Raw genomic sequence first — 262,500 nt, 5'->3', positions numbered from 1 at the left:
CCTACCTACCTACCTAACTATCTCCCTCTCTACCTATCTACCTATCTATCTATCTATCTACCTACCTACCTACCTACCTATCTCTCTCTACCTACCTACCTACCTAACTATCTCCCTCTCTACCTATCTACCTATCTATCTATCTATCTACCTACCTACCTACCTACCTACCTATCTCTCTCTACCTACCTACCTATCTATCTATCTCTCTATCTACCTACCTACCTACCTACCTACCTAACTATCTAACTATCTCCCTCTCTACCTATCTATCTACCTACCTACCTACCTACCTACCTATCTATCTATCTCTCTCTACCTACCTACCTACCTACCTATCTATCTCTCTATCTACCTACCTAACTCCCTCTCTACCTATCTACCTAACTCCCTCTCTACCTATCTACCTATCTATCTATCTACCTATCTACCTATCTATCTACCCACCTACCTACCTACCTACCTACCTACTTACCTATCTCTCTCTACCTATCTATCTATCTATCTCTCTCTACCTACCTACCTACCTATCTCTCTCTACCTATCTATCTATCTATCTATCTATCTATCTATATATCTCCCTCTCTACCTACCTACCTATCTATCTATCTCTCTATCTATCTATCTACCTACCTACCTACCTCCCTCTCTACCTATCTAACTACCTATCTATCTCCCTCTCTACCTACCTACCTACCTACCTACCTACCTACCTACCTACCTATCTATCTATCTACCTATCTATCTCTCTATCTATCTCTCTATCTACCTACCTACCTACTTATCTATCTCCCTCTCTACCTACCTACCTACCTATCTATCTATCTACCTACCTACCTACCTACCTATCTATCTATCTATCTCTCTATCTAGCTACCTACCTACCTATCTCCCTCTCTACCTACCTACCTATCTATCTATCTACCTACCTACCTATCTATCTCCCTCTCTACCTACCTACCTACCTATCTATCTATCTATCTATCTATCTATCTATCTATCTATCTATCTATCTATCTATCTATCTATCTACCTACCTACCTATCTATCTATCTATCTATCTACCTACCTACCTACCTATCTATCTATCTATCTATCTGGTGATAGTTGTTGTAGGAGCAACATGATGAAAATCATTTTTGTATTTGAACTGGACAGTTTTTGTATTACTCCTGGTTTGCATTGTTCTGTTTGAAGTCTGGACTCATGCAACAATATTCTGGATAAGTGCCTTTCAGAGGGGACACGGTCACCATAGTGACAGCAACAGATGCCGACTGTGTTTCCTCAGAGACTGTTTCCACACTGTCGCCATGATAACTGCATGTCCATTACTGAACCCTTTGAAAACAGTTCCTCATACAAAGCTCTCTTCTCTCAGATGATGGTGATTTTTATACTGACTGCACAACATTAATGGTGAAAGATGACGGAGCAGTGTACTCCGCCCATCACTACAACACAATGAAAGCCAATCCACCACCTAACATCACTGAGGTAAATGAATGGGAGCCGTCAGCGCTGATCACTACTTTACTATGCCCCACTAATTCTGTTGAGTAATGAACCTTACATAAGCTGCAGTGCTGTGCCATCTGACTGATGCCTGATGTGACACTACTACGTCCCAGCTAATCATCAGGAGAATGCTCCCATTCATTGCAGTTCAGAATGAAGTGCCCACACCTGTGTTTTCACAGGGCTCTGGAGGCCGGCAGAAAGCTTTCTAAATCAGGGGGGAAACAGTAGTTCTGTAGCCTAGCCATGCTGCTGCTCACTGGGGCTTTTATCGCAGGGTAATCCCCTACAACAAACAGAATGGCCGGCATGTGCATTCGCAGCTGTCGCAGTCTTAGTGCAAGTGGTGTCATGTTAAATCACAGGAATGGACTGAGCCCCTGAGCCATCCGTTGCCCTTCCCTTCACTGGCATCCCACTCACTGCGAGGCTCCAGCTCACATTGACAAACACATACACATATTCATACCTATGTACATAACCCAATTCCCAGTAACATACTTTGCAGCACATAGCCCTGAAGTTATTCACTGTAAATAACCTGCGCTTAACAAACAAACAACAGATTATTTACATGAAATATATTCCAATACTGGCACAGGTTGTATGATAACTCAAAATAGGCATCACAGGCCAGAAAACAAACAGCATTTTTCATTTTTGAGACTGCCAGTTTTACTTGAGTCAATCAGAAAGGTATCTGACAGGCTAAAGCCAGGCTCTCATAAAAATCTATCCAGTTTAATTAGAAGGCAATTTACACCTTGATGTTGCCCAAGTGTAAACCACAATCTGCATAGCTCCCCTAGGAGACATGGCTGTATCCTGTCTGAGGCCAGAGATGTGTATACGACTGCAGTGTTGTGAGATCTGAGTGGATAGCTATGCGGAAAACTATGCGCTGGACCCAGTCAGTCCAGCTTCCATATATCATCTTCCATATCAGACCTCCTGCTGTGAGTACAAGGAAACACCCGCTCTATTACGTTTCTCCTATAATCTCTGTCACATCTCTAACACTTATTTCTACTCGTATTGTTTTTATTCTCTCTATCTTTATTGCTTTTCCTGTATCTCCGGCTCCACTGACCTTCTCCCATGTCAGCAGTGGGACGAATTTAGCGTCCTGGTTTCTGGAGCGACCAAATAGTCGGTAACAACAGAGAGAAAGTGTGGGTGGTGTGTGTGTGTGTGCGTGTGTCTGCATGGAGGTGAGAGAAAGGTCCTGTCCACATAGATACAGATAGAGACATCCAGACACACAACCAGAAGAAAGCAAAGGAGGGTGAACAGGAGGTATGCAGACGAAGGACACGGGAAGAGGGTGACGCAGAAATACTACGTGCATTTATAAAGGGGCTTTAAAAGTACCAGAAAGCCAGTAAGAGCAATAAAATGATAAGAAAAAGGGGCAAAAGTATGGGAGCAATGCTCAACAGAGAGCTTCCATCCTAGCTATTTTCCCTCTAGGAAGTATTGCATATGCCAAAGGGGATAAAGTGAGAATGTGTTAAGATATTCTGGGATTTTTACTGTCGCCATGGAAACATGCAGAGCCTTTACCACTCCTTGGGCCATGCCATTCTAGAGCTGCCAGGCTCCGGGTGCCATGTCACCATGCAGGGGTGTGATGCCATTCTTTGTCTCTACGCTCTGTGACGTTCGGACAACGCAGTATGCCATTCTGGAATTAGATGCGAGGGAAAGAATTTTAGTATGACTGTCACGAGCATTAAATACTGTAGGGGAAATCACAGGGAAGACAGCAACGCCTACATCCTTACGATGTGACGTTTGCCAGTGGTGGAATGTAACTAATTATTTTATGTAGGTTATTATGTTTAAAATGTTTTACTTGAGTATCTACTTAATACTTTTTCTCCACTACAATTATTGAAGTTTTACCTCACAGATTAACATTTTTACATTAGAATATATGAAGATATTATACAATATGATGCATTGCTGTACATTAAACAGCCCAACAGTATGTTAAATTAGAGTTGAAAGGATTAGTTAATTTATTGATTAGTCGATCAAATTTATGCAACTATTTTCTTATAAAGGATTATTTTTTCAAATATGCCAGTTCCAACTTCTCAAATGTGAAAAAGTTATCCTTTCCTCCAGATAAATTAGTAAACAGAATTACTTTGAGTATTTGTCTTCAATGGTCCTCGGAGTTACTTGCAGTCGCAAAATTATTATATTTTATATTTTTTCAAAATGTAAATGTTTGAAAATATACATTACCGTAACATGAATCCAACATATAAGCAAAAATAAATCCACGAATCTTCATGCAAACACGTTAGGTATAGCTAGACTGTGCTAAATCAAATGTTTCTGCATTAAGTACATTAACCTTTAATCTGCATGTACTTTTTTCTGATTATACTCAAGTACTTTTACTTAGCTAAGATTTTCAATGCAGGACCATGGGGGGGGGGGGGGGGGGGGAGTATTGATACTTTTACCCAAGTAACAGGTCTGAATGCTTCCTCCACCATTGCCGTTTGCTAGTTCTTAGAATCATGTCCCCTGTAAAGCACTTTACTCCAGCTTCAAAAAATAATTGTCTTAAACTTGTATATGAAATTACTCAAAATTCACTGAAGTCTCTACAAGCCGTTTCTGTAGCTTTCGTGAACCCTTGTGTGACTTCTGATGGCGGAGAGCTTCACAGGGGGCTTTCTCCACACTCAGGGAACATTCCCTAATGGGTCATTATTATCTATATATCACCCTGGGGTGACATAGCTGCAGTATTCATGCACAAGTTAGAAAGCAGAAGTGTTACAGCAACATACAATGCAGACTAGGGATAGGGTGTCTGTCCCAAAAATAAGGAAGCAGGACAGTGAGTAAGCAGAGGAGAGTTGCAGGTGCTGGACTCCAGTCAAGGAGAGGACACATGACAGCTGGCCTGTCAAACAATGACTTATTCTTCACACACACACACACACACACACACAAAATGACTCAACTCTTTATTGCTTTACAAAACTTATTTTATTCCATGACCGGTAGATTAAAAAAAACAACTATATTAGCTGTACTATGTTAAAGCATATTACTCTTAAAGTCAAGAACTGCAACAAATCTGTCATTTTGAACCAGTATCAACGGCATAATACGTGCTTAGCTATTTTTATGAGGTCTGTATCTAGAGGAAGTTTCCCCCCCCCCCTCGATGCACAATTATGTCGATAAATACAACAGGTTACATTAATCTTTAATAGCTTTTATATATCCCATATAGCTCGCACACCAGCTCAGTGCTGGCTGTAGTCACGACGACAGGCATGCTCTATATATGCTTTACATGTTATTACTGGTGCTGTACAGCTTCTGTAGGCACCAGATACAATAATGAGACTTCTCCCCACCTGCTGGCAGAAAGATTAAACGCAAGTAAAGAGCAAAGCAGAGTCAAGAATAAAACGCTTACTGTCACTGGACATCTTACATGTGAGCGTTTTAGAGCATACTGTATTTGTAGACAGCTCACACACTGATACAATTTTCAAATAATGCTGAGCCATCAAAATAAAATATATAATACACAAATTAAAGTTCAGAGTCATTACGTGGCAGTGTAACGCTGAAAATCAAACCTCCAACTCTAAGTTTACCAACTCATTTTTACCAAGGGTACATTTAGTAACTTAGCCTGTTTCCTTAAAGACTTTCCAAATATCTTTCAGAAAAAAAGATTTTGCTGTCAAATTACATATTAGAGCTCTGTAACAAGTGCAGCCCTTTTCTGCTTCATTAGAGGTGGTGGCCATCTAAACAATTAAAACTGAATGATAAATAAATTAAATACTAAATATACAGAAAATGTTCATTGATAGATGTTAAGAACCCTTTCTGAAAGATAACATTTAAACTGTAACCAACAATGATATGACATAACTTACTGCAGGCATAACTGTCATCAGAGGCTTGGCAATTGCAAATACGGTATTGAATACATATTAACATCAAATTACTAGCCCGGGAGAAGATTACAGTAAATACTTCAGCTGTGTATTCTCAAGCAGGTTAAATTCAATTCTACATTTTAAAATACTATGTTGAGAAACAGGACTTAAGCCACCACATTTGTATTGTACATTCAAGTATGCTGAAAGAAAAGAAAAGCTTAAGGATATTTTCACAGAGCTGCAGCTGTTGACAACAAATTCATGGTTTTAGGACTCTTTCCTTCAATCCTGTATTCGTAACTCAAATCTCAGAGCTGCAATACCCAAGAGGACATAAAGGGTTTAAAAAGAGAACAAACTGGCCTAGAAGATGCTTAAAGAAATATTATTGTAGTTAAATACCTGCACTGATCTTTCCATGTTTGTCCAGATGATGTGATGTGGATCTATGGGGAAAGAAAATCAAACAAAACTAACAGAACTATGGCAAGAAATAGTTTTAAATGGCACCATTCAATACAATGCAAAAAAAACAATGAGAAAATTCACAGCCTGAAAAAAACAAGCCTTCATCAAATCAAATAATATCTCACACAAACTGTACACTCCTAGGTGATATTCTAATAAATAAATACTTCTGCCTTTCTATGTCCCTTATTTAAAATGTGGCACCAAAACAAACATTTGGTTTGACAAATTCTTGTGTCCAAGGTTTCATCTAACAATACTTCAGAGGCAGTGTGATGCAGAAAAAACCATGCAACCAAGAGCAAGCTTCACCAAGTGCTATAATTATTATTTTAAGGGTAAGGTGCATAGTGTGTGTGACTGTGTGTGTGTGACTGTGTGTGACTGTGTGACTGTGTGTGTGTGTACCAGAGTGCATGCATCTGTATGGTTGAATGTGTTGAATTTTTTTGTTTTTGAGGTCCCAAGTGCCTGACTTTATCTTTTAGAGAATGAATATCTTAATAACTTTTTGAATGATCTTCCCACATCCTGGACAAGGCGCTTGGAACTTGTGTAGCCTCCTTGCACATGGGAAACAGGTTAGCAGGTGAGCCGTACGTCCGTGTATTATATTTCCGTTGCGTGGTCGAACTCGACACAGCTTGCAAGGCTCCAGCAGTGCCTCGGGTCTAACTTCTTCAATCTCCATGCCCAGATTTTCCTGACTCTCCCCTCCTGAGAGCTGCTCATCCTTGTGGAAGCTGGACGGCCAAGGCCCCTTGCCTTTCCCTGTAATCATAGTGGGCAGTGGTCGGTCAGCTGTGGAGTGGGAGGGCAGGATGACAGGGTCAGAGACTGTCCTGCTGCAGTCTGGAACGTCAATGCCTGCGTCACTGTCATCTTCCTCATCATGGGTGGTGAGAGAGCTGCATGCTGGGATGTCAGGAACGGAAAGGGAATGGGCGAGTCTGGGGACATCTTTGTACCAGTTCTTACGTAGAGCCCAGCAGCGGACACAGTACCTCTGGAAAGGCGTGTTATACTTCTTGCACTCTGTGCACTGCCACGCATCCTAAAGGAATAAGGTAGATTCATGATAACACATCTGCATAGTTTTAATCTACAGCTAATCAAAACCTAAAACTACAACATACAGTGAGAAAACAAACAAACCTGTGTAGAGATCTCTGTATCAGTGTCATCGCTCAGACACTGCGAGTCTTCATCTGGCTCCTCCTGCATCTGGATAAATATACATTAATCAAACATCTCACAACATTATCCTCACACCCAACAGTAAATACATTTATTTCCCTTATCAAAGAAATGATATGTGGTATGAGCCTGACCAATGAAGACAAAGTCCGAAACTTTTACCTCTCGATCTGCTTTCTCCTCCTTCCCTCCTCCATCATCATCCTCAGGTAGAGCCTCGCCTTCTCCTGCGCTCCCTTCCTCCAGTGCAGCCTCTTTCATCTCCACGCTCACCTGTTCACTCCCGCCCTCGGTCAGGAACCAGAGGTCGTCGGTGGTGTCCGACACAATGGCTGTGTCCTCATCCTGTGCAGGAGACAGCTGGCACATCAGTCAGACCACCACTGTTACACTCCAATTTGTGCCATTTGCCAACAAGTAAATATGTCTGTTAGGTGTTTAATCAATTTAAGCTTGAATTCTCCCAACTTAACCCTGAACCAGCTGTTACTAATCTTATTAGATGAAATTTCTAACAACACATGAGGTTTCTTACTTGGTTTGTGTGGATGTCAGTGGAGCCATTACTCCTGCGGCTGTAGTTACTACGGAGATTACCCAGAAACCACCAGGGCAGGCCAGATAAGTCCCACTCGTCCAAAGTAACATCCAGTTTGGGTCTTTTGCAGGCTGACCGTGGCAGGCCTTCAAGGGAGTCTGGAGAGGTTTTGAATGGTTAAATTCAGAATTGTGAGCAGGTCTTTGCTAGTAAATTGTTGAGTATATGAAAAGAATGTTTGCTCACCATCGTCTGGCTCCCGAGGTCGTCGTTGGGAGGGGGTCTGCAGGAGAGGCCCATCTATGACAGCCTCTAGCCCTGCCTTGACCACACCTCCACAAATCTAGGGAGGACGTGTGAAGGACAAAAATTAGAACACAGAGCCATAACTGAGTACATGGAGGACTCGCAGCTCCTTTTCAAGATGGCCTCTGGGTATGGGGTTGAAGTACAGGGAACAAGGGGCTGGGCAACAAGGGTACGGGCCAGTGGGGAGGGAATTCAAACCTAATTTAGAAGATAATAAGGGCACCAAAACCATGTGAACAGTAACAAAAACCGAGACGGATAGAGAAAGGGAAGGTAGGAAAGCCAGTGTACTAATTAACACAGTGAAGAAACTAGTGAGTCAAAGTTAAAAATAACTCAACAGTTTCAGTCCAGTAAACACTGTTTTATTATGTTGTATGTGCAAACTAAATCATAGGATTTAAGTGACTTATACTGTTCAAGATAATATCTAAGGAAAATAGATCACAATCAGAAAATATGATGTAATTAAATAAGAAAGCAGAAATTATTAAGAGTGCATCTCATGTCTACCATTGATAACTATCAATCATTAATTAAATATGGACTTTTGAAAAACATATCGGAAGTATGATCAGATCTTAAATTTGTAACAACCTTTAAGTGGATCCAACACATGTGTACAGTAATTGGAAATACAGTAAGTGATTTGATTCATAAATCCAGTGAGGTCAGACCAACACTTGTCTGTAGCTCAATAAGGGTTAGACAAAATCTTAGAGATAAGTAGGTGCTTTAAGGTGGATTTGGAAAAGGGGCGGAAAGAAAGGTGTAGGAATACGGGGTGGGGTGGGATTATTGTTAGGCTGTGGCTGGATCAGGAGCTGCGATCCTCCAGTTTCGGAGCAGAGAATTGAACTCTGAGACAGACAGAGAGGGTAACTCTGCCCCCCATCCACTGGGTGGTGCTGGTGGATAGCAAAAAAGTGCTGAAAATACCACCAGACCAAACCAAGGATGGGGTTGTACAGAGACGGTGCCACTCTGTACAAATGCACAGCAACGAAGACAGCTGCCCTAACCTCCCCTCCTCATTACACACAAGCAGACCGCTAAATTTATAGTCTACATGATTTGGTGCTACCAGCACTGTGATCAGTGCATGTTAGGACAAAGAAATGATTTATTAGCATCTTTGACTGCCAGTTATGTCCTTTTTGTATTCACAAGTAATGCATGTAGCGAGGTGAGAAAGGTTGGGGGTCTCCGCTTCTCCTGAGCACCATGTTTCGGTTTTACCTGACCACGATCCTCCACTCCGCCCTCTACACATTCACGGCCCACAGAAAGATTCTCTGCAGCATCTGCATTTCAGATGAGACACAGTAACAGAAAAAGGACATCCCCACCCTTTAATTATGGCATAACACACTTTCTCAATGAGGCCTTCCTCTGCAGCTTTATAGGACAAGCTGGACAATGGTGTAGTTCTGGTCCCCGCATCCCCAAGAGATGCACAAATTATCACAAGCACTCACACAATAAGCAAAAAGAGAGCTGATATATGTATAAGTAATCACCATATAACCAGGGCTCTTCGCATCAAAACATATCATGTTAAAGATGCAAAAAATGAAATATCGTAGCAGGAAAAGACACAATTGCATTTTAAGTTATCACAAATGTACTATACTAACTATACAATTTTTTTTTTACATATATTGCCTGTTCTTTGATTATGCCCCACAACAGAAACTTTTTCACATAACAAATGTATAGAGCATAAAATGAATGTGTCACTTACCAGAACCACCAAGCACAACTAAGTATTTCTTGAGCATTTCATACACGGGGCTGAAAAATGAAAATATGAGAGATTAGAATGAACCTCCTTATTTTAGATTTACAAAATTTGATGTATAGTCAGAGTGTTGACCAGAAGTTAAATTTTTAGTGCAGATGATTACCTCGGGTTTTTGACAGAGAAGCTCTCCACCTCCAGCAGCTCTCCCAAAGGGTCATCCTGGCAGTGCACTATGTGCTGCCTCTGTTTGTCATACAGTTGCTTCCCCATTATGTACTGACCCAAGTAGTGCATCACCTATACAAAAAAACAATGTACATCAGATATCACAAGGCACCTACAGGGTACAGCTTTACCTATTGGAAGCCAGCACTGTAGCCTGGAATAACCACTCAGATAACACTTTGTTATGAGCCACTAAAACAGGCTGAACACTAACAAACATACTTGACATTTTCCCCTGGCAGCTCACCTCTTTGAGTGTAAAGACTTCTTCCTGGGCTCCAGCAACACGCAGAATCTGCAGGAGAGGGGCTTTTGGTTGTACCTGGGGCGGGAAGAGCAGTAGCACCAGCACCATTTAGCATTAAATATGGACTACATATGTAATAACGGCAACAACAACAAAAAAGCTGTGGCCATTTTTTTCTATTACCTGATTTCCCTCTCCGGGTAGTGTCCTGCATGATGAGCTTGATGCCGGCGGCTCGGCAGATAGGGAGCTCATAGTAACCGAACAACGTCTGAAAAACAGAATTATAACATGTAAGAGAAACCAGCCTTCAAATTCCCGATCATCATCTATATAATCTCACAACACTAGTATCTTACCCAACACATAATACTAACGCCCACGAGACCAAAAATGGACTTATTGTCAAATGATTGTAAGATTTATTTTGTTATTTTATAACGGCAAATTGAATGGCCAAAACATTTTAGCAAATGCCGTTGGTCTTATTTGTTTGAAGCTAGACAGACTGCACCAAAATGAGCTAGCTTACCAGACAGCTGCAGGATGGAGCGTTACACCACTGACTTCACCATTACTTTTTCTTTTGCGTTAGTTACTGTATTCAAATAGCAAGGCCGAGCTCGCGTAACGTTGGATAAACTGATGAAATGTCAGGACAAACAAAGCAGAATTGCAACCATAACTAGCTACTGGCATGTGGACCGGGACATCTGTGTAACATCGGCAGGTGACAAACCTCACTATCGTTATTAGGAAGCGTGTAAGATAGCTAACGTACGACAGGGCTAACATTAGCTAACTTAGCTGGCGAGCTAACTTACTTCCTGAACAATACGTTCGTTGAAAATTATCTCACCGAGATGAGTTGACATTACTTCACAGCTGCTAGCAACATTGTTCCACTCGCATTGTTGCCTTAACAACTCGCCGATATCTAGTAAATATACATATAGTTAATACATTTGGTGTTTACAACTGTAGCTCACTCTAACTCACAACAGACTGTTAGCATACAGATTCAAAACGATGAATATGGATGCACAACTTCCGGCTGGCTGCACGGCCACACGGACCAAGAGTGTAGCGCCCCCTACTGTTTTATAAATAGAATCATTAAACAATAACAATGTCTATCCATATTGATAGCATAAATGCAAGTTATCAAATAGTTCCTAGAGCAGGGGTATTCAACTTAAATGAAAAGAGGTCCAGTTAGAGAACATTTCCTCAAGCAAAGGTCCGAAACATCATAATGTCTAACTTGCGTTATGAATTAGTGTGGTATATATTGAAGTAGCCTAGCAGCTGTATCTATATAAACTTAAGAAGACTTCACATCAGTCATAATTTTGTTTTTTAATGATAACTCAACTCCTGGCATTTGCTCCTGGTGTTCTTCCCCACTGTTTTCTAAGAAGGACATAACCGGTGTATTGGCCAACCAGCTTTAAAAGTGACATATTTGGAAAAGAAACCGATAAATATTTAAAGAAACTTTAAAGTGTTACATTTAAAAGCGGAATTTGGTGTGGTGATGGGGAAACACTGAAGACCATACCAATAACTTCACACATTTTAGCCCATTTACAACAAAAACATTTACTTTACAGACATGTAAAGTAAACATGGTGTTGTAACTGTAGAGCAGTAACAGGTGGGATGTACCTGGGGACAGTTATAGGTAGGTAAGTAATGCAAACTATAGCTTAGTAATCATATATATTGTTTTATATCTATGTTAGTAGTTCTAGTTTTAATATTTCCACTTCATGAAATTCAGTGATGGAATGTAACTAAGTAAGCTACAGTTACTCATTACTGTAATTCAGTACACAATTAAGGTACTTGTACTGTACTTTTCTTTTCATGCCAATTTATACATAATATAATATATTTCTACATTTCAGAGGGAAATATTATACTACATATAAAGAGCTTTTAAAATACAATTGGTTTCTTATAAATTAAACTACCCAACAGTTTATACAAAATGTTAGTGGACAGAAAATATAAACTATTTGATTGATGTCGTTTTTCATGCAAAAACATTTCATAGTTCCAGTTTCACAATCACAAATGTAAAGATGTTCTGATATTCCTTTAAATAATTTTAATTTGATTGTATTAATTGGGAATTTTAGACTATCGGTTTGACAAAGCATTATGAAGGTGTTACTTTGGGCTAGGAGAACTTTTGGTTGTTATTTTTTAGTATTTTCAGAATTTTTAAACAAAGCAAACAAACAAACTATAAATGGAGAAAATAATCATCAGATTAATCCATAATAAAAAGAATCATCGGTTAATAGTTCAACATTAGAATAGAGTAATAATAATCTAATGATATAATATGTCACTGATTCTTGAGAATTTGGATAAAACAGGTGAAAAAATGAAATATAGAACAATCCTCCATGACAGCCAAAGTCAGCCTTGGGAGTCCCGCAGGGTTCTGTACTTGGACCGATTCTATTCACCTTATATATGCTTCCTTTGGGCAATATTATAAGGAACCACTCTATAAACTTTGATTGTTATGCGGATGATACCCAATTATATCTATCAATTAAACCAGACGAAACCAATCAATTGGCTAAACTTCAAGCATGCCTAAAGGACATAAAAACTTGGATGTCTAGCAACTTTTTGATGGTAAACACAGACAAAACTGAAGTTATTATACTTGGCCCTAAACGCCTCTGAAACACATTTTCTAATGATATAGAACAGGGGTGTCAAACTCATTTTAGTTCAGGGGCCACATGCAGCACAATTTGATCTCAAGTGGGCCGGACCAGTAAAATCAGAGCATAATAACCTGTAAATAACGACAACTCCAAATGTTTCCCTTCGTTTTAGTGCAAAAAAGTAACAGTACATACTTAAAATGTTCAAATGTAATGAGCTATCTTTTTACAACCTGAAATTTCTTAAGAAAAGAAGGTGCAATTTCAACAATATTATGCCTCAGTTTATCATTTACACATGTGCATTACAACTTATAGATCACAGTGTATCTACAAAGGCACACACACTTTTGTCACAGGTATCTGGAACAGTATTTTACTTTATGATCAAAACAAATAATTTTTACACTTTGCAAAGTCATCCCGCGGGCCGGATTGGACCCCCATGTTTGACACCCATGACATAGAAGCTCTGGATGGCATTAATTTGGCCTCCAGCACCACCCTAAGGAATCTTGGCGTCATCTATGATCAGGATCTGTCTTTTAACTCCCACATAAAACAAATCTCAAGGACTGCCTTCTTTCATCTACGTAACATTGCAAAAATAAGACGCATCCTGTCTCAAAATGATGCAGAAAAACTAGTCCATGCATTTGTTACTTCAAGGCTGGATTACTGCAACTCATTGTTATCAGGTTGTCCCAAAAAGTCGCTTAAGACTCTTCAGTTGATGCAGCGGCACGTGTATTGACAAGAACAAGGAAACGGGATCATATTACTCCTGTATTAGCTGCTCTGCACTGGCTCCCGGTAAAATACAGAATAGAATTCAAAATCCTTCTCCTGACTTACAAAGCAATTAATGGTCAGGCTCCAGCATATCTTAAAGATCTCATAGTACCTTATAAACCAACTAGAGCATTACGCTCTCAGACTGCAGGGTTACTTGTGGTTCCTAGAGTCTCTAAGAGTACAATGGGAGCCAGAGCCTTCAGCCATCAAGCTCCTCTCCAGTGGAACCAGCTTCCAGTTTGTGTTCGGGAGGCAGACACCCTCTCCACATTTAAGAGCAGGAGTGCAGTTCATCATGTGGTCGCCTGATTTTATTGCTTTTTTATAAATATTTGACGGTGTTGACAAAAACCTTGGACACATTAAACACCATAAAATAAAGTGAATATATTTGAACATTCATTGCTTTTAGTTTTAAAGAAATATTGGACTCTACTCTTTCATTTGGTATATATATTATACATTTTGAATGAGTTGTTCACAATTTATTATCGAATTGAAATGACAATCTCTTGTCTGGGGACAACTGACTTTCTGTGTATTGGGTGATCATATAATCATATAATTTATAAAATTAAAGACAAACATATGAACAAATGTTACATTTGTGCAAAAGATCCTCAGATGATCAACATTGATTATTTTAAATGAGAAAATGTGATTGCTTTTCAACAGAATTAACACTTTCCTTAGTGGGACATGTTTTATCCAAATTCTTAAGAATCAGTGATATATATATATATATATATATATATATATATATATATATATATAGTACAGTCACAGCGGACATTTTTATATTTTAACTACATTTTTCCTGATTACACTTAAACACTTTTACTTAAATAACATTTTCAATGCAGGACCTTTACTTATAACAAGAGTATTTGTAGTGTGGTATTAGTACTTTTACTAAAGTTAAGGATCTGAAAACTTCGTCCACAAATATTGTAACTAACTCCATAAGAGATATTTTGGGATACTTTTTACTTACATTTAAGATGTAGCTCTGGCTAGCGTAATCTATTTTGCTGAATCATTTTTAATGTTACATTTTACATTGAATATGATGTTCTGTTAGAACTGAAACATGAGTTATGAATGTCCATGCCACTTTCTAATAAGGCACTCCTAAAAATGTTTTTAAATAGTAAATAACTTTATTTTTGGTTGATAAATCGGTAACTAGTACGTAATAGATTACTTATAAGCAATTAATAAGAAAAACATTTTCTTTGCCAGGTTGTGAAAAATCCCTCAATGGTGCAACTAATGCAACTATTTAAATCTGCCTGCTTTTAATTCATAGTGAGATTGTTCCATCATTGTTTATTACCTCGATGTAGCTCAATAATTGTGTTGTAAGTGCAAAGGAGGGCATTGCACTTTATGGTACCCATTCAAGGTTACAATAACACTAGCAGTATATCGAATAGAAAGGCCAATTGAAATACTTCTCACCTATTAATGCAATAACAATAAATCAGTTAAAGATCACATCTTCGCAATGGCTATTTGTACTTTTTACATTGTAGGCTGTACTATGAACATACTTAACATGTTTTTATTGACTTGACTCAAGTATTATTTCATTTATAGAAAGTGTGCATTAACAAAACCCGAACACGACTGAACGGATCATGTGATTTCATTCAATAAATGCCAACGTTGTTATAAAACATTTGTGCTACAGAATAGTTTTATTCAGAGATACTCATCTCTGATATTCTAGCCAACAGTTAGGAAAACAAGAGGGAATGAAGATCACAACTCATGGCCCGAATACCTAACAAAAATGAGATGAACAAGGAGGCACAAATGCAACTTTTTCACAGATCTGTAGATACAGTGCAAAAATAACTCATTGAATTCAGTAAATATCTGGGCTTGTTCTTACTGACAGTTGTGTAAATAAAGAAGCATCAAGCATTTGAATTTGCTTTCATATCTGACAAAGTGCACCCAACAGTCCTTGAGAATATGCCTCTATATTAGGCCAGCTTATTACAATAGCTTATTCGCTGGGATATTATTGACTCTGCTGGAGAACACAAGCATTAGCCATAAGCCCTGCACGTGTCAAAAGTTACAGTTCTTACATATTATCTCAACAACTCGTAAAACAAGATGCAACTCAATTAACTTAATAACCTTTATGCTTTTTATGGCCACCAGACACATTCATTTGATAAATTAGTTCTGTTATTGTTTATATTTAGCAAAATCTGTGGAATAATTAAGTTGGGATGCACCAATATATGAGAAGACTGGCTAATAATAGCTTTAAAAAAGCAGTATCAGTATAAGTCTGGAAATGTTTGTACTGCTAATATCAATTTTCTGCTGTAATATTAGTAACAGAAACATGGTTTCTAATAACAATTGATTATCTTGATGATTATACCTGCACCTGCATTAAGATGGTTGGACAAATGCATATTGGTATTGGCTGATGAAGGGAAAATATCAGCCAAATAAAAAAACAAACAAAGAAATATTTAAAACACAACAACAGCAACATATTGGTGCACCCTGTTAAGCATAACAATCAAAAAGTTCAAGTAAAGGGCTTGGGATTAGCATTACCTTCATACTTTAGGACAATAATGCTGGGCTAAGGTTAGGTTTCACCTCTACAACCTCACCTCTACAATTAGAAAACTAAACAATAAAAGTGCTTTGGCAATAATTCAAGTCTTTTAACCACACATACAGGGGAGTAGAAAATATTGCTTGTATAAAGCTGCACTATAAAAAGAAAATGAGTTTGCATTTTTATGTCTTCACAACAATAGCAGGCCCTTTTAACATTTATTCCAATTCCAAAAGTTTCACAAGGCACTCAAAGACTCGGATTGACTTCTTTTATTGTTCCTCTTGTTATTATCATTACAAGTTCTTCTAAAATAAGCACTAGCCACTAATTTGTCTTTTACTATCTAAAAAAAGTATTTGCTCTTGTATGTTCTGCTTACTATTACATTATAGTCTGACTCGTCTACCAATATAAAACTATTTCATAATAATTAAAACTGTGAAGTGGTATAAAATAAGAGGCAACAGTCTCTATTAAAACGTTATTGCTGTCATAAAAAAAAACTATGATAGTGTACTGAAAGGTTTGTATCTAAAGTGCATGACTTGATTAAAATAACAGCACGAGTCAGACAATAGTGACCAGCAACATTAAAGGAGGCACTACTGCGCTCAGAAGCAGCTACAGTATTCAAATGAAAAGTGCTCATTTCTAAAGAACTCGTGACTATTAGTAACTCATAGTGAGTAGTCTAGCCTAATTTTAGTGACTGGTGAAGCTGACAAAATTAATGTTAAAATGGCCGCCATGCACAACAGGACTGGATCTTGCAAGTTTTAAGTTTACAAAAGTGTACAAAAACTACTTAACTGACAGCAGACTAAACTACTGATTATTATTTTCTGTATTTTGTTGCTTGGCTGTTTCCTAACGCTTATTTTGTAAAATGTTCAGCAAGCCTCTATATCTAGCCTCTGTATTGTGCTTCTGCAGTGCATCACGATATGAAAGGCCATCTTTTCTCAGGTCAGTATGAAACTCCGTGGTCTTAGCAGAACTCTTTGTGACAGAAACAACAAAAGCTCTCCAGGGACCCCCGGCTTTCTTCTGTTTTGTGCTGGGGTTGTCTCCCCTCCCCAAAACCACCGGTTCGACCTTTTTGTTGGAGCCTGGTACAAGAAAGCAATGTGAGTTGCTGCCGAGTCCTCCAGCCACCAGGGGATAGCAAGAAGTGGGAAAAAAAAAGATGGTAATCGGCATGTGGGAGCAACAGGAGTACCCAGGCATCATGAAAGACTGCGTTAAATTTAGCCTTGAAGAGCCTTTGAGAGGAGAGAAATGTCCACCTTATTCTAAGAGGTCCTGTGGAGAGACACAAACACACATTAGTTAAAAGATTATCACTAAGTTTAACTAAAAAAAAAGGGCCTTTTACACAGAACCAGATACCTGATCTGAGTCTTCGTTGTACTGTGCTTTTCCTGTTTCCATGTAGTGAGGGTCAATATCATCCACTCCTTCTATTTTATCAGCCTCAACATGCTCCCTCATAACTGAATATCGGTGCACGAGGAACCTGATGAGGACATGAGAAACAAACAGAGATGAAATACAGTATTTACAGTGTTTATTTCTGTGTGGAAAGATGAAACACAGGTTACTGACCGGCCTCCGCAGACGTATTTCTTAACCAGCCAAACCCCTGCAACAGCACTCGTCAGAAGCATCGCTATGACAACCATCACTATGACAGCGGTGTTCGGTGAACTGATTTCAGTCTGTTAGAGATAAAGAATCAGAAAAGTCTCAAACGTGTGAAGAATTTACATCCCGAAAACAACCTTGGAAAATCATCACAGGACCAAACATTTAGCAGACTTTATGTCTGCCGCTTGTAAACGCGCTCACGTTGGATGAATTGGAAAAATATGCAGTAACTGAGATTATCTGGCTGAGATTTGCACAAAATTTGTTTGGAATCTTAGTCCATGTCACACCACAAATAGATAACCCACGCATGCTTCAGTGTTGACCGTGCCGAAGATCAGAGGTTCCCCTATTGATTTTCAGTGCATCCCAATATACAGTACCAGTCAAAAGTTTGGACACACCTTCTCATTCACATTGAATGAGAACATTATCTAAAGTTCACTAGATACATAATGTTCTACTAGCCCATCTAGTCTCATTTTTAGAATGAGCAGAACTGACCAGAGAATTTGGATGAAGGGCGTTGCTGGTGCACATCCTCCTCAGGTCTGTCTCCTTCCTTTCTGGCTGGAAACCTCCCTTACACAGGTCTCCTGGAATCTTCCGGTATCTTAAATGTAAGGAGAGGCAGAGAGACATGCGAGGCAAGATAAAACTCAATGACAAGGACACAGGGAAGGACAATAAAGCTGGGAGATTGAAGATAAGACTCATACCACTAATGCAGGGAGATGTAGAGGCAGAAATGGAAACATACTAACCTGGTGTATGAATTAGACTCAATTATTGTTGGCTTGTTTGCTTTTCCTATTACCCACAACCTTTTACCATACAGTGGTAAGACTTGTAACTTTGTCATTCTTATGTATACATTTTCTATATTTAGTTTCCTCATTTCTAAAATACATCTGAGGAAGGAGAGCAAAGATAAAAACAGGCCTTCTCACCCGCTGGTCTGTAGCTGTTCGGTGGTCCCATTTAAACAAAACTCCAGAGGTTGACCCTTCATCTCCTCCTGCTCCACACACTCTGAGCTGTTCTCTGGCCGGTAATATCCAAAGTCACTGAAAGACAAAGCAGAAGCTCACATGGCATTCTTACAAACTGTGTAAATCTGTGTAATATACTTGATCTATTTTGGTATTTCCCAAAAACATACCAGTGATAATCGTCCATTGTACATGAACAGGGTGACAGCTTCTTTGTGACGGCATAGTCCCTCCCGTTCCAGCAGACAGAGTCTTTCCTCAGGCGTAAGAAGGTCTCTTTATAGCCCAGCACACAGCCATCATTAGATCCACTGGGGTCTGCAGAGTGAGCCAGCCACTGTACGTAGTCCCCCTCAGTACCTGTGCGCACACACACACACACACACACACACACACACACACACACACACACACACACACACACACACACACACACACACACACACACACACACACACACACACACACACACACACACAGAGTAAATCAAAAAGGGGAAACTCTTCCCATTACACCCACATTCTCTCACATACTCACAGTCTCTGGTGAGGAGCTTCCTGAAGTCTATGGTGATCACCACCCATTTACTGAAGTCGTTCCTGTAGCCCCACAGGCTGACGTTCATGGAGCGAGAGCCCGGCTCACTGTCCATACCGCTGAAGTGAAGCGGGTCGCTGGTGAAGTTATACGTATGCCAACACTGCCCCTCGTCTGTAGAAAACCTGAGGATGTTGGGGAAAAAATAATGGAGGGGGGGGGGGGGGGGGGGGAGAAGCCCATAAAGCAAAAACATTTACACATTTACAAGTGACAAATCAATTAGAAAACAACAATAAAAAGAATAGGAAGACCACTTATAGTGACTTAAAACCATCTTGTAATGCATTATATCTGCCTATACCTCATATAGTTAATGCATAATAAAATGATTATAATGTATTACAACTATGGGAATTATAACACTATTAAAACAATCTGTCAGTGAGTGACCAGAAATGATGAAGTTTGATACAAATGATACTTTGTCATTATACAATGCATTATAATAATGTGTTATGATTATTGTTATATTTAGATAATTATACAGTGCTAATATAATAACACATTAGAAGTATGTTTATAGTGCATTACAGACATGGGTGTCAAAGAAAGTGATACTAAACAATAATGAAATAAAGAAAACGTGTAGTAAACTCCGTTATATTCACTTGATCTGATTGACAGGTGAGTTGGTGTGCTCTACAGCCACCAGCAGCCCTCCAGAGTCCATTATAGCATAATGGTGGGGGGCCCTGAGAGCTAACAGCCACGAGTAGCCCCCGTCATCAGACACGTACACATCAGGGGAGAGAGCAGACTCTGCTTCTCCAACGCTGCCTGAAGAAATGGAGGACAGCGATGTTATGAGACATTTCATCATGCAGTGAAATGATTCGGGGTAAAGACATCTTTTTTACCATGGGCCAGAATGAGGCCCACAGCACTGGGCTGTGAGAGAGGCAGCATGGGGACGTTCATCTTCATGGTGGTGCTGTAGGAGGCGTGGATATGAAGTCTGCACTGTAAACACACGATGATTAAGGTAATGTTGGTACCAAGTCAACACGCTCACAGCAGACACTCAGAACAGAACAGATTTAATAAAATTACAAAAACTAAAAGCTCTTTGCACAAATAAAACACTCCAGAAATAATGAAAGATATTTGTACATCAAGATAAAAATGTATGCATTTAAATATACTGAAATTATACATGTATGTTTGCCTCACTTTGTTAGGCCTGTTGGTGGAGGTCTCAGTGTCACAGTGGCTGTTCTGTGGTCTGCGCAGCGTCTGCCATTTTGCTCCTTGGTCAAAAGTGATCACTGTCTCCATTGCACCATCTGCAGTAAATAACATTCACTTTACTTACTATCAGGATCTATACAGACATGTTGTGCATGTTTAGCCCATAATACAAACTTTACACTCCTCTTAACAATTTAAAAAAACATTTTCCTGAGTCAGCAATTGCTCTTGGATTATATCACTGTGGAAAGAAAATCAACCAAATCAATCAATTTGATATTATCTTGAGGTTATAAATGGCAGTGGACATTTAGTCCGCTGTAACTTTAGTTAAAGTTATAGGGCTTATTTTCTGTATACGACTTTACATAAAAGATTAAAGGAAGAATTTTCTGTTTACATGTAACACATTGCTCCTCAGATAAATTGACTGTATATACAAATGTGCCGATCCTTTTTCTGTGTACTACGTTTTCTGTTCAGTACCTTTATCAGTAAACGTTTGCCTACTGTTAAAATGGGAATTTGAAAAGCTCGGTGTGATACTCAAAAGCGTTCAGAGAGACAAAACTGACATTCCTGCATTGTTCATTGAGCAGTCAGCGTCAACTAAAAAAGTAGAACGAAACAGAGATTTAAGTATAAGAAACATTTCCAGGGTTGACTGCCATGTTGAAAAATGAAAGTTTAGAGAATGTTACGACTGTTTCAGATTTAAAATGTTGACAAAGAATAACAGAAGATTCCTTTTTAAATATGTAAGTACATACATGTACATGTAAGTACAGTGTGCTGACCCACCCTCTGTGAGTACGCTGGTCATGTAGACGCCCCTGAGTGAAGTAATGGCAGTGAAGTCGGTGTCGCTTCCTGTGGTCGTGTAAAGATGGCGCTCCAGAGACTTAGAGAACACGGCTCCTCTGTCATCTGACACATAGATGGTTCCAACACCAGAGTCTGGTTACACACACACACACACACACACACACACACACACACACACAGATTAAACACGGTGTGACGGCCCCAAGGCTTCTGCTTATCAGACATTCTGTATCACCAACATTATCCACATCAATCATCACTATCAGCATCCTCACTGGTTCTGACCTCCAGGGTCGTCCACATGCATGAATATCATGTCCTGATTGGCTGCCAGGATGGAGTAGAACTGCTCGTGGTTGACTGTAGGAAGTTGAGCCATGTTCCACACCTCACCTCCGTTCACTGACACGTGGATCATACGCTCTGTACCCTAAAACACACACACACACACACACACACACACACACACACACACACACGTTGTGACAACTGCTCCTTTACAGCTTTATAATGTTGACAGAAGTATTGAATGTTAAGCCATGTTAAAAGGGCCAGTACACCCACATCCCAAAGAACAAACAACATTCCTTTCACCTGCATGATAATGGGGTGGTTGCAGAAGTTTAAATGGGATATATTATGAAAAACTAACTTTGTCAGTGCTTTTGCACACACATTTGGGTATCTGGAGAGCCTACCAACACACAAACTGTGAAATAAACAAACCCAGACACTTTTTGTCGGCTGCCTCAGGTCAGAGAACATGGGATTCAACAAACCAATAACATTTGGCTATGTCACATGCCGGCTCATTAGAATATATTGCTCCTCCTCTGAGTATCTCCAACCAAAGCTTCAGAACTGTTTTATTTTTGAATATCTTTCTTAAATCCTTTGCATTTACTTCCTGGTATTATTAGCGTTTCATTTACTCTGTTTTACATGCATTGTGATCAGCTCTGAATAATATGCAAATTAGTTAATTAGATCTGGTGGTCAACAATCATGGCTCATCCTACGTCAAAGAAAGCAATGCCATGGACAATGTTCATTCATGCTTAGTCACTTTGTCAGCGACTAAATGGAACTTTAGCCTTGCATCTTCAGCCAGAATCAAGAGACAGAATTAGGTGATTTTGTGCAGATGGTCTTCTTCAGAATGTGGTCACGCTGTACGGATTGTATTTATACCTGGCTGAGAACTGATCACAATATGAGCCAAAACACCTCCAGATGTCGCCTGGCTGATCCGATCACAATGCCTTATGCGCTCATTTACACCCTGCATTAACACAAGTTTCTCTTAATCCAGATACAGTCTGCATGTGAACACAAGGTGAACAAAAAAATGTTTTTTTTTGTAATATGGGTTAACTGGCCCTTTGAGTGTTTACCTCGTAAAATGTGCAAAGGGAGGTAACGTACAAAAATGTTACCATTTATGTCAACAAAGAAACAGTACACATACTGCTCTTCGATTCAATAAATGTACAGAAGCAAACACACACACACGCACACACACTTACATACATACATACATACATACCGTGCCAGTCATGATGGAGGCAAAAACGAAGCGCCCTCCCAGTACAAAGGAGAAAACTCTTGTTGCGATGGTCTGGAAACTTCGACCATAGTCTGCTGTCTTCCTTAACTCTAACATTCCTTTTTCATCTAACAGAAAGAAAGTGGAGTTACTTCATGTATTGCAAGATTTTAAATATACGATGTGACTATACTGTTTTCACTTACTGCATGATCCATTGTAGTTTGTTGTAAAGTAGATGCTGTTTTTTGGACCCCTGTATGTGAGAAAATTAAGAAACAGTTAAGGAAGGAATCTGAAGAAAGGAATGATCTAATTGTACTCATCTCTTTTTAACATCTGAAAGTGCTCAGAATTCAAATGGAATTTGTAGAGATCATAGATTATGGTTGTGGTTTCCTCTAAGTGCCCCCCCCCCCCCCCCCCCGGGCCGTGCTCCAAGCCCTCTCTGGCTTTGTTTGCTGCCAAAGGGGACAAAGGTTTTCACACTGCAAAGATTCTGCCAGTTCAAGGACTGTGGGCTGAATAAGAATGCCTTTGCTGACTCATGATTCACTTGACAGCAGCCTCTGCTCCCTCTCGCTGCCGTCAATTTAGGTTGGGGCCTAAATAACAGCTGTGGTCAGAGCTATCACAACGTTCCCACAATGCTAACAACCACAGGCTGACGCCACAGCCTCATGTGAACCTGAGGTGACCAAATGAAAGCCGAGTCAGGAGAGTGATGCAAACTGTGGTGAGAAAAACAGCTGGAATAACACACACACACACACACCCCTGTTCTGGCAGAAACAAAGATGCACATGGAGGCTGTGTGGGAACAAATATGGACAAAGCTGTTTCACACCCTGCCAGTGTTTTTATATATATATATATATATATATAATATAATATATATATATATATATATATATATATATATATATATATATATATATATATATTCACAACTCACTTTTCACATTGAACAGGTGCTCTTTTATTAAATAAACTAAACGCTTATGTCATTTATGTCATTTATGTGCACGTTTCAGTTGCTTTGCGTATTTACATTCTCTCCTGTCAAATCAAATCAAATTTATTTGTATAGCCCAATATCACAAATTATACATTCGTCTCAGTGTGCTTTACAGACTGTACAGGTTACAACATCCTCTGTCCTTAGACCCTCGCATCGCACAAGGAAAAACTTCCTAAAAGAAACCCCAAAATTAAAGGGGGAAAAATGGAAGAAACCTCAGGGAGAGCAACTGAGGAGGGATCCCTCTCCCAGGACGGACAGACGTGCAATAGATGTCGTGTGTACAGGATAAACAACATAGTACAAATACAACATTTGACAGAAATGATGTTGTGTTGAAAAAAGAGAAAGTTTGGATGAATCCAAGAAAATGTCAAAAAGGCTTCCCGGTGTCCAGCAGGACCAGGGCAGCAGGGGCTGTCACGATTCATGATCCTGACGTAAACTTTATCAGTGGCAACCTGCCACATGAGAGACAGACACTCCGGGGATGATACCCCGGATGATGTGTTAGTAACAACATTTACATAAATGCATACAGATAGAGAGGGAGAAGAAGAGAGGGAGGGGAGGAGAGAGGAAGAGAAGGAAGAGAGCAGGGAGGTGTCCCCCGGCAGTCTAAGCCTATAGCAGCATAACTAGGGGCTGATCCAGGGCAAACCTGAGCCAGCCCTAACTATAAGCTTTATCAAGCTTTATCTCCTCTGCTTTGCTTCGTGAAGGGCGGAGCTCCGCTTCCGAACTCGCGCTCGAGCGCACACACTTACAGTCAGAGACCGAGCGGAGGAAAGGTGAGGAGAGAACTTAAAATATCTGCGCCACGCACGGACCTGATCCAGCCCAGGCAGCACCCCCCAGAGCAGTAAACCTAGGGGAAACACTGAAGTAAATAACCCATTTGGGAACCACTGATGTAGAGGACAACTCTTACCATCTGACCAAACAAACACTGTCATGGATCTTCCTCCAGGTGGCACCAAAGTCCTCAGACAGCCACAGGTCCAACTGCAGGGAAAAGGCTCAGTCAGTTCAAAAGTGTTCATAGACTTTGGAGTATTCAGTAATGCCTAATCAAGGATTAAGTGGATTGGTTTGGTTTGGTCTAAAGTATGAAAGCTGCTACCATGATGCTGAGCGTCACAAGTGCATTGCAGTCTCCAGGGTTGTACATCATCTGAATGAGGGGCTCAAACGGCAGGTTGGTTGGAACAAAGGTCATGCCAAAGTCCTGTGAGCGAAAGAGTTTAAACCCCCCGATGTCTGATACATCTCCAGTGAGCATCACCTGAAAACAAACAGACAGGAGCTTTAAGGAAAGATCCTTCGTGTGCTACAACAGTAGACTGTAGCTTTATGATTTTTCTGTGTTATTATGAGGCAAAGGTATGTACTTTTATATAGATCAACCGCAACAACACACAAATCCCCATATGGAGGTATAAGCAGGGGTCCTCAGCACTGAAACAATGAAGAATAACTGGCTTTGGCTCACCTTGCCAGAGTGGTCGGGACTAATGGCGATGCCGAACTCGCTCTGGATGAAGGTGTGGTTGATCAGGTGAGTCACATCTTTGAACGTCTTCCCATAGTCTTCACTGACACAGTGACAAAGTTGCAGTTAGACCCTCTGGCCCTAGCTATGACAAATTATTTACTGGTCCATATAGTGCACCACCACCAGGCATTTCTCACCTCCTGTAGAGGTTAGACTGGCCGAAACGCATCATGAACAACGGCACCTGAAATGTAGTCAACACCAGCAGCACCTGGGAGAAAAGAGCCGGGTTTACACAACCATCTCTAATCTCGTCTCTTTTTAGTCATATATTTTGTATCATGTAAACAAACTCACCCCCGAACCATCTCCCACCCAGGCCAGCGACAGTGAACCCATGGTCCTCACTTTGAAGGTGAACTGGAATGGAAGAAAATAAGAGAAAAGAGAAAAAACATTTTAGAAAACAATCAATGACTCAATATTGTGAAATGTTTCTTGACTCAAATTATTTGAAATATTTTTGAGTCTCATGTGATTTGCTTATAATGTGTCTCAACTGAAAAACACACACACCCCAAAAAGTCCACATTTTATTCTGAAATATACAAAACTCAAGAGAGAGTGTGTGTGTGTGTGTGTGTGTGTGTGTGTGTGTGTGTGTGTGTGTGTGTGTGTGTGACTGGCTGAACGAGAGGACAGAATGAATTGTTCTTACTGTCCAAAGTAACTCGGCCATTTGGATGCACTCTGCGTGTGTGACCTACATTCCCGCCTAAATGACAAAGCCGAGGCCAGAGAACAGAACAATTACCCATGTCCCGAGCACAGCAAGAACACACAGACACAGACACACACACACAATTGTGAGAGTAAACAAAATACAAAAATCTTATTTTAAGATGAATATATTTATGCCTTAAGGATTCGCAGGAACCCTGTGCGAAAGATTGAAAGTTCAACATAAAATCTAAAAACAAAACCTCAATGATACATAATATTAGAGGCAATTTGTAGAAAGAGTTTGGACCTGAAGGGCACTGACTTCCAGATTCCAGTCTATTCATCCAGAGGGACGTTCAAGTGTTTGGTCATTTAAGCAACGTATTTAGCGACCAAAGTTTTCTCCCCTCCTGTCTTTCTCTTGCAGGGCAGAGAGGTTTACAAGGTGAGCACAGCCCCAGAGAGTCTGCATACAGCTCTATAAAGCCACAGGAGACGGCCAGGTCTGGCTGCTGGAAACTCCTTGTAAACAGGTCCAGTGGAAACTGGCCGTCCCCGGCTGTCCAAGTGTGTGAACACAACTTTCCATCTCTCCTCTACATAAATCATTTAATCACACCCCTCGCCTGAATCCAACTATTCTTTTATCTCAATAAGTTGATTGCTTGACAACTTAACCTCCCCTCCTTTGCAGTCATTCTGTTAATCTGTTAAAGAATGTAAAGAATTACGTGTCCTGTCCTCCCAAAGTGTCTCATCTCATTAAACCAGTGTTTTGCTTCAAGTCTGTCAGGGAACATTGTTACATGTCAGTTTCTCCCTTTCCGTGTAGTAATAAGCATAATTGTGAAATAAAAAAAGTATTTAAAAAGTAAAACATTGTTGTGGCTTGTGGCTATGTGTTGAATGTCACTGCTGTGGTCATTCTTGAGGTTTAAGCAGGACTTGGTTCTGGATTCACAAAAATCCTATAGCCATGATAGCAGCATTGGGAGCCCTGTACTCTGTACACTTTATGCTAAATGCTAACGTCAACATGCTAAAATACAACATGCTGAATTTTGAGCAGGTATAATGTTTGCCTTGTTCACTATTGTATTGTAGCATGTTAGCATGCTAACATTAGCTCATTAGGATGTTGATGTAAATGTATTTATGTTAATAAACCGATATATCATAATCTGATTTTTAAAACTCAAACCTTGACATCAAAAATCTGCCGTACCAACATTGTGTTAACCCTACACAATGAACAGATGAAACGCATTAAGTCTGGATGTAATCAGAATGCAAACAATGTCAATAAACAGGAAGGAAAACAGAAAAAGCTATCTAGACTAAAAAAGAAAGTTCAACCACACAAGATGCACACCGGCCACTTTCAGAGACATACAGAAGCATAGCATAGCCACCAAGGTCACTGCAGGTCAACAGGTTTCATGTTGTGTATTGTTTTAGGATCAGGCCTTTGCTAATGTTTCTGCCAGTTGCTTGTACACCTGTGTTGAATCTAACTGGCGGGATGTGTTCCACATCTGGTCCTCTGAAACCCCTGATTTGACAAATGCTGACTTGACCGGCTACAGTTTCACTGAGACTGAAACTCAAACAATCAACAATTACATGATAAAGCAGATCAGCTGAAGCAAAGGCTGAGAAAGCTGTGTCTGAGTGAAAACTGCTGTTTTGTCTAACTGTAGAAGGGTAAAGGAGGATGGGAAAGGGAGTAAATGTAAAGCTTAATAATCACTCTGTCCTGTTCAGTGATGGGGAAAACAGAAGCGCAGAAGGAGACAGTGAAGAGAAGAAAAGATGCAAAAGTTATTAGTCAGCGAATTATGAGATGAATGTCTGACCCGGCTGGAACCAGACATGACCTCATGCTGAATCACGTGTTGAATTTAAGGGTTAGCTCTGAAAAAGGCTTGTCTAAGCTCCTTCTGCACAATAGCTCACGACACTCAAGGTGTGTCAGTACAAACAACTTTCAAAGATGAACAACGGTGATGCAAAAGTGAGTATCGCACACTCTGCTGTACATGAACACACGCACATATATGTCCATGCAGACGCAGTAATACACACTGTTGGTGGGTGGGAGCAGAGCAAAGTCCTCTCTCAGAAGTCAGACGCCAACACAATGAGCTCCTTATTCCCTCTGCTCTGGGTTTTAACCTTTCTGCTTCAGCCGTGTTTACACACAGAACACTTCAGAGGAGGTCAAACTCTCTTGGCTCTGATCTAGACACATGAAGCACACCAAGCCTCTGATGCTGCGCTTAGTTGGGCAAACTGGGTCGCATTAATGTCTATTCGATTATTGTTGTTCAAGATAACCAGGTGACCATGCTGATCAACTGTTTAGTCTATACAGTGTCAGAAAAAAACAGAAAATATGTCCATCGCAATTTGAATCTAGTACTAGAATGATTGCTTGTTTAAATCGATCGACAGAGTTATTTAGATTAAATTGCTTAGCTTGTTTTAAGAAACGTAATGAGGTTCTGTTCTATCTACTCTGTGCTAATTAGTAAATGCTAAAATGCTAACACTCTACCTAAGATGGTGAACATGCTAATCATTACACCTGCTAAATATTAGCATTGTCTCTGTGAGTTTGTTAGCATGCTAACGTCAGCATTTAGCTCAAAGTACCACTGTAGCCGCTAGCATGTCTGTTGACTAAGTCTTGTTCACTGTTTGATATTTTATAGATCAAACAATTCATTGATAAATCAAGAAAGTAATTGCCTGTACATTAATGTCAGCCAAAATTCAATCTACGTTGATGCAGAACAAAGAAAAGCAGCATATCCTCACATTTTAGAAGCTGGAATGAAAGTGTCGACATTTTGCTGGATAGATGACTGAGACGTTTGACCTTACAAACATGTTTGTTGATTCATTTTTGGTAAGCGTATCGACTTCTAGCACTTGTACAGTGTGGATGCAATTAAATGCTTTCTATGACCTTTTCAAGTAAAGGTCCACTTCTGAGTCTAGAAATGTTTCTCTATTTTCAACAGTTTGTTGCTCTCTATGGACGTCTCTTTGTATATCAACAGACCCATACTTTCCATAACTCTCTCTATCTTTCACCCACCATGTGGAACTTCAACTCTGCTGCTTTTCTTGGTGCTCCAACAGCTGGCTGCGACCCAGTTACACTTCACCCTGAAAACAGAACATGTTTTTTCCCTACGTTCTTTCGGCCAGAGGGGATAGAGGACGGGATGGAGTGAGGAGAAAAAAAGGAAAAAGTAACAGCATGCTAGTTTGTAAACCAGACTGAGTCAGCTAAATGAACCTTACACAAACATAAAAAAGAGAAAAGCTTGGGCTGGCTAACAAAAACACATCGTGTGTAGTCTATCAGGGCCTAATATAGCATACAAAGAAGCGTAGGAGTAGGTTAGACTTGTCTGATCTAGCCCTACAGCTCTGATAACAGAAAATTAAAGTCGACATTGGCGCTGAGATCAAGTCCAGCAGAAAGAACGTGGGGAATGTTTGTGAGGGAAGAAAGGCCCAGAGGAGGCGTCTCTTCTCACGCCGGATCGTTTTCATGCTCAAAAGCTAGCCCAGGTGTCTGAGGCCACAGAAGTTATGTAACGTCCACTTCGTCCATCACTCTCCTCTCTCTCTCTCTCACACTCACACTCACACACACACACACACACACACAACAGGAAGACTGTCCTGTGGAGCTCTGAAGCTTTGGACCAAGCTGTTATTCTTGAACATTCCTCCGGACATCTGGGTTGTTCTTGTTGTGCTTCCTATTACAACATGTCCAGTACAAACATAACAGAAGCTGTCCTTTGGTGTATTATAATGTGGGATCAAAGTTGAGATGAGAAAGAGTTCAAGACTAGAAGAAGAAAGAAAGGCAAGAAAACAACAGAAGATGCTGATATTGATAATTGCGGTTACATCAGTTTTGGATGTGCAATCGGTTCTTAACATCCAGCTAATGGTATATACATTTGTTTATTTTCTGACATTTTATAGACCAAAACAAAATGTATTGACATAATCGACCTTAATCTCCATACACCCTTCACCATTAATCAGAATGGCCTAATGGATTTGATCAATTAAAAAGGAGCGTAACAGGCAGAAACAAGAAGTTAATCGTCAGAAAATAAACTATGTTGACAATAGATTACTTAAGCAATTCTTCAATCAAAACAACCGCCAGTTCTACCTTCTCCAATATATGCTAATGTTATCTGCCTTCTATCATTTCACACTTTGTGTTTGACAAACTGTCCACGATCCAAATATAGTAACTTTACTGTAGACAAGGAGAAGCAAAAAGTAGGTAAATGCTTGGAAATCGACAAATGTTCTGTCCCTGTCGATTAATCGTTTCTTCTCTTCGTCATACAGATGGCGTCACTGCAGGATTCACTTCTCTCTTCATTCAAGTCACAGAGCTGTCACAAAATATCTACAGAACCATTCATCTTGCTGCATTGGAAAAGCTCATGTTACATAATCTCTGCTATCTGTTTGATGGTGTGATTTGTAAATGTTTGTGGACACTATGAGCAGCACCATGTGACCACAGACGCATTGAAGTACTCTTCAGAGATGTAATGATGGGTTTAAAAGTAAGCTGAACAAGTCACTTACAGAGTGGGTGCTGTTCTGCAGGGTTGACTCCACTCCATGCAGAGCTGTACATGTCTGTTCATTCAGTCCAGCGCTGCGTTTCGAGAGCTCCGACTTCTCTGAACTATGTCGCTCCTCATCACTACCGAACTCCGTCTGCAGCCTCCTCAAATCTGACACGTTTTCTCCCTCGTGGAAGTCTGTGCCCAGCGCAGACGAAAACAACCCGAGCGCCAAAATGCAAGATACGGATATCATGTTTACAAGAAGACTGCCCAACTTTGGACTCAGCGAGAAGCTTTTCTGTCCCAACAGTTGGCTCCACATGCCCCCCTCATCACCAAATGCATCTTCATAACGGCCCATCCACCGTGGCAGAAGATTGGTCAGGATCAGAATAACCTGCACTCTCATTGGACGACAGGAGTCTTCCTCAGCCGAGATATCAAGGGTTTCCTGGTGTTACTCTGCCCCCTGCTGGAAAGACCGCGCACAGGCCAGGAACACTTGTTTTTTGATGGAGAATTTGAATTCCAAGAAACGGAAGCAAAGCAGAACAGCAAGTCTGAATTATAGCCCCCCCTCCCCCACACACACACACATAATAGGATTAGTTTACTTTTGAAAAACTTATATATGAAATATCTTATACTATTCTAGCAGTTCCTAAATATGAAGTCCTATAGAAACTGACATACACAAAAATATAACTGATAACCTCAAAGATAAATAACAGTTAAGTGCTCAAAATTGTGTAAAAAGAAATATGCTTTTTAATTTTAACCTCCAACCGCTTTTTCTTTTACAATCAACCCGTTGATTTAATACATTTTAAATGAATTTAGTTTACTCTTCTATTTCTAAAGAAATGGAAAATGTGGTGAGAACATTTTGAGTGAAACTAGACAAATGAATTAGTGTATGCCAAGACCCCCGAAACACATTAAAAAAAAAGATAAGAAAATTAAGGGGCGAGTGAAAGACTGTTTAACGGTTGTAGAACAAAATATATAAAAAGGTTTGCAAGTGCCAGTGGTAATAAAACACTTTTAAATTATTATTTAGGAGCACCTTTTGCCTTCATTAGATAGTGATAGGAAACAAATATGTGGGGTGACAAACAGTCAGCTACTCAAACCCATAACTCTAAATAATGTTTTTGTTTCTAATAAATGGTTCAATTAAAATCTTTTTTTGTAGTGGACAAACTTTCAGACCCCACTGTTGCAACAAAACAATCCTTTTATCACTCTGTGATGTATAAGTGTTACAAAGCACAATGCTTAATCGAGTGTAACCATCATACTGAAAACAGTAAGAACACAAGAAATACACAGAGTCAGACCTCTTGCGGAATACAACAGTTTAATTGTACTAATTCGTAACAAAAAAATACCCCCCCACCCCCCCTACTGTTTTCCTGCCGCTCAGTTGTAAGCGCTGGTCAGACTGCTGTACAGAGTTGTTCAGATACTGAGAGACAAGTAGTTATTAAGCACAATACAAAGAGAAACCTCTTATGCAATCCAGAAAAATTCTGAATGCAGCGAGAAGAATGTGCTGATGGGAAGTTGTGGTTGTGTTGTGACATTCAGCTCAGGTGTACTTCCATGTCCTCTCCTCTCCTTCCCAGAACTCAAACCAAGACTTCCAAGTATTTTCCTGCTCTAGATATCCTTGATTACATCCTCCAGCTCCTCTTTGGAATACATGTGGAAAGTTTTCCCGGGCTCTACCGTTGCGAGCTACAGAAGGGACACAGACAAACAAAGCCAGAATGAAACCTGAGGATTTAAACTGTGGCATTGTTGTGCAAACTTTTTTCAAACAATAAATAATTGCATTTGTTTCTGATTTGGTTTCAACTACACATTGGGTGAGAAAATGAGGAACGAACCTCAATGTTGGTGGAGTTGAGCTTCTCCTCCATCACTTGCTTCAGAATGGTGAGAGACGACTTGATGGCGTCTTTTAATGTCATGGACTGTCAGTTGTCCATTGAGTGAGAGAAAAACAGAAAAGATACAACTCATCAACCCTGGTCATTTTCATGTCTTTCCTTTATTTTTCAATGACTTGTATATTAAAAAATGATTTATTAAGTCCCTCACAAGATAGCAGTTTATTAACATTATAATTTGCTTAACTGTTGCGGTTTAAACATAAACATGCAGTGGTCGGTACCTTGTGGTAGACCTCTTGCAGAGAGCTCTGTGCTCCCTCAGACGCTGAGCCGATGGCCCGAGCATCACACTGCACAAAGGTTCCTGATGGGTCCATGTGGTACCTTCATTCATAAACAAATAACAGTGATGTCTCTGTGTAGTCAGATTTAAAAGTGAACACGTTTCAGTTTTAAAGGCTAAGTATGAAAAGTGCACAAATAGAAATCTTTACGTACAGCTGGGGTCCTTTTTCATCAACTCCCCCGAACAGAAGTGCTACACCGAATGGTCGACTCTGTGTAGACGGCAGCGAGGAACAGAGCAGAGAGAAGAATACAAGTTTACTCTAAAAATATCAAACATTAAGCCTTTGAAAAAAACAAAACAAGCATTGGCTCAAGGTTTGAAAATACGAGTATTTCAGTATGAAAATAAGTCTAGTTTTTTGTTCATGAGTAATATTTATTATGCGGTGCTATGCTTTCTATATAAAAAGGTATATTTTTATGTTTTCTTCCATGATTTGTAAATGTGTGACTGACCATGGCACCGGGATCAGCGTCCTCCTCACCAAACTGCAGCGCTAGGTTGGACACAGCCTGAGTCACACTCTCCACTGTCATCGTCTCATTGTAAGTGAACCAGTGGTTCTGGGGGGGAAGAGATACATAAAGGTTAATCATAGGTAAAACACAAAGGGACTCATAAACTGCTTATATTACAGTGTGCTCAGCAGTCATACCTGTGTTTCCACTCTTGCTTTGTCAATAAGAGTCTTGGCATCAGCTATCAAGCCACTCATGGCGCAACCTTTTAGGGAAACAGAAAGAAAATAAAGAAACTGCTGGTCTTCTACATGCTATAAAGCAACTATCAGCATTGTCAAACTGCCAGAAATGTAATGTCCTTCCATGTTATCTGAGGGAACAATATTATGCAAGATTATGGGTGTTATCATTGCCACTGATCAAACTTTGAAGTCACATGTAAAGGTCACATGACTGAACCAGCATCCTCTCAATTAAACATCACGAATGTGCGTTTTACTGGAAAAGAAATCCCAAAGCTCTCAAAATATTTAAGCAGGTACTCTATCAATATCCACCATTTAGAATTGCTAATACTTTCATTGCTACTTTTTTTTTTAATTTTGTTATCATGTATTCCTTTATTTTTGAAGATAAACAGGTTTTAGGGTAACCACATCCAAAATAGTTTTACAGGTGCAGGACGGAAAAAGGCAAGAATCAAACAAAAGACGAGCACACTGTATTAAACACTCACATCAATTTCAATTTTGCCCCCTTGGATCTAACAGACATCTTTGCCCAGGCAGACAAAGATTGATACAAGTTTATAATACAGTGTGCAGTTGTCTTGATCGAGTCCTTCCTTGATTTTAGACAATTCAAATGTTACCCTAATTTTCAACCTTTCTTTCAGAGTGAAATGCGTTGCATTTAAAATGTGCAAAACATGCAATACAAAAACAGTTTCATTGAGCAACTGATTGTTTCCCCAATCTTACTGGTTGTCTACTTTATGATTACAGCACCCAGCAAATGTATTAACATTATAATAGAATTACAATTCAGTCTCATGTTAACATACACTACCTACACTCAAGCACTTCAGTCGACATCCAAGTTTGTAGTTCAGTAAATAAGTGTCTGACTGTCTTGTCACCTACCGATGTGAGTGTCAATCTCAACGATCTTTTCAATGCTGTTGGGCTCCATCAGCGGAGAGGTGATCCTCTTCTCCACAGCCAGACACACACCCTCTGATGTCTGGATACCGATGGCTGTAGAGCCCAACTGGGAAAGCCAAACCAAACAAAACTCATGAGCTTTGAGGTTCATTTTCCAGTTAAGTATATAATAATATCAAACAGAAGAAGGATATTAGTAAACTGAAGTGATTCAGAATGTAATACTCACTTTTATGGCCTCTATGGCATATTCAACCTGGAACAATCTTCCTTCAGGAGAGAATGTGTTCACTCCTCTGAAAGATGTGAATAATTATTAATGAAAGGTTATCAGTTCAACATAGGTGGAAAACAAGTTGTGCTGCCAACAAATAATGTAACGGTATTGGGTTTGTGTTTAAGGTCACCACTCATAAGATAGTCTTTTAGCTATCTATCTTGAGTAGAACACTATTGAACACAACATTTTAATCTAAATTGAGTTTTCGTGCTTAATTAAAAAGGTATTTAAAAATAGCGATAACGAAAGTGAAAGCAAACTAACTTGTTGCAAAGTGACTAGCTAGCTGCTAGCTAACTACTTGCTACAAACAACTACCAAGTTACAACAAAGGTTGGAAACAAAAGTATTTCCAGATTTCATGGGGCATTCAAAATCATAAATTTTAAACTGTACTCTCTTGAGTTTGCTCGTTCACACTGAGAAGCGTTCAATAAATGACAAAGCAGTTTGTGTTGCACTTACCTGTCATATTCCGATCTTGTCAAAAACATCTTTCAACGTTAAACACAGGACCTGCAAAAAGAGGAGATTGTTCTATGTAAGACTCCTGTTCTATAAAGATTAGATAAAGCAATTATAACAATTCGTTGCTTCGAGTTTGCCGTGACACAGGGTGATTAGCTAGCCAACGTTAGCTGCGATACCGAGCAAGCATGCTAGCTAACTGACGCAGCTAATCACTGAAACTGTACGGAAAATGTTCATAAAAGTCTAACATTAATATTTTGACATTATATTAACATTTAAAATAACATATATCATCAATTCGGCGACAGTCTTCTAAATAATTGTACTTGATAGACTCATTTACCTCCAGTAACAAACCCTTGAATGAGTTCGCTTGTTTCAGGGGAAGCGTCTGAGGTGTAACATCTAAACGCGCCGGTTGTCAACAAATCAGAAAACGAAAGTTCCGCGTGTGCTGACCTCTTCCTGAGCATCCATGGACAACAGCACAACATGCATCCAGCACAATATTTTAAATATCTGTTTGTAAGCAACGAGGACAAGTTATACTGCCTGATTTACAATATTTGGATATTCTGATCAAATGAAATATATCAAATTCACATGTTAGATAATAGGGCAGGATATTGTGATAAAGTCCACAATAAAAGACCATAATAAAAAGCAGATCTTATATTATTGATATTGTCGTTATTGAAATATAGATATTGTCAGTAATCATATTGTACAATGCTGCACTATTTATTTAGTGATAACGATAAATCATTTAATTTCTCAGAAGGCCTTAATAAGCGCATCGGTCCCATATGGTCTAGCGGTTAGGATTCCTGGTTTTCACCCAGGCGGCCCGGGTTCGACTCCCGGTATGGGAACTAACTTTTAAGGCAACGACAAATAGAAATGTAAATTCATGTGGTCTTATCAGATGGAAGAGAAGAAGTTCCGATGTAAATATTTAGAGCTTGTGCTGCTGTTGCTACCGCAAGATCCTTCGTGATCACCCGAATACACGCTGCAGAACTACGTCTTGCAATATTGTTACAAGGACAGTCTTTGGTGATTATACAGTATCTGTGTCGTCATTGTCTAAAATCAGCCACTAAGGGTCGTCTTTGAGCTGGATAAGAAGAGGTATCAGGAGGAGCAGTGGAAACATGCTGATACTGAGCTACTTTACTGGATCAATAGGCTTTATATTGTAATATACAGTAAATGTGAGGTACTTTAAAATGGCTTACATGTACTTACATGAGTGGAGGATTAATCAAAAGTTTGATATGACCGCCCTTTGTCCTGCTCTATCAATATTATTACCAGTCTATGTAGTATGCTGAGATCAAGCAGTGGTGAAAAACCTATTTAGATACTTTTATACCAACTCAAATCTTGTACCTATAGTAGCCTAAGTAGCCTACAGAAGTGGCCTATTGTAGCCTATCAATAAAGTATCCATAGTAAAAGTTCTCAACGATGTCTTCTGTCTATTAATTTCTATTAATCAATCTTTTAAAAAGTGTGTTTAAAAGTTAAAACGTTTGTTGAGCGATTAAAAAAAGAACTGTGCAATATAAATAAATGTCCCTTTCATAAATAAGCTTTTATTGGATTGTTATTATTATTATTATTATTATTATTATTATTATTATTATTATTATTATTATTATTATTATGCTCTGTACAAGCAGCATTTTTGTCTTCTGGCTTAAGGTGGAGTCAATAGTATTACTTTGTATACTATTGGGTAGAGTAATCTATAAGAATGCATATAAAAGTATCATATTAGAATACAACATTTTATCTGAAAAGTAAATAGCAAACGTAGCTGTCATACAAATCAAGTCGAGTAAAGTGCAGTATTTGCCTTTTGAAGTATTTATACTTCTACTTTAATTTATGTTATCTTATAAGATAACATAAAATAGGCTATACGTTGACAGTATTCGCAGATTTAGCTCACAAATCCCTCTTTAGGGATGTTGTAGGTACTGTTATAAGTTAAGTTTAGTGAGGAGAGGCCGGTGGTGTCGGGTGTCATTTCCCGGGTGGGATCAGTTTGGTTCGGTCCTGTTTTGGTTCAGTGTTGAAGCCCTAACGTGGCGCTGCGTGTTACTTCTTCAAACTCTGAAATCTGACCAAATCAAGTGCTGCTGCTGCTGCAGATGGATACACATTCCGTGTTTTCTTACCCGTATGATCGTGTGCCAGGTGTACAGCCTTGACAAGTCTCCAGCTATACATCCATGGTCTCCGAACTATTACAATTGTCGACATGAAGCCCGAGAGGGAGGACATCATTTTTCATGCTCTCCTCTTGATCCACAGTAAGTAGGCTGGAGTTTGGTAAGTGTAGCATTGTTTTGCAAACATATCCAGTGCGTGCAGAGTATGCAAACATAAGTTATCATAATATATTTAAAACTGTAGCCTGTTAAGGCCAAAAATCTGCAGCACTACTGGCATAAATTAGATTCAATTATAACGTGTTTTTAATTATTTTTCTCCTAATTACCTCATTTTCTTTGAATAGATTAAGCTCCATATTTAAAAACTTTAAAATGTATTTAAAGTCTTAAAATTAAATTAATACTAAAGCCAGACCTGACCTGATGCTTTTCTTCTGTCCGCTTCATGCTTCAGAGACACACAATTATGTCAGATGAGTTTAACTGCACATTTTGAATATTAGCATCAAGACTGTTGTTTTCAAGGCATATTTAGTTTTTAGTATAACAGTAAATTGGCTGCTAACCTTGAATCATTTTATTAATTGAACCAACTTCAGCATTAGTTTAAGAGGAATTTAGAGAGCCTTGCAACATGCAGTATTTATACATTTTAACACACATGCAGTGGCAGTCTGACAACGTCTGCTTAAGTGATTAATCTGTTCACTCCCCCCCCCCCTGTTTCTATTTCAGTCCCTGTGGCCTGCCTCTTCACTGCAGGTATGTTTCTCTTTGTGTGAATGTGCAGTTGTGATTCATATTTATGCATTTCTATGCAGGGATGTATTAGACGCTGAATGTCTCAGTGTGTAAACCCTACCCCCTCTCTGTCCTTCAGTGTCAGGGCAGTCTGACAGCAGCAGCAGTGTAGGTGGTGGCAGGGTACAATGTGACCGCCCCCGCTGGGTCCAGCGTAGTGCTTCAGTGTGTGAGCGGCCGCATGGTGTGGACCAGAGACAGGGTGAGGGACAGGCAGAGGGTGGTGCACTGGGACATGTACCGGGCTCGTCCAGACTACGCCATGGAGAGGGTGCTGGACATGTATTCTGAAGGGGGCCAGAGGATCTACAACTCCTACAACCAGGACAGGGTCGGCCTCAGTCCAAGAGCCTTCAGGGATGGAAACTTCTCCCTGGTCATCAAAGGTCACACTCACTGTCTTTCATTGTCTGTAGCTGTTGCTGAATTGTTCTCATTATGACTGACATTAGTTTGTCGGTCTGATTCATTACAGCTCTGCTTTTGTGTCATTTTCACAAGTGATCTTTTTAGAAGGACCAACTTGCTTATACTTGTACATAACCTTAGATTTAAGATCAATCTCTTATCCCTCCTGCCAGCCATCAGTTCCGGTTTGTACCAGTACGGAATCAAAGTCAAAAAAGAGTTACAAAAAATAGTTGAGACATCAGTGACCATAACGATGGCTTAATTTATTTATTTGTTTGTTGAAGTTGTAATATTGCCACAGTAATTCAGCTGTCAGTTGAGGACTTCCCCCAGGATGTTTGAAGTAGACGTTGTAAATCAAATCTTAATGCGTCCCATCTCAGGAGAATTATAGTTAGGTCACTTTTAAATACTAATCTTTTCATGTTTTATTTCATAAAGAGTTATTTATGTTTATGTGAGGAGCAGAGGAGGTCTTTGTCTTGTAAATCATGTGGTAAAACCTGCTCTTGCATTCAAGTGCCTGTGGGAAACTTGCAACATCCACACAAAGATACAATTGAGAGTTGACTCCAAAGCCCTTAATGATTATTTTCTTAACATCTGTGCTTTCTTGTTGCATGTCTGCCATTATTTATGTTTCCAACAGCTGGCATAAAAAATGCCAGTAATGAGAAGTTACAATATTTATGATATATAAACAACAGAACATTGTTGTAGTTTATTGTAGTAATTTACAATAAGTGAATAGATAACAACGATTTTCCCCAGCATAATCAGCATGTTTGCATATTGTGTGTTTCCGCATGTGATCACAGACGTGACAATGAATGACAGAGGTCTGTACTCTTGTAACCTCCACCATCTCTACTGCCACCTGTACGAGACAGTCAGAGTGCAGCTCAACGTCACTAAATCACGTAAGTATCGCACAGTACCGACTATCAGCTTCAATCTTAACTCATAGCAACTTTAAAGCTGACTCGGTTTGTCTTTTTCTTTTGCACATAAAGGTCGTAAAGAGCAGCGCTATTGGGATGGACACAAGGCGGTGTACGTGGTGCTGCTTGGCAATACCGTGGTGCTGCCATGTATCAACCGACGTAACGTGTGGACAGACTGGAGCGAGGAGGAGGAGGACCAGCAGGTGAGTGAAGTGCATGAGCTTGTTTGTATCAGTCTCAGACTAGATTTACTTTTAATTTAGAGGGATCATGTGGTATTTACTGAAACATGTAACTCCCTCCCTACCTTGGTGGCCTCCAGGTGGTCCACTGGGACCGTCAGTCCCAAGGAGTTCGCCATGACCGCGCTGACCGGCTGGTGGACTTGTACGCCTCTGGGGAGCAGCGTAGCAACGGACCCCTATTCCTCCAGAGGAAGATGAACATCAGCAGCCAAGCTTTCTCAGAGGGAGACTTTTCACTTTCCATATCTGATCTGCAGGTGTGTGTGTGTGTGTGTGTGTGTGTGTGTGTGTGTGTGTGTGTGTGTGTGTGTGTGTGTGTGTGTGTGTGTGTGTGTAAAAGGAGAGTAATTTAACAGAAAACACAGGAGCTTTCAGTACACATGGTAAATATATACTGCTATGACAAGAGGTACACTTGACACTGGAGTCAGTGTTACTGTGTGTGTGCATGTAAACAGTGTTTCCAGGACACATTGAACGTCCATAAGTAATGCAGCTCTATATCGCTCCGTAGGGAAAATGAGGTTGGCAGTCACATCAATAACAATAGTAACATAACAAACAATACAATATCTATCCAAAATAACTTCCCACCAGTCCCCTTTGTGCCATTTGAAGTGATGGCAAACAGAGAGAAGTTTACAGTCACATTTTAGGAATCTCGGGAACTTGGTGTTTTTGGATTTTGCTCATAAATCAAAACATAGGTTTAATACAGGCTCAGCGTGCTCAGCACTGTGAAACGGGGCTAGCTTTCCAGTCAGTCACAGGCAACATTCAGCTGAACGTTACACACTGATCTAATATACAAACTGTGTAAACATTACCTTCAAAACATCAGCATGGTTTAATAGTCATTATGAGCCAATGCTCATGTTCCGTGCTAAATGGGGGTAAGAGAAGTTATCATGGATGCAAATATTTCAGCTTAGGTGATATAGTTGCCAGGTTACTACTGTTGTTACTTATGCTTTACTAAGATGGTGAACATAGTAAACAGTATAGAGAAACAGCAGCATGTTAGCATGTACATATATAACACTGCACAGCATAGTAGAGTCCTAAAAGAAACCCCATAATTAAAGGGGGAAAAATGGAAGAAACCTCAGGGAGAGCAACTGAGGAGGGATCCCTCTCCCAGGACGGACAGACGTGCAATAGATGTCGTGTGTACAGGATAAACAACATAGTACAAATACAACATTTGACAGAAATTATGTTGTGTTGAAAAAAGAGAAAGTTTGGATGAATCCAGGAAAATGTCAAAAAGGCTTCCCGGTGTCCAGCAGGACCAGGGCAGCAGGCGCAGCCACGATTCCTGATCCTGACGTAAACTTTATCAGAGGCAACCTGCCACATGAGACACAGAAACTCCGGGGATGATACCCCGGATGATGTGTTAGTAACATACATTTAGACTGACATATTCTTCATGTCTCAGCCAGGTTTCAGTGAGACAAAATAAATCAATCTTATTGTCTGATATTAAATCATTTACCAATCCAGCTTTCGTTGATAAAGATCTGATGTTTAGGAGCCCACATTTAATTTTTCGATTTAGTTGCACTTTTGCAGCGGTGGTGTTTATTTTAATTAGGTTTTCATGTATAACTCCTCTTCTGTTAACCATAGACTATTAATTATCGTGAGGGGAACTATCAAACTGTCAAAAATAGTCTGTTTGTTTTGGTTAAAGGGTTAAATTACTGATGTAAACTGATATAAACACTTCTCTAACAGTACCAGAAACCTTTAATAACCTATACTTAGCTAGTCTTCCATGTCTATTCTGGTGTTTTTGAATTTCAGCTTCTTTTTGTTGTTGTTGGTTACATTTGATCACAGACCTTTTTCTTCTGAATGCACATACAGTATAATGTGTGTTTGTCTGTATTCAACATACAGCCCGCAGACCAGGGGATGTATTCCTGCCACCTCCACCACCATTACTGTGGTCTGCATGAGAGAAGAGAGTTTCAGGTCACAGTGCAAGCACCAGTGATTCAGACCACCCTGCCAGCCAAAGCCCTACCGAGTGAAGACAAAGGTAACACACACACACACACACACACACACACACACACACACACACACACACACACATGAGTGCCTTAGCAGAGTGGATGTTCTATGACTTAGTAGACCTGAACTATCATGTGTACAATTAGGATAAAAAAAACAACACACATCTGTTCTTTCCCTCACTCTTCCCCTCTGCGCCTTCTCGTTTTGTCCTCATTCATCCTTGCCATGTTTCGTCTCGGCCTTAGACTCTCCACGGAGCAAAGTAACATTAGAGGAAGAAGAGAGGAGAGGAGGAGGGGAAGAAAAGCCCTGAACTCTACTGTTTGTTTCATGAGAGATTTCCTTCTTGCACTGTCAGCTTGCCTGATGCCAGACCCCTGAAACCACACACACTCCCTCATCGCCTCACACCTTTTTCTCACCCACTGCTCACTATTATTTCATCCTTGTGCCACTACTCAACAGACTTTTGTTCTTGTTGTTTTGGGGGTGGTCTGTTTTTGTTTAGTGCATAATCCATTTTCTTTTCTGCTCGTTCATCTGTTTCTCCTCTCTCAATTGTTTAGTTCACATTTCTTTGTGCTTTGACCGGCCTGAATTTTTTTTCTTCTCTAAGTGTATATTAAAAAGAGGGAAAGAGAAGAAGAGAGGATTGGCACATTGGCATGCAGGCTGCCTACCTCAAATTCCTGGAGAATGAGAACGTTTTTTGGTGCATGCGTCTGTATTTCCAGTAGGTAACTGAAGCAAAGCTGATGATGGCAGAGATACATCAATGTGGGAAAATCATTTAGAGCGGTTTAGAAATGAAATGAGAAATGCCTGTGGTCAAGTCCATGTGTGTGTGTGTGTGTGCGTGCGTGAGAGAGAGAGAGAAAGAGCACGCCAACTGCGATCTCATTTCGGTGGAATCTCTCGGATACAGTCTTTAGTCTGTATCCAACGCTCTGCCCACACAATTAATCCTTCACTCTCCGAGCTGTAATAATACAGAAGGATTGCACCATGAGAATTGTATTGGTTAGGAACAAGATGCATACATAATATATCTCCAGCGCAGGAGTGAGTTTGCAGTTTCTTCCTCTGTGCTCTCAGACATTAGAAGCCCACTGTAGTATTTGATCCTCTTATCGGCTCCTGTTTTGCCCTCTCTGTCTGCTTTCCTGTTGACTTTGGCTCTCTCCTGGTGGAGACGTTTTACTCGTCCCTCTGTCCAGCCTTCTTTCTGTGTTTCCCCCTTTGAGGATCCCTCATTCTTAGGTTTGTTTATTTTCATCACGCTTATTCCTCTTGCTCTTTTCCATTGTTTTTCTCACTTTCTTTTTGCCTTTCCTTATGAAGAAAGAGAAGGGTTTTCAGTGGTTTATGGACAAGATCAGGAAGTTTGCTTCATCTGTGCGGCAGCTGGCAACACAGACAGACTGAGACAGAGAGGGATGAGGTTTTTGAAATAGAGGGAGATACATAAAGGAAGACTGAGGGACGGGGACGAGGAATATGTTTATGAAATAGGGGAGAGGAGATATAGGTCACCCCTCCCTCCTTCCCTCCTTCCCTCCCATCACAGTTATTTGTCAGTGCAGTGTGAGCAAGGAGAGTACGGGGCAACCAGTCTAAACACAAACACACATGTTCTCGTATGAGCGCTAGTATATAATATCTTTAAACTAAACAAAAGGATCAGAGAGGATTTGTAATGTTAATGAACATGTTTTCATGTACTCTGCAGAATGTGAATAATGTGAATAATGCACGTTAAGTTTGTGTTTGGGATCAAGGTCTTTTCTAGCTTCATTTTGAGAGGCAAAACTCTGGAGAAACATCTCACCGTCCCCTTCCTCTCCCTTGGCTCCCCTCCTCTGTTCCACCCTGCTCTGACCTTCCTTCACTCCTCTTCCTCGCTTTGCTTTTCTGTGTTTTACTGCCAGGAAAAGTAAATCACAGCATGACATTCTGTCTGGATCTCATTTTGGCTCAAATATGTTGAGTCTGAGGTCCACAGCTGCTTCTTGCCTTGCACCTTTTTTACAAGGCAAAATGAAACCAGGCTTTCCCTCCCCCTCTGCCTCTCAACTCTCAGCAGTACACATAACACATAACACTTAATACTTAATTATTCCTCACTTCCCTGGAAATGTGTTATGCATTTTTCTTACAGCCAGGAAATGTCATCGCATGTAAAAAGAAAAAGAAAAAAAGATTTGCAAGGTGTCAGAGCTTTCGTGGCATCACACACACTCACACTCGTGCACACGCACACGCCGCCATATACACACACTGAACAAATGATTACCATTGGGCTTCGAGTCTCAGTCACAGAATGCCCGTTAACAAAGTCAAGATTAATTTGAGCAGAAAGGAAGTTCAAAAGTCCAGTCTTTTATTGAGTTCAGTGTCCAAAACAAATTGGTAGCAAAAATGAGGTTATGAAAGTGACCTTGTGGACCTTTGGCGATTACAAAACAGATATTTAATTCATACATTGAAAAAGAGAATAATTTCCTTCATTAAATTATTTCCTAGATTAAGAGTTTACCAAAGTTATTACAGTTCATCCGAAGGGGGATATGAATATGTCTCAATTTGTATGACAACCCATCAAAAAGGTTGTTGAGACATTTCACTCAAACTTACAAATGGCAACCTCATGGCGGCTCTTGAGGAAAAGGATACCAATGAGAAATGTCTCATCAGTGAATCATGAATGTCTGGACCAAAGTTTGGGTCGTGTCTAGATGCTAACCCTCATTATGCAAAACTTTGCGAAAACTCACAAGACTTGCTGCCCAACGATCTATGCTAACTATAACCATTCAAGGTCAATACCTTACCTCAACTATGTTGCAAGAGTTTCGCAAATCGAGTGTCACCATCTCTACACGACCCAAATTTGTGCCAATCCAACGAGGAGATGTTGCGATATTTCACAAAATAGTTGAAAACATTGGCCTGTTGGTGGCGCTAGAAGAAAAAGTCAGAGTATCAGTAAAGTCGTATTGATTCTTTAGGTACCATGAATATCTGCGCCCAAGGGCATTGTGATCCATCTAATAGTTGTTGAGATATTTCAGTATGCACTAATGTGGTGGACGGACCTGTAGGAACTACCCTACAAATAAAGTTAAATGGCAGTTCTGTATTACTCATGAGGTGTGTAGTCTGTTCTTGTTTATTACATTTGTAAACCTCAAGATGACACATTGGTCTGTTTGTGAGAGAAAATATGAAGAACAGAGGAGCACTAAATGCTGACTGTTGTGCTCTCCTCACTACTCAGACACCGCCAAGGCTGAATCACCGCGAGTCATCAATGTTATTCTACCCGACCAGAGACACCACTTTCTCCTGCCGCTGGGCTACGTCCTCACCACCTTCCTGCTCCTGGCATTCATTATCCTCATCATCATCCTCATCACACGCAGGCGTAGCACCAAAGGTCTGACCTGCAGTACCTCAGTCTGACTTTAGATTTACATTCAATTTACATCTCTGAATCTCATCTAATTTTCTGGTGTTTTCAGAGTTTTACCCGCAGCCATCCATGAGGTGAGAATACACACACAAAAAAACACACACACACACACTCACTGTGTTACCTTTAAACACACTCAGACGTCTATTGATAGGTCCAGCAGAAGTCAAAGCAGCTCGGAAGAGTTTGAGATGGACGTTACTGAAGTGAATGTGAGCAGTCTGGACGAGAAAGGATTTGGTGAGTCGGAAGAAAGAGAAAGAAAGTGGCTTTTATTCTCGACTGTATGTGTGTTTTGACTTTCTCCTGTGTGACTTTAGACTACAAGAACAACCTGCTGAAAGAGATGGTCCACGTGAACACTCAGCCTAAAGTCATTGATCTTGACAAAGGTAACGCACACACACACACACACACAGTCAGCTATCATGTATGGGCTCATTTTCATTCTCATTATTCCTAGTTATAAGGGTAGCCATAATTAAACAAATTACAAGGAATTGGTTTAAATATGATTACTTAAAAAACTCCAAATGGAAGGATTCTGTAAATATAAATAACCAATTAAAAATCTATCAATTCATATCTTTGAATAAAGATGGGAAAAATGGGTGAGGTATACAATGCTAATGCTAATGCTTTTTTCCCGCCTGTTTCTTTGAATATTATCATGACTTTTTTTCTCTTTAATCTGTAACTATATAATTTCTTAAAATGCAATTTAAAAAAAGAATACTAAATTATTTTATATTTATATTTAACCTCAATTTTGTCTTTGCTTATTTGCAGAAATGCAGAAATTTTCTAAGTGAGGAAAAGACGAATAAAAAATGAAACTGGAGTCACTGGCTGGTCCAGAGGCTGCGCTCCAAACTGAACACCTCCACACTGCCTAATGTTCAGGCACGAGAGACAGCAAGAGACTAAATGCAGAAAACCGGTTTAAAAAAAAGCTCACATTGAGGCCTTGTGTTTTCAAATTGTCAGTATTAGGGACCAAGAAAATTGTATTTTGTTTTCCTCAATTGTACTTCAAACAGAAAACTAAAAAGATTGGACTTGGACCAATGGCGCCACCCAGAGGGGAGTCTAAACACCGCCTTGTCTGTTAAATAATAGAGCAATGTCTGCATATGTTGAATAAAGTTGTGATTGAGTGAATTTGAACTCAGTTGTTACTGCTTCGATCATTATTCCTCAAGTGTAAAAATAAGATTTTCACTTCGTTCTTTTCTGTCTTACTCACTAATCATCTTGGCTTAACTGACTGGACTGAAGCACCACTGAAGCGCTACAATCAGTGTGTAGTTACTGCTTCCTGTAGGCTATGATAACTGTATGCTAACTGACCAATGAAGCAGTGTATGTAAAACATGTTTTATTTTGATGCTTAGACTGTATTTGTTGTGGAATGTGTACTTTTTTACATGTATTAAAATTCAACGTGTGACACTGATTTTTAACTGAAGTTGGTTATTCGTAATTGGTTTGAAGAGATAACGTTGTCTCTTTGTATTCAAATGACGGACATGTTTATGTTTATTGATTTTTCCCAAATAAACCAGGTTCATAGACCTTTTCCACAACAGATATTTTCACTTCACGCAGGAAAACACAGGTTGAACAAATAAGATTAACAATTCGATTTGACTTTCAACTTTAAGGTCACAATTCGATTCAAACTATTTTATTTTAACTGTCATTTAGATATTTTTTTTAGTGTAGGCCGTATAGTCACATTTAAATATGTTATTTATGTTATTTATTTATATGTAATAATGTCTTTTCTGGGGATAAACTTTATGCTACACATGAACAAAAAGAGCCACTAGACGACAGAAGGGTACAGCTTGAGTTTACCTGCAAAAAGCCAGCAGATCTTGGACCATAGAGTTTCTGTCAATAACACGTTTACTGTGAGATCCAGATAAACTGCACTCTGTTGTCTTTCAGATGCAAGATCCAAGTAAACTTTGCTGTGTTGACTTTTAGCTGCCAGCTCCCAGTAAACTGCGTTGTATTGTCTTTGAGCTTCAGGCTTAGGTAAACTGCGTTTTTCTTCTGACGCGCACATGTAGGTGGAGGTTGGAGAGAGAAAGAATACTGGGAGAATCGCTGATCCGATTTTTGATTCCAATGATTGAAATTGAAAGCTTATTTTGATAGATTTTTTGATGACATTGTTGTGAGCAGTTTCATGTAGGAACTACTTTCTTTCTACCAAACTACACCCGCCAACGAGTGAGCATGTGCCTCTTGCACGCTTCCTTCTGCGTGGTTATACGGTGGGCCAGCCACTGGTAGCACTGATGAGTATATAAGCTGTACAACTTCATCCATGATAGACGGTATCAGCATAGCTATTACTTTTGTGTATCGTTTTTAACAGATGGTCACACCCAAGTACATGTTACGTACATAGTTTTATTTATTCATTCCTTTGTGTCACAAACAAACAGTCCCTGAATTCAAGACCAATGGCTTTTTATACACTTTGTAAAGTTTGTTTTGTGTACTTTATATAAAATACATGGTACTGTAATATTTTTATTTGTACAGGTAAAATCTGATTGAGACACAGGGTCTCATTCTCAAGAGAGACCTGATCAAATGGTAACAGTACCATACAAGTTACAGACTTACAGGACACTAAACACAGAGGCAACAGTCAAATAAAACATCATAATATACTTTCAATCTAAAAATGGTGGTAAACCCTGGTCTATCTTGCACTGCTGGACAACTGTCCATCGGTCAGTACACACACACGCACACGCACTTTACAATTAAAAGGTAAGTACAGGTACTATAGGTGATGGTACAGGAAGTTTTGGACATCGGGTTGGACTACACTCCATTTGACTTGATCAACATGTTTGCTTTTGTTTGAGAGTCAGAGTAACATACAACTGAATTTCTAGACAAGAGGAAACCATCGTATTGAATAGAGAATAAACTCCAATAAAAAACTTACAAGACTAGAATATGAACATTAGAAACAGAGCAGAAAATGTGTCTTTGTCATCACATCCATCAAAAAAAATATATACCATGTGTCAACCAAGGTAAGTTAATATGCAGTGTGGTACACGTACTGTACAGCCTGCACTGCATGTTTCTGGAGAAGAGTCTGGCGTGTGTTCCGATACTCAAACAGGGCCAGTACCGTCTTTGTCTTTGTCACACTCATCCGACAGACTGAGTGTGTGTGTGTGTGTGTGTGTGTGTGTGTGTGTGTGTGTGTGTGTGTGTGTGTGTGTGTGTGTGTGTGTGTGTGTGTATACTGCTCATGTAGAGGGGCAGCAACCATGGGACCATCTTCCTTTATTGAGTGACAAGAAGTTTGTGGTCTCAATTACTGTTCAGTATTAAGTACAAACTAAACCTCTACAGGGATCTATGAACACAAGGAGAGAGGTATAATATGTATGGAGAGAAAATGCCTGTCTCTTTTGTGTCCTCCGTTCCTCAGAGCCTGGTCCCGCATATACTCTGCATCAGTCACTTCACCCTGCTGGTAAGTGAAACTGTAGCTCTTCTGTCTTGCATTATCCTAAATGGCATTGTTTCACCGATTTGTGCCCGTAACTGAATTTATGAATATCCTTTGGTGGAAGTGTTCTCTGGGTTTTCTTCAAAATCGGTCACAAAATGTGGCTAAAGAGTGAGGTTTTCTTATCATACTATATTTAGTTGTAGGGCTACTGTTTATTAGATATATGTCTTTATATTTTAGGATATAAATAGGAATATCAACAATATGCACACTTATGCAGTGTAAAACAATATTTCATAAGGAAGACATTTAATAAACACAATGTTCTTTTCTAATTTTTCAAAAATCCTGCCTTTGAATACTGGTAAAAGTGTGATTTTTCACGTGATCTTAAAATGTCAAAGTTGAACGGTTAGAGCAGTGGTTCTCAACTTTTTTGGGCCCCTATCCATTATCCAGGTCCCTTACCCCCCCCCCCCCCCCCCCATCAAATAAAATGTACGCTTCCTGTTTGTCTCCCCTGAATTCTAATGTTGATTATTATTCTGTTAGTATTATTTTAATTATTATTCTTAGTATTTATAATTTATATTACATATTGATTATATTAATTTAGTATTTAAATTCTTATAATATTTTTCTTATTAGGCTGCTATATTATGTTATTATAAAAACTCAAATTCTCTGAGATTGAAGTTACATAATAAAATTTCAAAATAATAATAAATATTATATTATTGAACAAATGTTTTGTTGTTTTTACCTTCAATTGCCCTGATACACCATGTACCCAGGGAGCAAACAAATACATTTTATTCAGGAGTGTTAAACAAATGCAACGGTAAGAAGATTCAAACTTTAATCTGTGCCATAGACTGCAGCCAATCAGAGACGGGTCAGACATTCAAACTGTAACCGGTGTTAAACACAGCAGCCTCAGAAATGTGAAACAATCTGCACTCTCGATAAACGAGCACAAAGGAACAAGTCTGAGGCGCTGCGCTGAGTATGTATGACACACTGACCTGGTTGGCATGTTTCTGAAACGGATCCACCTAGAGTGGTTGCATGGCCAGCAGGCTGCAGAATTAGTTTGATCGAAGGTGCCGAAGTGTCCCTTTAAAAAAGATGACATTCAGTTGATCCCCAACATGTTGCTAGTCACATTTATAAGTAGTGCATACCTGGGTGGTGGGAGTGAGCCATGGAGCTGTTGTCAAGCTGCAGATAGGAACTGTATGGGCTCAGGAGGAATCGATCAACATACTCTTGTTCCTCCTTTTGGGTGTGAGCTGACAGCACCTCCTTGGTAGGATCGATTAACATTGGTTCCTCTGTGGCGGGGCTCGGGGCGGGACGGTACTAGGCCAGGCGCAGCATCGGCAGGCTCACTGCCCATCGGGGCGTCCTCCAGTGCTGTGGCCTCTGAGAGAAGAACATTGAGGAAAAAACATGTTCAAGACAGTTTACAGGCCTTCCCCCAGCATTTTAAATAAAGATGTGTGCTAATGTACCTGATTCAGCCTGTGGCACGTGGACGATGGTGCAGCTGTACGAGCACTGGCTGGTGACAGAGACTACACTCATGGCCTTCGTGGACATTGTGATGTCTGTCAGAGGCGCTCTAATGACTGCCACTGACGCCACGCTGTCCAAAACCACTGGAAAGTGAAGAGAAACAAGTTACACAGTACAAAATATCCCCCAAATGATAAGAGAGTAGTAAACTGTGTGGTGTACGTGGCATGTTTCTACCATCTGAGCGGTGTCAGTGGCTTCAGCAGGCTTGTCGTCTTCTGAGGTAGAGGATGAGGAAGAGGACGGGGCTAGGGAATGAGAGTCACTCTTCCGCTTGAGGGCTGGGCCTGTACAGCTCTCCAAATATCTGAAACACACAAACATACACAATTAATAGTGTGACATGAATTATTATTGTTCATATTATTTATTTAAGATGTAAACAAATGGCTTATTGAGAACCAACAATGTCAACGCTGAAGCTTTTTATCCACCTTTAACATCACTGGACTCTGGAGCACACTTGTGTTTGGAATTTGTCCGCTCATGTTGTTTAACTGTACTGTATATGCTTTTTACCACAATGTAGTATGTTTTTAACTATTGTACATATTGTATTATTCCTAATATTCTAGGATGCCTAACAACATCAGGCAAATGGACTGCCGATTAAAACTAGCCTGTCAGCTAACTCGGGCACATTTGTTTCAATGTTGATTAAAGTACATTGTCCTTTGTCAAGAAAATGCACTAGCACGTAATAAACTGAAACGATCCAAGACTGGCATGAGGATGCTACCACCACACACCTCATGATGTTGTCCACACAGTTGATCTGCTGATAGGAGAGAATGTGTGTTTGCTTCCTGCCTTCTCCATGGTCGCTGACTTCAGGGTTGGAGACTGCAGGGGGCAAACGTGCTGGGGGGATAAAGGATCATTTTAACCAATATTAAAATATTTGCACATTTTAATACAGTATATTTATGTTATGAATTTGTACTTGGGGCTGCATTACCTGTGGCTGGTTTGCCAAGAAGAGCAATTGTGTGGTTGTAACCCAGATAAGCCTGGTGGCCCCAACTCTTCACCCGATTCACATCAGCACAGATCTGCTGCAAAGTCATCTGAAATAACACACATACAATGTATCAGCGTGATTAACCACGGCAGCAGCATTACCACTGGCTTCCTGGCTTGTGATGTCTCACCGGTTCCCGATGCGAGTCCTCCCACAGGTTACCATTGCTGTCACTCGAAGAAGCCACGCTGATGTAGTGCTCATGAGAGCCGTTACTCCCCAAACTGCCGTAACCACTGGAACCATTGTTACGGACTGGCTGTGAAGAAAAGACACAAAGAAGTGAAGGTACTGAAGAAACTCTGACACACATACAGAAAGAAAAACAAAAGATAAAATAAGACCTGTGTGTGTGCTAAGGAGAGGCTTACATGTAGTCATTTCATGTTGTGCTAAATGCTAATGTCGTTTAAAGTCATTTTGTACATCTATGGGCATGTGTGTGTTCTAGCACTGCAACGTGCTCACGTTATGCATTAATATATCAACTATATAGTTAGGTAATAAAAGAATGTTGAAAAAGGCCAATAACGGGAATCAAATTAATTATTGTCAAAGGATAAACTATGATACATATTAGACTACCTGCAGGAAAAGCTTATAGATCTTTGCTTGCAGATCTTTAATTTCCTCATGGGTGACCGGGACATCCTCCTTAGTCGGAGCAGCAAACACATCCTCATTCAGCGGACTCCTGGAGACAAAGACAACACAGTGATGTCATTTCATTTAACAATGCTCTTAGCAACAGTGCTGCTACAGCACTTTCCCTTTAAACAGGTGGATTACAGGTCGGACTGTGTATAACCTCCAAGCATTGAGACTTTATCTGTGAGTATAACACTTTAAAGTGTTTCATTTCAAATGGAAAGGTAACTAAATAAATATCTAGTGGTACAAATACCTGTAGATTTATTGGCCATCTATGACAATCCTATTCCTATAACAGCTGATATTAAAAATCTGGGTATCGTTCATTCTTTAGTTTTTCTGTTTCAAAAACAAATCATTGTTGTTTTGTTTTCTGTTTTTAAAATGAAAATGGACAAACAGAGAAACAAAGGAGGAGTGGTTCATTTTCACAGCTTGGATTGAAACAAGGCGAGATTCTGCTGTTAGTGAGACGATATTGTGATGACTATGCGTACAGTAAGAAGGAATTTTATATCAATATCAGCAGAATTAAGCCAAGTTGTGAAAACAAACTGATGCTGTTTTTCTGTTGTGTTTTTCTCTGTGTTGGTTTTAAAACAACAGAACAACTATTATTTGTGTCTTTCCAATTCGGTTTTGAAAGGGAAAAACCAAGAAACCATACACGGATTATTAAAGCAGACCAGAATGCTTGGTCATTACTAGGGATGAAATTGTACAATCTATAGATGCTATAAAGATGAATATATTACCCAGGCTGTTTTTCCTTTTTCAGTCACTGCCTGTTGAAGTTCAATTCAATGAATGGAACAGAATGATTTCAACTTTTATTTGGGGAAAGCAAAAACCAAGAATTAGATTTCAAACATTACAACTACAAGGACAAAGGTGCTTTGACCTGCTTGGAAGATTAGTATAGAGCAGACCAGTTCACTTTCTGGTTTGTTGGTGTGATCCTAAGTGTGATTTATTCTTTATACTATTTTAAAACGCATAGAGAGAAGCCTGCACAATGTCATTATACACAAGTATAATGACAATAAAGATATTCTGATTCAAAATGGAAGGACTCGTTTTCATATTTCTTGGGAGTGTCGTAATATTTCTTCTTACTGGGTAGACGTGGTAACAGAGATCAGATCAATAATCAGCTCAGAGCTTGATTTTAATTTCAGTTTATATATTAGGGGAAACGTGCCAACTGGGCTGAATAAGCAGGACAGATATCAATTGCAAATACTACCAGCAGGTAGTAAAATAAACCATAAACAGGGAGTGGCTGTATGAAGAGTCTCCAACAATCCCTGAATGGATAGAAATAGTTGATAAAAATGTAGGTTATTGAACAATTGACTTTTTCTCTGAGACATGCCACTAAAAAAAATGCAAGAAAGAATTGAAATATTATTTGAATTTGAAATGATTTCTTCTCTATAAATGTATTCTGTTTAGAGAACTTTGTTTAATTTTCTTGTGTACTGTGTATGTGTGTGCCTACAAAATGGACTTGAGCTCATGAACTAGTGGCTTTGCATGAATCAAAGCCGTGGATCATGAGAAGCTCTGCGATACCCTGATGACCCTGTCTGTTGTCCCCTGGTCTGTCTGTTCTGTTGTTGTCACCCCTCCCCACCCTAAACAAAATGGTTTAGCTTTGTGCTGTTGCTACTTACGTCCTGACTTTGTGTCGTCCGATGATGAAGGCCACCTTGCGGCTCCATGCGGGTTGATGAAGCTGGACCAGCTGGTATCCAAGGTGATGTGGTCTCCATTCTGACAGCGCAGACGCACCGGAGAGTGCTCGAGCGGAGACTGGCCCGCATACTTCAACACCACATATGGCACAAGGAGTTTGAGTTAAACAAAAACAACTCTTCCATAAATCAATGTCAAAATCAATATACTATTGAAGCTCTATTTTAAACGTCCTCCTTGAAGCCTAACCTTTCCGGTGCATGGACAGCATGAGGGGGCGGTCGTCTGGGTGAATGCAAGTCAGCAACGACGTGCCGATCAGATCCTGGGGAAGGTATCCTAGCAACGGCACAGCTCTGTGGATTATGACCATCAAATTAGCTTCAACACATCGCCAATTTAAACTCTGAATGTACACGTTTGTGTGTGTACTGACCTGTCATCTACTTCCAGGAACACACAGCCAGGGAATGTGTGGTAGTGAAGATGCGCTTGTCAATGGGTATCCGAGGTGCTGCATGAGCGAATAAGATCAACGTCAGAGATATGTTAAGAGGAAAATAATTGGGAAAGGCTGTTAGAGTTGTGCTCAGGTGGTGCTGCTAATAATTGTACCCTCATATCCAGAGATGATGCGTTCAGCCAGCGCCAGGCAGCACGGCTCCTCCTCTTCCCCACTGCTTCCCGTTCCCTGCACCGTCAGCAGGTACGGTTTTACCCGAAACGGGTTGTAACGCATCTCACCCTCACGGTCCTTCCCGCCTCTTAAACATGACTTGAAATTGTAATTTCAACTGTGATTTATGATGTAAACATCAGTCATTTTACTCAACTAATATAAAACACTGAATAAAATGTGCTCAACTGGAGAACATTTCAACAACTGTACAGCCATCACTAAATGTTTCTTCTACAACATAAATCTATTAAAACAATGTATAAAACTCGTTCCATCTTTTACTGTACAAAGTCCTGTGAGGTTGGCAGGATGTATGAGACACAAGGAAGTGAAGGCAGGATGTATGAGACACAAGGAAGTGAAGGCAGGATGTACGCTTTAAAAAGTGACTTTCAGATGTGCTTTGCTAAAATCTTTTCAAGATTGGTGATTGTGGGTCATTTGGGATAATGTTCTGAAAGGAACTTTGGGATTCATATTTTCTGAACACATCCGATTGTATTATTGTGAAATCACGGATTTATGGGAGGCGTCGCAAAGAAAATCCTCAACAGAATGAAGATATTGACCTGATTCTGCAGAAGAAAGACTTGACCTGGGCACAGTCAAACAGAACCCCGCTGCAGAGACAGAGTACAGAGAAAAGTTAGTTATCTGCAATAATTCAAAACTTTGTACAAACAAATTCAAATTAAGACAAAAAACATCTATTACAAATATAACCAGGATCAAATCTAAAATATAACTAACCACTTTTTCCTTACTTGTGTTTAAAAAAATTAAAAAATACAATGCAATCCACTTTCATCCACCAAACAAAGTGTTATAAGTAAAGAGAACAAACAAAAAGCTAAAAGGAAAATAAAAATAAAAACGAGAAAAAATGAAAACCTATTCAAAATAATAATGAATGTGGTTACAAACACACCTGTGTGTGAGTTGCTCCAGGGTGGCAGATGAGGCTGAGCTGTGTGCAAGTAGAAGACATTAACATCCTGGTGGAAGAGCAACTCCACAAACTTGGCCGACTCCAAGGAACTTCCTCTTGCAGCAAAGGATGCTGGGAGCCTGCTCCGACGCGTAGAGCACGCGGCCTGCTCGACAGTGAGAAAACCACCATGAAGGAATCCTACACACAGACACAGAGATGTACGCATGGACATGTTGAAATACAAAGACACACGCAGAAGCAGTAAACACCTACACTCACACTCACACACGCTCAGGTGTGAGGCAAATAAACATGTGCACAAATGTATCCAAGTGTAAGGGCGTTTCCACACTTATAGTTTGTTATAATTTATTTGGAATAAAAAGGTGTGAAAACACCCTAAGTGTGTGTGTGTGTTCATACTGTGTTTTTAAGGGTGTGTTCAGATGTGACTCTCTCCAACTCTTCCAGGGTGCAAACAGTAGCATAGACACCCATACTTCCTGTCCACCACCTCCTGTGGCTGACTGTAACATAGGCTCCTCCCCATCTGGACCGCTGTCACCTCCAGGCATCGTGGCGCTTTGGTCACACATCAATAACAATCTGTCAAATTACAGTGTTCAGTAGGGGTCTTCATATGTTCAACTCCTGTGACTAAAAACCCCCCAAATCTAAATAGTGTGTTTTAAATATACTTATTTTTTCTGGCATGAACACGTCACATCAGTATGTTGAATGAGACACAGCTGTGATACAGAAGTATCATTTGTTTCATAACAGGAAAAGCAGAGGTGTAATTAATAACATTGATGATTGCTGCAGTCTATGTGTGCCAGTTTCCAGCATGGCTTGAACTGCAGCATTAAATGAAACAGAGCCATCATTTAACCTAATTAGCTAAACTGGTGACACATGTGTCAACATGTCTGCCATGAAATATGTCTATTAAGGCAGGGAAAAATACAAATAAAATGCCAATATCTGGTGTGGCTAAAACTCCAAACGTAAAAGCAACACACAATATAGAACCAAATATAAATATACTGTGCAAAAACCTTCGGCATTTCTCAAATTTGAACTGACAATATTTGCCTTGTTATTACGGATACCAGAAATGTAGTCGTCGGTACCAATACGAGTGAAATTCTGCGATTTTAGATACCAATTCAATACAAAAAAATACAAAACAAAATCCTGTGTAGACCTACTTCATACACTCATTTGAAAACATCTCCTTCGAACAAAACTTGAATAGGTTTCTCGTCAAAAAACGACATTTTACTGTGTGTGTGGTGGAGCGAAAGAGCGAGAGAGGAGGATGCGCAGGCAGGAAACACTTGTCAGGGAGCGAGGCAGCAGAGGAGGAAACACGGCCAGACTCGTGCGCTTTAGGAACCGATAAGCAGAAACTATGTTCAAATTCAGACACAGTTTTTATATTTCCAAATAATATTTATGATGTATTTTTCAATATAACAAAACATTACTTTTCCATTCAACTGCCTTTTGCCAGCTTTTTACAGCCATCATGATATTAGTTTTTTCTTTTCTTTTTTTAAACTGCAGCTACCACCTCATTAACACTTCAGATAAGTTAAGTGAGACACAGACACAGAGGGGGAGACACACTGCGAGCGAAATCAGGAGGCAGTGAAAATAACCTGCGTCGATAAACAGGTTGTCACTGCAGGAATTATATAACCATTTCTCAATTTGGAGCGTATAAACCATCCTCCTATTACTTCAGACAGTATATCTGGAGTGATTACTGTGGTGTACGGATAATGCTATAGCCTTGCCTTCATTTTACAGCACACAAACGGACCTGATAAGACCTGTGTCAAGGTGCTGAGGCAGATATCATTTGTACTTCTCTCCTCCACTTTGAAGCAATCAAAAGTGTGAGTTTGAATTCTCATTCAAAGTTTAGTCACACCACTAAAATTGGTGATTGGAACATAGGCTACTATCAAAAGTATTGACCAGTCATTTAATATGAGTATTATCACACGAAAGAAAACTGAAGTTATTCATGTTTTTACACCGTTAATGATTTGTATACATCAGTAACAGTACATGCAATAAAGCTTATTCTGATTCTGAAAATGCCATACTAAAAATGAGCTGACTGACTTCTGACAACAAGTTCAATATTTATGAGTTGAGGTACACACAGTCAGAAGTACTATGATACGCTTGTAAGTGCATCTATGTCACATCAACAACCAAGATTAGCACTACAATTAAGTAAACATACACAAATACAACGGATATGAAAGAGGATTTGAAGTCATTGCTGGTTCCTGTTTTCCATGCTTACATCCACTAAAAGAAAAACGTTTCTAACTTCAACAACAACCCTTGACCTGTTTCCACTCAAAACAAACCTGACTCATGTCTCAGTTCACAGTCGTCTTCACATGAACCCAGTAACTTCAAGAAACCCAGTGACCACCACTAACGTGTCATCATTTACATTTTAAGGCTTAAGGCAGCCAATATTCCACAGAAAATCTAAAGCACAACCACCAAAATTACATTATTGTGTATATTACCATACATCTGGCCACTTACAAATTACATTTAGTGACAAATAATAATATAAATATAGAATGTGAACATTGTAAATCCTGGCACTAGTAAGACTGTAAGTAAGCTTCATTTACTGCTGTGTAATGTCAAGTGTTTAATGTGTTAATTGCACTTGTTATTCATGCAATGTAATCGTGTCAAAGCAACAACAGCAACAACTTGTTTCTAATTTGTTAAGCGCCTCTGCAGCACCCTGACCTGCAGCATAGGCTACATGTCATTAAGTTAACACACTAGCACTGCACACTGTGTTTAAGCAATGCACATTACTGAGCACAGCAAAGTCGTACTGTACTGTTCAAAGTAACTAAAACTACACCATGCACAACCACAAGAGTATACGGGGACTAAAGAATACAAGACAACGACTTCATTTGTTTACATCCTCTGTCCTGATGGTGGGCTACCATACACTGTTTAGCCAATTAGCAAACAGCACCTCATATCTTCGGTCTTTTGATTGAATATTTACCTTTTCGACTCCACGTGTCACCACTTCAATATCCGAGAAACCAAATTATATTAAATTGCTGGGCCGCATTATAAGTATTTTTTATTTTTTATTAAGTCCCACTCACATACGTTAGCTAAATCGTCATTCGTTCAGTGGCGCTTGACGCAGCACTATTTGACTCCGCCCACTTCACGACGATTGGACAGAATCTGAGAGTGGGCGTGTCTAACACAGCGGTCTGTCGAATCTTGCTGGAGGTTCACGTGGACCTCAACTTTACACAATTTAAGGACAACAATCTTCTGCTGAATGAATGAACAGAGCCGCGTCATGGTCCAGCTAAAGCTCTTCACACATGAAATGTTGACTTTGATTTAACCTCTTGAATTGTTGTCAGTTATTTAACATCAGCTATTTTCCTGACATTAACAATATGTTTTAGTTTAGTTTAATCAAATCAAATCACAATTATGGATTTGATATGATTCATTCATTCATGTGGATATTTGCTAGTTAGCCTTGGCCTGTAATAGGTATTAGTTTTGGGTTTTGGAGCAATGGTCAAACAAAAAACAAATAAAAAATGCCATCTTCAGAAATTCTGATGGACATGTTTCACTATTTTTGGACATTTTATAAATAAAACTTAGTTGATTGCTTGAAAACTATAATTTGTTGCAGCCTCTCATGGTGCTGGCTAATAAATAGGCCACAGTCTCACAGGGGAAAGCTACTGAGGTAAATATGATGCCAGTAATAATATGCCACAATCACTTTTACTATGGTTTTAAAGTTAGCACCTGTTACATAACATTAGATGACAATTGTTTTTCTTAGTCCTTCTAGGGGCAGTGACAGTCAGCTGACAGCCAGTGAGTTGCTCCATGTGGATGAACCACTGGATCTTTGAATTAGTGAGAAAGTATGGCTATATCTGTCTCCAACAGAGGAATTAAGTATGATATAGCTATCTATAAATCTGAAAAGAGTTCAGAAACAAAAAAAACAGATGAGGCTTTGTGATTAAGTTAAATCAGTTTTATTCAAGCAAAAGGCATTTGGGGCCCAAGAGTAGGATTGCACTCATTTTCAAATGCATTCCCAGTGGGTAGACATAAGCGAGGGTTGGAAGTTACAGGGCCTGAAATTTCAGGTGTAGACAGGAGACGATGAAAAAAATCCATACAACTGTGATAAAAAAACAAGTCTGCTAAAGTATTTTGAGTGACCTTTGAAAATATTTTACAATTTCTTAGACGGCTACATCAAACTCTATTCTATCATGTTTGCACTGTGAAGGCCAAATAACCGCTAATGTCTTTAAAACTACAGAGAAATGCAACATCAACAGTACTTTTATTCCATTAAAATACATTTATTTTAATAGAATGGAAGCAACAGCAGAGAATAAAATCATCCAGTGTTGATATAAAACACCGTCATTGCCCAACAAAGTTTTTCTCTACACTCAAACACGCATGGTGCTTAGACGCAGTAAGCCCCTAGTCGAAAACAAAATACAGTCTCCTTAAGTTTAGTTCTACATATAACAGATTGCAAAAAAAAGCTATTGTTAGAGGCATAATAAAACTAAAATATCACACGAGAGAAGTACTTTGCCTTGATCAGGTGGGATAAATGCCAGTGTGAAAAGGTTAATAAGCTCAGCTGAAAAAGTAAGCAGCACGTTTGGACAGTTGGAGCATTCAGAAGGCACGACTCTTTTACTGCCTGGTATACATGATCAATACGGCGTGGCTGTATTTTGGCTGTTCTCCATTGGAGAAACCTATTAAGGCATCTGTCCAACACTACATGTTGTTACTTTTCTGTGCTTGAATATATCACAAAGGCAAACTTTATGGCACGTCCTTGAGAGAACCTGGTTGAGACAATTTGCCACTTTTAACCAAGTGTAGCAGTGTGAGGCTGTCTTAACATATAGGCACTTATCTAAATACAAGCTTATACTGGTTTTTACTGTAGCTAAATTCTACCTGAAAGGAAGATGGACAAGTGTGATCAGGTGGTTCAAACAGTGTGTTTCAGGTTAGCTTATTTGTTGTTGGGTGACCAATGAAATTCATCTTTATTCAATCCAAAATCAAATGTCTTACACGGAGAAATGTATTAACAGTAAACCATGTGCATAAATAAAATAAGGCATACTCGTCCCATCATTCCCCGGCCGACTATGACCATGTAACTAAAATGGAAGGAGTCTCTGTCTGTCTGTATGCATGTCCGTCAACAACCGTTCATCCGATCAACTTCACACTTGGCAGTTGTATTTCTAAGGACCAACGGAAGTGTAATGTCGAATGAGAGCTCTTGAGATCTACGGGACATATTTATGAGTAGTGCTTTATGTACACACTGTAGTGTATTTGAGCGGGGACCCCTAATAACTGTTACACCGCCGGACAGCATGCTGGATACAGCTAGCTTAGTCAGTAGATATTTGTGTGAGCTTTGCAGCCAAATAAATGTGTGTACTCTGTGAGGATGCAACTATGTCATAGCAGATGTATTGCTCCGGACGCAAGAAAGCGCAGTGTCGAGTGTGAAATTGTTTGGATGAGCGGTTCTCGAGAAAGATGCAAACAGCAATATAGGAGGCCAAGCAGTCGGCCCGTTCTGAACAGGCACTGCATTAGTTCAATTTTTTTATATGAGAAAAACCAAATGTGTACGTGTTGGAAAGGGGAAAATATTCAATGATATGCAGGGTTACTGTTATAATCTAAACTAACACAGAACAGCAGATCCTCAAAGGCACTTCTCTTAGCCTGGCACACAAAATCAATGGCTATTAATAAAACATAAAAAAGTAAATATAAGTTGAGGAGAGTTTACAACAGCATTCTTCACTTCTAGTCCTGAGGTTGGAGTATGTGTGTGTGCGCTTTGTGATACATTTGAAGAGGATTAATTTATATAAAAACATTTTTCATACGTTTTGGTTTCTGGATTTTGAGTTCCATTAATTATTGACCTGATTCTGTATGCATGTCCCTGTTCTCTTTGGCAAGTGGCATGGTACTCCAATACAGGTTTAAACATGTCTGATATGGTGTAATAATGCAGGGTAAAACTCTGGTATCGTGACATTCCTTTACTCAGGCACATTTGCAAACACACCCACACACACACAAAATCACACTCGCACACACATTAAGGGCAAACCAGGACAAGGAATGAAGACCTCCTGCCAGGAGAAAAAATGTGTGGCGCTCAGTAGCCAGTAATCACGTCAAGTCTTCCTCCGAGAGATTATTTATGTACGTTGCTCCTCTCCTCTTCTTCATTCTTCCCTCCACTCCTCCTCCTGTTGTTGTTATTGTTGTGGTTTTAGGAGTAATTCCAAACTGTGAATGAAGTAATTAGAAACTTTATAGATGAAAGACTTACATGAAAAGAAGTTAAAACCAAGGAATGTAAATGTAATAACACAAGTATCTCTTAAATAAATATAATATATATCAACATACTCTAAATAGATAAACATTAAAACCCAGATCAAACTGAAATATTAGTAAAGTAATAAACTTTATATTATTATTTGGATCTTCTGAAGTAACTGCAACAATACTGTCAACACTGCCGATGAGAAGCGTCTGTCACCACAGGTTTGATACTCACTTATAATGATGATGATGATGATCACAATGACAGCTATCAGGATGGCCCACATCTGCAAGGGAGAATGGTACAGCAAATTCAGTGCCACACACATGAGCTGGGAATAAGATGTATATTTATTGAGAGAAAAGTCTAGTCATCATTTCTAAGACCTTTTGTTTACCAATATCATTTTAACTTTAAATCCACTGTATTATATCCTGGGGTGTATACCGCGAGGTATAGTCAGTCTGGGGGGATAACTTGTATTTCTTAAGAGTATTATTGTTAATTGCAAGGAAAATTATCATTGTTTCTTGGTTTCAAACTCAACCCCCTGCAGTGGAAGGATGTAAGAGACTGAGACAGGTGTACATAATGGAAGAAATTATTGTATTATTATTAAATAATTGTATTATTGTATACATATTATTATATGCCAATGAAAAAGGATATTTTTTGTTGCAAAGATGTACACCTGTTAAACTTTATCTGGCTGAATAAGAAAATATTAAAATTGGATTTATTCTCTTTTTTTCCTTCTACTTGTACTATTTTCTTGAAATAAAGTTTTTTCACTCTTAAGAACTTTGATTGGTAATTGAAAATGTTGGATGAGCTTTGCTGCCAAGGAACGTTCGAGATTGTATGTGATGAATGTACTAGCTTGATACTAAATAAAAAAGTAAAGAATATTTTTTATTCTTTGTTTCACTTCAATTCACTATCATAAGCGGTACATAATGTATGTCGTGTAGTCAAATTAAACTATTCATTGGGTGAACATGACATAATAATTAAGGGCGATTTCATTTTAGATCAGTTACTTATTATCATTTACACACATTTGGGAAAAGGTGTGTTTTTTCTTTGTTTGGAACAAACTGTGTTACGGCACCTTGCAGTTCTTCCACCAGTACTTCCTTTTCAGCTTAGCAGCGCTGGTTTCAAACTGGGAGGCTCCAGCCTGCAGTGCGTCTGCTCGGTCGTCCAGTTCAGACAGCTTCTGGTCACGTTCCAGCACTTTGTCCACATTAACACGCATAATATCCACCACCTACACACACACACACACACACACCCAAATTTTAAAAGTACTGACATTAAACTGTCCCTTGGTTTGTGTACTGAATCTGGATGTTGGGTAATCCTAAATAGACCTCAATTGAAGATCAGCCAAACGCCATCTTAAATAGTTATTTTAGAATGAATAGAATCAATTGGAAATGGATCCATATACTATACAGAATGATGTCATCAATGCTGTAAGTGTTAAGTCACCTCTAACAATGTTACCTAACAAAACCACCAATCAAGAGAGAAAAACAGAAACACACACACACACTTCTGCTTAATGACGGGGTTCATCTAAAACCAGACCGGCAATAATGTGCACACACACAGTATCGCAGACTACACATAAGCCATATGTTCCACTGATCCACAAACCTCACAACTGCCCCTTCTCTCAGACAGAGCGGCAGGGTGGAGAAAAGTGTGTAGGGCCATGCAGGTGTTACATAACCACGGGAGGCAGAATGATTATATAAACCTCTGGCAGTCAATCGGAGGCTTTGGATGACATACTAAAGTTAAAGCACTGCGGAGGAGGGCCGAAAATTAAGAGGGCCGCAACTGAGAAAGAACTGTAAATAAGATTAACAACGAAACCAGAGGAGGAGTGAGATTTAGCAGCCATGTTTTCTTTACTTGGTGGCCTCACAGACATGGTTTTGAATAAAAAATGTCTCTGGCATGTGAGAGGACATGTGGAGCATCAGAGAGCAGAAGGGAGTTACATAGTGGCTGAAGATAATAATAAGAGTGGGCTAGATGAGAGAAATGATGCCCAGTGGGAAAGGTAGACTCGGTAGAATTGCCTCTGAATTTGTCCCCTGACCTCAGAAATAGCTTGATTGAATCTGACATAAGAGGAATCTTGTGTATAAATGTATTTAATTGGATGATTATCAATATCAACCAGTGTGAAAATATAAATTATGTATCATACCTCATCCACCTGGGCCTGGGTCTGCTGCAAGCGCCTGTTGCCTGACCCTGCGCCAGCACCTTCTGGACCGGCTGCTGACCTGATGAAATGATGACAATTGAAAGTGTAGATATTAGTCTTCTGTGAGATTTTACAAAAATATATATATATTTCGCAAACCATGTCAATCAGTCTGCACATACACTGATCAGACACGCAGGACGAATAACAACTGATGGTAGGTGGGGGCAAACAGCCTAACCACAGTTGCAATTGCAGTTGAAATCCAGTCTAATTAAACATAGCCTCTGGTCTATATGTGGCACGCACACACACACACACACACACACACACACACACACACACACACACACACACACACACACACACACACACACACACACACACACACACACACACACACACACACACACACACACACACACACACACACACACACACACACACACACACTACAGCTTATATAATTCTTGAATCCTGAGTCAAAGTATTAAAAATATTGTAAAATTGTAAATTAATGAACTGATGATTACACACCTTTGACTTCACCAGTAAATGTAAAGAAACAGTGGAGCTCAAAATACAGTCTAATATTCAACCTACTGTGATGGAGGTAAATGTCTGCTACACAGCACAACCTCCATTGCAGGGGCCTCGTGGGGAGGCCCCTGCAATAACATGATGATCACAAGCTAAAAGAGTAAGTGCATTCAACCTACCTAAAGAATGGCTGGTCATATATCGAACAATTACATGTATATAACTGAGATGACCTATTCCTGCAGGGAATAATTACCTGTTAAATGTTGGTAGGGGATGAGCCGTGTGTTTTATGTGAATATTGATATATCATGCTCTATTTTGTCCCGCTGCCAGTAACTGTAATCATTAAGAACACTTTACTTAAAATGAAATGTTAATCATGTCTGGAGGCTGAAGTGTGATTTAAAAATAATAATGTGAGAACTGAGGGTGGATAATATGAGAATGGAGGTAAATTTGTGAAGCAAGAATATACTGAATGGTGATAGGCTATACCTTAATAATAAAGGGATGCCCTAAGAGTCGCAGCAGGATGAATGCTTCATAACAGCAAATAATTGACAATCGATAGATGGGTGAAATGCATGGTGAATTTTCTTTTACTATTACAGGTCATTTAGCAGATGCTCTGATCCAGATAGACTTACAGTGAACTAACTACAGGGACAGTCCCCCTCGAGCAACTCAGGGTCAAGTGCCTTGCTCGGGGGCACAATGGTGGCAGCCCTGGTATTGAACTCACAAACAACCTGGTGTTCTATTTGGTTGTTTCTTAACAAGGATAAACATATAAACCATGGAAACTGGAAAAAGTAAATCATACTGTTTAATTTAATAATTTAGATTTTTTTTAGATGCATCATTGTCCCTACAGGTTTTTTGCTTTTTCCAGTGGTTAGCTACTGCCACCCTCTGACATGAGTCAGCATTACTCTGCAAAGACAACACTTTTCTTATGAAAGACGATAGGGAACTGAAAGAGGGAGGCTGAGTTGAAGGTGTTTAAACCAAACTGTAGGGCTTATACAGATGTATTCTTGACTCGGTAAAAAGAGACCAGTGTGGCAGTTTACACAACATGCTCAGACTCAGTCAACATTAAGACAGCTGTAGATGGATCAATCCTTTACCTGCAAAACTGTTATTGCACAGTGAGCAGGCACACCCATGCATACTGAAATACAAACACAAAACCCTCAACACATTTACTATGTTCAAAACATTCTTTATCATCCCTTGTGGCAAACAAAGCTATAAATGACATTACTTCATCCTTAGACCAGGAAAGGCACTGGCTTTATTATGTCTTTTTGATAATCATATGCTTATCAAATAAAAATATCCGATTCATATTTAATCAAGTCATCAAAGACAACATTTAAAAATGGGCAAAAAACCTGATGGTGAGTGGTACAAATGTATCTATGATTAAACCAATACATATGTATGCTTATTAGGGAGCAGAGTGCAGCAATAACTTTTATTTCCTAACTTTCCTTTCTTAATTTACCAATCCAAGTCTTACTTTAGTTAGAGCAAGCATACTCTCAGCAGTCATTAATACACAAGTAGACTGCTACATAACAAAGTCAGTAAATAAACCTGCACAGCCTGGCTGTTACTTGCCACAGAGCAGATTGACAGAGAGATTGTAAACATCACAGATCACTTCCAAATAGAATCCTGGAAGGTTGTCAGTTCAATACCAGGGCTGCCACCATTGTGCCTCTGAGCAAGGCACTTAACCCGAGTTGCTCCAGGGGGACTGTCCCTGTAGTTAGTTAACTGTAAGTCTATCTGGATAAGAGAGTCTGCTAAATGACATGCAATGTAATAACTTAGAGTGCATAAACATTTGTCAGCATTTCAGAGACAATACTGATGCCCTGATAACAACATCACAACTCAATGGAAACTGCACTGACTTATAACATACGTCATTTCCTGAAGAAAAACAATCCGTAACAAAACATAACACTTTCCAAATAATTGTTCCAAACCAAACAATGGTGAATAGGTGGGTCGAATGTAAACGTTGAATATCATACATCTAGTCATTTGTGCTGCAAACAACAATTATTTTCATTATCGATTAATCTTCAGATCATTTTCTCAACTACTTATTTGGTCAGTAAATAGGGAGACGTCTCATAATGTCTTGATTTTTCCTCAAAGAAAAAAAACAACACATTTTAGGAGCTGAAACATGTGAATAAACTGTTTATCGATTCTCAAAATAGAAAATACACTTTCTGTGGCTCGACTATTTTGTTGGGAAATACTTCATTTTTGCTGCATTGTCACCCGATGTAACGCTGTAACTTGTACATTTTCTACAAAATTTCGAATATTAACTTATGTCCATATCTTCTTTTGACTTTTTACTAATCTAACATTCAGACTTCTTATACCACAAAAGGCACAGGAGTATTTAACATGAATGATGACCACATTGCATTTAAGTGCCGGTCTGCAATGTAAAAGGCCTGTTGCCACTTTGGTTCCAGTCATGGTTGTTAGTGGATTCTTGTGACTCTCTGCCATCACTCATGAACCTAGAGGTTTACGATGTGTTTTCCTAGACGTAAAACTAACAGTCCAAAGTTCTAGCAATTGCATGAGAAATTGTTTTATAGGACTTGGTTTCACTTTGATGTTTTACAGTTTATTTTCTCATAATTCATCGCTTTATGCTTACCCCATGTCATACACCCATTCCCTACACACCCATGACATCCAAACTGTGACTAAAAAAACCTAGTTTAGTATTAATAGTAGAAGTCAAAAAATACTGTGTGGCTTACAATTTAAGTGGTTAAGATCATGTGTCATGTATCTGTGTAGTGCTGCAACTGTAATGTGCATCATACTGAACCGTGAAGCTGAGCAATGTCAAACACTTGATTAAATAGTTCATGCAATCCTGTCATCATAAAAGCATGTTCAATGCAGATAACACTTTCCATTATTGATTTAAATAAATAAAAAAATCCTTAGCCTATCACTAAAACATTGGGTACAATGCAAGTGCAAGTACTATTATTAAAATATGGATATATTTAATAAAGGCTGCAAAATACCATGAAACAGATGTACATTTTGAACTAACGTTACATTCATATTATTTAGACATTCTTGTTTAGGGAGGTCGCTAGGGCTAGGGTAGGAGTGGATAGGGGTATGAGGGAGGTTAATGGAAACAAGGGATTTTGATTCGGCTTGCTCTGTATTTCTATTATAACATGACTCAAGTTCAATAAACAGTTAATGATAAAAATAAGACATCACTAAGTCCTTGTTCCACCACTTTAAATACCCTATGTTCTATATAGGTGACTAACGTTACTAACACAAGGTTAAGTTAGCCATTTCCTTTTTAAAATTGACGTCAACATTAACACTAACGTTACTTGTACTTTGCTTAAATTGTAGTGATTCCCAATTAAAGTTGCAATATTTACAACTTAGCTCTAAAATGTTTTCAGCATGTTTGTAACTGAATGTAAACACGTAGCTAGCGCAAACAAACAGCCCGAAGACGGAGGAACGGCTAAACTAGCATAAAGCTCACTGTCCAACTTTTAAATTGAACGACACGCAACTGTGGACGTTATACAAGCCTGTCATTTATGTGTTCCCTAATTGTCTAACGTTACTTAACTAGCAAAAGGACGTTGGAAGTTAGTGTTAGGCAAAGTTACCACATTATAATGTAACGCTGTGATTGCTAGCTTAGCTAAAACTACCGTCATAGCACTTGTTGCTGCTAGTTGCAAAGTTTTGGGCGTTGCTTTTTTTTTTTCTGTGATCCTGTTTCACCAAACTACCCGGAAGGCCAGTGTGTTACGCAGGTTTGACCGAGTAACATTTAATTTTTAAAACCTTTTGTTAAAAAGAGGATAAACTTACATTGTGAAATGAAATCTCTTTAAACGACACCGGCGCTGTTTCTTGTCTGTAGGCTAACGCTAAAGTGTCAAGCCGTAACAGTTACTGTCGTCAGTTGTTATGCTGCCTTCCCGTGCTATCGGAAATGGGGGAAGTGATACGTATGTAAACGACAAATAATAAATGTACTAAATAAAACCAGCAAAGGGGTAATTTTCTTATTTTCTCCCCAGAACTATGATGTAATGGCAATTCAAATTAAAGAAAAATATAGTCTATAGAACACTCTTTTAACACAATTAATATGCACCACCCAAATTAAAAAGCCAATTTCTCTGTTTGTGTTATTCCTTATTCACTTTTGTTCATGCACAAAGTAATTATATACTTCTTGATTTCCCAAATAATATGATCCATGTAAGGGCTCATATTAACTGGTACATTGTGTTATAAATTTAGAAAGTACCAGTATTTACTGCTTGAAGTGTAAAAGAGTGAGCTAACAATGAGAACTTGAAGGCAGCATTAAAGAGGCAGTAGTCTGTCGCACTCTGTGTATAGCTAAAACTATTAACGCATAACATTATATTATAACAGTAAAGGGAGCTTGTACTTGACAATGTTGCAAAATCGAAGATTATTCATTAAAATAGCACAGTTACTCCTTAAATACGTCTATTTACACCCTCCATTCAGTATTGGTCAACTGTCCAGTAGAGAGCCTATGCGAGGACAAAATGACCATCAGAGCCCGTGATCAGCATGTGACATCCTATGGGAATTAAATAAGAGTATCCCTCGAGACGCATTTCACACATGCAATAGGAAAAAAACGGACAGAACTAATCTTTGTATATTTTGTTCTTCAAATGGGAAATACTCGGAGCAAGAAAAGAAAACAGTTTGACCATCTTTTCTTGAGTGTGTGCATTCCTCTGCTTTATAAATAGAAACTACACAGAGACAATGATATTTATTGTTTCCGAGAAAATCCAGAGTTCACAAATGTTAATTAAATGCTACAGGCTACAGGTCAGCACACGAGCTGTGCCATTTTTCCTGGCAGAGTGTGAATAGTTAAGGGGATTAATCAGGAGGTAAATTCTAATCCCCTGGATTGTTTTAACCAGTAAAATAAAAAAGAATACCAACACAACAAACTATAAGAAAGCATAGAAGACCAACAGGTCCAAATTGCAGAAGAGAGGACTACACACAAGTTTGTCGAAAAAATCCTAAACTCCCAAGAGCTAATTGATTAATTGTGTACACCCTGTGACAACATTAGCAAGTTATTAAGGCCCTTCATGTTACAACCTTTAATAAAAATAATAATAATAAAAGCAAACATGCATATAATATACATTTAATTTATTAAAATGTTCATATAAAGCTTCCTGCTGAGAAAGGTACATTTGCACTTAACATGCACATAAGCTTCATGGTTGGTCAAATACATTTAAATGTTAGTTATAATACTCTACCAAACTATGATATTGTATGTTTATTGAAACAGTGTTTACACAATATTCTCAATTCAAATTTCTAACATACTGGATACCTACTTTTTTGTATTTCCAACTCAGCTCACTCAAGACACATACTGAGCTGTAACAAGTAACAGTATCGTACTAAAACAGTAACAACTGGAGGTAACAAATAAAAAATGTTCTTATCACCATTATTTTAACTTAAACAAAAGTAAATTAAGCATGCAAATTAATCCTTGAAACAAATCATGTTCATTTTATAAACCTTTTGTTCAAAGGTTTGAGTAAGTGATTAAACTTTATATTTTATATTTATAGTGTATAGCTAGTTATGATGTTTCTGACTGATATACAATCAAAGTTGCCCTTTGTATCAGGATGCTTTTGGGAAAGCTGAACTTCCCTCGACCCAACAACAACACAGCCGTGTTGCGCTCTTCCTCTTGGCTACATCCCAGATCCTTCATCCGCCACAGCTCCCCCTCCAGGGCTCTGCTGCAAGACAAAAGTGCTTTTAGGCTTAGTTGTAATGCCTTTATTCATAAACGTCTTATGTAATATAACTTTTATTTATCTATTAAAAACAGCATAATGAAGTTAAAACTGAAAATCAAACTTACATAGTTTATTCCTTCCTGAGCGGCACCTCCATTATACAGCAGGCTGGAATTCTCCTCCTATAAAAAGGTTGTTATACTTTATTTCAAGTGTAGAACATAATACACCAGGCTGTGTCTCTCTTTAAAGAAATGTTTTATGGCATGTACCTAAATGTCCTACAATATGACAGAAATCCTAGTCGATCACATTCCACCTCTCTGCTGGCTTTCATGCTGGTCACTTGATATTTGCAGCAGGTGCACTAAGTAACAAAGTCGATGTTAATGGCATGCCTTCACTCTGTCTTCTCATTGCAAGCCTGGTAAGTAGGAATATAGCAATGGCGAACGCCTCAGTGACTTGCTTGATTGAGTTACACATTATCCCGGTCGAACAGAGGAGTGCTTCTCAACCCTTGAGTCCAGGTTCTGGACACACATGGTCTTATTCATAGTTTCATGTGCATAATCTCCCTCTGTGCACATACTCAGCAACCCAAACAGAGTGATGGCCCACTTTAATTGAAACATTTCTGTTGACATCGTCTATAGTTACTGACATCTACACTTGTTTTGAAAAATGAGAACTTGTAGAGAGTAATTCTGTGTGAATATGTTCAGTCTGAATACATATTTAAAACATGTTTTAACTTTGTTTTAGTTAAAGGCTTGACTTGAATTAGTTTGAAAGGGAACATTGAGAAGATTAAAATTCGTAGATAATGTAAGGAATTACATTAGTGAGACGTAATGATTGTGTTTCTCCCAAACCTAAAAACAAATCATGCCTAATTTGATGCTGATGAGGCTTCCTTCTCTACAAACCTGACACAAAATAATGATAATATCTATTGTTATTGTAGCAATTACATGACTAAACGCTGGTTTATGAGCTAGGCCTATGCATCCACACAACAGCTGGATGAGGGATGTAAAAACAAGCAAAAAAACATTTGCAAAACTTTCAGGCGCATGTTTGCTATGTGGAATCCTCTATTGGCATCAAATGTGAAATAAAGTGCAAATGACAGAGAACTTACATATCCTACATCTTCTGTTTCCATCAGTTCACTCTCGCTGGCCTCTGTGCTGCAGCCTCCAGGAAAACACTCAGATTCACGCTTCACTCTTGTTTTTTGAAGGAAGTCCATCGCTGTTGATTTTCTCAGCAGCGCTATCACATAAACAGGCGACACAGATGCATTCATTTCTCAGATAATAGTCGCAAGGTTGCCCTTTCGCTATCAGTCATGCTGTCAAAAAAACATCTCACCTCCGTCGCAGATGTAGGGGATCATAAGCATTACAGCCAGCAGTGTTGCAGCCATGTCCTCATGCAGACTCTTCATCTCTCACACACTTGAGTGTTGAGCCCCCTTGCAGCTCCTGGCACTTTGTGTTTGTCACCTGAGAAATCCCCACGCCCACCACTCTCCCAGGCATCGGATGAATTTGTACTTAGAAGTGGGGAGTGTGTGTGTACACATCATAACTGTCTGCACTGTGTTTTGAAGGCCTTGTGAGAGTGATGAGAACATTTTCCGTGTGTCTGTTTGACTTTGGAGAGTGCAAAGTCCTAAGAATATATTTTGGTTTAAAAAGAATTTAACATTTTGAAGGTCAATTTAAAATGTGGAAACTATGGAGTCTACATGCAGACAGACATACAGAGGGTTGGTTCATAATAGATAAAAAAATTATTCAATTCAAATGACAAATCTTCCTATCTTTGATAATTCATCTTGAACTGAGGGATCCTCTCCCAGCATGTTTATCAGCACAATGATAGTGAACGATTATCTCCTCCTCGCTAAATCCAAATGCTGCAACTTCCTTAAAGACTGCATCCTAAATTGACAACAGGTATCTCTCAACATTTTTGTTGCAATGTGTCGTGACTGTTTTTCTTTTTTTTTGTGTCTCTTTCTGCTTCTTAATTGCCTTATTCACTTGGTAAAAACTCTGAAATGCATCCTGAAAGGAAAGAGATATGATAGGAGAAGAAATGCAGGAATGCTCGTGCAAGATATTTTGTACAGTCACACATATTACCCATATATAATCTGTGCTGTGTCATCATTTTTATTGTATTGTATTTACATTCTATAATGTTATAGGCTAAATCTCGTATGGGCTCTTTGTTGCTCTGCAAAAATATCGAAAAAAGCCGAGCCAGCCAGGAGTCGAACCTAGAATCTTCTGATCCGTAGTCAGACGCGTTATCCATTGCGCCACTGGCCCATGAAAAATACGCGTATTATATCTTTATCTGATCCATTTAGGTGTTTGATTATTCGGTCGGCAACATGTGATGTTAATTTCAGGTTATATTTAATAACCTGTGGCCTATAAATGAACATAACAAAAAAGATGTATCAAGGTTTATTATAGTATATGGGTCAAAGCCCAACTACATAATGTTGTATGTATTTCATTATAATCTGAACCGTGGTCCGACATGTTATCCAAAGCGAATAAACTTAGATACAACAAAATTTCAATGACTAAAACATATGTCCGAAAATTGTTTGTTGCAGCGCTCAGAGAATTTAACATTTATTTCTGGGGGCGGATTTCACCCTATTCTTAGCTGTTCTATGTAGTGGGCGGCATCCCAATTGTCAAATCTTGGTATGATGTTAGGTAGTGATAGGCAACGTGATTGGCTCTGACATGATGGATTTGGTTTACAAGACTGGCCCTCAGAGATCTCTATTCCCTGTGTCCGCACTCTCAGATGTCCATCTTCTAAGGTTCATACATCGGTTTGATCGCAGACTGCCTGGTTTCTATCGTAGTCAGTTAATCAACATATCGGCCTACCTTACCTGAGCAACAGATGAACATAATGGGACAGTAGGCCTGCGCATTTTTTTTTCAAATTCATTACATATTTCCTTATAGAGCCAGGCTAACTTCAGCGTCCAATCGGAAAACGTTGAAGAAATTAACAGTGAAATTGTCATGACAAAAATCGTTAAAGAAAAGTAAACTCCACCACCAACCATGTGTCCATATTGTCACTAGAGGGCGCCACTGATTCATACTAAATTTAGTCTTTCATTGTTTGCTGTAGAGACTTAAAAACGGTTCTTTGTTGCATTAAAGACCATCTAATCTCACAACCTTGGAGCTGGAGGATTTGTTGTACATTTTTAGAAGGTTTTAAAATTTCAGATCTGAATGCACACTCTTTATTTGCTCCTCTTGGGGTCATTTCAAAGGTCAGAGGCACATTTCTTTGCAGTGGATGCTGGTGTAAATGGGCTGATCCACTGATCGCAGGTATTGTGGCTGGAGGAGGGCCGCAGAGAGCAGAGAAGTTACCAACTGTCCGGGACTGTTTTGTTGAGTAAAACCTTTGTTTACTTACTGTGATTTACTGCGAATATCAGTTGTGTCAACATTGGTGGAAGTATGTGCATGGAGTGAACGCACTGCAGTTTTCTTTTCGTGATTTCATCCATCAGCAGCATCGTGCGCGTCGGTGCGCCTCACTGACCCACAGTCGTCTCATCTCTGTCGGATCATGTGGATTATTCTGGCGTTTATCCTGGCAGCGGCGGGTGCTGATGGGAGATTGGGATGTCAGCTGCCCCGCGACTGGAGACCACAGACAGAAGCGTGCCGTGCCGAGTTGGCACAGATCATAGTCTTTGCCAAGGTATTGGCACTGCACAGGGAGTTTTACAATGTGTATGATAACTACCTACCGTCCGAGAATGAGCATCTTTTCTCCGCCGAGATTGAGCTGCTGTGCGACCAGGCGTGGGGCAGCATGCTGGAGGTCCCCGCTGGCTCCAGGTTCAATGTCACTGGCCTGGGCTACTTCACCTGCTTCTCCTACAGTGTCACCAAAAACAACAACTACTACTTCTTTCTAAGGTGAGAAACCCGGATATTCCTTATTGATCTAATCAATCATGATAATGATTTCTTGTCTCAGATGAATGAGTGGAGAGACTTTATGCATCAGTCAAAGGAGTTATATATAAAAGCTAAACTTGTTTGATGATTCATTTCCAACAAAAGATATGCTCTGTCAGATAAGCTTCATCCCATAGATGTATGTCCTGTTATAAATGTACTTTACCCCATCAGGGTAAGGCTCAAGAATATGTATATAATTTTGTTATAGACTGACATTTTTAAAAGTCTGTTTATGTAACAGTTTCCTTGAGACGACATGACATAGACTTGTACCCTCTTTTCCAACTGTGTTTGTGTCTTTACTATCCAGATTTTCTGTTTAGGAAAAAATCTAAAGCTTGGAAATGTTGCAGAAATGTATCTGGATGCTTAATAATCAGGCATCAGCTTTGTTAAGTTTTGTGAAGACAGTTTATAAACTCAGCCAGCAAAGATGACAGTATCAAAATGTTGGCAAAAAGCTAATGATTTGATAATAACCGACTGTGAAAGGAAACTACATAGCCTGCTATAGTTCAGTCTCGATAAACATGGGAAACAATTGGGTACGGAATTTAAGGCTCATGATATTGAATTGTCCTTGGCAAAACTAAATGATGATTTCACGTATAAATGGTCCACCATCAGTCCCTCATGCACACTTGAGATATCCAGTATATTGATTCAACTTATGCATCCTCACCTCCTCCTGGCCCTTCTCTCCAATGAAAACCAAAAACTCTTCAGACCTGTGCTGACAACTATTAAAACAAGGAAGTAAAAGGATTCTCGGAGGATTCAATCAATCATCGGCCAGTAAGGAAATATTTAGCAGTCAAAAGCAGAGGATTGGCACCATCCTCACATATTCTCTTTTAATCAGCAGCTGTCCGTGTGATACCAAATTGATTTCAGGTTAATAATATATTTAATAACCTGCCCAACGTTCCACTCAGATTTCAATAAAGTGTGTGTGAGGTTAATTCTTAAATGTCTGTGTTGGACAGAAACAACACTGTTACTCAGGAAACGTCTATTGCATTCCAGCCAGTGTAATTACAGAGCCAGACATTTCCCAAAAAGCTTGAAGGTAAACCCAGTTGGTATAGGAGCACCTATTGTCCTGCTCGAACATACCAGTTTGCCGCCCGATGAAGGGAACGTGTGCTGACAGGCCTTAACTGATATTTCTGCTTTCTCTCTAAAACAGATGAAGAGTTAGATATTCACAGGGGGGCACTAAAAAGCATTCCTGAAGTTTAATGTTGGGCTGTCCCACATGAGGGTCTGCAGCAGCAGGGCCAACTACAATAGTATTCTTTACATTGTGTGACCGTGTATGATGACGGCCCACAAAGCATGTAGACCCATGGAAAGCAAAGCATAGCTCAGATGGGGTAAATTTGTCGTTTTTAAACTCCAGTTTTTGTACGGATTAAACAAATGAGATATAACGTGCTCATGCTAAGTTGTGAACTTTAGAGGTGCTGGTAGGCCTATCGAACTTCTCATCTAAGTCTCAGCAATAAAGTAAATAAGAATATTTCTAAAAATATCGGAACTATTCCTTTAATTTTCCGTTGACCTTCTGGTATTGAACCTCGTAGAGATGCATCGCTATTCAGTTTAAATGTCAACTTTCATGAAAATTGAAAGAAATATGATATAGCTAAGGAAATTGTCTTCGCATGTGCAGCTCTGTGGCATTCTCTCTTACGTGAGACTCCACCTCAAACTGTAAACCTAAAACAGATCAGTGTAGAGTTTCAAAGGGGTGTTGTTGTGGCAGCTCCAAAACAGAGTCCCAGACTCTCTATGTGCAAGCCAAACTGAAAAGTTCACATCGCAGTCTCCAGTGGACATCTACTTCCTGTTACAAAAGCCTGAACAACACTTATCTCAGACCAAAATAGTCTTTCCAATCAATCATGAGTATAAACTCCCAGGACAGGACAAATCTGAGTCCAGCTTGGAGAAAAACGCAACTCAGGATCTCCCTTAGGACCCTTAAATGAAACAGGCTGACTGTTCTGCTTGAGCCATACATTTGCTGTAAAAACATACGCCTATATCCCCCTTACGCAAAATGTCACACTCACAATCTAGTATTTGTAATATGTTGAGGTGTGCATGTGCTTCATATGTGGTAAACATGTATGTCATTTTTACGATACACTGTAAAAAATATTTTTCTCACTTTGTGTAGTTATGTTTCCATCATCGTAGAGTTCAGAAAAATGTTCCTCTGGATCCACAATTCCTTCTGACCTCCTGGTCACTCTGCTTACACCTGACCTTTGACCTCTTCTGTTAAAGGAAAACATCAGCTTTCCTTTGAGCTCTTTCAACACACACACACACACACACACACACACACACACACACACACACACACACACACACACACACACACACACACTGTCTCTGATAGGGACAACCAATCTTTTGATGTCCCTTGAGGGATGCAAGATGGAATCCAGATGTATGGAAACACGCTGTTTCAAGACTTCCTCCCTCACACACTTCACATCCTAGGAGAAGATATGAAACATGCACAGTAAATCCAGTTGGCTTGTAGTTTGCTGGCATTACTCATTCACATAATGCTTACATTTGCATATAAAATAGACCAGGGTCTGCAAACAATTCTGCATAGATGTTTATTTGTCAACTAATATATATGGATGAATTGGTAAAAACCTGTCTGTTGGCTTTACTTTGAAATCCTGATGACATGAAGATTATTTATGTATGTACATATTCTTACAAATTCTTGTTGCTCACAACTTCTGTTTGTGTGCTTCTGCATCTGCTTCTGTTTTTTAGAGCTGCAATGATTAGTTTGACTAATCAAATAGTCCATCGGTTAATTAACCGATTTATCATTAAAGTAGTTTTTCATGCAAAAATGTCAGAAAATGCTGTTTACCAGCCTCTCAAATATTGAGATTTCCTGCTTTTCTCTGTTTTAGATCATATTAAACTGAATATCTTTAGGTTGTGGATTGACAAAACAAGACATTTAAAGATATCATCTTGGACTTTAAGAAAATGGGAGGGACATTTTCCCACTATTTTATCAAGACTATTAATTGATTAATCAAGAAAATAATCGACAGATTAATCGATATGAACATAATCGTTAGTTGCCACCTCACTGTTTAACTAATGCACAACTTTTTACCACATTATTAACATACTACATTTCTGCCTTTGTTCAATACAATATTTTCCTTTTCTGCCCTGCAGGATGGATGAGAACTACAACATTATCCCTCATGGAGTAAACTTCCAGGACCCCATCTTCCCCGACACTGCCGAGAACCACCGCATGTTTGCCAGCCTTTTCCAGTTTTCCAACTGCACGTCTGGTACTCTGGTCCACAGCTACACCCCAGAGTGGGAGGCTCAGGAGGACAGCCGGGTATGTAGCCCATCAGAACCACCACCATAAACTGCTTCCTTCCTAGTGTTGTTTGCCTCTTTTATCTACGGGATTCAGTAGATGCTTTATTTATTGTGGCTACGCAAATGGTTTGAGAAAAAAAGTGGAGGGCGCCACAATTGCCCAAAGCACTGTGTTGCACTCATAAAAGGATTCAATATTACACCCTGTTGTTTTCAAATGAATATTATGAAGAAGCTAGGATGTAAAATATGTTCTTAACGCATGGGAAACCAAACACACATTTCCTGAGGTTTTGGTTACACACATAACTCACTATGTTTAAAGGAGATCTACTTTAAACAACTTTGTTTTTGCCAGCCCTTTGGCAAACCATTTTGTTGTTAAATGGAGAATATTGCCCAAAGACGACATCTCTAACGTCGAAGCACGTGACAACATGTGGAGACATGTTCAGTGCAACTACAATGTTCTTTGATAACTCACAAAAAACTAAGGTTTGGGTGTCAGTCCATCAAAATCAAATACCAAGTGCTATTTTACATGGAATTTCAAGTGTAGCCACAAGATATCATGTATATTGTGTAAAGAGGATTACTTAGATCACTTTTTTTGGGACTGGAAAAAACAGCTCTCCACCTTTTTATATAACCAATACAACATGATTTCATGTCCATCCTCAGGAGAATACTTTAAATAACTTATCGAAATCTAACTAAAGCAAAACCAGAGAGAGTGGATACCACGTAAAAGTAAATTAATCACAAAATACTTTCTGGAGGATTACATAGGACAATGCAGATTGATGGCAGTGTGAGAGACTCTAAAGGACACTACTAATACTGTTGACAAAATGACCTAAGTCAATAAGCTTCAGTTCCCCTGTTTTATTGATGAAAGCTCATTTTACCTAAACACCATTGGCAATCACTAACACCTGGTGCTCCTTGACTGTAACTTTCCTGCCTCTCGTCCCAGACTCCATGTGTCAGTATATAAATGGCTTCCAGGCACTTGCCACTGCTTTATCCCCTTTAATGAATCTAAACCTTTTGCCTAATCCTCCTGATTTAGGTCAGTCTTCTTCTGTCTGTTTCCAATCATTTGCTGACTATGCTCATAAAAGCAAAAATCCTTCATGGGTAAAGAGAATGAAAACATGGTTTGTATTTCCATTAACAGCAAACCTTTGGGTCAGGCCTGTGATTATAATTAGAGAGCAACATTTAGATATCAATGCTGCTTTCTCATTCTCATGATTAGATTTCCTCCCAGCTAAAATAAAAACAGACTTTGTTTTTACTGGTACTGTGCAACCGTTGTTTGGACAACCGACCTAAACTCACATCAGAACAGATAATGCAATCGGCATCACATAGTCCAGCCAACAAAGTTAATCACATGGCATGTTGCAACACCAAATAGTATCAGCAATAAAAACATTCTTTTTATTTTAAGCATTTTCCCACAGTTTTATGGTCCCAACACTAATATTAGCAGAAATATTTTCTTTAAAGGGCTCCAAACACTGTCCTGACTTGATGGCTGGATATAAAGGCAAAACTGATTGCTGCTCACAAGATCTCAGCTTCAGTTAACGTGGCCATTCACCACACCTGGCCTCACCAGGTGGGAAATGACACTTAGAGAAGGCTTCAGTTTTGAATAAAAAATAAAGCACCCGTCCATGTTGTAGTTGAGTTTGATTGACATAAGAGTGGATACAATCTTGCTGGGTGCCGAGGGTGTGCCACATGGATCCATTTTGGGGCCTTTCAAAAACTGGGGATCATAAGTTTAAAAGACGTGGGCATTTACCAGGCGAGGAGGGTCTAACGCTATGTAACAAAGTTGCATTGTGGGAAATGTAGGACTCAGTGATTGGGAGCTTTAACCATACTCTTGTGTGTTTGTTTCACAAATGTGTCTCTATGCCAGCGGTACGATTTCTAATTCTATCCAATCAGTTATTAAATTCTCTTTTTATACACTGCATTTAACGACAATGAGATTAGTAGTGTGGATGCATGTCTCCTTTCACAATCTTTAATATTGAGAGAAAACAAGTATCTTGACATCTGGCTTGATGGTGAATTTATCACATAGCAAATCTTGTTGGTAAACTGTGATAGAAGTTAGATTCTTTGTACAGAAAGAAAACAATGCTTCCCCATGAGTTGTTGGAACCATTATGGAGATATGATTCATGGATATGCGATAGTGTCCATTCATTAGCCCTTAGACCCTTAGATTAATTAGAAACTTTTACTCCTAAGCTTATGACGAGTTAATTTAAATACTCACTGCTGCATTTTTATATGATAAATAAGAGCACTTTGAGAGGCGAAATAACCAATGGTCTATATTTATATACAAAACCCTGCTGCCCTGGAACTCTTGCCCATACTTAACCTGCCCAGATGATTGATAAATGAAACAATAAATCAGAACTAATGTAGGAAATCTTTTTCCTGTTAGTGCAGTAGTCAAGCCTGTATCTTCTTTATCGTCTGATATTCTGTCCTGTTTAGGACTCTGTATGTTGTTATCATTCTATTTCTCAATGTAACTGAAATTAGATTTTTCATCAAGCTCTTTCCCAGACGTGAGATACAAGGTAAGATTTATTATTACCCTTACATTCCTCTTGTGAAAAATATACCTGGGTGCACAGCATGACAGTGACGTGCCAATCTCTCACTTTACATAACTTGATTGTTCTGCTCCTGAACTTCATCTTTTGCATTATAAAGTTTAATACCCCTTTGAAATCCCTTATGGGACATAAGTAAGAGCATATGGGAAAGATCCAAAGCTAATATTACTGTGAGTAATGCACTAACCAGTGATGTGGGCCGGCAGCCAGCAGCACATTTTTAACATTTCCTCAAACCCTTGGCGGTTGTTATCTGATGGCAGGGAATATACATCAGTGTTTCACGCTGGCCCCATGTGGAAGCATTAGGATCTGTGGAGGAAATCCACACTCAGGCAGACAGGCATGCAGTCAGAGGCAGCTGGAGCTCATTTTTTCACCTCTAGGAAAAGGTCTGGGCCTTTGGATCGTCTATCGCAGGTTCGCAGGCATGTTGGGTTTCATCTCACCGTGGTGTCTCGCTGAAACAAACGGAGCATTTTGTTTAACCGTTTTACCTCAGAGTTATCTTGATCCCTACCTGGTGCCACAATGTGTGTTGTCCTCTTATAGATTGGCTAGTACATAGATATCAGTACACAGAAACTTCTATATATTTCCGTTAATTGTCCCACAGCAGGAAAGACATAATCTCAAACATACATAATAATACATTTATTGATTTCTTCCTCTTCCCTTCTCTTTCATTTTAGGCTACCAACTGCCAACAAAAAGTAACTGTCTTTGACTCTCTCATATACAAACAGTGGAATATGCTGAAAGGCTTACGAGCTGTTGGCACTGGTTGTCAGCCCAAAGAGCATGCCAGATGTATTCTCCCATATGAGTTATCCAAATGCAATCCAGCATCAAAAACAGCAGATCTGTCACATGCTATATGTCATAAATGTAACAAAAACATACTAAATCTGAAAGTATTTAGTATGAGCCGTTATTGGATACAACTCTGTATGATTTCATTCAAAAGGCAGAGCCAGATGAAAATCGATTGAAAATCTAGCAGAATATAGGTAGACCAAGGTAGAGGGGTCATCCAATCGGTACGTCGGCAGCTCGATCCCCGGCCCCTGCGGTCAACATGCCGATGTGTCCTTGGGATACTGAACACCAAATTGCTCCCAATGTTATAGCCAATGGTGTGTGAGTGCGTGTGAATGTCTATCTCTCCTGATGAGCAGGTGGCTATAGAAATGCAGTCCATTTACCATTTCGGTCTTCTTTGAGCAAGTAAACTAATCGTAATTGACAATAGATTAATAAACAATAATTAGACGGTTCAGTGTTTAAATGGGACACAGTTAAAGATGCGATATGTAAGAAAAGACCAGAATCTTCGTTAGAAACGTTAAAACAATGCACTAACATTATCAACAGACTGTGAAGAGGTACCAGTGTTGACGTAATGTGTTGTGTTGCAGAGATATCTACTGAAATTACTATACTAAGCTAAGACTAGCCCCGGCCCGTCCTGTCTTGTAATACCACTTGTTCCTCTAGAGGCAATAGTGAGTCACTGTAGCGCCAGTCTGCCCTCCGTACAGAGGGAGAAGAAGTATCGCTGCACCGAAGGATTGTAAATCATGTTGAAGCTACAGGGTCTGTGTTCATATTGTTTGTTGGATTGGGTTCGGGTGACGGAGGCAACAGGGGAACTTGTGTTTTCGTTCCGTTCTACCCGCCATGAGGACAGCGGGCGCAGCTCGGTTAGCAACTCTAATTCGGCTGGGGGTTTGATCCCTGCCGTTACACAGGTTAGACCCAGCGGCAAAAGCCCGCTGTGACTCCCGGCACCGGGGTTTTTGCAGGCTGGCTGGATTGGAGTTGGTGTAGCTGCTAACTGAAAGTCTGTTTCCAGGCGCTGCACCCGCTCTCCTCCCAGTGGAATGGTCTCCTGGTGGTTTAGAGGACGGGACGAGGATACGGGTTGTTTTCTTGTTTCTGCCACTTTGGATTAATTCCAATAAACAAACTATACACAGACCATACAGCCCAAACACAAACACACAGTAGCAGAAGCACACAGTTGGCCAACATACTTAGCATATTCTTGCCTTGGTGCTTTGTACTTTTTCATTTCTTTTTTATAACTGATGACTGTAAACTTAGATTGTTTGGATCCTGTAGTAGAGGTGAAACTGTTCCTCTTGTTTGTGTTGCGCATGTGGCCAGGCATTACACATTGCATCTTTAAACACATTTTTGCCTGAACTGAATCAAATGCATCTCTCCCTTTTCCTGATATTTCAAATGTATTTACTGTAGACTTTGTAACATACAAACTTTTATTCTCTTTTCTTCACAGTTGTTGTGCTCCGCGGTGCAGAAGGCTCTGTTTGAGGAGGAGGAGAGGGCCTGGACTCTCTCCCAGAAGGTGCGCTCGTTGGAGAAAGCCAACGACCATCTGAGGGAAAAGGTGAAGACCATGAAACGTCTGCTACGCCAGGCCCAACGAGGAACATCCAAGGGGCAGCAGACCCTCAGCCTCAAACAGCTCTACGAGTCAAAGACGCCCCAAGCTCACCCCGACCAGGACACTGCTCAGGACCAGAGGGACCAGCCACTAGAAAAGGTCCTCTCCACTAAAAAACTGTACAATTGAGTACAATTAACAGTGATGATCAATCAATTAATTTTATTACATTATCTATGTCTTCAACCTAAATAATGTGTTTATACCCAAATTCAAGAAAGTTCACCTGAACAACCAAATTAGGTTGGTCCCGTTTTATTTCCTGGTAAAATTGACCTGCACCATTGAGTCACCTACAAAGAGAACATTCATGCCTATTTATCCGTTTACTTCAGTGTGTGTGTGTGTGTGTGTGTGTGTGTGTGTGTGTGTGTGTGTGTGTGTGTGTGTGTGTGTGTGTGTGAGAGACCTATTTTAAGATTAGGATTTGAGATTAATTGCCTCTGAGATAAAGGATTTAAATTGTTTCACCCCATTAGTCCAAGATGATGGTTCTCTTTGAATAACTGCAAGCCCCGCAACTTTTACCTTATGTTTTTTGTTAGTAGTTCAAAACATCGGACAGAGCTCTCAGCTGGCAGATGCACTGTTGAACAATACTGTATGTGGACAATCTTAAAGCATTGAACATTTATTAACTTGTTTCTTTCTGTGCTGGACACATTATGCATTGTATAAATATTAGAATGAATCTCTTACTTTAGAAACACTATCATCTAAATGCTCCAAATCAACCTCTGTCCTTTGACTTGGACAAGGTGATCTGAACATGCTTCATCGTTCTCATAATGCTCTGACTGTGTATATGAGTTACAGAGGAGCAGCTGTGCCAAAGTTTAAAAATCTGCAAGACCTGACATTGTGTGGCACCAAGAGTGCTTTCCCCCCAAGCTCTTCCTTTATGCAAGTCTATTCATACACATTGTACTGATTTAGAGAGTAATTTTTCTATATGAAAACAGGGTGCTGAGCACTCATTAAGTCCAGCCAGTGAGCCTGGCATGGTACAGGATTGGCTTTTTCTGTGTCAGAAATGAACGTTTTTGCATTTATTACACTTTCTGTATTTGCTCTTATTATTATTTTTGCTCATCTTAACTACAACCATATGGTTTGCTTTGCTAATAGCATACTTGTGTTACAGTTATTGTAGTTTTTTGTTTAATTAAATAAATGAACTTTTACAAAGCTTCGTATGTGGCTGTATTTAGTTGTCACAGTTGATGTTGTCTTCATAACATTCATATGCGCTGAATATTTCTTTTTGGGTGGAGTTTGAATTCAATTGTAATATAAATTGTAATACATCCACAGATTAGAGCCTGCTTGAGTCACATTCATCACATCTAATTCTACAAAGCTTTCAACATGAATTAAACTTCGGTTTTTAAGCTAGTATCTTTTGCCTCGTTGACTTTTTCAGACCTGTTCAATCAGCTACAGTTTCATGTAACAATTTGAAACAACAGTGTAACTTTGTTTTCTCTTTTAATCTGACATATTTTGCAATAAGTGAGTCTAGACAAACACCAGAACAAAGTGGTAAAAGTTTCTGACCTCAGTTGTAACTTTTCCTGCTTTCGATGTTTTCCAGTCAGAAATAATAAATGCTTTTTGGCATGCACAAAATGTTTAGTGAGATTCAGTGCTAATAAATCTATTTTCAAAGAACTGGTGCAAGTTTAAAAGATGAATTGGCCCTATTTTGACCTCTTCTTTTCAAGCTTTTGTCCAGTTTTACGTCCGGTGCACTTTCAGAGAGAACACAGAAACATCTTAGACGCAAAATCATCTTGGCAGATTACATTTCAACACAATTTCCAGGAGAACCAAATTTCTTCCATATGGTGTCCCATAAAAGCGAGGGGAATGAGAGGCAGGGTTTGCATGGCAAGAGGAGAGACAAAAAAGAAATAGACACATTTCAAACCTGTTTTATGTCAGGATTATTCTGCTATAAAGCTGGATACTTAGCAGACATTTACAAGATTTCATCTTGCGCATCATTTGACCTCTTGAGCAAAGCGGGTAAGTGTTGCAAAGAACAGCTTCTCGTCTTGTCTCCTTGTTAGAACTTTCTTCTCTGCGTGAAACCTTTGCATCAGACAACCTTGCCTGCAGCCAACTGTCAAAATCCCATGGACCCGGGCCAAAGATGATATACACACACTGCTTTCTCAACATAAACCACTGTGCACAGCCAAGCTGCAAAACAGATGTCAGGCACTACGACGGCACAGTGGTGGTCCCTTCCAGAGGAATGGCTATATGTGGACACGGTTTATTTATCCAGCCTTGTTTTATGTTTTCAAATGCTGTTACTTTCTCTGGCTGCTCTGGTTACGTTTTCATTTTTGCATTGATAATCCCAGAGCGTCTGATTGCTTAATACAGTATATATTTTTTCCTTTTTTTTAACACCACTTTTTGTTCATGTTTTCTCAAGCAGCTACACTTAAGTCTTTCACTCCGTCTGTCATTCATCGCTCCGCATGAGGAAATCCACCGTAGAGGTTTCTAACTTTGAGCTCTCTAACCTGCCATTGGCTCCATTGTTTCTGTAGTTAATAAGCCTACTTGCACTGCACTTGGAGAGCTGGTGTTTCCTTTTAAGAAAAGAAGACCAGCTCTTTACGTTTTCAAATCGTCACCCCTGTTACATAAAACAAATACTAAGACTCTTTCAGCTAAATACTAACGTAGCATAGAGTTCCACATCTTTCTTTCTACCGATTATCAATGTTAAATATTTTTTTGCCACTCAAGAGCAAAAATAAAATGGTAAATAACATATCAGTATGTTATTTACCATTTTATTTTTGTTCTTGTTTATAATGTTAATTTTTCCACTTGGACTGGTCTGTGGTCTGTCAATTATTTTATTGTGCAGTTTATTAGTAATTTGTTGAGCACCCCAACATATCGGTGACTTTGCAAACCTGATTAGCTTGATTAAAAATCTCTGCGCTGTAACTTGATAACCTGCAGTTAGCAAAATTATTTATTTATTTTCTTTTTTTGTTTTAGTATTTATTTTCAGGAGATTGTTACCTCAAAGTTGGCTGTGGGAGACTTAATATTGTTCTGTTATTACCAGAATAAACGGTTTGTGGGAGCCAAAACTAAACTAAACATGTCACCTTTTGCCAACTTTGAAACCCTGAAACTCTTTAGTTTTTTTAACCCGAAAAATACATACATCAACAAACTCATTAATGTTGAATAAATTAAGAATGTGTCAGATTTGAAAGCAATCTATCTAATACTTATTTTAGTCTGGACCAAAGTGATGGACAAAAAAAGGGAGGCAAGCATGAAATAACACCAGAATCTGCAATTCATATCAAACATTCTAAGAAATGTGATATAATTTCTGCACCCAAGTCAGTTTTCAACCTTCCTCACAGCTCTGTCATTAAGCCTTCTGCTTCGCAAAGTGAACATTATCCTGCACCTCCGTAAACACGGATTTGATTTGAGTGGAAACGCTTCCTCATCATTTCTTCATACTTGACCAACCGTACTCTGGCGAGGAGGAGGTGATTTTTCATTGTTGCCCGTCCACGTCTGTTTCAATCAGGATGACTGATGTGTGTGTTTGCCCTCGGAGACCTCAGCTGTTCCACTCACACTAAAATCCCAATAGCGATCTTTTAGCCTCACCCCTGTACTGTAAACCCAATCTTGAGAGCCCAGAGAGGGAAATGCAGGATTTTGTGGAGCTAATAAGAGTAAACTTAGCATTTCACTTTAAGGCTACAATAATGACCATAACCCCGGATTCAATCCCTCAGCCCAGTTATGGATCACAAAAAAAGGCTGTGGTTCACACTTGAGAATTTCATTGTGGGAAACAATTAGTCTTGTGCACAGTTCCTGGCTAAAGTGGCACGCAAACTCTATTTATGGCTGGAAATCACCCATGAGTAAGTTAGCTCAGTTCTTCTGTCATAGAGGTAAAAATTGTTTTTAGCTTCACAAACAATCTTCTTCTTCCCCTCCCCCCCTTTCTTTCTCCCTCCATCCTTCACTTGTAATTATTCCTTTCTTCGTCTGGGTTGCTGACAAAGACTACCAGACAAGCATGAGGAATTTGACTTCATGTGTTTGTAGTTAGCGCTGCCAAGCTGTTTTTATATCTAATGCCTTGACTCAGGGATGTTAGGCTTATGTTGCTGTATTTTCCACTCAGAATGTTGACAGCAATTTTCAGTGAGTGTGCAGGATTTAAGGCTTTTTTGCAGAGTTTTCAGAGAAGAAGGTCATGCTGTGGGGTGTTAAGTTAAAAATCTTAAAGGTAGTTGCTGTCCAGGGGGATGAAGCAACAAAATGCACAAACACAATATTGTGTTATTTGTCAATCAATTGTTTTATAGATCTTTAATGAGTGAACGCCTGGCATCTTTCCAAATAAGCCCCTTACAATGAGCTACATACAGCCTTATAAAGTAGAACAAAGAAAACCATAAAAATATATCTGTGCCATATAACACATCCCCGTACCAGGTGCTCCCCTTAGAAGCAGGAAAGCTCGTCATCCTTCACGGTAGGGAATCTAACACATGTTTGACCCGACAACCTGAGGTCATATGTTGTGCTTGGACAACCAGATGATAAAAAGTACAGGTTTTTAGCTTTAAAAAAAACCTTCCATTACATTACATTTTAAAAACTTGACCAACAACCACAAAAAACCACACCTCAATTTAGTGCAGTGTTACTCATTGCACGGCTCGCGAGCCTCCCGCGGCTCGCCAAGCTTTAATTGGTGGCAGTGGGCTAAATAAAGGGGTGATAGATATGATTATGGAGTCAATACAGATATTTCATAAAAACAAGCAGGGCTATTACATACAACCCATTAAAACACTGAAAGTGTCTGCTCTATTAGCCTACAAATAATAGATAATAATAATTGATATTAACAAGATATTTAAACTTGCTCGGCCGGAACACTGACTGTTTTGGCGGTCTATCAGTGCTACATGGCGAATGTGCTCTTGGACGGGTAGATACGTGGTGGACTAGTATAGAAATAAATACATAAACTTAATCTCATTCAAAATATGTTAATTTAAGCATGTTTATGAATATGGACATTTGCTAAAAAATAATTTATATCGCTAAATTCGAACATTTAAATTGAAGGATACTATGACCAACCTGGCACTTCATACCTGCGTTAGCTTGGCTCCGGTCGACTCGTTTCACCATTACATGCTAATTAGCACGTGTTTCTACAGACGTAAAATGGATAAATTTCTTATTAAATAGTGCACACCAGGTGAACAGAAACAAAGCGTGACAAACGAGCAAAATTAAGATTTGTCTTTGGAGCATCAAACCACAGCGGAGTCGAGCGGAAGATGCTGGAGATGTGGTTTGTGGACAGACAACAGCTGCTCCCGTTAAAAAAAGAAAGGTACGAGCCGTACAAGACGAGTAAAGGAAATTTCAAGAAAAGTGGACAGAGGAATTTGTATGTGTCCTCCAGGAGTTGAACCCTTTGTGCTTAATGTGCTAACAAACCCGCTCTGGTTTCAAGAGAAGTCATTTGGAGCCGCATTTCCAAACAACGCATCAAAAATTCAACGAAATTTACACACCTGGAAGAGAAATTAGTAAAAAATTAAAATAGAGCAGCTTTCTTCTCTTTCTGGACAACAAAGGCTCGTACACAGGACAACTAATACAGCTGAACGATTAACTGAGACATCTTTTGAGATCGAGATCGAGAAAGAGAAAGAACGAGATCACGGGTACAAGCGGCCGAAATGTGTTTTCTCAGACGGGTGGCTGGCGTCTCACCTTAGAGATAGGGTGAGAAGCTCAGCCATCCGTGAGAGACTCGGAGTAGAGCCGCTGCTCCTTTGCGTTGAAAGGAGCCAGTTGAGGTGGTTCGGGCATCTAGTAAGGATGCCACCTGGCGCCTCCCTAGGGAGGTGTTCCAGGCACGTCCAGCTGGGAGGAGACCTCGGGGAAGACCCAGGACTCGGTGAAGAGATTATATCTCCTCACTGGCCTGGGAACGCCTCAGGATCCTCCAGTCGGAGCTGGAGGATGTGGCCCGGAGAAGGGAAGATTGGGGTTCCTTACTGAAGCTGATGCCCCCGCGACCCGATCCCGGATAAGCGGTAGACGATGGATGGATGGATCTTTTGAGATCGCATGGATTTTGGCTCGGGCAAAAAAACTTCTCAGACTCAAAAACTGTGTTTTGGCTTCAGCAGAAATATTGTTTGCAGAGTTTGACAACATCATCCCAGTATTAAGATAATCCTGCTTTTATTGAATGCATTGGTTGGCTGCATTGCATATTGTATGTTCTGGGTGGGATGACAGATTAATAAACAGACGTGCTTTTCATACTTTGCGGTAAAAGTGGCTCTCCTATTGACTTTGTCCTATCAATGTGGCTCTCACGTAAAAAATAGTGAAGACCACTGATTTAATTTTTTAATTACGGTTGCTAAAGAGCTTATCCCAGCATATATTGGGCGAGAGGCAGGGTACATTCATATCTACGGACAATCTAGAGAAAACCAGAGTACCCAAAGGAAATTATTTGTAATATTTTATTTTATTTATTTTGATGAAATTTAAAAAATGACTTCCTGGGAAAAGGATTCAAAAAGCACAGCCTGCACATGCACAGTGTGTGAGTGTGTGTGTTTTGGTAGATGGGGCTTCTGTAAATCGAATTTAACAATGTTAGTGGTGTTATATCTCAGGCTGGTTTTGTTGAGAGTGAGATGGACAAACCTGGAGCTGAATTTGTTCAGGGGTAAAGCTGAAAGATCTGTTCTTATTTATACATCACAGTTTGAATAAAAGGTTAAGGGGCCAATATGTTAAGAAGGGGCAATTTCAAGCTTTCAGCATGTAAACAAGAACATAATCAATGGAAATGTGAACAGAAACAGAAATACTCCTGAAGTAGCTGCTGGACTCGTGACCTGATCAGGTTGAATGAACGAACGAATGAATGAAACCGGGTTATCAGGAAGTCGTAAACATTGGACACATATTTCACAAGTCTCTCAAACCCCCAATGCGACCTCAGACGACCCAGAATTCCCCTCTGCATCCTGTCTGATGTCTGCTTTGATCCATTGTCCCCACAAAAATCAATCAAAGGTGTTGGTCTTTCATGATTTCCCTGCTCTTTTCATGTGTTCTTCCTGACAGTGTGGTTCGGGTAGTCGGGTAAACTCCCAGAATAGTCCAGTATCAGATGTATTACTAATGCAAGTAACATGGATGTCAAGTTTCTGCCGATGTTTGACCCTAATTGCAGGCTGAATTTTCCTAAAAGTGGAAAATTAGTGGCTCTCCTCATACTGCCAGATACTCTCCATCCTGCTCTGCATCCTGTTTGTTATTACCAACTGTGGTTTGCACAGTCATGCAGGACTTTGAGGGTCTGCAACTTTTCATAAACTGCGGTGCTTTGGCTTCAGGAGCTGCTGCTGCATTGATGCTCCGGGAAGGGTCAGAGTTCAGGCCATGGTTTTCAGAAAGAGATCTCTGAACATCTTTTTAGATTTGAACAAACTTTTAAGAACTGGCCTTTGAAACTGTAGCAAAACACTTTCACATCATCTCTCCCACTCAGATCTGCTAGAATGAGTCATTCACAACGAGTGAATTGTTCCCAAACTGCACGTCACTCATCTCTGAGGCACAAAGAGGAGGGTGATCTCACTGTGTAGTTAAGTCTCCCCCTCCGCTGTGTTCCAGCACCTCAGGGGACTTTGACTTGCTCAAACTCAAACAACCTGGTTTTACTCCTAAAACAATGTGAGGCCAAAGGACTGAGGAGAAATGGAACTGGAAAATCTTTTTACAATAATGGTTTTTGTCTGTTTTTCCGTGTTTTGGTCCAAAGAAAATATTTGGCCAAGATGCTCGGAGCTATCTGATGCTGCATCCAAAACAAATGCACAACTGACTGAGAAAGAAGGGAAAGATCTCAGTGATTAAGCGTAGAGGGAAATGTGTGTGTGTGTGTGTGTGTGTGTGTGTGTGTGTGTGTGTGTGTGTGTGTGTGTGTGTGTGTGTGTGTGTGTGTGTTTATTTAGTATTTTGTTCATAAAGCCACTTTTAATCTATCCACTGAACTATTTGGTACTAAAGCTCTCAGGCTGCATGCCCTAGTGTGTGTGTGTGTGTGTGTGTGTGTGTGTGTGTGTGTGTGTGTGTGTGTGTGTGTGTGTGTGTAAGATGTTTTTGTTTGTGTGTGAGAGAGTTTAGAAGCTGGATTACTTTATTAAACTTATTCATTTATTATTATAATTATTAGCTCCTGTAAAACCTCAACAACTTCATTTTTCTTTACCTACATTGCCAACATGTTAAATGGCATTATACAGTGTTTGTGCAGTGTCAGCATGATGAGATTAAGAGATGTCCTCCTGTCATATGAAAATAAACAACACATTAGACGTGGCATGTCATTGAGTAGATTTTGATGGAGATGCTGAATGGTTAAGTAAAATAATACTCCAATGTGATCAGTCTAGAGATTCACCATATATTTACTTTAAACATAGAAAAGAGTGAAAAGCTCTAACAACAACTTGTGAAATCTCTCCACACCTACGACAGCACAAATGTTGAAGGACAACATCGATATAATAGGCACATAAACCTCCTGAGAGCACTGACAGACAGACGCACAATAGCTTCCTGCTGACAGACAGGAGGGCAGTGTGTGTGCTCTTTCACTGTGCACACAACACATTTCATTTCAAACCTCAACTCAACACTTTGACATAAGGTGAAACAGGAAACCTTGAATAATGAAGGGTTATAAAGATATTTTTGATTTGAGAAGCACTTTTCCCCAAAAGATGCCATTATAAACTCACATACAGCTTGACCTACAATATCTTATCAGGTATCTTTATCTTTATTATTCAAGTATACATTTACGCCAGGTACAGTAGGTCACCTTGGATGCGAGTGACACAGATTTATGGACCTCAGAAACTCACTGAGGCCAACAGTGCTTTGGCTTTTTAGCATTGACAGCAGGAATGTCGATGTTGGCCTGTTGGTCGGTCGATACTAAAATGTCTTAACACTGATTGGAGGGATTGACATTGAATTGTGTTAAGACATGTATATTACCAAGAAGATGAATCCTACCGGCTTTGGTGATTCTCTGAGTTTTCCTCAAGCTCCACCATGAAGTTGACATTGAGGTTTTAAGTGACTTGACAACTGCTGGATGGATGTCCCCAATCAGGATGAATTTGGTAATCCCGGATATTTCATCTGGCACTATCATCAACAGGTCAAATCTCAATGTGTTTATGCAAAACTATAATGACATGCCCGTCAGCTTCAGCTATACTTTGTGTTTAGTGCTAATTCTAAATATCTTAGCATGCTATCACACCAAACCAGGGGTGCCCAAAAGGTCGGTCGATCGTGAGGGTAGTGCGGGTAGATCACGCACCGTTAAAAATATATATATATATTCCCCCAACGGAAATTCAAGTTTTTTGTTTTTTTCTTGCCTTGCGCATTCACATTCCCTCCTCCGCTCTGTTTTGCTCCCACACACACACACACACACACACACACACACACACACACACACACACACACACACACACACACACACACACACACACTGTGGGCAACCCTGCACTAAACTAAGATGGTGAACATGGTAAACATTATACCTAGCATCGGCAAGTAAGCATCGGCATTGTAAGCAAGTTAGCATGTTAACATGTTGATGTTAGCATTTAGTTTCAAGCACCAAATGGCTGATTGAATAAACCAAAAGGTGCCAGTTATAAAGAACTGAAATGTGTAAGCAACTGTCTTTGACAACTGTTTTCTCTAAACCCGCTCAGATTTGTACATTCGGCATTCATATTAAGTGTCGGCTATGCCAGAGATTTTGTGCCTTGTTTATTTAAAAAAGCAGCCAATTTCTATTTTTGGCACACTAGGAATTTGCATACGGTGCTCGTTAGAAGAAGGCTTGAATTGCTGATCCCGGTGAAATAAATCAACTATGCAAATGATGAAGTTGTGAGTCAGTCATACCAGTAAGCCTGGTGTTCACTTTTGATTTGTTTCTTTATCGAGTCTATATTTCACATTCCATGAAAGCATGGGCACAGAGCTCCATGATGGCAGGAGGATGTGAAGTAAGCACAATCTTCATCAATGTGCTCTTGCATTAATATTGAGGAAATTAAATCCAGGCTTAAAGATGTGTCTTTTAGCTTTAAAAATGTCTTCTGGTCCCATCCTTGATTTGATGTTCTGCATGGTGCCAAGTTTCACTCATTTTTTCCGCTCTTCCACATTTAAACACCACATCTCTCTACCTTCTGATCCATGCAATTTCTTTCCCATTATTTTGAATCAGTCCCTTGTTTTTGGTTTGACCGCATCATTTTTATTCTGTCTACTGTCTCCTGAAAGAGGTCGACCACCAGACTCACGCTCTCGCTTTGCTCTCTGGTCTCCTCCAGCGCAAACGCCCCAGAGCGCCAAACCACAAGCTTCAATTACCCAGCATTCCATGGAGAGGACGAGAGAGGCCTCATGTAGCAGACTATGAAATTAACATTCATGACAAACCTCTCAAGCCACAAAACTATTTCATGAGAGCAACATTTGCAGAATTTTACCATTGAGAAAAAAAATTTCTTTTGTATTATTAACTTTTCTTGCTGGTTTCTTGTTTCTGACAAAGGAGAAGAGTAAAAAGAACTCTGATACAATTTTTTTTTATCATATACGTAAATGGTTTTAAGCCATATACAGTATATCTCAAAAGTGAGTACACCCTTTAGATTTTTGCAAATATTCTGTTATATCCTTTCAGGGGATAACATTATCCTACTGAAACTTTGATATAACTTAAAGTAGTCAGTGTGCTGCTTGAATAACAGTATAGATTTATTGTCCTTTGAAAATTACTCAGTACACAGCTGTTAATGTCTAAACAGCTGGCAACAAAAGTGAGTACACCCCATAGTGAACATGTCTAAATTGTGCCCAAAGTGTCAATATTTTGTGTGACCACCATTGTTATCTAGCACTGCTTTAACCCTCCTGGGCATGGAATTCACCAGAGCTGCACAGGTTGCTTCTGGAATCTTCTTCCACTCCTCCACGACGACATCACGGAGCGCACGGATGTTGGACACCTTGCACTCCTCCACCTTCCTCTTGAGGATGCCCCACATGTGCTCAATTGGGTTTAGGTCTGGAGACATACTTGGCCAGTCCATCACCTTAACCTTCAGCTTCTTCAGCAAGGCCGTTGTCATCTTGGAGGTGTGTTTAGGGTCATTATCATGTTGGAAAACTGCCCTACGGCCCAGTTTCCGAAGAGAGGGGATCATGCTCTGCTGCAGGATGTCACAGTATATATTGGAATTCATGTGTCCCTCAATGAAATGCAGCTCCCCAGTGCCGGCAGCACTCATGCAGCCCCAGACCATGATGCTGCCACCACCATGCTTGACTGTAGGCAAAACACATTTGTCTTGGTACTCCTCACCAGGGTGCCGCCACACACGCCGGACACCATCTGACCCAAACAGGTTTATTTTGGTCTCATCAGACCACAGGACATGGTTCCAGTAACTCATGTTCTTGGATTCATTGTCTTCAGCAAACTGTTTGCGGGCTTTCTTATGCATCGGTTTCAGAAGGGGCTTCTGTCTGGGGCGACGGCCATACAAACCGATTTGATGCAGTGTGCGGCGTATGGTCTGGGCACTGACAGGCTGACATCCCACTTCTGCAACCTCTGCAGCAATGCTGGAAGCACTCGCACGTCTATTTTTGGAAACCAACCTCTGGATATGACGCTGAGCACGTGGACTCAACTTCTTTGGTCGACCCTGGCGAGGCCTGTTCCGAGTGGAACCTGTCCTGGAAAACCGCTGTATGATCTTAGCCACTGTGCTGCAACTCATTTTCATGGTGTTGGCAATCTTCTTATAGCCAAGGCCATCTTTGTGAAGCGCAATAATCCTTTTTTTTCAGCCGCTCAGAGAGTTCCTTGCCATGAGGTGCCATGTTGTCCAGCATTCAGAGAGAATTGTGCCCAAAACACCAAATTTAACAGCCCTGCTTATCATTTACACCTGAATCCTTGTAACACTAACGAGTCACATGACACCAGGGCGGGAAAACAACATCATTGGGCACAATTAGGACATGTTCACTATGGGGTGTACTCACTTTTGTTGCCAGCTGTTTAGACATTAACAGCTGTGTACTGAGTAATTTTCAAAGGACAATAAATCTATACTGTTATTCAAGCAGCACACTGACTACTTTAAGTTATATCAAAGTTTCAGTAGGATAATGTTATCCCCTGAAAGGATATAACAGAATATTTGCAAAAATCTAAAGGGTGTACTCACTTTTGAGATATACTGTAAATATACAATTTCAAAGAAAACAGCCTGTTAAATGTGCAGTTAAAACGGTCAACTCCACAGCTTAGCAAGCTCAAGCTAGATAGCCTACAGCTAGCATTGATTAAAGCTTCCCCCTCTAGACGTCTCCTGTACCTGAGATATATACATTTTGGTGAACTAACTTCAAAATACTTTTTATTATTTTTTCTTCCATCCCACATCCAACCCAGTCATGGAGAATATAAACAGCTAAATTAGTCCTGCTAACAAGCTAACTAAGGTAGCTAGCTTAGCAGATCAGCAAGAAAGCTGTCATCTCAGTTTTTGAATCTCGTGGCATTCACCATTTGGTTTTGTAAACTTTGAAATCCTATGTTAGAAATTGCACATGTATTAATTTGTTTGCTCATTTATTATGTTTAAGGTTAGCCCATATACACTCCATGGGGTAACATAGGCCTACTAATTTATGGTAAATGGAAAGATGAAAGGACACATTATGTTGATACTGCGTGTTCCCCTTATATGTTTTTTCTAGGTCTATGTCAATTACTTTTTGTGGTAAAATAATACATAAATAAGATATTAAGACATAAACACAGGGCATCCTATATATCTGTCAGGGTAGTGGTTGCATATAATTGTTTTCCAGAATTAAGAAGCCCTATGGTTTTATGTTTTGTTATAGTGTTACACATGTATGTGACATGAATATGAGCTCACAAAATGTTTCTTTTAAAAATGGACTCAGACAGATTTATAATGCATAGACAGGGATTTTAATGTATTTTTCACTTACAAATCTGTTTTAAGCACAAGTCGATGGCTCTCACACTGAGCAGCAGTCACTTTTCAACAACCCATGATGCATTGCATCTGTGTATAGTACAGTAGGTACTGTAGCCCGAAACATAATTTCTTAAAAGGCAACATATTTATGGTACAAATACTCATTTGTATACAACAAATCTTATCACACATTGGTCATTCTCTACAGGAGAAACCTTCACACAAGTTAACTCTTTCCTTCAGTCGGATGCACTGTAAAATCCACAAATAAAATGAATGCATGTCATATCACTCCTGCTGTTTTCCTACCAAGGTGGCTGAGTGGTGAGGTCATGGGATACAATTTGGTTAACTTGTTTCATTGCACTGGAATGTAAAAACCTTTTTCCGCTTCCAGGTTCTTTGCCTCAGCAAAAGTGTTTTTTTGTTAGGTTAGTTTGTTCAATCCTCACTCACAGCGCTCAAGTATAACAAACTATTCTCTTACAATATATCTCTAGATATTTCCTTGAAATGTATTTTTCATTTAGGGTTTGTGGGAAACATTGTAATTTGAGTACTTTTGGGATTGAGTGTGCTGAAACAAAAGGATCTGGAGTATGTAAAAGAACGTTGTATATTAATAAAATGAATAATCACCAGTAGGCAAATTACAGGAGCTAAATCAGACTGCAGGAGATTAATGACAGTGTGTGTGGCTATATGTGCTATGTGTCAAATTAGCAGAGTTGTTTTTATGATCCGACGATAAATTGTGATATTGTCAGTCGGCCAACATTAACAAAACTGCCGACTCCATGCCTCAGCTTTCCTTTTGTTTGGGTCTTCCCCTGTCACAGTAATTCATGAAGTACAATTCACACTGAAAATCCCTTTAACTACGCTTTACAGTTTGGAGTCACCAATAACATTACTGTCCAAATACACTACAACACCTATCCAATAGGAATGCAGAATAAAGCTCAAACATTTTGAAGCAGCACATCGAACTTGCTTTGTTGAGACGTTAATACAACTTGTGTTGCTCTTTAATCATCTGCATGGCAAACTTTGGAAGAGAATTTTGAACTTGTTGAGTAAAACTCTCCCTCTCTCTTTTCACAAGCGATCATCTCATGGCAACTGTTACATTATCACACATAGTGTACACACTATTCATTGTTGTTAATGGGATTGACAAATTTCAAGCCACATTACGCAAATCACATCAGTTCCAAATGTCTACACTGTTGAATCAGAGAGAATGAAACTTTTAAAATTAAAATTAAAAAGAAACTGTGATATGAGTGCTCAGAGGAAGGATGAAGCTCATGTCGGTGGAAGATATCAGCATCATTTTTACTGCCTAGTGGAGATCTGTCAGTCATCTAAGACTCAGTTCCTGACTGGCCCCAAATTAAACAATTTACATTGTAAAAGAGCCAACAGTGCATGCATGTTTTTAAAAAGAGTTGGATGAATGAAAAATGAATACAAAGTAATTACTCTTCATGCACACACAAACATAAAAAGCACAGATGGATGTACAGTAAAGATGAAGTGAGTCAATCTCCAGGCTTTAAACAGGCTGCATGTGGAGGAAATGCGCCCGTAAAAGAATGTAAGAAGTAAAGGATTGTAATGTCGGTACAGTACATGGTGACGGATGCATATCAAATTTTGGTTGCAGTTTTTGTTGTTTTTTTGCATTAAAGCAACCTTCTTAATCCTACCCTTGAGTACGGCTAAGCACACTGATCAATGCTTTTCAGGTTTACAAATACAAGATTTTTGCACAAAATTTGACCTACGATTTGTAAAGAACTACATGAACTCCATTCTTCAATATTGTCATTGTCATCTGGCAAATAATATTAACATTATTTGAAGGATTTTTTTTTTTTTTAAATAAAGGAGGCTCCTGGTGAAGATCAAGAGAACAACATTATTGTTCCATATTGTTACGTTATTTTCATTTAGACTCTAATGGCAGTGTACAGTATGTACGCAGGCCTCCCTTTTGAGCGTGCTGCACTTAACTTCGAGACAAAAAGCATCCAACTGCATCTTAAAGCATTAAATGTGATACATAAAAATATGAAGTTACTGAAAGATTCTGTGCTGCAAGAAACACACAAAACATTTCAGAAGCTACTCGAAAACAAACTCATCATACTGTATATCCTAAAGGCACGTTAGACAAAGATATATCCCTGTGCTCGAGTGGTTAAAGAGGTTTGGGATTGAAAAAAAGAGATGGGAGAAGCCCTTTCCTCTCAAAAAGCCTAACCGCTGAATGGAAACAATATATCGCCACAAGAAAGGCTACATAGTAGATAGATGGAGTTTTCATTGCATAAACTATTCTGTAACTGATTGTCTAAAAGCACAACTTAAAGACATATAATGCAGATCTGTAAATTACAAGATTTGACTCAATTTCATTTGAAATACCGGAACATATCAAAATGCCTTTCCACCATGAACGACTTTGCACATAACACTCCTTCGTTTGCATCGTACTGCATTTCTGCAACAGGGTATATTTCTAAAACATGCATGTGAGGGAACTCTCTCCTGAGCATGCAGATATTGTCTCTGGATTTATACTCCACAGTAGGTTAGAAAGACAACACAAAAATATATAAAACAATAAAACAAACAAAGAGACAGGTTGAACCAAAAATCATGAGTAAAAACAGTGTCCAACAAGCTCTGTCCTGCCTCGGCAAAAACAATCCCCCCTGACATGCTGGTGGAGGAGGTTATCTCCCCCTCCCTTCTTTGTATCTTCTCCCCCCTTTTCAACACATCCCAAACTACCAGCCCAGTCTGTAAAAGTAATCCTCCAGTGCATCATCATCATCAAGTCTCCCTACTCCTCCTTTCATTTTAGGTCTTCCTTCTCAGGCTGGACAGGCCTGCTCCCCCTGCAGGCGAGAGGTTGGAATGACGCTGTATTCCTAACCAGATAAGGGGGGAGATGTTGCCTCCGGTTCCACCGAGGGGGATTAAAATTGGAAAGTCACTGGGATTGATTAGGCAAGAAAGTGGAGCGGGCGCTGGGATCACACCCTGCTGGTCGGGTGGCAGCGGTAGGTGCAGTTGGACAGATGGTCAGCCTCACCATCCACGTTCTGGGAGCACCCTCCCTCGCAACAAGCCTCTGGGAGAGAAAGAGGACATATACGATCAGCACTGTCTCCGTTTGTTATTCAACAGTTGCAGTCGACACATTTTCCTATGCGAGTGACTGAATTGTTGGTTATATACAGTGTGTGTGTGTGTGTGTGTGTGTGTGTGTGTGTGTGTGTGTGTGTGTGTGTGTGTGTGTGTGTGTGTGTGTGTGTGTGTGTGTGTGTGATAAACAAATAACTCAGAGGGACTCCAGCAACACAAGAAACTAAACTGCAGCTCGTACCTGGCAGGGTGGGGTTGGGTCCCTCGTGACTGGTGCCCAGCTGGAGACGCCTCATGTGACGGACCACTGCTGTAGCGTTGAATGCTTGCTGCAGAGGAAAAGACACAAATGTAAAATAACTGTTGAATCTATAGAATCTTATTTATCTGAAACTGAAAGTTGACAAACTCAGACAGCAGTCTAAAACAATGGTTCCCGAATTTTTTTTGTACAAAGCAATACTTCACAACAGGGTGCACGTCTGAGAGTTGTGAGCAGTTCATTTAGTAGTTTTCAGAGGTTCCAAAAGTCCGGCTGTACAGTATTTCGCTAGTAGTAGTGTAGCAAACTTTCGTTTTTTTCGTATTTCCCACACTAGTAATCATTTTGTGACCTCATGGATTCATCTTGCAACCCTCGAGGGGGTCCCGATCCTAAGGTTTGACACCACTGGTCTAAAGATTTGTGGCATTCCTAAATGATTAACTTTTCTAGCAATTCAAACACGATCCGATTCCAAAAGGTAAAATTCAAAACTGTACTTTAGAGTGATTACTGAAGTTCAGACCAAGACCGGACTTTTTATTGTAGCGTAACTGTCTCCATGTAAACTAAAAATGGCACAAGTCACTCAGAGGAAAATCAAAGTGCATCCAGGATAAACTGGATCTCTGAATTACCTTCCACTTGCTCTTAGCAAAATTCTTCTTGATCTGAGCGCTGACAGACTCGTGGATGTTCTTCTCCAGAGCAGTATCCCCAGCAATCCTGACAAACAGAGGGGCAACAAAACATGAGAGTGTGTGTGCCATGGATATAAGTCACATGTACAGTCTACAATCAGACGACAGAATGAGTGCATCATAATAAGAGGAGTTATAGGTCACTCAGTACCAGGGGTGCTGCAGAGCCTGATCACAGGTTGAACGTACGTTGGAGTCTTTCTCCATCAAGTGGACTATAAAGTCTTTAGCTATAGTAAAAGAGAAAGGTTAAAACATGTCAATATTACAAAAGTCACCAGTTGCATTGATGTAATAATATTTCAGTGGTATAAACAAGAGAAAACAAATCTTGAGGTAATTAATATGCCAGAAATGTGGCCACTGCATCAATTGTATAATTTGTTGGAGAGATCCTCGCCCAGAGCAGGGAAACGGGGATCAAGTCTAAGAGCCAGGACTGGGGGGGGGGGGATCCACACAGGATCACTACCTTAGCTTGTGGGCTCGCCACCTGTCAGTTGAAAGGTAGGGATTGGATAATTCACTATCTCTTTATGAGAAAGAGCTCAACTGTCTCTGGAAACACACTCGTAAGAGGTGGTCTGTCTTGTACTCAGGACTTGCTTTAGGTGAGGAGTGTCAGGTGGGTGAGTGGATAAGTACTGACTGCCTACAGAGGGTCTGTTTGTTGCCAAGAGACTCAGTGGTTGTTTGCACATCAATGTGCCAAACAGCTGTTCAGAATATTAAATCTTCTTAAAGGAGAAAGTGCAGGAGAGGACTTTGTTTAAAATGTTTTAGATGAATAGTTTTCACTCTTATTATTTTTTATCATGGCAATATTTTATAACTTTGGCAAAGATAATTGTACTAGAAAAGTACATATTGATAGATGCACATTTATCAATATGTACATTTGGGCATTCACACATCTGAAGAAACATTTACATGTTTGCTGTGTCTCTCTGAACAATCTACATAATGCCTTTATAAGAGGACTGAAGAAAAAATGGCTTGAATACCTGAATCAGAGATATCGTCCCAGTAAGGAGAATCAAACTCGTATTCTGCCTTCAGGATCTGTTCAAACAGCTTGGCGTCATTCTCATCGTAAAACGGAGGGTAACCGCACAACCTGAGACACACAGGAGAGCACACGTGTCATGTGTTTCTACTGGGAGCATCCCGGGAGGTTAAAATGACAATCACTGAAGTTATAACAGCAGTCAGCATGCAAAACAAGGAGATAGTTAAGACTGCATGACTATAATAATAAATGTATTCATCGGGTCACGTCTTAAAAAGTGCACTCACAGAATATAGGCTATCACACCAATAGACCAGCAGTCCACTGCTTTACTGTAGGGTTTCTGAGCCAACACTTCAGGGGCTGAAAGAAAAAGATAGATGTTCAAAGACGTTTGGCACATGTTCAGTACTATTAGTATGTTAACTGTAAAAATCTAAAGTTATTCATTTTGTAGTTGAGCATGTGAGTAAAATTAAGAGTATGGCCGTGGTTGCAAAAGTAATTTACAAATTAAACTGGATTGTTTTTTTAATGGTCTGAAATGATTCATGACTTTGAATATCTCTCTGAGCTTCCAATTATTAGTAGATGGTGATCAATGACAGATTTTGCATCACAGTACCAGTTGTATATTGGCATTGTGCTAATATTGCACAACACAGAGTAATCCCCGCCATGTAAAACTAGATCATTCTAAGCAAATGTCTCGGACGTCTTTACCAACATATCCAGGTGTTCCACACGCTGTCGACATCACGCTGCCAGAGCCCTCGATTTTAGACAGACCAAAGTCACTGATCATGATCTTGGAGTCTTCCTCCATGCTGTAGTACAGCAGATTCTCTGGCTGCGACGAGGAGGGGCAAAACCAGAAATATTGATTGAGTACCATCACACAAATCATGCATTCCTGAACACAAATACACACACACTTTTTGCAAGAGTTAAAAATTGTCAGTGACATATGCATCTCGGACTGACCTTGAGGTCACGGTGCACAATGCCCATGTCGTGGAGGTATTTGACGGCATCCAGAATCTGCTGAATGAGCTTACTGGCATCTTTCTCCGTGTAGAAGCCCTTCTCTATGATACGATCAAAGAGTTCCCCGCCAGACACCCTGGACAAAGACGGAGAGATGTATTCCTTAAAGCGAAGTGAAGCTTGTGGAATGTATCGTACAGAAGAGAGAAAACAACTACAAATCAGACTGGACTGGAAATAATGGAAGGAGCCCAATGATTGGCCGATACAGCTGACGGTTTTACTTGTTGATGGTTGTAAAGGAGAATAAGATAAAGTATGAAAGTATGAAAAGGCATGGTGTCAACATATTATTTTGAAAACATTTGTGTACAAAACAAACTGTCAGATGAAAATATTTATTGTGGGAGTCAAAAAGGTTAACTGTGATGTGAATGAAGCCACAAAGAGTGTGATGTCTGCTTTGTACCATATGGAGTGTTGTTAGTGGCATGCAAAAAGGCTTTAACCAGAAAATGGCTAAAGAAAGACAAACAAACCATAAATGAGTGGATTGACTAAATTTAAAATATACACACAATGGAGAGAATTACATTTAAACTAAAAACTCAAATTGATATCTTTGATATTGGTCAAAATGGCATAATTCAACTATAAAACCTGATTATGTAACGCAGTCATTTTTGTTAAGGGCAAAACTTCCAATTTAACATAACTTTTTTTTCTGTAAATTCTTCCCATTCATCGGCAATAAGTTTCTGTTTTCCTCATAATCGTTATTGTGTGTCAATATGTTTTGTGTTCCTTCTGAATGTGGCACACTCTTTCATGTAACACCCAGTGCTTCATTATAGTAATGGATCTGCGTATTAAATTGTATATACCTTGGTCCTACAACTTCAACCGTTTGCAAGGAGAACCGCATAAACAATGTAAATGTGACTTCTCCTTCATTTGTTGTTTTTCTTCTTCATATTCCCATCTTTTGTGTGTGTGTGTGTGTGTGTGTGTGTGTGTGTGTGTGTGTGTGTGTGTGTGTGTGTGTGTGTGTGTGTGCGTGTATTCCAGTAATTAGCCTTGGTGCAAAACATCTGTTTCCTACAAACAAAACCTTAGGCTGCGTTCATGTAATATGGAATAGATTGAAGAGACGGGCCAGATTTGTGTGTGTGTGTGTGTGTGTGTGTGTGTGTGTGTGTGTGTGTGTGTGTGTGTGTGTGTGTGTGTGTGTGTGTGTGTGTGTGAGAATGTGTATATGTGTATGTGTGTCACTTATGTTTATCTGTGTCCTTTAAAAGAAAACATAATAATAAATATATAACAAAAAATACTTTTTAAAAGAAGCCACTAGATGGAGACTTCACTCTATCTACATATAATCTGAAGCAGTGTGTTTGAGAGCGCACACACACACACACACACACACACACACACACACACACACACACACACACACACAAAAGATGGGAATATGAAGAAGAAAAACAACAAATGAAGGAGAAGTCACATTTACATTGTTTATGCGGTTCTCCTTGCAAACGGTTGAAGTTGTAGGACCAAGGTATATACAATTTAATACGCAGATCCATTACTATAATGAAGCACTGGGTGTTACATGAAAGAGTGTGCCACATTCAGAAGGAACACAAAACATATTGCGCGGACACACAATAACGATTATGAGGAAAACAGAAACATATTGCCGATGAATGGGAAGAATTTACAGTAAGAAAATTATTTCTTCCTTGATAAATGTGCACCCTCCCTCTCTGCCTCTGTTGTTTATGTCTCCGATTTACCATGGACTGTGATTAATGCATAAAGGATTTATATTTTCTAGAGCCTCACAGTTAACAGTGCTTCTGATCCTGGTCTGTCCTTTCTCTCGTTCTCTGTCTTGTTCTCTCCCTGACATTGCAGTCGTTGAGGTGGGTGGGAGGCTGACAGGCTGCAGGTGTGAGGGCGAACTCCCCACTGGTGCTCATGAGTAGGCATAGTACAGTACTGTGTGTGTGTGTGTGTGTGTGTGCGTGTGTGCGTGTGTGTGTGTGTTACAGAGTGCAATTAATGGCATGTGACGTGCAGTGTGTGGGAGAGAGTTTGAAACACACAATCACACAAAAAGAATCCCACAAACCCACACATGTGAATACTCACAGCTGCATGACAAGGTAGAGGTGTGATTTACTTTCAAATATCTCTTCCAGAGTGACAATGTTGGTGTGTTTAAGCCTGTGAATGAGAAGAGAAGAGAAATAAGGCAAGACATTCTAGTCATTTTCATTTAGCCATTAGTATTTCACAAGATTTCGTAGGTAGGCTTCAGACAGTCGGTGTACCGTGCTAACAACAGTCATATGTGCGGAGGCTTCACTGTGTGGTGGCATTCAGCTTTCTAATTGGCTGAACTCTGTGCTCTGCTGCCCCTTGAGAGCCATGGGTGCGGTGACAGGGGTGCAAAGATGACTCACCAGATTGAGATTGGTATGGTAACAGTGTGTATCAAACCTGTATTACACTCAGTGGCCACTTTATAAGGCACACCTGTACACTAATTCAAAACAACAGCTCTGCCATGAATTCTACCTGCTGGAAAAAACTGAGCATGATAGTAAATCATGGCTTCATGACTCAGTAACACATATCGCATGTTTCCGTATAGTATGTATAACAAACCTGCTCAACGGTCGCATAATATTATAATTCAATATTGAACATCATTGCAAACATTTTCTGTCTATTAACCGTTCAGTTTTTAACTTAGATGGACTGTGGTGCTTAATGAGACGTGTGTTCTGAGGTTTGCTCTTCACAAGAGGACTTTGTTTATTGTAAACTATGGTGACACAAATGTCTGTTTGCACCAGGAAACACAACAAGTTTATGATATGTCTTCTCCTTTAAAAAATAATAATATGGGTATTAAATGATTGTTTCACCTTCTGCCATGATACAGTAAATGTAGGGTTGGGTTTTAAACCTCAATACTTTTTATCAGGTACTTCGGGTGCCACTTTTAGACTATCTTATTTATACTAATTTATTGTAATGCTGCTTGTGCTTATTAAGTTAAAAACATGTTTATATTTCTATTGCTTTATGGTAAAACAGAATTGTTTTGTTTTTCGTACCATAACGTGTGAGTGTTATCATCTCATTACAACCTTGAGGAAACTTTAACAGTCTCAATTTAAAAGGTGTCCTGTGGAGTTTTCTTGTAAAAAAAAAAACTAAAGTTACAAGTTATAATATTTGTTTGTGTGTAGCCCATTCATTTAATTTAGGTCAGTATCTGGACGATGAATGTGTGCTTCAGGGTTATTGAGTTGGCTCGAGGGTAGGAGGACAAACACAACACAAAGCCATGAGCGGTATTGGATTACGGCAATTAATCTTATCCAGATTGTACCAATACATGTACACCTTCATTCATCTGCTCTGTGGAAGGAGATGGAACATTGACGGATGAGCGATGGATTAAACCTGCAGAGTGAGCAGACACGTGGGAAGTGTGTGAGCTCAAGCATGCACTTTCCCACACAACTACAAGGTAATATGCATGCAGTAAATTAAGTAAGTAAGTTAATTAATTACATTTCTGTGCAGGTGCGTTATATTAAAGACGTCTATGTATTGTGTAGAGATATCTACTGAAGTTAGCATGCTAACTGACTAGCCTCGCTCCGTCCAGTCTCGTAATACCACTTGTTCCTCTAGAGGTGATAGTGAGTCACTCTAGCTCCAGTCTGCCCTCACTACAGAGGGAGAAGAAGTACAGCTGCCTGACTTGAGCAGACTCCGGGCTGCACGTTTTGATTTTTTTTTGTGATTAAATCCAAAGTGGCAGAAGCGAGGAAACGACTCACACCCTCGCCTCGTCCTCACTGTTCTCCTCAGACGGACGGATCTTCCGTTAGCAGTCATCAGATAGCACTAATTTAGCCGACTCCCCATCGGATGGTCAAACTCTCTGTTGGTGTCATTACACAGGTTAGACCCTGCGCTCCATCAGCCCGCTGTTACTACCCGTGCTGGGATATACGCCGGCCGAATCCAACCTGCTGGAGCACCAGCAGGCTTTACTATTTCATCGGAGGACAAAGCAAAAACACGAGTCGTTACCTCGTCTCCACTGCCCAGACCCAAACTATCAAAACATAACGTTACACGGAACGTACAACCACCAGGGCCACAGTAACACACAGATAGCTAAGCTCCACATGAAGAGGATAAGATAGCAGAGACCGGCTCTCAGAGTTTCAGCAGTTTGACTGACTGACTTACACAGGAGTAAAGAATAGAGATATATCTAGCTGTAGAATACAATACACAATATAAAGAATGACCTACGACTTATAATACAATAAATATGCCAAACTACTACAACTAAAATATAAACAGGTTAACACACTCTAGTTGTTTTTTTAATAACTGATGATTTTGATGATTGATGACACTTGCTTCAGGCATGGTATACAGCCATGTTCATAAGTCTTTTCAGAGTTTCAACAGAGCCTCCACAGCAACTTCACAGCAACTCCTCTGATTGGCACGGCTACAAATGACAGTGAGATTAGTCACTGTGTTTGCACACGTCTGTGTTTGAGTAAATATTTGGTCTAAAATGGGAAGAGGAGTAACAGCCAACAAACCAATGTGATGATATCAGATAGCTACATTAGCTGTATATCAAACTACCATTAGGTCAGGTGGCCATTTAACAAACAGCAATCTGAACAGAGATGAATTGACTGATCTGGTTGTACATCTGCGCCAACACATACCGGGACAGAATCCTGTCACAAGTGCTTTACACAGGTTGAATAAACACCAATAAGTTACAGCGGGAGACCTAACAAGAGTCATGAAAGAAAAGTCAAGCAACAGGTTTAGCTCATCACAGGAAGTTCTGCAACCCTTTCAGTCTCAACATGTTTATTACTTAAACACATGTTTGTGTGGCAACAGACTCCCGTGGTAAACAAGAACTAGAGGTTTACTTCCCTGTAAATCTTCAGTGTGGTGGGGAGTAGACAGTGAATTCCATTATATGTGATCGTACATTGTTTAGTGTTGTACTTTGGACTGATGGTCAGTTGTCTTTAGCTGTTGTATTCAAACAACCTGCTGAGATTACACCTTTAAATGGACTGAACAAGGAAATATATTTTCAATTTCATGATTTCATGACCTTGCAAACCAAAGAAAATGTTAAGATATTAAACTCGTTATGTTTACAATTACACCTACTCAAAGAATCAGAAAATATCTCAACTTCTAAATGCTGCTGGAAATAAGAACGATGGGAGCGGTGAGGGAATCTAAACAGCAACATGGCAAAGCACACAACCGCATCGATGATCTGAAAGACTGCAGCGCTGAGGGTGACTGATACACCTCTGTGGGTTCATCACTATGAGTCACGCCTTTCACATTACATGTAGTCATTTCATCCATTGTTAATATAAAAAATATTCATTAATGGAGCTTTAAAGAAGTACTACTCAGTCAGACCCGTCCCCATGCTCTGAGTACCGAGGGGGAGGTGAGGATGACGTGTTAAAATGAGTAATGAAGCCTCTGTATGAGTCCACACAAACTTCAGACAAAAGCAAGTCAACCATGATTTTGAGGCCAAGTTCACCTCAGTTTACTGCCATTTGTCAAAATTATAGCTGCTTACTAACTCCCACCACTCTCATTCCTCCAGCTCACCTCAGGAGGGATCATCGCTGTATATTGGCGAGAGTTGTGTCTCCTGTAACCCAGGCAACAAGAGCTCTAAAAATAACTTGGGACCCGATGTAGATCAGCCATTTTCACCATGGCCTGTAATTCCCCACATCTGAAGAGGAGTGCGTTTGGACAGCACCACTTTGTCTTTAGAAATAAAAAACAGTACAGTTTATCTCGTGCGCAGGCAGAGAGAAAACATGTGCAGAGCTGCGTGAAGAGGAATCATGTGTGGTGCTTTTTGTAGGTGTTAGCGCACCTGGGCATATGACTCTGTATTACAAAAAAACACTTCTATTTGCAACACGATGAATCTAGAAAAAAAGAAAGAATAAATAAAACAATTGCACTGTGATCTTAAAGGTAATTATACTAAATCAGTTGCCCGTATTGTTTTTATTGTGGGCTTAAGTTAAACGGACGTTTCACCCAAATTACGAAAAACTTCAACATTTTGTCCCTCCAATACAATGGAGGTGAACAATATTGTTTTAAACATAATGATGGTCACAGCTTTGAAAAATTCCACATAAAAAAAACATCTCCAGTATCTTTGATCAAACTGCTGGTCAGGTTAAACCACATGTTTGAACAGGAAATAACTAGTTCCAATGAATAAGCACTTCACACTGTGGTTTTTCCAGATTAACCAGGATATACAAGCTGTTGCTGAATGTTCTACTTTATTACATTACAGGTTATTTAGCAGACATTGGAAACTGGAGCAACTCATGGTTAAGGGCCTTGCTCAATGGCAGCCCTGGTATTGAACTCACAACCATCTGGTGTTGTATTTGGAAGCTGTACCACTAGACCACTAGGCCATCACCACCCCTAACATATGGAACCAAGTTTTACAGAGATCGAAAGTTCAATATGCTACAGCATATATCATATAAAACATAGTATATGATATCTAGTAATGTGATACAGCTTACATGACGCAGTAATGGAGATACAATGATGACGAATTTACCATCTTTAACTGTGTGGCTCGTATTTCAGATGCAGGCTAATGCGGCACATTGCTAAAGGTTTGTGTTTTATAAACATATAAACACATATACACATCATACAACCTGTTGTATTTATTAATAAAGAAACATAGGGGCTATTATTGCTATTTCTTCAAAGTCCACTTACTTGTGCAGGACTGCTATCTCATTCTCGATGCTGTTTTCCTTCCCCTCTAAAGCCTTCTTGGGGATACACTTGATAGCCACCAATTTCTGAGTCCTCTTCTCTTCAGCCAGGACCACCTCAGAGAAAGCTCCCCTGAAACACAAACACACATGTCAGCTTGTCCGACCTCAGTCCATTCATCTTCCGGTGTTTAGGTCAAGCTCTTCACATGCATCTGTGACATTGTGGAGTAAAAGAAAAAAGGAAACTCCTGCTTTGATGTTAAATTGTCCAAACGTTCGTGATAACTTGGCCACTTACATCTAAGTGCTGGTAGAAATTCTAGCCTGCTGATGCCAGATTGTGTTTATTTTTAACTTCAGCCTCATTCTAAAGTCTTTGGGTTTCTGATGAGTCAAGTTTTGGAGAGGGGACAACTTGGTGGGATGATTTGGAAACACCAATAACAAACACTGACGTTTGTCGTGGTGACAACTGCTAAAAATGTTTTTAATTTAAAGCTTCACTCATGTGATGCCCATCAATCAATGTGATGGCCATGATATCATTCAGTGGAACATGCTGTATGGTCACTAGGGCTGCTTTTCGTCATCGATTAATCTGCCCATTATTTTATTGATTAATCGTTTGGTATAAAAAAAATGTCCGGAAATGGTTAAAAAATGTCCATCCCAGTTTCTCAAAGTCAAAGGTGATGTCTTTAAATGTCTTGCTTTGCCAGTCCAAACCCCAAAGATATTCCATTTAATACGACAAGATCAGGAAATCTCCAGATTTTCTGCAGTTTCGGCATAAAAAATTACTTCAACCATTAATTGAGAATCAAAATAGTTGCAGATTATTTTCAATTGACTAATCGATTAGTTGACTAATGGGTTGCAGCTCTGTAGGTATCAGGTATCTTTCTTTCTTTCATTTTCATTCAACATGCTTTACTGATAAAGTTATAATAATAATAATAATAATAATAATAATAATAATAATAATAATAATAATAATAATAAGATATACTGCACATATTTTTCATTACATTCTGTACATTCTTTTTTCTATATTTATATTTCTTGTACACAATTTTTATTTTATAAAAGTTTTTAATAACATTTAAAGTGTTAAAATTCTGTATTTGCTCTTATTTTTAATTTCTCCTACTGCGTTTATGTTTGCACCATTACACACCAAAGCAAATTCCTTGTCTGTGAAAACCTGCAGGGCAATAAACCAAATTCTGATTCTGAAGACGTGTCGGTTTAGTTCAGTGCTTTATATGAAGTGTGTGTGGATCACCGCTGCGAGGTTCAGACAAAATAACCATAAGATAACAAAGCAGCTAACTCCATTCATTGTGTAATTTCAGCGTAAAGCTGTCACTTCGCAGGCATTTTAACGTGTATTTAAACATCTAGTACTGTGTGTTGTCACTTGTGTAAAGATATGGGTTGTGACATGCTGAAGTATGCGCAGCCACCAGGTCGGCCCTGACGCCTTCTACTATAAACAACTACATTTCTTTCTCCTTTTCTCTACATGTGTCTCCATGCCAACTAAAATCAATAATGGAAAACAAAGTAAAGCACCAGACCTCAAACTAGCATTCATTTTTATTTTCAAACACAATGTTTTTGTGTGACGAACATATTTCTCCATGCAATTAATTTTATGTTAAATAAGTTCTGCAGTGGGAGTAGTCTCAGATTTATGACGTGTATAAAGTACCGGGGGGAATAGATGACATCGTGTCTGCAGTGTGCTGGTTATAATAACACACAATCACTTCAGATGGTCTTGTGATGACTTGTGATAAGTGCTGCAACTAACGATTATTTTCATTATCTATTAATATGCAGATTATTTTCTTGATTCATCAAAGTCCAAGGTGATGTCTTTATTATTGATGCAAAACCCAAAGATTTTCAGTTTAATATGATATTAAACAGAGAAAAGCAGGAACAGTTTTGCATGGAACATTCCTTTAATGATTAATCCATTATCAAAATAGTAGGCAGTTCTTTTTCTGTCAATCAATTTATCCATTAGATGACTAATCGTTGCAGATTACTGAAAATGTTGATTTTCTGTAGTTACGATCGTCTATGTGGTACATTAATGGATACTAAACATTTTAAATGTTACTTCAATAATTAAAGAGGAAGAGCACATGGGATCCGCATACTCAGAGAATAGGGAACACGCAGGTGTGTGTGTGTCTAAATCTAAACAGTCCACGCAAGAAGGTCTGAAAGGATGGGGGTGTGTGTGTGTGTGTGTGTGTGTGTGTGTGTGTGTGTGTGTGTGATATATATATATATATATATGCATTCCAGTAATTAGTCTTGGTGCAAAACATCTGTGTGTCCTACAAACAAAGACCTTATGCTGCGTTCACGTAATATGGGAAGGATTGTACAGTAGAGACGGGACAGATTCTCACGTGCGCCTTGCAGGCGTTCACATCACCAGAAAACTCAAAGACTGTTTGATTGCAGAGTTGGCCACGTCAAATCTTTTTGACTTTATTGATTCACAGTTAAGCCTTGTGAAATGAATGTGCTGCACTTTGTAGATACATGTAAAGAACTGAGGTGTTGTTACATCCCTGGCTATGATGCAAAGTGTACTAAATAACTGCGCTCTTTGTCACTATTTAACTGCTAAAAAATAGCCGAAGTGTCAGGCAATAGCGTAGACCAGTCAAACCTCATCTGAAGAAAGCAACATCAGGTCTTACACATACTGTACTTCTTCTTATATTTTCATTCCCCAGTCGTTCTAGCTAAATCTACTTATGGTGGACAAATATGTGTTTGTTTTGAAACAGGTTATTATCTAATCAGTATACTATCTGTGCTGCCAAAATGTGTGTGTGCGAATGTCAGCTGTCTTACAGTATCTCTTTGGCCACATATGTGTGGGCAGAGAGGAACCATAATCATTCGGTCACTAAGTTTGTAGATACTTTATTGGCTTTAAAAACAAGGAAGGACTGTGTGGTTCTTCCATGCCACTGTGAAAGTGCATGACCTACAGTATATACCACAACTTCTCTATAACTCATGTTTATAATTACATTTTCAAAATGAAAAACAAAGAAGAATCTCCTCAACATGAACTGGTCCCTTCTCCTCAGGCAGACAACATGGGTGCTTTAACAGGAAATAAGTTATATTTTTACATTTAGCAGACGCTCTTATCCAGAACGACTTACAGTGACTACAGGGACAGTCCTCCTGTGGCAGCCTTGGTATTGAACTCACAACCATTTGGAAGTCAAACCACTAGACCACGAGGCTGTCACCACCCATAAGTGTTTATTTTCTAAGTACACAGCATTCGCTTTCTGACTTATTTACCACTGTATTTACATTGATCATTGAACCTTATAACTGAGGGGGATTTTGGTGATTCTATTTTCAATGTGCATACATTTAGACTTTAATTTTGTAATTTCTTGCTCTATTGAATCATTGTGGGGTTCTCAAAGGTTTCTCGTACTGCAGCCGCATATCAAGAGATCCCACAAGGGGTCCCAACTCCAAGATTGAAAACTCAAGCCAAGTGTAAATAGGAAATAAAGGAAAACACGTACAAAGTATGAAATATATAGCAAAAGGTACACTAGTAGTACACAAGTAGTAATTACTACTAGTATGTAATTAACTACTACATCTAATTTACCGTTTATATTTAATCTCTGGTTCCTTAACATACTTTATCCAGAGTGACTCACATACAACTTCTGCAGTGTTATTAACCTCAACGCTAACAGAACAATGAACCCATTTCCTGATCAAAGTAACAATTATCCTGGGAGTGAAGCCTTGTGGTCATATCTCAACAAGAATGTAAAACTGCCACAGCAAGGCCATTAGCTTTGGCATAAATCCAGCTGTGTGGAAGAGGTTGTCAGAGCTGCACATTCCTCTGTAGCATCTGGAGGATTTAGTTGACATTCTCCATACTCCCACCGAGGGGCTCTGGGGACGTGTCACACAATGGTTCACACAAACATTGGGAACACTAATGCGTCTTTGGACTATGGATCGTCCCATTGACTGGTTGTTTGCATGCAAACCCTTTCCAGTTTTGTGAAGTACTGGCACACTGCAGCATGTTTTCCCTTTTCAATTACAGTATTACTTAAAGAATTGTTTTTTATTTTCATTTTATTAATTAATTAAGATAAAAATCTCTTTTTCAATGATGACCTGACCGAGAAGGCAGCAAAGTTCCACATTGAGTAGAACTCGATTTCATACAAACAATAAAATACAAAACAATACGGTACAGATGGTACAGAGTAAAACAAATACTTCCTTCTTTGTGAATGTCAGTGAACTGCAGGGTAACATTGTCATTGTGTTGGCTGGGCAACGATCTCTAACACAAAAACGTTCAAAAGAAGTGAATTCTGCATATTGTGGACCGAGCGGCACATTTCATAAAACAAGGCATTTTCTGCCAATGATGGCGTTTAGTCTGGGCAAGATAGCAATAATTATATATAGCTATTGGCTGGCTGTGGTCTGGTGAGTTCTACTGCCAATACCACTTGCTTACAATAACAACTCACTGTTGTATAATCCAAGTTATTAATGCTGAGATTAGAAAGATTTTCATTAGCACTGATGAAGAGGAGGGAGATGAGCAGGAGGAGAATAGAATCATGCTCAGGTTTTATGTTTGATAGAAATGCTGAGATGTTACAACAAAGACACTGTTGAAAAGTTTACATGAGGGAAAAACACTCCACACTTAAGCCCTGTCCTGTCTCTAATTGGCTCTCTCATCCAAGTACCTTTCTACAGACTATAATGTGGAGAGCCACAAAGGGGAGCAGTATAAAATATCTGTGTCCAGCTGTGGGGCAGACATTACACTCACCTTCGATAATTAGGGCAAAAAAGACCTTCTGCTTCTAGTAGTCAGTTAAAAGCTTAAAAGTCCGTTTTTACCCTGCCACTGACGCAGTGCAGGCCCAGAAAATATGAACGGCAATATTTGTGATGAATATTTGATGGGTGCTGAGTAGAGTGGTTAGTTTGCTGAGAGCTTAATCTTGGCGGAGGTTTCAACTAGATTATAAAGTAAACAACTGTGTTTACTGAGCTGTTCCTGTTCCTAACAGGACATTCTTATCACCACCATGAGACCACACACACACACACACACACACACACACACACACACACACACACACACACACACACACACACACACACACCTATTAGCCACTAAACCCTTGATAAAGACACGCTTACTGCCACTATCCAAACAGTAGGGCGTGTTCTCTGAAACTCACTGCGCAAATACGTTACACAAGAGTTTAAATATAGACGGGCAGCAACAAAATGTACATTTCTGGAGCCTCAAACAGAGTAAATATTTACATTATTGTGCACAAATCCTGTATGTATCCTGCACAAACAGTGGACAAGAAGCAGCCTTTTTAGTCAAAATTCTCAAATATTAGCATAGTTAATTCACTCAGCTTTTTTTTAAGCTGCTTGCTTAAAATACAGACGTGCCGTTGCTTAGTTTTGGTCGCTACAAGAAAACCTTTTTAAGTGTGGGTATCCCACGATGCCTCACTCGGTGCCTCAAAAGAATTAAAAACCAAGGAATTAGGATCTCACATGCCATCATGCACGCAGTTGAGCTCACTCTTATAGAACAAACACACAGGCTCATAACATGAGATGCAAACATGTCACTAGCAGACCATTACAAGAGGCAGTGGTTACGTCCACAGAGAAAACCAGACGAGCTCTGAGGATTTCCATAGATAACATCAACAAAGACTATTACTGACAAATCTTTACATGCAATCAAGACAAACACAATCTGCATTGTCTTTCTGCCAAGCAAGACTCTGTTTGCTGTTACTATCATTTTCTCAGTCTCTTCTCTTTTTAAGAAAACGCTTTTGTTACCATCTGCTGTGTTACATAGGTGTCTGTGCAGATATATAAAACAAACAAGGAAGCTTTCCTCGTATACTTTGCTGTTTTGAGAATACGGAGCTTCCTTGACGATCTGCCATGTTTCTTTTTGTTATATAAACCGCATTTCTCTAACTCCAATCAATTGTGCCATCTGTCTTGCTGAGAAGTTGGTCAAGAAGGTATGCAGCAGATGACAAAACGGTAACGGAGGAAAGGTCAGAGAGACATAGGGAAGGACCATCTGGTCCAATCAGATCGAAAAGAAACCCAACTGTGATTCTGGCCCTGAAACGTAAAAAGACCATATTTGCTCTGTGGGCTGTCAAAGCACAAAGATCTACAACCAAACTACAATCGCTCTTCTTATCTGAGAATTAACACAATGTATAACAACTTAGTGTTGCACTATGAACTAGATTTAATATATATAGAGACATTTCAATTCTAGATAGATTACTGAAAAATATGGAAGGGTGATTTTAAGAGCAAAAACAATAATCAGCTAATGCATCTAACCAAACACTTTTCTACTGTGCATCTACTCATTGTAACTGTTTATCATTTAGTCTAATTATTAATACATATCCTGTGATTTGGGGGTCATGGTTAGGTATTTTTATTAGCACAGTGCGGGACACAAGAAATGTTATTTATTTTTAATTTATTGAGAAAAATATAACACTGAACACTGAACAGTGCCTGGTGGGCCATAATTATCATGCCAAAACTCCAGCCACTGGTAGGGAAGCACTTCCCTCTGTGTAAAGTCACACGTGTGCTGGTGATCATTGCTTTGGTTGTGTGATGAACTGAAAATGTTTCTGGATGAATACTTGTACCCCCAAATATCGCAATTGTGATAAAAAAAAATTGAGGATATATTTAGTCTACTTTGTACTGATACAAATATAATCTGCTGGTACCGTTGTGTTTTGCTTACTTTCATTTTAATAATCCCTTAATATGAGTGTTGCCATGGTGCTGGGATGTTTGACTCACTGCCAGTAACTGTGGCCTTTGGCTGAAGGCCTCAGTGCACTGCACACTATGGCTCACCAAGAGAAAATATCAAGACCATATTCAGAAATATAAATATTGTGTACTTTCATAAGTTCCAGTGACGAGTATGTCGATGGCGACAGTGACACTGGTTGTCCACTATTCCTCAGACTCTTCCCAACCAACCCCTGAATCTGAATGTGAGCATGACTAACAATTTACATCTGGTGTGTTCATCAGATACCATGCACCAATAACAACACACATGTTCACGTTATAGTGTTTCACATTTGTAAATATGTAAAATTCAAAATGTTAATCTTGATATACATAACAATGTATAATGGCCCGTGTCTGACGTACACTTTAGTGTGACAGGATCTTATACATTGCTAAATCACATTTGCAGTATCCTGATCACTCAGGAAAGTTCCCAGAACTTGTGTTGAACAGTTTTAGTAGTAACTACAGAAGCTCTCGCACACAGATAATTATAATCCCGACATAATAATCTCTCCACAGATTTACCTCATTAATGTTGGCTTTATGGACTGTGCATTTACTAGTTCAGTCTCAAAGCTCTCAACAATACAGTTTCCAGCAGCAGACACTCTTTTAAGCAAAACAGCTCTGATCTGACACCAAAGACAGACCAATTTAGCAAGTAGCTGCTAAAGAATGATGAATATCTAGCGCGCTAAACACAAATATTTTGCTTAGGAGACTAAAATGGAGCTAAAATTAGAGCAAATGTCAGACTTTAAATCTGTCAGGCAGCCAGAAACTCGACTCAGACGGGTGGATAATGTTGCTCTGTGGTGGATGCAGGCAATTGTGTGCTCACACATTAGCCATTTAGTGGCTCAATACAGGCAACTTCCAAGTGCTTTATTCTTCATGTACGAGAAGAATAGATCCAACTTTCCACTGTTTGAAGTCCACTTACTGGAAAGAATTGCTTTGAAACACAGACATGAAAAAAAAAAGATATCCCTATCCGAATGGTATATTGGATTGTAATTAAGCCGCAAAGCCAAGAACTTGTTTCCCTAAGGATTTCTAGGACCAGAGATAAAAAGCACAAGGAAAGACTTCTCAAGGCAGTTTGCTGATATGTGGACAGTTTGTAATGAGGAGAATATGGGCAATAAGGGATTATACCAACTGCAAAAGACTGTGGGAAGATGTACATGACAAGTCTGCAAGAGTACTTCAAATTGTTAGAGGGATATATTGCTGTGAGCAGATGGAGATGTATAAGTGGGCCAGACAGTGTGCATAAATGCATGTGTGTTTGTGTGCGTGTATTCCAGGAACTGCAGGCTATGCCATGCTGAGCTGTGCCGTGCTGAGACGCAGGCTTCTGTTCGAATTAGGTCAGGGCAGGGCTGAAGGGCTGATGGTGCCATAAGCAGGGATGGATTTTCAGGATTGGGTTAGGAATTGTTCCAAGTTGTCATTTGTCAGAATAAAGGTTAAACTGTTATTGCTATGAAGAGTGTCAGAATGAATGTGATACAGTCTCAGAAAGAATCAGTGGCCAACTTGATTTTATGTTCTTGTAATGTATCTTTCTATGGTTGATAACTTAGGTGACCAGGAGCACAAATAATGTCTGAGTACTGAATCAAAAAAGATGAGACAGAGGAGAGGAGAAGACAGATTAAGTGAGAGCATGCCACAAGCTTTACTCATACCTCCTATATGGCGGCTGAGACAGAATTACAAGGGCAGATACAGAAACATATTGTCCTGCATGTGCTTCGAGGTCCAGTTCAGGAGCAGGGCACTGTGTTTGCCTCCTCCCCTTTGATGAAGGAAGGTCTTAGCTCTATCTCATCCTACAGCTTAGACACAATCAAACCTTTTAACAAAAGAGAAGCTAAGCAAGGAAAAGAAAAGTAATTCCCTCTTTTCTAGAAAGGCCATTGGTGTGCATGTGTGATACCCTTGTAGAGAAACATGATTAAGGGAAGACGAGTGAAATTGTGCTAAGACGGGAATACAATGGGATAAATATGAAACATATATATATATATATATATATATAATATAAATTATATAAATTATGGAAAAGGGAAGAGTTAAGACGGCCAGAAAAAGCAAAGCATGGAGAGAGACAGTGATGAAAAATAGATGAAGTGGGACAGCTCTCATGCTGGGAGACTCATCTGCTCTAGAAAGGTGGCCGTTTCCTTTTGTTGGAGATACTACTTTGTTAATCGTCATTTGGTTTCATTTGATTCTGACCCACAAACGCTGAATAATAAAGGAGAAACAAAAATAGTACACAGTAAAAGTTGGTCTGGGCTAAAAATCCCTCAAGCCTCATTTCTGGGCTCCTCGTCTTGTCTGCACCTCAACGCTGACATTAGAGTCTGGTGACAGATGGACGGGTGCTCACAGGCTTCTTTGCCTACTCTCTATCTGGAAATCAGGAAGATAAGACATCAGAGCAATGAAGCAATTAAGTTTAATAATAGCGATTCAGAGTCATTGTGTAAAGTAACATTCAGGTATATCTTATTGGTATCAGGCAATAGATACAGTAATATGTTGCAATATGTTATTGGTGTGATTGAAGAATGCACAACACAATGTACATTTTTCTTTGTGGGTGATTTGTCTGTAAATATCAAATACCATTTTGGTCTGCTTCTGTTTAAATATGGCATAACTAAGTTCTGAAAGGACAATATTCATACTGTATGAATAGTCAAATCGCAGGATGTGCAATTTTAAGCAAGGCAACGCATCTCATTTTCCATGACTAATGTACAAGAAGAGATTGTTGCTAGTAAGTGGCATTCAGGCTCTGCATGCACAGCAATTATTGTTGTTTAATTTATCAAATAACCAGAGCAGGCCCCGCTACAGTCGTCATCCACAACCTATAAATAAGCGAGAAACAGGAGAAAAACACAGAAAAGAGAAGATTTAATTGACAATTTGGCTACAAAAAGCATGATGTTGACCACAAACAGGTCGTCATCTGGTGAAAATACCTGTTTTTTCATATCGCAATATATATTGCAGAATAAAATAATAATCGATAATCAATAAAATATCTGTTTTTCCCAATATTGTGCAGCCCTAGTATATAATGTCCTCTACCTTTGGGTTGACGTGGCCCCCTGACTAAAATGAGTCAGATACAGAAGTCTCTTGTTTATTAATGGTAACATCTCTCACCTGGCTGTTTGTGCAGTATTTCATGAAACATCAGCTTCATAGACATAAATACTCAGACCTCTCTGTATTAAGGAACCAATGTGTGCGTTGAATATTTCCAACAAATAAATGAATAAACTTTTGGTACATTACATACAGAAGCTGCATTATTTTTTAATGTCATAATTTAATTAAAGTGCGTTTGACATTAAGGAAGAGTCAAAGCCTCACCTCTTGTCACACAATTTAGAGTCTTTCACAAATGCACACACCAAACACTTGTGCATGCAGACACACACACAAACACACACACACAACACACACACACCCTAATGAGTGTCGAGTTATTGAACCTTTCCACTCAGAAGCAGAGAGCCCTCAGCCCGAGTGGTAAATGAGCGTTAAAACCTGTGTAATGTAGCCGAGAGGCACGAGTGTGACCGGGCACAACTGGAGCAAAAGGTTCCTCTTTCGACTACCAGATTATGTCCCAGCCCAACAATAATTTGTGAATCACAAAACAACAAAACTGTGAGTGGATTCTGGATGGAAGATTGTAAACATCAGCAAACGTGTCGAATGAAACTATGAAGCACTAAAGGAAAGAAACAAAATGACAAAGAACAGCTCACTCACAAAAAATGCCTGAGAAAGGTTTTAATGAGAGATTTTCTGTCCGCTTGTGGGCAAGAGGGCTCCCTGTTTGGTAGAAAGAGAAAATGTGTGATGGACGGGTGCTAAGTGTTCATTTAGAGAGCTGGAGGCAAAGGTCATCAAGAAGACAGGAAAGACTTCCAGAACAACTACAAACCATCAATTACAAACATATGCGCAAAGACAAACAACTAGAACTAAAAGTGTTGTCTCTCCCTCACCCACACGTTCACACACGACTCTTCCCAAATCAATTGTGGCCAGCGAGGGCTGGGGACGACTGGGTCACCGTTCGACATGAGTGACAGAAACAGGCGAGGGCCAATCCATCAGCCCTAACGATTTTTAGATGATTACATCATGCTCCCCTACCCTCCACTTCCTCCCAAACCCAGTGCGTCCATTTGCAATGTATTCTGGGCTGAAAATGCCAAGAATTTCCCCTCGCCGCTCTCGGCATTCATTCAAATGTCAGAAAAGGCAACAGTTTGTCATCAGTAGAGAAACTGCGAAAGCTGGAGGCTGAGTGTGGGAACGTTGAAATAAAAAGAAATAAAAAAACAACAAAACACAGAGCTGCTGTATTGAATTTAGCAATCTTTATAATAATGTATTCTACAGTATATCAATATTACAGGACACACAGATTCAGAATCATATTTATTCCTAATGACTACATCTGTCATAGACCTGTGAGCTGGTTGTCAGAGATGGAAATGAAAGTAGAATTGGTGCACTGCTAAAAGATTGTTTTTGATTTCATATAATGGAGTTGCAGAAAAAAATCTATTTTAATTTTCCAAATACGTGACCTGTGAATCTATAAGTTGTCAGGTTTGAATGATGACATACTGAACAACATGACGTATGCCTGAGAGTGCAGGGTTAGTCAATATTTGAAATAAAGCCAAGGGAATCAATGTCAACTTTCAACTTATATTTGTCCCTGAGGAGCAACTGGTTTTAGAAGCAAGACATAGATGAGACGATACAAATACTAAAAGCTTACATAGGAATAGGAATCTAAACAGTCCAAGCAAGAAGGTCTGAAAGGATGGGTGTGTGTGTGTGTGTGTGTGTGTGTGTGTGTGTGTGTGTGTGTGTGTGTGTGTGTGTGTGTGTGTCATGATATAAAAAGGTGTTTCACAGTTTTTAGTTTTATGAACAATAATTTAAGTGTAGATTGTTATTTGACTGAACTATAGCAATATTGACAATAACTCTGGAAAGGATCAATGTTTTGGGATTATGCGTGTCCTGATCCCTGTATAATGAAAGCTTTAATTTCAGCTGAAAATCAAAGGGAGGCAGGTCACAATGGGATCCCTGTTCCACAGCGAACACAGTGTGAAACCAGGAAACAGCTAGAGAGCAGGTGACAGGGATGGAAAGCCAAAATGGAGCTGGGTTTGTGACAGCAGGGATGTGGGTTTGGGCTTGGTTGAACAGAGATAGACACAAACAGAAAGAGAGAGGGGGAGGGGGGGATAGATTAACATTAAGTAAGAGAAATTAGAAAAGAAGGAAGGCAAAAGAGGATTTGAGTTGATTGCAGTGACAGCGTGTGCATTATTAATTCCCATCTGTTTTGATTACAAAAACATGTGGCAGCAGCTGGGGAGTCACACGATAAACCCGTATCTGGTTTAAAGTGCCCGTTTCATTACTACTTGTGTCACAAAAGACATTTGAAAGAAATAATCAAATGCGACAGCAATTTACTTGTGATTGTGTCACATGAAAATGTATGTATTACATCTCAACATAGAAACAAGATAATCAATGTTATACTTTATAGGTGACAAGTAATAGAAAGCATTTCATATGCTCACTCTTTCTTTATAATGTTTACTGATTTGCAATAAAGAATACCTTTTAAAGTATACATAATACTGTTTTTAAATATATTGTAAGTTATTATATACAGATACGTCGATGGGCTTTTATGTCTGAGACATGATGAACAGTGATGAGGAGACTTGTAGCACCTACAACATACTGTATCTCCTTCATGGTCAAAATATCAGGGAGGGAGGCTGCAGAAACACGAGCACATCTTTAGAGAAATGTCATTTCTTCTGTGTTTTCCTGTAAAAGAGAGAGCGAGTTCATCTCTTGCACAATGCACACATATGCACCCGTTAGAGGATTATTAATAGCAAATCAAAAACTTTGTTTCCATAGTGACTGTTTGAGTCCATTATGGAAAGTGTCTCCTGTTGTTACCAAGACAACAATTCAGCAACGGCAAATGAATGTGGCGCACAGCTGAGTGATGCGGTGAGCTGCTGATCTCTCCATAAACAAGCTCACCACAAAACTGGGGGCAGGTGGAGGACTGGAAAACATTTTCACGTATGCACCCATCAGTTGTGCCTGTACAACGGTTTGTATATATTTACCTGTATACAGTATATGTACACTGACATTGGGGGCTAGCAAAACAATCTAAACATTTCATGTATCAAACTTTCTCTTGGAACATTGTCAGTCTACATTTCAATTATCCTTATTAAGTTCTTTGAACTGAGGCCCACTGTCACTGTTTCTAATGCAGTGTTTATGTACCCTGTCACAAATTGTGTCTGTTCCTTTAAATCTTAAAAAACTAGAATGGCTTGCAGAGTGCAGAACTCTGCCAAGGCCAATGGTGCATTCATGTGTTGCTCGGATGGTCCCATTTCCCGATATGAGAAACCGCTCTTCCGACTTTGGTGTGTTCATGAGTTTTAGGTGGTAATGTGGAAACAACATGGACGACACAATGAACATATGTTGTGTCTTATTGCTCAGAGTCTTTAAACAACATGTTGATATCGGTTAGCGAATTGTTGTTCCAACTTGAGGGGGCAGTTCACGCAAATTTACCCAGTTGAGAACTCTTTTTTAAGATTATTCCGACACCACATGAATGCAACACAAATGTCCTACATCTCACTGTTAACCAAAGTGAAAAATCTGCTCATGACTCGGATCCGTTTTAGACAGGAAAGACCGCAAGTTCCTCTGACAGACCTTTTTAGCAATGTAACTGTGGTAAAATTACTTCAGTCCTTTTAATGAGATGCTTACAATATTTGATCTACCCTCTGTACATCAGTGACTAAATATACTACGGTTGGCATCATAAACTCCCAAAGCACACTTAGATTTAATCTTGGATTGAGTTTGTGTTCACACAACGTAATCCTGGACTAACAAGGATATGGGTGTATGTACTGTAAATGGTGCATCAAGTGAGACACCTTGGATAAACATCCTGTCTTATGACACTCAGCACCCATGATTAATGAGTGATAAAACAAAGAGCAGTAGTATTTAAAGTAACACTTGCACTCTCAGAGCAATTTGTTCTTCGAGAGCAAACTAAGGTCCAAATTTCATCTGCCAATTTAGGAAATACTGGGCAAACGCTTCCCTGTGGGATGGATAGCAGGACCATTTAGACAGGAGGACTAAGTCAACCCCAGGAGGGATCAAGAGGACAGAAATGGTCCTGTCTTGGTTATGGAATTTGCTCTATTGTTGTGAGTGTCAAATTACCTTTGGGTTTGTACAGTTGTACTGTATAGCTACAAGAATTATGTTCCTGCTATCTTGCATAAATATAGAAAAGACAGCCATATAAGTAGGGCTTGAGAAATGCAGCAAATGAGCTTCGGCTCTACCAATGACAAGCGGTAGCCATGCCATCATGCACTCCAAAAACCAAGCGAGAAAAGCAGAATAGAAGAGACCCATCCAACAGAAATATACCCCCACAGTACTCCACAGTATAATGCCCCTCTCTGAAAACTGCTGATGTGGGCTTTAAACCTGCCAGTGTCTTACAACAAGTCTGTCATACACTAAGGCATTGTCATCCTGTTTTACATTTTCAGGGCAATCGGAAAGAAATACTGATGCCTGAAGAAGAAGAACAAACATTAATAAAAAAATACACCTTGTTTATGGCTCTACTGTAGAACAAATGTGGGCCAGCGGCACGGCTCTTCCCAGCCAGAATCTCAGGTTGGAACGGATGTCAAGTAAAACACATCACTGCAAATATCTGTATATTTCTACATGTAGTTAAAATGCCACTCCAGCTTTATAAATTATCGTTGATTAGTTCGGTCCAGCTTTATTATGTCTTTGTAAAGTTTTTAAGTACACCTGTACAGTCTAATGTACTCTAATACAGCAGCCCAGCAATATAACTCTTATCTTTGTAAAGTCGTTGATACAGTGTCAGAGGTGTTGACTCGTCTCTGGTAATCTATCACGCTGTGTATTTAGTCGTGTTGTTTCACTGTGAACTGTATTTCCTTAAGAGGTGTTTCGAATGTTCTGTCTACAAGTCTAATTTACATGCGGGGAGCTGAAAATTAACCTCTAAATGTAATGCTTTGTTGCTGGTTTGTGGACACTGTGTCGGAGAGGTAAGTCAACAAGGTGCCTCTGATTACACAGTGTCAAGAAAGGTTTAGCACGACAAGCTTCCTAAATATACACAACAGTGCTATTCTCCTGATGAAAATCTACTGCAGAGTAACTGTTTTCATTAGCATTAGACTGTATACACTGACCGCTCCCAAATAATCCTGTCTACCCAAATACAAATGTCACATGATCTGTCATGGTGCTCTCTACTGTACTGTAATCATGTCACTACATAAATGTGGAATCTCATGGAAATAGTTAACCAGCATGTATAGACTTTCTCAATGTCTTTGACTATTGCATTTTTAATTGTTATAGAGGTTTAAAGATTTCAGCATTGATTTATTTTATTGATTTATTTCTCAATATGTCCAATTAAGCATCAAGCTGTTTATCTCTATGGACACTGACAGGAGCAGCCCATCATAAATATACTTTGAGCAGCGACTGCAAAACCTCGTCAGCAGGCTACACTGTAATAAACACGTGTCTCTCCAGTAATTACACAGCAATAATCAAACACTTGCATGTTCATTTATAAAATTCTGTCCATACAAAAGGTGTTGGGATCAGAAACAAAACAAATGCAAATGTTGCGTCTTTCGTTGATCTGAGAGAACAGATACGCATTAAATGTGTCATTAATCCCTGGCAATGTTTCCCAGGGTGTGAAAAAGCCATCATACAAAACTGAAACGCAAGGTTTTTTTTGCCCCTGGCACTGACACACTTACGTTCCCAGGATCTCTTTGAAGTCATACTGATCCTTCACATCTGTGGTCTTCTTTTTCCAGGCATGGCAATCGTCATCCAGTGGCATCTTCTTGTTGTGACGGTCAGAAACAATACTAGTGAAGAAAAAGAGAAGGAGAAGCTCATTAATACCAAAAGTTTAACTGCTTCCACCCCCCCCCCCCCCCCCCCCCATTAGTTAGTGTATTTCTCAGAGTGTTCGCCACTTGTGATGACACACTAATAGTATGCAACACATGATGTCATGTTGGGAAATACTGACATATGATCTGTGCATCTTTCAAACAGTAGTAGTACTCTACAGCAGCCACTAGTTAGCAGCAGGTCCCATTGCTGTTAGAGCATTATTATGTTGTGTAGCGAACATTTCCATTTTTGAGTTGGATGGCTGAGGTTTACTTTAGTGTGTTCTAGAAAAGCACTTCCTGCAGCTAAAAGTCACACAAATAAGAGAAGACTCCTTAGTTGGTCAGCACAATCACATGTCATGATGCCAAAAGGATCAAAGGCAAAGAACGAGCCGAAACGTACTAATTACAATAACATTTGACTATTACAAAATGTGGACGCTCTGTTACATGTAGGTAATTGCATGCGTCTCAGGTGACTTAAGACTGCAGTAAATCCTGCTTCCTCTCGAACACAATTTTCACACAAAACATATCGTATGACACTGGATATTGAACACCACAGGCTCAGGCTGCCTTTCACCCATTTTACAGAAATACTTGTCTCAGGTCATTGTTGTTTGTGCGAGTCCTGCAACTTTAGGGTCGTTTGTGTTTCAGCATTATTCAAGGTGGTTACTGCAATGTTGGCAGCATGACAAAGGATCTGGTCTAAATGTGTGTGATTTATCTTCTTTATTCTTAAATGTTATGAAACATTATTCCCTGCAGTCAAGTATCTTTATGAGCTATAAAAAGTGGAGTGGAATTTATGGCGGAGAAGGCTAAAAGTCATGGTCAATATCTACTAGGTTAATAAGTAAACTAGAAACAAGTTTAAGTATACAGTGCTTCACCTTTTTATACCACAACCAAGCAGTGTCAGAGCTGCATAAAACCCTGGTGCTTTTTATATAACAATGGTATTGTCAAACTTAAAAGGACGGAAACTTTAAGATGAGCTTCTGTCAGAAGAGGCACACTGTTGTAAAAGAGCCAAGCTTATCAGCCTATAGAAAGTCATCTTATCTGTAATGTGTGTGACTTTACTGATCTTGTGTAACGCTCAAGTTTAAGAGAGGTGATACAAATTAGCTTCACAAACTGGGTCAAATCCAAAGATGTTGCCAACGTGTAAAGCATAAAAACACTCCTACCTCTAAGAGTTAGAGAAAGACACAAAGAACGTTAATTCTACTTTTGTCTACCTTGCTCTTATTTTTCAGAGGAAGTTAACATTCAGATGTTTGTGCTCAGCACACTCAAGAGGGGGAGTGATCACTGCTGTCACAGCTATCATCATCTAAACCCAGAAAGTGCCTTTAACTCAAGACCTGAAGGACTAAAATAGCCCTGTTCATATCAGCGTACCTCTCTCCTCATCTGCAGCCTGCCTGGCAACTTCACAGTCTGTCTACAGCAGATGATGTAACGTATTGTTCTGGATTGTATAAGAGCCATTTAGTTAAAGACTACATAATAGTACAATTAATAGTTTCCCTATTAGTTCTGAGGTAGCTCATTTTAATGCTGAATTGTGTTTATGAGTGGCATTAAGCGATAGACAGGGGTGTGCTGCTGTTATCTCAGAATAAATGTTAAAGGACATGGCCTCTTCTAGCTGCATTGAGGTGCAGTGACTGATTGACACACACACGCACACACACATACACACACACACACACACACACAGGCCCTCTTGCGCCTTCACTAATGTCAGAAGTCGGCTTTATACGTGTCGTCATGGAAACCCAAAGCTACTGCTGAGAGTCGGCATTGCTTTAGTGTCTAAGCTAAAGGGAAATCATTCTGGTCCTTGTGTTCTTTAATTTAATTCTTTTTTTTAAACACAAAAGCATCCGTGTGTTGTTGTTGGATATGGATTAGAAGAAGATTTCACACACAAGAAGCAGTGACATTGAAACAACCTGATCAGGTACACCCGACACAGCACCTGATATGAACTCACTGAACAATGTAACCAAAAACACCGGGAACTCAGCGTACATTTTATTACAATTCAATTTATATCATTTCCTCCACTGCATTTTGCATGCGATTTAAAGCAACTTAAGTAAAAAGGAAGTATCTATAAACTTGGCATGATAAAGCCACATGGAAAGTAGTGTGCTTAGGGGAAGCAGAAAGAGGAAGTCCATTCCAGTCCAATGTGTAGTAATTGTTTGCCGGTAAATCTACCGTATTAGGGCCTCTTTGTTCCCGGAGGGACAAACAAACAATACATAGTCGACTGTAACTCTAGTCATCAGTACATCTTCAACCGGACTCTTTCTTTGAGAATTGAGGAACTAATACCGAACATGATTTATTTTCCGAATGTTGGTCAATGTGTACGAATCAACGTCTGCAAATACAAGAAAACACACATGTTTTAAGGCTTTCTGGTTTCAAAGGAGAGGACTGTTGAGTCTGTAGTGTTGAAACCAACTGACAAAGTGGCCAATACAGAAATATTGATATAGATATATATATATATATATATATATATATATATATATATATATATATATATATATATATATATATATATATATATATATATATATATATATATCGAATAGTGATAATTATGCAAATATTCATTGATTACTTAAAAATATCAATAATTTGCTGATTACAGCCTCTTAAATGGGAAGATTTGCTTTTCTTTATTTCAAATCTTCAAACTCAAAACTCTTTTTGACTACCACATAAAAAAGGCTCTTAGGCTTTGGTAAACTTTAATAAAGATTTGGCCGCATTTTTGGCATTTTATTAATATCTAGAAACACATATCTGCACTCTGCCGGCAATAGGACAAGATTTTGTTATTGGATCTGGTTTCCGTTTGTAGTCCAAGTAGTATCGACCAATCACGTTTGAGCGGGCTTTGGTTGAATACAGGTAAACTGTCTGAACTGGATAACAAAAGAGGTGGAACATAATTGCCAAAATGCAATCTCTGAGCCCATCGGCTATCGTCAAGAAGGATTCATTGAAAATAAAAAGAATATTTGCAGCTCTAACCTTATCTACTAACCAACATGATTTAAGCAGAGCATCACACCCCACCTGTTTACAGAGTAGGCCTCGTAACCTTCTGGTTAGAAATAACTGCAGACAAACTGAAGCCAGACAAACAGTAGAAACATCTCTCACATAATGCTTGTTTGTAGCATCCTACCTTGCTCATATGGAGATTCATGTTAATTCATGCACTGAGAATGGGGCATCAAAGTCATTTAAACATCAAAGTCATGTAAAATCTATGAATGTATCCACCCTTGCTCGTAACTAGTTGTGTTCATTTTAGAAATCTACAGAGAATACCAAACATGTACCTAAATCTCCTTCATAACACTTTCGATTTCACTTTAATGGCACAACCATCTGGATATGTTTTACATTAGGCAACTTCATATTACATTTCATACAACACATTTCAAGCAATTGGAGCTTTAAGGACGACGTTGGGTAAGAGGGTCTGTATTTCAAACAGGTAAAAGTTATAAAAAGTAGAATAAGGTTCAGGTTCAAGACACGCAGGGGCAGATAGGGGCAGATAGGGACAGATAGGAGCATGTTTAAAAATGTGGGAGAGGAGAGGAGAGAGACACATGCAGGTATCGTATGAGCATGTAGAAGGCCAAAAACAGCCCCTCCATGTCCACTGATGACATGACGTTTGGCCAACGGGTGAAGATGAGCTGCTCAAAACCCAAGAAGCAGAAGGATTGAAGAGGCTGGAGGAGATGCATGGTACCATAATCACATTCCCTGACTATTATGTAACATGCAGCATTCATCCTTGTTTAAGGTTTACACAAAAGAGTCGCTGTACTCACTGGTTTCCCATTCCTGTGATGTGCAGTGGACAGAAGAAACACACATGTACACACAACCACAGTTAAACGCGACGAAATGACTTGTGGTTATGGTATTAGGGCGTGAAGTTTTATTTGCAACGGTGTTAACCATTTTAGCAACACTACACGTACACAAAGAATCAAACATACAAACTTATGGAGTTGATTTTAAAATGAGATGTCTAAAAGTTCAATTAAAACTTTACCCAACTGAGCTCTTGAACACTTCTCCAGACTGGATGGCTCATGTCTCGACAAAAGTGCCGCTAACAAACAAACACACTTACAAGTGTGTTCTCTTTTGTCTTAACTCTCTGTCAAATATTGATTTTGGCTAGTGTTTACTATTTTTACTTCATATCTCAGCAGCCAATCTACTGCACAGTTTAAAACAGGGGATTTTCTTTTTTCTGCTGCCAAGTTATGAACAAAGACTCAATGTGTCAACATGTCATGTCAACGGTGGCATTCCTGTTAAATCAGATTGCCATGATTTTATTTAACTGCTTCTTTTCAGGGGTTCGTTAGGTCAGGCACAGAGCTACATCTGTGATCTTTTAATGCTTTCAGAGCTGCAGAAAGCAGGACCTCGTAATCAATCTAAACCGGCCTGAAGACCAAAGCTGTGCATTCTTTTTCACAGCCAGCTGCACAGGTTTTGAATCACATTTCATACATTATAATGACTTTTTGAAGGACAGTAATCCTATTTTCCAACTCCCAACATGTGTTTGTTTTTACCTTAATGGCTTTATTGTCTCTTAGGAGATCTGGAGATAAACACATCGACCACAGTGAAATGCATGCAGCTCAGAGACGCTGGAGCCAGCACGACAAAGCTCCATTCACACATTTAGTACAACAAATAATAATGACTCATTGAGTCAAAGGGTTGAACTGACAAGGATCCCAGGTCTGTGGTGGGCGAGCGTTTTTTCCTGCGAGCCAAGAGCAACATGTCTAAAAGCATGGCCACAGAGAGAGAGAGCAGTGGATAGGCAGTTTGTGATTCCCTGTTAAATAACTTGTTCACTTCATTAACTATTGATTAACTATATTGCCGATTCAAAACTGCACGGCCCTCGATCCATGAACCCTATGCGTCCACTGGCTTACTGGCAATCACAGAGATTTAAAAACAGCAGTCTGATTGGTCAGCTGGTGTTAATGACGCACATTAAATCTCCTCTCAAAGTGAGCTTATTAATTGATAAGCAGACTTATCCTTACAAGATCCCACAGACAGACAGAAGAGGGGAGGAGGTGTGTGTGTGAGAGAGAGAGAGAGAGAGAGAGAGAGAGAGAGAGAGAGAGAGAGAGAGAGAGAGAGAGAGAGAGAGAGAGAGAGAGAGAGAGAGAGGGTAAGAGAAACAGAAAAAGGAAAGAAGAAATGAGAAATGAGTGAAGGGGTAAAAGCTAAAAATACACATCCTGTCATGTTTACTGAGAAAAAACCTTCACACCATTTCAGCTGAAGAGATTAATAATAACACCATCAAGGCTCTCTCAAGACATATAGTTATTTATATCTGGTCATGCTATAAACTTGACTTTATTGCATCATATCTATTCAGAGAACAGTTTAGTTATACTGGTTTGTATGGAAGATGACAAGTATCACATAGTATGTCAGAATGTGATCTTCGAAACTGCAGCTTCAGTAACATCAGGTCCTGTCCATGTGAATGACGGGACATAACGAGACTGACAATTAACTTCAGCAGCCTCCCCTGAAGTAACGCTAAAACGACGGATAGTTTTAAAGTAATTAAATCTCCCTCAAAGAGTTGTAAAACGTTCCTCTAAACGAAAAGGAGTGGACGTAAAGACATGGTGAGCTAACGTTAGTGATAGATGTTGCTAGAAAACGAGCTGCCAAAAGCCCCTGGCAAGAAACCACGCTCCAACCTCCATTAACCTTTGAGAAAGAGTCAGAATTAAAGTTTGTGTCATGGCAGAGTAGCAGCAGTCGTTCCTACCTGAAATGTAAGAGTCTGTAAGGTCCAACAGCCGTGTGTCTGGTGTCCGTCCGTCTGTCCGTCTCTCTAACTCGGAGCGCTCTCACACGGAATCTGTACTAACCTCACGAGCAGCGCTCATTCTGACGTCACCTCAGGGCAGGACGGCCCACGGACCAATCAGCGACCGAGCTGTGGGGCACAGGTAAACAGTTCTGCGACGCTATTGGTCACCGCCTTCCTCCCGGTACTTACAATAGGAGGTGAGTGGGTCGGTGTGCTGCCTTAATGGTTATAACTAATGACCCCTGCTGTAAACCATGACATGCATGCTACTATCAATAATTTCCTAATTCACCTGTGCAATAATCTGTGCAATAATAAGTAAACTGTGCAATACTCTGTTCCACTGCAATACTCTGTTCAGTAATAACTCAACTGAGCAATACTCTGGCATGTATTAGTATTTGCTTTTGTCTTTGATTGCCTTTTATTTTTTATGTTTCCTTGTTTTGTTAGTTATGTCTTTTTTACTGCATTGTTTAATATTTCTGCACTATGAACAGGTTGAGTTTCTCTCAATGTATGTTTTAGCCTACTTGACTTGACTCTATATTGATACTTGAAAAGTAACTATCTGCATATTTGTGTGTTGTTGAAAATCCAATAAACAAATTTAGAGGAAAGAAATACCGCAATTATTTATTTATAGTGTATTTTTCAACTAATATCCTTATTTATATTTATCTTACATTTTAACACACTTAATCATAGATCCCATTTTTCAGGACATTATTATTTACACAATTTGTATATATTGTATTATACATATTTAAAATTTCCACCCGGGGATCAATTAAGTATTTCTGATTTGGATTCTATCAAACATGGTGGTGATGGAAATCATTAGATTGTAGCAAAGTAGTAATGGCATGAGTAGTCATAGTGATAATGGCCTTGCCGTTGTAGGGATTGTCTTTGTTTTTATCCTGTGTCATGTTTCAATTTCATACACAACATCTTGTCTTTAATGCATGCTATGAATCGTTAATGGTTTCGTTCTTTAATTTCATTCAATTTACTTTGTTTTATTGCATTTGTTTGTCAATTGAATCTGTATTTTTAACATGGTTATCCTAAACTGACTTCTCCTTGTCCATTCACCCTGCCAGGAGGGAGCAGACTTGGGTATACTGAATTTGTGCAGTCTCTGCTTGAGGTGGTCTCATGCTCCATCTAGTGGATTGCATAGCCCCAAGCAGACATGTCTATCGGCCTGAAAGTAGTAGTATCTGTAAAGACATAGCCAAGTGTGCTGCGTATCAATTTGGGTGCGCATTTAGGCCAAGTAAACATTTCGGTCATTTTTAAATGTTAAAATACTTGTGTTATGCTACACTAGCATTTGTTTTTAAAGAAGAAATTTCTAAACAATCGAGTCCGTGGCAGTTAATGTTTAGAGTGACCATTTGCCATTTTTTGCAGACATTAGGCAAGGCACTGCACGGCAAGGCAAGTTTATTTATAGCACATTTCAGAAACAAGGCAAATCAAAGTGCTTTACATAAAGCATCAGAAGCATTGAGACAAAGTGCAAAATACATTAATTAAAGACGCAACATAAAATACAATTAAAACAAGCCTAAAAGAAATAAGACTACAGTACAGTGTAAGAAATGTACTCTCTCTGACATGTCATGGCAGAAGGAGTGCAGGTGTTGCATCTGCTTTACATGTAGGCCTACCAATTCCAAGGCTTTGTATTGTGTGTGTGCAGGCTAAATAAAACGGAGCATGATTTAAATGATTGATTACACCTGTGTTATTACAACACCCACACCTCCCACTTTCCCACCTTTAAAACAATGTGGCTGTGTATAATTCTAGGTAATGAAAGGTAAACACACACTAAAATAAAGTGAAACTTTGCTTCAGGAGTCTATCAAAAATGCAGCAAATTGTTTTGATTACATTTTATACTTGTATATATATTTGTAAATAAATTATTTCTCAGTAAAAGCAGAGCCTATAGTAAGGCTGCTTCAGTGGCTACCTGCAGCCGCTGGGTGGCGCTGTGGTGCACACAGCGCTGTTTTCTGCCACAGTTGGACCCTCTCACCATTGTCGTCAGCGAGCTGACAGTTGCCTAGTGACGAAAAACTATCGACTGCTACTGATTTCCTGCGTTTTCAAAATCTCAACGCTGGCGCTGTGAGCTACTGCGAAGTTTTCCAAACAGATTTCATAGGTTTATTTCGTCTTTGCAGCTGGAGTATGGGACTGATATGAAACCGTTATTGTTGCCGGAAATGTCCTGTAACGTTTTCAGTGTTTTCAGGTCGCGTTATGAAGCGTTTTTTGAAGAACGATGAGTAATTATATTTTCATCAGGGTCGTCGGCAAGGGGAGCTATGGGGAGGTGAACTTGGTGAAACACAAAACAGACCGAAAACAGGTGAGAAACGAAAAGTGTGTGGGGAATTCAATACAGCCCAAAATAATTTAAATAAGCAGCGTATAGCTTTAACAATTGTAGTCGCTTGAAATGTTATAATCACCAGGCATGACGCTACAAAGACCCAGCTAATCTTCAACTAGCTTAAAGTTAGCTAAAGTCGGCTAAAACCTCATAGATTTGTTTACGATCTTTTACATTATGTTTGAGATTTAGGGAGCAAACACAATAATGTTAACATCTGGAAGACATGATGAAACAAATATGTTAGTAAAGATAAGGTATGTTGTTATTTATACAATAACATTCAATTTGACAGCTGTTTCCGGTCTGCATTGTCCATTAAACGATTAAAAGATTCCTTGAAGGGTTTGAGACAACAGGGAACATTTATTGTAACCCATTTTAACTCAATCAACGTTAAGAAACTAGAAATTGTAGCTGGATAATTAATACTTCTGACCATCATGATGACTGTTAAACCCCTTCTGTAAAGTAAGTTTTGTAGTTAGAACTTAATCCATGAAACCATAACAAAAAATAGTTTAGGTGCAGAGCTTCTCTCTCCTCATATGTAGGATCACTACCATTGACAGGGTTTGTGAATCCCTTGTCTACATCAGTCAATCATTTTGATACAATTATGTATTTATTTAAATGTGAACTAAAGCTTCATTGCAATCTGGTTGGAAATGTTTCAGTTTTCCACCTTATGATGACTTCTCATGTTTTATTCCAAGCGTTTTGATTTCTGAACTTGTTTATTTTCACAAATATATTATGAAAAATACAAATGTTTTGCTTAGTTTCCATCTCAGGGAGAGTGATTGTGCAATGTTCTTCTTTTTCCAGTATGTTATTAAGAAGCTGAATTTAACCACCTCCTCCAAGCGGGAGCGGCGTGCTGCAGAGCAGGAGGCTCAGCTTCTGTCCCAGCTACGGCATCCTAACATTGTGACATACAGGGAGTCTTGGGAAGGAAATGACTGCCAGCTGTACATTGTGATGGGTTTCTGTGAAGGCGGTGACCTTTACCATCGACTCAAACAGCAAAAGGGCGAACTCTTACATGAGAGGCAGGTGGTGGAATGGTTTGTCCAGATAGCCATGGCACTCCAGGTATTGATTGAATGTGAAGGCCATGCAAGCTCATCATCATTTATTTTCTTTTTACGAGTACGGGACATCTGAAGTGACTGTTTTGATTTTGCTTTGCAGTATCTGCATGAGAGGAACATTCTTCACCGGGACCTTAAAACGCAGAACATCTTCCTGACCAAGACCAACATCATCAAAGTTGGGGACCTTGGCATCGCACGAGTATTGGAGAACCAGAATGATATGGCCAGCACACTCATAGGGACCCCTTACTACATGAGTCCAGAGCTCTTCTCGAATAAACCCTATAACCACAAGGTAATTTGGTTGTCTGTTCTTTCTCTGTGTAGTCTTTTTGTGAATTGTCATAGAAACTACTTTACAAATAGATGTTATTTGTTTCTAGTCAGATGTTTGGGCCCTGGGCTGCTGTGTATATGAAATGGCCACGCTGAAACATGCCTTCAATGCCAAGGACATGAACTCGCTGGTTTATCGCATTGTAGAAGGAAAGGTGGGTTTCATCTTTTCACATATATTTTATAAGATATTGTGTTAAGGTTAAGTTTGAATGGTTTTATTGTGGATGCTGTATTACTGCTTTTCCAGGTGACAGCAGTTTTCTTTTTGCAAACAGATATATTATTTAGTTTTTGATAGCAGTCTGAAGTTTGTTTGTCATTTCCTGAGAGTGTCAGAAGAGTTCAGGGACATTGTTTTAGCTCCATGAAGAGACGGGAGTTGGGAAGAGTCTTGTTCTTGTCCTAAGTATCTGCAGATGAAAAAGTTGTGGGTTTATCCATTGCTGACTTTGGCCATATTGTTTAGGAGTTTAATAATTGCTTCTCTTTTAGTTAATACAGCACATTATCTTTCAGAAGCCTCATAATCTAGAAATATAACTTATGGCATTTTTCTTTGGTTTTTCATCAGCTGCCACAGATGCCCAGTAGATATGATCCCCAGCTGGGAGAACTAATCAAGAGCATGCTGTGTAAGAGACCTGAAGACAGACCTGATGTCAAACTTATCCTCCGGCAGCCCTACATCAAACGACAAATTGCCATGTTCCTCGAGGCCACTAAAGAGTAAGTGGCACTGACAGCAGACTGCTTTGTTGTTATGTCTAATTTCTTTAAAGCTGTTTATTGTATTCACATGTCGCTACACTTCAACTGGAATCATTTTCTACAGTCCGATATTTGTTTGTTTCCCCTGCCACAGTGAGCTGCTAGCATTAAACAGAATGATACATCTTTTCTTACATCTTTATGTTTGATTTGGTTCTTTCCAGAAAGACTGCCAAGTCAAGAAAGAAGGCTGTGGGTGGCAGTGATGATTGTAGGGCCAACAGTGGACAGTCTGCGGTGACATCTCAGCCAAAACCTGAGAGAAGTCCCCAGCCTGAACCTGTAGCCCGGGTGAAACGGGTGAGTGACTGCAGAATTGCAAGGCTGGTTTAACACAGACAACTCTATTAGAAGATTATATTATTTTAGAATATTCCCACAGTTTTCAGTCACTCAGTGTTGACTTACTGTGTTGTTACTTATTCAAATGTATCCCATGATTTTCTTTTATCTTCTACATCTTATAATAGATTAATAGTAACATGCAGGTATTTTCTGTTATACACAACAATGACAATTCAGTATGAGGAGGAACTTTTTGATTAGAATATTCATGTCCTTGACCATGCTTTAATGCATTTTATTTTGCCAACTTAGTCATGCTAGTCATTGAAATGAAATGCTCCTTCATGTAAACTCTTTGTTTGCCGCGTGGTTATGGCTGCCATGGACTGTAATGCAGTGGCTAAGCTTGAATGTCGGTTATAATTAACGCTAACATTGGTCTGCTCTGCTTGTCAAATAGCCAGCAATAAGGACAACTGCTATTCGTTTGTTTAACCTTAAAGTATCTGATTGGGACATTTATACAGAAGTAATATAAAATGTATAATGTTCTTGCTGCGTTATCTTTAGGTTTATAGCATATATGATATAGCATCCAGGTATTCCAAATCAATCAATTCAGTCCTGAATAAGTTCAATTATTGTATATAAATGGTCAATATGTGTGTGTAGATTTCTCCTGGTTGTCAATGTAGTAAGATGTCCCACAGAGTCCACTGGATTGATCTAATTACTAAAGCTTTTTCACTTCCGATGTCATGCAGAGAATCGTCAATGTTTATCATGTTTCTTTTTTTTTTTTCTCTTCTCAGAAAGACGAGAAATCACAACAGGATAAGGTTTGGAACGGCGTCGCAGACTTCGCTCCAGTCCAAACACCTCGACCACCGAAACCTTCTTCACCTGAGGCTCTCAAAGCCAGCATTGCATCCCTGGCGACCATCAGCAACATCAATATCGATGTCCAACTGCAGCAGGACGAGGACGTGATGAAGAGGCAGGTGCAGGGGCCCCAGTCAGTTGTGTCACACCACCGTGCAGGTAATGAACCTGAGACTCACAGCGTGAACAAAGACAGCAAGGGACGAGGGAAACCAGATCCATCTCCCCCTCCTTCCCCTGTTAAGCCCCCTCCGAAGTCTGTATCAGGTGTTGGCAGTCAGGGAACAGATGAGAGGAGGGCCCCCAATGGATTGTTAGACATTCATCCACAGGCCACGCCAAACCCTGGGGATACATTTTCTGTCCGTGGGGAGAAACAGATGTCAGATGTGGACGGTAACGATGATACCATGGAGTTACTTAAAGAGGCTGACAGGCAGAACCCAAAGCTGGAAGTGGAGAGAGAGGATGCTTTTTCTAAGCGTGAGAGGAGATCTGCACACAAATCCAATATAGAGAATATCAAAGTAGATGTGGAAGTGAGTATGGACGATAAAAGCGACACCGTTACCCTTCTTAAGGGAGCTCCGACACAGCACCATACCCCAGACATCCAAGTAAGTGCTCTTAGTAATAAAGCGGTATTTCTGTTGTTAGGAGCATTTTTGTTTATTTTTTAACATGAGTTGAATCATGTCTTTGTAGGAAAGCCTAGAATCTACTGAAAAGCTGTTAGAGCCGTTCCCTCCAACACTGGTGAGCATTACAATTCTTGTACTCATTCTGTGATCTCTTACCAGAATAAAGCCCTTAAGCTGACTGTGCAACACTGCTGTGCTGACTCACAATGGCACAAAGTGCAGGAAGTTTTTTTTGTATTGTGGGAAGATGTTTGCCACAGCGGAAAAAAGTGTAATTGTGTCGGTTTAGGAGCCTGTTCGGGAGGAATCTCCCTTACCAGCCAGTAGGCCGGGTCCGAGCCGCTCCATGCCAAGCTCCCATGTACTTCTCATCAGAACCATCTTTATCACAGCAGCACAGAGGGAGGGACATAAGACGGACACATGGAGATCAGGACAAGGTAAAGAGGGTAGGTGCTGAAGTGCAAAGATTGTTGAGCTGTGAATAATTAAAGAAAAGAATCTTAAAGCAGTTCAGTTACAGGATTCCTTAAGACTAGTGCAACATAAGAAACAGGAGAGAAAAAAGTTTTTCCCCCAGAAGATCTTTCTGCTTTTTGCTCAACTACTGTTAATTCTGCTGTGTTTCTCAAACTGACTATCATATCGCATTTGTGAATGGACACTCACAATTTATCCTGAGTTCAAGTCAAGATATGATTGTTTGACATGTCATCTTTTAAACGTTAATAGGTCAATAAAGAGGTTGACGCTGTAAACGTAAAAAAGTACGAAGACTACCAAGAATGGGGAGCAAAGGGAGTAAAGCAGTTGAAGGGCCACAGGGGCCCATTGTTGATCTCATGCTTTCAAAATATGGCTCTGACAGTTTAAAACATTTATAAGAATGGTGTGATGAATGTGGTTTCCCGGCAGGAGGGTCGTTAAGTACGGCACAGATACGGAGACTAGGCATGACTTCCAATTTTATTTTATACTATTTTAATTCTGCTACTTCCCACTCATTTACATCAACACTGTGATTATTGTACTGTAAATGCTCTTATTCTGTCTAATCTTGTACTAAGTTGTTATGTTTTTGCTGTGAAGCACTTTGGACATTCAGTGAGGTTTTCTAACCTTAATTTAACTACATTTTTATTTATCTTCTTCCAAGGTGGCAGCTCCTAGACCTTTACCTCCACCTCCTGTTGAGAGCAAAGCCGTGGAGGGGAGGAAGAGGAGCAGGAGGAGCACAGAGGGCAAGAGAGCCAGTGAAGCTGCAACCTCCACATCAGTTAGCTCCTCTAAGGACGGATTCTTACCACTGCCACAGGTGAGAGTGCTCCTCCACTTGTGCACTGTATACAGACATTTATATTTCTGGTTATCCGTTCTGCATAAAACACATTTCATGTGTAGGTCAAATGATAAGCCTTATCAACATTTCTTAAAGCAATCTTAAAAAGAAAAATTGTGTGAATTGTGTTGTTAGTAAGTGTAAAGCATTTTAGGTCATAGTTTGTACACTCTTATTTTGAAAGTTGAATAGCGTACAAAACAATATTAAAAACATTGCTTCTCTTTCTTTCCAGTGCTCGTGTCTAATGACTTTGATGTATTGGTATATTCTTTCTGAAATCAGCAGATGCAGTTTATTAATCACAGAAAATGTGGGTCAATTTTATTTTCAGGATCGTCTTCTATCTGCCAGGGAGAGAAGAAGACTGAGGCAGTCCCAGGATGGGTCCAGCCAACCAGGTACTTATTATCTTCTCCTGTAACTGAAACACAAAATTAATAGTTGGACCTACAAAAAAAATAGTAAAACTAAAGTTACAGGAAGCTTGAATAAAGGAATAAAAAAAAAAAACGTACAAAACAATTACCCTAAGTAAAGTGTACATGCTCACATTTGCACTTAATATACACTTAAACCCACTGGGAAACTTAACCTGTCCACATTTTAAGTGAAATATTCTCTATATTATTACAGCTCTATGAAAACAAAAAAAAGAATAGTTGGTAGTTCATTACTTTCCTGCTCTTTCCACAGGTGTTAGTGTTGGAAGAAGGGCATCTTATGATGTCACTTCCACCAATGACGAGCACTACAACGCTCCATATAACAGATCTGTTTCAGAATCTATGACTGAGACCAACTGTAAGGTACTGACCCAACATTACTGTGACATCCAATTGAATTTCATGCAAACATTAAAAAGGAAAAGCACTTTTTAAATGTCTAGTGGTATGACGAAAAAAAAGGCTTGATGTGCCGTGTGAATATAACCTGATAGTTTTACAGTGAATTGAAAACGGAAGTGTGTGTGGAAACGTTTGTCACAACAGTGTTTCATTACAACAGGATAAGTTGCCGGAGCGAAGGTCAGATGAAGACGAGTGCAGCTCATCCACAAGTTCCACAGAACGTTCGGAGGGAGACTGCAGGGAAAGGTGAGAGCATGCACCTCCACTTGAATGTAGTCACTGTTCTGCTTTGCTATTCATATTATTTTCTCAGGAAAGTCTATGTTAACATTTGAGGTTTCAAATTGCCTGTACATTTGCTGTATAATCTGTTGGTTATGTGTCATCTGCAGAAAGACTGAGTCCAGCGACATGCAGGATTTAGTCCACATGATGACCCAAACTTTAAGAATGGATATTGGAGACGGTGTGAGTGAGATGGACAAAGGCAGATTTGGCTCGACTGCGTTGCCAGAATTTAAACTGAACAGGAAGTACAGAGACACCCTGGTGCTTCATGGGAAGGCTCGAGAGGATTCTGAGAACTTGTCACTCGGTGAAATACCAATCGGTTAGACACTTTGATCAAACTCTATCTGTCATCAGTCCGTCGTTCTGGAGCTTCCTCGTATTTAATCTGCTTCTCTCTCCGAAAGGCTCCACGTCCGGTCCAGCAAAGATAAGAAGAGCTATCGAGCAGCTGAGAACAGATGCGGTGAAGGGCCTGGGGCTCAAGCTGCTGGACAGAGTCCTGGAAATCATGGAGGTGGAGGATGACACCAAACGAGAAGTATGCTTTTAAAGAAGGAAAACGCATCACACCAAATCATATGTACTGTACCCGAGGTTTAACTGAAAATGTTCAGGCGTAGCAGCTAAATAGGTTCTGGGACAATGTGTTTGTTCATTTGTGCAGAATGTTTTTTTCGCAAATGCTCATTTTATGGTTTCCTTAAGTGAAATACATTGTGCACTTGGATACCAGGATGGGGAACAAGTCATAAAGATGTAAGAATGTCCAAGTTACATACAGAAACGGCTAATAAAAACAGCTTTATGATGCATATAGGTCATTGCATCTTTGTTATAAGAGTTGTGACGTCTAGAAATCAATGTAAAAAAGTTAAATAGGTTAGACTGGCTTTTTAGTTCAAAATGATAAGTTAACGTTAAGATCAAATGATAGTGTCCATATCACATATGTGAGTAGATTAATTTGACCATGCGCAGTGTAAATCAATTTGTCTGCGACGTCTGTTTAGAACTCAAGCTGTTAATGCAGCGGTCCTTTGTTTCCAAAATGAACCGTTGGCATCTTTTTCTCACTGCAGCTGTGCCTTCGTGACCAGATGGGAGATGAGAAGTACCACGCTTATGCTGTGATGGTGAGGCAGCTGAAATTCTTTGAGGATATTGCCATCAAGGTTTAGAGAAGATACTGTTTCTAAGGGAGAATACACATGTGCATTACCATGACACCACTTGACAGTTCTCTAACAGGAAACTTTGTCTTTGGGAGAAATGCTTCGGCGTTCATGTAGAAACTTGTATGCATTTACAACCGGTCCATATTGTTCACGAATATGAATTTGTTTCCTGCCAAAATACCAACACAAGCTTGTGTGGCGTTGTCACTTCTTTCTCTCTGCTTGCATGCGAAATCATTGTTGACGCTCGCAGGTTTTGTCATGGAAATGCCACAATGCAGCTGCTCTGGTGCGAGCAATCTTATGTAAATTACTGTGTAAAGTTCTTTTTTTATCTTCTTATTGTTTGAACACACAATTCATAATTATTCCTGTAGTTTTCAGGATGTCTATGCAAAGATTGAGTCGTGTTAAAGCACTCCTTGTCTTTACTTTCTGTAGTAGATGCTTATTTGTTTATTTATAATGCAAGCTAGAATTTCAATAATTGTTTTCCTATGCTATATCTTTGAAGACACTAGATCTCACTTGCTGCTGTATTTCTTAAACACTAAATAATGTAATGTAGATGCATTGTAGATATTAACATTTAATCTTTTCTAATAAATCCTAAAATGTTTGTTTTTGTTTACATAAATTGTCTGTTTTTCAAAACAAATGTGTCATTGACAACCAAAAAAAGAAAAGGAAATGTGCTGAATAAAAAAATGCATCTTTATACACAATAACACTCAATAAGTCCTGCAGGGGGGAAAACTATTGTAAATACAAATGAAACATCCAATTTATAAAACAGAGTATCAGGTGTTTATTATTTAGACAGTATTTCATTGACTGACAAACACTGTAACAATGTTTTCTTCCCAAATGCTTTAAATGTGAACTGAGAGACAAAATTCAAAATAGTTTCCGATATAAAGGATGTATTAACAGCCGGGCAGCAAAAGTTCTAAGTTATTTGTGCTTCTTCTTCTTGAGGCTTTCCTGAGGCTTTGGGCTGGGCTCTGCGCAGGTCTCAGGTTCAACCGGCTGCCAAGGCAAAGGACTCTTTCTGTACATAGGCCATGGAGGCAGCGTCAACTACAGTCAGGGATAAAAAAAAAAGAAGAAGATTTATATAAGAATTATATAATATTGGCGGTTGTTTATCCCCTTCCCAGAAGAAGTATTTACATGGTATAAAACCCCAAGAAGGCCAACAATGTGTAAGAATTGTGTCCAATTGTCTTAATCTATGTCGTATCGTGTTATCTGAATCATGTAGAATGGCAGAAATGTTATTATCTTGAGTGCACATTACATTGTATCTATATATCCTTCCTTCCCCACAAATAGTACCAAAAAACAACAACTTACCACACAGGACACTGCAAAACCAGCCAAGATGATGTACACTGTCCACCCAAACTGTTCAATGATCAGACCATACACAAATCCAATCACCTGGAAGGACGATACAAATGATGTCAGTGAAACTAACAACAGGTAAAAACTTAATGGCATTCTAGTGGGAAGCTGGTACGTGTCATGAATAGTTACCGCTGAGATGAGTATTATTCCTTGGAAAATTTGTTCAGCCAGTTTCTGGCCTTTATAATCCTGTAACACAATGGATGGGAAAACATAATTTAGGAAACAATCACTCAACCAAAACCTTTATTACAGACACAGGGTCCAGATAAAAGATAAGACTTTAGGGTACATAAAATAAATGACAATTTATAAAACATGGTTTAGTAAGAATATACATCAGAGAAAATATACCAATGTTTCCACAGATGGAATTGTTAACTTTATGTTTAATAAGCCCAACATTAATTCATTAAGCGGGCACATATATTTATAGAGATTTCTTAGAACAGTTTGTAAAATATAGACTCGTGCAGCCACACACATTTCACTTGCACTGCATCTTGTAAATCTCCTAAGTATTATTCTCAAAGTATCATAAGATACTTGAAGTCTTTGTAAACTTGCTTTTCTGTCGTTTGACTTCAAATGTGCAGTACAGACTGGTGTGCAATATCTTCTGACCATAAACAATGATAATTGCACAAAATCAGTACAGATTGAGGTTAGGAAGATACTGGGTCCATCTGTTCAAAAATAAACAGCTGGTGAAACTTGGGTGTCGCTTAATAGTTTTGTTTAACGTTTCACTAACCTTAGGTAGCAATTACAATGATGGGAATGCTACAACAAGCTAATGGCACTAAACAACTGTTAATACAGTCAAAGATGTGCCAAAATATCAGCCAAAAACTAACAAAAGGTTCATTCGCGATTGATATGTCACTCTGGTCAAAGCTAGAATGGTTCATTAAACATTGGATGTTGGTTAACTTATAGCTTGAATGATATTACAACGTAAGATAGCAGCTGTTACCCTGCTGAGGAATGATCGTTACCGTTAGCTTGATAGAAAAGAAACGCATGAATATATAGCTAGTAGAACTATGCAGCTCCACACCAAATAAGCTAATCATCTCTTACCATGTGCGAGGGAATGGACTTGAACATAGAAAGCATCTTTCAACTTTGAGTAAACAAGCATACACGAAGAGAATTTGGTGCAAATCACACCAAAGCCAGTTTGACTTCCGGTTTCAAAAAGATACGTCGTGTTGTGAAGGACCCATCCGGGTACTCCTGAGTGCTATACTTTGTGTTAGCTGCGCAGGTTCACAGATCTCTAAACAATAAGGATTGGGTAAAGCGTGGCACGTTGCTGACAAATTTGGTTTGGTGTTAGTGAAAAGCGTCGCCTGCCTAAATGAATGACCGTCAATATGTCTATCGACTTCAAGCTATACTTTTTAAAGCATATACTTCTTACCTTGTATATCAAGTCATTATATATTAATATATATATCATTATATTTGCATTTACTGGAAACAGCAAGCTCATGTTTTTTTTTTACAATCAGGCAAACGCATGGGCATCTATTACTACGTGCATTTGTGCTGGCGGATAAACTTGTCAATGTTGAGTTGGCAGTTTGGCTTCAGCGTTAATGACTTTTTCTGTCCTCACTGATTTCTTTTAAGAGCTAACTTCACCTGCGCTTTATATATTTTAAGTTTAAGCGTATGAAGACACCGTTTAAAGCCACTAGTTTGCTGTCGGTCACGTTGTGTGTTTGTACGGTCGCCACGCAGCGGTGCAGCAGCAATCTGGGTTCACCTCAGTCCTTGTACATCTTGGGGCTGCACTCAGATCAACTCTGAGATTTAAAAAAAACTTTTTAAAATATATTTTTTATCAGGCGTGCTGAGGGAACGGATGAAGCTGTTGTCATGACGATGAGGAAAGGTGAGTCAGTCTGGTAGTGCAGTGAGAATGGAAGAAGAAGAAACTGTTAGATTAATACTGAAGCAAACCGGCTGCCATTTATGCTACATGTATCACTACTCCCCAACAGAGTTGTGGCTTTCCTATATTGACACTGTTTACCACAGCTATCATTAAAATCAACTCTTCTTCTCTCAGTAAACGTGGTCATCCTTTTGCTGCTTGCTGTGGCCTTCCTGATCATAGTTCAACGAAATCTCCTCAACCTCAGTGACATTTTACACAAGGAAAACCCAGGTATGTTTATCTTGGTGCTGGCGAAATGTGCTGTGTGTCAGCTGCTTTGTATCTTTTCCTCAGAATATCAAGTTGTTGTTGTTGTTGTTGTTGCTGTGAACATCTCATCAGACAAAATCAGTGCATTGAAATAAAACCATGGAAGTAATTTGTAAAATCTTAAATCGATCTGTTTTATCCAGATGCAGGGATGATTCTTCCCTTCGAAACTGAGTTGTCGCCGGAGCTCAGTTTAGAGTTGGTGAGGAAAGGAGAGGAGATCCCTGTCCTCATCACTGCTGCTGAGGAAAGACTCGGGGCTGTGGTTGCTGCCATGAACAGTGTCTACCAGAACAGTAAAGCCAATGTCGTGTTCACCATAGTGACTCTGAATGACACGGTGGATTATCTAAAGTAAGTCAAAAGAGCATGTTTATCTTGCTACATTATGCATACCATTATATTGTCTTGGGAAGATTAATGCAGATCTCTTTGTGTTTAGGTAAGCTAAGAGACAATTGTCTAACATAACCTTTCTCCTTGTTTTACCAACAGTATGTGGCTTAGTAAGACACGACTTAAAAATGTCAAATATAAGATTGTTATTTTCAAGCCTGAGCTCCTCAATGGGAAGATATCTAAAGATCCTCAGATCCTGGAAGCTGCCAAACCGGTGAGGCAGCTGAATAATATGCAGTTTTGTCACTGTGTGTGCCAGAATAAATATTCATGTTCCTGTTAACAAATATGTGTCTGTTGCAAACTTGGTTTTAATGGTCTATTCTTCAGTTGACTTTTGCCAGGTTTTATTTACCTGCATACATACCAGAGGCAGAGAAAGCTATCTATTTGGATGACGATATCATTGTACAAGGTAAGACGCCACCATAAAGGAAGAGAATTATCTTGACCATAAACTTAATGAAGACATTTTTACAGCCACTTGTCATTCAGAAAATGTGTTTATTTAATGCACTCATTAACGCTCAAAACTATACATGTTATAACAGTAAGACAGCAGGTGCTCTGGAAGGGAAGTAATGAATGGCTTTTGTCTGTTTTATGTTGGATTTTAGGGGACATTCAGGAGCTTTATGAAACCAACCTCAAACCAGGACATGCAGCTGCCTTTTCTGACGACTGTGATTCAGCATCTGCTAAGGGCTTCATTCGAGGGGCTGGAAATCAGGTGGGCCGTCTCTTCCGTGAGTTTTCCCACTAAGTTAAGTGTACGAGTATCATCATGTGGAATGTTTCTATGTCAATACGGCGACATTTGATTAAATAACAAATCATCTCCAATAGAATAACTATATAGGTTTCCTGGACTTCAGGAAGGAAGCTATTAAGAAGCTGGGGATGAGGGCCAACACATGTTCCTTTAACCCCGGGGTCATCGTCGCCAACCTGACTGAGTGGAGGAACCAGAACATCACCCGGCAGCTGGAGGACTGGATGGAACTTAACACACAGTACGTTTCTCACACGGGTGAAAAAAATAGCCGAATGTGAGGCTAGTGGACTCTTTCTGTTCGTGTTAAGCTGACTTTGTTGGTTTCCTCAGGGAGGATCTGTACAGTAAGACACTGGCAGAAAGTATCACCACCCCCCCACTCCTCATTGTTTTCTACAAACGTCACTCCATGATCGACCCGATGTGGCACGTCAGGCACCTTGGTAAGTTTTGGTTAGTTACTGATGGGAAACTGGAACACATTAAGAGTTTTTCTCAATGACCCGTTCGTTGGCTGGAGATGAAACTGATTTTACATACGGACAACCCCAATTATTGTTTCCCTAGGACAGGGGTCGGGAACCTTTTTGGCTGGGAGAGCCATAAAAGCCAAATATTTTTTTTATGTATTTCCTTGAGAGCCATATAAATTTGAATGCAACTTTATGCGTGCATTTTTTAAGAATAACACGTCTCCGAGTACTAATAGCGGTATCAATGTTGCATTGAACAGGAGCTCTTTTATTAAATAAACTAAACGCTTACGTTATTTATCTCATTTATGTGCACGTTTCAGTGTTTACTGCACGGGTGTCAAACTCAAGGCAATTATATCCGACCAGCGAGAAAATGTCATATGTCTGTCATAACTGGCCCGCCAGTTTTGGTAATTAAATCAATGCATGGCACAACTACGGGAAAATACATTTGAGGAATAATCTAAATATGTGAATGAAATGAAAGTTTTTGGAAAGCAAAGAGAAAGACACCACAGATCTCTGGGACGATGTGAGCTGGACTGTTTGTGCGACATAACGAAGCATCTCACTGTTAAACCTGCAGCTTCACTTTATGTGTACCCTGTTCAATAAATGTGGACCGTGTTTGGCCCTCGACGTAGTCCCAGTTTTTAATGTTGGCCCTCTGTGAATGAGTTTGACCCCCCCCCCCCCCGGTCTACTGCTTGTTTTGCGCAGTCTCGCGACGGGCGGGGCTCCGCCCCCTACACACACACACACACACACACACACACTCACACACACACACACACACACACGCACACACACACACACAGCGGAGGAAAGGAGAGGGGAGAACTAAAAACAAATCTGCTGCTAAATGTTTTACTTTAAAATGACACAGTATAATTGTTTATTACTTGTTAAGTTAAAAAATGTCAGCTCAAAATTGTCTGCGAGCCATATCGCGTTATCGAAAGAGCCATATATGGCTCGCGAGCCATAGGTTCCCGACCCCTGCCCTAGGAGGTTTGTGTGACACTTCCACATGTCATAGTATCCACTAGCAATGTAACAATACTTCACAAGCGAGGGCCAATTCATTATACAAATATGTGCCCTCTTTTTTTTGTTATATTTTTGGGCTTTTCATGCCTTTTATGATAGTGCAGATTGTGAAAGGGAGAGAGGGAGAGAGAGAGAGAGAAGGGGAACGACATACAGCAAACACCACAGGTCGGACTCGAACCAGTGGCTGCTGTGGGACGCCCTGCCCTCTTTTTTTTAAACAGAAGAGGGCGCTACCTAATTTGGACTTCAGTCACTTGTGTCATTAGCTGAACCAACATGCTGAACTATTCCTTTTGAGGCATTATTTTCTGTTGTAAAAGCATCTATTCAGTTTAATTCTAATTGCTGCTCTGTTCTTTGTAAAGGATGCAAGTTTAGAATTATTTAAATGTTTGACACAAAATGCAATAGACAGTATTAACATTATATTACCAAACTATTTTGTTTTTCAGGCACTACAGGTGCTGGAAACCGCTACTCTTCACAGTTTGTGAAAGCTGCTAAACTCCTCCACTGGAATGGACACTACAAGCCCTGGGGGAGAACATCCTCCTTTTCTGACATGTGGGACAAGTGGTTCATCCCTGACCCCACAGGAAAATTTAACCCTGTGCGTAAACAGGCAGAGGAATAGGCTGAACAATTGGTTTCAGGAACTTTCGAGCAGCCAAGCCCGCCCTGTCCGAGCAGGATCAGCAATATCTCAGGAACTACGTAAGGCCTTTTCACTTATTAGCCGTGTGCTTGAGTTCTGGCATCCTCCCAACATTTGGACCTGTGCTCACATTTTATGCCAAGTGCATCTTATAACTGCTTAGAGTGCACACATTTTGTCCAGAAACTCTGTGCCCTTGAGATTGCTTTAACCTTAATATACATGTTTGCATCAACCCGTCATCAGTAATGAAATACCATGTACAACTGAAGCAGTTGTCAAAGTAATGGTGGCTTAAGTAGGTTTGTTTACATGCAGCTTAATACTAACTTTATTTGCATACTAGGAATTAGTTATCTCAGCTGTAATTGTATTAGTCCCAGTTAAACTTTTTCAAACCCATTCCCCTCAGTTAGCACTAGCCAAGCCTCATGTCGTTACCTCAATTAAATACTTCCTGTGGAAAAGTTGTGAGTTTTACTTAATTGCACATATTTATCAAGTCCTTTAAACAAGTGTTCTGTGCTAAGTGCAGCATTTCCATCACAAACAACTCTTAATAATTCCTTTATTCTGAGTGGCATTTTTACAACTATGAATTAGTTCAGTGCATTGACATGGTGCCATTTGAATCCTTCCCACCCATTAATTATAACTACCATAAATAAACTGCCTCTTTCATGTTGGGTGTCTTATGACTTTATATGCAGACCACTAAACAACCTCTCCAGAAATTGAAGAACATGTCCAAACTATTCATACTTCATTCAAGAATTTTATACACATTTGAAAAGTATTGATGTAAATATGTCATCATTTGTATAGTACATGAAATAAAACTCATTTTTATCATTGAAATCTTTTATTTTCCAAGATTGTTTTCACATTTTGTAATACTAATGGTATGAAAAAAGAATGTGGTTAAAAGGTGCACTAGCTGAAAGCTAGTCTAACCTAATGGTTTTGGAAAAATACAGTAAACAGATTTAGGGTAGAGGGCTTATTACATTTATAGTACGTCTGTACAGTATTCTGCGTGAGCACATTACAAATTACCTCTGGACATAAAAAAAAAAAGTCTGTCCAACTGAAATGTTTTCTAGGATGGCAGGTCAGTCCTTGCCTCAGCTCTGCCGTCATGAGGTGGTCAAAGGCATGTCCTGCAGAGAAGCCGATGTTAATGACAGACTGAAACTGCACATGGCCTGGGTTCTCTGAAACAAGGCGAGAGGTATGTAGATGTCAAAAAAAAATACTAGGGCTTTATTAGGTGGGAGATTTCCATCAATAAACAAATTGTAAAACTTACTTTTAAGTGGAGGATTCTGTAGTTTCTCTGGCGTTGTATTTGCCTCCTAGTTTGTTCAGGCTGCAAGAAAAGCAGATTTCAACTATTTAATGCCAGAGATAGAGTGATTCTATGACACAGGTCCAGCGCACAGGATCAGAGTTGGATTAGAAGTCTTCATATTACAAATCAAGACGTGAATTTTTGTCCTCATTTCCAGAACAGACTGCTCACATTATTTGAAACAGCTGCATCTTCTAGTTTAAACACATTTTTGTATTACATCTAGTTACCTCATTATTCTGCTCTGCTTGTCGGGAGACTGCAGCACCAGGTTTTTCTTCCAAAATGTTGGTTGCAGTCGGCCCTTTGTAGGTGAAGTCTATACAGCTGGCCGAGCTTTGGAATTTAACCCGTAAAAAAAGACAAGTGTTACTTCCTGAAAAGGCATAAAATAATGAAGACAATGCAGTTAAAATGGTGATAAAGCATAGAATTTAGTAGTCTTGTAAATTTGTGGTTTTAGAAAAAAAAAAATACAGTAATAACATGTAGGCTTTGTAAAAGGTTTATTACATTTATAATAAGGCGTCTATATACATGATTCTGCATGAACAACATTACAAATAACCTCTGGACATTTAGCACAGGCGATCTTACACCAACAACATCTGGGAGAAGAAGTCAGTGGATATATACACAACCACTTAATAGATTAGTCCATTTTTCTGAGCAGGGATGAGCCCTAGACAAACTGAAAAAGGTTGTCTAGGATAAAGCTCATTTGTTGGTGGTAACTGCCAGATTCAAAGTTTGAAGGAAGGGCCCAAACGTCACCGACCAGCCTGAAACCTCTCGGCTAGGCAGTGCCTTTCAAACTGCGATTCTGAATCAACTTTGCCAGTCATGAGGTGGTCAAAGGTACCCCAACAGTCATTCTTTAAGTCTGCATGTCCTCCAGACAAAAGAAGGCATAGCTCATTTAAAATCTGTGTTGAAGTCATAGGCGTCTTGTGTTGTTGCAGAGAGGCTGATGTCAATGGGGACAGACTGGAACGTCACACGACCTGGGAAGACAAGGCGAGATGTAAAACTAAGGCCTAATCGATGGGAGATTTTTTTTAGTAATAAGAAATTAAAAACAGAACTTACTTTTAGGTGGAGGATTCTGTGGTTTTTCTGGCTCTTCTTTTTCATTTGCTTCCTCCCCATTTGCAATTTTTTCAGGCTGCAAGAAAAGCAGATTTCAACCATTTAACTCCCAAGATACCGAATGATTATATGAGAACTGTCGAGCGAACAGGATCAGAGTTGGATTAGAAGTCTTCATATTACAAATCAAGACTTGATTTGTTGTCCTCATTTCCAGAACAGACTGCTAGCATTATTTGAAGCAGCTGTATTGTCTAGGAGTTAAAAAAAATTCCATCTAAAGTTACCTCATTATTCTGCTCCACTTCTCTCTCCGAGACTGCAGCATCAGGTTTATCTTCAGCGATGATGCTCAGCAGGCCTGCAGTCGGGCCTTTGGAAATGAAGCCTATACTGCTGGCCCGGCTTGGGAATTTAACACCTTAAAAAAAGAGAAGTGATTTTGAGCAACAAGAAAAAAAAGAATCCTAGAAGAAAATCTGGATATAGGAGACTGAGCGTCAGTGTTAATGTATTCTGGAGTCCTGCACACTCCCTTACACTTGCATAAAAAGGGGAATGCTGAATTTAGACCAAATTGCTGTTTAAAGAATCAAATTAAAGCCACCAATACCGTTAAGAGTTTCCTCGTTGCCCCTTTTCAAATAGTTTAGATCCCAGCCATTCTGCATCTCAGCGACAACAGCGTCCGACATGTAGGCAGGGAGGCCGTGGTTCTCTGGAGCCTTACAGTGGTAGCTTATCTTAGCACTGAGAAGACAAACCAGAGAGACTTCTGTGAGATTCAAGTAAGACATACTTAATAGACATACATATTTGCCATTATCCTGGCACAGTGTTGGGATCAGAGTTGGATTAGAAGTCTTCATAAAATTCAGACGTTTGCGTTTTGTCCTCATTTCCACACTAATGCTGCCTCACCCTTCCCAATCCTAACGAATACAAACACTCACCCTGTCCAGTCAGCAAGGAAAGCTGCGGCTGCCTGCTCTGCGTTAGGGACTCCACCCTTCTGAAGATATCCACGCTTTTTAGCGAACAAGGTTACAAACTCCAGGGAGTTTCTGAAGTCAGGGACATTATACTGAAGCATGATCTGAAACCATGAGAACACATGACCTGAAATTATTAAAGATCACTCAAATTTACAATAACACCAGAATCCATCTAACAAATCTCTTCTGTGATGGTAACTCCTCCTACCTGGCTATGGTCACACTGTTTGAGCAGAGTCCTGACTGCCTCTAGCACGCTGTCCCGGCCCTCCTCCACCTGCAGGCTTCTCAAAGCCATGGAGGCTGGCGGGTTGGACGGGGACGCCATGACTCCTGGGCTGTCCATTAGCTTCACATTCTTCGAGATGTGCACCTCCTGCATGGATCTGATGGGGTGGGAACAAGTAACATTTCAATATTGGGATAAGATACAGGGAGGGGGGGCCTAAGAAATATGTTACGTTAATTACAACTTTCTACAATTTGGACATAATCCCACTAATGCACATTACTCTTCCCATTTTTTGTTCTGTTAAAACACAGCGTTTTATGCTTATTCGTCACTCACTTTGTGATGCCTCTCTTGATGCCGGCATTGCATGCAAGGATCCCTTTCAGACTGTTGATAAGACTGCTTTTCCCCACATTGGGAAAACCTGAGTGTAAAAAGGGAGATTGCATCAAAAATGAGAATTCAGATTATGCATCATGAGAAAATTCAAAGAAATTAACACAGCTATAATGAATTCAGTACATCTCTACAGAGCTGCACAAGACAGTAACGCATTTTACTGAGCTTACCAACTACTCCCACTTTGAGTGAAGCCTCATTCTGTGTTTTAGCAGCATAACTTGCCAGGAACTCAGTCAGAGAACTGTTTCCAAAGCAGGCTGCTGCTCGGGATTTGTCCAGGACTTCATTAGAGGCGACTATCCTGCTCTTCCTGGCTCGCTGATGAAGACAACCAAGTAAAATTACTTTCAAGTACCGTCGGAAAACCTTTTATTAGGTAGCTGAAGCTTTCACTGTGAATAACACAGAATACACATATTAGAAATAGTTTTTAAAACTCATTTGTGTTGTTCACAAACACACTGCACATCAGCTCTGAACAAGAACAGAGCCACTTAATAGAGTGGTTTGTGAGTTACTTTTGGAGGCTATAACCAGTTATAACAGCACTGGAAGCTGCTTAACCTTCTCAGTCCTCCACATTACAACAATGTATAAAACACAAAATTATCAGCAGTTTGTTCTTAAACCAATCCAAACTGTAGGAGAAGAGTGAAACACTTCACTTCCTGATTCATGTTAATTGACCCCTCACACATTTGCTTTGCAATCAATTTGAATTCACTGATGTGTGAAATGCACCTCCTACCACTGTTTTGTCCTTGATCTGTGTTGATGCTTTGAACGCCACAACTGGAAACTCCAGCTGTAAGCACTGTATCCACCTCTCGACATTTTCTTTTGGTACCAGATCTACAACACAGAATATTGAGTCCCGATGAGCCATTTTTCATTCAAATTCACAACAGACCACAAACCTGCTCATCAGTGTGTGTTTGACTAAATTAACATGGCAGAGTCTAATGTCCATTTACCTATTTTGCTTAAGACCAAAAGCAGCTTCTTGTTGCCTTCCCTCTGCAGCACCGCCTCCTCCAGCTGTGGACACCTGTACCCCAGCGGATCACGAGCATCAAGGACTTCTATTACTACATCAGATGCATCAATTACCTGAAAATGTCAAAGAAAATCATACTGTATAAAAGGAATAGCTTTCTCCTCATTATCTTCAGCCTAACACTAACTGGGATTGTGAAGTTTTACCTTATTTAATTCTGAGCAAAGGTACTGTTTTGAGGTCTTGTCTGGGGCGGGCTGTTTCTCCGGCTGTATTACAATCCACATCCTATGGAAAACACAAAATAAAAGTAAGTGAACAGTAGAGTGATAAAATTCTGAATTGATGGATTATTTTCATGTTTGCCTTTTACCTGTGGAGCCTTCTTGGCCTTGGGTTCTGTTTGTTTACTTCCTGTCTCCTTCTCCCTTTTCCTCTTCTTGGCTCGCTCTACTTTTTTAACTTGCTTCTTTTTTTCTTTTTGTTCTTCAATCTAAGAGACAGAAAAAAAATGCTATACATTTGCAACAGCTATAAATGATTATGTTTAATGTGTACCGGTTAACAAGCAACGCTGTTAACTTTTAAACTGCTAGAGGCCAAGAGCCAACTGTACCAGGGGCAGCCTGGGGGAGGAGACAGCAGCCCTCTTTGTGACTGCTGCTGACTGGTGAAAGCTCCACGTGTTCGTGGCCACCTGGTGGTTTATCAAAGCACTGACCCATAGAGGCATTTTTCGTTGCATTCGCAAAACAGCTCTGTGGAGCCAGGCAATCTGCCATTTATCTGCCTGTATGGCATGGAGCTCTTCAGTCATATGTGAATATTAACCAATTTTAATTGGTACATACTATTTCAATGTATTTGGGTGATTTATTTATTTACATTACTTGTAACATATGAAAAAAAAGTAAAACTTTCAATTAACAGTCAACATGTAAACATGTTAGATATGGTTAAGTATAACTTAATAAATTGCATCTTAAATGTTGGACTTTAGTGTATTTTCGTCAAATACACATTCCCAGCTGTAGTAAAAGAGTAGAATCTTGGTTATACTGGTGATACTGATATATATATACACAAGTCGAAGATAATAAAAATAAATCTTAGTGCGTCTCAAGTTACTCTGTGATGCAAATTAAAATAATGATGAAGATGAATATATATACATACACACACGTTCCATTTAAAATTTTTATTTTAATGTCCCATGTTAACCGGGTATTTTCATGTCTGATTTCAATATTGGCATACGTCTGTCTATCGTGAAAACAATGAACTTAATGATGCCCACCTGTAGCCTCCTCTGCTCTGCCTCCCGCAGGACCTCCTCTTTGAAGGGAGCGCTGTTTGGCACGCCGGGATCTTTCTTCACTCGTTTGCTCACTCCTTTCTTCTTCAACTCTTTTCTTAGTTTCCTAGTGTGGTCTCGGACCTAAACACATAACACCTAAATGTAACTCAAGTTCTTGTAAGCATTAAAAGGACTCCAAAAAAACCCTCAGGAAATTTGATTAGCGGCTACGTCTCGTGTCGTTCACATAGGCCTCATTGCCCAAAAAGCTATACACTTTTATCTTTCAAGTCATGCGCTATAAAAAGTCAAACACTTACCTTTTTCTGTATTTTATAGCGTTTGGAACATGATACCCTCTTACTTGCTTTCTTTAGCACTATAGACAAAAGATTAAAAAAATTAAAAACAGTTCAACGTCGGTTGACTAGTTAACGTTAGCTAAAAACGAAGCTAAAGCAGACTGACGAACTGTGTTTTTTTTGCGATATACAACGTTAGTTTATTAGCCTAGGTGGATTAACCTAACAATAAAGACATAACACGTTGTTTTTTAGAAACTCACATATTAATTTAACAGTGTGTACTTACATGGTCGTTTCATCGTGGAGCTGCGGACCTTCCAATGTGACTGCTCTGCTGCTCTCGCACGTGGAGGAGTGCTCAGCTCAACTTCGACGTTTCGTCATTTCCGCTTTTGTCAGCGCGTGTTTCGCCGCCTGCCGAGCTGGAGTACATTATGCTCATCCGGTGAAAGTTTAACAGGCTGTAAAAACGCTGTTATTTTATGTATATATATATATATATATATATATATATATATATATATATATATATATATATATATGTATAATTGTATGTGTATATTTTCCATATTATATACTTTGCACTTTAAAAAAAATCAGAATCAGAATAAGGTTTATTGCCAAGTAGGTTATTCACTAACAAGGAACATTACTGTACAAATATGAAAAATATACTATAAAAATACTATAACAGTATGCACAACGTAACTGTAATGTGTACAATATAATTGGCACACTTCACCCACTCAACTTTTGAAGTTCATGCCGTCACTGTAACTAAGCCGTAACATTAAACATTGTTGTTCTCTACCGTCCTCCAGGTTCTTTGGGGGAGTTTTTGGAGGAATTAGACGTTCTCCTGTCTAACATCCCAGAAAATGGCCCTCCGCTTGTACTTCTCGGTGACCTCAATATCCAATCAGAGAAGTCAACAGACTTATTATCTCTCCTATCTTCTTTTGCTCTCTGCTTGTGTTCGTCCCCACCCACTGACAAAGCTGGCAACCACCTCGACCTCATATTCACTAGAGACTGCTCTACCTCGAACCTCTCTGTAACCCCGCTTCACATCTCTGATCACTTTTTCATATCCTACTCTCTCCCAATCTAAGAAACCTAACTCCCCGAAAACCTTACCTCTCCGCCGTAAACTTCCCTCCCTCTCTCTTGCCTCAGCTGTCCTCTCGGCCCTTCCTTCACCTGACTCCTTCTCACTCATGCCTGCCAGCTCTGCCACAGACACTCTCCTCTCTACTCTGTCCTCCTCTCTAGACTCTCTCTGTCCTCTCACTTTGCAGCAGGTTCGCTAGTCCCCTCCAGCTCCCTGGTTAGATGACTGTGCGTGCTAACAGAACCATCCTACGGGCCACTGAAAGAAAATGGTTGAAAACAAAACTCCTTGATGAACTCCTTGCCTTCCAAACTCTTATCTGCTCAAAAACCTCTTCTCTATGTTCTCCACCCTCCTCAATCCCCCCAATTTCCCACCTCCTTCTTCCCTTCTACGTCCCACTTTGTCAACTACTTTGTAAAGAAAATAGAGGTACGCTCTTCATTTTCCAACTTATCGACTGACATCAACTGTTCACCATCCACATCACTTACCCCCATTCTAACTTCTTTCTCCCCCCTCTCTTCAAATGAAGTTCTAACCCATGTTACCTCTGCCCGTCCTGCCCGTGTATTAACAAGAACAAGGAAACGGGATCATATTACTCCTGTATTAGCTGCTCTGCACTGGCTCCCGGTAAAATACAGAATAGAATTCAAAATCCTTCTCCTGACTTACAAAGCAATTAATGGCTCCAGCATATCTTAAAGATCTCATAGTACCTTATAAACCAACTAGAGCATTGCGCTCCCAGACTGCAGGGTTACTTGTAGTTCCTAGAGTCTCTAAGAGCACAATGGGAGCCAGAGCCTTCAGCTATCAAGCTCCTCTCCAGTGGAACCAGCTTCCAGTTTGTGTTCGGGAGGCAGACACCCTCTCCACATTTAAGAGTAGGCTAAAGACTTTTTGATAAAGCTTATAGTTAGGGCTGGCTCAGGTTTGCCCTGGATCAGTCCTAGTTATGCTGCTATAGACTTAGACTGCCGGGGGACACCTCTCTGCTCTCTTCCTCTCTCCTCCCCTCCCTCTCCTCCCCTCCCTCTCCTCACCTCCCTCTCTATCTGTATGTATTTATGTAAATGTATGTTACTAACTCACCATCCGGGGTATCATCCCCGGAGTTTCTGTGTCTCATGTGGCAGGTTGCACTGATAAAGTTTACGTCAGGATCATGAATCGTGGCTGCGCCTGCTGCCCTGGTCCTGCTGGACACCAGGAAGCCTTTTTGACATTTTCCTGGATTCATCCAAACTTTCTATTTTTCAACACAACAGAATTTTCTGTCAAATGTTGCATTTGTGCTATGTTGTTTATCCTGTACACACGACATCTATTGCACGTCTGTCCGTCCTGGGAGAGGGATCCCTCCTCAGTTGCTCTCCCTGAGGTTTCTTCCATTTTTCCCCCTTTAATTATGGGGTTTCTTTTAGGACGTTTTTCCTTGTGCGATGCGAGGGTCTAAGGACAGAGGGTGTCGTAACCTGTACAGTCTGTAAAGCACACTGAGATAAATGTATAATTTGTGATATTGGGCCATACAAATAAATTTGATTTCATTTCATTTGAAAACTCACCTGTTTCAAATGCACCACAGCAAATGAAAAAAAAACAATCAGTTCTTTGTATGTAGGACTTACATTGGTTAGGCTTAAGCTAATGGTTGAATTTGTATTCTATTTTTTCTATGTGTTACACTTACATTGGTTTGTCTTATTTGAAGCAATTGTACTGCAGTTATATGATTATACCTATTTGAAGCTAATGTACTTGCAATAATCTCACTGTTTGGAGTTGTATGCTCATGATTGTTTGCACTTATTGTAAGTCGCTTTGGACAAAAACGGCAGCTAAAGGAACTGTAATGTAATGTAATAATTGTAGTACATGACTACTTTCTAAATGAGAGAGCCGAAAAGTTGTGTGCAGGATGTGCAAAATTATTGATATGGGGATGTGCAAAGGCTCACAGTGTTTCACTAAGGATCTGCTACAGTGCTTTAAGATTAAAAAAAAAATCTTTATAACTTATTTGAAATTAAAATAGTTTTTTTATGAAAATAAAAGTCTGTCTTGGACTTTTATATATTTTCAATGATGGTGTCCACACTGTATACACACACACAGTATAGTAGATTAAGTAGCTACATGCCACACTATGTTGTTTATATTTGGGACTTTTATTAATAACTCAGATAGCACATTTTCCCACAAAGATGCATAATGCTTTGTTTGGGCTTCATGCATAATGTCAAAGCTGGTTTGCAGTGGGTGCTTGCACTGGGATGAAACCACAAAATTGAAAACCATATGTTAAGATTATTATAAGGCCCATACCTAAATTGTCTAAACTTTCTTTGAACTATTGAGCTACATGACGAAATGTGTCTCATTTACTGTTTATTTTCAATACCTTTTTACTTTACTGAAGTATTTTGAATATAGTAACCAAAAAAACATTTTGACAAGGTCAATAATAACAACATAGTATAATTGAAGTAACCCATACTAAAACTTATACAGAAGTGTGGTGGTACAAGAATCTACTTCTAGACTTTCACAATGGTACTGATGCTAATGATAAAGATATGGAGGAGTTTTATGTGCACACAAAAAGTGTAATCATGAAACTACAGGTTAATAGCATTGATGTAAACTACCATTTGCAGCCATATGACAATCATAGTTTATACAGAGTTCTAATAATTAGGACATAGGGCATCAGTATAAAGCATACGGTCACTTTCACACCATTAGGGTATGTTGTTTAATCATGCTGATAGCAGCAGGTGTTACACCATATTCGGTGACCTAATTAGTATTACGTTACCCCATTCAAACTTTAACTAACCCAAACAGTCACCTCTGCAACGCAGAAACATAACAGATCAGTGGGGTCACAGTAAATATTGGGGGAACGATGTAGAAGGAGAAGACGAAGAAGACGAAGACATAACTCCGAGTCACGTGATTGGGTCGAGCATCTTTTTTGGTCCATTTTTGGAGGATAGCGAGGGCTCCGTGCGAACCAAGAAAATGACCAAACTGCAGTTTTTAAACGTCTTTTTGACTGAGCGTCTTATGCTTGCTGCGCAGGAGATCTACAAATCTGTCGAGGACACGATTTTGGAGTACCAGGAAGAGATAGCGATCAGGGAGCGGGAGAACGACCATTTGAGACGCAGGCTGCGAGACGCTGGGATCGAAATATGGCCAGGTTAGCTCCGCTGAAAGCTAACGGTGCAGTTGCGCCCCTTTATGTCCTAACTGTCGAGTTTGTGGGTGGGTTTAGGTGGTGAAATGAAAATGAGCGCGTACAAAACAAATGTAACAACACATCAAATTGTCTCAGAATACTGTTTCCTCACTTCTAAACAAGTTAACTTTAGCTGTTAGCGAGCTAGTTGACTTTAGCTGCTGTTGTTGTGAATGGCTAGCGCGTTAGCAACCTTTGTTCGTTAGCCAATCAGCTAGGTTAGCCGATTAGCCTACACCCGGGTTAGCGTTTAGCTATTTGTGTACTAGTGTGCGCTTTTGCCGTAGTCGGTGTAGTAATTCACGTCAAATACAAGTGAACACTGACAAAACAAATCCCCACGATTCACTTGTTGTGTCACAGTGTTTGTGTTTGTTTACTCTAATTTTAAAACTCTCTAACAACACAGTCAACTCATGGCTGAAACTGCTGCAGAAGTGTTGCAGAAGGTGCCATTATTTATCATGTGTAAATACGCCATGCACTTTAATTTTAAATCTATTTGTAGATATTTTTTACGTACACTTTAACCTGACATTTCATGATAGCACTGTTAAAACATCCCAGTTGCATCTACTGTGAATGAATGGTGGTATACCATTCACTTCATGGGAGTGGATACTTTATGTTGGCATCACATACAGTATTTTATCATAAGTACTCAGGATTTCCACTGACTGTTTTTATAGAAGAGTTATAAACATTAAATGAAAGTATTGTTTATGCCATTCAAATATTCCAAAAACTTTTGTCTATCAAAGATAAGTAATAATCCAATTACTCTAAAACACAAACGGTATCATAAACAAATATGAGCAGGTGTGCAAATCTGCATTAAAATCATGTTGTTAGTTTCAGTTAACAGGGTAGGGAGATTACCTCAGTGTTTTTGATGGAAAGAGTTTTCTGGTAAAGGGGTGGTTTACAAAAGAACACTGCAGTTACTATGTACATGTTACCTGCTATAGCTTTACAGTGTCTTCCCTTTGGGTTTAGCCATAACTCGGGTGAGGACCATGTCCATTTAGATATTCAAATACAACCGTCATAACTTCGTAACTATGAAACTCTGTGAACGGCAAATGCCGTATGTAGTTCAACTGGCGTTCCACTGTGCCATGGACACAGTTGTGTTTGCAGCAATAAAGTTATTACTTTCATCTGAGCCTCTTCCTCCTGTTGTGTTCTCAGATCGTCCGTCCATGGCGCTGTTGGACGAGGAGGATGGTGAGCATCCACGTCGTGAATGGAGTCCCAGCATGGGGCATGAAGAGCGCATCCCTATTCAGATTAAAGATAAAAGAGATCTCCGGGCCAACCAAGGAGATGATCAGCTTCGTGGCCATGGCTCTTGCAGCACACCAGAGAACATGTTCACTCCCCCGCGTGTTGGAAATGAATATCCCCAGGATGGCCCCCACACATCCAACCTCCCTCAGAGTCAAGGTGTGGAGAATAGGGAGAGGGATCCTGCATCTCGAGGGTCCTCAAGACATGTGAAGGTAGAGAGTGGAGGAGCCCACAGAGGCTCTACTTCCTCCAACAGTGGCGCCCAGCCACTTGCACCAGTCAACCCAAACTGCTCAAATGAGAACAACATTGACATTATTGCGGTGGAGAATGGAGGACAGATGGTTGGTTCTAAAGGAAATGGAACTGGAGCTAACAGAGGACAGGCCTCTCAGATGCGCAACCAAGGAGCCAATGCTGTGGAATGCCCTAATCAAAAATCACCCCTTCAAGGTCACATATCTTCCTTTAGCTGCAAGGTTTGTGGTGAGGCGTTTAGTCACGTTGGCCACCTGCATGTGCATGTACAAGTGCACACTCGAGAAAAACCTTACCGCTGTGGAGTATGTGGGAAATGCTGCAGCTCCTCTGGTAGACTTCAGGAGCACCAGCGTAGCCACACAGGAGAAAAACCATTTCGCTGCCAGATTTGTGGAAAGGGTTTCACACAGATGGCTCACTTGAAGGTACACATGAGGATCCATACTGGGGAGAAGCCATACAGTTGCCCTGTGTGTGGCAAATGCTTCAGCCGTTCTGACAAAATCAAAAGGCACCTCCAGACCCATAGCCGCGAGGGAACATATTTTTCAGGGCAATGATGCAAGAGTGTTGTTAAACAATCCAGTTTGTGAATCCTATTGATGAGGGAAACTTTGTTACAAAAAGCTAAAATCGCTGCCATTAAGACAAGGCTTTTTTCTTCCTACTTTCCAATAATTAGGGATTCTGCAACTCTTAGAGAAAGTTTCTTATCTAACCTATCACTTCTCCACGCCATAGTCCCTCAATAGAATTTGTATTAGCCAGTTTAGTATGTCATTTACTTAATTTTGTACTTGTCAATGAGTATTAAATCTTTAAGACACAATTTGAGTTATTAACTAGCCTTTCTGAATTATCTAGCCTTTCCTTAGTCATATAATTAGCATGATGAAGTCTTCCACATATGCCTTGAAACTGAGATGCATTATGAAATGCAACAATGTTCAACACGGCCACGGCTTACGATCAACCGGTGCAGTTTCTGCACACTTTTACATCTATCTTGTGATCATGTGAAATGATCTCCATTTTCTCAATTAACAAGAGAGTTGATGTCCTGACAAATGAAGCCTGTGCGTCATCTGGCTTAGTCTAACACTGCCAGAACCTTTTTATCTAGCAATTAAACAATGACCCAAAATTTAGGCGAACAAAAAGTCACTTTAAACTTGACTGACTTACACGAAGAAGTCTGACCTCGCACTTCACTCTCTTTTTAGTCTTTATTTTAATTTCCTTTTTTTTTGAGTGCTGTTACATTGTTGCAGAGCTAAATACTGCCATATCACATTGTCAGTGCTTCATGTTGTGCATTGAAATATGGATCAATCTATTGTCAGACTGCTCCACTATTTTGTGAACTAATATGATATTCTGAAAAATACCACTAGTCTCGATCTATTTTTCATTTTGGAATTATTTGGTGTCTTTTTGATGACATGCACTAAGGCATCTGTCTAACACGGTGCAGAAATTCACTCTATAATAGGGCCGTACAGTATTAGCTGAACCTAACTGTGGTTCTTCAGGGGTCTCAGTCTGCAAAGATTTTTGTTCACTTGTGTTTAACATGTGAGGCATCATATGTTGTTGATTTTCAAATGTGATGGTTGGTTTATCATGTTATCACACACTTCCACTGCCCATCTTGGACTGACACCCTTAACAGAAGACAACAGTCACCTTTCTCCTCTCAGGACTAATGCTGCATTCATAACATGAGGGAATACCAGAAATACTAATGTCTGACTTGGAAACAGCTATTATAAAAGTCAGAAACTCAGGGTTTGTGAGTTTTCTCATGGAGTTTCCCCTGCTTGTTGCAGAGAAAAACATGACGATAACAATTCAAAACATAAAAATAACAATTTGTGTCTGAACGTCCTGCAAGAAGATGAACGAAATAAATGTGATGATACCTTGTGTCAGCTCAGTTTTTGCTCTGAGCTGCACACCAGTGAACCCTCCATGCAGCATGAGACAACTACAGCACGTCCTCACAGCTGACCAGCATCCCTTCACTCACAGTCTTCTCTGGGACACCTTTGCTCCCCCTGCACACACACACACACACACACACACACACACACACACACACACTATAATGTACAGTGTTGTATCATTGCGTATTAAATGTTATTTTTTAATAAAGTAGTAATTGAGTATCCATTGTTATTGTCTTGTATTATGTGCAAACAGAGCTAACTTGGAATGCAGCTGATGACCATATCCACTTGATATACAGAGGCCAACCTCCACTCTCTTCTGGGGCAGGTCTTTGTATACAGATGCTACTCTGGTTATCTTTGTCATTTAAGGAAAAGCACAGGTGTTACCAATAACATTAACCACGCCTCTGTATTCTGTAAGTGCTCCATTAAGCATGCATCAAGGCCCTTAAAGTCCTAAATTGAATGTAGCCACAGAACTTTTTTTATTTCTCACCTAACAATTATTTTAGGGAAATGTGCCTTTTCAAGATTACATCTCTACATGTCCCAGTGGGAGAGGCGTGTGTGTACAAAAAACCGAATTATTGTGAATGCTGGGACAATGTGTAGCACCTGTGCTTTTCCGACTGTGACCTTCTTATATACTGTCTATAACTGTAAAACGTGTCAAAATCAGATTTCGATTTATTGCCAAGTAGGTTTACACATACACAGAATTTAAAATGGAACAATAAGAACACATTTACAATCAGTAAATATTATAGCAATGTGTAAAAAAACAAAAGCAAAGGCTAATAGTAAAGGACGCACTAAGTGATTGTAGTAACAGCTATTCAACACCTGGTGGGGTACTTTCCATTTCAATGTTTTTCATGAGAGAAATTGACAATATGTTTTTTAATCAGCACCTTCCAGGGCAATTTTTCTAGAATGTTCTATCTGATTGGTAAAATGAGATGAGTTGCTCTCCAACTACATTTATACCTCAAATAAGAAGCATACAAAGAATAGAAACTGGAATTGGAACTTCCATCAGAAGAGCACATGGCCTTGTTCAGTTGCTCTACACATTATGATTTTACTGGCAGCAGCTAATGTAAACATATCTGGTTGTATGCAACCTAGTGCTGGACCATGTACTAACACATGTCAGCCTACAAGCTTAACACCTTTGATGAGAGACCATCAGTAAGAGAGAGAGAGACAGAAAGCCCTAACAAGCTTTATGCACCAGTTAATCATTCAGAACGACTACAATATGTTTACAATGACATCTATATGATGCCTCTTGAGATGTCAAGGAAGTTATACTGTGATATTTCTCAGTATTATTTTTCTATTTGGACAATAAAGCAGTATTGAGACACATTCCAAAATCTAGGAGACTTAGCAGGACACAGCCCTGTGAAGAGATGCCTAATCTCCTCAAGGGGCTGGCAGGCCGGAAATGGTTGATGCACACGGCAGGAAGAGCCAGGAGGTCCGATGCTATGAAGCCAGGAGATTGAGGAAGATGCAGTTGATACGCAACATTTAATTTTCTCATATTAAATGTCAGTAGCTGTCAAACAAAAGTTATTGAGATCAACTTCCCTTTAAGGTGGATCATTCTGACAATCCAATTTAACAAGCTATCTACTCTATTATTCTATGATTACATTACGCAATCAGAACCCTGTGGTGTAATCAGCCATCAAAATCATGCTGACACACGTAAAGGGATTCATGTCAGTGTTCACTCAATTCTAAATAAATACTTTTTAAAGATAAAGATCTTTAGCGATAGAAAACATGCAGCATCTCTTCTTTTAAAACAGTTATTGTCACCATAGAAGCTTTCACACCTCCGCATTTGATTATTAAAATCTACCCCTTGCTGATTTTAGTCTTTTATGACAAAACATTTTAATGATATTTCACAGTAAGCTTTACCTGGCCCTTCAAAGGTTAATTATAAACTGTTGCGTAATCGATGCCTAAAATATGTGATTCAATTTAAAATGATATGTAAATATATCGTCTCCCTTACTCTAGTGGTATCTAGCCAAGCAAATCGTTTTGGTCTTATTTGCCCCAGGTTTTAAGATAAACGTTATATCTCTCAGACGTCTGCCTCCATCCCTCCCAAATAAGATTTGAATGAAAGTTTAGAAATTCAACAGCAACCTTTATTCCAAAATCAGACTCCATGTTACTCTGGATAGTCTACAGACGTTTGCAGATTTCATAAATTTTCATCTGGATTATTTATTTTTTTAGTAGGTAATCTGTAAAATAATCACAGCGAGCCTGTTTGGCATTTTCACATCACCCTTTGGTGTATTTGCACAGCACAGAAACAACACCAACACATTTAATTGCCAGGCAGCTACTGAGCTGATTTATATCTGATGTCTATTGATTCACCTTTGCAATTCATTCTTAAAAAAGTCCAACCAAAATTCATTGCAACCGACTTTTTTCAGATAATTCTATCCAAAATAATAATAATAATACATTTTATTTGTAAAGCGCCTTTCAAAGCTAAAATCAATCTCAAGGCGTTAAAATGCAGGACAACAACAACAACAACAACAACAGACATAAGATTTTAGGGAAAGGCTTTTTTGAAAATAAAGGTTTTTAGGCTCTTCTTGAAGGAGTCGGTGGCCTGTGGAGCCCTCAGGTGTTCTGGGAGGGAATTCCACAGGTGAGGAGCGGCTGAGCAGAAGGCCCGATCGCTTGGTCCTGGGGGGGTGGAGCAAAGTTTTTTTAGAGGAGCGGAGGTTGCGTGTGGAGGTTTGTTGAGGGAGGAGTTCCTTGAGGTACGGAGGAGCATTTCCATGTATGCACTGATGGGTGAGTAGGGAGATTTTGTACTCAATCCTGAATGAGGCAGGAAGCCAGTGGAGGGAGTGGAGAATGGGTTTGATGTGGTTATATTTTCGCACCCTCATCAGGATCCTAGCGGCGCTGTTTTGGATATATTGGAGCTTTTGAAGGCTCCCGCTTGGAATCCCGATGAGGAGAGCGTTGCAGTAGTCCAACCTTGAGGAGACAAAGGCTTGGACGAGTTGTTCAGTATCTGACAGGGAGAGTGTGGGGCGGAGTTTTGCAATGTTTCTGAGATGGTAGAAGGAGGTCTTGCACAGATGTTTGATGTGGGTGTCAAAGGTCAGATGAGGGTCAAATCTTACACCTAGGTTGGTGACTGATGGTGATAGGGGGATGTTTTGGCCAGAAAAAGTGATGTGGGTTATGGGGGAAGACTGGACCTGGTGTGGTGTGCCAACTAAAATAGCCTCTGTTTTTGAGCTATTTAGTTGGAGGAAATTTTCTTTCATCCAATCCTTTATCTCCTCAAGGCAGGTGTTCAATGATGATGATGATGATGATGATGATGATGATGAAGATGTCCACAGTGGGGCTGCATGTGGCATCGGGTCGGTTTTTATATATAGCTGTGTGTCATCAGCGTAGCAATGGAATGGTATTCCATGCTGGCTGATGACACGGCCAAGGGGCAGAGTGTAGAGGGGTGAACAGAGTGGGGCCGAGAACCGACCCTTGAGGGACACCACAGGTTACTGGGTGTATCTGGGAACTTGCACCACCCAAGGATACGTACTCTGTTCTTCCAGAGAGGTAGGACCGGAACCAGCTCAGGGCGGAGTCAGAGAGTCCGATGGTTTAGTGGAGGCACTGAAGGAGGATCTGATGGTTGACCGTGTCGAACGCTGCAGTCAGATCCAGGAGGATGAGTAGAGATGGGGAACCAGCGTCAACCGCCACACATGTCCAAAATATTTCCAGGAACACTTAGTGGTTTCCTAACTTGCCATGAAAGGGAAATTGTGATCAATCATCATGTCCTTTATATCTAAAAATAACAGAGAGCATCAGTATTTTATGAGCTACAGAGGTTTCAGTGTTGATCGATTGAGTTTGCGGGGAGATGAGAGTGTTCTCCAGGGATCTCATTCAAATGTTGATGGATCTCCAGTTTAAGCATTCTCTGAAGATATCAGGCCGTAACCCACAAGGCTGGCATGAATATTAAGATCTATAAGTATGGTTTGTGGTCAGTATTGCATGTAGGTTAGAAGCAGAGTGCAATGGAGATGGATATCAGTCAAGGGGTCTCATATATTTTATGTCTACATCACATTTGTAAATAGATCTCTGACCGCAGTTTAATACATTTCAGACTCAGTAACAGTAATTCATAAGAAGTAGGTTTCTCATCCTTAACACATCTAAGGTAGAGGATAGAATAAAACAGAAGCAGTTTGCATGTAATATAATGTGTGTATGGATTTGACACAACTGTACCTGAAGTGCAGTGTAGCGTATGTTGTGTTTGCACTTGCTGTTTTACTTGTATGTGAGTGTGGTGCTCTGTACCTGGTTTTACAAGTCATCTTTGTGTGTCAGATACACGTGTTTTCCTGACATCTATTGACTTTTCTTCCACTCCAGGGGAGCAGCATCCATCTCTTCAGAGCAGCCTGCAGGGAGCCTGTACACTTTACAGCCACTCCAGGCCCGTCAAGGAGAACACAATCTCTATCAGCTCAGTATGGGCCATTATTTACTAGCGAACCCTGTGTATGGTAAAATCTATGGCAGGAAAAAGAACAAATTCAACTTTATGATGTGATCAACTGTATGTTGAATCTACATCCTAATGCCAATTTCAATGAATTACACCAAATGGAAACATTGCCTTGTGTAAAGCAGGAATGATTTATTTTCATTCATCATTTATTTTCTGCACAGTTTGTAGTTTGAAAGACCATTGAGTAGGGAAGTAGTGTGTGCCAAACTGCATGTGGTTTCATCCTGAACACATAAGTCATCGTTTAAATGAAATGTCAAACAGCCTTAAAAATATAGTTTGACATTTTGGGGAATACGTGTAATCACTTTCTTACTGTGACGTCACCGTGAGGTTGCCCCACAACCATTGGAGATTCCAGGAAGTTGCTGCGTACGGCCAAGAACTAGTGTTGCACATAAACCACTGTAGCTTTTTTTACACTTCAGTTTATTCACTTATTTAACAAATGAGATAGAACATGAACATCAGTGAGCTGTAGAGCTCATGGCATTTCAGGCCAGCTGTTTCCATCCCGTTTCGAGTTTTTGAGGTGTTCTGTGGAGTTTTCTTGGAAACAAACAAAATAACTTTATTTACATTAAGTGTTTATCATAAAAACTCATGATGTGTATCCATAAGGTTTAACAAATGTGATTAATGTGTTTCCTTCCTTTTAAAAAGCAGAAAAAGCTGAATTTACAGGGAAGTAAAACTGTTTGGGTTTGCATAAAGAAAAGCCCTCTGCTTTAAATGATACTGTTGCCAATCAATCTTTATTATATCGCAAGAGACAGTTTCATGATATCTCGCAATATGTGCGTGATGCTCCGAGTTTGACGCAATGGTAGCAGATGTATCATGGAAATATTTCCCATGAGCCAGCAGAGAAGGTGTGGAATTATTTAACTAAAATGTCTAAAGTTTCTTTCTGGCCGTATGCATGTCTGTCCTTGGATTTTCTCAACTACCGTTTATCCAATTGACTTCACAATTGGCAGATGAATTGGACTCAATGAAGTGCAGCGTTGGATGTGAAGTTTTTTTGGATGAGGGGTTCTTGAGAAAGCTGCGAGCAGTACCGGAAGATCCCTTGAAATGTCAGATAACAGTCTGCTGCTTATGAGTTTGGCCCAGACTAACAGTTGGCAGTTTTTGCAGTTTGACTGAAGTTATCAGTTTTCTTCTGCCAGTTACAGAGCAGTGGATTCAGATCAGCCTTGGAAAAAGTGCCTCAATATTGCCAGAACATTTGAGATCAGAACATTTCACCACTGTCCCTTTGTTAAGCAGAGAAGAATCTCACAACTGTGTCTGTAACTCCGTGATAGAAGGATCATGTTAAGGCTCTTATTTAGACATCACATGTTGACAAAACCATCGTTTTACAGATCACAGTTCTGCTTTTAGGTTCATGTCGTCTTTGCTGATGATGAGTTATTACCTTGTGAAAATGATCTAATCAATCCAATAGTAGCCTAGTGGAAAACATGATATGTCTGGATGTTTTCATCTTCCAGGTATCTCTGGTTGTACCCCCAAATACTCACATGGCAATATTTTCTCACACCTCGCATATCCTGCATCTTGTGTCTGTGACCGCTCTATGACACTTAATTTGTTCTTCACAGAGAGGAGCAGGCAGGATTACGCCTGCTTTTAGATGATCCCTGTTTTATCTCAAGATACAACACCGCCTCTGGAGGACTGTGGAAATGAATGTCTGCATGAATAATGCCTTCTCAGTGACAGTCATTGAAGACTGTTGGAAGACACAGATAATTGATGGAGTCCTCAACTGTATATGTTATGTAATAATCTCATTATTTAGGAAAATGTATGTTGGATATATGGATTTAGATTTCCCTTTCAAATGTCCCTTAAAACTAACATTAGTGCCACAAATGAAAAGGCTAATTAATAAGAAGTCCTTCCCTCCTTTTGATTTTAACAATTAAGTCACTCAGCCCAAAGTCTCTCGTGCTATAAAGAGTTATGGTTTTACACTAATATGATTTGCCATGTGGACTAATTATTATATATAATCTCTCGGAAAATCCATAACAAGCATCACAAGAAATTCATTTGTCAGTAATAGGATTACAGACCTCAGTCACAAATACCATCAACAGTACAGTACCGGCTTCACTTTCATTCTTTTACTGCCAGCTTTTGGAAAGAGCTGGGGGAAATGCTTGGATATAAAATGCTACTGGAAAATAAGCTGTTCAAAGGCTCACAGGGGTGAAATACATAAAAAGAAACAGAATAATGGAAATGTATGTGTGAAAGTAACAAGTCTAAGAAGTATGAGGTATTCAAATTAATATTTATTTGTGCAGGAGAAGCAACACAGGATTCTGGCTTCCTGCTCACATCTGTCATCCTTCATTGAAGTTACTCTGAATCCAAGTCTACATCAAATTGAGTTCACCGGGGGATCAAGGATTCAAGTGAGGAATGCAGCACCAGTCATCAATGACACCTGAATTTATTCTGCAATGTCAGTGATCATGTTTGATCCTATTGTTCATATGCACAGCCAAGAATATATTTTTGAGAGCAGATACACTGAGACAGTCTGAGCCTCATCCTTTCATCCTCCTACCTCTGCTTTTCCCCCTCTTTTTCTATTTACCTCATCTCTACGTCTTCCCTTATAATATCATTTTTATTTATCCCCTCTTCACCACTCAGCACCTCTGTCCTTTCCTTCCCTCCCCCTCCTTCCTTACATTTATCACTTCCTCCTCCGCTCTCACTCTCTCTTGCAGCCTATCCGTCTCTTGGCCCGGCCATCATATCTCACAGCAGCCTTTTAATGTTGATGTGCCTAGGTGCACATGCACTGCCATAAGTCTCCGGGATTACATGCACAGCTGTATTTCTGATCCCCCTGTCCAGGCAAACGGGGATATCGGTGTCTTTTCCCACCTACTGGCAGTGATTGCCTGTAAGTGGCAACATAAATCAGCCACCTTCAGAGTTTTATGATGCTGTGAAGGATAGAAAATCAACAAGGAATGAAATAAATAAGCATTAGTTATCCTTAGAACCACCTGCAGTTTCACAAATGATCAACTCAGGTTGTTGTATCTGAAAAAGCGGGGACATTTTTTTCTTCAGTACTAATTTAATGTAGAAAAATGCCTGAAGTATATTTCATGTTGCAAATATATCAGGTAACCTCGGTGCAATCGACTGTTCCTTATTCCCTGGCCCCGAATAGTGGGTGGCCAACTGTAGCTTAGCAACTAGACACTAACTTGGCGCCGCCGGCCTGTCAAGCTTGGATTCCTCCACATGTTGAAGTGTGAACATGGGGCTGTAATAAAAGTGATACTCTAACGCATTTGGAAGGTGGTGTCTTTTTTTTCATAGCCAAAATCAAGACCAAAGGTATGTTAGGAATGTTACAAACTTTACTGTGAATTTCAAACATTAGCATAGCAAACGCTAAGTTACCAGCTAACTTTAGCTAGTTAGGTTAGCAAGGTACATCCGTTATTCACATAAACTGTGATTCGGCCAGCATAAAACATGCTTAAAACTAAATGTTCTTACCAGAAACAATTAACATCAGACTCCTTAGAGCAGGGGTGTCAAACTCATTTTAGTTCAGGGGCCACATACAGCCCAATTTGATCTCAAGTGGGTCGGACCAGTAAAATCATATCATAATAACCTATAAACAACGAGATCTTAAAATGTTTCCCTTTGTTTTGGTGCAAAAAAGTACATTCTGAAAATGTTCACATTTAATGAACTATCTTTTTACAAAACATTATGAACAACCTAAAAGTGCAATTTCAACATTATTATGCCTCAGTTTATCATTTAGTTGCATTTCAACTTACAGATCACAGTGTATCAGGCACACAACATTTAGTCACAGATATCTGGAACAATATAGTATTTTACTTTATGATCAAAACAACTTGTCAAGATATAGAAATCATTTTAAAATTACATTCATTTCCACATCTGTGGAGTAATCCTGACACCACACAATACAAACTACTAACTCTAAGGCTTAGAGTGTCTTTTGGTACAACTAAACACTGAACAAGACATTTTTATGCAACCAAAATGTTACATTTAAATTTTATGAACTGAAAACACACTTTGAAAGGATTAAAGTTTAATCCTTTCCCAATCCAAATAACTTGAATTAAAGTTATTTAAATGTACATTGTGACGCCTCCATTCAGATTGACAGGTCGCTGTTGTGGAAACTTGTCAATCACAAGGTAGCCACACCCTAAAGCATACCCTGCTTTAATTTACAAAATGAACATTATGCTGTATTGAAGAAGACTTGAAACTAGTGAGTTCCATACTGAAAACTATGAGCAGCACCTTACGAGGCTGTTTGCCTCATGTTGTTATCCAGCACTTGTTGGCTGTATAGACTATTTATACACTGCATCACACCACTGCTTTCTTTTTACAAGATCCTTTTATGGACTTCTGCTTCACTGGACAGTATTAAGTGGAGAATGACATGAGGGATAGACGCATGACACTCAACACATGAGTTACACACTATTCCTGGTCATCTTATCATCCCTCTCCCTAAATGTTTGCTTGGTTTGGTCTGGTGGGTTTCCAAGGAATATCCACCAAAATTCCTCTAATTGCCTTTACTGGAAGTTACTGTTTATCAGGCAGTTTTTTGTGTCACTTTTCCCAGTAATAGTATATTTGGCTTTAGTCCCATTGTTTTATTTAAGATGGGAAGATGGATTAGTTTCAGTCACCATCAACCATCTATGGGCAAGTAATGCATCTTAAAAACACGTATGTGATAGATTAGATTATATAAATAATAGATTTTATAAATAAATACGGTCATCTTTCCTTTGTCAAGTCGCTACCAGGTTATTCTGAAGTTACCGTAAGTTATTGAAATGCTGGAATTACTAGAATACTGCTGACATTTCGTTTATAAGAAGGAAAAAAAAGGAGCAGGAGAAAGCAAATGAGAGGACGAGGGATTCTTGGTTGACAGGACACTGAGTTTAGTGGGCCTCATTAGAGATGAAGCTTCATAAAAGAGGACACTCACTAACAACCCTGGTGCTTTGACCCCAGTGGGGCGACAGGGTTCAGAGAAGACAGGCTTGGATGAATACATAAGGATTAGAGGTGCCCCACTTGGGTCCCTGTGGCTCCTCTGTTGTTTCCCCTCCTAGAAATGATTTATCCTGATAAAAGAATTTCCCTGGAAATCAGTAACATTATTGGAATCACCCATTAAACAAACTGGCCGTGCTCCAGGAAAGGATAAAGGGTTTTAGACACATAATAAGTGCATGAAGTGATTTCCTGCAGTCTTTGTCCAGCATCGTGCCAAAAGCTAGACTGATGATATAATACTTTCAAGTCAAAAAGACGTATCCATCCTGTACATAGAGTATTTAGAACATAAAAAGAAACGTACAAATAAAATACAATTGAGGGTGTTAGCTTTCTTGAAAACATTGCCTGGTAAATACCTGCCTTTTAGAAAATAGTCTCATCTGTCTTTTGAAAAATGTAACAGTTCATTTTCAAATTTAAGGCACATCATTTTGGAAACATTTTCTTAGAGACTGGAGCTTTTCCACGGATGGGACTTCCTTGTGTCAAGCTTGCAGGAAGCATTCAGGCAAGTCAAACATCTCTGGAGTATGAAAGAACAATCAGAACAACTGATAAGATCAATAAGCTCTTGAGTGTAACATTAAAGCTCTCCCTCTTCTCCCCCCCCGCCATCAAAACATCCATCTCTCTTTCACACACCTCTCGATGCAGTTTCAAGGTGCGCTGCACAATTTCCAGGTACTCAAAGGCCTTTTGCTTTATAATACATTACTGTATAAGAGCTCTGGAGAGATTTGTTTTGAAAAAATAAACTCACCCACAACAAGATTATAGTGACCTTGATTCAGGAGAGTCCTCAAGCAACCTGAGTGGATGTAATTCAGTTTGGTGACGCTGTGTGCAATCAGTCTGTCGAAGATCTCTCTTCTTCCTTCTGCTAAATGGCTGAAACCTGATAGGTACCCCCTACCCTTATATTCCAATATATGGGCATCTATTTTTGGCAGAGTTGGTATATGACTGCAACTCTATGTTATTCATGATATTGTGTGTTGAATGTTTTTTTAAGGTGTTCAGTTTGTACAGGGTATCTTTTCTCATTGCTTAAAGTTACAATCTTGAAGATCTCTGTTTTTCTTCTCGATGATGATAAGCTGTAATTGCAGGTGTGTTTTTGTTGCCTTCTTCTGAACGTCTGATTTCTTTCTATGAGTTTGGATTTGTACTCGTTTTTGAAGTTTTATCGCCTGTAATCAGCGCTCTTTTCTTTGTTTGTTAAGCCATATAACCATTTACTTGGAATTACAGACCGGAAAAACAGTAGCCTGCGGCGCTTCACACGAATTAAAGGGCGTCTGATCTCACTAACTTGTAATTGATTGTAATTTTTAGCCTGGGAATGTTGCCGCAGACATCCAGTACGTAATACTGCAAATGCAAGGGCTTTCAGTAGTAGGCCATAGGCTCAATCACCATTGTGTTGCCTCATTCGCCGGTAGATAGTGACTTAACAGACATTTAATACAATGCAAACATTTAAGATTGCTAACAAGGTACATTTAATTAACATGACAGAAACACATTTGACCACTTATTACACTTTAACAGTTTATTCAACAAACAACACACAGTTTAGCAAGAGTCTATGGGTCGAACAGATTCAGATTCGTATTTCTTAAGAACCAGGACGACCCACCAAACCCAAAATGTGACAACAGCTGTCAAAGCATGTTACATTAACAACTTTGCAACATTTCAAAAATAGCATTTTTATAAAGAGCACACAGTGAAACCGTGACCAGCTGACAAAGAAAACAGCAACTTGTTAACAGTGTAAATTTGGTCACATCCATACAAATATCCCTCGGCATATCCTCAGAGTTAATTCTACATTTAATCCAATCGGTCACTGAGATAGATTTATCAAAATGTCAGAGTGAAACACAGGAGCGAGCTGAAGAGTCTTTGAGTTTGTGAGTGAGCTCGGTTCCTCGGAGAGGAGCAGTCAGTCAGGCGGTGTGTTTCCGCATGAATGGTCAGACTGTTCTCTGAAGCAGTGATGTATCAGACAAATGTCAGAGCACCGACACAGCGGTAACACTGCTGGAGCCCGCAGCTGTCCAAACCAACAAGATTTCAGCTCACTCTTTTCTCTGTACACGATCACACTTTTCTTTCATATGCTCCAAATTACAGTGAAATGCACTGCAGAGACACAATATGAAATCTGAAGTACCGTTTTCTTAGGATTTAGGATATCACATTTTTATACCTTGAATTAGTCAAATGCTTGCGATAAGCCTTTTTTCTGTTGTGTATTGATAAACTAAGACATCATTTATGCTTTTTACTTTTTCTAATCAATCAACCTTTTCAAATCTAAATGTCACCTGGATTGATGTTACATATACTTTGCCATCTTCTTGCCCTGTTAGCAAGTTTTCATGTTGTCTGAAGCCCTGCCGTGCTGACATTTGTCGCTGCAAAGTGTTGTATCACAGACACGATGACCTACCTGTGGAGAGAGGGGCACAGGCAATTTGAAGACATTTAGTGTCACTGTCGTATAATGATTATAATGCAGGGAGTATCACAATGGAACTCAGCTGCCCCAATATCCAAAATATTCAACAAACCCCTGGCTGTGTACAAATCAGAATAAAGCGGACATAGAGCTTCCTGATGGTTCGACACAACATAACAATCATAACACACTGAGCGCACAATGACCCACACAGTACAATCAAAGCCGGTGGAGGCTGAGGAAATGAAGAGAAACTCCAACAACAGAAACATTCATTTTACACAAACAAGTCATAAAAAGGATCAATCAATTCCTTTGATGAAATTTATTGACATCTTGGGGAATCTGATCATTTGCTTTCTTTCTTGAGAGTTAGACGAGAAGATCAATACCACTCTCATGTCTGTATGCTAAATATGAAGCGAGAGCCCGGAGGCGTTTCGCTAAACTTAGCTTAGAGACTGCAGTGAAACAGCTAGCCGTCAAAGTAATAAATAATCCACCTCAAGCTGCTCCATATTTAGTGTACACACATGAGAGAGGTATCGATATTTTCATCTAACTCTCAGCAAGAAAGCCAACCAGTGCATTTTCCAAAAGTTCAATGTTAAATCTAACATTTGTGTTGCTAGATTACATTGTGGCAGCAGAATGTCAACAAGCCAAAAATCTACTTAGTTTATGAGCTCTGGGTCTGAGTCCTTATATAGGCTAGTGACATTTAGGAATGTCCTTTGAAGTATAAAAATAACAGAAGGCCTTTCAACCACCACCAACATACATACGTGATGGCAGACTGTCAGCAAAGCTCATTTTAGTGAGTGACTTACATGCTTTTTTAATTTCAAGACTTAATTGTAATGTTTAAATGTGCGATGCTGTCAGTCTAGTCCTACAGGAAAATCACAAAACGGTGACTCTGTTGGACCCAAAGCTTAATGATAAAAATAATAAATGGCATCCACATATATACCACAGATGTATGTGGAGGTCACTCATTTCAGTAGGAGGGACACTGTTCAGTTCCAGTGCTGCAGTGTGCAGCATTACAATGAGCTTCAGCTCTCCGTCTGTCTAAGTCGATAGTGGAGACAGAGGAGAAGAAATAGAGGTAAGAAGGTAGCGGTAAAATAAAGGGGGGGTGCGGGGGGTGGGCTGTGAGTGAAGGAAATATAAATTAGGTATAAAAACACTGAGAGAGTGAAAAACGGTAAAGAATGAAACTGAATAAATGTGAATACGTTTTCCCTCCAACTGACGTCCATTAATGTTTTGATCAAAATCTTGTTTTATGGGGTTATTTTATCCTGAATATTCTGGCAGCAGAGTATTTTCTCTTTACTCGAATATCTGTGGTGACAAATTAACACTTTCTCCTTTTGCTCCAAACAAACATATTTTGATTAATTTCCTTAATTAAAGCTTGTTTCAGTTCACTGACTGCTTCGCTCTTTGGGATTCTGCCAGCCAGCTCTGACAGGGTCTTGATGGTGGTTGGACACACGCTGCATGAATGAAGCACATGTGAGACAGTATCTGTTTTAGTGAACACGGCCTATAAACTATATGCTGACCGCAAGGACTTGTGTGGGAATGTTTGCAATTTACAATTAATCTCACATCAGAGCACCGTAACATGGTGACTGAAGGTTGTTGATGCCTTTTCCTCTTAGCTCAGCAGTTTTCTTAATGAAAGTGACCTTCAGCAAAATTGTAAAAAGTGTAAAAACGACACGTTGTGGTTTTATAGGGGGTTATGTGCTGAAGTATTTCTTGTCCAAGTGGAGTGACATCCTGATATTCTCCCCTGGTTGACTGGAAACCTCACAGTGACAACAAGACTCCAGGAAGTCATAGCAACCATGTGCATTATTTCATATTTGTTTTGCAGATTTTCTAGAAATTCGGTTAAAATTTGCTTTACATTTGGATGGAAACCTGACTAATGACTTTAGTAGAGAGCGTGGATATAATGTTTATAGATAAACCCAAGTTACGAGGTAGTTAAATACCATACTGCAACACTGGTACATTTTCATGGGAGTTGTAGTTTTTTGTATTGTAGTAAATTAATTGTTGTTTAACTATTTTAAACTCATAACAATTTCAACATCTAATAGCAAAGTCTTGTCGAGGATGCTAATGTGTTAGAATATAAAAAGTAAGGCCTAGCAACACGCTTCACTTTTTCAGAACGATGAAGAAGAAGCTGAATGGCACATTGCATTAAGTTAGAGAATAGGGTAAGAGTGGATAGACTGTGGTTCTTTATTACTGAGATGTTGGTACCTTAGAACAGAGCCAGGCTAGCTGTTTCCAGTCTCTATGCTAAACTCATAACTCAAGCTCCATAGCTCCCAAAATATCAAACTATTCTAGTCAGAAAATACCCAGCCACACACAAAAACTGTTTTATCAGGTTCCCTTTTGGTGAATAATGTTCAACTGGTTTCACTTTGAACTTATAAATAGTTTCCAAAGCCTCTGCAGGCATCTAATCCACATGTTCCCCCAACAATGGCTCACTTTACCAGCACGCCTCCTTTCAAATCAAAGAGTTTCTGTTTATGACATCTTCATATTTGACACTTGCTTTATGCCTGGATTTCACCCAGAAGATTAACATTTGTGATATGTTTGGTTGTTAAAATGTGTTTTCCCCACAAACAGCCTGAACTGTCTGTGAGCGAAAGAGTGAAACGGTTTTGATTGGAGTACAGTCTTCACAATGATCAAAGTGAATGTCACATTGTGTACTAAAAATACATAATAAACTGAGGTTGAACTTATTAAAAATGAAAGAAATCTAGCAATATCTTTTAGAGGGCAATATAATGCCAAAGGCTTTTTGGTGGGTGCCTAATTCATTTATATTCTGGCAGCCCTCAGTACATTTATCCAAAGGATGCTGTGCACAGACTGACCTTGTAAGGGGTGATTTAGAGATATTGTAATGCAGAGCGAGATTTCATTTGTGATATATCTCGATTTGCATACATTTCTGATTAAAATGGAAAGCTGGTGCGGTTAGTTTAAGCAACAAAGTAACAAAGAATTGTTCACGTCTGTGAATCAGAAGCTTGTCAGTGTCCATTTTATGGGTTTAGTTTAAAATATTGCTTTCATTTCTTGCCTTTGACCAGTTTAATGTTTCTCTACTATTGATGTATCAGGGGTGCTTTCAAGGAACAATCAGCTGTTTCTTTTTCTTGCCTCCTTGAGACCCTCTCTGGCCACAGATTACTCTCCATTCAATCTGTTTCTCAGATGCCTTTAGATTGTCAGCAGCATCAAACAGTCAAGTGCTCTATCCTCAGTAATCATGTTGTCAGAGGTTCCTTGTTAATTTGCAGGCAGACGCTACAACGTTACAGTCATTTGGCCACTTTAATAGACCTGCTTCAACTTCATCGAGAAAAACAACCTTTTTGTTGTTGTCATAGAGAGAAAGTGACATGAAGGAGAAAGGTTGCAGCAGGATTTCACGCTAAAACAACAGGCAATATGTTGGTGCAGCAGCAGGGCTATAAAAGTACTCCACTGAGAGGGAACAATTTTGTGATTTGGTTTTAGGGAGAAGGAAATTGCTGTTTTCACCCAGCAGCATAAAATGAGAAGCTTGCCTCTGTTGTTATTACACAGTGATGAGGAGGCAAGCGTTCCCTTTAACTACAATAATGTACAAATTATGTCTAAGAAATCTGTGAATTCATCTTTCAAGTATCTTAATGACTTAGTTTGCTTTGTTTTTCTAGGCATTAGTTTTTAAATGCTTCAACTTTAACTTTTCAACTGTTGAACATGCTAAAGTGGAAAAGTGAGCTCAGAAGTATTACGTCATGTGATATTTATGTAGACTTTAAACAAGATCTTAAATTGGAAAATAATCTGTTGTATGAAAAACAAAATTACAGGCAGGCTATTTGTAACTTCAGAGTGAACATCAGCAGAATTCACATCACATGCACATTCAAAACATCGCCTGGGGGACGAGCATCTTGTTTTGTTTTAATGTAAGAATGTAAGCATTACAGAATCATAAATATATATATTTAAGCAATAGCTCACGACAGGCCGTGATATATGCTCATTATATCACAGTTAAGGGGCGTGGTTCGGCCCGACGCGAAGCGGAGGGTGTACAACCCCCTTAACTGTGATATAATGACCATATATCACGGTCTGAAGTGAGCTATTGCTTAAATAAAACGGTTACCAAGTGTGGCAATATGAAAGAAAAATACACACTCTAATTTAAATAGTTTTTATTATTAAATAATGATGTTCAAAATAAAATAGTCCCTCCGTTGCCTTCTGCACAAAACATAGTGCGAGGTGGTTGCTATGCAACAACACTAACAGCTAGCGAACATATTAGACAGACAACATTGATCGATTATTTGGTCTACCTGCTCTTCACGTAGCTCTGCATGTCGTCTTTTAGGGGCTTTCTTTCTATGGAGATAGGCACTGATCAATCCACTCCTGCAGAGTAAAGCTTTGTAAATTTGTTTCCCTTTAACACCGAATGTGTCGGCGATTGCAAGCAACATTTTGGATTACCGTAATTATGTCATAGTTTGCGCAATCGAAAAGATTTCAATGGTTTCCGAAAGCTGAGACTCTGCGCTTTACAGCATATATTGATTCATTACGGTAACTTCATATACGGCCCTCCCGGAAGCCCGCGAAACAGCGCCTTTGTTCTGAGCGAATAGATAGTGTGCATGTGACGTCACGCTTACGTCCCAACCCGTAAATCAGCCATGTTGGATGATATACACAACCAAGACGGCGCCCGTTCACGTGTGAGTTGCTGCAACGGTTCGTAATTTTGAAAGAAAATGCCAATCGTGTGCGCAGTGTATAATTGTAGTCATAACGCTACTCGTGACCCAGAGAAACGGTTCTTTAGATTTCCTAAAATCATCAAAAACAACGATCCACAAAAGAGGGATGAATTACTGTCTACAGAACGCCGTACGCTGGTTTAGCAACATAACTTGTGAGGATTTAACAGAAGAAAAAGCACAATTCACCCGTGTGTGTGGCGTCCACTTTATATCTGGTAAGAGCTCATGCTAAAGCTATGTTTTCAATGTTTACGTTAAACATTTGTGCTTATGATATACCCGAACACTGTAAGACCTTACTTCTCCATATCGCTGACTGGTAAATAAGGCACTTTCTTTACATGTGATGGCAGCCATTTGCTCTTTTCTTCTGTGCATGTTTTTGTTTTGCTTATTCTTGAGACTACTTCACTTGTGAAAAGCAAAGCACCAATGTGAGAACATGCTTCGCTTAATCCCGCCATACAATCACAGTGTGCAAGGATAACATCGCCGTTCTTCTCACTCACAAACCACGGCTTGAGCGGTGTACCTCGAGTTCTTTGCGAGTGATTTACACGGGCATGGACGAGCGCCCTGTCATCTTTCAGTGGTTTGGTAAGAAGACTACCAACCCAGCCAGAAACAAAGAAAGTATAAGCATCTAAGCTCTTGTATGCCTTCATTTGTGCGTTGGTTGCCCACGACGTTTGTAGCACAAGATAGTTCACAATTTCCGTTACCTTAGCATTAGCCCTTCGTATATAAATAGGTAGCAGGTCATCTTCACGGAGTCCATCAGGTTTCAGCTCCATGTTTTTACGTTACCTAAAGGCCATTGTAGGTTCTCCACCACACTGGGAAAGGGAGGACTGAGCGGAGGGGTATTCAGTTGCTAGATGCCACTAAATCATACAGACTGGACCTTTAAGTAACATGTGTTCCACTTTAGCCATGCCATGTGCCATTGTTTTTATTATTGTATGTTCTGTTTGTGCGCAATATAAATGGTGATAGCCTAGTGGTCTAGTAGTTTGGCTTCCAAATACAATACCAGATGGTTGAGAGTGTGATACTAGAGCTGCCACCATTGTACCCCTGAGCAAGGCACTTAAACTTGAGATGCTTCAGGGAGACTCTCCCTGTAGTTAGTTCACTGTAAGCTGCTTTGGATAAGAGTGTCCGCTAAATGACCTGTAATGTAAATGAAATTAAATAACAACACCAATTACAATGCTGATGATGTTAATTTGCCTAATTGTGTGTAAATCATATTATTCTTGGAAAAAGGCGATAATTTTCTATCATTTAAATCTGAACGTCCACGTTTTGATAGATCTGGCTCGCAGACGTCTTGGACTGGAACTTCAACGCCTTGTGGCCGACAGTTTGGAGATTAAGAGCTTGGTGAAGAAATGAGACAAAATCAATCAGAATATAAATCTGCTTACAGCCAACCATTAATGCCCAACATCCTTTTGTTGTGTGCAAACTCATTTCCCTGGAGACTCATCTGACTGATGGATGGTGCCAACGTAAACCACAGAATCATAGCTCATAGGGTGTGAGGGAGAGGACAGAGTAGTACAGAATGTATGCAGAAATCTTACATCTATTTAAGAATGCAAAAGCAGAAACTCTGCCAGGCAGGGAAGGAATATTTCTTGTTCAGAAATGTATTTTGAAATCATTGTTGCTGTCCAAGGGTTCATTTAGCCTTTAAGGCTCTGGTGAGAGCATCGCAGCTGCAGAGCTCAGTTTTATGAACATGAGGCTCGACTTTAAATCCTGAAGGTTTGAGAAAGCATTTAGTGTCTCTCATTATAGGCATGCAATCCCTCAGTTATAATATTATGATGTAAGATTAGTCAGTAATAAAGGCTCAAATTATGGAGTCTCATTGTTTGGTCAACAGGTTTTCCATTTAACCACTTAACGGGTGGACTCCCCGCTGGCATGTGATAGTTTGGCATTTTCAGAGAGGCTTTATCTTGCCCTGTGTTGTTTACAGTCCGCCATGATGAAGTTGTTACGCAATGCCACGTGTTGTTAGAAAGCTTAGTATCTCGTCTATTTAGTGAGAAAAACTGTTTTGAGATCAAAATCACAACAGCAAGTACAGTAGGCATCTCACACAAACCAGCAAACTCACTATCAAACCCATAACTTTGAGCCAACTCACCTATGAAGTCTCATCATAATCCTGTAATCAGTAATAATCCAAAACAAACACTCCTGTGTCATTGCCAAAGGTCCAATAGATCGTTTCCAGTAAAAATATATCCATCTTGAACATCGTCACATTGATAAAAGCCCATGAACAGCTGTTGCAATCTTTGAAATCAGCTGATCGATATGTTTATTTTCGCGATGATACTCGCTAAAAACGGCAAAAAAATTGAGCTATTTTGATGCTTGCTAACGGGATGCCGAACTCTGACCTTTCCATTGACACCTCATTTGAGATGCCATGCGTTATCTACAGTCAACAAGAGCCAATGAGTGTCAACTTCACAAGGAGGTGCCAGCCCTCTTCTTTTGTTTACAAACTGAGCCAGCAGCAGCCCAGTCTCCCGGTGACTCGCGTATCATGTAGTCAATGAACTGCTGGAGCTTTAGACGTGTGATAACCTTGGTTTAATTTTTTACAAATGTTATAAGTTTTTCAGAATTTTATTTATTAATTACAAAATAATTGTTTATGCTTCACTTACTTTGTGTCATTATTACTGACAGGGAATATTGGGTATATAATAGTTATTTATGGCCTTTTTTATCAATAAATATTAGAATATCTCCAAATTGCACAGCATGTGAACGCCTGGTGTTACTCTTAGAAAAACCTGTCTAATAAGTTAAGTTTTTATCTGAAATTTTAACCTGAACTTGGTAACTTGGTTCTATGTTTCTATTGTGTTTTCCAGCTCATACCTACCAGCTATACTCATCTTCAGGCATCTTTTTCAGCAAAAAACTTCAGACGGAGTGTATTTTCTTCAAATTCAGTATATTCAAACTATTACTCAGTGCCAGAAGCACTTGGAGTGATTATTCAATATTTTTGAAAGAACAATAAGAGAGTTATCTTTTGAATGAGACCAAAATCATACAGCTGGTGCAAATGGTTGAAGAGCAGCTTTCAATTTACTTTGGGTATGTCGTTTGTAGGTATCTTCGGGTAAATTCCCCCACCTCTTAAAAAAACAGAATTAAAAGAATAATTAATGTAAACCATATTCTAATAGCCTTGAGAAAAGCTTGATATACAAAGCTACAGTAAGAGTAAAACATTTCCATCAACTATCAACTGGTTATACAACGCATGTTTATTGTCTTAAAGGTGATAGTCCGGGACTTTTAGTGCCCAGTTAGTGTCAATCACCAAAAATGTTAGATCCTTTAGTTCCTATAATGCAACTTGATGCCTGGTGACATCATCAGGGTATCTTTTCAGACGTGACAAAGCTCCTCCAGCGTCACAGAACACTTTGAAGTTTTAACATAATTATTACTCTCTATGACAAATAAATTGATCATGATGTGTAACATTAGGGAGTGACCCTTTAAGTCTTTTGAACGTAATAAGGCAGACAAAAAGCTGTAATGAGCAGGAATTAAACTACTGTTATCATTCTATGTGCGCACACTTTGTTAAAGTAATGATTGGAGATATTGGAACATCAAGCCTGAAAATGAAGACTTGAGAAAACCTTGAAATCCAAAACTAGAGGAGAAATACCACAAACATTTTTCTCCACTCTCATTAAATATGTTTACATTTAAAAGCTTCACCATCTGCTCCAGTTCTTTGGAACAAACATCATCTGCCCATCCACAAAGCAGACACAGAGAATAAATCCCTCTGCAATGCAAACATTGTGCTTATCCCCAGGTCCCCCAAAAAGTGTACACATCACAGCTATACTATTAACTAGAAGCAGATTCTGAAGCCTTTCAATTTTCCAGGACACAGCACAGGAGCAGACCTGATATTTGCTACAACTACAAACAAGAAACTGGCTGCCAGGTGCCAGAGAGCTGTCACAGAGCCCAGCAGGGCCGGCTGATTGTCCACAGCCACCTTCCCTTCCCAATGAGCCAAACACAGATGATGTAATGGGCATAATCAAAACCAACATTGTTGGAGCTCTGTTGTAGTGTTTTCTCTAACATCTTAATTGGGGCACAGAGACATATGCTGGGCAAGTCACCTCAGTCACATCAGACTTACTCACACCCACAGTACAAGCTATGGGCCCATACAAAGACAGATGGGAATAATACAGAAGTGGAGAAGTTGGGGAAAAAATGGTTCAATCTTTTAAGTCTGCTGTAATGGAGATGAAGTCTGACTGGGTCATCTTATGAATGCAAGAGAAACATATCTACAAAAAAGGGTGTTTTTATTTCTGTTTTACTAGCGAAGTGTCTGTCTACTATTCATATTTAAGCTTAAATGTATATTAGGTTTAATTTATAATATATTACATTTCAATATGTGATTTCAAAGTCAGCTTAAATGTCACATCAGTTACTGCTACTCTGCTAAACTAGGCTAGTATTTACCTCTTAGCTAAACTTATTTAGCTGTTTCATCATTATGATTTAGCTTCTGTTGCATTTAGTTATATAACAAATGAATCATCAAGTGATATTTGTCAATCACAAAGGGAGCAAAGGGGTGAAAAAGCAGGTACATTTGTATTCAGCTGGGGCGGTAGCCACACTTCACTTAGACTTGATACAGTGCTCAAGGATTAGATAGCTGTCTTTTTAGTTTTTTTTGTCTTTTATGGCATAATATGATCAAATGGAGACCAAATATTCAGGTTCAGGTCTTAACTGTGCTTAACTTTGTAAGGCAGTATTCTTTTTTGTTATCATGTAATTTGTGAAATGATGCAATAAATGCATTAAATCTGTAAACCACAAAATACAACTTAAAACATATTAAAGGATCTGGCATTTCCTATCTGAAGTGGAGCGTAGAAGTTTTCTGTTTGCTCGGTAGCCTTCATCACACTGGTGATGGATGTATCTGAATCCACTCACAACACAATGCTAACAGCTCAACTGTCACAATAAATCACGCCCAAATACTTTTTTGTATGCAGCCTGTGAAATCTCAGGCTTAGCAATGATCTCTCTCATCACATTGATGATGACGATGTTGTATCCCAACTGCTGTGAGACATCTTACTGTGAAATATGTCCAATGCAGGTCGGCAGTTGTGCTGCAAATATTCTGCTGGGTCCTGCTGAGACTATCAGAGTCTGATTATTATGTAGCTCCATTAGAGCTTTATCACTTCCACATGGCTTGTTGTTAGCACAGCATGTTGGACTGAGAGCATGTAGTCTGATGGGCAGGTCACCAGAGGTGCACTGTGCTCCAGGAGAAAAACAACGGAGACAGGACCCACGCACACAGGCCCCTCGTTCTCACCAGGAGAGGAGTTGACAGGTGAGGGCTCAGCTATCCCACTAATGATTTGCTCTGTCAGAGTGGCTGTGAAAGAAGCTGACTGAAAACTCAGGCAACAATTAGTCTCTATGCAGGATTTACACATGGGATAATTTCCATAATATGAGCAAATATGCCTAATGTTGAATGGAAATAGCAAACCGATAAGAGAGATTAAAGAAAAATATGAAAGCAATGAGGAGACAGTACTATAGTTGTATGTGCATAACAGTCAGGAACACAGAACAAGTTATAAAGGCATATTTCAATTCAAAAAGTATCTGAACGCTTAGATAAGGGGGAATGTAATATATAACACAGTACAGCAAAACAAGATGCATTTAAATGTTTTAAAATGACAGCCACTAATTCCTCCCTCTTACATGGATGTGTTTCCGTTAGTATTTGAAGAATGATAATGAGCAGATATGTGTGTTTATATTTCTTATCTTCTCAGGAGGTATTCACTAGATGAGTGAAAACAGATTAAGAGGGATTTAAAGATCTCCTTTTCACAGACCATTGATCCAAAGCATTAGCTTTACGGCCCAGAGAGAGCACCAGTGAATGTCATTAACAAGTCAGACCTGACACCAACTCAACCTTGACTCAGAGCTTAGTGTTTACATATCTCTAGAAATGCATTGCTTGACTCTTGTAACACAATATTGTTATTATTATTCTTAAAGATATTCTAATGTTATGAGATGAAATGAGAAGTAAAGTAACTAGTCCTCCTGGTGGCCAGCCAGCCGCTCCGTCCTAATTCTACCTCTTAAAACTACCTCTCTGCTAATGATGTTACATTACCTCAGCTTCCACCAATGTCACCCAGTCTCCTCAAAACATACTGTGCAAAACAAATTAGTTGTATATAAAAGGAGACAGCGGTGCATGAAGACGTGAGACAAACACACACTCAGACAATTTACTTGTTTTATGTAAAAGCTAGTTAAAAGCTAGTGTTTGCTCATTATTGTGCTCCATGTGGGATCTGCTGAAAGACACACTGTAAACACTGCAGGGCCAAAAAATGGCACAACATAATTAGCATGTTGTTTGCCAGAATCTGAGACATGAAACAACCTGTTTCTTGAGTGGGTATAATGAGAAATTTAAATGTGGTGATGAAAAATACTCATGTGTGAAATGTATTGTTGATAATGCCAAATAGATAACTGCAACCAAATACATTCAAACCATAATTAGCCAATGCAATAAGAATGTGTTTTATTGTTCGGAAGGGTTTGATGATTCAAAGTGAGGAAAGCAGTGAAAAACGCACACTCCCACACATATCGCCACACTATCTCGTTGTTTCACTCCCTGATTGTATGGACATGCTCAGCCCTACTGTTCATTTAATAGCATCTAACCAGCAGCTGTGTTAAAGTTGCACTTAATGACAAAGTATCATGTTGTTTATTTGCTCAATACACATGATCTGAGGTGTATTGGAACATTAATCACTAGTTAAAATGGAATAGATACAAACACCATCCATTCTCTAAAGTGTTTACGCTGTTTGTGGGGTGCTGAAGTCTATCCCAACATGCATTGGACAGCTTGCTATCCACTACGGGGCTTACACAAACATAAACAGACAAGCACATTCACACCTACGGGTGATTAAGAGTTTCCAGTTTAAACTGCATATCTTTGGACAGTGGGAGGAAAACGGCGCACCCTGATGAAACACGGAGGAAAGACATGCAGTCAGCTGGTGGTTTTGAAGTCAAGAAAGCTAAATGGTATTACAACATAAACATTATTACTAGAATAAAACTAGGCTCCAACTGACTTTTCCTTTAGGACCACAATGAACTTGACATGTTTGGTTGTTTGGTGAAACAACTATGGGATGGATTTCTATGGATGAACAGCTATTCATGGTACATATACATATAGACAGATTCCTGATAACTCCGGTGATCCCCTGAAAATCAATCTACAGCACCACCAGTCAGAGTTTTCTCTTATTCAGAGAAATATCTTGACATCTTTCAGAGGCATTGAGACAACATTTTGAACAGACATTCATGGTTCCCAGATGATGACTTTTGACTTTTCCTCTCCCTATTGAAGCCTCATGTTTGGCATTTTTGCGGTCGCCATCTTGTTTTTTTGCAACAAGAAGTGACACGAGAGGGTGAAACAAAGTAGAACAAAATGCAGAAACATACATTTTTAGATGACTAAAATGTTACAATTAACTTTGAACTGATAACATTCACCGGAAGTTTTAAGAGAAAAACACGGAGAGCACCGACAACGCCATGTTAACCCCGCCATAAAGCTCCTCCTGCTTTGTCATCTATTTTACCCATAATGGGAGCATAGTTTACAAAATGAACATCATGCTGTATTAAAGTTCCAAGAAATATAAACATGTTGAAATATTTAATTATTTCGAAAAACCTCCACACAAATGCCCCAAATCACCCTCAAACTACCTCACACACCTGGTCCTTATTGTAGCTAAGAACCAGGCCCTCCGGTCGAACCTGGAGACCCACACTTAAAAAAGACTTGAAACTGGTGATTGAGGCCATAGACTTGTCAGGAAAATGTTTACTGAGGTAATAAATCAAGCGAGGGTTGATTTATCAGGGTTGTATTGCAACAATAAACTGTTGAGGTTCTTTCAATCCAATCCCAAACTATCCAAAACCCTTCAGGACTTCTGTATCTAATCTCAAGAATGCACTGATTGTGTAAGACTTAAGCAAGATCTAAACATGCTACAAATGTCCCGTTCTTCTCTTTTAAACTCATGCATTATTAATTAAGTTTTTTATCTTACTGGAATCATTTCAGTTATGTTTGATTAACCGTGTCTCCAGATTTAGACAACATAAAAGGATGTACAACTTAACATCTAACGAAAAAATGTTTCCTTATCTCCCCCATGTAATTATGTTTGCCAAACATTTCATCATCACAAGCATAGTGCCGTTCTGGATATCTCACCAGACATTTATTTAGAACTACATTTGAAGTGGATACTAACAGTGAACAGTGAAACTTGAAAGAAGGTAAAATCACCTCAGTAATACTTTAAACCAGCTGGTTGCCTCTTCAAATCTCTGAGGAGGAAATACTGCACAGGTACTTTCATGTATGTGCTTTCGTGTATATATATATAACCTATCTCCAGCAGTGAATACAGATGAATAGTGGGAAAGGAGTACGCATTGTTGGGACACTCTGTAAACTTTCTGAAAGCCCACTGCATCTCAATATCCCTCTTTTGTTTGTGTCCCACATGCACAGCTGTGTGCCTCTCTCCATCCTCTCTTTATCTCCCCTGTCCATCTTATTCTCTGGCTTCTCAGCCGTTCTGGGACCTTCTCTCCCTCCCTGGGCTGTCGGTGCCTCATTCCACATGTTTAAATCTGGTTCTTCGTCCTCCAGGAGATTCAGCCTCTCCCCCTCTTGCTGTGTGTTTGCGCAGCCTGCCGTCTTTTCAGGTTTCCTCGGGCGACACGTGGAAGCTGCTTGACATTCTCGCCGATGCATTTTCTTTATATATGTTTTATATTCTATGTATAATCTTTGTTGTGTGGATTGTCTATACTGTAATTTTAATACGTTAGTTATTCTGTACACACAAGACCTATTGCACATCTGTCCATCCTCGGACATGGATCCGTCCTTAATTGCTCATTCTCGGGTTTCCTCAATGTTTTTCCTGTTAAAGAGGTTTTTTTGGGGAGTCACAGACGTGTCATATGCTACACAGATTGTAAAGCCCCTTGAGGCAATTTTGTGAATTGTAATATTGGGCTTTATAAATAAAATTGACTTGACTTGAAACTGTTTCAGAACCATGATGTTAGCCTTATTAGGGAGACTTATTAGAAACACCTTTGAATATCATGCAGTACAACATTACAGCTATGACCTCTTGCTTAAAATGAATAAAATCATGCTAAATATAAAACACAGCTGTACTGTGAGGAGTTTCATGTATGTAATGTTTTGGTATAAACATTTCTATCAGGTGAGCAGTAGACATTCCTCTCAGGATTATCAAGCCTCCCCTGCCTCAAACATTCACACATCACTGAATATTTATTTATGCATTCTTTCTAATACTTAGCACGCACCTGCCATGCCAGTGTTTTATGGACCATAACTCTAATGAAAATAAAGTATTTTTGTTCCCAAATTAAATAATTTATTTAAGTGAATTGAGTTGTTCAGTTATTGTAGCGCTACAGTCTTGTATGCAGTGAGTGTTAAGGTTAGGGCATCTGTTGTTAATGATCCCTTCACTCACCATCTGGCATGAACCAATTCGCTCTTCCCATCCTTGACATTTTCAATCTCCTCTCCATCTTCACTTGAATCCAGCTTGATGCTTCCACCTGCCCTCTTAATCCTCTCCTGTAATATTGCACAACGTTTGCTATGGGCATCCCTGCAACAGTGAAGGTCACGTACTTGAGAAACTTCTTTTAAAGATTCCCACGAGATGAAGTGCTGTAGTAAAAATGTGTCAGCAACCTAAAGAGTGGAAAAAGTGAAAAGAGGTTTGAAAACAAACGAGGAGAGATCCCCTTATGTCCTTGGCTTTCTGCACAGCCACAATAGAACTGTCTTTCTCTGGAAATATATTTTTTTAGCAGTTGCTGTCATCATTCAATTCGATTTTTGGAAAAAAGTGGAAGATCATATTTTGTTGTGTCCTACTATTTCTAACTTAGGAATGTTTTTAATTTTATTTCTACAAGTGATATAAAAACATTCAGTTAGTAGCTGAAAGAACTGGCAAGCTCTCTTTCCATGGAAAAGTTATGCAGTAAAATGACAACTAAAAGATATGAAAAGAGGGGAGGGTAATATATTGACTTTTTGAAGAAAAACACCTTGAAGAACCACCTAATAGTCGAACATCTGTTAGTTTATAGTTGTTGGGAAGACATTGGAGGAAGAATTGAAATCACACAGAGTGGTTTTGTTACCCACTGATGCAACACACAGGAGAGGCCATGTGATGATTATCCTGAAGGAGAAGTGTTTGATTTATAGCTTTTGGCACTTTTCCATCCATCCCTTACCCATAAAATAAACTGGCTTTATCAAGAGAAGTGAGAGCTGGCCAAAGCCTGAATAGGCCGACCAGCCTCACATGAAATGTTGTGTCCCAAGGGTGATACTGGCTATGTAGGAAACCCATACTAACATGCTGCATACTAACATGCTGCATACTATATTCAATCTGTATGTACTACATACTAACACGCTGCATACTATATTCAATATGTATGTACTACATACTAACACGCTGCATACTATATTCAATATGTATGTACTACATACTAACATGCTGCATACTATATTCAATCTGTATGTACTACATACTAACACGCTGCATACTATATTCAATATGTATGTACTACATACTAACATGCTGCATACTATATTCAATCTGTATATACTACATACTAACATGCTGCATACTATATTCAATCTGTATGTACTGCATACTAACATGCTGCATACTATATTCAATCTGTATGTACTACATACTAACAAGCTGCATACTATATTCAATCTGTATGTACTACATACTAACATGCTGCATACTATATTCAATCTGTATATACTACATACTAACATGCTGCATACTATATTCAATCTGTATGTACTGCATACTAACATGCTGCATACTATATTCAATCTGTATGTACTACATACTAACATGCTGCATACTATATTCAATCTGTATATACTACATACTAAAATGCTGCATACTATATTCAATCTGTATGTACTGCATACTAACATGCTGCATACTAACATGCTGCATACTATATTCAATCTGTATGTACTACATACTAACATGCTGCATACTATATTCAATCTGTATATACTACATACTAAAATGCTGCATACTATATTCAATCTGTATGTACTGCATACTAACATGCTGCATACTATATTCAATCTGTATGTACTACATACTGCATACTATATTCAATCTGGATGTACTGCATACTAACATACTGCATACTATATTCAATATGTATGTACTACATCAGGGGTCGGGAACCTACTGCTCTTTCGATAATGTGATATGGCTCGCAGACAATTTTGAGCTGACATTTTTTAACATGATTAACAAGTAATAAATAATTGTACGGTGTCATTTTAAAGTAAAACATTTAGCAGCAGATTTGTTTTTAGTTCTCCCCTCTCTTTCCTCCGCTCCGTCTCTGACTGTAGGTGAAGGTGTGTTCACACGTGTGTGTGTGTAGAGGGCGGAGCCCCGCCCTTCGCGAAACCGAGCAGAGGAGAAACTGCGCAAAGCAAGCAGTAGACCGGGGGTGTCAAACTCAATCACAGAGAGGGCCAACATTAAAAACTGGGACTATGTCAAGGGCCAAACACGGTCCACATTTATTGAACAGGGTACACATAAAGTGCAAAAAGATATGGAACATATTTAAGTCAACTGCAGACGGATTGCTGAGCAGTTCAATTAAAATATCTGAGCAGCAAAGTCAGCAAATACGCTCAGGTTTATCAGCAGAATGCTGTCGGGAACACAGCGGTGGAGATGTTTGTCAGTGTTTGGAAACACGTAGTTACCAAAGTGTCCTTCTGCATCTGAGTCTCCCACAGGCAGCTTGGCATCATACATGTCTGTGATCACACGGCCCTGAAGCTGCAGGTTTAACAGTGAGATGCTTCGTTATGTCGCACAAACAGTCCAGCTCACATCGTCCCAGAGATCTGTGGTGTCTTTCCTCTTTGCTTTCCAAAAACTTTCATTTCATTCACATATTTAGATTCTTCCTCAAATGAATTTTCCCGTGGTTGTGCCATGCATTGATTTAATTACCAAAACTGGCGGGCCAGTTATGACAGACATATGATATTTTCTCGCGGGCCGGATATAATTGCCTTGAGTTTGACAACCGTGCAGTAAACACTGAAACGTGCACATAAATGAGATAAATAACGTAAGCGTTTAGTTTATTTAATAAAAGAGCACCTGTTCAATGAAACACTGATACCTCTATTATTACTCGGAGACGTGTTATATTAAAAAATGCACGCATAAAGTTACATTCAAATTTATATGGCTCTCAAAGAAATACATAAAAAAAATATTTGGCTTTTATAGCTCTCCCAGCCAAAAAGGTTCCCGACCCCTGTACTACATACTAACATGCTGCATACTATATTCAATCTGTATGTACTACATACTAACATGCTGCATACTATATTCAATCTGTATGTACTACATACTAACATGCTGCATACTATATTCAATCTGTATGTACTACATACTAACATGCTGCATACTATATTCAATCTGTATGTACTACATACTAACATGCTGCATACTATATTCAATCTGTATGTACTGCATACTAACATACTGCATACTAACAAACTACATACTAACATACTGCATACTCTATTCAATTTGTATGTACTGCATACTAACAAACTGCATACTAACATACTGCATACTAACAAACTACATACTAACATACTGCATACTCTATTCAATCTGTATGTACTGCATACTAACAAACTGCATACTAACATGCTGCATACTATATTCAATCTGAATGTACTGCATATTAACATACTGCATACTAACATACTGCATACTATATTCAATCTGAATGTACTGCATACTAACATACTGCATACTAACATACTGCATACTAACAAACTACATACTAACATACTGCATACTCTATTCAATCTGTATGTACTGCATACTAACAAACTGCATACTAACATGCTGCATACTATATTCAATCTGAATGTACTGCATATTAACATACTGCATACTAACATACTGCATACTATATTCAATCTGAATGTACTGCATACTAACAAACTGCATACTAACATACTGCATACTAACAAACTACATACTAACATACTGCATACTCTATTCAATCTGTATGTACTGCATACTAACAAACTGCATACTAACATGCTGCATACTATATTCAATCTGAATGTACTGCATATTAACATACTGCATACTAACATACTGCATACTATATTCAATCTGAATGTACTGCATACTAACATACTGCATACTAACATACTGTCTTCTTTGCTCAGTGTACCCGAACCAATTAGCATCGTGCACAGTGTCCAGAAGTGACTAAAGAATCTATTAGACGGCCTCCTGATGATTGATGTGACAGAGACGTTGATTCAGTGTTTCATGGGAACAGCGATGTTTCAAGAATTCTGTAATAACACCACATTACAAAGTTGTGAAAGGCTACTGTGAGCACAGAAAGTAGTTGTTCTGTGCGATTCTTCCGCTATGCGATTCATGCAAACCACCTTCCTCAAAGTTTTGCAGAGGTGGCAGAAGATCAGTTATTTGAATGGCAACTTAATTAATAAATAATCACACTTCAGTCTTTACCTACTCACACTACTGTCTGTCTAAGGAGGTTTGTATCATGATTAAATAAACAGTGATTTAGCACTTAGTCTTCTTAACAGCTGTTGAGGTTGATCAGACCATCTCCTGGTAATGCCACAAAAAAGAAGGCAGGCATTTAAAAGATTTAAAAAGAAATCTGTAACCCTAATTATATAGATTTTTTATAACTGATATATCAATATATAGTTTAAATAATGGTTATGGTACATCATGGTGATGTTAGCTTGTTGCTGTTGATTCAGTAGGGAGATACTGACGGGAACATCTGACGGTTGGACCCATAATGAAATTATTTGGCTTCCATAACCTTTTTGATTTTGAATTTGTTTTTTAGAATCAAACAGAAAAACCTTACATGCACTACTAAATTAAAGGTAACTTGACAACCCCAACACTTACAGTATAACACTGATTCCAGTATAATTTCACGAATAGTTCAAGAACCGTGTTTGAACATGCATCAATCTCAGCAATCTCAAATTGACTTTAAAGGGGCACTCTGCTGAATTTACACATCAAGATCAGTTTAGTCTTCATGACGAGTACTAGTCAGCCTGTAAAAGCTGTTGTAAAACATTAATTATGGTTTTGGGGGAGCTTTTGAAAGTAAAAAACAAAGACATTATTTTGTTGCATTTCTGGAAATATATGAACCTAGTATTTATGGAGGGGCAAAACAATCTGGAAATACCAAACTCAGTTGTTTAGATCGTGATAATTTTACCTTACTTCTAATTTCACATACAAACAGATTGCATCGCAAATGTATCTCTGTCAAGTTTTCTATAGTAACGTAAAAAGTCAAAGGGAGTAAACCAGTTGAAAGGCCACAGGGGCCCATTGTTGATTTCATGCTTTCAAAATATGGCTCTGACAGTTTTCCCGGCACAGATAGGGAAACTTGGCATGATTTCCAATGTTATTTTATACCATTTTTATTCTGCTATTTCATACTATTTTTCTAATGCTATTTCAAACTCATTTACATCAACACTGTGATTATTGTACTGTACTGAAATGCTCTTATTCTGTCTAATTTTGTACTCATCTTTATGTTTTATGTTTTAGCTGTGGGCTGCAATTCTTCTATGAAAGGTGCTATACCAATAAAGATAATAATGATTATAATAATAATCATTATATATTATTATTATATATATATTATATTATTATTATTATTATTATAATATATGGATTGCTTAGTTTTTTTTAAATTGTTTTGGTTAGGTGGTGAGACATATATGATGTTTGTTTTTCATCTTATCTGCACAGACCACACTATTTTAAAGCTTAATTTAACAAGAGTAAAACAAAGTAAAAAGATATCAACATTGTGCTGTATTGCTTGAAATCTTCAGTCACCATGATGAGAGGATCATCAATTTTAATCATTGCACAGATTACAGGTTTCAACTTCTAATATCGTGTTGTATCCTGTAGCGAAAGAAGCGCATGTAATATGAGGCTCACCTCGACAGTAAAGTGTCTGAACAGTTCCCTCCATTGTTGCAGGGCTGGAGAGGGTTGATGAGGAGCTGCACGTTCTCTCTCTAAATTCTCATGCTTCAGCAGCCGGCGCACAGATTCACCACAATGGACCTCAATGCAAGCTGGAAAACATCCAGTAGGCCTGTAAAGGGTTCATTTCTTAGAAAGACAAGAGAAGAAAAGTTGCTTTCAGATACAAAATTGATGAGCAGTGCATAGAAAACAGGTGATCAGCTGTTTGACATGACAAACTGTAGCTAGTAACACAAAGAAAAGTCAGTTGCTCATTTTACTTAAGAAAAGATGACACTCTTTTTATTGTTCACTAAAACAACCAGGAGGTACTGCTGCGTGAAGCCACTCTTCAGACTTTATCAGAAAGTGACATAATTGGGTGATTCAGTTTGATGAGTCAAGTCAGGTGTATGCATGCTGTATAAACATAATGCACAGTCAGCATCTTAGTTAACAGCACTAACAATGGACTCATTTTCTAGTTTCACCATGGTTTCTGTCTCCTTTATGCACACTGTGGGCGAGTTGTACAGTCGTAAACAACTGTTTGATTGCAATTGTGGAGTAAAGTTAATGAGAAAAAATGCTGTATTACAGATGTTAATGAATGCAATGTTATGAGGCAATAAGACAGAGAAGTAATAATCCTGCCTCACCAGTTTCAATGTTTATGGACCTGCTTGGCCTCCATACTTGCATTAATCTCACATTAGCCTTCAGTCCAATGAAATTGCCCTGCACTACGGTACTGCCTGCAGTTTGAAGTGTGTGAGAGCATCGCTGCTCTGAGTCTGGTAGGGTAATGCTATACAAAACAAGGTGAAAATAAATAATAAACTTCTTCATTTACAGTGCATAGTTTTTTTCTTTTTACCTCTCTTGACCTCTGCTCAGTTGCTTGGGCTTAAATTAAAGTAAATGACAGGAGATTTATAGTTTAATGTGTCACTGCAACTAATAAAGACTTTTCTAAATCTGTGGTCCGCTCCAGACACACAGTCTCCTCCAGCCTGTGCTCTCATGCTGCCTACCTGCACCTGCTGTCTGTCTGCGGTGGGGACACAGACTCGAGGTGACAGTCTGAAGCTAAAGGGGGCCGTTGTGAAAAATAGCCCTCGCCTCCATCTGTCTTAATTAAAGCAGTTTCCAGATACTTTGTGACACTCCTGGGATTACTGTTGATCCCTGTTTCTGTTTGGACTCCCTTGTTACCTCATGCAGTGCTGTTGTACACAAGCTTACAGTATGCTCTATGAGCGTGTTTGTGGTATTTCTGCTGTGACACTGTATTTTCATTTCTTCACTCACGCACGCACACATGCACACACGCACACACACACACACATACTTCCCCAACAACATGCCACATCAGTCTTAACATCAATCATACACATAAACAACTAAAAGCACACACACACATATGTATATGAATGAATATAATGAAATAATATATGAAGTATTTTACACCAATTTAGCCAACTTCTTGCCCTTTTGATGGTGAAAAGGGTGAGTACACCTTTTCTTCAAAAAGCCAAAAGATTACCTCATTGTTTTTCTGTGAATTGATTTTCAAATCAGGTATGAATTGTAATATCTACTCATCAGGAAGAGGTTGTTAAAAATCGTTGAACATTTGGCTCAGATGTCCATGAGTTGAGTGTCCCTGGTTTGGACTAAGTGCGGTGGAAATGATCTTAAAGGCTTGATGGAAGTCAGAGAGGAGTTTCAGACGAGTGAATGATGACGGACATAAATCCTTCTAATACCTTTGCTGTATTCGAGGGGAGAGAAAAAGGCCTTGACGTCCATCATTTTCTATCTCTGAACAAGTCGTCAGAGTGTTGGTCTGTATTTTTACCAGATAGAAGTTTATCCAATAAGTTTGTCCAAAGACTGCAGTGCCATGTGCAATTATATGCAAAGCAGATGAAGGCATACTGTATCTGTGTCAACAGTATGTCTATATGCTTCCTATCTTTATGCAAAATCATGCCTTTACACGCTGCTTGTTTATGAGTCTAATTTGCATGTATATAGGTTTGATTGTGTACATCTGTCTTGCAGCTCATCCTGCTGTTTTCCACTGATAGCAAGCTGATGTTGTCCTGTATTGTTTTATGGTCTCCCTCCAAAGCATGTAACCATTTGTCTTCAAGCAGCTTCCTCTCTGTACATCCTCAGTGTCAAAGCTTCACAGGCTTATCATTTTAACCCACTCTTCACTTTAGCCAGCAACTACAGTCACACAGAGGAAAAGCATCCGGGATATAACGCACAGTGATGGTTAAATCTCCCTTTATAACCACATTTCTTGGGAGCCTTAAAATCTAAATAAATGTTTTTATTGCATAAAGGTGAGTCTAACTGATGAAAGCATGTGGAAACATTTGTGACATTTGCATTCCACCAAGTTAGTGCATCTTTGACAATGGCATCATATGAATTAATGTTTGATGTACTCCTCCTCAGTGTGTTCACTTCCATAGAGGCGAGCTTTCAGTCACTCATGTGACTTTGCAGAAAGAAGATAAGGGGCTTTTAAAAAATAATCTGAACTCCCTGAGTGACATAGGTTTATATAAACTGGAGTCATTTCACATGAAACAATTACACCAGGGAGAAAAACGCTTGGATCCCGGTGGAAGAGCTGATTGCGCAATTATTTAAAGCAGTAAATGAGACTAGTTCTGTTCCCCCCGGATATATTTTAAACATTTCCTGACATTGAAAGCTTGACTCATTTGATATTCTGGGTCCCGTCCAGCCACCTCTGTCAGCAGGACGGCAGGGTGCACTTCATTATCGGAATCCACGCCTCGGACCGCATGGAGACCAAGTTGTGCGTCTTGCGCGCAGGTCGATGTCATGGATCGGATCCTAAAACAATTCAGAGCATCAGACACTACTTCTACCTCTGTGGGGACGTAAAACATGCGAAACCTGAGTCAGGGTGTCTCAGTCGGTGTTCACAAACTCAAACAGGGAACTCCCTCGACGTGTTCAGGTTGTTTCTCCGCTGAGCGCACACTCTGCCAGCAGCATCCGTAAACATGCCTTCGGCTCTGCCTTCTTCTAAAGCCCTCTACATCGGGATGGAGGTGGTGATCGCCGTCTCGTCGGTCATCGGTAACGTGATGGTGGTCTGGGCTGTGCGTATTAACCGGTCTCTGAGAGATACCACGTTTTGTTTCATCGTCTCACTGGCCTTGGCTGACATTGCGGTCGGCGCTCTTGTCATCCCCCTCGCCATAACCATCAGCATCGGACTCCAGACGCACTTTTACAGTTGCTTGCTGGTCGCCTGCACAGTGCTCGTCCTCACTCAAAGTTCAATTCCTGGCGCTCCTGGCCATCGCCATCGACCGCTATCTGAGAGTCAAAATACCCATGAGGTAGGCCTAAAGGTGAATTCTTCTAGATTCTTCTAGTTTACAATATATTGTCTCTTTTATAGAAGCCTTTGTGTCTGGACTGCTTCTCGCTTGGTAGTTGTCCTGCCCACTACCATGCAGCTTTTGTTTAATTTCAGCTCCAACCAGAAATAGACTGTATTATGCAGCCTAGTGTAAAGGTGTGTCTAATCATTTGAATTACTTTCCAGTAACCTTAATGTAGGGATGCATTAATCGGCTTTGTCGTCTCTACAATATCTCTACTGGAAATTGTAGTGTCTCAGTGATAAAAGTCAGTTTTTAATATAAGTTGAAATTATATTTACACTTATTAATTCATTATTTATTCATATTTAAGTGTACATCCCAACACATTACTGTATCCCATATAAAAGCTGCAAACTAAAACACAGTACTAGACTTATCAAACATATATTATTAACAAACAACAAAGATAGTTTGATTTTTTAATATTTTCTAAAAATAAGTAGGCTTTATGATTTTATTAACATGATTTTTTAAAGTCTGAATATGTATTTTAACAGCAAACAAACCCACCATAGAAGTTAGTTAGATAGATATATGAATTAATATTATCTTGGTGTGCAAAGAAGAAAGAAATATTCTATTTACATATTATATATATGATATATATATTTGATACTTTTGTGTCTTATCTGTGGGGAGGCCAGCTGAGCTACACAACAAACATGTGGAGGTCATAAATGTTGTACCTATTCTTTACTCCTTCTGATCTGGTTTTATTAATCACTAACTTGATGGTGAACTGAATTTATTTTCCACGGTGACAGAGATTTCGAAACTGTAAATGTTATCAGTTACCCAAAACTTTACTGAAAACTGAAGTTTTCACTTCAACTTAGCTAATGAGCCTGGCACAGAATGCATGAATGGTCAATAGGCTCATGGTGGCTGGTTGAAGGATTGCATAATTTCTCAAGCTGGCAAACAAGGCACACATAGAAACATGCACTCACACTGCACTCACACTCAGAGGAAATGAACACAGGTTACAGTGACACACAGGAACAATAAATAAAGCATATTGTGTAGTATGATCTCAATATTGGCAACTTAACTCTTATTAATCAGCACGCTGCAGGGTTTTCTCAGCACTTTTCATCACACAGTACTGGATGTAGTGACATTACAAGGTAATGGACACTAAATATCTCACAGTTTTCAAATTCAAAACCGGATAATTACTGTACTGGTAATGATTATAAATGTTAGTTTGAATCGTATTATGTATTACGCCATACACTATTTCTCCTCATGATTGGCAGAAAAAGCTGTCTGGTGCTCCCCCACAAAGAAAACACTTTTTATAGCGTCACTAAATCTGAGAAAATGTATTTCAATTTAACTGCTGGTCCAATTTCACCAGATGCTCCCATCTGGATATTTCATATTCATCAGATTTTAGAGTGAGTTGTATTTTACTGTAAGTGACATTGTGAGCCAGAAATAAAATCGCCCCTCCCTAAACCACCCCTGGGACTCTAGAGGGACACAGTTAAACAGCCACTGATTGCTTTTTATGGCGGAGGTGGTTTGGAAGCACACTGTTGTGATAAGAGTGGTGTGTCTGAGATTTTAAAATGTCCCGAGTATTGCTCGTGCGCTTAGCTGGAGTATTGGATATAGCAGGTGTGAGACGATGATGGAAATCCCCCAGGAAAGTAGAGATAGATGGAGGACATTCGAGTGCAGTAAGTCATTTTTGGCAGACCAACAGCTTATCTGTATGCAGACCTGCAGCCAAGCTTTACAAGCAGCCAGACAGAGAGTTAAATACACAACTCGAGATAAGAAACTGTTGTCATATGTTAGAATACCTACTCTCTTTGAACATCATTTGGTTATTCATTCATACGTCCTGTGGTTGTGTCGGACTCACCCTGGCTGAACTCCTAAGTGTGTGTGCTTTATGTGACAGAGAGTGAAAGGCAAAGGCAACTAAGAGAAAGCAAATGAAGGGGAAAAAATATATAACTTCTTGGTTCTGGCACATACAGTATCTTGGTGTGTTTCTGTGTTAGCGAGGTTAGTCAGGGAGCAGGCATGATAAGAAGACAGAAACACGTTCTTGACATGCAAGAGTGAGAGAGTGAGATTAACAATGAGTGTCTGAGATTATTAACCACGCCTGTTTGAGTCAGCACTGACTCTTTTGAAATCAAGGTTGAATTATAAAAATCAAGAGCCTAGTTTACCACAAGAATGTTTCTTGTCCGCTCAACAATGACTCATTCACAGACCTGTCCAATAGCAGACCATTGTGTGGGAGAGACAGGAAGAGGGTCATACTATTACAATAACAGAGAACTGCAGACAGTTGTGTTAGGTAACAACTCTCACAGTTTTTTGAACAGCAGAGATGTCTTTCTTGTGTCAGCTTGACGTTTGATTTGTTCTGTGAAAACAGCCGTGATCTACAGAGAAAGAAGATCAAACTGAAACATCGCCTGCTGACGTCCCACATAGAGATAAATAGTGGGAGTGGGAATTACAGGACAAAATATGCAGCTTTATGGGAATACGTCACCTACAAAAGGATCATTTGTACATCAATTACTGAACCCGTTTTACCTTGACTTCTTGAAGAAAAGTTAGTTTTTCTCGCATGCATCCATGGTGAACACAGAATCAAAAAACAACGAAAGGGTTAATAAATTGAAGTAAATGGGGGCCGCTTTTAACAATCAGTATAATCCTAGTCCCGTTTATCCAGTCATATGCTCACTACTTCCCAAACACTTGCATTTTCGTTCAATTCAATACAATTTGGGCTCGTCCAGACTTGCACGGACAAGAAGCGCAGCGGCGCAATCATGAGACTGTTTATGTGGTAGTGTTTTAAATAGTGAGGTTTTAGCAAAGATGCATGTGTTTGGGAAGTAGCGAACATACGACTGGATAAAGGAGACTTGGATTATACTTCACAAGTTGTGTGAGTTTATAAATGGATGTTTTGAAATAGTTTTTCTGTTGTTAAACGCGGACCTCGTTTACTTAAATTCATCAAGACTTTGTCTGATTTCTGATTCTTCGTTCACAATAGAGGCATGAGAGAAAACTTTGAAGTTTTCTTCAAGGATTCCAGGTAACTCGGCGTAATTGTTATACAAAGGGTCATTCTGTGGGTGAAGTATTTATTTAAAGCGAGATGTAACTTTTGAGGGAATGCTTACTTTGTTACTGCTGCTGTCTTTATGTAGTCTTTTTGTCTTATGTCTTGCGTAAGTTTTAACTATCACATGGTTTTGAAACCTCAAAGCATCTTGCCAAAGGACTGCAGTTGTAAATTAACCAATTAGTTAACAATGGCTCAGACAGAAATGTTGATTAATGTGCGTTGTCCTTTTGAATAAATAAATGAAATGGAATGAAGTGATAAAGAAACAACACATTCTTTCGTTTACAAATTAAAATGTTTTACTTAATGACTCCTTTCGGCTTTTGCTACTGTTGCACATACATGTTTTAGTCATTATGCTGTAATCGTCACTCTGGGCAACAGAAGATACTGTTCAACAAAAGTTACATAATTGTAACGCCGGGTAGTAACCACAAAGAATAGGACCCAAAAGCACGACTCAGACACAGTCTTTACTTGCCAGAAACAGGTTTGGTCCACAGGTGATCAATAGAAGAAAAGCAAACAAATCCAACAGGGAGAAGGCAAAAAGACGTAGTCCAAAACACGGGCAGAGATCAGGAATAATTGGTGACATCAAGACACTTAAAATGCTGTGACGCTTGGTACTGAAACACAAAGCCAGAATCGCCAATAATCTCAGTTTGAAAAAAAACACCCCAAGATAGAATCACTAGTTTTATTAGTTTCACAAAGGGAATATTTATTGTACATCATTTGCAGTGACTTATATATTGTATTAGACTGAATCAAGATCTTCTCTCTTGTTGCCATAGCTACAAGCGGGTGGTGACTCCTCGGCGAGCTGGCACGGCTGTGTTATTATGTTGGTTAGTGTCCATCATAGTGGGCCTCACGCCCATGTTGGGTTGGAATAACCTGAAGTTTCTCCGTGACAATGGCTCCCTGGTCACTGATGACCTCTTGGTGACCTGTGAGTTTGAGACAGTCATCAGCATGGACTACATGGTCTACTTCAACTTCTTTGGCTGGGTGCTGCCCCCTCTGCTCCTCATGCTGGCCATCTACATCGAAATTTTCTACATGATCCACAAGCAGCTCAACAAGAAGGTGAGGTCTTCCTCTTCTTATGGTTGCTTTGTTTGAAATAAAATACAATTATTTTGCTATTAAAACAGACTTAATGTGAACTGAATAGACTAAAGCTAAATGTATACGCTGATGATATTCTCCTTGATCTCTCTGTAGGTAACAGCCAGCCACACAGACCCCAGCCGGTACTTTGGCAAGGAGCTCAAGCTAGCCAAGTCGCTCGCCCTCGTTCTTTTCCTCTTCGCAGTCAGCTGGCTCCCTCTTCACATCCTCAACTGCATCACCCTCTTTTGCCCTGCCTGTGATAAGCCGATGTTCCTCATTTACATCGCCATCATCCTCACCCACGGCAACTCGGCCGTCAATCCCATCGTGTATGCTTTCCGCATCAAGAAATTTCGTACAGCGTTCCGGAAAATCTGGAAACAGTACGTGCTTTGTCAGGATCCAGTCGGTCGGCTTCCTCAAAGAGGGAGCCAGAGAGGAGAAAGTCATGAGAGGAGGCTGAGGCAGAATGACGATGATGATGATGATGTGTGACCCTTGGCAACTAATTGGATTGCTGTGTAACTGTTAGGTTTCACTCCACTGGTTCACAGAGTGGAAAATACTTTTTCATGCTCGAGGAATTACTGGTCAGCCTTAATGGTATCGCAGGATGTCAGAGGGACGAAAGAGATGAGGAAACGCCATCAAGGACTGACTGATTTCCTCCATCCAACACACTCTGAGAGGGCAGGATGACAAATCAGCATGGAGACGGGATAAACATCTTAAATCAGCCTGATTGTTTATTTGTTTATTTCCACTGGCTGACTAAATGAAGTTGATGTTGCCTGAGATAAGGGACTTCTCATCAATTTTCAACACAAACCTGTTGAACTTGAATCAGTAAGTCTGTATCTGTAGCACATGCGGTACAAGAGGAGTGTATGCCGTGTTGTATTTTTGACCTGAATTAAAACCTTAAGCCTCTTTTAATGTGAATAATCTCTAATAGTTAAGTTAAGCATCATATTATGTGCTACATCTACATGCTTAGTTCTGTGGCCTTAAGGACAGACAATGTGATGAAGAGGAACTAAGGCATTATGTGAATCTTGTAAACCAAGCAGGAAGTTTGCGCAACCAGCTTGATGCTTTGAGATGGACCAGGACACAGGATGTAATGAAAGCTGGCTGCATGGATAAGAACATTTAAAATTGCCTCACTTTGAATTACAAACCAGGATCAAACGTCGGCTGCACAGTAACTGATTAGACTTATGGTCCTTACAGATGTGTGGTGCAATCCAGCCCATGTGAAGGTATGTTTTTTGACGTATTTGAGACCATTTGACTGAATAGAACTAGCTATTAGTTGTAGCTGAAAACAGCATCCGTGCTAGAAGAAAAAATACTTAATGCTCATTTTTAAATATGTGTGGACATGGACAATGGTAAAACCACCTATTAGTAACTATATAACTGTAGCTACAGGACTGTGAATCTAAAGATTGTTGGAGCTCCTTCATCCAATAAGCTTCATTTTATCTGGGTGATAATCATTTCGACCTTTTAATGTACCTCTACTGTACATGTATCACCTGGCCCTTTCCACTACTAGCAAGTGTTTTCAGCTACATTTTCACATTTCCACCCAATTATTTGTGATGAAGTAGGTATCCCAATGTAGCGTCATCTACATACTCTCTGTCATTTTCTTTTACGGAGCTGATTTAAGCCGACCAGTGTTGCCCTTTAATATGAGTGAGATTCGACATGAAAATACATGTTGAGACAGGACTGCTGACACACAATAATACATACTGTATGTAACTAATATATGTATAAATGTTAAAAGGAGATACTCTTACTCAGAGATCAGTTCTGTCACTTAACCAACAGCTGTTAATCTCTGACACATCCCTTTACAGTTGTTGATTGAGTTGGCAGATTGGGAAAATACTCCCAAGCATCTCATTATTGTCAGACAAATGGAGACAGGAGAGTAATCAAAAATGTAACAGCATATGGTGAGCCCTGATTTAAATGTATTATGATGTATGTGTATTACTGTAGCAGGTGGAAGCATCAGAATCCACTGTTTGTGACAGAAATATCATCTAATTTTCACATACTGTGTATCGAGGCTAAAAGCCATCAGTGGTGTGAGGCCATTTATTGTGCGCAAACGTCTTTCTTCTGTCACTGAGGAGAGACGTGGACATGTGTGAATCAGTGAGGAGGTTATAAGGGTGAGAGTGTGAGGGCGTGAGGTGGGACAGAGTGGAAGGATTATTCTGTTTACAAGGGAACCAGTAGGCGAGAGTGCAGCCGATGAACTCATCAAGAGACACACTCACTGTATTTTCATTGCCGCTCTTGTAAGGTTTCCATGTGATTCTTTTTATACGTTATGCTCATGTAAAATGCTTTTAAAGCCCCTATGTGTAGAATTTGATATTATACAAGATATTTAGAAGATCTGTTTACTTTGACTGAACCGGTGTGATAAATTAAAGATGATTTGTGCAATATTGTCAGATGTACATTAACAATGTCAAAAGGAACTCTATAGCTTAGATATTGTATATGTAGACACTGTTATTCAGAAACAAGTGCTGGAGGTTCAGATACGTCTTAATATGTTAAATAAGTGAATAAATGGGTCAATAGATGGAGCCAAAACACGACAAGCGGGCTCTTAATCTCGGCCGTGAACAATTTGTCAATGTCGTTTATGTTAACTGCTGTGCTGTTTGAAATTACACTCACATGAAACGGTAGAGAAAGAAAATAAAGTTGCTTTCATTGTGAACGCTGACGAAGAATTTGATGACAAGTGTTATTGAGTAGTTTTGAAATTCAACAGAAGTGTTGTCGCAAGGGCTTGTAACAACACAAGATCATTAATCAATTTTCAAAAAACAGAATATCTCTTTCTCTGTCGCTCACTCTTTCTTTAAAATCCACTCATACAGACAAGTTAAGTCAAGTTTATGTATATAGCCTGACGTCACAGGTTTATCCCAGAGGGCTTCACAATCTTCAAGTATATAGCATACTGCATGAAGCAAACACACATTTCGGTGACCATTATTAAATACTTTTACATTTGATCTTATAAATTGACATTACAAAGACCTTAGATGTTTTTATAAAACTTGTTTCCAGGGGGAAAATGGAAATAGCATAATTTTGTCTGCAACAGGTGTCTCCAATATCATCACTAATTACTGTACTGCGCTGCATTCCTTACCGCAACAGAGCCCTCGTTAATGTTATTGGTTCCACCTGCGATTTTCCTGCTTTGACGAGTCATAAATGTCTCAAGAATCTCCTTCATTTGGGTAAAGTAAAGACAAGAGTGTGCTGATGCTAGCAAGGCTGTTAAGTTACAGGTATATTTTTATGGCAATGGACTGAAGCTTCATTGTATATACATTTAATTTCTTTAAGGCCCATTAATCTTTATCTGGGAATTGCTGTATGTGTGTATGTAGTTTTTGCCATGGATAAATGAGGTGTGTTTGTACTTCTAAATAAAGCCCCCTGGGGATGATACTTTAAATGGAAAGAGACTTAAAAGGCAGTGTGTGTTAACAATATTCACCCTATAAATGGAAAAAATGGATTCCAGCTTTTTCTGGGGTCAAAGATTATTTTCCCGTTCCCCCGGTGAAGCCTTAAGATGTGGATCTGCCTCCCAGCTGGTTTCATCCCTGGTGGTTTGCTTGGTCCAGAACACCGCGGCCATGTCTCAAGAGTTAGTGTGGAATTGGTGCAGACTGCCAAACAGGAAAATTCAACATTTTTTTTTTTTAGAAATGCCATTCCACCAAGCATACATTCTGTAAAGGGAAGAGAAACGGTATATCATTTTGGAGCCAGGCTTGTTTGGTTTCTCTTTGTGTCCCTTAAAATCAAAAGCTCCTCCATGTACATTGTGTTGCTATGGCTGACATGTTTCACACTGGCATCTAGTGATTGAAAGTGGTCAGTGCTGCACTCTGCTGGTTATTGCTCAACAGTGAAACTACATATGAAGCAACACAGGGCGGTGTTTAAAACTTAAAGCAAGATAACTTTTTTCTTTACTTGCATGTGGGAAAAGGATATTGAGATTCATAAAGAATATGGTTTGGTCCCTGTACTACCAGGTTTTAAACAAATAACTGCAAACACTTCCTTATCTAATCGTATGTGTGTAACTATGATAAAAACCTGCTTTGTATGTTAGAAAGTAACTAGTCTTAATCTGTGCTCTAAATATTTCTACCGCCGTATGTTTTTCCTGTGATCCAGTATTGGAGAACAAAGATGTAATGGATATGCAACATGTGATTTTCAGTAGTCAGTATCAAATACAAACATATCTACTTACAGTAATTTCATTATACAGACACAATATTGAGTCTTGCTCTCATCTTAAACATGAATGGGTTTGAATGGCATAGTGTGTGTGTGTGTGTGTCTTCATTTCTCAAGCTCCATTATATCACTAGGCGTTTTCAGCACAGAAACCCTCAAACTGTACAACTATTGCATCTTACTCTAAAAATAAGCTCGTCTCTGTAGCATTTTTGCATGGGACATTTGACTTAGCATATTTTGATGTTTATAAAATGCTTAAACATGCTTGTTTGAATTATTTAAAAAGATCTTTCATATCCAGAATTTATTTATTCACCCATTTTCAAAATTTCACTTTTTTATTGAAATCATTAAAAAATTACAAAAAAACAGAAAGTGCCCTTTTTAATTAAGTTAACAGGCTGTGAATAAAAGCAAAGCTGACTATGAAACATTTCATTTTTAACATTTGTTGGACTTTGTGTTGTTTCAACCCTGCACCCTATGTACAATCTTTAACTTTCCAAATATACAAAATGTGTCCCACTTAACTGTAAACAAATGTGCATAAAATGATGACATTTGGGTTTGAATGTAATTTAAAATGTTTCAGTTATTATTAAATTGATTAAATCTAGAGAAATACAGAAGCCCCATTGAACCCACATGAAAATAAAAACTATTTCAACAGCAGGTGCAATCCCTTTTATCAACTCCCATAAAACACACATGATTTGCTTTAACCTGTGACATGCACTTGCAGCAATAGAACATGGGGTTAGTGCCAGATTGTCTTAAACAGAAACTAAAATGCTGATGAAGAGGTTTAGTTTGTGATCAAGTGTCTGCCTGCATGATAACAGAACCTTTAATTATCTTACACATTACGGACTGATACAGTGACTCAGCGAGGTAATCTGTTGAAATATTGTTGTTCAGGTGGGACACTTCATAACGGCGAGGCTGGTTTGGCAAAATTCAGTCACAAATGTTTCTCACTTTGACCTGAAACAAACAAAACAAAAACACACAATTACAGTTTGTCAAAAACTGTCACTCAGAACGAAGCTGGACATGGGACTTAAAACAGAACTACAACGTAAGGGTGCAGATGTTCAGATGCAGCTCTGGTTTGAATCTTGTTTTAACTGCATGTTTCCTCGATGTGTTGATAAAACATTACATTACAAAACACAAAAGTTTTGTACTGAAATATATACTAAAACTTGTTTTTACTGTTTGTACAAATAATAACTGGCTGCAGTATTAATGCAGGATACAAGCACAGAAGACACAAATACAAATTCCAACGTAGCGTCATACTCCGGGTCATTTTCAGTTTTTAAAATGACTAAAAATACACTTTAAACGGGCGTTCAAACCAAAGAAAGTGTTTTTTGGTAGCGATGTCTTTCAGGTACTAGTGATATAAAGAAATATGATCCAGTAAGAGCAGTTTCAATATAAGATCCATGTGTAATGCTTATCAGACATAAAACACACAGTTCACATTGGTTGATCAAACCAGCAGTGGTTTATAAGCTTGTCTGCTATAAAGTTATAAGATAAAGTTATAAAGTTAAGGTAGAAAGGTCTAGCCAAATCTGCCTAGTGCAGCCAGTTAAACAAGTTCAGTGCAGTTTCATTTAATGGGAATACAACTGCCATACAGGAAATGGTATCATTTCTGATGGGTAGGCACGAGGACACAACACAGTATTGCTTCAGTCATTCGCTGTCCAAACAGGCGTGGTGGTTTAAAAAAGTGATAATAAAGAGGAAGTCCTGTGATTAAAGAATAATTACTTGTAAATTGAAAAATAAACTACATTTACATGACATGTACTGTTGTGTCTGAAAAAACACTTCTAATAATAATCTCAATAAAAAAATCTTCTCCACTTATATATTATAAATGGATTGCTTGCATAAACCATTATTGCACATAGATGTCAGCGGTGGCACAATGTGAAAGGTAACTCCCTGGACTGACATAATTTAGTTCATGGAATATTTGCACCACTGGGTTTGGTGTATAAAAATAGATGTCATAAATATGAACACTAATGAGGTGCAAAGGGCTAGTGCAGTAGTCCAAAACATTGACCCTTATAACAATTAACATCAAATCTCATCAGAAACCTGTCGAGTCTCTTTTAGATGCAGGTGATCACTATTTAGAAAATATAAAAATAGTTCTTACCCATCCACCTTGCTGGTTCACCCATTGGCCCACACGCCCATGGGTGAGGAATGCAGTCATGGCACTACAGATTTTATTTTTCAGCTCTGGGGAAGATTTTTTGACATAAAGTCCGAAGGCCACTGATGCCTTGATGAGCTGCATCTCTGAAGCCACTTCACCCTTCTGAGAGACCCGAGTTTGGCATATGGCGTTCACGCTGTCACTAAACGCTGTATCTAAGGCCTGGAGAGAGATGAGACAGGTGTCCAGATATCATAGAGCAAATTCAATACAAAATACATCATAGTAGACATTAAGATGGGCCCTGACTACCACTAAAATGTTGCAGTCAACCTCCTCTCAAAGTTTGATCTAGTCCAAAATGTTATTTTGCTCTATTTTAAAAACTGTGTGCTGGTTCTCATTAGTTTTAAACATACAGTACAAAACACAAAAGTATCTGAAAAACACCAGATTTTAAAATACATGCAGAACAACTGTGTAACGAGTCAATAGTTTTTATTTTTTTATTTGTTTTTTTAAAATCGGACACACCGAAGAAATTGTCCTTATAAAAACACCTCCACATCTCGAAAAATACAACAAGGTGATCTGCATAGCTGAGACAGACTGGAGGCAAATCATAAAACATTTGTTTATTTTTGTACTAAAAAAATGGATCATTTGTTATGTCGTTCTGTATTCACACAATTACGAATACAACTATATTTTAACCCATTCTGCAGTGCATTTGCACATTAAAACAGTCAATTATAGTTTAACAAATATGGTATTAGTCTACAAAAATGTAACTATTGTAATTTGTGTGTGAGATAGCCAACAAAAGTCTGCTACATCTTAGCTACAACAGGTAGAAAGCAAGCAGTGCTACCTTAACCCATACATAGCCTCTGAGCCAGTGAATGCCATTAATGGAATAATATAAGATAAGATACGCCTTTAATGATCCCCAGAAGGTACATTCTGGTGTCACAGCAGCACAAGGAAATACATAAGTACAGATAAATACAAAATGGAAACACATAATAAAAAGTATAAAAAGTAAGAATAGAAATAAACAATACATATAAAGCATTTTTTAGTGTGTGTACCTCATTTGCTGCTATTTGCTTCAGCTCAGTCAGTGCAGCTTTGAACTTCAAGTCCTCATTCAGATCATCAGCTACACGCTTCAGTTTATCAGCTATTATAACTGGGTCAAAATCGTCATCTGAAGAAAAACGAAACAAGATGACATAACAATGACAGAACATACATAATGTCAAGTGACAGCAGCTAAATATCTTTATTTATTGTACTGTAGGCCTGCCTATAAAAAGGTACATAAGGAAGGGTTCATCAGCCCACCTATCCTGTCAATAACAACAACAACAAAGGAAAGCAGGTTCTGACGGAGAGCTCAACAGCGACGTATAGGACCATGGTGCTCTGCCTGTAGTCTGCAAGTGTAAAATGTCACCCATTTAAATGCTTAAAAACAGTAACAATGGACGTAAAATGTCCCGTGGACGGACACACCTTACACTTGCGATGGTCTATGTGCTGTATGCTTTGTGTTAACGCTACGTTGTCTCGCGCTTGCTTGAACATAATCTCGCGTGTAATAGAAACAAAACATTACATGAATAAAGCCTATGACACATCACTACGTCGACCTCTCGTTTAGCGCATGCAAAACAAAGTCCACTTACTGTATCTGACGTCAACAGTCAACGTACAGTACAGCCGGTTTATCTCACACACGTTATATCATTCACGGACAAAGAAAACAAACTAACCGTTGTTCTCTGCTGGGCTGTCAACTTCCAACATACAACAACCTGCTTGGCGGTTTTCTTGTTCGTCGTCGTCCTCAAGCAGATATTTGATAATTTGACGAGTCTGCCACTCGACAGTCTCTGCATTTGGAGCCATTGCTGTTCAAGAACATCTGACGCTCTGTCAGATGTTGCGCAGCCGCAAAAAGAGGGTTGGTTACTTCCGGTGTGCACACTGCATCGTCTCTCTCAGCCATGGATTTCACCTGTAGTTATTGATTGGAATATATTCGTCCACAAGTGGCAATGCAAGCATGATTTCAACCACATGCCAATGAGTGTTCCCTGTATCCTTAGTGAAAAATATACAAATGGCTTTAAGGTTAAATAGGATCTAATTAAAAGCTTATAAAGGGACAGGATGAGCTGAATGATAAGGAGGAATAATAACATTCGGCCAATTACTTTTTGGTTCAGTTGAAATTATTGCTATATAGCTCTACATTGATGCGAGGAAAATCAAATCAATAGGCCTATCGGACTTCTAGTGTGTTTAGTAAGCTAATATCTGTTAATGCATGTCTCGTTCCTGCAATGTGTTACATTTAAAAGTCATGTACAGGACGTCAGCAGATAAAGCTCACTGGTTTTAATTTTAACTATCTAATTAGAGACTGATTTACACCTGGGGTACCACACCAACACCAGCTGCATATCATTAACTGTAATTAACTACTTAGAGCTTCAGTCTGAGGCCTGGGGACTGATAACCATTGCATTGATGAAAAGGCAGAATTTCTGTCGTTCTACAAGTGCAGCTCAAAACGTAGCTCCGTGTTCATCTATAAAACTCACAGGGATCCAATAAACTAAAGCAGGTGCTACTAACTTCTCCCAAATGTTATTGCCATTTTTGTTTCTCTCATCAGGGAAACTCGAGTCTATATAGAGCACTGTCAACACAATTTTCTTAAAGCCAGACTAGCAATAGAAGTTTGGGGGTGGTGATGGCCTAGTGGTCTAGTGATAAGGCTTCTTGATACAACACCAGTTGGTTGTGAGTTCAATGCAAGGGCTGCCACCAGTGTGCCCCTGAGCAAGGCATGTAACCCCAAGTTGAGACAGTCCCTGAAGTTAAATAAAATCAAATGAATTTATATATCACAAATTACATTGTCTCAGTGGGCTTTACACACTGTACAGCAGTAGTACAGTCTGTAAAGTTCACTGTAAATCCCTCTGGATAAGAGAGTCTGCTAAAATGGCCTGTAATGTAATGAAACACACACGCACACAAACCTCCAGAAGATGGCGACATTCACCTAATGTTGATGTTCTTTGCTGCGTGCTGCCTCACCCTGGTTAACACACACACACACACACACACACACACACACACACACACTGTGACTGAAAATAAAATTACGTTGATCACCACAATAATTCTACTTTTTCCGCAGAATCTGAATTATTCACATTTCTAATTATAACACAACTGCTGTTCATTCATAAATGTTAGAGCCTGGTGTGCACATATATCAGGATGATGACATGCACAGACAAGCAGCACCATAAGACCACAGTAACACAACATGCATCCACACCAACAAGCTTTTTCCACCATCAAAGTGACTTCAATCTCTACCAGTTTGTACATCTCCATCCGACAGTCACTCGACTACAAGCTGATCTAATTTTGCACATGCATGTATGCTTTTACCTTTGTGCAGTGACCCGTAGTGTAGACCAAAGACAAGAAATCAATTATTCAGTGTTGATACTATAAGGGGATTAAGAGTGTATTTAGCATTTTTCATAATTCATAATTCTAGAACTAAAACTAATAATAACCCAGATTGTGAATTGTGTCAACGCTCACGCCAATTGAAAGTAAGACTGAATTATAATGCTTTATATTGAATCACTTTGATTAAAGAGATTATGGTACAGACCAGTTGTGTTGTTTAAATGCAGGTCTCTTTTCCTTCTTTGCACCCGATTATGCTCATCTTGGTCAAAAATATGTCTTGTATTGGCACTTCTGGCAGCTGCCTCATTTGTGAGGAAAATGAAAACAACGAAAGAACATGTTTCCTCCACACATTGTACACTCCTAATGTCAGAAAATAAGAAGTAAATTGGGATGCCCAGTAATCCAATGCCATCTCTCCTGGAAAGAATAAAGTCTTGATTAGGAACCGTGTACCAGGATAATCAGCGGGAATGTCACACTCATTCCTGAGCTGTCTCATACACCAAAGTCAGTGTGACGGCACACACTCAGAACATTGGATCGCAGATAAAATGAACATCAAAGCTCATGTACCCAAATGTAATCCCACACTTCATGACGTGACAGATTATCATGCAAATATGTAAGATTAAGTATCATAAACTACATTATACATGTGGAGATCGCAGGGGATTTAGTTATTTGGTTTGCTTATGTGCGATAGCAACAGCACACAGATTTTCGAGAACCTGATAGATGATATGAAGGTGCTTGATATGCACTGAATGAATAACGTGTTAAAGGTGATGATTTAATCAAATATTCAAAGAATATAAAATGCAGTGGCCAAATGACAAAATATTGTTCTTACGTTTAAAACTGAAATCTGAATTTTCCTTTAATAGCCTCACAAGCCCACAGTCAACAGAAAAATTCAAATAATTAATGCAAAGAACAGTAAAAGAAAATGTAAGGACTTGGTTAAAGCACCCAATAGATACAATTGTGAAGACACAATACATTAAGTAAAGAGTCTCTCTGCTGGATCCTTTCCTCTGATTTTCGGCTCAAGCGTCGGACAAGGCAGAATGAGATTCAACAAAGAAGTCAGCAAACAAATCCAAAGATAAAAAAACAGGCTCATGGTTAACAAAACAACTAAGACAGGCAGCCTACACAAGATTAGAGAGCAGCACAGCAACAATATAGCTGTGGTAAGGAAATGTGACATGCCTGCCACCATAAAATGAGGCTGGTGGTGTTTGACAGAGGATGGTGGGAGCGCTGCTGCCAGCGGTATTGGCGTGTTTTCTGCGTGTGACATTGTAGGGCCAAAGGGAGTCATTTCTGTGGCTTTTGAATCAGAGACAAAGAAGAAGAAAGGCTTTCAATTACTTCCAGCTTAGCTGGGATCTTCTCCTCTGGCCCTCTGCAATGAAATATCGGATCAATAGTTGCAGGTGTTTTTCCTCCATTGCCTGTAAATGTGCCCTGCATGTCACTCTGCATTATTCCACTTCATTGCACGTCTGGTCATCTTTTATGTTGTTTACAAAAGCACATGTGCCTGGTTTTGAATGGTCCTTTTTTTACTCATATTCCATCCTAAATGTATAATTTATTCCTTTAAAAAAAGATCATTTATAGTATATCTTTGTGTGCCATTGTGTCCACTTCGTCTGCTGTTATTTACTCCATAAGTGCTTAAATAATGGAGTGAAGCCTGCTGAGCTGTGGCGGAGCGTAACTATGTACATTTATAAGTACTGTACTTAAGTAGAAATTTGAGATACTTGTACTTTAAGTAGACTATTTACATTTTCTGCTTCATTATACTCCTGCTACACAACAATTCAGAGGCAAATATTGCATTTTTATATTTTTATTCCACTACATTTATTTTACCTTGTGTTACTGGTTACTTTACAGATTTAAATTAATTATTGAACATATAATCAATATCAAATAAATCATGATGTTGTGGGCGTGCGTAGTAACAGGGAGACGATAGACAAGTTGTCAAGTCGAACGTTTACTTCCCAACATGAATAGCGATACAGCGGCAGTAGTCAAGCCTCCAACCACAACAGTCACGACAGGTAAAACAATAACAACTTCCCCATTTCTCACTTCCGTTAACTCTTAACATCTCCCAGCAAGCTCCTGGTTTACCTGTCTTAAAGGAGACGTATCTCCTCTCATAGTGTTCAGTGAATGTCTATGTTCCCAGTGGGTCACCACAATGTATTATATCACAATAAAATTAGATTTTATTGATCCTAGGGCGAATATTAATAAACTGCTCAGCAGTATAAGTCATTTACAAATCAGGCCCACCTTTACCAGCTGCAACAATAAAGTGATGTACGCATTAATACATCATTAACTTTAATCCAATTATATAATATACCATATTCTGAAATGGGCCATTAGGCACTTCATTTTGGTAATTTTGATGCAAATACTTCATAGCCTACTTTTACTTGTAAGTACTGTGGTACTCCTACTTTTACTTGAGTAACTGAGTACTGCCGCTAAGAAAATCCAGAGTGCAGCTGCTGCTACACTCCACATACTGTAACATCAATGAAACGCACCTTATGCAGTGAGGGTCAATCTGGCACTCAGTTGGTCGTGTGCTGCAGCAGCACTGCTCCTTTGCAAGCAACCCTCTAATGCGAAGAATTGCTGCAGGTGCAGTCTGCATTTCATTAGCTAGCTAGCTAACCTGCCACCTGTTCATGTGGCCTTAAGAAGATTTGAGTGTGAATAATCTCTTTTGCCGCTCACAGCTGCTCTTTTGATGGAATTTGGACTGTTTCGCCTTTACTTCAAGCCAGAATCTGGAGTTCCCGGGACTTTGTGCCATGTGGGCACTTTGCATAAGTTACAGCTCTTCCAAAAAGAATCTACCCTTTGCTCAGATACCTGGGACAACTCTTCACACCAGCAAAGTACGTGCTTACTGTTTTTGCTTATAGTATGCATGTGAAGAGTGGACATCTTTGCTCTGTTCTGTTGGTCTTTGTGACCATTTGGCAATGTGAGGCTGTTCCTCTGAAATCTACTTGTGATGTCTTGGCGTCTTCTGGCTGCAAAGCTTTGCTCACACTGTTGCTAATGCATTGCATTGGTATAGTTGTTGTATTGAACAAGCTTATTTGTTGTTTGACACATTTGTCTGATTCTTGAATGTGGTGCGTCCCTGAACCTAATTTTGGGATATACATATTTATGTTTGGCTATTGTGAGTTATGGACTGGATTGATTTCCCCTCAGGTTACATGTCTTTTTGTTTTTGTGAATTTTCTATTACCTCGCTGCAAATTCAGGTCGCAGGTAGAGGTTAATGTTGAATATTCATTGGCTTTAGGGATGTAACCTATTGTCTCATTGTTCAGAATCAGAATCAGAATTTGGTTTACTGCCAACCAGGTTTTCACATACAAGGAATTTGCTTTGGTGTGTAATGGTGCATACATAAACACAGTAGGAGAACAAGAAGAAGAAGAGCAAGAGCAAGTTCATATACAATTATCAGTGTACTTGCCTTCAAAAATGTACACTACTTGTTATCTTGTTATATTGGCTTTATGGGGAACTCAACAATTTCCTCCACATACTTTTAAGTGTTACATAAATATTTCAACTCGAAAGCAGTAGGTCAATGTGTCAGTTTGCTTTACAATTCTTAATGTTAACTGCTGAGCTCCTGTCTACTCTGCTGCTACACTCACCTGCACTCATTGATAAGGATAAGCACTGATGGTGCACTGCTTATCCCACTACATAACACATCACAAGAAGAGACTGTTCTCCATGCCTTTTTGATAAGCATGGAATTTAATTTGTGCCTTGTTGTGTTTTGTATACGGGCCCCCGTCTGGAGCCAGGCCCAGAGGGAGGGCCCGACGGCGAGCGCCTGGTGGCTGGATTTGCCACGGAGCCCGGTCGGGCACAGCCCGAAGAAGCTACGTGGTACCTCCCATCCATTCATCCTGTGGGCCCACCACTGACCTCGATGGACCAGACCTGGGCAGCAGAGGCTGGCTCTGGGGACGTGGAACATCACCTCTCTGTGGGGGAAGGAGCCGGAACTAGTGCGGGAGGTGGAGCGCTACCAGTTGGATCTGGTGGGGCTTACATCTACACACAGTCTTGGCTCTGGAACCGTACTCCTAGGGGTTGGACTCTTTTCTTCTCCGGAGTTGCCCAAGGTGTGAGGCGTCGGGCGGGTGTGGGGATACTCACAAGTCCCCATCTTAGCGCCGCTTCGTTGGAGTTCACCCCGGTGGACGAGAGGGTTGCCTCCCTATGCCTTCGGGTTATGGGGGGGAAAACTCTGACTGTTGTTTGTGCCTATGCCCCAAACCGCAGTTCAGAGTATTTGGCTTTCTTGGAGACCCTGAATGGAGCCCTGCAGGGGGCTCCAGTAGGGGACTCCATAGTGCTGGGAGACTTCAATGCATACGTGGCAAACAATGGAGACACCTGGAGAGGCGTGATTGGGAGGAACGGCCTCCCTGATCTAAACCTGAACAGTCTGCCGTGGCAGAGGCAAAGCAGCGGGTGTGGGAGAAGTTCGGAGAAGCTATGGGGTTTCAGTCGGCTCCAAGGTGCTTCTGGAATACTATCCGGCACCTCAGGAGGGGGAAGCGGGGAACCATCCAAGCTGTGTACAGCAAGGGTGGGACCCTGCTGACTTCGACTAAGAAGATTATCGGGCTGTGGAAGGAGCACTTTGAGGAACTCCTGAATCTGACTGACATGCCCTCTATGGTAGAGGCAGAGCTGGAAGCTGATGGGGGATTATAGTCAATTTCCCTGTTGGAGGTCACTGAGGTAGTTAAACAACTCCACAGTGGCAAAGCCGCAGGGGTTGATGAGATCCGTCCAGAAATGCGGAAGGCTTTGGGTGTTGAGGGGCTGTCTTGGTTGACACGCCTCGTCAACATTGCATGGAAGTCTGGAACAGTGCCTAGGGGGTGGCAGACCGGGGTGGTGGTCCCCCTATTCAAAAAGGGGTATCACACTTCTCAGCCTCCCTGGTAAAGTCTACTCCAAGGTACTGGAAAGGAGGGTTTGGCCGATAGTCGAACCTCTGATTGAAGAGGAACAATGCGGATTCCGTCCTGGTCGTGGAACAACGGACCAACTCTTCACTCTCACAAGGATCCTGGAGGGGGCCTGGGAGTACGGCCATCCGGTCTACATGTGTTTTGTGGCTCTGGAGAAGGCGTATGACCGGGTCCCCCGGGTGATACTGTGGGAGGTGCAGCGGGAGTATGGGGTGAGGGGGTCACTTCTGAGGGCCATCCAATCCCTGTACGCCCAAAGCAAGAGTTGTGTCCGGATACTCGGCAGTAAGTCGGACTCGTTCCCAGAGAATGTTGGCCTCCGCCAGGGCTGCGCTTTATCACCAATCCTGTTTGTGATTTTCATGGACAGGGTATCAAGGCGTAGTCGTGGAGGAGAGGGGTTGCAGTTCGGTGGCCTGAGGATCTCATCACTGCTCTTTGCAGATGATGTGGTCCTTATAGCATCATCGGTCTGTGACCTTCAACAGTCACTGGATCGGTTTGCAGCCGAGTGTGAAGCGGTTGGGATGAGGATCAGCACCTCAAAATCTGAGGCCATGGCTCTCAGCAGGAAACCGGTGGATTGCCTACTCCGGGTAGGGAATGAGCCCTTACCCCAAGTGAAGGAGTTCAAGTACCTCGGGGTCTTGTTCGCGAGTGAGGGGACGATGGAGCGAGAGATTGGCCGGAGAATCGGAGCAGCGGGGGCTTAATAATGATTATTTTCTCATCACAGTTTGCACTTACTTTCCTCTTTATAAATACACTGAAGTTTGGACCTCAAGATGGAAAGCTAGGGAACTGTGGCCTATTGACCAATTAGAGTAGTAGTATGTGGCTCTTTGTACGTTTTTAATTCGCACTGGTGCTGATGAATTGAACACAACCTAAAAACTCTAAAATGTATTAAGTCATTGTATTTTGGGAAAATAACTAAATGGTGCATTTTTCTGACATGGAGACATTTTGGTTATTGCTGTTGGTATATTCTGTATATACTGTATATATATATATATATATATATATATCTATATATCTATATATATATATATATATATATATATATATGTATTATTTGAGCAAGACCGTAACTTGTTTTGCTTCAGTGGTCCAGTTGAATACCTACAGACACTGTGACCTCTCTGTCGCCTCACATGTATTTTGTTGTTTATGATATCTTGTCTCACATGGAATTAGTTGCCTGAATTGGGCGACGAAAGCTACTGCCCTTTTGTCTGGGTACAAGTGCCCTTTTCAAATGGCAAATCCAAAATATAATAATAATCCCTATTTGTTGGCTGCATGTGTCACTGAAATAGAATAAATATCTTAAATTGGAGCCGATTTTATCCAAAACTTTTTGTTTTACTTGATATTCAAAAGGTGGCTGTAAATATTTTTCATCGTGAGCTCATTTTTCTGTCAACAAACCCCATATAGTTGATAAAATCAAAGTTATTAAAATAAACGTTCTCTTTTTTCTTCCGCAACCACGAGTACACAAAGACGCGTTCAGACAAAGACGCGTTCAGACAAAGGTCACCAGTTAATCCGGCAACCAGCTGATTTGTTGCTCCGGAAAGTTACATACATAGACACAAAACATTGTTGCCTGGTTTCAGTGCTCCCTGTCAAGTGTGATATCCAAAACTTCCACAAAGTACTTCAGTACCAACTCACATGTGGTTCTACCCCAAAGGTCCTCTCTATGTAGGTCATGCTAGACGCCCCCTCAAAGGTTGCACAGCCTTACCAGGTGTGCGAATCACCTCCCCTGATTATTCTTATTGTGAGAGGCTGCATGGAACTCCCCAACTCTTCGCTTTATAGTGAAGCCAGTTCCCCTACAGAGAAAGCCTGACCTCAAATAATTGTATCTGCAGTTTTTTTTCACTTTGCAGGCTGTAGCCATCGGGACTAAACTTCTTAGTTTGCAGCAGCCAGGAGGACAAGAGCACTGTGAGGTCTTCTGGTCGAATTAAGTGCAGTAATTCATTAATCTTCATGCATCATTGAATCCCTCAGGACTGCTGCTTCCCACTTTTCCTCATTTGTTGTCCTCATCCAAAAAGACTTGCCTCATCATTTGCATGTGCCATCTTTAAAGATAGTCAGGGAGACGGAGAAATTGACGGTGTAAAGAACTTGGGCACAAACAAAGGACACAGCAGACATAAACCTGAAAAACTTAGTTTGTGATGGGCAGGTAGGATATTAATAACAGACTGACAACAGCATCGGCAATCTGACAAATGACGAGAGGGTGACTGTTGTCTATGCTCGAACATCCATCTATTCATCTACTTTCTAAACTGCTTGTGGGACATCTAGAGGGCAGGTGTGGGCTGGGACAGCAAACATGTTTTGCAAAATCTTTGTGCATAAGTTTCAAGTTTCAAGTTTCAAGTTTTATTTGTCATATGTAGGTTAACACAGGGTCAACGGTACAATGAAATGTGTGCGAGAGAGACAGCATGTCAGCTCAGCAAAAACAGCTAAATTAAATGAATAAATATATATGAAATATTTTAAAATAAGTACTATATACAATTGAGTTAAACAATAATAACAAAAAAAACGTATGTACATATATGAATAAAAAGGGGGGTTGTATAATAAAATAATAATAAAAGCTTCACTCATGAAAAGGGATTATAACGGGGATTTGTCACTTTCTGTAATCATGTAAACAGTTTAATCAGACTCTTGCTCTTCTCAAAGTGTTGGCTGTGGTCTCATCATTGTTAACTATAGTGACTAACTATTTTGAATCACGTCAATGTTAAACTTGTGTCTGTATCATTAGCACACAGGACATAATTGACCACTGAGTGTATCTTACTAGTGTCAGAATCTGTAAAGCATTTAAAATATGTTGTTATTGGATAGGTCATCAATAAGATGGCTGGCTGCAATACTTTTGGATATTTTACAAAAAACTGGAGTTTGACATCATCCTGGTACGCAGAAAGATGTTTGCCCAGCTGATTATTCATAGAATTAGTTAGATTAGTTCACTCATACAATTTTGTTCCTTTACTTATTGGCTGAGACATTTGTAGTATGTCATTTCTATATGAGTTTACATTCACGGTGTGGCTTTGGCTGCTGAGAATGTGTGTTCTGGGCTCAGTTAAGGTGCTCAGGGCTTAATTCAGCTGAACATATGTGATATTAGCCACTCATTTAATGACTTGAGCGACTGCCAAGTCATATAACTTCTCTTTTTTGGCAGTGAACAGATAATTGTTAACATCCCAGCTGCTTCTGCCATCATCTTTCTCGTGTTCGAGAGACTACAGACACAACAGCAGCCCCTGATTACGACCACAGAGCTGCTGCAGAAAGGCCAACCTGCTGTCCTGTGCCAAAGCACAAGTGTTGTTTGATGCCCGCCTTGCATTAAAACACAGTAAGGGCAAAGAGCAAATCTGGCTGAACTAAAATAGATGAGGCAAATTGTTTGAGGTATTCTTTTTTTGAAGCACTCGAGTAGCTTGAGTATAAGGTGTGGGGGAAACCTTGTAGAGAGCTGCATTGACTACAATTTGGGATATGAGATTCTCAGTTAATGTTGTGTATTCCTAATCTTTATATTATATCCTCCTGAGACCCAGAAAAAAAGGTTTCAAATTTCCTTTTATTTTTACATCACATACGTATTTGGGGTGGAAATAACATAATAACTAAAACAAAACTCAAAAAATATATTTTAATTTATGTTTTTTTTGTCTTTCCTTTGTAAAGGACATCGGGTCCAAATTATGCAAAACAGCCTGGTGCTCCATCACCGGATGAATTTAGTCCAGTCTCCATGCACCACCCTGGGCTGTGTGAGAAGGGTGAGCAGCCTGGTGCTGATCAGCCTGGTGCTGAAGACACAGCGCCGGTGTTTCACGGATGAATTTAGTCCGCTCATCATGCACCCTCCTGGGCAGTGAGAGAAGGACTGCATCCTTTTATAAGGAAATATATAGAAAGCACATCCCTGCGTCCTCCACAGAGGACATTGATAAATACATGTTGTTTTAGGCCAAATAATTATTACACTGCTCTGAAAACTCACTACACTAACTCCTAAGATGTTCCCTTACTAGAATTAATCAAAAATATTGAACTCACAAAACTGCTTATTACAAGATTACATACTTATAATTTTTCTTTCCATAAAATGTGCTTGTGCTGATGGACGAAATTTAGAAATGCCATGTCACTTATGTCACATGTCTGAAAAGCCCAGGATGTCCTCAGTGAGGTGCAATTGAATTCAATGCAGTTGCATGTACAAGCTCATAGTAAGGGACCAAAACAAAATGTACACCACAGAGGGCAAAAGTGAATGGGTGGGTCTCAGGAGGATATTTAAATTGTTTATCTCCATAATCCAAGTCTAATCCCATTCTTATCACATAGTATCACATTGAACAGCGGTTGAGTTTTTCACGAGCTAATTGATCCAAATACTGAAGGTCCTGGTTCAAAACTATGAACCTAATAAGCTTCAATTATTGATTGATACATTTAGTTAAAGTGAGAGAATGCAATATACAAGTATGTCTGATGCAGGGCTCTCCATCCTCCTGGAACCGAACCAACCAAGCCAAATACCAAACCAAAATACAATTACCATCCTAAAATGAATGTGATCGTCCCAAATGTTTTATCTTTATTTTTCTGCATAATCATTTGTTAAAATAATTTAAAGTGACCTTTAACATAAGTAAAACATTACAAATGATAAGATGATCTTCAGTGAATTGAAAGAGTGATTGTCCGTCTCACTCCTGCTGAGCTGAATTTGTAATAAAAGGAAAGAAAGGAAAATGTACTCATTGTAATCTATAAAAATTAATATACTTATATTGTGACTATAATAAATATTTGAAATGTGTATAATATATGGAATATTTATTATGACTTTGGAAATGGCTAACCTTCAATCTTGCATAGGCATACTTTATTCACATTTAAAACATTTCTCATAATATAATCAATATACTTATATTTTTTTCCACAAAGTATCGTTACATGTGTCTACTCTAATTCAGCCAGCAGAGTCACTGATTTGAAGTGCTGAAAGCTCCAGGCTAAGCGTTGTTTCAGCTTGGCTTCCACTCCCATCATCACAGATGCTCCTTCACAGCCGAAGCCAGCCACCTGGGCTTTCTAGTCTTGCTCCGTCAGGCCAACATTGTTCAAACCAACAAGTATGGCATCAAGGATGCCTTAGCTGTAGGCATTCTCCAATGAAACAATGTCCACAAAAGGATGGACTAGTTTGCCATCTTCCACATATGTCATGTAGACCAGCGGTCCCCAAGCTTTTTTATGCCACGGACCGGTTTCATGTAAAACAATATGTTCGCGGACCGGGGGGTGCATAAAAAACTCACCATTACGCTGAATTAGTGGGAGCCCTGAGCTCGTGTCTCTGCAACGAGCCGGTCCAATATAGGGGTATAAATTCTTCACCAATAGTAAAAGGTTTCTTCTCTTAGCGACACAGTTAGTCACTAAGTATGACGCTCTCCGTGCACTCGCATGTGTTGATGTGGTGACCATCAGTAATTGTTTATGTCCTTCTTGTTCATGTTTTTTTCTTTCAAAAAACTCCAAGCGCTTGTCTTTTAACGGCAGGTGTCCGGTGAAGCCGTTATGAAGGCTTCGTTGCCTCATGTACTAGCCTGTATATTATGCAGAGCAGCACATGAGAATCACCTGTGGCGATAAACACGTATTTTAAGTAGGACTCCTGATATTGTCTTTTAAATGTCTCCTTATTGGGTCTTTTCCCTTTTCCAAAAAAGCTCTTTAAAGACGTTTGTTTTCCACTCATTGTTGCTTGTGGGCTTAATTTTTTGAAGTAAAGTATCACGTGACAGACGAGCGTCTTGACATGTGTCAAGTGACACAGACGCACAGACAGATGTATCCGGTGATTTTTCAATTTTGATTCAATCCTACTGTGCTGCCCTGTACCAAATGACCCACGGACCGGTACTGGTCCGCGGACCGGTGGTTGGGGACCATTGACGTAGACCATCGCCTGGTCTTTCACAGGGCAGTCAACACAGGAATTGGACATGACAGGGAAGAAGCGTGCATTTTTTTTAGTTTCTACACCAGGTCATCCTTCATACATTTGACTGTGGCCTTGACAAAGATGCAACAGGCTTTGTCGATCTTGTAAATGTTGCCAAGGTCCAGACCATTTTTGAGCTGTAGGTTAACTAGGTTTGGAGAACAAGATTTTGCATAATGCCTCCAAAAAGCTAGAAACGGCCTTGATAGCTGGTCTAAGTTAGAGGAGCTGCTGGACAAGATGCACTTGTCATGGGGAGAAGCTCAGCATATGCCCAAGGACAAAATTCAATGGAGAAATCTCATTGCAGCCTTCCCAAACAGGACGACGAGGATTAAGTAAGTAAATAAGTGGTTAACGTTAGTAATATATTTTGAGTTTTGAGTTTTGACTCCTCATAACGTAACGTAACACAATCGTTATCATCAGCTCACTCACTGTAAATGCAAACGTCGGCTGCTGACTCATTAGCTAGCGTTAACTGTAACTGGGCGGCTGTGGCTCAAGAGGTAAACTGGTCGTAAGGTTGGTGGTTCGATCCCCAGCCCCTGCAGTCAGCATGTCGAAGTGTCCATGGGCAAGATACTAAACCCCAAATTGTTCCCGATGGCCAACGGTGTGTGTGAATGGTTATTTCTACTGACGAGCTGATGTGCACCTTGTATGGTAGCCTCTGACTCTGTCTGAATGTTTGAGAATGGGTGAACGCTGACATGTGTTGTAAAGTGCTTTGAGTGATCGTAAAGATTGGAAAAGCGCAATATAAAAGCAGTCCATTTACCATAACTGTGCATAATACCACAATTTATTTTATTTTTACGATGTTTTCTTATGGATTAAGTAAACAAAATATTCCATTTTAATTGGTCAGCTTAAACGGTACTGGTATGTATGTATTTTTTTAAATCTTCAGGCAGCTTATGCTAAACTAAGATAATGAGCAGCAAGAAAGGGAATAAGCTTATTTCCCATAATGTTGAACTTTTCCTTGAAGCACTCCTGTCTGTCTGTGAACACCGCCTGTCACTGCAAAACATAACGGTTCACACAGACACACAGAACTGAAGACCATTGGCAGTGAATGTTTTGCAGACACAGTAAAGTTGTATTTTGTGTTCCTGAATGTTTGACAGTCCTTTTACTTTTTTAACCAGAAGTTGTTGTTATTTGAAAACTATGCATTCAAAATATATTGTGCAAGCATGTAGACTTGGACCGCATGTATTTGACATTTGAGGAGGATGATGGTGCAACATACCTTCTTTTCATCCAACCCTTACTTGGATTACCTTTCGTTAGTTTCAGCTGTCGGAAATATTCTCTCAGCCTGTGAATAATATGGTGCAGTAACTTGTCAAGTATAAAAAAAGTCTAACAAAGAACTTTGGAATTTAATGTTTCCCTACCTTGTTATTTCCTCTTGACCCAGAAACTAGAAATCTCTGGAGTGTGCTAAAGTGTACTTCTTCCAGCCAGTATATTCCACTTGAAATGTGGCCAAGAAAGCCAAGTGATATTCCATGTGTTTTTATAAATAAGATGAATGGATGTTTAATGAGAGAACTTTTTTAAGATGGATGTACGTATATCTTATTTGTCAGTGGAGCATAAATCACCTGCGATATTCACAACATGTATTCTGCTGCTAAGAGGCTACTGTCAGCTGAAGTGAATGTATTCTTTTACATTCAGTTTAGGGTTTGATTCAGATCTATGACAGCTGTCATCCCTTCCACCACAGTCTGCTGAGACGAGATAGAACATAATGCAAACGGAAGAATTTAAGAAGGACAAAAGTTGTGTGAGCTGGAAAATAATGTTTCCTCCCACTCTCGGTGAGGAGGGGCATGGAGGAAACAAGGAAATCCACACCGCTCTTCTTTGCTTTGTACTTAGCCTACATTACAACATGCAAAGACAATTGAAGCATCATGGTAAACAATGCAATTCAGTGTAAGTACATATTTGCATTTTCTTTAAATGTACCTTTCTTAAAAAAAAAGGAACAGCATTTCTCTTTAAATTTAATGAATGTTTGTGTGTCTTCTTCTTTACTTACTAAATCTTCAACATGTCGTTGAATGGATATTATATTATCCATCATTTAAAATACAAAGTTAGCCTTTGGTGGCTAATTTAACACTTTCTTTTTGTACATTCCTACATGGTGAAATATGTTGTGAAAGTGAAACAGCAGCTGACTCAATTTTAAAAATGAACCTCATCGATGTTGCTTTAAAGTAACAAATTACAAGCCTTGCCAGTGAAATTAAAGTACAACGCTCCAAGAACTTTTATAAAAGTAGTCATTTTTAATTAAGTTTAGGTTAAGGCAATCCAATACAAAGCATTTCACAAACCCACCATATGACAATAATCATGTACAATTAAAAACCCATTTAAAGGAAAGTAGGGAGTCATGCAAATCAGAAAACTCAAGAGATATAAACTAGAAAGAGAAATCATGGGATTAGACAAAAAATGAATTAAAAAAAGTGTTAACTGTAACATGCTAACTTAGCTACAGTTGTTAACCACTGGTGAGACCAGAACCAGGCACAAGAGAGAAGAAATAGCAAACGGTTCACAGAGCTTACTGCCTTGTTTGGCACTGACATGCATGTTATCTGGTTGGGCTGGTTCCTATTATACAGATGGCGGCACTCTTCGTTAATGTACCCCAAGAAAACATGCAGTCGATCCATCACACCAATAAATCAGGGCGTTAAGAAGTCACCGTAATGACATAAACGGCAGGAGCAATGGCTTTTCATACAAACTCCAAAAATAAATAAATATCTTCAATACAGTAATAATCCCAAAAATATATCAAATATCTACAATGAGCACTCCTCACAAGGATAAAGTGCTTCTGGGATTTATATGCAAAACTGCTGTTCATACACTTTACATTCTAATATAAGTCCACTCTTATCCTTTCTCTGTTTCCCCTCTTACACCACAGATTTACAAGCAAAGAGCTATTTGCTATTTTGACCACTTTGAAATAATTTCCTCTCCTCCACCCAAGAGCCATACTTATCCACCTGAGCTGCTGTTCAATACGGGACTAAATGAGATGCAGTGACTCCCTTTCACGTTATTAAGGCCTTTAGTTTGCTACATTAGACACTTAAATAAAACCTTTCAACTCGTTTTTTTTTTCCGTTTAAAAGGGAAGGACACCTTTTAGAGTCTATTTTAATTGTAGCATTGTTTGTGCATTTGTTTACACTCTACAAAAATGAGGGCCGCATGAAGGCTAAGATAATAAACAAAACCAAGTAAAAGTGTAATAATAATACTATGAAAATAACAAGGCTGAGGGGAAAGAGTGTCAAAGACAGAAACGATAGAGGTAAGATTTAGAATGAACTTAGACAAAGTGTTGCTTTGAGCTAAATGCTAACATCAACATGCTCACAATGACAGTGCTAATGTGCTGATGTTAGATGGGTTATGTTTACCACGTTCACCATTTTACCCATAGTGCATAAGCATGCTAACATTTGCTGTATTGGACAAATTTGATCATTTGACCTGATGATGACACTACAGGAAAAGTCAGGGAGTCACCACAGTCATTAGGATACATCCTCTGGGGTTAATGTCTGGAACCACATTTCATGACTATCCATCCAATAGTTGCTTCAACATTTTGGTCTGGAATCTCCGACATTGGCATCCCCACAACCTCAATGCTAATGTGGGGAAAGATCCTATAATCTGTGCATGGCTGCCTTCAATTTCTCTGTCTACGGCATGCTTTTGTATTTGGGTGTCCTCTACCTTTTTAGGTACAAAGCCTTAAGTAAAAAGGCTAATGATGTGGGTTAGTTTGACTATGTCTCTATAAACGATGAGAAACAAAATCAACTGGAAATAATATAGTTACTACAACATGAGCAGAACGACTATGTGATTTGTCAGATGGCAGCAGGCAGAGCATAGTTTAGTGTTGCATTGCATTTTGTACTTTTATTTACTTTTATTAAAACCTTCTTGTGGTTTTTATGATCCTACTTATGTATCCTGTGTACTTATTGATCAAAACACCCCGACATGGATCATTCCCCTTACATTTCCTGATTGTTACGGTATGCTCTGTGCATGTTCATAAGGCAACACATCATAGGGCTGTCGGGCTTGTAGTTGCATCGTTGTGCAGGGATGCATCTCAATTAAGAAGCTTTGTTACTGATTGGGTAAAATTGGATTTGCTACTTCAGGGCCAGTTTGTTTTTGTTTCTTCACACTAAACTGAGGTCACAGATGGTGGGAGGCTACAGAAAGCCAAGCCAAGATTAGCAAAAAATGATTTGTCTTTACCCTGTGGTATCAACAGATTGTTAATGTGTTTACACTTGAGATGATCACTTATGTGCTGGATGTAATGAACATAAATCCTAAAGCTCTGGAGAACACTTGTGAACTGTCTCCCACCAGAGACTTGTAATACACTGCGGCAAGGCCTGGGCTGTATGATATGTAAATCTCCAGAGAGCAACACTGGCTGTGATCGTGCCGACTTACAGTGTGAAGTCTATGACGATAAAGGTTATGTGGCTGCTTATGCGTGGCCGCCGGGGGTTTACAGATTTCCACTGTCATCGGAGTCTCTGGGTTGCACAGGTGGTGATTTTGGGATTGTATCGGGGGCCAGATTAACCCACTATTGGGTCCTGGGACGAAAACGATATGTGGGCCCTTAAGTAATAAACCAGCCAGTATTCCTACATTGGCATGCTACCTTTCACCCATGTTTGCTGTGTATCACTTAGTGATGTTTTGATAAAATACACATTTATTCTATTAATATGTAACAACTGAAATGGGAAATGTGAGAAAACTACATTTTGACACTCTGCAACAAGCATTGCCTTAAGACCCTCACAATCCATTTATATTGTGCTTTAGTGGTGTATATTACCTAAAAGTGGCAATTAGTCAAATTACAACAAAGTAATGTGGAACTCTTGCCCACTTTGCCAGGTTGGTACTCTAGCTATAATTAGCATGTATTGCATGTTTTGTTATGTCTTTTACTTATAAGGTAATGCATTTTGTATTTAATGTGTACAACAAAACCAATACAATTTATAAAATTATAAAAACAAAAAGAAAGGTTATGGTTAATGGTTAATATTTATTTTGTGCAATATCGTTGATTGTGTTTGGAATTTATCCTTACTGAATGAGAACCTTAAACACGCCTGAGTCATATTTTCAATATTTTATGTTGAATTGCAGCTGCAGTACAAATATATTTGACTTTCATGAATGATTTGTGTACTTTTTTCAGAAACAGTGAATGTCAGCACTCAAAACAATTAAATATGATTGGTAGCATTATCATAAGCTTGTCCTTGGTATAGAGACAGGTTGTGCTTGTTATATGCAATCACTTAAATTATTGGTGACCACTTCAAAACAGATCAAATGTCCATGCCGCTCTGAATAACATTGGAGGATAAATATACTGGGATATGGGGAATTAACTTCTCATACAACATGCTCTTATAAACATTTACCTAACAAAGAAGAGAAGAGGTGACACCTCATGGTATGAAAAGCCTGATTAATGATCATAACGTAATAAACTGTAAACTACACACCTGTAGTTTTTCCTCCGTCATAACCGATGCATTAGCAGATATGGAGATAATCCCCAGATATAAAAACTAATTCCAGAAGGGAAAAGGTGCCTAAAAAATATCACTGCGTTAGGCCACACCATTGACTGACGAGCAAGGCTTAGGTCAAAGTTCACATGTCCTGATACAATTAGAGAAACAACCACATACAGGCACAAGTTTTAACCACAACATGACCTTTTTGAACCAACCTGCTGTCAAATTAGACGTGAAACAGTCACTGCCTCAGTGTCGGATTAAAAGGCTTTCACCAGCGAGTCCTGGTAAGTATGAGCCTCTCTTTAAGAGAAATCATCCAAATGAATATATCACAGAAACAAACCAGAAAAAAGAAAATGTTGCTCCAATAGTCACTGGGAGGATACAGCACACTTCAATGGCCATTTCCTGTTGCTCCTGTTTGCACCAAACAACAGGAGGTAGAGAGTTCCCACTGGACTCTGGAGTGGCTTCTGCATGCTGTCAGGCCCTTTAGAAAAGCTGAGAGGAGGGTTTCAGATCTGTGTGTGGTGGTGTGTGTGTCCGGGCGGTGTGTAGGGAGGTGGCGCCGGGTTGGGTTTGACACCCCGGCTCTTCATGTAAGAGATGAACTGGTCTGGGATCTCTGCTAGCACGTCCTTAGCAAGCCGAGCCATGCTTAGCACATGGTTGCCTGTTCGGTCCATATAATCTCTGAAGGGAACAAACTGAAGAGGAAAGTGCAATATCATTATGCTTGTATACACTAGTAATTTGACAACATATGGTTTCCTCTGTCGAGCATAATTCCATCTAGGGATTTTGGACGACTATTGTAATGATTCATGAAAAGCTCTGAATACTTTTTGACAATGTACACAAGTAGGTTTTGGGGGCAGGGTGGTATACTGAATAGGGAAATCGAGAAGGCTCATGTTTAAGCCCCTGTGTTCGTCAACATTTGCCAGATTCTGCAAGCTTTAGTATGCTGATCTCTCGCTAATCCTGCACTCTGGCTCCCTTCAGGAGTGAGAGGAAATAAATATGCTTGAAAAGAACTTAAAAGATAAGTTTTTCTACAAGGGTTTGATAAATGACTGTGTTTACCCAGGAAAGGAAATTGTTTAGCAGAGATGGTAAAACACCCAAGCTCTGACATCTCTACTATGACATACTTTGGGAAACTCAGTACATTGTCCTTCTTCGAACTATCCAGACACTTAACTCTTTTTAGTTTTGACACTACAGAAACAAAAAGATGATGGTTGAAAAACTCTAGAGTTTCCTAGAGTGACGTATAATATCCAACTTTTTAGCATACTTGTCTCCATAGAACACAGATGTCCTAATCTCCTTGAAGTGCCAGTGACAACAGATGGTCTTTGTCAGAAACGGACATTTTTAATGTACCAGCACAACTGAGGCAACAGCATGAATCCAAAATGCAAATAAAAAAATATGACACTGAAAACACTGTTTCCTATTTTTAGTGATGTACACATCACTAAAAATAGGAAACATGGCCAAAGACTGCATGAACCCAAGCTTGATAAATGACATTATTGTCTGTTAACTGGACAATGTTCAACGCTCAAGTTATTCCTGAAATTCTTTGAACTTTTTTTTCTTCCAGTTCCAGGGCTCGACCTGCCAAGAATACTGTCAACGTTTCTTTCCTGCTGTAAATGTCACCTGAACAATGTCTCTCTCTGCCAGTTTCCCCCGGGACGAGATCCTGATGTCATCACCATCCAGCTCCACCATAGCTGGAAGAAACAAGTTCACACACACACACACACACACACACACACACACACACACACACACACACACACACACACACACACACACACACACACACACACACACACACACACATACACAGTATAAGAATACTGATGTCCAGGTTTATAATAAATCATGTTAATACCACATATTTTTGCTTCTCTGTTAGTAAAGAAGAGACGGTGTTTAATGTCATAACTTTATTGCATGTCTAATAAACTAATAAATCATTTAATATAGTCTTTGTGCAATTTAGAATAATCTGTACTAAGCACTGCAAACCCAGCAATTAACCTCAGCCATTGCTTCTACAGTAATGCCTGCATCCACCCACACATTCCCTTCTCCACTGACTCAAATGAGTCTGTGCAGTGTTTGTCTCTGAATTGGTGCCAGATAGGTAAGTGCTGACTGCAACAGTAATGGACTGTGAGTTGTATGAATTATATTACATTTTTTAATCTGTTTACCTGACTTGATTTATGTAGATAGTATAACAACGTCAGAATACAACACTGCTGAAGTTTTCAGATGTTTTAGTCACTGTCATCTTATATGTGACGGCTATAAAAACATCACCAGAATATTCAATCTTTACGTTTATGCAGCAGTCAAAAAATTAAAGTCACCGTACCGTCAAACTCAGCCTGACCCACTCCCACTATGATGATGGACATGGGAAGCTTGGCACCCTGCAGAGAAAAAGAAAGAAAAAAAGAACAAATATTCAGAGAGACACATCACCACTGACCTGAATCACTCATTAGACTGTATATGTGTGAATATCCGACATTATAGCAGTTACATGCTCACCCACGTCGGTTACAACCACGCTAATGTTCTGTCTCACCCTTTAACTAGCTGAATGACCTTTTAAAGTAAGACAAGGCCTCCAGATTAAAAAAGAGGGTGCGTTAGAGACAGGAACTCAGAGGAAGACAGTGAAACAGGGACATACTTCAACAGGAACTTGTTGTTGTCTCTGCTTTCCTTATCCCAGATGTTTTATGTCCCTGAATCCAATTATCTTTCCTATGAATGCTCCCCGGCTCTTGGGATGACACACAGTGTATTTGCCCACTGAATGCCGGTTATCAGGTTACCGGGGAGTGGAGATGAAACTCGCTGACAACACTAACAGCGTCCCCTAAGATACTGGGCCAATGGGTCAGCTGTTTTTATAGATAAAAAACAATTATATTGGGTTTTTAAAAATGCTGACCTGCAAAATGACATGATACACCCTAAGAAGTTGGTTCAAGCTAAAAGTAGACATTTGTTCACAGGGAGGAAAGCAAGAGTTAGAAGACACGTTGGTCAGATGTGGCATTTGTGAGCTGGGGGAAGAGGGAGTGGGAGGAGGTGCCAACATCAATTAGTCCAGCGACCATCCTCAGTCACCCCCCAAGCCACTCCCAAGCCACACCTCAAGTCAGATAACAGCGCTGTTAGTCTCTCTTCCGTGTAGGTTTACTGTCTACAAACAAAAGCTAAATCTACATTTAAAATCAGTCAAACTACAAAAGATACCAACGAAATACTTAGGCCTCGGGCTGGGAAATGAACCATGTTCACTAATTTAGTTGAGCTTGTTAGCGTGCTAACATTTGCTAATTAGTACTAAACATCAAGAATAGCCTAACAAAACTATTGGACAACCTGAAATGTTGAACTGATAATGACAATAGATAGAAAGTTAAAGGATCACCAAAGTTAATAGAATTGACCCTTAGAGGGATTTACGTACATATCTGTACCAAACGTCATGGAAATCCATACAAGTTTGGTGCCAATCCATCGAGTAGATGTTAATATATGTCAAAGTGGAAAGTTTGAGCTGCTGGTGGCACTAGATGAAAAGTCAGGGGGTCACCAAAGTCAGTGGGATTCATCCTCTGGGGTACATGAATGTTTGTTTGAAATTTCATGGCAACCCCTCCAACAGTTGTTGAGAATTACTTTACCAATGTGAAGACTCGGTCTGAATCTATAACAGTTGAACAGCAATTAAATAGTTTTTACATGTACATTTTTAATTATGTTTGTTGTGGTTATTGATATAAAAAATCAATGCTTACATTGATTTTAGCCCTAGTAACCATATGCTTACACACTGTATGTTGTGGTAGTTTTGTTCCTTCAAGCAACCAAAACTGCACCTTTTCATTCTTTTAGAAAGTTCTATAAGAATAAAATCTAAAAGTTTTGATCGTCTTACATATTAAATGCAGCTAAAGTGACTAAACTTTATATTATGTCACAGTGACTGCATTGCACTCTGTCTGTTGTCATTTCCAGATATGGCAACACAAATGCTCAATACAAAGGTCTCTATCATGTATAATGAGTTGTTCACATATTTTCACAAAGCATTTATAACAAGTGCAGTTTTATCAAATCAGGCAATGTCTTTTGCCACGGGGTGAGATTAGTGTCTGTCGGCACCACATCAGCTTGATTATTAGTGTTAACACATCTCCTGTCAGTGACTGTCCTCCCACGCACATGCACACACAAACACTCACACTTGCAGATATGTAGGCACACATCAAATGCCACCAAAAATAACCTGGCAATCCACCGTGCCCCACTTTTGCTATTCTCCTGTCACTTTGACTGACAGTGGAGATCCAGTCATTGAGTCAACACAACACAGCAACACACTCATTACTCAGACAATTCACTCTGCATGTGCATGCTTTGATGGGTGTGTGTTCTTGGATTATGCGGCCGTGCACATGCACACACACACACATGGTTTAAGGATGTATGTTTGGAGAGGTGACTGTCCTGTCAGCACAGGGGTCACCTGAGTCACTGGACCATCTCTCATTGTCTCACAGCTCAGCTCAGAGAAAAGCTCAAGGCAGCAGATTGAAGACACTTAAAAAGCCAACCGAGTGCAGATATTAACACATTGAAATGTAGCACATCCAGTTGTTAGAATTAAACGTCAGGAATAATCAGATGTGTTGAAAATTACATTTAAGGGTTTAATTAAATTAAAGCTTTTAATGTTTCAGAATTATTTTTAATGATGTCACATACTTTCATACTTTCTATTATCCATGGTACGCTGCAATTCTTTGTTAATCATCTCAATTATTATAGGTTCAATTTCTTTACTTGCACTGCTTCAATTATTTTACTGTAATAACTTTAATCTTGAATAAATGTAATCACATTCATGCACTCAGAGAGCACATACCTCCGCAAAGACAGTTTTAATTGACCACAAAATAGATATCCATGCTAATTAATAGGACAAAAACACATTTCGGTCGAGTAACAACCTTCATTAAACAGTAATTGCCAATTAAGCTGCTGTACACACATGTCCAGAGGGCCTTGCATTAGTGAAGCCTTACCTTGTTCATGTTGGCAAACGCCTGTAAAACAATAATGTAGGCTGTGAAAAGATGTGGCTACTGTTTTAAATGCAGCTCCTTTATGATTTAAGCAACTTCCGCCTTATCATGTATCCATTAAGTGCATTAAAACATGTTTAAAACAAGTCAAATAAAAGCATTTACAGTGAGTCAAAGATGGCTTTTGTAATTTACGTTAGCTAAATAACATTTGCCGACAATTGTCATGTTTAGCCGACAAAGTTGATAGTTCCTGGTTATTAATAAATTGATGGACGTAGCAACAGTAACTAAGTAGCTATGCAATCATTGTATGATATGTTGTGCTTATGACCTGAATGAGCACACTGAAGAGTTTATACAATGCAAGGAGCTGTGCTGTTCTGGTCATGGAGAGTTCTGTACTTGTTGCTGTTCTGTATATCTAGGTTTTTATTTTTTATTTTCTTGGTTTCACATCACCAGGTATTCCGTGACTGCATTCAACATTCGTGAAGTGAATGGACGTAAAAGGGTTGTGAGATGAAGTTCTTTTGGAGGACCCCGGCACGGATAAAGAGATGAATCACAAAACACTGATAACAAGTAGAAGATGTGAAAAGAAAGAAATCAAAGGCAGCAGAGAATTTAGTTATAGACTGAATGTGATGACAGACGTATGGAGAGAACAGACACACAGATTTAGATCTTTGAGAGGGTAAGAGATGGAGAGAGACAACAAAAGTCTTTGTAATTGTGATCGAGTGCTCCACAGATCGAAAGAAAACGAGGCAGCAGAGTGACGCGAGCAGTGAGCAGAGGAGGGGGATGCTGAGTGATTGGTGGGTGGATTTCTGTAGTAAAACAGATTCTGCTATGACTGATAAACCCCATTTTGTTCCACCACATGGGTCTATACCAGGGCTGTCCAAACTTCTTTCACTGAGGGCCACATACAGAAAAATGTACGAAGGACTGGGCCACTCCTACTTTTGTATATTCCCTAAAAATAAAATCAAGGGGGGGAGAGGGTATGGGAATGAGGGTAAATGGGGATGGATATATCTTATTGGGCTTGTTAACATTTTCTAACGTTAGAAACTTTATTTGACTGAATTTATTGAAAAATGTAGCTTATTAACATGAATACTGTGTAATAAATGTTTTAACTCTCCTATAATGGGAGCAGCGTTGCACTCAGTGGGAGCAGTGATGCTGCGCTTTGGACTGAAGGATGCTGCAGGTCAGGAGTACGTTTGGTGTTTGAGATACGAAGGACATCACAGAGATGCTGTCGCTCATTTTGGTTCTCAATCTGCTTTTGTTCAGAGTTAACAGAGAATGTTTGCTCACATATTTGAGTGGGGAAATGCGCAACGTTGAAGTTGCGTAGTTGTGTCTCAAAGAGACGGAGCTTCACACAGAATGCTTTCAGGTGCGCAGTAGGCTCTTGTTCAGTGTTGAGATGACCAGTAAGATCAACTAAAACAGGTCTGCCAAACATGGAGGGTCTCTCAGCTCATGAAGAGGTCGCTCCTTCTCTTTCAAAAACAGATTGGTTTCTGATCTCAGGGAATAAAACCGCTGCAGCACGGAGCCGCGACTCAGCCAGCGCACATCAGAACGGTGGAGTGCGTCCCCGTATTCAGCATCGACATCAGACAGGAAAGCTTGAAATTCTCTGTGGTAAAGTCCTCGTGCTCGAATTATGTTGTGCCCTTTAGACTCGTAAGATCAAGCATCTCTTCCGTAACGCAAAGGTTATCGTCAACTCCCCGCAAAACAAATGAACAGCTGTGCGGTGTCTGTCGCATCTGTGCTCTCATCACATGCAATCAGTATAAATCTAAAGCACAAGCTTTATCTGACACTTGATGTTTTAAGTTAGCTGACAAGTCAAAACTGTGTTTCTGTGCTTAGAACTAAGAAGTACAAAACATTCAAGCGCAAGTTTCTATCTGGGCCTTATTCCATTATACTTTTAGAATTTGCTGTGGGGCAATTAAAAATGGTCCACGGACTGCAGTTGGCCCGCGGGCCGTAGTTTGGACACCCCTGGTCTATACTATACTAAACATGGGGTTACCCATCATACATGTCCACATTGAGCGAAACATGGAAAAACAAATAAATACATACAGAGAGTAGTGCACAATCAGGCCTCCTCTCACTTCCTCTTGCTCTTTGAAGCTACCTTCCAGCATGAATAAGTATGAGGAAAGACTTTTATATAACCTCTCAGCAGTGTGTCCTCCCTCTCCGAGGATCCGTGGAGAGTTAAAGGGAAAGCAGTGGAAGCATCAGTAGTGTGGAGGCAGTGAGATAGAGCAGCAGGCAAGATCTTAAAAGGAAGGTGTGGCTGTTCTAATGTTTTGACTAACAGTCGCAAATTCCCTTTAAATCCAGTCTGCTGGGTGTTCTGTGCCTGCGGCGTGCTGATTAGGAGGAGGAAGCAGAAAGGGAAGAGACCAAGGAAGGGGAAAGGAAAAGGAAGACAGCCAAGTACTATTTTAAGCTGAGAGAAAACAAGATTCAGGGCAAGATTTGGGGAAAGCTCAGAGGTAGAAAGCACAATGATGAGAACAAGAACAAAAACATAGCATGGGTGTTAAGCAACTTTAGCTGTCAGGTAAATCATGTCAGTTATGTGAAGCCGTTATGCCAATCTTTTTGCTTTACAGATTGCTGAACAACTGCTGCTGTCAAATGCCTCCTTCTGTGTTTAGAGTGATGACAAGAACGGACATCTGGGCTACATATTTATATCTTGGAGAGAAAGCCAGAGCTAACACGAGACACAGTATGTTCTAACAAAAATCAGTTATACTTAGACTTGACTTTTAATATGATTAATCAATACTGAAAATGGTCTTAAGTAGCCTGAACTTGTGTTGTGCTGACATTTTGGGAAAAACACATTTTTGCTTTCTTGCAGATAATTACATGAAAAGATTCCACTCTTACCTGACCACCTTAGCTCAGGAAACGGCTAGCAGGGCTCGGTCTGAAAATAACAAAATCCGCCTACCAGCGTCTCTAAAGCTCGGTAATTAACATGTTACATCTACTTTGTTTAATGCGTATAACATCTGAAGGGTAAAAGAAACAAGTTGCGGTTTTGTGGGGGATTATCTGATGGACTATTTCTTGGCTGGGAGCGGTAACTTTCAAAAAGTATTGTCGTGACCATGAGGTTGCAGAGCTGCAACAGAGATTTTGTTAACTTTGGACAGAGCTGAGCTAGCCTATTTTTCCCCCCTTTTTCAGTGTTTATGCTAAACTAAGCTAACTTGCTGCTGGCTGTAGCTGGATACATGGTATCAATCTTCTCATCTAATTCTGGGCAAAATAGCAAATCAGCGTATTTTCCCATTTTTAACTTCAAAGGTACTCCCTTCTAGTTTATACCAGGTACAACTTTGCATATCAGGTCTTATATCGTGCAGCAAATTCCTGTGTCTCTCCCTTTCCCATTCTTACATTTACAATGGCCTCTTTGGTCTGGGCCATGTCGGAAATGACGCCGTCTGTGATGATGAGGAGCACAAAGTACTGAGAGCCGTCCTGCACCGCAGCTGCATACCTGCACACAAACACACACACACACACACACACACACACACACACACACACACACACACACACACACACACACACACACACACACACACACACACACACACACTGTGTGAGCTGTGTAATCTCTTTAATACAAGAACAAATCTCATTTGAGGATTTATTGATGGATGAACAATGCTGTAGAAAGACTTGTTTTATCATAGACTCTCACTGCAGACAAATTCAATAAAAATGTTCTTTGTTTTTGTTGTACTTCATTAATTAAAATTCCTCACAAATGCACATCGATTAATCAGCCCAAACAATAACACGAAGCTGGTTTACTCTGTTCGATTCACAGATTAACACCTTTTGTTAAAAATCTCTTGCTACTTGAGTTCACCCATTGAAATGCTAAATACCAATACTGGTTTTCTATTCTCACTGTTATGGCTCCCTGGTGCAGTTTAAACAATGTGATTCCATTTTTTATCAGAATGACATTTTTAATTACAACAGAGCGTTGGTGTGATCAGATGGAGAATTGTTTGGATATGGCTCAACAAATGAGACGCGGAGGGAAGTGGTGACGGTGGGTGTTGGGGGCACAAGAATCCACTCAGATCATGTCAGAGTTCGCATTCTTTTCTATGTGTTATGATATGTGATATGTCAGTATATGGTAATGGCCACAGGCCCATTTCTTCTATCAGCTAAATCTGCCACTGTTTTGAAAGCTGTCAGCCAATCTAAATTAAAATTCAAGCGTGTTACATCCTGTTTGTGGTGTCTGGCAGGACACGCGTTGTCAATTCACAGGGTCAGAAAAACAGTAGCACAGAAAACAAAGCCAGCCGAGACCAGCGGTTAAAGAAATGTTGGTGTTAGTGTTATTTTGATAACCGGAATCTTTATAGAAGATCATAATCTTGATAATCTTGATAATCTGTATGTGGTACAACAACTGGATTCCTCTGAATTATCATTGTCAGTGAGTTCCTTTTATTGTATTTTAATGGAAATATGTAAACATTTGAGGATGGAACATAAATCCAAACCAACACGATATAAAATCCAAACTTGCATCTTGACTTTGCATATCCATGAAAACATGTGTGGAAATAGATTTTGCAAGAGTCATACTGTTTCTTTAGCATAATAAAAAACTAGAAAAATGGAAGGGAGTGATTATAGTTATGTAGTCTTGTCTGAATGGCTTTGAAGCAAGAAAGTAGAAGCTATTCACCAGCTGCATTGTTCTCTCACCTGGCAACATGATTCACCACAGGAGCGAAGTTAGTTGGACCGTACAGCTGCACTGTCTTCAGACTCTGGTGGTATGCCTCTAAGATGCCCTCGATCCCGTTGCAGTACGGATTTTCCAGGTCTCCGTTCTGAAAAGGAGATAAACGGTGGAAATCAATTTCATGGATCTTTATCAAAGTACACTGCTTTCATTAAGTGTCGTACTTAGTTGTTTTGAACCAGCTCATGCACAAAATCCACAAATGAGAATAAACACAATAAATTAGAAGATTCAGTGGCATGTTAAAAAGCATGAAATAGAATGATAAGAATCCATTGAACTGATTAATTAAAGGTGAAATAAGGAGAGGTTGACTTCACCAGTGGAAACTCATGCGACACCCGTCCATCAGGGGGCAGTTTGGCTCCAAAGCCCAAAGCGGGGAACATCTTGTCACTGTCATAGTCCTGAATGATCTCCCCAACAGCCTTCAGGGCCATGGCGTAGGCGTTCAGCTGGTAGGGGTTCATGTAGTGCAGCGAAGTGGACTGGGAGGGGTTACCTGTCGACCCATCAATCAATCTCAAGGTCATTGTGGGTAATGATGGACAAGGATGTCACTTCTAGAATGCAAATTGCATTTTTTGTGCAATGACATGACATTAAAAAACAATTTTGTTTGTTGCAGCCATGGATCACTATTAACATAATTCATGTCAGGTAGAGCTTTCATATTAAATCCTCAGAGATGATGAATAATAACTTTAAATTCAGAAGATTGTGACACAATCATGGGCGATCCATTAGCAAAATGTTGGAGGAAAGCCATTGTTAAAATTGAATACTTTCATCAATTAATTGAGCATTTTGAAAGCTTCTCAATAACTGTGACCTTCTGAAATATGCCCTCTGTAATAATGACACACCATGAAGTTGTTCAGTATTCGTAGACCAGCTGCGATATTCTGAGTTTGTTTAAGCAAATATTGGTGTCATGGCAGCCAGTAAGTAGTCTCATTTTAGCCACTTGATAGCGACCGCCATTTTTAAGACATGTAAAAGCTTCAAAATTCATGAATGGGGTATTTACTGATTTTTTTTAGAACAAAACGTTAAAATCTCTTAAGCTTGTGTTAACCACAGACCTTATTTCAGCTATCTAATAAAAACCCCATTCAAAAAGACTTCGAGACGAGGGAACCGGAAGAGCTAAAATGTTAATTCATTATTCCGACACCACTCTATTGTGCTTTTGTGTAAAGGCTAAAATAACTCTTTGTGTACCTAGTTTTTCTCTTACTACAGACCCATGGTCAACTTCTCCGTGTGGAAAAATACAAAGCTTGACAGACCTGCCTTGCCTAGTTACGGTTGCTAAGCTATGATTGGACAATAGCTGCTCCGGGGACAAGTTAAGCAACAATTAATTGGGAAATAGGAAATTAAAATTTCCCTCTACTAACTGTGAACACTGAAGAACTCTTCCTTGCGGATAAAGCTTTTTTAAACATTGTCTTCATAGGTACTGTAATTAGACTTCAGTGCGGTGTTTCCAAGTCAAGCTGAGGGCTTCTACCACATTCTCTGTATTGTATTTATGCAGAAATGACTTTATTTAGAGTGCATTGACAGATCATTCAGGAAGATGAAATATCCAGGAAAAGGCTATATAGGCTTATAGTGACGATGTGTGTACAGTATGAGCACCCTTCTGTTTGTGTGATTGATTCCAAAATCGGACATGCCACAGTCAAAGAACTATCTATTCTTGCCTCCCCCTCCACACACACACTTTGCCGTTACCATCACTCACCATTAGATGCTGTGAAATCGATGGCCACAGTGAAATTGATCTGCGTCCTAGAAGAAAGATGAAGAGGAGGACGTGGGGGAAAAAGTAAACGACAAATACCAGCCAGCAATAACAACAAGACAGGCCTCATAAACGTCCAGTGCTCTCACACCCATACATGCATTTTCTGATATGAGAAAAGATAATACCTAAAACGAAGGAACATCTAACACAAAATACGACAATCACTTCGTATTTCAACATAGTTACAAACAGATCAATGGCAATAATTGCCATTTGTTTTTTTCATCTGCATTAAGACACAGAGTCGCTCAGTTGTCAAATACGATTTAAGTGATTACACTTTTATCTGACTCTTACTTCCCATGAGAAGGCGTAGCAGGAGGTACAGATGAGCCTTTGAGACACTGAGCTGGGTAACAAGCAATTGATGGAGCTCTTAAGAGCAAATCATAATCCAATTTTCCCTGCTGATGAAGCACTCGCCTCTTCTCGCTAATTTACGACAAGGAGATGAGGCCTTTGGGGGCCCGAACGACAGCCTCTCGTTATCTATGAGAGCCATCAGAGAGGAAGGTGAAAGAATTATATTAAAATTAATGTGTTAAAGATTCACATTAACCTTTCAGTTTGAGGGTTGAGATGGAGAAAATGCCATAGCCTGACCCTGATAACCGTAGCATTCATTAAATCTGACTGCATAAATTCATGAATGTGTGATTCTTAATAAAAATGAAAACCTTTTTTTTTTAAATTGAGATCACGATTCTCAGGGAAAGCATTTATTTTCTATTTTAACCAGAACTAATTATTGTTATTTGCACTAATGCAGCTCTTAGTCTGTAAACATGTCCAACCAAGAAATAGAGCAGGAATATGGACTTATATTGTACGACATTTATTAAAATAACAACACTGTCAACAACATAAAAAACAAGTGCTATCAATGGATGTATCTCCCCATCTATCTTGCAACGACCGATTAACCCCAAACGTAATAGAACTGTACTTAATGCATTCATGTAAGCTACTTTGTAATAACAAATTGTATAGTCATTAACTACACAATAAGCAATCTGATATTATGTTTTTACAGCCCACATTAAGGGCAACACACATTGCATACATTCCTTGCATACTGTGATCGTCAGCATACCCAGCCAGAATAATTTGCTCCCTAAAACACTGGTCTCGGTCAAGTTAAGCTGTCAACTCGACTCAACAATCATCTCTAGGCTGTGAGATGAGAAGAGCCAAAATCATTCTGCGTACGATAATGTCTCTGGTAGAGCGAACATACACTTACACTAACGTTAGTGCTTAGTGCACATTGGAAAAGCTACAGGCTAGACTTGAGATCGGACACCGCGCCTGACCTCACAAATAGGTTAGTGATTAATTTGATTGGTTGAGTGGTGTGAAGTGGTAGGCTCATGAAGAGTCTGTCAGCCTTGAAGAGCAGTTTTACGTGCCGCAACAGGGACAAGTTATGAGCCCAGACATGCAAATGCAAAATGCAACTCTCTCAAGCAAATATGGCAAAATCGTTGTTGGAAATGAGATTTATTTTTAAACCGCGGTTTCCCTGTTTTCTTCTCAGTTGAAATGTTTGGTGTGGATCCCCTATGTTTGTGTTTGAGTGTGTGTGTGAGTCTTTGAGCTAAATGTCAGTATTTAAAAAAGAAAAAAGATGCTCAGACAGCTTCTGTAGACTCTTTGCCACCCTGTTGAACTCTTGTAAAATGAGTCTCCTTGACACTTCAAAATGACACTGCAGTGCTGCAGTTTAATTATTTAATTATTTTTTCCCCACCATCTATATTTTTGCTTATTCCTTGCTCTTTTCTAGCAACTGTAGTTCAGCAAAAGTTATGTAAATGTATGAAAAAATCTAAACTTTTGCTGAACTTGGACAAAACATTCTAGTGTGGTTAAAGTTAATAATGTTCAAATTATTAACCTGATATAAATGCACTGAACCATATTAAGAGTAGAGAAATGGCCTCTATAAACTTAATCCAAGAATAATATGTCCTCTTATTCCTTACGACTAGGCTGTCCCAGTGGTGCACACTCGAAGAGATACGTTTTAGTTCTTTATAAGCCAAATTCTTCTTGCTCTTTTACAATTACAGTGGTTGTCAAAGAAGACATAAAAGCTTCCAGAGTTCACTTTGCATCATGATGAAAGGTGTAACGCCAACTATTACACACCATCTTTAACAGCTAGTGTATAAAATATGTTTTACGTTTGTTGTTCTCCAGTAATTGCTTAGACAGTTTAAAGTGATACCCTTTCTTAACTTTTATCCGTTTTCTAAAGAGCTCCACATTTACAAGATCCAACTCTGTAATGTGTCATTCAGTAAGTGCCAGAGTAATGTTAGGGGGCGGACTGATGGGGATGATATTTTTGAAGCGAAGCCACTCAACCTTAAGGTTATTGTATCATAGATCAGCCAAAGCCAGGGACTGTCAGTGAAATCTGTCACACATGTCAGCTCTGCCGTAGCTCATAAAACTCATGACAGCAGAGATCCAAGCAGAGCCGGCACACTTCACCTGAGACATACATGTTATTCACGTGTGCACCTCCAGCTCTAAAACTAAACTGAGGTCGAAGGGTTAGTACCCATTGTGAAGACAGGTCGGCCTTCGCTAGCTCATTTACAATATATTTGGCACTTGAATACTACAGACAGCACCTACTGAGAATTTAGATTAAAAAAGTTAAGTACTTATGGGGCCACTACATGACACATAAGGGCATCGAGATATATGCATTTTAATAACATTTTAATGAAGACTCTACAGATATATTATACTTCTAGTAATTTACTCTCAAAAAACGTTCTATAATAGTTTGCATGTCCCATTAATCCTTTTAAAGAATCATTAAACTTTTTTTTTTACCCCTTATTATTTTAGCCTGTAGGCAACACACACTGTACTGCTACGTTCACTTCATACTCACCATAACACACACATGCTCTCGCTCTCTTATCTGCACTCGCTAGCGTTATAGACGCAACCTACGTGAGTTATTCCTTTAAGGGGTTTGCTACTTGTACATCTAAAAACAGCTTCAACTTAGGGCCAGCAATACACTGGCAGAAACCCCGGACAGGTAATCACAATGATCCTTTAAAGCTGCTGCAATATTTTCATATTAACAATTGCTCAAATGACTAATGCGACTAATGTGAAAGAAGTCTCCAAACTGCCTGGCAGACAAAGTTAGCGACTACGTGCCGAACACATGGTGTAGCATTTAGCAGCTAAAGAACTACATATGTTTCTTGAGAGTTGCTGGAAAGTAAAATAGACCTGAGTGTAGAAACTAACTTTTGCCAGGTGGCCAGAAACACAATATTTAAAGCAGTCCTAGCCGTCTGTCCCTCTAATTTCTCTCCCTAACTGGTATTCCATTGCCTTACACCTGGCTATGTTGTCTTTAGCCACATTATGTTTGTTTTAATAGGAATTGCAGTCATACAAGGAGGTAAAGAGGTAATTTCATGGATTCTTTACGTATGTATGCAGACAGTCATTCCCACTCACCCTCCTTTGATGTAATCTAAGAACGTGAACTCTGACTCCACAGAGAACGAGAGCAGGGTCACCTGTAATTAAAAATAAAGAGAAACATTTGATTAAACATGGTGGGAATTATATTTTCCTTCTAAATACAAAAACACTTCCCCAGCTTGTTGTGGTTTAGTCTCACTTTAGTAATTGATGTGAGCCGGTTGGTTTCTGATGACTGATTAATTTACATTGCCAGAGGAAACGTTTAAAGAGAGGATGAGAAGCATTTGTATGCATTGCTTGCACACACTGCTGGGTGAGAAAATTGGTGTCTCAATTGGTTGATGGTGTCGCCAACTCTGATCTCTCGGATCTTCAAAATCAAGTGCTGCAGGGCCTTCATCTTTCATTTCTTCTCACTTAGATACTTAACTGCCACCCAAAGTACATCTTGCGGCTACAGTATATAATGTAGCATTTATTGCTTTATTCCTTTTTTCACAACATATAAAGCACACACTGGCATCTTCTTCCGAGGAGCCAACACTTGCTTGATTAAAAAAAGCGAGAATTGTTAAACAGAAGAGAAGTAGGTGAGGAGCAGTGCCAGTCCATGCTCACCGTTCCAGAGTGGACATATTTCTTTTTCTTCATTTTCTTCTTTGTATTAATCACCTAAAAAAAAGAGGTACAGGTGATCTGAAATTAGTGAATGAATAATAATATATACATTATATAAACATTGTTGTATATAAAACACAAATGACTTTATGTAAATGTTTGTATACAGGTGTGAAAATCAGTGTCAGTAATATAATATTTGAATTGTTTTAGTTTTGCCAAAATTGCTTACAAAATCTTACAATAGTAAATTATTAATTAAAATACCCTAACATAAAAACAGACATGTGCAAAAAACAATTGAAAAGTTCCGTCTCAAAAACAATCTTTTACAAAAGTCGGTTTTCCTATTCTAGCCTCGACTAGCCTTGAGTGTCTTATACACGTCAATCACACTGTTACAGGGGTCACGTTTGGAAATTCAGACACAAATCCAAGGCTACAAAGAATCGATGGTTGAGACAGGCTCAAGCTACAAGACTTACATTTATTGTACTCGTATTGTAGCAGAACAAGAGAGAAAATTCAATCTGGAGACCAAAGACGTCTCAGCTCATTACCTCTATCCTCTATGGCTGCTGGGCATGAAAGTGACAGCCCCTAATTTAACATAGAGGGATGGCAATTTGTCTGACACACCGAACAATCTGCTGATGCAAAACCTAAAGGGCCTTTCAGTCTCACTGGGAGGTAGAGAGGAATCAAGAGTAGCGTATAATGGAGCTGACATCCAAAAGACAGGTATTTGTCCTTCGGCTGGAGGCTACCAACAGAAGCCTGAAGGTATTGGCATGTCCTCCTTTATGGTGAGATTTTGACTTTAACTTCCAAATGTATTCATTTTTTTACAAGGGTTAATTTTTAACAGTGGCCTTCACACTCATAATCTTTCAACAGAAATGTTTCCTCATAAATTCACATAATAATTTCTGTTTTGGATAAAATAGGAAGTAATTTTGATGCCTTGCCAATAACCCTTGGATTCTGGGACATTTTAATGAGTTGGGTTTGTAATTTGAATACACAGCGGCATTGTGTGCTATTAAGGGACTGTTAATCTATCCTGTGAGAAGTACTGAGAAACTGCTATTATCAATCTAAATCCCTAGATTGTTTTTCTATTAATCCTGTTTCAAGCTGCTTCTAATAGCTCTTTTCTATCTGTGTCAGCATCCAGGTGATTCGTGGCAAAGTAAATCTAAAAACAATTGAACATTTGACATATTTAATTGGATGTATTACTGCTTGGGGAATTAGTTACACATCCAATACACTCCACCAGGAGCGACATGCACACATCCTGTACCATACAAATGGCATTTAAAGAAATACATTAGGATTGTACGGTATAACTTTTTGGACATGTTTTTTGTAACTCTTGAATAAATGCATTGGTTTTCCGCAGGAGTAGAAGATGGAACGGAATGTGCTAGTGTAATGGAAAACAACGATGATGCCAGATAGAAATGTCATTCGTGTCAGAAATGGGATCCAAGACGCGAGACGTAGTGGGACTCCAGATCTCAGAAGCCAACAGACACGTTGTTGAATTGTGAAAATGTTGAAATTACTCACCTCATACACATTGAACTGGCTCTGCCCCCGAGCTAGCTCTCGGTAGCTGGTTGTAAAATCCCCAATGAAGTCATGGCTGTGAAAAGGAATACAAAGAGAGAAAGACCAGTGAGTGAGAAACAAATATCAGGTACAAATACAGGAAATGATCGGTTCCTCGGGTGAATATTTCTGAGAAACTTTACGTTAAACTTTGCATAAGTTTGGATTCCTTTTCAATGGAAAATTGCAAGTACACTCACCTGCCATCCCTATCCCAATCGTACACCTCCACCTTGATTGTTCTGGTAAGAAAATCAGACATACACACAATCAGTTTGATTTTGAAGCAGCATGCTAGTTGGCAAACGATCTTACCACAAGGTCTATTCATTAGCTCGTTCTGGAGCAACAAGGTCTATTCATTAGCTTGTTCTGGAGCACACGATCTTCCTTAGCAGATGGAGTTCACCCAGTTGTCATGGAATTATAAATGAACTCAATTTTAAAGCCAAGGACTAGAAGTCCCAAAAAGGATGCACATGCTCAAAAGCAAAAGATCAGAAGCTCCAGAATGGATCCTAATTCCATACAACAAATGTATCAGTCTTCACAAACATGATGGTACTGCTACAATGGTGTGGCAACGCTTTGGCGATATTGGGGATCTTGCACACAAGATTAGTCAGCGCAGAACATTATGTGTATTGTGCAAGGAGAGACATTTTTACTTCAGCTAAACTGTCCTTTTATTCGTTCCTCGGCATGTAGAAAGAGCTGTTCTCCAGTTTTGGCATCAGACCAATGACCTCTGAGGCACAGCGTTTAAAAAAAAAGGTGCCATCTGGAGATTTATTTTAAACGAACAGTGTGAAAAGGAAGTGGTCTTTACAGAAATACATTTTTGTTTTTGGTTTTGTTTCAACTGTGACACCAACATGTAACACTTTTAGAGCAATTGAGTAATACAGTGCATGTTTGAATAGGTGCTATAGTGTCGTCACGCTGGGGATGAAATAGCCGCTTTCCTCTGCTACAACGTCATTATCATAATTATGGCTTTTGTAATTAACAAGGAGACAGAAGCCACAGGTGTGTGATCCTGTTTCATGTCAACACTTTTGAGCCTTGGAATTTTCTGTGCCAAATACATACGGCGAATCATCACTTTTGAGTGCTACAAGGAAAAGGAACATTGAGGATGTTTATTTATATATTGACCAACAAGTTTGTTGTAGAGTTTGGTGTGTTAATGACTGAATGATTCAGTGGATCTTAAGTAACCGCATGGTGTCTTATTATAACTTTTTTTTAACATTATACTGGAGTCCATTGATATAATTGTATTTATAATTAAGTGTTTTAAAATGGTGATAGGGGAACCCTGACATCAATTAAAAACGATGTTACTTTGTTCTAAAACTGGGATTCTTTTCAGTTTCAGAACAAGGCTGAGCAGCTGGCTCAGAAAAAGTCAACTTCTATAAAGCACCTCCTCCAAAAATCCTAACTTGCGGCACACGTTAACTTTCCCCATTCAAAAGAACATCTGAAAAAATCCACTCTGATGACATTTTACACAAATGCAGCAGAAACAAAGTCCCTGCAGAATGAAGACGATGCAAGAAACATGGCTCTTTGAGTCATTCTTGAGTCATATTGATCTCAGCCCCTGTGTCTCCCCTCTCCTCCCCACTTCGTCTTACACAAGTACTGACACCAGCCCAGATCCGAAGAAAATGCAAGCAAGCGGCACATCAGAGACTCTTTTCCTGTCACTGAGGAATTGAAAGATGCCTGAAATAAGCCCGACTTCCTCCCTGCCACCTGGCTCTGTCATTCTGTGTTGACAGTTTGTTCTTTTGAGGCCATCTTCAATGCTGCGAGAGAGAAAATATGCACCTAGGTGGTAGGAACACGATGCTACTCGTCCAACGTGGAAAAAGAGAGGGGACAGGTTGAGGTAATTTAGATACAGAAATATACAACAGAAAAAAGTCACTCATCCCAAATCCATACGCAGTGCTAGCGCTAAGTGTGGATGTTTTAATGCACGCCATGTTACTCAAAGTACCAGGATGCTATCATCATACCAGCTCAAAGCATTTGTCATCATTTTATTTCAAATTCTAACTCACAGCTTCATCAAAGTACTCAGGTCCTTGAATGTCCTCTTGAACTCCCAGAACAATATACACTCCAAAACTAATCTTCCACAGATATCTTCTCTTCTTAAGCATATTTAATTAACTTAGAAATTCTTCAGCTCCAATTACACAGATCTGTCTGTGATCTTTTGCCAGGGATGGAAATAGACTATGCTCGAGTCACCGAGGCATGAAAATGAGAAAGAATTGATTCTTTTAATGTTTTTGATTGATTATCAGCATACAAATGTATTTCTTATGTACCACCTACACAGAGGAAACACAGTATACCATCTGTATGAGGGATGTATATATGCTGTACAGTAGAGAATTTGAATTAACATTTCCAATATACGACAAATTGGAAGCACCTTCCACTCCTCTTCACACTCCCTCAGTTTCTTCTCTTTGACTTGTTCTTCTGGAACAGGGCCTTTGACATATTGGATTTCTGTTTTTTCTTCTGTGTTATTGCAAGTATACTTGCTTTTACTGTATTATCTGTTATGGCCTTCATTTCTCTTCCTATCCTCCTCCCATAACCCCTTTACCTAATTTGCTTTCCCTCCTTGTACTGTAGATTGTACTGCAGATTGCGTGTAAGTTTTCTCGCTGTCAGCAGAGACTTAACTCCAGCCACTTGAAGGACAGTCTACCTAATTACTACGCCACCCAGTCGCCACCCAACACAATTGGAAGGTGGAGGTTTTTTTAGATTGCAAGATATTCTTAAAGGTTACCTACAAATCTGACTAAAATATGGTCGGCAGATAGCCTTTGGCGATGATTCACGTCTGGGATTTATGGGTGTTCTTTGCTAGAAATAAACAACACTTTACCAATTACAGATTTTTTGCACCAACAATTGTGCACGGTCCAGTAGCCTTCAGCATTTGTTCATTCTCGTTTCAAATATTTATGGATGTTGCCTTTGCGGCACAAGAATCTGGCCGATATCTGATACTGAATCTATGGATCTTTAATGGTTATAAGACACATTATAGCTTTAGGATACCTGCTCTCATTACGTTGCCAGGTTGTATTTGAGAAATGTTTGTGGTGTGAATTCTAATAACAAAGATGCTCAAAAGGTTCAAAGTTTGTCTCTGAGTATTTTATTATAAAAAATTCTTTCTGCAGAGAGGATCAGAGCATGCAGCACAAAGGTCTGTCAAACAATGATACCGTGTGAGGAATGCGGTCTCATCTTTATACACCTCAGGGGTCAAGAATAGGGCAAAGAAAAAGCACTGTTGACCAGACCTGGCTTTGATCAGCCTGGTCATTGTTTGTTTGTCACAGCCCCCCCCAGCACTTTACATCGGCACAAAAATATGAACGGGACAGAAAGTCAGACTAAATGAAGCGCAGCTGTCAGTTCCATCCACATCCCACAGGGACCTTCATTAGTTTTAGGATACAAGACTCACTCAGTGAGGCCGTGGAACAGAAATAAAAAAATTGAATTGAAAAATCTGACTGAAGTGCCTCCCACATAATGAAAAGAAAACAATCAAAAAGCCTATCAGAGTTAATGGCACTAGAGTGCAGTACTATTTTCAGGTGTCTATGCACCAACGCATATTTGTCTGGCTCGAGAAAGAAAGTCATGCAATCGTCTGGAAGGACTCATTGTCTCAGAGACACCTTTACTGATGTCAGTATGGAGAGCAGAATGCCCCTTTCGTTGAACTTGCTCCAACTTCTCCTTATGCCCTTTGGTGCATCTAACGAGAGGAACATGTCCAAACTAAAGCACGGATTAGATCTAGTGCAAAGTAAATCAGCAGTAGGTCATCCATTGACATACTTGAGCAAGCTACTACTCTCAACAGATAGAGGTGCTTCGATGCTTTCTCCAGCATGTGCTGAAGGGAGAGAAAGTAGAGTGAGTGCCAACTACGATAACGAGCAGTTGGAGATACACCTCTTCACCCAGATACAACAGCAATGCATGTAGCCTTGCTCCTTATGTAACTCTCACTGTTATTATGTAACTTCTATTTATAATTTAGCAAGTTCTTTTTGATTAAACCCCAAACCCTCAGACGTGTAGTCAAAGCAAATAGAGACGTTTGACAAGAGTGTTCTCCAGAAGCTCATATAGAGCAAGAATAAGTAAGGAGACAACTCACCTCCTTTAGATTATCCCTGTAAATGTGTTTCCTTCCACATTTTCAATTTGTGAATTAAAGAACCTGGGTTCTGCTTCTTCAATGGTTTAATGGCACCCGACTGGAGAATTAGCGACACTAACTCTTTAGATTCTCTTCATAGTCATATTCATGGAAACTTAACAAATGTCAATTAAACCCGGAGGCTGTGTGAGTTTTTAGCTGTATCTAAATGTCCAGACTTCCCCGTTTCCCCTGTGAGTGTCGACGGCTCTCCAAATCCACAATTTATCTGCTTGAGTCTTCAAGTGGTGTCAGACTTCCAGAGTGACTTCGCTAAATCATGTAGATTTGTTTGTTATAATCTACAAAGTTAGACAGGCAGTGGTTGGTTTTTGTCTGTCTGCGATGTGAGGATTCTCAGTTGAGGGTTTAATGTGAATATAACTTTAGCAGTGTTGCGCATCACATATGAAGGGAAGATTAATAAACTATCTTGAACTATGTATCTTCAATCCAACTCCATGGAAGCAATCAAGGTCTTAAGTCTAAGAACTAAATGTATATAATATTTTTGTATGCTATTTAAGCAATACACATGTTGATTTTTCTAAAAAGGAAACCAATTCGTTTTTTCTTTAATAAAGCAAAGTATTTGTATCTGATTATTCTATTAATCTGTGGAATAATCGGTAGAATTCTCTATTACTAAAGTAATCAATGGCTGCAGCCCTGCTCAGCTGATTTAGAGTATGGACAACACATCACACATTTCAAATCACTGAATGCTTTCCTTCCAATGATGTAAACAGTAATTACATAGATTAAAAATAATTGACAGCCTTAAGAGCCATGTGTCTTGCATAAATACAGTTTGGATGATAATGTACCATCGCAGAGTTTGAAAAAATCTATTAGTGGGTCTTAAGAACTGTATAATTATAAAGACAGACAGACCTTCCCCCTTGCACCCTCATAGAAATATAAATACAAAAAACACTGACAGAAAGTTTATTCCTCACCCACACACAAGTATATAACCTGTTTATAGCGCTGTCTTGGTGATATTTCAAGACTTGCAGCATCTCAGGCTGCTGTAGCTTGTGGCTTGTCACATTTAATTATACTCTCAAGTGTGTGTGCACATATTTTTGCAGGGCGCAGGACAGAAGTACCTTTGATGCCCAGCTCATTCTCTTGTGTATGATTGGCCCTGACAGGGTAGTGACCACTTCTTAAGCTCATGTGTGATTGGCTGGCTCTTACAATTTTACCTACTATTTCAAAAGTATCTAAAGCTCCCTGAGACAGCCCCCGTCAGTAGCTCTGTTACCTTCTCTCTGTTTGGGATTTATCTGAGTTTTCTGAGCACACACCAGGTTCTCAGCATTCTTGGTAATTGGAGTTTGACTGCATACAGAGAAGATAGGACAGACCTCTTTGTTTGAGATATGAGAAAAATGGGGAACGGCAGAAAAAAGACATCGTATGCCACATGATATATTCCCCCCACTAAAGTAATCTGTCAGTCACTTCTTTTTCATCCTCCCTGACAGCTCCTTCATGATTTAGCTTGTTTTCTTTCTAGCACTGTCTTTCAAATTAGTGGCAGGCAGATAAGCTGCGAGAAAAATAAATGAATATCCCCTCTGACACGACATGTCTACATTAATTATATGCCAACTGTGAAGAGCAACCTATCATTATTTTAGATATTTAGTCAGCATAATGATATACTGTTTTCTATGTTTAATGTGTCAAAGTAAAGTGGTCATAAATAGACCAAATTATATTAAGACCTAGTATGATAAGAAAGGAAAAATGCATCATCAAATTGGTACTTACTCCAAATATAACCCGGTTTGGGTGCTTAACTTGCATACAGACAGATGTAACCTTTTACTTTTTCTAACATTTTGACCATTAGTGCGGGGAAATATAGTGATATGTACAGTATGTATTGTTAAAAATACATAAAATCTATCTTATATTTGCTTTTTTTTTAACATAATCTGAAATAACGCAGTATGCAGTGTTCTATGAACATCGCTGGGTGAGGTCAATAGTGAGCTCGTTATACTGATATTCCAACATTGTTATGATATTTCGGAGTTTTGGAAAGGCTTCATTCTGTGCAGGGGTTTAGTTTAACCAGTTTACACACACTGTTCTCAGTGTAACTAAATGTAACTGATTGTACGTGTTATAATAGTCCATTTATAAGGCTCAGATTATATCTGAGGAGAATCGGTCGAAGAGCTCATTGGAGATTAGACGGGCTCATTGTGTCTGACCCGTGCTAATCTAGCAAAGATCGATACAGTGGGAGGTCCGAAGCGCACAGCAGCCAAAATAATGTGACAGTACAAAGAATTAGAGACTTAATACTGCACTATGTTGAATTGATGTTTGCTGGTCAAACTCATCGACGCTCAGTCAGTCAGTCAGAGAGATTTTCATTAAACCCATGAAGGCAGTTGGTAAATTGAGCCAACAGAAATCAATGAAGGCAGAAGATGTCAATGGGGTCGACTTCCATGTTGTGTGTGCAATTGTTTCTCTATGTGTGTGTGTGATAAGGTAGAGATAGAGGGGATAAATGAAGCCATCAGTGACAGGATGGTGTGGGGACGGCTGCATTGTTTACCTGTCGTAGTCTCCATTGCAGAGCGCTCGTACTGGGATAGTGAAAGGCTGCCACACTGGATTTAATGTGTTCTTCACCACCTCAGTTTTATGGCAGATTGTAAACCTGGAGGAGGAGGAGGAAAGTTAGGAAAATATATGTAAAATAATAAAGAAAGACATTTTAATATGATTTGTTAATTACACAAGCCAGGGAGAGAGATAAATATGCAAATAAGGGGAGGAGCATGCAACTGAAGAGACGGGGACATGGGCAATTTTGATCGCTGTCTTGCTGAGTGCATTGCATGATGGTTAGTTGCCCAACATGCTCTGGAGGCTCGACTGCGCGAGACATGGATATCTCGCTGGACAAAGATGCACGCAGTATTCAGAGCGAGTTTTGATTTATTTTAAAAAGAATAGACACAAGAATAGTCACATTAATTTGTAGTGTTTTGCCGTTGTTGCCATCACTGCTGCTGCTGTATATTATCTTCACTTGATTTTAGTTTTATTCTTATGCTTTATTTATTTATTGTATCTCTTCACTCCTATCTATACTCATATTCTTTATTTAAGTAGCGTTTGACTTAACCTGTTGCATCCACTTTCACAGCTACTTTGCCGTAAGTCGATTCAAGCCAACTCCAAGCTCTTCAACTTCAGACAAGCTTTCTGATAGCTCCGCCAGCTGCAAACGGCTACTCTTGTGTACTATTGAGGCAAGCTCATCTAAAACAAGCTTAATGTCCTAAATCCTACAGTGACAGGAGAGATGCTTTAAATAAGGCTGTACCCAGCTTTGTTTATCGCTTGGCTTTAGACCACAGAGAATCATTTTATATTTCAGTCTGGCTTTTAAATCCTTCCCCTTCACTACAAGTGTGGCAATGATATGCAAATGCATTTCTCTGATATCTAAAATTCTTCGCACAGCAGAGTCACATACATTCCTATCAAGTTCCTCCCAAATATCCTCTCGAAAAGCAACGAGGCGTATCACAATTTTCCCTTTTTTTTTTCACCCAAAGCCTTGGATTACTTGTGCTCCACTTATTGCCTCAAGCTTTTTAAAACCATGTTAGTCCTTTAGCCGCACAGGCCTCTGATTTGTACCCCCCTCTGGCACCATCAACAGATACTTCTAGCACATCTGTGGGAATCCATTTCCCACCCTGTTATGTATAAAAAAAAAAGAAATACTGAGAAAAGCTGGAAGACGGCTAATGAAGCAGTTTCTAAAGCATCTCCGGCTAGATGGGGCTGACGCTGCCACTGCACAGCCCCTTGGGAGGCTGAACAGCACTCTGGGAAGGCGTGAGGAGATGGGGGAGTGTTGTGCATCCCGATGTGAGTTGCCTTTAGAAACTGACAACATTTTTCCTATTGATCAAAAATCCAGATTGTGTTTTTTGATTCTAGCTTTTCTGCTTTTTTTTTTCTCTCTTTCATATTTGCTCTCTTCGGTTCATTTATTTAAGGAAAAGTCATGAGTCAAGAGTTGGGTTGTGTTGCGAACAAGATACTTGCCTCTGTATGCAGCTTCTTAAATTGTCCATGCTATATACATATATATACATATATATGTATTCTCACCACTCTCTTCTCTAATGTTCCCTTTGTTTTTGCCTCTCCCTCGTCACCAAATGATTCACATTTAATTGTTTTTTATTATGTTACTGTAACTTTTATGCTATTAAAAATGGATTTTCCAGTTTCTCATAGGAGCCAATGTGTTCTGCTTTAAGAAAGGCACCAATATCTGAATGTTTTCTTACCGTGGACTTTTGGGAGCTTTGGTAACACAAATCTTCATCAACTATCGTTTGAATTGTGTTTTTTGATAGCATTTACTTTATTGTACCAGGACTACATCTCAGTGGTTCATCCTCATCACTGGCAGCACGAGTATTTTTCGAAACACTGGACGCAACAAAAGTAAATCACATCGAGCACTCACGTTCCATCCTCGTTGCTTCTGTAGAAGACCATGAAAGGGTCCGACTTGCCAAAGAAGTCTTTCTTGTCCAGCTTGTTGGCACAGAACTGCATAGTGGCACTGTCCTGAAGGGAAGCATGGAGATGTGGGGAGAGGCGTGTGAGATAGGTTTGGGGGGAAGGGTATATCATAACTTCTCCATGACTAAAGAATGGAAGATATTATTTATGCGCCCTATTTTTCTTTCCTTCCCCTGCTTCTTCTCTTTCATCTTCTCGGCTTACAGAACAACAGCAGATGGAGGAAGCCGTTTGTGCATTACACAATATGATGTGCTGATGAATAACGCATGATCATCTTTATTTTTCACAGAGAAATAAAAGAGATTTTGACATGATAGTTCAGTTAATTTACATTTGAGCAAAATGTGTATTACAAAGTATAAAGAAGTGTTAACCTTTAGTCCTATCATCACCAATACAATAGCCAACTTCAGACGAGTAGAGGGGCATTTACATTATACCAATAAGTGGCATTTTTAGACCCCAATATCCCACAACTTGCACATACTATATAAATAAAAAAACAACACCAACATTGATTGGGATGCAGTGTGGAACCACCAGTTGATCCATGTCAACATATGCCATATAGGACATACTGGACCCCTCTGAGGAAATACATCACAAAAGCCATTCCCAACCCTGGCTGCTCTTTCTGCTAGCCTGAAGAACATAGTCTGACAACGTGAAAGTGCATGCATTTTGGGATAAAATTACTTCAGTGATATTAGGACATGATTGGAAATAAAATCCATATTGCCCCACTTGTTCTGTTACTTAATGATGACTTTCATTTAAACGTGTTTGAAAAACAGGAAAATCCAGCTTCTTGGCTTAACTGCAGCTAAAAAACTGATCCCTCCTCCCTCGCTCAGTGTTTAGCATATATGTTCCAGATATAGTGATGCTTGAACTATTCACAGTAACGATCAACAAAGCAAAGTCCTCTCAGCCTTTGGAGAGATGCAGGATTACAGGTGTCCGACATAATGATCTCGGTGGGTCCAGGGGTTTTGAGAAGGTCACTATGTGGGTGGGTGTGGGCGGACGGGTATGTGTGCGGGTGTCGGAGAGGGATTATCGGATAGTTATTCTGCATCAGTAATATGTCTATGGAGATTTAGTAGCACTAAAACAGTCCCTCTGTACCACTGTGAAGGAACTGATGAAGTACAAGATTATAAACTGTGAATGGACATGATGGAGTAGAAGACCAAATGAAGGTTCAGTTCAGTTGGGTGATTATTTCAATTTCTTTTTGTGTCAACATGTCGCATCACAGCCACCACGTGTCACCTCTTAACTGCTGGAGACGAGCACAATTGTGTTTCAGCAGGGCGTGTAAGAATAGTACGACTCGATGTCCAGTCCAGTATGTGCTCACAAACGAGCGTACAGACAGTGTGTGCGCCATACAAATATCCAAAAATGTAACACAGCTGCTCTGTGTAGTGTGAATGTCCACACTATGAGCTACTGGCAGTCAGCCTACTACACACTCTGGCTTTATCTATAACAGCATAATGGTGTGTGTGCCTGTGTGGTAAAGTATGCACCCACCTACAGTCCTGCTAACGTTAGTGCCAGCTGCTTACCAAGTCTGATTCTACCCTGAGTAATGGTCATCAAGCTAACCTCTTCTGATATCTGTCATAGCATCTGGGAAGCAGAATAATGCCTCCGAGAAATATACAAATACAAAACACAGTTTCTGCTTTGGCCTTTGTGTTTTTCTAATATCTTTTGAGCATTGCTTTTCTTCTTGCTTTAGCCAAATAAAATGATGATACACTTGTTCTACAGGTTGTAGCACCATATGCGTATCATTTAAGTAAAATATTATGTCGTTAGATACAAACCAAGTCAAAGTTTTTGCTTCAGTAAGCAAAGAATTGCAAGATCAATCCATATTTGTCAATAATATTAAGGAAATTAAGGTTGCAAATGAGAGGAGAGAACTACAAAGTGCAAAAAAGTCAAAAATCCAACACATTAATTATAAATGGAGCGACGTCGACTCCAAAATATCCACGTTTTTTAAAGGCACACAGTCTGAATCAGCAGCAGTGATGCAGATGTTAGCTCTGCTGGTGTTAGCTCTGTAGATGTTAGCTCTGCTGATGTTAGCTCTGCAGATGTTAGCTCTGCTGATGTTAGCTCTGCTGGTGTTAGCTCTGCTACTACGAGCAGCCAGAGTGCAGCTCGTCTGCTGCTGGTCCAAGTCCCGACCAGAGCGGTAGTGTTTTAACATTAATTCAGATTAGTTTTATTCATGGTGTATCCTTGGAATAACATTAATGCTTTCAAGCAGTGGCTGAGGGGGGGGTGGCGTTTTTTTTTTTTTTTTCAAGCAGCACTTTATAGCTCAGCAAATGTTAACAATGTTAACTTTATCCAAGCGCACTCGTCCTTTCAGCTCGTGCAGTTTGGCATGTTTTGTGCTGTAATGCAGCTCGAGAGCCTTTTTCGTGACCGCAAGCGCGTCTGCACAAACTAGGCACACTGGCCTTTTACTTCCACAAAGAAATAATCGTTCGTCCATTTCTCCTGGAACATTCTGCATCCACCTTTCTCTTGTTTACACTCGCCATGCTGCGTTCATTGTTTAATATTGACGTTTTTTGACATGATGTGACCACCTGATGACACGTTCCGCTCGTGTTGTGTTCAAGGACCCTGTTCTGGCCAGGTAAAACAGTCAGTCGGCAGTTTTATTCTATATCTGACTATATTTGGATTTATTTCTTTGGAGTAGATTTTTTGCGTGTGTTTATGAATTACCTTGCGGGCCGTACACACAAACGCCCCCCAAAGACACGTGAACCTTCTAAAATATTGCTTCCAGCGCCCACCCCTTGGGGGTGCTGCCGCCCCCGTTGAGAACCCATGTTCTAGATAGTTGTAGCCTTAGTTGTGCATTTAACCAGTACTGACAGTACTGTCATTTTTTAAACGATACCCAGCCCTACTCTACAGTAGCAGTAGTTTTATTTTAAGTACAGCATGCTTCTTCTCTGCTATTTTGATATTGCCCTTTATATGACCAGACGCTAGGAATATGTTATGCATCCGTTGGGCATTCGTCAAAGACGTTGGCCATTCGCTCTGATACATTTTGTATAAGTACGTGATACGCTATCAATAGGCTCTGTATACGCTCATATACGTTGTATATGCTCATTTTCATATGTGCCAGCATACGTTTCTGCCCTACGGATCTGTGTGACAGGGCCTTAAATGACTAGAATTGCATTGTATCACTAACTTTTTTATGTACAGTGGTATATTTATATGAAGAATTAACTGTCTGAAAGTGACCCAAGGCTTTTGTAGGTTCAAAAGATGAACTAACGAAGAAACATGTTTTGCTATAATTACCCTTTATATAAATCAAAGACCAGCAGCCGATGCTGGGAGATTAATTCTCGCTGCAAACCAACTCTTATTTTTTATGTTGTAGTACACCCTCTCTCTCTTACAAATAAGCCTGATTGTGCTGTTTTTCCACCAGTTTTTTAACATGAAATGTAGCTCTTTTAACAGCTCCAAATATAAATCACTTGGCTGCTGTTGAGGCTTCTACTACTTGTTTACTATTACCCCTTCCTGTTCATGGCTCTCCTTGTGTGGTGTCGGTTAATCTCTGAAACACAGTGGTTTCATTACAGTATGTTCAGATGCTGTTGTCGTCAGGGCTCGAGGCCTTACACTGGGCTGCCATGGTGCCACTAATGATAGCTTAATAGTTTTTTAATGTTGCAGCTTACACCTTGTGTTCTGGCTGTGTGCCGAGTGGCAAATCAGCAAAAGAATGTGTGCGAGTGTGCAAGTGTGACAGACTGTGTCTGAGAGTGAGAGCAGGAGAGTGCACATATGCCATTTAAATTCCTGCATGCATCTTACCCCAATGTCCTCACTGTGTCTTTATCACTCACAGCAAGGCACCGTGCAGCACAAACATCCCTCTGACACACTCATGATCACATCCACTCCACTCCGGCAACGACAGGAACTTTATCTGTATTCCTGCCCTCACCCCGAGGACACACACACACACCACACGTCTGCCATTTGACAAATCCCTCCTACACAGAAGACTCACTCTGTTTGATTCTCTTAAAAACACTCCTTTTAATCCTCCTGGGGAATGTTGGCAGTCATGATTGACACACAAGCAGTTGAATGCTTATGTCGTCTGAATATGTGATGGTAGAAATACTTGCTGTAGCAAAATATTTAATTTCTGTTGCTTTCTGTCTTCTATCTCTAGATACTGTGTGACTGTGTGACTGAGTGAGTGAGTGAGTGTTTGTGTGCATACATTAAAATAATCTGAAGACTCATATTGTTAAGAATGTTTCTCCAGGGCTCAACTATCCACAGGCTGAGATTTACATCACTCCCATGGCTGAGGTGCAAGATACTGTGCAGTAAAGGAAGATCACACCACACAACGCCCTGCCTACTCCTGCCTGCATGCACACTATGTGCATACCTGTAAATGCATATAACATATGTGCAAGCTAAAAAATAAAAACAGACATTATTAATGAATTCTGCATCCATACTGTTTGTTATTTACTGTGTTTGAGTTTGTAATGTCACAATATCAGTAAATGTAGCTGCTAATTAAAATGTATGGATGGGATAAATGTTGAATCACTACCAGAAATTTAGCAAATATGCAGCATGTGCTCTCTGGGATTTACTGTCGACACCTACTACAGCAGATCAAAGGCAAGACCGTTGCATGGCCCAGACGGGTTGCTGTGGATTATCCTGCTTTAACCTCACACTTTCTGTTTCTCCAGCATTCATTCAGTGAAATACCCTAAATGGAGTTTAACTTTGTTGCTTTGTTAACTTACTACCCACTGGTGTTAACCACAGTTAGGGCTGGGCAATAAATCAATATTCTATTGATTTGAGACTAGATATCGTCTCAGACTTTGGATATCGTAATATGGCATATTGTTGTCTTTTAGTGGTTTTAAAGGTTTCATTACAGTAAGTGAAGTTATTTTCTGTCACAGCTGTTCTATTATTTGCATTTACCATCTTTATATCCATATTACTGATGATTATTTATCAAAAATCTCATTGTGTAAATATTTTGTGATAGCACCAATAGTCAACCCTACAATATCGATATCGAGGTATTTGGTTAAAACTAAAGCGATATTTCATTTTCTTCGTATCCTCCAGCCCTAACCGCAGTATGTTTAGTCTTATTGGAAAAAACATTTTAGGTGGATCAAGAGGAAAATAAATTACATAACATCGGGTATTAAATAAGACATTACATTTCTTGAACAAAACCGTTACTAAATTAATTGCCATTTTCATCTGTGTTCAAACTATTAAACTCAACACATCATACCCTCATTTCATTTTGATGATGAAAATGACAGTTACTCAGTGAGTGCTGCCTCTAACACCCAACTGTGCCAAAGTGGATAAAAGCAACTGCTACTGTCATTCAGTCAGATTCATATCAGTTTCACATAAAGCTTATTAACTGTAAACACAAGGTTTCAGTGTGTTTGCTTTAGAGGAGTTAAATGAACTTGCTGATCGAGTTGCTCACAAAGTAAACGCAGGTTTCGATATTCAAAAAAGCAGAATTTGGCGTCAGCGAGAGGGAGGACACATCAGGAATTCTCTGTCGCCCTAATAGACACATAAAAGCATTAATGGTGATGGGATGTGTTGAGGATATTAAATATTCATCTGCTCCTACCTCATTAAGGTGCTGTGGCACGAACTCACACTCTTGCAAAGGTCTGTGATCAACAGTCATTTGCTAATATGGAGAGAATCAGAGTATCAATATTTAAAGAAGAGGGCCAGGCTGGGGAGAGACACTTTCACACCCTCAGGGGTGTAATTAAGGATTGTTTGTGAGAAGGGAGAGTGTGTGTTACTGCAGAAAGAGTTATAGATGCACTAATTAAGACAGAAGAAATGAGGCGAAGACACGAGGAAAGGTAGTAAAACTATAGTGCGAGGGCCAAACCAGTGCATTTCTATTGTAATATAATAAGCATGAATCAGTTTGAGCCAGTGTGTTTGTGTGTCTTGGGGTTAAATGTGTAAAAAAGATATATGGCAAAGGCGAAAAAGAGAGGAGGGGAACGAGGGGAAACAAGATAGTGACTCAATTTAAGGCCAAAGTAAACACTTTAACATGATAATAAATGGC

At 39.5% G+C, this 262,500-nt stretch overlaps 15 protein-coding genes and 4 non-coding genes across 24 annotated transcripts in view; 7 read left to right on the top strand and 12 right to left on the bottom strand.

Annotated features, from left to right (window-relative positions):
• Positions 1–4,507: 4,507 nt before the first annotated feature.
• Positions 4,508–11,219, bottom strand: mdm4 (MDM4 regulator of p53). 4 transcript variants are annotated; one of them, XM_029431638.1, is made up of 11 exons: positions 10,708–11,219; positions 10,359–10,446; positions 10,176–10,250; positions 9,867–10,000; positions 9,704–9,753; positions 9,199–9,263; positions 7,897–7,993; positions 7,648–7,808; positions 7,275–7,472; positions 7,071–7,139; positions 4,508–6,969 (listed from the first exon to the last, which is right to left on the bottom strand). In XM_029431638.1, the coding sequence occupies exons 2-11, from the start codon at positions 10,428–10,430 to the stop codon at positions 6,400–6,402; spliced, it is 1,491 nt and encodes a 496-aa protein (XP_029287498.1). In that variant the 5' UTR covers positions 10,431–10,446; positions 10,708–11,219; the 3' UTR covers positions 4,508–6,399. The 4 variants fall into 4 exon arrangements, with proteins under 4 accessions (XP_029287498.1, XP_029287499.1, XP_029287497.1 ...); XM_029431639.1 differs by having other exon boundaries at positions 11,000–11,219; XM_029431637.1 differs by having other exon boundaries at positions 11,035–11,219.
• Positions 11,220–15,247: 4,028 nt separating this feature from the next.
• Positions 15,248–31,339, bottom strand: LOC115008380 (sortilin-like). The gene is made up of 20 exons (XM_029431956.1): positions 30,932–31,339; positions 25,928–25,990; positions 25,768–25,841; positions 25,568–25,670; positions 25,199–25,360; positions 25,007–25,080; positions 23,261–23,310; positions 23,055–23,182; positions 21,794–21,938; positions 21,485–21,640; positions 20,666–20,778; positions 20,353–20,455; positions 20,104–20,272; positions 19,433–19,617; positions 19,066–19,255; positions 18,854–18,970; positions 18,408–18,516; positions 17,862–17,974; positions 17,646–17,772; positions 15,248–17,558 (listed from the first exon to the last, which is right to left on the bottom strand). Exons 1-20 carry the CDS (start codon positions 31,322–31,324, stop codon positions 17,544–17,546), a joined length of 2,589 nt encoding a protein of 862 aa, XP_029287816.1. The 5' UTR covers positions 31,325–31,339; the 3' UTR covers positions 15,248–17,543.
• Positions 31,340–32,299: 960 nt separating this feature from the next.
• psma5 (proteasome 20S subunit alpha 5) lies at positions 32,300–36,011 on the bottom strand. The gene is made up of 10 exons (XM_029431758.1): positions 35,881–36,011; positions 35,532–35,582; positions 35,016–35,082; positions 34,766–34,892; positions 33,818–33,885; positions 33,618–33,725; positions 33,312–33,370; positions 33,095–33,197; positions 32,808–32,894; positions 32,300–32,655 (listed from the first exon to the last, which is right to left on the bottom strand). Exons 2-10 carry the CDS (start codon positions 35,558–35,560, stop codon positions 32,578–32,580), a joined length of 726 nt encoding a protein of 241 aa, XP_029287618.1. The 5' UTR covers positions 35,561–35,582; positions 35,881–36,011; the 3' UTR covers positions 32,300–32,577.
• A 326-nt stretch (positions 36,012–36,337) lies between these two features.
• On the top strand, positions 36,338–36,409 carry trnae-uuc (transfer RNA glutamic acid (anticodon UUC)). The gene has a single exon. It is a non-coding gene; the product is annotated as a tRNA-Glu (tRNA).
• A 1,174-nt stretch (positions 36,410–37,583) lies between these two features.
• Positions 37,584–47,204, top strand: LOC115008935 (matrix remodeling-associated protein 8-like). The gene is given in 13 exon segments (XM_029432846.1): positions 37,584–37,858; positions 38,456–38,482; positions 38,601–38,632; positions 38,634–38,907; positions 39,751–39,852; positions 39,946–40,079; positions 40,199–40,378; positions 42,027–42,168; positions 45,424–45,582; positions 45,668–45,692; positions 45,773–45,858; positions 45,939–46,010; positions 46,408–47,204. Coding segments are annotated over 13 exon segments (1,308 nt in total). The 5' UTR covers positions 37,584–37,806; the 3' UTR covers positions 46,431–47,204.
• Positions 47,205–49,996: 2,792 nt separating this feature from the next.
• Positions 49,997–56,247, bottom strand: per3 (period circadian clock 3). The gene is given in 20 exon segments (XM_029432826.1): positions 49,997–50,231; positions 50,299–50,473; positions 50,475–50,539; positions 50,629–50,775; positions 50,860–50,999; positions 51,442–51,553; positions 51,651–51,759; positions 51,844–51,972; positions 52,299–52,407; positions 54,041–54,087; positions 54,090–54,201; positions 54,314–54,418; positions 54,499–54,529; positions 54,532–54,576; positions 54,678–54,826; positions 55,311–55,361; positions 55,666–55,775; positions 55,777–55,836; positions 55,838–55,870; positions 56,173–56,247. Coding segments are annotated over 20 exon segments (1,833 nt in total). The 3' UTR covers positions 49,997–50,202.
• A 3,497-nt stretch (positions 56,248–59,744) lies between these two features.
• Positions 59,745–68,933, bottom strand: vamp3 (vesicle-associated membrane protein 3 (cellubrevin)). The gene is made up of 5 exons (XM_029431760.1): positions 68,806–68,933; positions 64,354–64,432; positions 63,241–63,399; positions 62,364–62,415; positions 59,745–62,089 (listed from the first exon to the last, which is right to left on the bottom strand). Coding segments are annotated over exons 1-5 (309 nt in total). The 5' UTR covers positions 68,808–68,933; the 3' UTR covers positions 59,745–62,072.
• Positions 68,934–73,041: 4,108 nt separating this feature from the next.
• Positions 73,042–73,114, bottom strand: trnar-acg (transfer RNA arginine (anticodon ACG)). Its single transcript has one exon. It is a non-coding gene; the product is annotated as a tRNA-Arg (tRNA).
• A 923-nt stretch (positions 73,115–74,037) lies between these two features.
• Positions 74,038–84,503, top strand: ccdc3b (coiled-coil domain containing 3b). The gene is made up of 3 exons (XM_029430753.1): positions 74,038–74,758; positions 78,032–78,206; positions 83,147–84,503. The coding sequence occupies exons 1-3, from the start codon at positions 74,403–74,405 to the stop codon at positions 83,441–83,443; spliced, it is 828 nt and encodes a 275-aa protein (XP_029286613.1). The 5' UTR covers positions 74,038–74,402; the 3' UTR covers positions 83,444–84,503.
• An 11,974-nt stretch (positions 84,504–96,477) lies between these two features.
• On the bottom strand, positions 96,478–131,594 carry camk1b (calcium/calmodulin-dependent protein kinase Ib). Of its 2 annotated transcripts, XM_029431600.1 has the most exons (13): positions 131,458–131,528; positions 129,458–129,470; positions 125,427–125,540; positions 109,505–109,636; positions 104,786–104,860; positions 102,626–102,764; positions 102,365–102,491; positions 101,929–102,004; positions 101,637–101,749; positions 100,784–100,862; positions 100,570–100,657; positions 99,911–99,998; positions 96,478–99,655 (listed from the first exon to the last, which is right to left on the bottom strand). In XM_029431600.1, exons 2-13 carry the CDS (start codon positions 129,466–129,468, stop codon positions 99,558–99,560), a joined length of 1,140 nt encoding a protein of 379 aa, XP_029287460.1. In that variant the 5' UTR covers positions 129,469–129,470; positions 131,458–131,528; the 3' UTR covers positions 96,478–99,557. The 2 variants fall into 2 exon arrangements, with proteins under 2 accessions (XP_029287460.1, XP_029287461.1); XM_029431601.1 differs by lacking the exon at positions 129,458–129,470 and having other exon boundaries at positions 131,458–131,594.
• A 2,001-nt stretch (positions 131,595–133,595) lies between these two features.
• On the top strand, positions 133,596–142,202 carry nek4 (NIMA-related kinase 4). The gene is given in 17 exon segments (XM_029431157.1): positions 133,596–133,891; positions 134,744–135,010; positions 135,110–135,307; positions 135,396–135,503; positions 135,923–136,077; positions 136,284–136,419; positions 137,217–137,903; positions 137,992–138,042; positions 138,217–138,261; positions 138,263–138,380; positions 139,091–139,242; positions 139,601–139,667; positions 139,963–140,075; positions 140,275–140,363; positions 140,510–140,727; positions 140,813–140,946; positions 141,488–142,202. Coding segments are annotated over 17 exon segments (2,724 nt in total). The 5' UTR covers positions 133,596–133,804; the 3' UTR covers positions 141,587–142,202.
• A 165-nt stretch (positions 142,203–142,367) lies between these two features.
• spcs1 (signal peptidase complex subunit 1) lies at positions 142,368–144,226 on the bottom strand. Its single transcript, XM_029431156.1, has 4 exons — positions 144,077–144,226; positions 143,123–143,182; positions 142,940–143,026; positions 142,368–142,663 (listed from the first exon to the last, which is right to left on the bottom strand). The coding sequence occupies exons 1-4, from the start codon at positions 144,110–144,112 to the stop codon at positions 142,538–142,540; spliced, it is 309 nt and encodes a 102-aa protein (XP_029287016.1). The 5' UTR covers positions 144,113–144,226; the 3' UTR covers positions 142,368–142,537.
• Positions 144,227–144,264: 38 nt separating this feature from the next.
• On the top strand, positions 144,265–149,427 carry glt8d1 (glycosyltransferase 8 domain containing 1). Its single transcript, XM_029431155.1, has 9 exons — positions 144,265–144,896; positions 145,074–145,172; positions 145,355–145,565; positions 145,707–145,824; positions 145,941–146,025; positions 146,228–146,340; positions 146,457–146,623; positions 146,716–146,828; positions 148,367–149,427. Exons 1-9 carry the CDS (start codon positions 144,881–144,883, stop codon positions 148,546–148,548), a joined length of 1,104 nt encoding a protein of 367 aa, XP_029287015.1. The 5' UTR covers positions 144,265–144,880; the 3' UTR covers positions 148,549–149,427.
• Positions 149,428–150,409: 982 nt separating this feature from the next.
• gnl3 (G protein nucleolar 3) lies at positions 150,410–155,659 on the bottom strand. Of its 2 annotated transcripts, XM_029431154.1 has the most exons (15): positions 155,524–155,659; positions 155,253–155,311; positions 154,933–155,073; positions 154,009–154,128; positions 153,842–153,904; positions 153,613–153,748; positions 153,387–153,490; positions 152,806–152,956; positions 152,573–152,660; positions 152,213–152,390; positions 151,963–152,105; positions 151,623–151,759; positions 151,297–151,430; positions 151,010–151,085; positions 150,410–150,924 (listed from the first exon to the last, which is right to left on the bottom strand). In XM_029431154.1, the coding sequence occupies exons 1-15, from the start codon at positions 155,534–155,536 to the stop codon at positions 150,836–150,838; spliced, it is 1,632 nt and encodes a 543-aa protein (XP_029287014.1). In that variant the 5' UTR covers positions 155,537–155,659; the 3' UTR covers positions 150,410–150,835. The 2 variants fall into 2 exon arrangements, with proteins under 2 accessions (XP_029287014.1, XP_029287013.1); XM_029431153.1 differs by lacking the exons at positions 155,253–155,311; positions 155,524–155,659 and having other exon boundaries at positions 153,842–153,923; positions 154,933–154,954.
• On the bottom strand, positions 151,841–151,913 carry LOC115008949 (small nucleolar RNA SNORD19). The gene has a single exon (XR_003832358.1). It is a non-coding gene; the product is annotated as a small nucleolar RNA SNORD19 (small nucleolar RNA).
• LOC115008951 (small nucleolar RNA SNORA47) lies at positions 153,082–153,217 on the bottom strand. Its single transcript, XR_003832360.1, has one exon. It is a non-coding gene; the product is annotated as a small nucleolar RNA SNORA47 (small nucleolar RNA).
• A 3,516-nt stretch (positions 155,660–159,175) lies between the features above and the next one.
• Positions 159,176–163,318, top strand: LOC115007745 (zinc finger and SCAN domain-containing protein 22-like). Its single transcript, XM_029430702.1, has 2 exons — positions 159,176–159,562; positions 160,793–163,318. The coding sequence occupies exons 1-2, from the start codon at positions 159,382–159,384 to the stop codon at positions 161,710–161,712; spliced, it is 1,101 nt and encodes a 366-aa protein (XP_029286562.1). The 5' UTR covers positions 159,176–159,381; the 3' UTR covers positions 161,713–163,318.
• A 34,866-nt stretch (positions 163,319–198,184) lies between these two features.
• Positions 198,185–205,860, top strand: LOC115008362 (adenosine receptor A1-like). Its single transcript, XM_029431928.1, is given in 4 exon segments — positions 198,185–198,863; positions 198,865–198,920; positions 202,878–203,172; positions 203,311–205,860. Coding segments are annotated over 4 exon segments (1,020 nt in total). The 5' UTR covers positions 198,185–198,578; the 3' UTR covers positions 203,695–205,860.
• A 23,702-nt stretch (positions 205,861–229,562) lies between these two features.
• cpne5b (copine Vb) overlaps positions 229,563–262,500 on the bottom strand; it is a 104,766-nt gene continuing 71,828 nt past the window's right edge. The window contains exons 8-20 of the mRNA XM_029431775.1: positions 256,258–256,361; positions 254,317–254,421; positions 247,672–247,713; positions 247,430–247,505; positions 245,855–245,908; positions 245,267–245,328; positions 241,706–241,752; positions 240,273–240,454; positions 239,913–240,040; positions 238,569–238,671; positions 232,376–232,433; positions 231,649–231,722; positions 229,563–230,684 (exon numbers count right to left, since the gene is read on the bottom strand). Of these exons, the coding sequence (XP_029287635.1) occupies positions 230,493–230,684; positions 231,649–231,722; positions 232,376–232,433; positions 238,569–238,671; positions 239,913–240,040; positions 240,273–240,454; positions 241,706–241,752; positions 245,267–245,328; positions 245,855–245,908; positions 247,430–247,505; positions 247,672–247,713; positions 254,317–254,421; positions 256,258–256,361 (1,227 nt within the window). The 3' untranslated portion in view covers positions 229,563–230,492. The remainder of the gene's footprint in view (positions 230,685–231,648; positions 231,723–232,375; positions 232,434–238,568; positions 238,672–239,912; positions 240,041–240,272; positions 240,455–241,705; positions 241,753–245,266; positions 245,329–245,854; positions 245,909–247,429; positions 247,506–247,671; positions 247,714–254,316; positions 254,422–256,257; positions 256,362–262,500) is intronic.

The sequence above is a fragment of the Cottoperca gobio genome, chromosome 5, assembly GCF_900634415.1.
Source record: "Cottoperca gobio chromosome 5, fCotGob3.1, whole genome shotgun sequence".
Taxonomy (NCBI): domain Eukaryota; kingdom Metazoa; phylum Chordata; class Actinopteri; order Perciformes; family Bovichtidae; genus Cottoperca; species Cottoperca gobio.
The sequence above is the reverse complement of the archived record's forward strand: the minus strand, read 5'-3'. Positions and strand labels throughout refer to the sequence as shown.

Excerpts from the sequence above, each read along its gene's own strand:
- mdm4 (XM_029431638.1), bottom strand. The coding sequence starts at position 10,430 with ATGAGCTCCCTATCTGCCGAGCCGCCGGCATCAAGCTCATCATGCAGG. Across the intron at positions 9,264-9,703 it reads AGTTGTGCTTGGTGGTTCTG|ATGCTGCAGAGAATCTTTCT; the intron begins GTAAGTGACACA and ends TCTGAAATGCAG. Across the intron at positions 6,970-7,070 it reads ATACAGAGATCTCTACACAG|GATGCGTGGCAGTGCACAGA; the intron begins GTTTGTTTGTTT and ends TTATTCCTTTAG.
- LOC115008380 (XM_029431956.1), bottom strand. The coding sequence starts at position 31,324 with ATGAGAGTGCAGGTTATTCTGATCCTGACCAATCTTCTGCCACGGTGG. Across the intron at positions 23,311-25,006 it reads AGTGTTTGTTTGGTCAGATG|GGGTCCAAAAAACAGCATCT; the intron begins GTAAGAGTTGTC and ends TCTCACATACAG. Across the intron at positions 18,971-19,065 it reads ACAATGGACGATTATCACTG|TGACTTTGGATATTACCGGC; the intron begins GTATGTTTTTGG and ends TTTGTCTTTCAG.
- psma5 (XM_029431758.1), bottom strand. The coding sequence starts at position 35,560 with ATGTTTTTGACAAGATCGGAATATGACAG. Across the intron at positions 33,726-33,817 it reads AAGCAAGAGTGGAAACACAG|AACCACTGGTTCACTTACAA; the intron begins GTATGACTGCTG and ends CTTCCCCCCCAG. Across the intron at positions 32,656-32,807 it reads TCAACTCCACCAACATTGAG|CTCGCAACGGTAGAGCCCGG; the intron begins GTTCGTTCCTCA and ends TCCCTTCTGTAG.
- vamp3 (XM_029431760.1), bottom strand. Across the intron at positions 63,400-64,353 it reads CCCAGGCCCAGGTGGATGAG|GTGGTGGATATTATGCGTGT; the intron begins GTATGATACATA and ends GTGTGTGTGTAG. Across the intron at positions 62,416-63,240 it reads ACTGGTGGAAGAACTGCAAG|ATGTGGGCCATCCTGATAGC; the intron begins GTGCCGTAACAC and ends TCTCCCTTGCAG.
- ccdc3b (XM_029430753.1), top strand. The coding sequence starts at position 74,403 with ATGTGGATTATTCTGGCGTTTATCCTGGCAGCGGCGGGTGCTGATGGG. Across the intron at positions 74,759-78,031 it reads AACTACTACTTCTTTCTAAG|GATGGATGAGAACTACAACA; the intron begins GTGAGAAACCCG and ends TCTGCCCTGCAG. Across the intron at positions 78,207-83,146 it reads AGGCTCAGGAGGACAGCCGG|TTGTTGTGCTCCGCGGTGCA; the intron begins GTATGTAGCCCA and ends TTTTCTTCACAG.
- camk1b (XM_029431600.1), bottom strand. Across the intron at positions 109,637-125,426 it reads TTCAAAGAGATCCTGGGAAC|GGGAGCTTTCTCTGAGGTGG; the intron begins GTAAGTGTGTCA and ends TTTGTGTTTCAG. Across the intron at positions 100,658-100,783 it reads CAGGCTCTGCAGCACCCCTG|GATTGCTGGGGATACTGCTC; the intron begins GTACTGAGTGAC and ends TCTGTTTGTCAG.
- spcs1 (XM_029431156.1), bottom strand. The coding sequence starts at position 144,112 with ATGCTTTCTATGTTCAAGTCCATTCCCTCGCACATG. Across the intron at positions 143,183-144,076 it reads AGTCCATTCCCTCGCACATG|GATTATAAAGGCCAGAAACT; the intron begins GTAAGAGATGAT and ends ATTGTGTTACAG. Across the intron at positions 143,027-143,122 it reads GAATAATACTCATCTCAGCG|GTGATTGGATTTGTGTATGG; the intron begins GTAACTATTCAT and ends TCGTCCTTCCAG.
- glt8d1 (XM_029431155.1), top strand. Across the intron at positions 145,173-145,354 it reads TTTACACAAGGAAAACCCAG|ATGCAGGGATGATTCTTCCC; the intron begins GTATGTTTATCT and ends TGTTTTATCCAG. Across the intron at positions 145,825-145,940 it reads TCCTGGAAGCTGCCAAACCG|TTGACTTTTGCCAGGTTTTA; the intron begins GTGAGGCAGCTG and ends TCTATTCTTCAG.
- gnl3 (XM_029431154.1), bottom strand. Across the intron at positions 155,074-155,252 it reads GCTATAAAATACAGAAAAAG|GTCCGAGACCACACTAGGAA; the intron begins GTAAGTGTTTGA and ends TTATGTGTTTAG. Across the intron at positions 152,391-152,572 it reads ATCAAGAGAGGCATCACAAA|ATCCATGCAGGAGGTGCACA; the intron begins GTGAGTGACGAA and ends CCACCCCATCAG.
- LOC115007745 (XM_029430702.1), top strand. The coding sequence starts at position 159,382 with ATGACCAAACTGCAGTTTTTAAACGTCTTTTTGACTGAGCGTCTTATG. Across the intron at positions 159,563-160,792 it reads TGGGATCGAAATATGGCCAG|ATCGTCCGTCCATGGCGCTG; the intron begins GTTAGCTCCGCT and ends TTGTGTTCTCAG.